The sequence below is a fragment of the Gorilla gorilla genome, chromosome 15 (assembly GCF_029281585.2).
Source record: "Gorilla gorilla gorilla isolate KB3781 chromosome 15, NHGRI_mGorGor1-v2.1_pri, whole genome shotgun sequence".
Lineage (NCBI taxonomy): Eukaryota > Metazoa > Chordata > Mammalia > Primates > Hominidae > Gorilla > Gorilla gorilla.
In genome coordinates this window covers 84,124,526-84,351,849 of record NC_073239.2, presented here as the reverse complement: position 1 = coordinate 84,351,849, position 227,324 = coordinate 84,124,526, and the positions used below count along the sequence as shown (strand labels likewise).

General features: G+C 41.2%; 4 protein-coding genes across 8 annotated transcripts; 2 read left to right on the top strand and 2 right to left on the bottom strand.

Moving 5' to 3' along the window:
* The first annotated feature begins 47,753 nt into the window (after window positions 1-47,753).
* PLEK2 (pleckstrin 2) lies at window positions 47,754-78,427 on the top strand. Its single transcript, XM_004055323.5, has 9 exons — window positions 47,754-47,895; window positions 61,655-61,819; window positions 67,180-67,361; window positions 69,527-69,618; window positions 69,923-70,110; window positions 70,345-70,446; window positions 72,018-72,101; window positions 74,479-74,557; window positions 75,324-78,427. The coding sequence occupies exons 1-9, from the start codon at window positions 47,854-47,856 to the stop codon at window positions 75,449-75,451; spliced, it is 1,062 nt and encodes a 353-aa protein (XP_004055371.1). The 5' UTR covers window positions 47,754-47,853; the 3' UTR covers window positions 75,452-78,427.
* EIF2S1 (eukaryotic translation initiation factor 2 subunit alpha) lies at window positions 76,259-102,575 on the bottom strand. The gene is made up of 8 exons (XM_004055321.5): window positions 101,989-102,575; window positions 97,474-97,715; window positions 87,872-87,951; window positions 85,853-86,004; window positions 81,987-82,093; window positions 81,061-81,158; window positions 80,159-80,302; window positions 76,259-79,448 (listed from the first exon to the last, which is right to left on the bottom strand). The coding sequence occupies exons 2-8, from the start codon at window positions 97,712-97,714 to the stop codon at window positions 79,323-79,325; spliced, it is 948 nt and encodes a 315-aa protein (XP_004055369.1). The 5' UTR covers window position 97,715; window positions 101,989-102,575; the 3' UTR covers window positions 76,259-79,322.
* On the top strand, window positions 102,572-127,110 carry ATP6V1D (ATPase H+ transporting V1 subunit D). Of its 2 annotated transcripts, XR_010130775.1 has the most exons (11): window positions 102,647-102,787; window positions 109,380-109,497; window positions 111,747-111,826; window positions 113,333-113,400; window positions 114,983-115,027; window positions 116,541-116,644; window positions 118,980-119,046; window positions 120,323-120,401; window positions 122,063-122,747; window positions 123,311-123,433; window positions 124,085-127,110. XR_010130775.1 is itself a non-coding variant. In XM_031001982.3 (9 exons), the coding sequence occupies exons 1-9, from the start codon at window positions 102,747-102,749 to the stop codon at window positions 122,202-122,204; spliced, it is 744 nt and encodes a 247-aa protein (XP_030857842.1). In that variant the 5' UTR covers window positions 102,572-102,746; the 3' UTR covers window positions 122,205-122,950. The 2 variants fall into 2 exon arrangements, 1 of the variants encoding a protein (XP_030857842.1); XM_031001982.3 differs by lacking the exons at window positions 123,311-123,433; window positions 124,085-127,110 and having other exon boundaries at window positions 102,572-102,787; window positions 122,063-122,950.
* Window positions 125,001-221,716, bottom strand: PALS1 (protein associated with LIN7 1, MAGUK p55 family member). Of its 4 annotated transcripts, none has more exons than XM_031001980.3 (15): window positions 221,447-221,716; window positions 191,150-191,232; window positions 181,384-181,910; window positions 168,242-168,450; window positions 159,406-159,483; window positions 158,753-158,899; window positions 158,301-158,462; window positions 157,273-157,350; window positions 148,133-148,316; window positions 143,960-144,031; window positions 143,384-143,455; window positions 140,472-140,639; window positions 139,606-139,808; window positions 137,059-137,169; window positions 125,001-127,998 (listed from the first exon to the last, which is right to left on the bottom strand). In XM_031001980.3, exons 3-15 carry the CDS (start codon window positions 181,748-181,750, stop codon window positions 127,822-127,824), a joined length of 2,028 nt encoding a protein of 675 aa, XP_030857840.1. In that variant the 5' UTR covers window positions 181,751-181,910; window positions 191,150-191,232; window positions 221,447-221,716; the 3' UTR covers window positions 125,001-127,821. The 4 variants fall into 4 exon arrangements, with proteins under 4 accessions (XP_030857840.1, XP_030857841.1, XP_055218132.1 ...); XM_031001981.3 differs by having other exon boundaries at window positions 181,384-181,671; window positions 221,447-221,683; XM_055362157.2 differs by lacking the exon at window positions 221,447-221,716 and adding an exon at window positions 220,997-221,319.
* Between the last annotated feature and the right edge of the window lie 5,608 nt (window positions 221,717-227,324).

Sequence of the window (227,324 nt, the reverse complement as noted above, 5' to 3'; positions counted from 1 at the left end):
TTCTAAAAGAATGCTCCAGTCATCCGTTTTAAACTTTGCCTTGGGGATGAGCAAGCACATTGATTTGAAATCACCTGTCCCTTGAGCCCCCAGCTGGCTGGCAGCCCTGAGAGATTGTCTTTCCAGGTACTTCAACGATATAATTGTTGTTCCCAATCAACGAATCAATTAGGGTTTATTGAGCGCCTACGTGAGGAACAGCGTGTGTGCTCTTTGGTCCTGGGAGGCACAGAAGCCCAAGTGATGTCTCTGACCCTCAAGAAGCTTACGTGTAACCAGGGAGGCCTTTCAGCTTCAAATCAAGCTGTGTTTGCGTCCAGCCAGTAAGACCTTCTAAGCAGGGCTTTTCAAGACGGGTATCAGGGTGTGACCTGCATGGTGAAAGCAAGAACTTTAAATAGGTCTCTAATCTATCCTCTTGCCTGTGAAGGGCATCGGTTTCATTCAACAAGAAGATGCCAAAAATGAAATAGTGAATAGAGAAAACAAGCTCAGGAGTTCCATGAAGCCTTCCCTGATTCATCAGGTTTTGCTATCAGACTCTAATGGTTAGGGTGAATCATTAAAAACCAATAATATAGGCCAGGTGCAGTGGCTCATACCTGTAATCCCAGCACTTTGGGAGGCCAAGGTGGGAGGGTTGCTTGAAGCCAGGGGTTCAAGACCAGCCTGGGCAACATAATGAGACCTCATTTCTACAAAAAAAATTTAAAAAATTAGCCAAGTGGCTGGCTGTAGTGGCTCATGCCTATAATCCCAGCACTTTGGGAGGCCGAGGTGGGCGAATCATGGGGTCAGGAGTTCCAGACCAGCCTGGCCAACATGGCGAAACCCCATCTCTACCAAAAATACAAAAAAATTAGCCTGGCATGGTGGCGGGTGCCTGTAATCCCAGCTACTCAGGAGACTGAGGCAGGAGAATCACTTCAACCCAGCAGGCGGAGGTTGCAGTGGGCCAAGATCGTGCCATTGCACTCCACCCTGGGTGACAAGAGCAAGACTCCATCTCAAAAAAAAAAAAAAATAGCCAGGCATAGTGGTGCACTTTGGTAGTCCCAGCTACATAGGAGGCTGAGGTGGGAGGCTTGAGCCCAGGAGATCGAGGCTGCAGTGAGCCAAGATCAGGCCACTGCACTCTAGCCTGGGTGACAGAGCGAGACCCTGCCTCAAACCAAACCAAAAAATAAGTAAGGAAAAAAATAGCATATAAAGTGTCAGTTCCCTGACTCCCCTTGGCAGGGGGTCAGTGAAAAGACTAAACAGGACCTGGTTCTACCTAGCTTCCCTTAAGCAAGGCCTCTCTCTGTCTCCCCTCTCCCGTCCTTCAAATGGGAACAACAGTAATACTTTATGGGATTCACAGGCTTTTGACTAGTATCAGTCGAGATCCTGACAAATGCTTAGAAAGAACAATATGTTACCCAAATGGGGATAACTGTTACCCACTGGGGATGCTGGGGACCACATCTCCTTCACTATGGTATCCCGAGAACCCGGCACGCTGCGGGTCTGGCAGGTAGTAGGAGCTCAATAAACATTTGTTGAACGAACCAGAGAGTTGGTAGGGGTTATTATGAGTCCATAAAGGACAGTGTACCGCACATCAGTTCATCAAATCTGAGGAGGAGGCTCCTCACCCCCCACTCCAGCTCCACCCCACAAATCCATCTTCCATAGGGCAGTCTCAGCCTTTCCCTGTCACCCTGTATGCACTCTAATGGGTCCCCCATTCAGTACAGCAAAGATCCGAAGCTGAAAGTTCAGCCTGGGACGGGTGAGCGAGGAAAAGGCTCAGCTCTCCTCAGGTTTCAAGGGCTGCAGCACTCCCTGTCACAACGGATTGGCCAGCTCCACCTTCAATTCCCACTCCTGGCTGCTGAAGCAGGGGAATGTCAGGCCACAGGGATCCTTAGCCAACAGCAGCACTCTGACCAGCTAGGAAGGACACTTGGCACCAGAGAGCAGCCCTGCCCTCATCCCCCGCCAGCTGGGGCCTCAGGTGTTCTGTCACCTCAGAGGCCAGCCAGCCTGCTGCTCCTGGAGCATCTGGTTACTAATAAGAGACGACAGCCTATAGCAGGGGAGTCACTTCACAGTGGCTAGAGCCCAGTCCACTGGCTGGACTTTTCCAAAGAGATTTCCTGTTTTTCTAGAGCCAATGTCATCCTCACTGAGAGCTCCTAGTGAGCCCCTAGTGGGACTTTTGTAATAAAGTCCTATAGCTGGGGGGCCGTGACAACCGGCTGCTTTCCAAAGTCTGTGGCTTCCTTCTTTAGGCATTTGTTTGTTTGGTTTGGTTTTACAGACAAAGTCTCTCTCTGTTGCTCAGCCAGGAGTGCAGTGGTGCCATCCTAGCTCACTGCAGCCTCCAAACTCCTGGGCTCAAATGATCCTTCTGCCTCAGCCTCCTAAGTAGCTGGGACCACAGGCACATGCCACCACACATGGCTAAATTTTAAAAACATTTTTTGCAGAGACAGGGTCTCACTTTGTTGCCCAAGGTGGTCTCTAACTCCCAACTCCTGGCCTCAAGCCATCCTCCCACTTCAGCCTCCCAAGCTGCTGGGATTACAGGCGTGAGCCAGCATGCCCTGCTGTTTGTTTCTTTTTTCTTTTCTTTCTAACTTTTCAAACTGTTGAAGGGTATATGTGCAGGTTTCTTATATAGGTAAATTGAGTGTCTGAGGGTTTGGCGTATAGATTATTTTGTCACCCAGCTAATAAGCGTAGTACCCTATAGGTAGTTTTTCAATTCTGACCCTCCTCCTACCCTCCACCCTCAAGTAGGCCCTGGTGTCTATTGTTCCCATCTTTATGTCCATGTGTACTCAGTGTTCAGCTCCCACTTATACACGAGAAGATGCTGTATTTGGTTTTCTGTTTTCTGCATTAATTCACTCAGGATAATGGCTTCCAGCTTCATCCATGTTGCTCAAAGGACATGATCTCATTCTTTTTCATGGCTGTATAGTATTCTATGGTATATATGTACCACATTTTCTTTATCCACTCCACCATAAATGAGCATTTAGGTTGATTCCATGTCTTTTCTATTGTGAATAGTGCTGTAATGAACATACATATGTGTGCCTCTTTAGGGTAGAACAATTTATATGCCTTTGGGTATATAACCCAGTAATGGGATTGGTAGGTCAAATGGTAGTTCTGTTTTAAGTTCTTTGAGAAATCGTCAGACTACTTTCCACAATGGCTGAACTAATTTGCATTTCCATCAGCAATGTGTAAGCATTCCTCTTCCCGCAGCCTTGCAGCATGTGTTATTTTTTGACTTTTTTTTTTTTTTTTTTTTTTTGAGATGGAGTTTCGCTCTTCTTGCCCAGGCTGGAGTGCAATGGCGTGATCTCAGCTTACTGCAAACTCCTTCTCCCAGGTTCAAGTGATTCTCCTGCCTCAGCCTCCCAGGTGTCTGGGATTGCAGGTGCCTACCACCGTGCCCAGCTAATTTTTTGTATTTTTAGTAGAGATGGGGTTTTACCATGTTGGCCAGGCTGGTCTCAAACTCCTGACCTCAGGTGACCCACCCACCTCAGCCTCCCAAAGCGCTGGGGATTTCAGGCATGAGCCACCGTGCCTGGCCTTATTTTTTGACTTTCTAATGATAGTCATTCTGACTCGTATGAGATGGTATCTCATTGTGGTTTTGATTTGTATTTCTCTTATGATTAGTGATGTTGAGCATTTTTTCATATGCTTGTTGGCCACATGGATGTTGTCTTTTGAGAAGTGTCTCTTCATGCCTTTTGCCCACTTTTCATGGGGCTGTTTGGTTTTTGTTTGTTAATTTGTTTAAGTTCCTTATAGATTCTGGATATTAGACCTTTGTCAGATGCATAGTTTGCAAATATTTTCTCCCATTCTGTAGATTGTCTGTTTACTCTGTTGATAGCTTCTTTTGCTGTGTGGAAACTCTTTAGTTTAATTAGGTCCCATTTGTCAATTTGTGATTGTTGCAATTGCTTTGCATGAAATCTTTGCCAGGGCCTATGTCCAAAATGGTGTTTGTTTCTTTATTCTGTCTTCTCTACCCAAATGTAAGCTCCAGAGGGTAGGGATCATATCTTTCACTGCTTTCTCCTCCTAGTGCTGGAAATTGCACCTGACCCAAAGCAGGTGCTTAATTAATATGTGTGGAATGATTGAAAAAAGAAACAAATGAACCCTTTAGCAATTTATTATATATGATAAATGATAGTTATAAATAATTATAAATAAATGATTATTTTAAATGACTTTAAAGGGAAGCAGAAATTTCCATAGTGTCTCAGGATTAACATGCACATGTTCCTAGCTTTTCATTTATTATTTATTAATTCTGTTATTTTTTAAATCCTGTTTTTGATCCATAGGAGAGATGAGAATTAGATAATCACATGATGTGTATGTCAGAACTACAAGATAGGAGCACATAGTTCTAGGAGCATCTGCAGTGGGGTATTTGACCTAGTCAGGGTGGTCAGGGAAGGCTCCCTGGAGGAAGTCACAATTGCATCAAGATCTAAAAGGAGCCACAGTGCTCCTTAACTGCGAGCCACAGTGGGGAAGGAAGAATACTGCAGACAGAGGGGATGGCGCAGGAAAGGCTTTGGGGTGGGAGGGAACAGGTGGGGATGAGAAACTGAGGGGCAGCCAAATGTGAGGAGGGTGAGAACGAGGGTAGGCCGCAGGGCTACAGCCAGACCTGGCCAGCACCTTGGCGAGGCTGGGCAGCAGCAGACAGGCTGGCAGCATCTGACCGTGCTCAATAAGAAAGCTGCCGTGCACATTGGCTCATGCCTATAATCCCAGCACTTTGGTAGGCCAAGGCGGGTGGATCACTTGAGGTCAGGAGTTCAAGACCAGCCTGGTCAACATGGTGAAACCCCGTCTCTACTAAAAATCCAAAAATTAGCCAGCCATAGTGGCGCACGCCTGTAATCCCAGTTACTTGGGAGGCTGAGGCACAAGAATCACTCAAACCCAGGAGGCAGAGGTTGCACTCCAGCCTGGGTGACAGAGCGAGACTCCATCTCAAATAAGAAAAAAAAAAAAAGGAGAAAGAATGCTGCCCTGGCTGGGACAGGGCGCCCCTCAGGGGATGTCACCTCTTCCAGAGGACTCTTCCCAACTCCCTAGCCTAGGTTAGGGCCCTGCCTTTGTGTTCTCATGGGACCCAGGGTATTTCCCCCTTATTATATAACTTATTAAAGTCCACTTTAATGATATATTTTCTTACTTTTTGGTTTCCATCTCTCCATTCGTGAGCTCCTTGAAGGCAGAGAACACTTGGCTTTTCTTCCTATACCTCCAGTCCCTAATGCAGGGACATGAGAGATGCCCATTTGTGTTTGATGAATGAATGGGTGAATAAATGAATGAATGAGTGCCTGGAGATAAGAGTACATGGGATGAGTGTTCGGAGTTCTACATACTCAGGAAGCCCCAGCTGACATTCGAAGAAGAAGGAGACACAAAGGTGAGGGGATGCCATGCAGTTAGCGTCACATGAAGAAAAACAAAATTTAAGGTATCATCCTTAGAAGACGGAGGGATGACAGTTTCAAGGAGGATTTGTTCATCAGATGCTGGGAAGGAATTTCAACAGGTAAAACTGCATAGGTTTATAAGCATGAACAAGCATGTCAGCTATGCATTTAGCAGGTGCTCATGATTTGTGTCAAGCATTGTTCTAAGTGCCTTGTAAGCATTAAGCCATTTAAATTCTTATAACAATTGCATGAAACATTTAACCATTACTATGTCTATTTTACAGATGAGGAAACTGAAGAGCAGAGAGGTTAAGTACCCCCCTACCCTGCCCCCAGGGGACACAACCAGTAAGTGACACCGTGAGGCTTTGAACCCAAAGAGTTTGGTTCCAGAAGTCTGTCTTGCTGCCTTCAAGCCAGCCCTCGCTCTGCTGCTGGTGCTAACCTAAGGACTTGATACCTTTTTTAAGGCCCTCCTGAGAGGGAGGTATGATTCTCCTCCATTTTCAGATGAGAAAGCTGAGGCTCAAAGAGGTTGCCAAAGTTCAGCTAGCTGACAAGCGGCAGAGCCAGGATCTATAATCACAGCCATGCTCACTGTGTCCTGTGTCTTCCTGACACTCACGGCTGAGCTCTAAGCCTGGGTCACCTCCTCTGCCCCTCTCTCCACAGCTCTGGAACCTCAGCCAAGGCCCAGCAGATGGTGGCTCTACATGCACATTTCTGACTCAGCCGCTCCCTCTCCACCCGCTGCTTCTCATCCCAGCTCTGAACCTCTAACCCACCATAGTTTCTGAGACAGGGACACCATCCTGACCTGGCATGAGATTAGGAACAGCTCAGGCCATCAGCATCTTTTGGGGGCAAAAATAGGTGCAGCTAAAATCTATTTATACATCCCTGATGGGCAGGAAGGCGACAGCCAGACCTAAGGAAAGGTTGTTCAAGGATTCAGTATGTCAGCATCCGGGGTACCTGAGCAGGCTGATGGGAGGTGTGTGCAGGACAGGGAGCCCCAGGCAGGCCCTCTGTCTCAGCTGGGAGGGCAGGATACTTTTCCTGGCTCTCCTTCACCCAGGCTCTCCTGCTCCTTCCCTCAGGGCCTTCCTTTGCACAATGGCTGGCAGGCTCAGGATGCCTCTGAAGCCAGGAAAAGGGGCACTTTGACTAGTCAACCCAGCCTCCTTGACAGAGCCCTAGGCCCAAGCTGAGCCCCCGGGGGATAATTGGAGCAGCATTTGAGCACACTATTTGGTTACTTTCATCTCAAGTGCTTGACCCAAAAGACATCTGGCACAGGCTCAGCTACTCAGTACCCCTTCCTGGGGAGACATGTCACTGTGACAGTACTGTGCCTCCATTTCCCCGTGTGTGAAGACAGAAAATTCTCAAGTGTCTAGCACACACAGGCTTGACCAAGGGAGACCCCCATGCCCTAGACAATAGCAGAAAAAATTTCCTTGTGTGGGCTGAGGAAGGTAGCATGGCTAGGGTGGGGGGCAGAAAAAGCTCAGGTTTCAGGATCCAGCAGATTTGGGTTCCATTTCTGGATCTGCCTCTTCCTGTCTATGTGATCTTGGGCAAATACTTACCATATCTGAGCCCTGGAAATAGTAACCATTCCAATACTTAAAACAGGTCTCTGAGGTAGGTGCTGTCTCTAGACATGTCTTATAATTGAGAAACTGGGCACAAAGAGAGAAATTAACTTGCTCCAGGTCACACAGATGATAAGTAACAAGAGTCAAGATTCAAACCTAGATGGCCTGGCTCTCCTCTTTGCTCCTAACCACTACCCCACACTGCCCTGCTTCCTATAAAACCTGGAAGAGGAGAGTTCTGATCCTAGTCCTGCCAGTAAGTTAAGGCACAGGGCCACTTGGACCTTGTATTGGTCCATTTTCATGCTGCTGATAAAGACATAGCGGAGACTGGGCAATTTACAAAAGAAAGAGGTTTAATGACTTACAGTTCCATATGGCTGGGAATGCCTCACAATCATGACAGAAGGCAAGGAGAAGCAAGTCACAACTTACATGGATGGCGACAAGCAAAAAAAAACCTTGTACAGAGAAACTCTCATTTCTTTTTTTTTTTTTTTTTTTTTTTTTGAGACAGAGTCTCACGCTGTCACCCAGCAGGCTGGAGTGCAGTGGTGTGATCTCAGCTCACTACAACCTCTGCCTTCCGGGTTCAAATGATTCTCTTGCCTCAGCTTCCCGAGTAGCTGGTGTGCACCATCACACCCGGCTAATTTTTATATTTTTAGTAGAGACAGGGTTTCACCATGTTGGCCAGGCTGGTCTCAAACTCCTGACCTCAGGTGATCCACCCACCTCAGCCTCCCAAAGTGCTGGGATTACAGGCAGGAGCCACCATGCCCAGCCGAAACTCCTGTTTCTTAAAACCATCAGATCTCATGAGACCCATTCTCTATCACAAGAAGAGCATGAGAAAGACCCACCCCCATGATTCAATCATCTCTCACCAGGTTCCTCCCACAACACACGGGAATTATGGGAGCTACAAGATGAGAATTGGGTGGAGACACAGAGCCAAACCATATCATTTCACCCCTGGCCCCTCCCGAATCTCCTATCTTCGCATTTCAAAATCAATCATGCCTTCCCAACAGTCCCTCAAAGTCCTAACTCATTTCAGCATTAGCTCAAAAGTCCACAGTCCAAAGTCTCATCCAAGACAAGGCAAGCCCCTTCTATCTATGAGCCTGTAAAATCAAAAGCAAGTTAGTTACTTCCTAGATACAATGGGGGTACAGGCATTGGGTAAATACAGCCATTCCAAATGGGAGAAATTGGCCAAAACAAAAGGGCTACAGGCCCCATGCAAGTCTGAAATCCAGTGGGGCAGTCAAAGCTTAAAGCTCCAAAATGATCTCTTTTGATTCCATGTCTCACATCCAGATCACACTGATGCAAGAGGAAGGTTCCCATGGTCTTGAGCAGCTCTGCCCTTGTGGCTTTGCATGTATAGCCCCTCTCCTGGCTGCTTTCACAGACTGGCATTGAGTGTCTGTGGCTTTTCCAGGTGATGGGTGCAAGCTGTTGTTGGATCTACCATTCTGGGGCCTGGAGGATGGTGGCCCTCTTCTCACAGCTCCACTAGGTGATACCCCAGTAGGGACTCTCTGTGGAGGCTCTGACTCCACATTTCCCTTCCACAATGCCCTAGCAGAGGTTCTCCATGAGGGCCCTGCCCCTGCAGAAAACTTCTTTCTGTGCATCCAGGCATTTCCCTACATTTTCTGAAATCTAGGAGGAGGGTCCCAAGAAGTGCACAGTTTTTTACTTCTGTGCACTCACAGGCTCAATACCATGTGGAAGCTGTGAAGGCTTGAGACTTGCACCCTCTGAAGCCACAGCCTGAGCTCTATGTTGGCCCCTTTCAGCCATGGCTAGAACGGCTGGGACATAAGGCGCCAAGTCCCTAGGCTGCACACAGCACAGGGGACCCTAGGCCTGGCTCACAAAACCACTTTTTCCTCCTAGGCCTCTGGGCCTGTGATGGGAGGGGCTGCCATGAAGACCTCTGACATGCCCTGGAGACATTTTCCCCATTGTCTTGGGGATTAACATTCAACTCCTCGTTACTTATGCAAATTTCTGCAGCCAGCTTGAATTTCTCCTCAGAGAATGGGATTTTCTTTTCTATCGCATTGTCAGTCTGCAAATTTTCTGAACTTTTATGCTCTGCTTCCCTTATAAAACTGAATGCCTTTAATAGCACTCAAGTCACCTCTTAAATGCTTTGCTACTTAGAAGTTTCTTCCACCAGATGTCCTAAATTAACTCTCTCAAGTTCAAAGTTCCACAAATCTCTAGGGCAGGGGCAAAATGCCACCATTCTCTTTACTAAGACATAAGAAGAGTCACATTTGTTCCAATTCCCAACAAGTTCCTCATTTCCATCTGAGACCACCTCAGCCTGACTTTATTGTCCATATCACTATCATCATTTTAGGCAAAGCCATTCAACAAGTCTCTAGGAAGTTCCAAACTTTCCCTCATTTTTCTGTCTTCTTCTGAGCCCTCCAAACTGTTCCAACCTCTGCCTGTTACCCAGTTCCAAAGTCACTTCCACATTTTCAGGTATCTTTTCAGCAGTGCCCCACTCTACTGGTACCAATTTACTGTATTTAGTCCATTTTCATGCTGCTGATAAAGACATACCTGAGACTGGGCAATTTACAAAAGAAAGAGGTTTAATGACTTACAGTTACATATGGCTGGGGAGGTCTCACAATCATGGCGGAAGGCAAGGAGAAGCAAGTCATGTCTTACATGGATGGCAGCAGGCAAAAAAAAAAGAGATTGTGCAGAACAACTCCCGTTTTGTTTGTTTGTTTGTTTGAGACAGAGTTTTTGCTCTTGTTGCCCAGGCTGGAATGCAATGGCACGATCTCAGCTCACTGCAACCTCTGCCTCCTGGGTTCAAGCAATTCTCCTGCCTCAGCCTCCCAAGTAGCTGAGATTACAGGTATGTGCCTCAACAAGGGGTTTCTCCATATTGGTCAGGCTGGTCTCAAACCCCTGAAATCAGGTGATCTGCCTGCCTCCCAAAGTGCTGGGATTACAGGCATGAGCCACTGCACTGGGCCAAAACTCCTATTTTTTAAAACCATCAGATCTCGTGAGACCCATTCACTATCACAAGAAGAGCATGAGAAAGACCCACCCCCATGATTCAGTCATCTCCCACTGGGTTCCTCCCACAATATATGGGAATTATGGGAGCTACAAGATGAGATTTGGGCGGGAACACAGAGCCAAACCATATTAGGCCTCAACTGGCAAATGATGGGAGAAGGCCTTGATGCTATACCACATAACACTATCTGAGCCTCTGCATTGTTTCTGAGTGTGTGTTGTCCCTGCCTGTCAGCCTACAAGATACAGGGGACCATTGTCAGGAGACTCCTTCCTCCTTGCCACCCCACTTCCCCACGCCCTGCCTTCTAGCCTTGGGTTCAAGGATCAGTGACAAGAGTGCCATGAAAGAGCATCTTTCCCAGGCCCTCCCGAGTGCCTACCACAACCCTCTTCTAAAGCTTCTGGGCTCTGAGAGGGCAGAGGATGGCTTCTGTACGAGTGGATCATATCCAGTGCAGCCTGTATCCTCCTTCACAGTAGAGCTCATTTGGCCTGGGCTGCAGTTAGCACCTCCTGGATCCTCTTGGCCAGACTGAATGACCAATTTAAGTTAATTTTCAGACTCTTAGTATTGGAGAGGAATGTGCAGATAGAACAAGCAGTCAAAAAATTCAGGAATCCCATCTTCAGCAGTCTGAGCAGAATTGGCTGGTGTGTCCTCATGATGCCAGCTTCTCCCCTCCTAAAAGGGTCTGGGCCCTTCCTGGTTGGCTATCATGGACAGAAGCTTCTCCTGAAGTTGGGCTACAATCTGACTTTTCTGTCGCGACACCTTCCACGCCTAGTTTGGCCCTTTGGAGTGTCACAGTATTCCTCTCATGGGATGGTCTTTCACAGCCATGAAGAGAATCACTGTGTTCCTGCCAAGTCTTCTATTTTCAAGATTAAATAGCCCCACTTCCTCCAATTCTACCTCTTAGGTCAAGGTTCTTTAAGGCTTCTTAAGGCCTTTTCCTCATTGCCCTACTCCCTCTGTTTCCAGTCTGTTCTAATGGATTTGTCGGGAATCCTGACTCAGGATTCCATTTAAAATACTATGCTGAGAGCGTGACACTGAAGTGTTTGTGATCAGTAGGGCAGCATTATTGTCTGTAGTCTCCCTTTGCTCTCTCTCCCCTCCACAGCCCCCCACCATCCCTCCAGGCTTCCTTCTGGAAACTGCAAACCATCCCCCTTCCCCAAACTTCACCCATGCAGTCCTTGTAGGGGCTGCCACACTCACCTATGATTCTGTTCCCAAGGCCAGCTGGTTGGCTAAGAGGTTGGCACCAAATTTAAGCTGCTCCAATCAATTCATTTATAGGGATGTTTGTTTTTGAATACCTCTCTGGTGACTGAAATGGTAAAATATACAATTCAACAGCAATTGGTAGCTACATTGATCAATATAGAATGGGCTATGATATCCATCCCGATTAACATGGTGAAACCCTGTCTCTACTAAAAATACAAAAAAAATTAGCCAGGCATGGTGGCACACACCTGTAATCCCAGCTACTCAGGAGGCTGAGGCAGGAGAATCGCTTGAACCTGGGAGGTGGAGGTTGCAGTGAGCCGAGATCGCACTATTGCACACCAGCCTGGGTGACAGAGCAAGACCCCGTCTCAAAAAAAAAAAAAAGAATGGGCTATGGTAAGAAATGAATCAAACCTGAAATGTTAGTGGCTTAATCCAATAAAAACGTATTTCTTTCTCATGCAAAGTTTGATGGGGTTGGGCAGGTTTCCTGGGAAGCTCTCCCCCAAGTGGTGATTCAGGGATCTAAGATCCTGCTATTCTGAGGCTTTGTCATCTTACTTTTTCACTTCCAGATGCAAGGAAGAGAGTGGAAGGAATGAAGGGGTGGGCGAGGGCATGAAGAAGGCTCCCCAGCTCTAATGGCCACTGTCTGAAAGTGATGCAGCTCACTTCCACTCACATTCGCCAGATTTCAATCCATAGCCTCACTTAACTGTAGGGCAGGCTGGGACATATCATCTTTCCATGTGCTGAGAAAAAATAGAAAAGACCAAGATTGGTGAAAAGGAGCAAACTAGTGACGAGAACCTTGCCATAGCCATTTTTTTGCCACTCACAGAAGCCGGTCTGTACCAAGCAAGAAGTGGCTATAGGAGAAGTGGTCCTGAGGCTCATCTGCCTTCTCCTGGTCACCCTCCCAATATATCCCTCCTGTGCTGAGCTAGTTTTCTATTACTTTTCATCACCTACATCTAAAAGAGACCTACCTATCTAACACAGTCTTTGTCTTACTATCATAATGCTATTAATGCAAGCTAAATAATAATCTTTCATCTTCTTTTTTTCTTTATTGTTTTCACTTGAATTGCTTTAAATTCAAATCTTCCTGCTATAGTGTGAATGTTTGTGTTTCCCCCAAATTTATGTTTAAACTTTAACCTCCAGGCTGATGGTATTAGGAAGTGGGGCTTGGGGAGGTGATTAGGTCATGAGGGTGGAACATTTGAGAATGAGATTAGTGCCCTTGTGAATTAGGCCTGAGAGAGATCCTCTCATCTCACCATGTAAGGACACAGCAGAAGGTGCTATCTTTGAACCAGGAAGTGAGCCCCTGCCAGACACTGAACCTGCCGACACCTCAATCTTGTCCTTCCCAGTCTCCAGAACTGTGAGAAATAAATTTCTGTTGTTTATAAACCACCTAGTTTGTGGTATTTCATTAAAGCAGTGTAAACAGACTAAGACACTTCCCATATGGACTTCCTTATCTAATTTAGGGGTCAGCCAGGCAGTAAATATTTTAGGCTCTGTAGTCCCTGTGTGACTACCCAACCCTGCCACTGCAGCGTAAAAGCAGCCATAGTGAGCCTACAAACAAATGGACATGGCTGTGATCCAAAAAAAAACTTTATTTTACAAAGACAGGCAGCAGGCTGCAGCTGGTAGTTCGCCAACCCCTGGTCTAGTTGATCTTTTTGGATCTGAACTTAGGATCCTCATTTCTCCCTATTAAATATAACCCTGTTAGCTTCAGCCCACCTTTCAAGTCAGCGGCATATTTTTGAATCCTGATTCTGTCACCCAGCATAGTGGCTCTCCCTCCCTGCTCTGCGCCATGTCACGTTGAATGGGCTTCAGTGTCCTAATGGCTCATCAGAAGGGTAGGTGGTGACTGTGCTGCCCTTCCTGGGAAAGGACATTCTGGGGAGAAGCCAGGACTGCAGTGGCTGGCGTACTTGGCAGGACACCCTTCTAACTACCAGGAGCACAGCCTCTGCTGACCCGGAGGTCAGCACCTCATCACTCTGTTTCTCTGATTTTGGTTTCATGGAATGCATCTGGCTCAGGGGCAGGGCAGGAGTAATTTGGAGGCTGTTGGCTTCCCTGAAATATTCCTTTATTCAACACTCATAGTTATTCAATAAGATGAACTTTGTGTCCAGCTATTTACTGATCTCCTAACAATCTCTGGGGGCACTCTTCCTGAGTTTAGAGCCATGGAATTCTGCTCTTGGGGCAGGTGGACCTAAGCAATCATCAAGTCTGGTACTGTTTATTTTACAGATGAGAAAACTGAAGCCCAAGAGGGGAGCAATTTGCCCAAAGGCGCCGAGGGCATCAGGGAAAAAACCAAGCTAAAACTGGTCCTGCCTCTTCTTTTTCACATCCTCCCAGAGGATCTGCCTCCCATGAGAGCTGGGAGAGCTTGTATATTCCAGACCCTCTATCTGGGCCTCCCATCTTGCCATTAAAATGAACAAAAGATCTAGTTTTCCTGGGAAGCCCTATTTTTTGAACTGTTTCTTACAGGCTAGACTCCAAAGACAAAGGACTTGACATTAGCCACAAGCAAACTGTGAAGTACATGAGCTGCTGTGTGAATTGCCTCCCTTAGGCTGAGCAGGGAGGCTCATGCCTCTAATGCCAGCACCTTGGGAGGCCAAGGACGATGGATCACTTGAGTTCAGGAGTTCAAGACCAGTCTGGGCAACATGGCAAAATCCCATCTCTACAAAAAAAATACAAAAATTAGCCAGGTGTAGTGGCACTCATCTGTAGTACCAGCTACCTAGGGGGACTGAGGTGGGAGGATCATTCGAGCCTGGAAGTCAAGGCTGCAGTGAGCCATGATCATGTCACTGCACTCCAGCCTGGGTGACAGAGCAAGACCCTATCTCAAAAAAAAAAAAAAAAAAAGAATTGCCTCTCTTAAACCAGGTTGAGGCTGTTTCTTGTGAATTATCATGTCTCTCTGCACGTTTTTTCCTAATACCGCTTCTGAACCAAATGTGTGCTTTTTTACTGACACCAAATATGTGTCAGTTTTCCACATCAATTCTCCAATTCTCCAACACGAACTGGGTGTCCCCCAGTTCAGTTCCATTCTGACACTATCTACCTGGAGTTAGTATCAGATTCCACGAGTTAAGGGCTCAGTCCCACAAGACTACCACCACTCCAGATGCCAGCTGTAATGGGTCCCCAGGACACCCACACTTTTGCCTGGCTGACTACAAATTTGGGTGTTCCCACGACCCTCTTGTCAGGTTTGATAATTTGTAGAAGACAACTCAAGAAATTGCTCTACTTATGATCACTGCTTCATTATAGAGGATACAAGTCAGGACAGCCAAGGAGGGATGCCAAGGGCAAGACATGCGTTCAGCAACCCAGAGGTTCTTGGAAACTCATTGTTCAAGAATTTGTGTAACTTGGCCAGGCATGGTAGCTCATGCCTGTAATCCCAGCACTTTGGGAGGCCGAGGCGGGCAGATCACTTGAGGTCAGTAGTTCGAGAGAAACTTGGCCAACATGGTGGAATCCCCATCTCTACTAAAAATACACAAATTAGCCAGGCGTGGTAGCACCTGCCTGTAGTCCCAGCTACTCAGGAGGCTGAGGCAGGAGAATCGCTTGAACCCAGGAGGCAGAGGTTGCAGTGAGCCAAGATTGTGCCACTGCACTCCAACCTGGGTGACAGAGCGATATTCTGTCACAAAAAAAAAAAAAAAAAGAGTTTGTGTAATTCAGTCTCTAGCCTGGCTTCCCTCCCTGGAGGTCAGGACAGAGGACTGAAAGTTCCCACCTTCTAATCACGTATTTGGTCTTTCTGGTGGCCAGCCCCCATCTTGATGCTATCTAGGGGTTCTATCCTGAGTCACCTCATTAGCATAAACTCAGGTGTGTAAGGAAGGGCCTTATTATGAATAACAAAAGACACTCCTATCACTCAGGAAATTCCAAGGGTCTTATGAGCTCTGAGTCAGAAGTCAAGAACAAAGTCCCAACATATATTTTTCCTCTATCATACTATATGGTTCCTAAATCGGCTGGGATGATTACAGCTCAGAGGCTGAAAAACATGCTCTGAATACATACTTCATCACACTTACCAGAAAGGGGCCACTCTCCTCCACTGAAAAGCAAGAATGCTCCTTTCTGTGAACTCCAAAAATCTGAGCAGGTCTCAGTTAGTTTAGAAAGTTTATTTTGCCAATAAACCTTAGCAAAAAGTTGAGGATGCCTGCCCGTGACAGCCTCAGGAGGTCCTGACAATATATGCTCAAGGTGGTCGGGGCACAGCTTGGTTTTATACATTTTAGGGAGACATAAGAAATCAATCCATATGTGTAAGATGTACATTATTTCAGTCCGGAAAGCTGGGACAACTCAAGATGAAGGGGAAGTGGGGAGTGGGCTTCCAGATCATAGGTGGACAAGAGACAAATGGTTGCATTGTTTTGAGTTTCTGATTAGCCTCTCCAAAGAAGGCAATCAGTTATGCACTTATCTCGGTGAGCAGAGGGGTGACTCTGAATAGAATGGGAGGGGATTTGCCCTGAGCAGTTCCCAGCTTGACTTTTCCCTTTAGCTTAGTGATTTAGGGGCCCCAAGATTTATTTTCCTTTCACATTTCTCTGTACCTGTTTCCTCATCCAGGACGAGAGGCTTAACTGGGGGCATGCCATTCCTGCATCTATTTTTTTCTTTTTATTTTTTAGAGATGTTATCTCACTATGTTGCCCAGGCTGGAGTGCAGTGGCTATTCACAGGCATGATCATAGCCTTGAACTCCTGGCCTCCAGAAATCCTCCCATCTCAGCCTCCTGAGTACCTGGGACTGGAGGTGTGCACCACTGTGTCTGGTACCTACATTTTTATTTCTCTTTTCTTTCTTTCTTTTTTTTTTTTTCTAAATGTCTATCCTATGCCTGTCCCTCCACTGTACTTTGGAATGCATCCCTCCTTCTGACTGTACAGGACTACCTGTCATTCCCAGAACACTGGCCCTCCTACCCTTTGTGCCTTGCCATCGGCTTGAAATGCCTTCTTTCCTTTCTTTTCCTGTCAAAATTGCAGGTGATTAAAAAGGTTGTGGGGCAAACATACTTTGTGGTAGTGGTAGGTGTTCTGCAACACGGCACTCTTAATTTACACTTGTTTCTACTTCTTAGCTGGAAGAAAAGTCTTATGCAGTCATAAAACAAATAGATTTGTAATTTGGGGGTCACAATGTACAGAACTCATTTTTTTTTTTTCTTTCTTTCTTTTGAGACAGAGTCTGGCTCTGTTGCCCAGGCTGGAGTGCAGTGGCGCAATCATAGCTCACTGTATCCTCCGCCTCCTGGGCTCAAGCAATCCTCCCACCTCAGCCTCCCAAGTAGCTGGGACTACAGGCATGTGCCACCATGCCTGGATCATTTCTGTATTTTTTGCAGAGACAGGGTTTTACCGTTGTTGCCCAGACTGGTCTTGAGCCCTTGGGCTCAAGCAATCCTCCTGCCTCAGCCTCCCAAACTGCTGGGATTACAGGGATGAGCCACCTCACCCGCCCAGAACTCATTTAATATAATGTCGTTGGCTTTATTACATTTCTGACACTCCTCACACACAACAAAATCTTCCCTTTGGGAGGCTGGAAGGATACACCTGCCTGTTTTCCCTAAGGTCACATGTTCGTCCTTCCACACCCTTCACAGGGTATCCAGGCAGAATTAAGCTGTGTCTTCCCACAGCACTTGTACTCAGCTCTGACTGCTTGTTTACAAGGCTGTTTGCCTCTGAAGGCTGCAGGTGTCCTGTTGTTTATCTTTGCTGTCCCTGAACAGTATCTGACACGTCATGTATGCTCACTGCATGCTTGGTCCTGGTCTACAGGAGAGAGAGGTCAACCTAATTAGACAAGAACCAGGACAGGACACAGAGGAAAACTGGTTGTGGAGGCAGGGACGAGTGCTCCTTGCTAGTCACCTTCTGTGGAAGGAGAAGCTGTTCCTTATCTTAGGCCTGCTTCTGGTTCACTCTGCCTTCTGGACTGCTAGGTAGAAGTACACACACACATGCACACACACACAATTTTTCTATTAATAGATAAAACTCAAGACAATAGCTCCAAAAATAACCTCTTCTTCAAGGTCAGTGGAAGGCAGTAGAAACACCATTCTGGCCAACCCACTGAACCAACGGGTGCACGTAGGCTCCCAGGTGCAAGGAAGCAATGTGTGCCCCTTGGTTCAGTGGGTTGACCTCCTAACCATCAAGGATGGAGCTGCAGAGTGTCAGCAGGGCCACATCATGTCTTTCATGGTGCTTAGGCACTTATGCCTCTGTGGGCCCATTCGTCCATAAAAATATATTAAAAATTATATTTTGTGACTACATTGGCATAAAGACAAATTGAATCCAACCTTGATTCATTTGTATGTATTCATTACTATTATAGTCATCTTCTTCTAATTTTAAAAGAAATTAAAATTAAAACATTTTCGTGGTCCCCTAAAAGTAGAGGGCCTATATTAGTCTGGAATTTCCAGAGAGACAGAACGAATAGGAAGGAGATAGATATTTATAGCCAACTGCAGATCATGGGACTGTCTCAGCCCCATATGTATCTGAAGGCTGAGAAGTCCCATGATCCGCACTTGGCAAGCTGGAGACTCAGGAGAGCCAGTGCTGTGAGTTCCAGTCCGAGAACGAAGGCAGGAGAAGGCTGACGTCCCGCTCAAAGGACAGTCAGGTAGAGAGAGCCTGATTTTTCCCTTACTCCACTTTTTCAGTTCTATTCAGGCCTCACCTTCAACAGATTGGATAAGGCCCACCCACCATGGAGAGGGCAGTCTGCTTCACTCAGTCTATAGATTCAAATAGTAATCTCAGCCAGAAACACCCTCACGGGATACCCCAAATGTTTAGCCAAGCACCTGGGAGGTCAAGTTGACACATAAAATTAACCACCACAGGGCCCTGTGTCTACTGAGCCCATTGGAGAAGTCGGCCTGAGTTTGAGGGAGTAGCTGACATAGGGTCCTTTTCTTGGAGTTACCCTTTGTAAGTGACTGCCCACACAGTGGTTCACTGGGCTCACTGCAAAAGGTCTTGAGCTTGGAGACCAGTGCCTGGTGCATTAAGGAAGACTGCCAGGGCCTTGGAGGACTGACTTTTCCTCTGCTGTCTGTCACAAATCATCTTCATTCCTGACCAAATGTCTCTGGCCTATGCTGAGCCCCCAGGAAATGACATTTGCCTCACAGGACCTGGAGGATCAGAGCATCCTCTAAGCCAGAGAAGCATGAACTTGGACCCCAAGTTGGTTAGCTTGATCTAGAGCAGCAGCCACAGCTGGGAAATCTCTTTTCAGTTGAATTTTTCTTTTTCTTTTAAAAAAGTTCATCTAAATGTTGCATTCTACTCCATAGTATATTCATATTTCTCCCCAAAAGATTTAAGGAAAAGTTGATGCTCCATTTTTATCCCATGGCTTGACTATTCCTGGAATATTGGCCCTCTGATTGGAGAAAAGTGGACTTAGAGACAAGCCGAGCTCTGAGGCCCTTTGTCAGGGATTAATGACACTACAAGAGTTAGGATCAATATTTAGCCTTCTTTCTCTGCCTTCTCTTGCTCCTGCCTATTTGCCAGATGGAGGAAGTAGGCCTTAGGGAAGGGAGCCCATTTGCTCAGTGTGTCAAGGCTGGAGGTGAAATAGAATCAGGGCAGCATCAGGGCAAACTGAGAGTGTCTCTTTTTTTTTCACTCTGAGACAGGAAAAACCACTTTGTCGCCCAGGCAGTGGCACGATCTCAGCTCACTGCAACCTTTGGCTCCCAGGTTCAAGTGATTCTCGTGCCTCAGCCACCCAAGTAGCTGAGACTACAGACGTGCACCACCATGCCCAGCTGATTTTTGTATTTTCAGTAGAGATGGGTTTTCACCCTGTTGGCCAGGCTGGTCTCAAACTCCTGGCTTCAAGTGATCTGGCCACCTCAGGTGCCGGGATTACAGGTGTGAGCCACGCGCCCAGTCCAGAGTGTCTTTTATGCCCTGGCCATGATCCATCAGTGGATCAAGGTGAGTGGGACAGAAATTTTTTTTTCGGTGGGGGGGACAGTAATTTTACAGCTAACAGTTTCAGTGTAAATCCTGACCACCTGTATATTCGAGCCATAGACCACAGTCTGCAGACCTAAGGCACATTTCATGTAACTTTACATCCGTATCAAGGAGGTTCGATCTTTGGGAAAATAAATATTTACCCAGCTTCAAAGAAGTCAGACTTCCTGCCATTTATTTTTAGTTCTTTGGGTATGTGCAGATCATCACCAACACAATAAAGAAAATGCAGATGCTTCTCATAATTACCCAGCTAAGGCTGGGAGTGGTAACTCACGCCTGTAATCCCAGCACTTTGGGAGGCTGAGGTAGGTGGATCACTTGAGGCCAGGAGTTCAAGACCAGCCTGGCCAACATGGTGAAACCCTGTCTCTACCAAAAATACGAAAAATTAGCTGGGGCTGGCACACACCTGTGGTCCCAGCTACTCGGGAGGCTGAGGTAGGAGGATAGGTTGAGCCTAGGAAGTTGAGGCTGCAGCAAGCTGAGATCACGCCACTGCACCCCAGCCTGGGTGGACAGAGTGAGACCCTGTTTCAAAACAAAAGAAAAGAAAAAAGAAAAGAGAGAAGAGAAGAGAAGAAAGGACATTTTAACACTAAAAGCATAAAGAACAAAACCTCAAAACCTCAAAATGGAACAAATTTGGATTTAAGAAAAATCTACTGCATTGTGTATGTTGTTTTTCTATATTGCGCTAAACTGGAGAAAACATCACTGTAGACAGGTACTGCTCTGAGGTCTGGAGTTTAGAAACTATTGAAACTTTTTTGAGTAATTCTGATGCAAAAAAGAAAGAAAGAAGGAAAGAAAGAAAAAGAAGAAAGAAAGAAAGAGAAAGAAACTGTTGAATTTCATGGAACTCTTAGGTCCATTTTCAAGCTCTAATATGCTAGGATGAATCTTTCAACCTTGCACCTTTTCTCCAAATTGTCAGTCTGTAAATTGTCATTAGCCCAGTGCTTATCCATTCTTCCCTCCTTCTGCAGCTGAGAGAAGAGAAGTGTCTACTGCACTAAAGAAAATCTTCCTTCTAGAGGACACATACTGATGAAAACCTACAACTACTACAAGAGGAAAATGAGCCCATTCCTGATACTATTCTAAACACCTTACATATTTAGCAATTAAAAAGCTAGCTCACTGAAGCTTCACAACAACCTATGAGCTAGGCACAAGCATTATCCCCATTTCACAGATGGGGACACTGAGGCACAGAGACAAAATAATGAAGTCACAAAACAATATCCAGTGTGCTTTGGACTTTCCTAGCTCTGCAGAGGCCAGCCTGAAGTCTGTGTGTGTGCTGGCTTGTGACATGTAGACTAAGGCTCATGGTCCCACATCCTATCATTTCCCACTTGCTTTAGGAACTGATGCCTGTTGCCTGTCCCCTCATGGATGGATGGTCTCCTTATATGTGCAAGAACAGTAGCACTAGCTGCCATGTATCTTGACCCTCTGGGTGTGAGCATCCAAAACTTCATAATCTAGCTTTTTTTTTTTTTTTTTTTTTGAGATGGAGTCTCACTCTGTTGCCTAGGCTAGAGTGCAGTGGCACCATCTCAGCTCACTGTAACCTCCGCCCCCTGGGTTCAAGCAATTCTCCTGCCTCAGCCTCCCGAGTAGCTGAGATTACAGGTGTATGCTACCACGCCCGGCTACTTTTTTAGTTTTTAGTAGAGATGGGGTTTCGCCATGTTGGCCAGGCTGGTCTCGAATTCCTGACTTCAAGTGATCCGCCCACCTCGACCTCCCAAAGTGCTGGGATTACAGGCGTGAGCCACCGCACCCAGCCATAATCTTGCTTTATACTCACCAGAGTCCTCTAGGAAGGGGGTTATTATTCCTGTTTCACAGGCGATATAACTGTAGTTTAGAGAGGTGACCTGCCCAAGGTCACATAGCTGGCTAGGATTTGAACTGAGATCTTCCTGACTCTAAAGCTCCTACCTCTAACCCCATAAAGAAAGGAAGGATTGTGTCCCATTTTGCAGTCAGAAATCTACAGTTCTCAGAGAAGGGAACTGAGAAGCCCACACCAGCTGGGAGCTGAAACCAGCATCAGGCTCAAATCTCCCTGCTTGCCAGGTTCCTGGTCCAGCCCCTGATCACCCCACCTTCTAGACACTGACCCAAGCCAGGGCACTGGAAAAGACATTTTGAGAAAAGGAGGGAGGCTCAGGGGAGATTAGGGATAAGACAAAACATCTTGGGGCCAGAGCATACTGTCCTGGGAGCTTTGCCAACATGGCTTGAAGGACCTTGGGGAGATGATTGGGAGGGGGGTGACAGCTGGGGAGCATGGACACTAGACTGGGAGCCCTTTGTCCCAGGAGCAGACCGCCCCAAATACCAAACTGGCTCCTTGGTACTATCTCTCAGCCCTCTTGACTCACTGGGCTCAACCACAGTTCAACCACATATAAAAATGAGGTCTAATAGGCTGATAGGAAAGGCACATAAATAATGACTTTCTTGACTTTGGAATCAGGACAAGCCTAAAGACCAGCAAAACCTCCTCCCAACCCCCCTTCTTTGTCTGCCTTCCTCCCACCAGTCTCCTCCACCATGGTAAATGGTACCACCCGTCTTTGGGTTGCTCAAGCTGGAAATCTGGGATTCAGCCCTGTTTCCTCTTCCTCACTCCAGCCCATCAGTAAGTCCTCTAGGTACAACCTCCCAAATACATCTCATTTCCTCCCACCTCTCTCTCCCCCGTCCTCCAGCAAGTCCCAGCCAGCATCCTCTTCCCCCTGGATGCTAGAGAGGCTCCTGTCTGCTCTCCTTCCTCCCACCGCTGCCCGCACAGCCTATTCTCAGACGTACAGCCGCCGTGAGGTTTGGACATTGAAATCAGACCGTGTCACTTGCTTAGAGCGCTCCAATCACTTCCCATTAGACTCAGACAAAAATGGAAATCTCCTAACTTGGTCTGCCTGATCTGGCCACTGCCCACCCCTCCAACCAGGCTCAGCTCAGCCTTCCCTGACCACCTTATCTGAAGCTGAAGCCCACTTATTTCCCATCGCTGTACCTGTGTATTTCCTTCTGCGTACTCACTACAATTTCACATCATTTTGTGACTTTGCTCACTTGTTTATTTTTTGCCTCCCCACTGCGGACTGCAAGTTCCATGAAGGCAGGATCATGTCTGTCTGTTCATGATTGTAGCTTCCCAGTACAGCATTTCACACATAGGTAGGCACTCAAGAAGTACTTTGGGATTAAAGATGAAAGAAAGGTCTATTATATAAGTCACAACAGGATGCCAGCCATCTGCCAGGTGCCTTTTTATTGTTGTTGTTTGTTTGTTTTTTTGAGACAGGGTCTGACTCCATCACCCAGGCTGGAGTGCAGTGGTGCAATCATGGCTCACTGCAGCCTTGACCTCTGGGTTCAAGTGATTCTCCCACCTCAACCTCCCATGTAGCTGGGACAACAGGTGTGTGCCACCAAGCCTGGCTAATATTTTTAATTTTTTGTAGAGATGGGGTCTCACTCTGTCGCCTAGGCTGGTCTCAAATTCCTGGGCTCATGTGATCCTCCCATCTCAGCCTCCCAAAGTGCTGGGATGACAAGCGTGAGCCACAGCGCCTGGCCTGCCTGGTGTCTTCTCTGCCATTTCTCTCCTCTCCTCTCTCCCTCCAGAGGGCAGCTCACTGCACAGAGGTCTGGGAACCTGCTCTCTGGGCTGGATTCTGACCCTGTGGGAGGAACTTGTGGAAGGACTGGGGGTGGCAGTGAGATTATCGGGTGCCAGATGGAGGCTGGGAGCAGACTAACAGTTCCCTAATGCCCACTCTGGTGTCCTGAAGAAACTCTCCCCTGCCTGGTCTCCATATGGAAAGGGGCTCCCTCGGCTGGACCATGCAAGGCTGCAGAAGACTGGGTACCACCTAGAGGGGGCAGCTGTGAGAGAGCCAGGAAGGGGTGAGAGCTGGTATTGCAGGGCCAGGGAACAGATGTGCTAGTTTGAAAGGAGGAGTTCGTATTCTCCCTTATGGCTGCAGAAAGCAACGAATAAAACCTTGATATGTTGCTGGGCTAGGCCTGGCTACCCCAATATCCCCCAGCTACTCCATGGTATAGAGTGAACTCTCCCCTCCCACACAGGCGCCTACTGGCCTGGCATCCTGGGCATTTGCCCAGGCTTCTTGGAGGAGGTTGGCCAACCTTGGCTGGACAGCAGTATCCTGTGACATTCACAGATACTGGCAAGAAGCCCCAAGACTCCAGGCAAGAATGGATCAGTAGGTTCCAGTAAAGAGGCTTCTGTGGGAAGTAGAGCTACGGTGGCATTTCTGTGCCTCGGGAATCAGCCCTAAGGGAAGTAAGCCCTCTGGGAGCCAGAGAAGCTCACAATTGCTTTAGCAACACATCCCATCAGACCTGCCTCGCCTCCCCATCCTCAAAAGCAAATACTTAACCATCTGCAGTCTCCAGTAGACTGCCTGCTAAGCTTTTTTTCCCCCTTATTTGATGCAAAAATGTGTGGTCAGTGAACTGTCCTAATGACAGGACAACACCTCCACCCGCTGGCACCACCAATGGACGTGGCCAAGGACACAGCGGGGTGATGCTTATGGGATGGGAGGCCTTGGGCAGAGTTGAAGGCAGAAAGGGCCTGTTAGTCACCCAGGGACTGGGAGTGCAAGACAGAGAAAGGGAAGGAGTGACATCCAGAAAAGGATGACTTGAGGCAAGCGTTCTGGGGATTCTTTGTAGGTGCTCTGTTATTGCTTCCAGTGACCTCCCTGGGACTTTGATAAATAAATGAAAACTTGTATGACCATAATGAGTTTTTAAACAAAGCACAGTGTTACAACACTCCAATGACTTTAGCCGCCATACCCTGTTGTGGCCACTGCCCTGTGGGCATCTCAGACAGGGGCTGTTGCTGCCTGCTATGGTTCGAATGTCCCCTCCAAAACTCATGTTGAAACTTAATCCCCAATGTGGCAGTATTGAGAAGAAGGGCTTTTAAAAGGTGATTGGATCATGAGAGCTCTGCCCTCATGAATGGGTTAATCCATTCATAGATTAATGGGTTAATGGACTAACGGGCTATCATGGGAGTGGAGCTGGTAGCTTTATAAGAAGAGGAAAAGGCTGGGCATGATGGCTCAGGCTTGTAATCCCAGCACTTTGGGATGCTGAGGCAGGTGGATCACCTGAGGTCAGGAGTTTGAGACCAGCCTGGCCAACATGGTGAAACCCCATCTCTACTAAAAATACAAAAATTAGCCAGGCATGGTGGCAGGTGCCTGTAATCCCAGCTACTTAGGAGGCTGAGGCAGAAGAATTGCTTGAACCCAGGAGGAGGAGGCTGCAGTGAGCCGAAATGGCACTATTGCACTCCAGCCTGGGTGACACAGTGAGACTCCATCTCAAAAAAAAAAAAAAAAAAAAAAAGAGAGAGAGAAGAGGAGAAAGACCAGAGCTAGCACATTAGCATGCTCACCCCCTCAGCATGTGATGCCCTGCACCACCTCAGGACTCTGCAGAGAGTTCCCACCAGCAAGAAGGCCCTCACCAGATGCACCCCCTGGACCTTGGACTTCTCAACTCAATAACAGTACAAAATAAATCCCTTTTCTTTATAAATTACCCAGTTTCAGATATTCTGTTATAAGCAACAAAACACGGACCAAGACACTGCCTGTAGGGTTTGGTGTTCTCTCTGCTGTCATCATTATTCCTTCTTCCCACCTCTATGCATGAACAGGTCTGTCACCTGAAACATTCTTTAGTCCTCCAAATGTTCTCATGGTCTGTGGTTTGCTTAGAGTCTAGTGGCTCTCGAACTTTAGTGTGGTTTCATAAACTGACCTTCTTGATAAAATGAAGACTCCCAGGCTCCCATCAGTGATTCTTCTCTGATATATACAGTCCTTCAGCCCCATTTTAAGAAACACTGATTTAGAAATCACTGTGCAAGTGGTTGGTTTCTGTTTTTTCTATTTGAATAATACTGCAACGAACACTTTGTAGAAATGACTTTGTTCTAACTGTTTTCTTTAGCTACTTCCTTAGAATTAGGATTATGGAATCAAAGGATAGGAACTGTTTTGTAGGTTTTGCCAAATTAGTATCCAGGGAATTTGAACAATCAAACATTGTTTTATCATTTATATTAATTTTTATAACATTATAAAATTCACTGAAATTGCAAATTCAAGATACATGGTGGGGCTGCCTATTTTTCTATGTAAAGTATTGTGTGTAAACTCTCTGCTCATTTCCTTCGAGTACTTATCAAAAAGGGGCAGGATACTGGCCTTTTATAGTTAGATCAGTTATTTAGCTATTTTGGATAGAAAGCTTAATTTGCCACATATAGTTCTCCCCCATCTGTGGCTTTCATTTTTGTGTTTGCTTTATTACATTCTGTGGCACAAAAGGCTTTTAAAAACACATTTAGATCCGTCCATCCTGTCTCTGATATCTAATTTCGTCAATAGTCAAAATGTTTTCTTCTCATCACAGTGGAAACACATTTGCTTTCCCATTTTCTCTGGCTTTTTATGACCCACTTAGACGATATTTGTTAAACAGTGATTCTTTCTTGTAGCATTGTGTTGATGCTTATTCATCTTATATCAAGTCTTTAAATAGCTTGAATTTGTTTCTGTAGAGTATGTCTCTTCTATTACCCTGGCCAACTTTTCTTGACTTTACCCCAATGAAATATAGTGATGACTGCTTTTTTAAGTTTACCCTCCTCCTTCTTTTTCCCCAACAAAAATTTTTTTGATATTTTGTCCATTCGTACTCCAGATGAGTTTTAATGGGTTTGTTGTTGTTGTTGTTGTTGAATTATAGGATGCATCTCATTTGTCTTTATATTCCATTTTAGTTTTAACTATTTAGACTTCACAATTAGGATCAAAGTACATCTCTGTATTCTTTCACGTTTTCCTCTATACCTCCAACTTTAAAATTTTCTTTGAAAAAAAATCATTTATTCTAAGTTAAATTAATTCTGAACCACTAACTTTTTGTGTGTGAATAAGCCATCTTTCTCCCTCCCTTTTCTCTTCTCTCTGTCCCACTCTTACTCTCATTCTCATGCTCACTAAAATACAAGTATTTTGACACCAAACCGTGTAGCTACCATGGTATATACTTCCACCCTCCAGGCCCAGCACCTGTTTCTGGGCGTCTGCCAGCAGCCATCCATCAGCTCTGAGGATACCTCTGTGTGCCTTGTTCCCTTTTTCTGGCCCTCCTTGTAAGATGGGCATCAACTTCCTGAGTTGGGACATGGCTGGTTAAGGAAGAGTCAGAATGTTCTAAAAGTGCCCTCCCTATTTATTGAACAAAACAGAAAAACAGAGAGGACTATGTTGAATGGTGTCTCCTTAACATTCAAGCTCACCAACAAGCTCAGAATGTGACCTTATGTGGAAACAGGGTCTCTGCAGACATAATTACTTAAAATGAGGTCATACCTAGATGAGGGTGGGCCCTAAATCAAATGACTGGGAACTTTATAAAAGAGAAAACAAAGACACACAGACAGGGAAAACACCATATGCGACCACCAAAACAGAGATTGGAGTGATGCCCCTACAAACCCAGGACCACCCAGGTTGCCGGCAACCACCATAAGGCAGCAGAGAAGCCCGAGATTCTCCCTCAGAGCTTCCAGAAAGAACCAACTCTGCCAACACCTTGGTTTCGGACTTCTGTCCTCCTGAATGTGAGAGAATACATTTCTGTTTATTTCAGCCCCACAGTTTGTGGCAATTTGTCATAGCAGCCCTAGAACACTAGGCTCTTCACATAGTCTCTCCTGAGAGCTTGTCCGCTGCTGACTTTTGAAGGTACGATGCTCTAAAACACGGAAGAGAGGTGTCCTTGTAAACGTGTCTCAGAGAAGAGAATGAACAGTCCATTCTGGAATGTAAATACTCAAGAAAGGAGATATTTTTCTGTTTCCTGACCAACCGCAAGTCTCTCTTTGTAGAAGGCGAACTATTTATGGCACATTCCAGGTTCTAAGAACCAGGGCTCTTTCGCCAAGGAAGGCAGTGTGGTGTAATTCAAAGGCTTCAGAAGTTGGGCTCTGACCACCAGGGTCTAAATCTTGGTCCTGCCATTCTTTAGATGCCTAACTCTGGGCAGATCATTTAACCTCTTGGAGCTGGATTTCCCATCTGTAAATGGAGACAATAATGATTTAGGGCCAACATATCTTAGGGAGTTGTTGCTAGGATCTGACGAGATAATTTATGAGCACACATTCTTTAAGCTGGAAAGCACTGGGCAGATGTTACCAATTCATAGTGGCTGCCTGTGGGGCAGGAGAGACACACTTCTCACTATATTCCATTTTGTTCTATGTGACATTTTCATGTACGTATTGAAAAGAATATGTTAAAAAATTTAAGGGTAATCACTGTGAGCACAACATGAACACATTAAATAAAGATGTTTGCTTTTTATCCTATTAAAAAATTTTAATATGCAAAATGAAGAAGAAAAAGTAGATAAAATTGTGCTCCAGTTCCAAGCTCACCCAAAGATGACATCTAGAGTATGGGCACTGATTGCCCCCTGCGGAAACCTCTGTTCCCTTCCCCCACCCCAGTTTCCATGTGGGAGCTTCTGGGACACAACCCAGCTCACATTTCCCCAACCTTTTTTGCCGCTGTTCTGGTCTGCTGCTGCTGCTGCTGCTGCTGCTGCTGCTGCTGCTGCTGTTGAGTTGGGGTCTCACTCTGTCACCCCAGCTGGAGTGCAATGGTGGCATCTCAGCTCACTGCAGCCTGGACCTCCTGGGCTCAAGCGATCCTCCCACCTCAGCCTCCAGAGTAGCTGGGACCACAGATGTGTGCCACAGCACTGGGCTAATTTTTAAAATGTTTTGGGTAGGGATGGGGTCTCATAATGTTGCCCAGGCTGGTCTCAAACTCCTGGTCTCAAGCGATTCTCCTACTTTGGCCTCCCAAAATGCTGGGATTACACTAAACCGTTTTTTTTTTTTTTTTTTTTTGAGACGGAGTCTCACTCTGTCACCCAGGCTGGAGTGCAGTGGCGCAATCTCGGCTCACTGCAACCTCCGCCTCCCAGCTTCAAGCAATTCTCCTGCCTCAGCCTGCCGAGTAGCTGGGATCACAGGCAAGCGCCACCATGCCCAGCTAATTTTTGTATTTTTAGTAGAGATGGGGTTTCGCTATGTTGGTCAGGCTGGTCTCGAACTCATGACCTTGTGATCCACCCACCTTGGCCTCCCAAAGTGCTGGGATTACAGGCATGAGCCACCATGCCCAGCCTATGCTGAACGCTTTTTATCTGCTCTTGTTAGCCCAGATTTGGTGAACTAGAATTAGCTGTTCATGCCTGCCATGGATTTCCCATGGTTTGATTTATCTTTCTGAAATCTAGAAAGAATAGGGACCCTCTTGCCAGGTTGCTGGGGCACCTATAGGATTGTATGTAAACACAAAGGCGTATTTGGGAAGCTGGTGCCCCCACCCCCAGCCCTGCACACTTTGAGGCTTTATGCTTATACCAAAGGCACAGCAGGAAGGGACTGCTTTGATCACAGAATCCTCAGGGGATCAGAATGGGACGTTAAGCTTTGTAGTCCACTTAATGAGGAGCTCTCTGCCCCTTAGTGATGAGCAGGCCCTCCAAAGTCCTGAGGTCTCTGGGCCTTTCATCGGGTCAATGTCCTGGGGCAGCGCCTGATATTGCACCGGTCACTCACTGCCCAGCCCCTCCACCAAGACTCCACTCCACAGGCCCCGTTGCCACCTGCCTCCTCCAGATCTTATCCCCGTGATGCCATTGACACCAGTTGATGTGACACTCCACTCGGTCACCACTCTGCCAGTTGAGAAAGCCCTCCTGCTTCTTCTTTCCTTAGGATGGAGGGCTTATAGCAAAGTCACGTGAGCCCACGTGGGAAGGCTCTTTCTGCTTTACCATACAGCCCTCCCCTTGAGAGCACCCAGGCATTCCAGGGGACTAGGCATGGGTCCGGCACAGGCTTGCACGGGAACAAGAGCCACCTTGTCCCCTAGGCCTGGATCCTTCCTCACTTACAGTGGGTATTTTTCCTCCCTGGGCCCGTATGTTATTCCCTATAATCTACCCTTCCCAGCCTGACTCTGTATAGATGAACCTGAGTATACAGGGTTCAAGCTCTGTCCCAGGGAAATCTGGGTCCATGTCATCCAAGCTCTGTGGTTTTGTGGAGGGGACTGGAATGTATGATTGTGGCCTGTCTCCATGTCCCATCGTACCCGTGCCTCAGCTCCAACCAAGGCATAGACAGGTTCGGGCTCCTCTCGCAGGAGTTTTATCAGAGTGCTTGTGATTCCCTTGTGTGCCTTAATCATTAAAAGCAGCAACTTTGGAGTCAAAGACAAACCTGGGTACCATCTGCTCCACAGTTTATGAGCCACGTGATCTTGAGGAAGTTACTTAATCTCTTGGAATCTGTTTCTTCATTTGTAAAATGAGGACGGTAACAGAGCTCTTAAAGCTGTTACTTGTAGCGCTGTTGAAAGAATTAACTGAGATAATGTATCTAAGTACCAGCTTGGTGCTGGTACTGTATCTGGCATGCGGTAAAACCTTAAGGAATGTTAGTTGTCATCATTTTTGTTGTTGTTGCTGTTTATTTGTTTGTTTTGAAACGCAGTCTTGCTCTGTCACCCAGGCTGGAGTGCAATGGCGCAATCTCAACTCACTGCAAACTTTGCCTCTCAGGTTCAAGCAATTCTCCTGCCTCTGCCTCCTGAGTAGCTGGGATTACAGGTGCCTGCTATCACACCTTGCCAATTTTTGTATTTTTAGTAGAGACGGGGTTTCACTATGTTGGCCAGGCTGGTCTCAAACTCCTGACCTCAAAAGATCCACCTGTGGCCATGAGCCACTTTAGGAGGCCGAGGTGGGCGAATCATGAGGTCAGGAGTTTGAGACCAGCCTGGCCAACATGGTGAAACCCCATCTCTACTAAAAATACAAAAATTGGCTGGGCATGGTGGTGGGTGCCTGTAATCTTAGCTACTCAGGAGGCTGAGACAGGAGAATCGCTTGAACCCGGGAGCCGGATGTTGCAGTGAGCCAAGATCACGCCACTGCACGCCAGCCTGGGAGACAGTGTGAGCCTCTGTCTCAAAAAAAAAAAAAAAAAAAAAAAAAATTGTCCACTTGCCTCGGCCTCCCAAAGTGCTGGGATTACAGGCATGAGCCATCACACCGGGCCTCATCATTGTTATTGTTATTAACACAATGATCCCATTTTAGTCATGGCTTCAGCCCAGCTGAGCTTTGTGAACTTGAGCAAGTTATTTAATCTCTGTGGGCTCTTATTTTGTATAAAACAAGAGAATATGGGTCTTGAGCCTTCACATTCCTTCTAACTCTGTGATCCTGCTCTCATTTGACTCTAATGGGAAAATTCCATCTTTAAAGGAGACCAACACCAGCTAATCAGATGAGGTGGCTGGCTGCTTACAGAGCGTGATAAGAGAGGCTGCAGAAAGTTCACCTGGCTCCTCCAAACCAACGCCTGCTTCTCTCTCCAGCAGGCCCCCTACAGCCCGGAGCAGCAGTGGGGAGAGCTTCAGGAGCAGCCGGCAGATGATAACTAATACTAAAGGAAGGAGGCCAGGCCCTCAAGCCTGAGGTTGGAAGGAAGGGGCAGCGTTGAGTAGGGTGAGGGTCTGGCCTTGAGTTCTTGTGAGGGAATAGCTGGTGAGGACAGACTGACAATGCAGTTTCACCCGCTCTCTGCAGAGGCAGTGTGTGTGCTGGTGAGAAACCTGGCCGATGAGTCAGATGGCCTGAGTTGGAATCTTGGCTCTTCCACGCACCAGCTGTGTGACTTGGACAAAGTACTTAACTTTTCTGGGCCTCAAATTCCTCCTTTGTGAAACAAGGTAATGCAATAGTAAGAGTTCTCCCCTACAGTGTAGTGAAGATTAAATATATACAAGCACTTGGAAAAGTGCTAGGCACATAAGTGCTCTAAGTGTTAGCTGTGAATATTATTCCAATCTTGGGGAGCAGGATGGAGCTTTGGGCTGGTGCACCGAGGGCATCCTTGCATATGGGTGTGGGTGGTTCCTCTGATGCTGTACTGGAAGCAGTCAGAGGTGTGCCCAGCTGACCATGGGGGTCTGGGGCATAGGTGGAGGCTAAAAAGGTATTCATTGTCAGCTGGGCACAGTGGCTCATGCCTGTAATTCCAGCACTTTGGGAGGCTGAGGCGGGTGGATCGCTTGAGGTCAGGTGTTTGACACCAGCCTGGCTAACATGGCAAAACCCCGTCTCTACTAAAATACAAAAATTAGCTGGGTGTGTTGGCGGGTGCCTAATCCCAGCTACTCAGGAGGCTGAGGCAGGAGAATCGCTTGAACCCGGGAGGCAGAGGTTGCAGTGAGCCAGGATCGTGCCACTGTACTCCAGCCTGGGCAGCAGAGTGAGACTTTGTCGCAAAAAAAAAAAAAGGGCATTGTCGAGCTCCTGTAAAACATCCTGGGTGTCTTGGAAATGTGTGCGAGCGGCTTTTGGGGATGGTCTCATGACAGTGCCAGAACATGCTAGAAAAGCACGGTGCCTTACAGTTACTATCACCCCCAGTGCAGGGGGGCCTGAGGAGACTAAGCTTACACACCCTTAAAAGAAACCAAATCTCCTGAGTGTCCCCGAAAGGGCTAAAAACTAAATCGTTGTCTGCCATTATTAGCTCCTTAGCGTAAATGAGTTTCTCAGAGTAGGTGGTATTTAGTAGAGCCCTGTGAATAAGAACTGAAAATGAATGGCGACGGTAAGTCTTAAGACAGAGCTCTCGTGGGAAGCCGGTGGGTAGAGCCCTGGGCCGCCGACCTGGGGTTCCACCTGAGTGTGTTCGCGGCAGGGTGTGCAGGGTGTGGGGATTCCAGAGAACAACGACGGAAGCCCCCGACAAAGGTGGCCTGCTTCAACTTCGCGTTGGAACCCAGGGCCCGCCGAAGGCCGCATTTCCACGGCCACAGCCAGCCAGAGCTGCCCTCTCATACCCTCTCCGTTTGTAGACCAAGGGCCCTTCCCTGCCCGAGACCTTCTCAACTATGCGGGACTCGGCCGCCCTCTAGTGGCAACTAGGCAGAAGTTTTTCTCTTAAAATTGTCGACAACAGGATGATTTTATAATGGCATTTGGATAGTGCTTTACAGTTAACGGGACTGTCACAAATATTACAGTGTAGCTTTTCTACTGGAGTACGCCACCCACATCCCCATAGTCATCAGCCGCCTGAAGCATCCCTCCCTCCCCCGCGTGACACAATACACTCTGGCTACCTCCAATCCCTCCCTCCGCCGCGCGACACAATACACTCTAGCTACCTCCAACACTCCAGCTTTCCCATTGCTTTGGCTCATCTAGTTTTTCCCAGTGGGCAGAGGGAAGGGTCCTGGAGCCTGCGGAAGCCTGGGGAGGACTAGGTGACTTCTGACTCCTCTGCCCCCGAGCTATAAGCCCTAAGAATCTGCAGACGTTGTCTCTTAAAACTGGACATTAGGCCAGGCACGGTGGCTCATGCCTGTAATCCCAGCACTTTGCAAGGCCGAGCTGAGTGGATCACCTGAGGTCAGGAGTTCGAAACCAGCCTGCCCAACATGGAGAAACCCCGTCTGCACTAAAAATACAAAATTAGCCGGGCGTGGTGGCACATGCCTGTAGTCCCAGCTACTTGGAAGACTAAGGCAGGAGAATCGCTTGAATCCAGGAGGCGGAGGTTGCGGTGAGCCAAGATCACGCCACTACACTCCAGGCTGGGCAACAAGAGTGAAACTCTGTCTCAAAAAAAACAAAACAAAACCAAAAAAATAGACATTATCCACACTGTCCCCTGAACCCGGCAGCCTACCATTTCACAGTCTGCTGCTGCTGAAGGCAATCACACTGGCCACTTGTGTTTTAAGGGGCACACACTGACTGTGCCAAGAGCGAAGAGGCAGCAGATAGTGAAACTCCCACAGGACACATGACAGCTGTTCTCCTACTTTCAAAGGTTTCACAGCCATGGTCCCAGGGCTTTGATTCTTAACTCCCTTGCTGAGATCACCATTGAAAACCCCAAGGGTGAAGCTCAAACCCTCTACCCTCCTCAGCAACTACCCAACTCAGCCCAAAGATCCTGTCGGACCACACAATAGTCTCCTTTGTGTGGGGAATCTTTTCGAGACTGTTGTTCTGCTTGTCTCTCCGCAGGAAAAGGTAATCTGAGAGTCATACTGAGTATTTTAAATGTTAGATACTGGGTGTGTTTTGGGTTTTGATGTGTTTAGTAAACCACTCAGAGATGTTTTGTTTCAGGCAGGATAAGCCAGTTATTAAATTTTTTCATTGGCCAGGCATGGTGGCTCATGCCTGTAATCCCAGCACTTTGGGAGGCTGAGGCAGGAGGATCACTTGAGCCCAGGAGTTCCAGACCAATCGGCAACATAGCAAGACCCTGTCTCCACCAAAAAAAAAAAATTGTTTTTTTTAAGACAAGATGTGGGGTGTGGGGCAGGGAGGGAGCCCACAGGATCAGGCTGGCTCTCCGGACACTATCAGATCAGCAGAGACACGCCCACCGCTGTGGTTCTACCCTGTGTCTGGAAGTGGGTTCTCCTGTGGTCCTATTCCAGCTCCTGTCCATCAGAGCAGGTCCAGTTCCCCTCTGTTGTTGCTCCCTGAGGCTGGTCCCTGGGAGGCAGGGCTCCCCTCTCATTGCCTTAATTCTTCCCAGTTCCCTTTGGAAAGGAAGGACATCATCCCAACTGGTTCACCTGCTTTGTCTTGCCGGGAGAAACAGTTTAGCTCATACTAAGAATGAAAACTTTTTGTTTGTTTGCTTTGTTTTTTGGTTTGGTTTTAGAGACTCTGTTGCCCAGGCTGGAATGCAGTGCTGGTATCTCAGCTCACTGCAACCTCCACCTTCTGGGCTCAAGCAATCCTCACACCTCAGCCTCTGGAGTAGCTGGGACTACAGGCGTGTGCCACCACACCGGGTTAATCTTTTGTAGAGATGGAGTTTCATCATGTTGCCCAGACTGGTCTTGAACTCCTGACCTCAAGCGATTCTCCCGCCTTGGCCTCTCAAAGTGTTGGGATTATAGGCATGAGCCACTGTACCTGGCCTACAAACATTTTTAAAAATTAGGCAGGCATGGTGGTGTGTGCCTGTAGTCCTAGCTGCTCAGGAAGCTGAGGCAGGAGGATCACTTGAGCCCAGAGTTTGAGGCTGTAGTGAGCTGTGATCACAGCACTGCATTCCAGCCTGGGCAACAGAGTGAGACCCTGTCTCTAAAACCAAACCAAAACAAAGCAAACAAACAAAACATTTTCATTCCTAGTATGAGCTAAATTTTGTTTCTCCCGGAAAGATAAAGCAGGTGAACCAGTTGGAATGATGTCCTTCCTATCCAAAGGGGACTGAGAAGAATTAAGACAATGAGAAGGGAGCCCTGCCTCCCAGGGACCAGCCTTGGGGAGGAAGGAACTGAGAGAAACTGGGTCTGCTCTGGTTGACAAGAGCTAGAATAGGACCACAAGAGAACCCACTTCCAGACACAGGGTAGAAGCATAGCCGTGGGCATGTCTGTGCTGATCTGAAGGGGTTCTGGGAGCAGCCCAATCCTGTGGGCTTCCTCCCCACCCCACACCTAGTGGAAGTCTCAGCAGGACCCTGATCAGACAGGTCATGACCCAAGACCAGGGAGAATGCCGGATGCTGAGACTGGGACCATAGGAAGGAAGACTAGGGGTGGGCAGGGGCTTGGATCTGCTTCCTTTTTTTTTTTTTTTTTTTTTTTTGAAACAGCGTCTTTTTCTGTCATCCAACCTGGAGTGCAGTGGCACAATCTTGGCTCACTGCAGCTTCAACTTTCCAGGCTCAAGCACTCCCCCCACCTCAGCCTCCCAAGTAGCTGGGACTACAAGCACACACCTGTATTTTTCATAGAGATGGGGTTTCATCATGTTGTCCAGGCTGGTCTTGAACTCTTGAGTTTAAGTGATCTGCCTGCCTCAGCTTCCCAGAGTGCTAGGACTGTAGGCTTGAATCACTGTGCCTGGCATACTTCATTCTTTCTTAATCACCCCCAATATTTTAGCTTCTCCTCTCCCCTTTTTATTTTTTATTTTATTTATTTATTTATTTATTTTTGAGACAGAGTCTTTTGCTCTTGTTGCCCAGACTGGAGTGCAATGGCATGATCTCAGCTCACCGCAAACTCCGTCTCCCAGGTTCAAGTGATTCCCCTGCCTCAGCCTCCTGAGCAGCTGGGATTACAGGCACCTGCCACCAGGCTTGGCTAATTTTTTTGTACTTTTAGTAGAAATGGGGTTTCTCCATGTTGGTCAGGCTGGTCTTGAACTCCCGACCTCAGGTGATCTGCCTGCCTTGGCCTCCCAAAGTGCTGGGATTACAGGCATGAGCCACTGCACCCAGCCTCCTCCCCACTTTTTAAAAAAGTGCCTGGTGTTAAGCATTCAATTCCATTAGACCATATGGGTGGGAAAAAGGAAGTGGATTTAAAAGTCTTTCGTTCCTCCAACTATTCCAGGAGCCATCAGTAACACCCACCCCAGGGCTCACTTGCACTTGGACACTTCTGGATATTGTGACAGCCACACACTCACCTTGCTGGGAGGAAACAATGCCCAGTGAGATGGAAGAAATATTATGAAGCCTAAAGGAAGAAGCTGTGTTGGCATAAACCTCAGGCTCTACACCCTTCCTTTCCTCTCTGCAGTTCTCTCCCGACTGGGCCAAGGTTTGCCGCAACCCTCTCCTACCTTTTCTCAGACTTATCACTTCCCCTTTCCTATACTATGAACACCCTGATGCCCACTTTCCCTTTGAGTTCCCTGGTTCTAGCAAAGGACCCCTCCCCTCCCTCACCTGTGGTCCCTCCCCACCTTTCACTCTTGGCCCCCTTCAGAGCCCCCTCTTCTGTCAACACTGTGGGTGCCTAGACTGTGCCAGGGACTGGGGAAGCAGAGTCCTAAAATACAGTTTCTGTTCATGAAGAAGCTGGCTGTGGAGGGTGGAGGGGAGGCATGTTCACAGGTAAAAAATAATTACAAAATTATGTCATGAGTACTCTCTTAGAGGTCACTACAGACAGTCACTTAATTTTAAAAATTCAATCTTGCAAACAAATGCCTTCCCCCAACCCCTTTTTGGCCCTTTCTGCTTGAAACAGTTTTGAGAGAATGTTTGTTGCTGTAGCAGAAGACACTGATGATGACAGGGCAGAAAGGGGGAAAACCGGCTGGGAGAGGTGGCTCACCCCTGTAATCCCAGCACTTTGGGAGGCTGAGGCAGGTGGATCACCTAAGGTTGGGAGTTTCAGACCAGCCTGAACAACATGGAGAAACCCGTCTCTACTAAAAAAAATACAAAATTAGCCAGGCATGGTGGCGCATGCCTGTAATCCCAGCTACTCGGGAGGGTGAGGCAGGATTATCACTTGAACCTGGGAGGCGGAGGTTGCAGTGAGCCAAGATCGCGCCATTGTACTCCAGCCTGGGAAACAAGAGCAAAACTCCATCTCAAAAAAAAAAAAAAAAAGAAAAAAAAGATGGGGAAAGCCTAGGTTTTGATGGCAGCACTGAGCCATTGAATCTACTCTGGAATCGCCTACTCATTAAGTAACTAACAACATCTGTGTTGGGTTTAAGCCACTGCTGGTTGACTTTTCAGTTACTTGCAGCCCAAAGCATTCTAACTGATATGCATTTTCTCCCATGTATGAGAGAAGAAGGGGTGAACTGGGATGCACAAATTACAGTTCTGCTGATCAGTCTGGGCAGGCCCAACTTCTTTGTGGAAAGGAATAGAAAGATCTGTGGTGGATAGGCCTCCTCTACCTTTATTCATTTAACTTATTCAGCCCATGTTTATGGCATAGCACCCATGTGCCAGGCATCACGGTGAGTTGCGTGGCTAAAATCAAGAGCAAATTCACACAGAGTGTATTACACTCACAGGTCCTCGGCCATATGCTAGCTGTGTAAGACATGGCATACCACACGGGGGAAGACACCAGGGTGGTCAGGGGGCAGAAGACAGGAGCCAGGGGAAAGCGTTAGGTCAGAGCCTTTATTGGGGCTTTCAAGGGGAAGGCAAGGCAGGACAAGGTGCACAGTTTTGGATTGGCTAGTTTGAATGTTATGGAGGGTGCTCTAAGCTATAGGGGTGGTCCACAGTTGCCTGATACCTTGCCCTGGGATGATTAAGACGAGGAATATTGTCTCCCTGGGTGTATAGGCCAGATAGTGAAGGGTTGGTTAGTTTGTACATCAAAAGCATGCTCTCAGCTGAGCCCTTGCTATTTCTAGGAATTGGCTAGGCCCTGAGAGAGGCAGTCTCTCCCCAGCTGGAGGGTATTCTAAGATGTCAAAACATTACAACATTCATGACTGACCGGATACCAGTCAGATGCCATTTATCCTTATTTTAAGCACCATCCTCATAACTCAGGTTATTTGTCTATCAGACTGCCAGCAATTTATGGAGTAGCTGTGGGAGATGGACAGCCTAACAGCAATGAGAAGTGGCAGTGGAGATAAGGGCAGAGATAGCAAAACTAGGGAAAGCAGACCGAGAACCCGCAAAGCACAATAGCCTAGGTCCATTTCAGAGGCAAAGTGTTGGAGGGCCCCTCTGCAGTTTCCACATAATTCCATGCTCTTACCAATGGCTCCGAATGCACATCTCTAGAAGCCCAACAGGTGAGTTAATGGCTAGGATCGTTCCTACAGGCCCGCCTTCATTCGTCCATCCAGGCAGGTTCACACTCTCTTTGGTATTTCTGAGCGAAGGTGGTAGTGTTATCTTGCTGCCATCATCACTTTTTCTTTTTGTCCATTGAGGAGACGGCCCAGAAGGAGGAGCCCTGGCCTGGGCGTCTGGTGGCCTGAGCTTGGCCTCCACAAGTCACCCCATTCACCCAACCTTTATTCTTCAAACTCCTGCTGTGGGGCTCAACTTCCTCCCCTGTAAAGTGGAGGTCGGTCCACATAAGCTCAGTCTGACAATCCCGATGTTCAAGGAGAGGCTGTTCCGGGCTAGGCAATCATGATCAGGGACATTTTCATGGATTTACCATGCCCAGGTGCTTTCTAAGTGCTTTACATGGTTAACTTTGTTGAGTCTTCCAACCCTCTGAGGCTTAGGCAGTTGCATAGGGTCCCCTGCAATTTGAAAGGCCCTGTGCCTGTTTTCATTCTCTACTGTCGAGGTCTTAAAATTCATACTAATTTTGAACCAGGGGCTTGGCATTTTCATTTTGCACCAGGACTAAAAAATTATGTGATCAGTCCTGGGTTCAGTTCCTTTTAGAGGAACTGAGTAACTTGCCCAAGGTCAACTAACTCCCTGCCACTCAAGATGTGGTCCCTGACCAAATGCATCCTCATCTCAGAGCTTGATAGAAATGCAGATTCCCAGGCCTGACAGAATCAGATCTGTACTTTACGAAGATCAGATCCAGAGTCTGCTCTCTCAATCATTGTTTGCTATTTTCTTCCATTTCTGCATTTATTGGAAACATATTCTCAATTGCACAGGAAAAGACCTCAATTTCAGATCTTTAATTAGAGATGATTTGCCTTCACCCTACTGTGGAAGGTGAGTTTCTTAGGGCCCCAAATTGCAGGACAGTGTGGCTGGGTGCCCCACAGCTGGTCAGAAGTGCCAGCTAATTGAGACATCCTACCCTCCCGAAATGTTGCACACTAGGTTCCTCACTTGAGAGTCTCAGCGCTGGCGAGGGTGGGATGCCTCAATTAGCTGGCTCTTCTGACTGCCTGTGGAGTGTCTGTCCACGCTGTCCTGAGATTTAGGGCCTTTAGAAGTGCCAGGCTTCCAGTCTTGGGAATTTCTGATTAGGGCAGTTTCTCTACAGGGAACTCCAGAAAGGAGCGTGATTGGTCAAAATCAGAATTCAATCCTTCCACCATCTCTTCCCATCATTAACCTCAGGAAGTCTGCAGTCACCTGCTACCGGTCACACGTCCCTTCGTTCACAGCTCTGCCTTGGATATTGTTAGGGCTGGCGTCACCCCTCTTTTAATCTCTCTAGCAAACTGCTCCACCCAGCGGTGGGCAGCATCTCCCAGAGGCCGAGCTGGGTGTATGGAGACAGGGGGTCTCTTCAATGCCAGCCTCAGAGGACAGGTGGGAGGCCAGGATGGAGCCTGGCCAGTCACATCACCTGAGAGTGGCAGAGACTTTCTGGGCAGTGCCTGCCTGGCACCTGGCTTCAGCTGGGACTTTCAGCGGGCATGCCATGGTTGTTGCTCTGAGAGGGCCCTTCCCTAAGGAGGGCTGAGAGGTTCAGGGATTTTCCAGGGCCCTGGTTCCCAGAGTCAACTCACCTTCAGAACCACCTGGAAGTGAGAGATTTCTTAAAATGAAGATTTCCCAACCCAAGAATCAGAGTCTCCTGGGTATGGACATGATTCCTGCTACTTTTCCATGGAATAGGAAAAAGCACCCGCTCTGGGGGGATGCAGACCCACTGCCATGTGGCTTAGCGAATGGATGCAGCCTTTTTTTTTTTTTTTGAGACGGAGTCTGGCTCTGTCTCCCAGGCTGGAGTGCCGTGGCGCGATCTCGGCTTACTGTAAGCTCCGCCTCCCAGGTTCACGCCATTCTCCTGCCTCAGCCTCCCGAGTAGCTGGGACTACAGGAGCCCGCCACCACGCCCGGCTAATTTTTGTATCTTTAGTAGAGACGGGGTTTCACCGTAGTCACGATCTCCTGACCTCATGATCCGCCCGCCTCGGCCTCCCAAAGTGCTGGGATTATAGGCGTGAGCCACCGCCCCGGCCTGGATGCAGCCTTTATGAGATGAGAACCCCCCTGCTTTCTTTGAGGAAGGCAGCCCTGCCTGGAGGCATGCCTTTGGTAGTTGAACGCAGACTGCACCTCCGGCCCCCATTTGCCTTCTTAGCCAGGTTCCTTTTGTGCAGTAAATACCCTGCATTGTTGTAAATGGTGCTCTTAGGTAGGGCTGGGAAAAACCATGCGGGTGATTTTGATGACCAGCCAGGTGGGAGCCCCTGAGGCCTGGAGAGCAGCTGTAACTACAGGGGCTCCGCAGGGGTGAGCATAACACCATGGCTACTCCCTTCCTGTGCTGGGGGGTCCTCAGACATCCCTAGGCCAAGGTACTGCCCCTCTCTTGTTTACCCACTCAAAATAAGCAAAAACAAAAGCCTAGCCTCCAGGAATAACATTTAGGGAAGGCAGTGAGGAAAGCAGAATGGAAGGAGGGGAGGGGAGGGACTCTTATCTATATCCAGCAGGTCCAGCCCTGCCCGTGCACACAGCTGAGTCACACCTCACATCCTGCTCCACCCCAGCCCTGATGGCCCTGAGACATCTGCCAAGGGGCATTTCTCCTTCCAGGCTGAGTTCTGGGGGGTGGCAAGGTGGATGGCACTGGTGGGGAAGCAATGGGTCTGGTCTCTCATCCCCAGCAAAGCCTTGCAGAGCGCCCTGGGGAGAGTGACTGACCTCTCAAGGCGTTCCAGCTTTTTCAGTGGAACAGGGAGATAGGTTTCAGGGTGTTAATGACAGGGAGAGGGCACCCACCCCTCCATGGCAGGGAGAGGCTCCAAGTCACGTAGTCCCTCTGGCATTGCTTTGTAGCATCACAGTGTGACAAGTGTGTCGATCAGCTTTGACTAACTTCCATGGTGGTGACAGTATCCTCTACCCCCTCACTCCACCCCAGATCTCAGTGTTTACAACAGAGGCTGACTTCGCACTCACATTGGCTGCAGCTCTCTCTCCAAGTCACCTTCATTCCTGGACCCAGAGTAGGAGCAGCCCCTATCTGGGCCGCGCGGGGCTTGTGGCACCAAGCAATGGTGCTCAAAGCTTCTGCTGAGATATGCATCTGAGGTTGCATTGTCCAAATCGAGTCACAAGACCAAACCTGAGTCAATGGGACAGGGATGTGTAATTCTATCACAGGGGGCAGGGGAATGAATAATTGGGAATAGTAATGCAATCTACTGCCATGGACCCCTGACTTAGGCTGAAAGGATTTCATCACAGGAAGAGAGAACATAATTTAGCCAAAGAAGACTGTGTGGAGTAGTGGAAAGAGCAAGGCTTGGACCTGGACAGGCCTGGATTTTAATCTGGACTCGACCATATGCTAGCTGTGTAATGTTGGCCAAGTTATTTAACTTCTCCAAATTTTCATTTCCATCTACAGAATGGGAATAATACCTAATTCAAAGGGCGATTTTGAGAATCAATTACATAGTAGATGTTAAGTCTTTGGCACATAGTAGGAACACAGTAAATATGACCGTGCTACTCTACCCACTCCCCAGCTTTAACATTTTATCCAGGCCGGGCATGGTGGCTCACTCCTATACACCCAGCACTTTGGGAAACCAAGACAAGAGGATCACTTGCGCCCAGGAGTTCAAATCCAGCCTGGGCAACACAGGGAGACCTCTGTCTCTACAAAAACATTAAATAATTAGCCAGGCATGGTGGTGCATGCCTGTAGTCCCAGCTACTCGAGAATCTGAAGTGGGAAGATTGCTTAAGCCTGGGAGGCTGAGGCTGCAGTGAGCTGTGATTGCGGCACTGCATTCCAGCCTGGGCAACAGAGTGAAACCCCATCTCAAAAAACAAAGCAACAACAAAAAATCCAAACAAAACAAAAATGTGGCTCATGCCTATAATCCCAACACTTTGGGAGGCCAAGGCAGGAGGCTCACTTGAGCCCATGAGTTCAAGACCAGCCTGAGCAACATAGGCCATCTCTACAAAAAAAATTTTTTTAATTAATCAAGTGTGTTGGTGCATGCATATAGTCTCAGCTACTCAGGAGGCTGAGGTGGGAGGATTGCTTATACCTGGGAGGTGGAGGCTGCAGTGAGCTATGATGGCACCATTGCACTCCAGCCTGGGCAACAGAGTAAGAACCTGTCTCAAAAATAAAAATATTATATCCATAACTCTGGAGGTGTTGATTACCAATGCTCACTCCTTCTACCAACCTCACAACGTGGGATCGAGTGGAAATGAAAAAACCTATTGTGTGTTTACTGGGTTCCAGGCACCGTACTACACAATTTATTGTCATAATCTCATTTATTTTCCCCAAACAACTCTTTGTATGCTATTAGCCCATATTAGAGATGAGGAACTTGAGGATCAGAGAGGATAAGTAACTCGCCATCAGTAACATGGGTGGCATAGGAAGGGTTTGAACCCATGCTATAGATTCCAGAACCCATACTCAAGAGCAGTGCTGTTCAAGAGTGATCTGGTACTGCTCTATGATGAAAGAACGGGAACTGAGAGTCAATGCTTGGAAACTTATAGCAGCTGGGCATTACCACAACATTCAAGCACACAGTCCGTGGTCTTGATTCACTGAACAGAATATAGACCAGTTTGGGTGACGTAGAAGTCTCCAATAAGTCACTTGTGGCAGAGGCTGTTTTCTGGTCATGCACAGTAGGACCACTCAATGTTCACAGCTCAGAAGTCCAGTCTTCACCACAGATAGTGTGAGAAGCCTCACCTTTATGGTGGAGCATCTGCCCTGTGGACTGCAGTGTCCCCAGAATTAGTACAAAAGATGCTGTTAATCAACAATGCTGCTGTTAATGGAAAAGATACCTTGTTTGCACTGACATATGAGGCCCCAGGGCAGGTCTGTGTGTCGCCCATGGCACTGTCTATGCTTTGTACACAGGACATACTCAGTATCTGTCTCCCTGCTTCAGTGAATGAATGAATGAATTGACAGATGAATGAATATACATTTCTGTTGTAGCAGAGCAACTAGCTGGATGGCCTTGGGCATAGCCATGAATTAGGCAAAATTTCTCTTTAGTCTTTTCCTGCCTGTACTTCTAGCTCCTGTCTCCTCTGGCTTTTTGCCTCTGCCCAATCTTTTCAGTGCCTTCAGGGTGCTCTCTTTGCTGCCCGGGACCCCACACGCCCTCCTTTTCCTACAAGTGATGCCCTACTCTGGGACTTCACCGCCCAGTTCTCTAGCAGTTTTCCAGCAACTTCTCAGTTCTGAGTCTCTTCCAGGGGACGTCCCTCTAGCTGGCCATCCCCCAGGTAGCAGGGCTCAGCCTTGACTGAGATAACACACAGCTTATGCAAGTGGGGGTTGTCCCTGCTGGTTCTGAGAAAATCAGCAAAGCTTTCTACTCAAAGCATGATGTTGGCTGATAAAAAATGAATAAGCAAATACATTTTTAAAATCAGCAAGGCTTCTTGTTTAATTATTTTAAGTTTCAAGGTACATGTGCGGAATGTGCAGGTTTGTTACACAGGTAAATGTGTGCCATGGTGGTTTGCTGCACCTATCAACCCATCACCTAGGTATTAAGCCCAGCATGCACTAGCTATTCTTCCTGATGCTCTCCCTCCCGCCACATCCCCTGACAGGCCCCAGTGTGTGTTGTTCCCCTCCCTGTGTCCATGTGATCTCAATGTCCAGCTCCCACATACAAGTGAGACCATGCGATGTTTGGTTTTCTTTTCCTGTGTTAGTTTGCTGAGGATAATGGCTTCCAGCTTCATCCAAGTCCCTGCAAAGGACATGATCTTATTCCTGTTTTTGGCTGCATAGTATTCCATGGTGTATACATACCACATTTTCTTTATCCAGTCTAACATTGATGGGCATTTGGGTTGATTCCATGTCTTTGCTATTGCGAATAGTGCTGCAATGAACATACACATGCATGTATCTTTATAATAGAATGATGTATATTCCTGAAAATACTATACTGAATGCTGGCGTAGACGCAGTGAGACTGGCCTTGTCATACGCTGCTGGTGAGGATAGCATGTGATACATTTCTAGAAAGCAGTTTTGTGATATGCTTCAAGAATTTTAAAAATTTACACCCTTTAACCTAAAATTATACCTTAGATGTTTATCTGAAATAATCAGAGATCTGGCAAAATGTGTATGTACAGAGATATTTATCATAATACTATTTACACAGTGAAAAAGGAAATTCAACCTACACGGGAATGATTAAATTCAGCCACCATGAAATTTTATGCAGTTATTTAAATTATGTTTTTGAATTACTTTTAATGACCTGGTAAGATACTTATTAGCTATTATAAGTTAAAAAAAAAAGGCAGGGTTCAAAAATTTTAAATAAAATTTAATTTAAAAGTATGTGCATATAAACATACTGATCATCTGTCTGAGTGATAGATTCGGGGTGGTTTTATCCCTTTTGGTATTTTCTAAATATTCTATAATATGCACAAATGTATTTCTATGTTCAGAAAAAAATGTAGAAGGATTTTTTGAAGTCTTTTCCAGTTCTGCAGACAGAGCCCTTCCAGGCCTGCAGCCCCGCTCTCACTGCAGGATGCTCTGATGCAGGTCGCTGCTGGGGGCATTGCCCTGTATTTGCCAGGAGCCAGCCTTGAGCTCCGTTAGCCTGTATTCTGGCCCTGGTTTTACCACTAACTGGCTGCAAGACCTTGGACAAGTCATTTTATTTCCCTGGGCTTTGAGGGTCCTCATTTATAAAATGAAGCATCCGGATTTGGTGATCTTTAGGGATTAGATTCTGATTCTGTGATTCCGATAAACTCAAGAAGTCCAGGCATTTATTGTGAATAAGTTCCCATGATTTATCCTTTTCCACTCTATGTATCTTAAACAGGGGATTCTTATCTGAAGCTAAAGGAATGAATCTCTAATGATAGATTCTCACATCAGGCTGTGAGTCACCTATACTTAAACACAGACCTAATAGTTTTCTGCAACTCAGCACCCTAGGCATTATCTGTCCCTGTCCCTTCGGGACAAAAAGGGGAGGAGCTGAGAGGGCCAGGGACCCTTCCACATCAGCCTCCAGGCCTGAGAGGCAGAGGAGGGGTGTCTCTCTGAAAGCTTCTTTCTCGTCCCTGCCCCCTCCCCCAGCTGTTTACTGCTGTCTGCTTCCTTCTGTTTCCATCCTCTTCCCTATGGGTGAGTTGGGCTTATGTCATCATGGTTCCCTGGTGGGCTGGTGGCTCAGCCACCACAGCCTGGGGAAGGAAGGGGTATGACTCATGCCCCAGATCCAGTGAGTCAGGCAGGGTGGGCTGGACCAGCGGTTTCCTAGGACAGGAAGCAGGTTCTAGGTGTGCCTTAACTTCTTCCTGGCAGGGGCCCTGCCAGGAGAGGGTATCCATCTCTCTCCCATTCCCATTTCTGTGAATTCATTCAAGAACCCCTCCTGCCGAAGAAAATGCCACTTCTTCTAAGCCTCAGAAGATTGTGTCTGGGTGGGGCCAAGACAGCCTCTTTGAGGAAGGAGATGGATAGACCACAGTTAGAGCCGAAGAGGATGAGAACTTCCCAGCTCAACCTCTCAAGTCCTGGCTTTCAGCCCAGCTAGGTTTCAGAGCTGGGACAATTCCTTAGGAGGCAAGAGTATTTGCAGTGCCCTGGAGCTGCATAACCTTGGGCAAGTTATTTAACTACTTGGATTCAGTTTCCTTGACTGGAAAATGACATAATAAACACCTCATGGGGTTGTTGTGCATTAGATAAAACCTAGCACCTACTACTACAGGCCTGGCTTCAGAAGGTGACCAGCCGATGTTCATTCTGAATTGGAATGGAAGCCCCACTGCTTTGGGGCTTCCTGGGAAGTCTGAAGGCCAGTTAGTGCAGAAGGCTAGAGTGGGCCATTGGGCTGGCACGCAGTGACCCAGACCCTGCGAGTTTTCCTTGGGGCTGGTAGGTGGGAGTGGGGTTAGGGGGAAGTAATATGTCTACTACAGACATGTAGAAGCAGCACTGTGTCCAGAGCTCCAGGGCAGGGACTGGCCCGGGAGCTGGCTTCAGTCTGGTTCTGAAAGGTACCCCCTGCCTTCCACAAGCTGGTTCACCTTCTTCCTCTCTAGAGCCTTCTCTTCCCTTAGAGGCATCTGAGGGCCTTTCCCATGCCTGGTGAAGAGTCCTGACAGGGCCCTTCAAACTGGAGCACAAATAATATGGGCCGACCCCATGACTCATGCCCACAATCCCAGCACTTTGGGAGGCTGAGGCAGCAGGACTGCTTGAGCCCAGGAGTTCGAGACCAGTCTGGACAATATAGTGAGACCCTGTCTCTATAAATAAAAATGAATTTTAAAAAAATGTGTGACTGTGTTCTAAGGATTGTTAGACAGAATCAGTACTATTTGACTGAGTTTCCTTCTGTTCCAGGCTCCAATATGGCCTGATAGAACATTGTTGTTGATGCTATCTATTTAAAATGTTAGCATTTTGTTCATCGTGGATTTTTTGACATTAATTTTGATTTTAAAAAATGCATTAAAATATTATTTTTCTAGATCTTACATGGTGGCTCTTGCCTGTAATCCCAGCACTTTGGGAAGCCCAGGCCGGAGGATTGCTTGAGGCCAGGAATCAAGACCAGCCTGGGCAACATAGCAACACCCTGTCTCTACAAAAAATAAAAATAAACCAGCCAGGCATGGTGGTGCACTCCTGTAGTCCTAGCTACTTGGGGAGCTGAGGCAGGAGGATCTTAAGCCCAGAGTTTAAGGCTGCAGTGAGCTAAGATCACACCACTGCACTCCAGCCTGGGTGACAGAGAAAGACCCTGTCTCAAAAAAAACAAACAAAAAACCCCAAAAAACCTATCATCTCTCTCTATATATAATTTGTCTAGGTTACTGGACTCCTTGGTGCCCCCTTAAATTTTGTCCTTAATGATGGAATTTTCGGCCTCATCTTTTTTGAGGGAGCGGGGTATATCTTGGGGACAGGGGGCCCTGCAAACTGTGCCTGCCGCCTTAAAACTGTGACCTTCCTGTTACTGAGAGATCTTCTCTGCCCCCATCAGAGGCCAGGATAAAATTCCCATAACCAGTTTCGGCTCACCCACTGTCCCATCTCCTACTTCCGATGAGCTCAGGAATGGCTCCAAATCCTGGAGTCCTGTGGGTTACGTTCAATTCGATAAGCGTTCCTCGAGGGCAATGCGCTAAGTGCCCGGGAAGCACCTGGCGAAGGACGCTGAGCAGAGAGACTGGAACAGTGAGGGGCGCGGGGCGCACCTGGATGGGGCGGGGCTGGCCGCTCTGTACCTGGAGGACCAACCACCGACCCTGGAGCACCTTTGGGTGGAAACGTCACGTCAGAAATCCCGACCTGGTCTGACTTCCTGCCCCGGGGCCTCAGGCTCTGGACACGCGCCAGGGAGGCGTCGCCCTGCCGCGTCGGAGCTGCTTCCCGGGCGCCGTGGGCGCGGACTGCGCGGGTGCCGAGGAGCGCGAGGCGCGGGGAAGGCGCACCTGGGGTGGCCCTGGCGTGCGGGCGGCGACATGGAGGACGGCGTGCTCAAGGAGGGCTTCCTGGTCAAGAGGGTGAGTGCGCGTCGAGCCTCCGGACATTGCCCGGGTGGGGCCCCGCCGACGCGGCTCCCTAGAGCGGGGCCAGACGCGCGCCCCGGAACGGGCATGCTCTGGTTCCCATCCCCAACCCCCATGGTGGGACCGGGCCGCCTGTGGCCCTGATGGGCAGAGCTGCATGTCGGAGGGGACGCGGGGTGAGCGGTGGCTCTGCGCACAGGCAAGGAGGAGAATCCCACTTGGTTAGCGCAGTATGGAGTCGGGGCAGGGGTACTGAAGCGTGTGTCTTAATTAAAACTTGTTAAAATATTATGAATGGTATGATATTTAAATAAAATGTACTAAGATAATATAGGCGTGCTCTGTAATTTACAACCTGTGAAGAAGGAGGAATGCTACTATGTGTCTTAAGCACTTACTGTTGGCCAGCCCTGGACATTGTCTCATGTCATCCTCCCAGCAGCCCTGCTTTCATCAAGGGGGAAAACGAAGCCCAGAGGAGTTAGGGAACTTGCTCAGGGCGGTGAAGGCAGTGGGTGGTGGAGCCAGGATCGGGATCAGACCCACTCAGGTTGACCCAAACCTTTTCCTGCCTCCCCAGTGCCATACACGGTGGGTACTGACATCACTCTATTACAGATGGGGAAACTGAGGACCAGAAAGATGAAGTAGCTTGCCCAGAGCTCCAGAGCCAGTAATAGCTGGGACAGGAACTGCATGTTCTGACCTTCCCTCCTCAGTCCTTCCCCACCACCCCAGGTGGCCCAGGGCAAACGAGTGCAAACAAAAACTCAGTGCCTGGGATTATGGTAGAAGATGAACAAAAGAGCAGCTGCAAAAGGAAGTTTGTTATTTCAAAATTTTTTCCTGATTTGACCTTTTTTTTTTTTTTTTTTTTTTTTTTTTGAGACAGGGTCACCCAGGCTGGAGTGCAGTGGCACAATACTGGCTCACCACAGCCTCGACTTCCCAGGCTCAGGTGATCCTCTCACCTCAGCTTCCCGAGTAGCTGGGACTACAGGTATCCACTACTACACCCAGCTAATTTTTGTATTTTTTTGTGGAGACAGGGTTTCGCTATGTTTCCCAGGCAGGTCTTGAACTCCCGGGTTTAAGTGATCTGCCCACCTTAGCCTCCCAAGGTGCTGGGATAACAGGCGTGAGCCACCACACAGAGCATAATTTGAACAATGACATTAACACTAACCATTTATACTGCTATGATGGCATAGCAAAGAGACATATAAATCCAGGGCTGAGCTTTCTGGTTCTTCTACTGAGTTTTCAGCTTTGGGAGGGGAATGAAGAGGGATGAGGGGCCCTTCCTTTCATTGCCTCCCGGGGTGGCTGGATCAGCCCTAAAGTCTCAGATCACTTTCATTTTCCCCACAAAATGTGTCCACATGATGTTGCACGTTATTTGGTACAGGAGAGAGGTGGCTGTTTGCTGTAAACAGCAAGCAAGGAGGGTAGAAGCTGATGCCAGATCAAGGGTCAGACTGGATAGAGCAGTACAAAGCGCCACGCCCACTTGCCACTGTGGCTGAACTGATAGGCTGGTTTCTTGCAGCATGTGGAGGTGGCTGCACCTCAGACTACACATGGGGAGCTCCTAATCTCACATTTAACTGCGGCTTGGGAGGTGGGAGGGAGAGTGAGAGCTGGGCACGGGGCTTTTTGTTGGCACTGTTGATATAGCTGGGCCCTGGTAGGGCCTGTGGAGGGATGAAGCTAACATGGAGACAGATCCTTCTGATAGAGCTTTGGGAGTTTTGGAGGCCTTCTCCTGTTCTGGGGGTTACCTTCCATCATTCCCTATCACCCCCACCACGCTGAGAGTCAGAGGAGGGCTAAGGGCAGAGCCACAGAGCTCCCAGGATATCGCCAGGAGGATGGGACTTCTCTTCTGGGTGGCCTGGTTAGGGAATCCAGGGTGCAGAAAATGAGGAGAGTCAACAGATCTGGTCCCCGTAAGCCCTTGGAAAAGACGGGGCTTGGCTGAAATACCTAGAGCTCATTCCAGCCAAACCCAATGGAGCCTGACCCTGAGGCAAGCGGAAGTCACACCCCTCCCTGCAGGGTGAAGGATAGGGCACCAGAACCCTGTTGTGGTCCCAGTCTGCTGAGTAATCCCAACTTTTTCAACCCTCCATATCCCCTCTACTCTTAGATGGCAATAGCATTCCCTATGTCCACTGGAGAAGTTGCAGGCTGTGGCAGGGGGATTCCATAGTCTTAGGAGAGTTAAGAGCTCAGAGGTGGGGCAGGGCCTGCGTTGGAAGCCGGAGTGCAGAGCAGTCATCACCGGTGAAAGCGAAGCCAGAGACAGGCAGGGACATGACAGAGTTGGCTCTTAATCCCACCCAGACGAGAAAGAAGCAGAGTTCCAGGCAAAATGCAAGGAGCTCACTGGGCCTGGCTGTCAGGGGAGTGGGGAGAGGGAAGTGGGGGATGAGCCGTGAGCAGGAGTGCTTTTCCTGGGAGAAGAGGCAGAAGCACTGCCAGGCGTTCCTGCTGGGCTCATATTGTGAATAACATTGCAATGTGAACATGCTCTGGCCTAGAGATTTTGTGTGTAGGGCTCTATCCTTTTTTGTAAAGCTCTGTAAAAGCTTTATAACAAAGAGTTATTTTTATTTTATTTTGTATTTTTGTAGAGATGAGGTCTCACTCTGTTGCCCAGGCTGGTCTCAAACTCCTGGCTCAAGTGATCCCCCGGCCTCGGCCTCCCAGAGTGCTGAGATTAGAGGTGTGAGTCACCACACCCCCCTGTTATTTATTTATTTTGTTTAGAGAGGGTCTCACTCTGTTGCCCAGGCTGGAGTACAGTGGCATCAGCAAGGCTCACTGCAGCCTCGACCTCCCAGGCTCAAGCAATCCTCCTGCCTCAGCCTCCCTCGTAGCTGGGACTACAGGTACATGTTACCACACCCGGCTAATGTTTTGTTTTTTGCTTTTTTTTTTTTATTTCTTTTTTTTTTTTTATAGCGACAAGTTCTCACCATGTTGCCCAGGCTGGTCTTGAACTCCTGGGCTCAAGCAATCCTCCCACCTTGGCCTCTCTAAGTGCTGGGATTATAGGCGCCTGGCCAATAAAGGATCATTTATGTGGTGAAAAAACTGAAAACTACCTGTCTGTCACCACCAAATGACTAATTAAATTATGGTTATGCAGATGTTGAATATGTTTATAGTATTAAAATCCGAAGAGTAAAGTGATAAAATGTATGAGTAAAGAAAAAATATGCATAGAAGAAAAAGACCAGAAGGAGTTCTGGAGGCTAGAGGTGCAAAATCAAGGTGTTGCCAGGGCCGTGCTGCCTCTGAAACTTGTAGAGGAGGATCCTTCCTAGCTTCTGGTGCTTGCAGGCAACCCTTGGCATTCCCTGGCTTCTAAATACTTCAGTGCAACCACTGTCTCTGTTGTCACGTGACCATCCTCTCCCTATGTGTCTCTTAGTGTCCAAATTTTCCTCTTCCTATAAGGACACCAGTCAATTGGATTAGTGCCCATTCTAGTCTAGGGTGACTTCATTTTAACTTGATTACATCTGCAAAGACCCTATTTCCAAATAACATCACACTTACAGGTCCAGAGGTTAGGACTTCAATGTATCTTTTTTTGGGGAAATACAATTCAACCCATAGCAAGTATCATCCCATCTTTGTTTTTCTTTTTTTATTTTATTTTATTTTATTTATTTATTTTGAGACCGAGTTTTGCTCTTGTTGCCCAGGCTGGAGTGCAATGGTGCAATCTCGGCTCACTGCAACCTCTGCCTCCCAGGTTCAAGTGATTCTCATGCCTCAGCCTCCTGAGTAGCTGGGATTACAGGCATGCGCCACCACGCCCGGTTAATTTTGTATTTTTAGTAGAGACGGGGTTTCTCCGTGTTGGTCAGGCTGGTCTTGAACTCCCAACCTCAGGTGATCCACCCACCTGGCCTCCCAAAGTGCTGGGATTACAGGTGTGAGCCACCATGCCCGGCCCTCTATTTTATTTTATTTTCAAGAGACAGTGTCTCACTATGTTACCCAGGCTGGAGCACAGGGACTATTCACAGGTGTGATCATAGTGCATTGCAATGTTGAGCTCTTGCGCTCAAGCGAACTTCCTGGCTCAGCCTCCCAAGTAGCTGGGACTGCAAGTACACACCACTGGGCCCAGCTGGCATCTCTGCTTTTCTCAGGGTTATAGAGCCTTGGGCAAGACCTTTCTGTGCCTCTGTTTCCTTATCTTTAAAGTTAGGGGTCTGCCGGGTGTGGTAGCTCACACCTGTAATCCCAACAATGTGGGAGGCCAAAGTGGGAGGATTGCTTGAGGCCAGGAGTTCGAGAGCAGCCTAGGCAACAAAATGAGAACTCATCTCTACAAAAAATAAAATAATTAGCCAGTGATGGTGGTACTCGCTTGTAGTCCCAGCTGCTTGGGAGGCTGAGATGGGAGAATCGCTTGAGTCCAGGGGTTTGAGGCTGCAGTGAGCTATGATCATGCCACTGCACTCCAGCCTTGGCAACCAAATGAGAACCTGCCTCAAAAACATTTTTTTTTTAATTAAAAAAAAAATAAGGTTAGGGGCCGGGTGTGGTGGCTCATGCCTGTAATCCCAGCATTTTAGGAGGCCGAGGCAGGCAGATCACGAGGTCAGGAGTTCGAGACCAGCCTAGCCAACATAGTGAAACCCCATCTCTACTAAAAATACAAAAAATTAGCCAGGTGTGGTGATGGGTGCCTCTAATCCCAGCTACTCGGGAGGCTGAGGCAGGAGAATTGCTTGAATCCAGGAGGTGGAGGTTGCAGTGAGCTGAGATCGCACCACAGCACTCTAGCCCGGGTGACAGTGCAAGACTCCGTCTCAAAAAAAAGTAATAGTAATAAGGTTAAGGAATAAAGGAGGCTTTTTCCTGGGGTCTCTCCAGCTGTGACATTCTGTGTCTCGTAAGCCCATCCCTGAGGTGCCATTCCAGCTTATGGGCCCCTCGTCCTTCTCTCCAAAAGGGATCCAGGGAACTCCAAGCACCCCCTGGTTCAGCTGGCCTCTGGTTCCAGCCAGCGGATTACAGACAAGAAACCTAAAAGAGAGGCTACTCTCTGCCCAGGGACAAGTGTCCAGGTGGAGGGAGGCCTGGGTTCTTCTTCAGCATACCGTTGTGTTATTGGCCTGTGACTCACTTTGCCTGGTGATTTTAGACCAGTCACTATGCCCTCTGTGCGTGGTGTGGTTTATCTGTAGAGCAGAACCGGTGGTGCTTTCCTGCCAGGTTCATGGACTATTCCAGCAGCCTCCAGCTGAGCTCCCCACTCCAGTCTCACCTGCTTCCTTTGGCTGTTCTGTTCTGTTGCTGTGTTCGGAGTGACAGGTTTAACATGAGAACGTAAGCTTGCTGTCTTTCTGCTTAAAATCCTTCAAGGACTCCCCTTGAAGATCAAACTTTGTGGCACAGAACCTGAAGCCCTTGCCACCTGGTCCCCATCACCTCCCCTATGGAGCCCAAGCCATATAGAACCACGGGGAGTTTCCCCAAAGTGGCAGGGGTCCTATGCTCACCCCTCCTTGACTTCCTGACCTGCCTAACTCCACACAACCAGAAAGACTGAGCCCCAGTATCACTCCTGGGAATGTACCTAACCCCACCTCAGCCTCTCCTGAGCTCCTCCTTGGGGTTTGTATCATGCCCTATATTAATTATTGATTGTTATATAACAAATTATCCCAAAAGTTAGCTTTTTTTTTTTTTTTTTTTTTTTTTGAGATGGAATCTTGCTCTTTCACCGAGGCTGGAGTGCAGTGGTGCCATCTTGGCTCACTGCGACCTCCTCCTCCTGGGTTCAAGTGATTCTTGTGCCTCCTGAGTAGCTGGGACTACAGGCACCCACCACCACGCCCAGCTAATTTTTGAATTTTTAGTAGAGACGGGGTTTCACCTTTTTGGCCAGGCTGGTCTCAAACTCTTGACTTTAAGTGATCTACCTGCCCTCAGCCTACCAAAGTGCTGGGATTACAGGTGTGAGCCACCGTGCCTGGCCAAGCATCTTAAAACAACAAGATTTCTCATCTCACTGTTTCTGAGGGTCAGATATCCAGTAACAGCGTAGCTGCAAGACTGGCTTAGGGTCTCTCGTGAGGCTGCAGCCAAGAGTGACAGTCACCTGAAGGCTTGACTGGCTGTAGGGTCCAATTCTGAGCTCACCTACATGGCTGTTGGCTGGAGGCCTCAGCTCCTCACCTCTCAATTGGGCTGCTTAGGATATGGCAGCTAGCTTTTCCCACAGCAAATAATCAGAGAGAGAGAGAGGGAGAGAGAGAGGCAGAGGGAGAAAGAGAGAGAATGCCAATAAGAAGCCTCAGAAGACCTTTATAACCTAATGTCAGAATTGGGATACCATCACTCTGCCATATTGCCATACAGACCAACCCTAGTAAAATGTGGAAAGAGACTATGCAAGGCTCTGAACACCAGAAGGAGGGGATCACTGAGGCCATGCCAGTCATCTGTCCTGGAACTTTTCATACTTGGTGGGGTAGGTGTCTGTCTTCCCCACTGGATTAGGACAGAGTCTTGTTCATCTTTGTCTTGGTGCCATATTATTAATCACTGATTATTAAATGAATGAATGAATGATTTCCCTAATCATCTCATCAGGATTTTTGTGTATTTAAATTTAAATTCATTTTTTCATGATAAAAATAATACATTCATATTAGTAAACAAACTAAAACAGTACTCAAGGAAATGAAAATGAAAATAAGTTTCTATTCTTTTTTTTTTTTTGAGATGGACTCTCGCTCTGTCGCCCAGGCTGGAGCTCAATCTTGGCTCACTGCAACCTCCACTTCCAGGATTCAAACAATTCTCCTGCCTCAGCCTCCTGAGTAGCTGGGATTACAGGCACCTGCCACCACACCTGGCTAATATTGTATTTTTAGTAGAGATGGGGTTTCGCCATGTTGGCCACGGTGGTCTTGAACTTCTGACCTCAGGTGACCCGCCTACTTTGGCCTCCCAAAGTTCTGGGATTACAGGTGTGAGCCACCGCACCTGGACACCATTCTTATTACTCTGTGTCCACTCTTACTCCTTAGAGGTGACCATTGTTTACATTTCTGGGGTATCCCTCCAGAAATTTTCTAAACTACAGGAAATACTTAAGTATTAGAAATACTTATGTACTATATATATTTTTTCTGAGATGGGGTCTCACTCTGTTGCCCAGGATGGAGTTCATTGGTGTGATCATAGCTTACTGCAGCCTCGACCTCCCAGGCTCAAATGATCCTCCCACCTCAGCCTCCTGAGTGGCTGGGACCACAGGTGCATGTCACCACACCTGACTAATTTTTTTATTATTTGTAGAGACTAGGTATTGCTGTGTTGTCCAAGCTGGTCTTGAAGTCCTAGGCTCAAGTGATCCTCCCATCTTAGCATCCCAAAGTGCTGGGATTACAGGTGTGAATCACCACACCCAACTTGAAATTTTAAATATTTAGAAGTATTTTCTAAAATACTACTACTAGAGGTTTGTTGTTTAGTTTTGTTTTTGAGACAGGGTCTCACTATGTTGCCCAGGCTGGACTTGAACTTTTAGGCGTGGGCAATCCTCCTGCCTCAGCCTCCTGAGTAGCTGAGACTGCAGCTGCATGTGGCTACTAGAGTTTTTTTAGGTATCATATGAAGTAATATGAGTAAAAGTGCTTTGCTCATGTCAAAGACATTGCCACCTATTCTTGTTGCTTTAGACTGTGGAGTCTGACCTTGAAGGCTGTGCCAGTGGCCTACCATCTCTTAGGATTGGAATTCTTGCACTGCAGCTACACCAGGCACTATGTTGTTACCATATACATTTAGATTATTTTTCATTTTTTCATTATTATAAGCAGTGTACCTATAAGTGTCAATACATAAAACCTTTTCTATAATCTATATTATTTTCTTTCAAAAATTTTTTTGGCAGTCTCACTGTGTTGCCCAGGCTAGAGTGTGGTAGCGCAATCACAGCTTGTTGCAGCCTTGACCTCCCAGGCTCACGTGATCCTCCCACCTCAGCCTCTTGAGTTGGCTGAGACTACAGGAGTGTGCCACCACCCCAGCTAATTTTTTATTTTTTTGTAGAAATTACTTCTCACTGTAGTGCCCAGACTGGTCTTGAACTCCTGGGCTCAGGCGATCCTCTCTCCTTGGCCTCCCAAAGTGCTGGGATTATAGGCGTGAGCCACTGCACCTAGCCTCATATTCTAGATTATTTACTTAACAGAGATCCCTAAAGTGGTATTATTGGGTCAAAGGATTTGAACATTTTCATGAGGGCCACCAGCTTATTTGAATTTCTTGTCTACGTAGTACATCTTTTGTCATCAGTTTTTCTCCTCAGACTTCTCTCCTTTGCTATCAGTTAGGATTCTCAGTTGCTTGTAACACATTCCACTCTAGTGACTTTGAACAGAAGGGGTTTCTTGGAGGACATATACAAACTTGAGAATATTTGACAGGACAGAGAATATTTGGCTGGGATGCCATAGAGCTGGGGACCATACAGTCAGACAAAAACACCCACAGTACTAGGTTGGTGTCATTTCTGTTTGAAGATGTTTCTATTAGAAGCATCACTGCTGACTCTGTTTGCCACCTGTCCCTGATGACTCTGAGTCTGGGTATCAGAACAATCTGCTCTTTTGCTACTGTCCTTGCCAAAATTACTTGTTTTCCGATGTTTGACTACCACCAAACATGCATCAATGCAAAATGGGCAAAAGATTTGAATAGACATTTCTCTAAAGAGGACATACAAATGGCAAAAAGTCTACGAAAAAGTGCTCAACACCATTGATTATCAGGGAAATGCAAATCAAAACTACAATGGGATATCATCTCACCCCAGTTAAAATAGCTTTTATCCAAAAGACAGGCAAACACAAATTCTGGTGAGGATATGGAGAAAAGGGAACCCTCCTACACTGTTGGTGAGAATGTAAATTAGTACAACCACTATGCAGAACAATTTAGAGGCTCCTCAAAAAAATATAAATAGAGCTACCATGTGATCCAGCAATTCCACTGCTGGGTATATACCCAAAAGAAAGGAAATCAATATATTGAAGAGATATCTGCACACCCATGTTTGTTGCAGCACTGTTTACAATAGCCAAGATTGGAAGCAACCTGTGTCCTCCAACACATGAATGAATAAAGAAAATGTGGTACATATATACAATGGAGTACTATTCAGCCATAAAAAAGAATGAGATCCTGTCATTTGCAACAATGTGGATGGAACTGGAGGTCATTATGTTATATGAAATAAGCCAGGCACAGAAAGACAAATATCACATGTTCTCACTTATTCGCCAGCTCTAAAAATCAAAACAATTGAACTCATGGACTTAGAGAGTAGAAGGATGGTTACCAGAGGCTGGGAAGGGTGGGTGAGGGGCTGCTGGGGAGATGGGAATGGTTAATGGGTACAAAAAAATTAATTAGAAAGAATGAGAAAGACTTACTATTTAATAGCACAACAGGGTGACTATAGTCAATAATAACTTAATTGTACATTTTAAAATAACCAAAAGAGTATAATCGGATTGTTTGTAACACAAAGGATAAATGCTTGAGGGGATGGATACCCCATTCTCCATAATATGATTATTATGCAATGTATGCCTGTATCAAAATAGCTCATGTACCCCACGTATCTATACTTATTATGTACCCACAAAAATTAAAAATAAAAAAATTTAAAGTAAAAAAATACATCAATGCCCCATGCATGGAATTGACAGAAACTTCCTTAAGTGGAAGAAACTCTGGGAAATGTAACATTTTGTCCAGGAAAGTATAACATCTCTGTATTTTTGTTGTTGTTGTTGTTGTTGTTGTTGTTGTTGTTGTTTGAGATGGACTCTTCCTCTGTCACCCAGGCTGGAGTGCAGTGGCACTGTCATCTTGGCTCACTGCAAACTCCGCCTCCTGAGTTCAAGTGATTCTTCTGCCTCAGCCTCCTGAGTAGCTGGGATTACAGGCATGTGCCACCATGCCCAGCTAATTTTTATATTTTTAGCAGAGACAGGGTTTCACCATGTTGGCCAGACTGCTCTCGAACTCCTGACCTCAGGAGTTGGGTGATCCGCCCACCTCGGCCTCCCAAAATGTTGGAATTACAGGCATGAGCCACCGCGCCGGCCTGTATTTGTATTTTCTGCCCGATATCTGTTGGTTGCATTTTTCTCCTCTTATATCACTAGTCTCGTTCCTGTCCCTATCATATTAGTTTATGAGGGCTGTTATAACTAAATATCACAGAATAGGTGGTTGAAACAACTGAGATTTATTTCTCATGGTTCTGCATGTTAGAAGTCCAATATCAAGGTACCAGCAGTTTGGTTTCTTCTAAGACCTCTCTCTCCTTAGCTTGTAGATGGCACCTCCTCACTGTGTCCTGAGTGGTCTTTCCTCTGTGTGAGCTGTGTGTCCAAATCTCCTCTTCTTTTTAAAATTATTATTATTGTTGTTTTAGAGACAGGGACTCACTCTGTTGCCCAGGCTGCAGTGTAGTGGCATGATCTTGGTTCACTGTAGCATTAACCTCCTGGGCCCCAGCAATCCTCCCACCTCAGCCTCCCAAGTAGCTCGGACTACTGGCACGTGCCACCACGCCTGGCTAATTTTTATTTATTTGTTTATTTATTTATTTTTATTAATAGAGATGGGGTCTCCCTATGTTGCTGAGGCTGGCCTCAAACTCCTGGGCTCAAGCAATCCTTCTGCCTCAGCCTCCCAAATTCCTAGGATTACAGGCCTGAGCCACCGCAGCCAACCTAAATCTCCTTTTCTTATAAAGACTCTACTCAGATTGGATTAAGGCCCATCCTAATGACCCCATTTTAATTTAATTCCCTCTTTAAAGGGGATATATCTCCAAATACATTCCCAGTCTCAGGCACTGGGGCTAGGCATGCAACATACGAATTTTGGAGGCACACAGACACACAGTGCATCCCATACTATTATTATTTTTTTTTTAAGAGGCAGAATCTTGCTCTGTCACCCAGGTTGGAGTGCTGTGGTGTGATCATAGCTCACTATAGCCTCAAACTCCTGGGTTTAAATGATTGTCCCTCCTCAGCCTCCCAAGTAGCTGGGACTGCAGATGTGTGCCACCATGCCCAGCTAATTTTCAATTTTTTCTTGTAGAGATGGCATTTCACTATGTTGCCCAGGCTAGTCTCAAACTCCTGGTCTCAAGTGATCCTCCTACCTTGGCCTCCCGAAGTGCCGGGATTACAGGCGTGAATCACCGAACTCAGCCCTAAGATTCTTTTGCCCTCTCCTCTACTCCACCTCCCACCTCCCTCCTACCATTAACTTAATTGCCTTCTCCACTCCCTTCCAGCTACAGCATTGGGTGCCAGCAGTTTACTGCCTTGGATTCGGAAGCACCCAGATGTCGCAGACCAGTCCTGCTAGTTCTCCCCCAGGACCCCTGCAGTTGGGACGGGGGGTGGTCATAGGAAATGGGGACCTGAGGCTGGGCTATGTGCAGAGCAGTAGAGAACACCAATAGCTGAGAAGTCAAAGACAAATCTTTTTTGTTTCTTTAAACATGTCTGCTTGTGTCAGGTAAAACTGTCAATGTCCATACTACATGTGGATGTAAGTAAGGAACAAAGTGAAGAGAGCAAAAATGTGCAATTCCGCTGGACTGCACGAACCCTCTCATGGAAACAGAGTGATCATCACGTAGCATAGTAACACTGGGACATATTAATAAACTCTTGTCAGATTAGCTGTGTTATAAGTGTTATTTAGTTGTCACAGTAAATTGTTTGGGCTCAAGTCAGTGTTCACAAAGCTCAGTTATATGCACAAATAACTTTGGTGCAGACGATTCCTTCTACAACTTTTGGCTCTCTAACAGCTCTTAGTACGTGCTAAGTGTGGAATAGAATCATAGCACCAGAGATTGAGAACTAAAAGGGCCTTTGATATGAATCCGTACTAGGCAAGGAAATGAGTGAGTTGGGGCAACGGACTTTGATTCAGGTAAAGCACCTCTGTCGGTTAGAACCTAGCCCTAAGCTCGGCTTTGGAAATATCCCAGAAAGGTGCTTTTGTGACTGTGTACTAAACTCATTCCTTTCTGATCCCTCAGCAGACATTTCCCCATCCACTGGTCTTTCTAGAAATAGGCTCTCCATGTTCACCTGACTATTCTGCCCATTGGCTCTACCACCCACCTGAGAGCCACCTAAACGACACTTCTCTTTATTCCCGCCACCTGAGAACCACCTAAACCACCCTTCTCTTTATTCCCGCCACCTGAGAACCACCTAAACTACCCTTCTCTTTATGCCTGCCACACCTGGCTAGGTAAGACTGTCAGAGTCCTTAGCACTGGGAGACTGTAAGTGGCCTCATATTACCCACATCCTTTGACTAGTAATATTCTTTCTAGGAATATATCCAAAGGAAAAAAAACAGATGCAGGTCAAAATTTACATGCAAGGATATTCATTACAGAACAGTGGAAAAAATGGAACAACCTCAGTTACAAACAATAGAAGTTGGCAAGTAAACTATGTATCGACATAATCGTCATTAAAAATATGTTTTACAGAAATTTAATGGTATGAGAAGATGTTCAGCAAGGCCAAACAAAACAGGGACCGGGCATGGTGGCTCATGCATGTAATCCTAGCACTTTGTGAGGCCAAGGTGAGGGGATCACAGAAGCCCAGGAGTTCTTCAAGACCAGCCTAGGGAGTATAGTGAGACCTCATCTTTACAAAAAAATTTAAAAATTAGCCGGGTGTGGTGGCACACGCTTGTAGTCCCAGCCACTCGGGAAGTAGTTTAGGTGGTTCTCAGGTGGCAGGAATAAAGAGAAGGGTAGTTTAGGTGGTTCTCAGGTGGCAGGAATAAAGAGAAGGGTCGTTTAGGTGGTTCTCAGGTGGCAGAAATAAAGAGAAGGGTCATTTAGGTGGTTCTCAGGTGGCAGGAATAAAGAGAAGGGTAGTTTAGGTGGTTCTCAGGTGGCAGAAATAAAGAGAAGGGGCGTTTAGGTGGTTCTCAGGTGGCAGAAATAAAGAGAAGGGTCGTTTAGGTGGTTCTCAGGTGACAGGAATAAAGAGAAGGGTCATTTAGGTGGTTCTCAGGTGGGTGGTAGAGCCAATGGGCAGAATAGTCAGGTGAACATGGAGAGCCTATTTCTAGAAAGATCAGTGGATGGGGAAATGTCTGCTGAGGGATCAGAAAGGATCCCTTTCTGAGGTGGGAGGATCACTTGAGTCCAGGAAAGGGAGGCTGCAGTGAGCTGAGGTCATGCCACTGTACTCCAGCCTATCTCTTTTGAGATCTTGTCTATAAAACAAGAACAAAAACAAAAAAACTAGAAAATAAAACTATATGTAAAATAATCTTAATTTTTTAAAAAAACCAGAAGGCAAAAACTAAGAGGAAAAAAGACTGGGAGGAAATACAATATGTTAGCAATGGCTGTCTCCTAGCAGTAGGATTACAGGGAGTGATTTTTCTCTCCTTTTTACTTTGTAGTTTCTTTCAAGGTTTATAACCAGAGAAGTGGCCAAATAGGAACTAGAAGGTCAGTGCCAAAGGTCTTTGCTACGTACTCAGAAGAGATCCAGACACAAATCCTGCTGTCTTCCTTGGAGACTGATTTCCACAGCACAGTCTGGTTACTTGTGCCATCAGACACCCCCTCCCTGAACACCATACCCTCCCATTGACCGCCTCATCTCAGGGCTTTCTTGTCTGTCCATAGGGCCACATTGTCCACAATTGGAAGGCGCGATGGTTCATCCTTCGGCAGAACACGCTGGTGTACTACAAGCTTGAGGGGGGTCGGAGAGTGACCCCTCCCAAGGGCCGGATCCTCCTGGATGGCTGCACCATCACCTGCCCCTGCCTGGAGTATGAAAATCGACCGGTAAGTGATGGCCCCTGCTGTCCAGCTCCTCTCTGTTCCACAGCCTTCCCACCTCTGGCCTCTTTGGGAAAGTGATGTGGGTAGGAGGAAGAGCTCAGAGTTAGAATTGAAAAACTTGGATTCAAATCCTGGCTCCGCTGCATACCAGGTATGTGAGCTTGGACAAGTAGCTAAACCTCTCTGAGCCTTCGTTCCTCATCTGTAAAATGGGATGAAATAATTACCCCTGAGTGTCTCACATGGTTGTGGTGAGGACCATGAAGGTCACGGTGTATTAGAGCACTGTATGGGCTGGGAGGCAGGCACCACACAAATGTGAGTAATTACTGCTATCTTGGGGTTCACTATGATGGCTTTCATCCCCTGAGGGGTCTGTGTTCCAGAAGTAAGGGGTGGCTTCAACTCTACCATTAAAAAAGTCTAGGCTGGGCGTGGTGGCTCACGCCTGTAATCCCAACACTTTGGGAGGCCGAGATGGGAAGATTGCTTGAGGTGAGGAGTTTGAGACCAGCCTGGCCGACATGGTGAAACCCCATCTCTACTAAAAATACAAAAATTAGCTGAGCTTGGTCGCAGCGGCCTGTAATCCCAGCTACTTGGGAGGCTGAGGCAGGAGAATCGCTTGACCCTGGGAGGCAGAGTTTGCAGTGAGCCAAGATCACGCCACTGCACCCCAGCCTGGGCGACAGAATGTGACTCCTCAAAAAAAAAAAAAAAAGTCTCCCAATAAATTATTTATCAAGGGCCCATCATGTGCCAAGACATTTGCAAGGCATGGAGGAATCAAGGAAGAAAATGGTAAGATTGTTTCTTCATAGAGTTGCTCATTTTATTGGGAAAGCAAGTGGTTAATTGAAAAATATTTGGCATTCCAATGATGCCACAGCTATCAGGAGCTGCAGAAAACCCTTTATCCCTGAAGAGGAAAAAGATATTTCAGGCTGGGTCAGGCAACGCTTCAGGAATAGAGATGTGGGCAAAGATGGAACAAGGAGAGAGGCAGTCATTCTGGACAGGTAGAATGTCTTGAGTAAAAGTAAGAAGACAATGCATGCAGAGAGGTGGGTGTGGCTTCTGGGGAGAAGGGCCTCCAGTGTGGTCAAAGGGGAATGTTCACCAAAGGAGTGATAGGAGTTTGGTTTGGGCCAGATGGAGGTAATGGAGAGCCATTGAAGATTTTGAGTGAGAGCATGGTCTGATGAAAACTCTCTTAGAGGCCAGGCGCATTGGCTCATGCCTGTAATCTCAGCACTTTGGGAGGCCAAGGCTGGCAGATCACCTGAGGTCAGGAGTTCAAGACCAGCCTGGCCAACATGGTGAAACCCCGTCTCTACTAAAAATACAAAAATTAGCCAGGTGGGGTGGCAGGCGTCTGTAGTCCCATCTACTCAAGAGGCTGAGGCAGGAGAATTGCTTGAACCCAGGAGGTGGAGGTTGCAGTAAGCCGAGATCATGCCGTTACCCTCCAGCCTGGGCGACAGAGCAAGACCCTGTCTCAAAAAAAAAAAAAAAAAAAAAGAAAAGAAAAGAAAAGAAAACTCTCTTAGAAAGACCAAAATGAAGGCTGGTTGGGTGGTACACACCTGTGATTCTAGCTGCTCAGGAGGCTGAGGTGGGAGGATCACTCAAGCCCAGGAGTTTGAGACCAGCCTGGGCAACAAGGCAAGACTACATCTCAGAAAAACAAAAACGTAGGCCTGGCACAGTGGCTCACGCATGTAATGCCAGCATTTCAGAAGGCCAAGATGGAAAGATAGCTTGAGCCCAGGAGTTCAAGACCTGCCTGGGCAACATAGTGAGACCCCATCTCTAAAAAAAAAAAAAAATTGGATGGGCGTGTTGGCAGGTGTTGGTAGTCCCAGCAAGTCTGGAGGCTGAGGCAGGAGAATCACTTGCACCCAGGAGTCCAAGACTACAGTGAGCTATGATTGTGCCACTGCACTGTAGCCTGGGTGACAGAGTGAGACTCTGTCTCTGAAAAAAAAAGTGTAGAAAGAATAAAAGGAAGAACCAGTTTTAGTTCAGTTACTAATAAGATTTCTAGGTCCATAAAAAGGAATCTCACCGTTTTCTTTCTTATCATGTTTTTCTTCTTTGACTCTCCTATGCTTTCCGTGTTCAGGAGAGAAAAAGACTGAAGACAATTGAGGTCAATTAAGGAATCTTCTAAGTATAAGAAAATATTAATGATGGTTCATTCTGGGTGGCGGGTTTACTGGCATTTGTTATGTTTACCTCTGTACTCTTCTGTAATTTCAAATTTTTCTCAAATAAAAAACAAAAGGAGCTATTAAAATAATCTAGGCATGAAATAAGGCAAAAAGAAGGGATGAACAGGAGAAAGCATTATGAAAGAAATGTCAACAGGACTTGGTGGCTGACTGGCTGTTGAGGGCAAGGGAAAAGGAGGCATTGAGCATCATTCCAGCCTAGGATCCTGCACAAATGAAATGTCATTCCATTATTTCCATTGCAAGCTTGGAGGTGTCACTGATTAAAAGTGGGAAGTCAGGCAGGGGTAGCTTTCTGCTGGGGTAGCTGTAGGACCACTGGAGGATGCTGAGCCTGGGAAAAGATGGGCTCTGCATCCTCCTCCTTTTAGCATCTTAAGACCAGACACGGCCAGGTGCAGTGGCTCACGCCTGTTATCTCAACACTTTGGGAGCCTGAGGCAAGTGGATTGCTTGAGCCCAGGAGCTCAAGGCTGCAGTGAGCTATGACCATGCCACTTCACTCTAGCCTGGGAGGCAGAGCAAGACCCTAACTCAAAAAACAAAAAAAAAACTACATAAAATTCTCTAATTGTCACCTGCCTGGTTCATGAGTACTTGGGCTAGATCAAGAGGAGCCAATAGATTCCTTAAGAACAAATCATGAAATATATGCACACATACTTTTTAAAATTTGAGAACGTGTAAAAAGAGTGCCAGAATTTTACGTGGAATTTTATAGTGTGTCCTAAGATTCTGTTCATTGAAATGGTGAACTGCAGGCTGACAGCATAGGTTCAGGAAGCTGGCTGAACTCTGTTCTTCCACAGTGGTGATGAGCTCACTGCCAAGCTACTACTACTGGAGGAGCAGCTCCGTGGTGTGTGTGTGTGTGTGTTTATTTAGATGGAGTCTCACTCTGTCACCCAGGCTGGAGTTCAGTGGCACAATTTTGCACCATGCCCAGCTAATTGTATTTTTAGTAGAGATGAGATTTGACCATGTTGGCCAGGCTCGTCTTGAACTCCTGACCTCAAGTGATCTTGACCCTGGGAGGCGGAGTTTGCAGTAAGCCGAAATCACCCACTGCACTCCAGCCTGGGCGACAGAATGAGACTCCTCAAAAAAAAAAAAAAAAAAAAAAAAAAGTCTCCCAATAAATTATTTATCAAGGGCCCATTATGTGCCAAGACATTTGCAAGGCATGGAGGAATCAAGGAAGAAAATGGTAAGATTGTTTCTTCATAGAGTTGCTCATTTTATTGGGAAAGCAAGTGGTTAATTGAAAAACATTTGTCATTCCAGTGATGCCACAGCTATCAGGAGCTGCAGAGAACCCTTTATCCCTGAAGAGGAAAAAGATATTTCAGGCTGGGTCAGGCAAAGCTTCAGGAATAGAGATGTGGGCAAAGATGGAACAAGGAGAGAGGCAGTCATTCTGGACAGGTAGAATATCTTGAGTAAAAGTAAGAAGAGTATGGAGAGAGGTGGGTGTGGCTTCTGCCTCCCAAAGTATTGGGATTATAGGCGTGAGCCACTGAGCCCGGCCTGTGGTGTTCTTTAGGACCATGAGCCAGTCATGTCTTTTTTTTGAAACAGAGTCTCTCTCTGTCACCCAAGTTAGAGTGCAGTGGTGCAATCTCGGCTCACTGCAACCTCTGCCTCCCGGGTTCAAGCGATTCTTCTGCCTCAGCCTCCTGAATAGCTGGGACTACAGGTGCCCACCACCACGCCCAGCTAGTTTTTGTATTTTTAATAGAGGCGGGGTTTCACCATATTGGCCAGGCTGGTCTCGAACTCCTGACCTCGTGATCCGCCCGCCTCGGCCTCCCAAAGTGTTGGGATTACAGGCATGAGCCACCGCGCCCAGACCAGCCATGTCTTATTCACCATTTAGTTTAGATGAGGGACGTTGACTAAGTTTGTAAGCAAAATAATAAGCCGAGAGAATCCTTTGGAAAATAGATTCAGAATGAAATAAAATGCTTCTGTTTTCCAACAGAAGTGATGGATCCAGCCTACCACCTGATTGATAGTCTCCTATCAATCCCACAATTGATTTAAAAAAAAAACCAAAAAACCATAAGTGTACACTTAAAAGATAGAGAAGTGGCCTAAATGAAAAAGATTCTCTTCTGACAGCACTGAATGAGTCTACAGTGCCCCGCAGCTGCCCACAGCCAGTGGGCTCAGGCTTCCCCTGGAGCTGCATGTTCCATTCCATGCACCGTATTTATGAGAATGTTGACCAAGTGTAGAACACTTAGCACAAAGTGACCTGGATGGGGTCAGGCGTGGTGGCTCACGCCTGTAATCCGAGCACTTTGGGAGGCCAAGGCAGGCCGATCACCTGAGGTCAGTAGTTCGAGACCAGCCTGGCCAACATAGTGAAACCTCATCTCTACTAAAAATACAACAATTAGCCAGGTGTGGTGGTGGGCTCCTGTAATCCCAGCTGCCCCGGAGGCTGAGGTGGGAGAATCGCTTGAACCTGGGAGCCGGGGTTTGCATTGAGCTGAGATCGTGCCATTGCACTCCAGCCTGGGCGACAGAGCAAGACTCCGTTTCAAGAAGAAAACAAAAAACAAAACAAAACAAAAAAACAAAGCGACCTGGATGGGAAGGAGCTGAAACTATATCCTATGAGAAATGTGTGAAAGACTTGATGCTTAGACACAGGAAAGAGGACGGAAGGGAGCATGACTAACAGTCCATTTGAGGTAGGCATTAATATCCTGTCATTTCCTAATGTGCCCGGGAGTCCACAGCCAAGTGGCAGAGCTGGGGTTTGTGTTCAGATGGGTCTGACTTTAAAGCCTGGGCATTTCCCTCTTCAGTGTAGGGGCTGTCATAGGAGGTGAGTCTTCATCTGTGTGGTTCTAGAAGAGAGAACAGAACTAGTGTGTCCAGGAAGCAGGCCCTACAGTAACTACCTTGTCCACAAGGGAAAGGCTGCAGTGTGAGGCCGCGAGCTTCCTGTCACTGGAGGTGTCCAAGTGAATCTTTAAAGACTACCTGCTATGTGGCCGAGGGCTCAGGGCATTTGGCAGTCACTGTCACCTAGATTCTCCCGGGGCCCCGTCATTTTTGCTGCCCGGCGTCCTCTTGCTCTGCCTAAGTGCTGGCCTGACTGGCTCTCTCTTTCCACAGCTCCTCATTAAGCTGAAGACTCAAACATCCACGGAGTACTTCCTGGAGGCCTGTTCTCGAGAGGAGCGGGATGCCTGGGCCTTTGAGATCACCGGGGCTATTCATGCAGGGCAGCCGGGGAAGGTCCAGCAGCTGCACAGCCTGAGAAACTCCTTCAAGCTGCCCCCGCACATCAGCCTGCAGTGAGTGCCCCACTTGCTGGGCTCTGTGGCAGCCTCTCCTGCCTGTGTTGGATGGGCAGGGGACCCTGCCCCTTGCGGGGGCTCTGTGCTTGCTGCACAGCCTGGCTGGTGCCACCACGGTGCTTCAGGGCCTTCAGCTGCTCCTGTCCTGTGTATATTATTTTCTCTGCTTGGGAGTGGCCCTACTTACCTGTCCCATTCCTATGGGATCTCTCGTGGCTCTTGCCACCTCTGCACACCTCCATGACAGAAGACCCCCATTCCATTTCAGCCAGGGTGCTCAGGGCTGTGTCACAGCTCCCCCAAAATCTCGTCTTAGTCTGTTTTCTGTTACTTATAACAGAATACCTGAAATTGGGTAACTCATAAGGAGGGATTTATTTCTTATCATTATAGAGGCTGGGAAGTCCAAGGTTGAGGGGCTGCATCTGGTGAAGGCCTTCTTGCTGGTGGGAGTTCTCTGCAGAGTCCTGAGGCAGTGCAGGGCATCACACAGTGAGGGGGCTGAGCATGCTAACATGCTTGCTCCGATCTCTCTTCCTCTTATAAAGCCACCAGTCCCATTCCCATGATAATTCATTAACTCATTTAACCCATTAATCCATGAATGGATTAATCCATTCACAAGGGCAGAGCCCCCATGACCCAATCACCTCTTAAAGGCATCACCTCTCAATATTGCCACATTGGGGATTTTCAACATAAGTTTTGGGATAAACATTCAAACCACAGTAAATCTCCACCAACCTCCCAGGCAACAGAACTGTTAACACCCATCAAAGATGTATGAATCCATTCCTGGGCTCACAAAAACTCCACACCAGGCACTGAAATCTTGACTGTACACCTCCTATGGGTCTAGGTGGGTGCAGGAAGGATCAGCTGCAGATAAGGGTGGGTAGGCAGGTGGGTTTAAAGATAGTTGGAAAAGTAGCTGAGGGGGTTTGGACTTAATGCAGGGGATCACAGAGAATCATGTGGGCTACTGTGCACTCTTGGGGCTTTTTTGTTTTTCTTTTTAGGGGACAGGGTCTCACTCAGTTGCCCAGGCTGGAGTGCAGTGGCTCGATCATAGCTCACTGCAGCCTTGACCTCCTGGGCTCAAGTGATCCTCCCACCTCAGTATCCCAAAGCACTGGGATGACAGGTATGAGCCACTGTGCCCGGCATACACTCTTGTTTGTAAGTTAAAAGTCACACCTCTTTGGTTTTACTACAAAAGCAGTGTGTGTCTGGCATTGAAATATAAGAACATTTAGATAAGAAGAAGAAAAGAAATGTCTGAAAATGCTGCCTCTCAAATTTGGATGCATAGCTGGACTCCTCTGTGGTGAGGAGGTATAAACAAACCTACCTGCAAGGGGAGCTGAGAGGCAGGAGAAAGAGGCTGACAAATCCAGTTTCTCACAAAGAGGCATTTAATAGGGACTTACAAACAGAAGTGATGTCCCTGCTGGCCTAGAGACAGCGAATCACCACACTTGTCTTCCAGAAAATATCCTTTATATAGCAAGCTTTTTTGGGAAAATGTGCCGCTAGTCGTGCCTCAGACTTTCTTGTGAAACCTGTGACCACTGGGGAGGTTAGATAAACATCTTTATGAGGGGTGAGCCATGCTATGGGAACACCGTGGTATGCAGGAGTCAAACATCCATCATCAGGCCAGGCACGGTGGCTCACACCTGTAATCCCAGTACTTTCGGAGGCTGAGGCAGTCGGATCAGTTGAGGTCAGGAGTTTGAGACCAGCCTGGTCAACATGGTGAAACCCCATCTCTACTAAAACTACAAAAATTAGCCAGGTGTGGTGGCAAATGTCTGTAATCCCAGCTGCTCTGGAGGTTGAGGCAGGAGAATCACTTGAACCCGGGAGGCGGAGGTCACAGTTAGCCGAGATCGTGCCACTGCACTCCAGCCTGGGTGACGGAGCGAGACTCTGTCTCAAAAAACAAAAAACAACAACAAAAATCAATCATCATGGTGGCTTCACTTCAAGATGGCATCACTCTTGCCATTCAAAAGGCTGCTTTCCTACACCCCTTTTCTTTGTGACGTGTGTCACACCATTTGCCACTTGCTTTATACCCTTAGCAGTGACTCAGGACCCTCCCTTATACCTGCCCGCGTGATGAGGGTTCCCTCTCCTTTGCCTTCCCTTCCATGTAGTCGCATTGTGGACAAGATGCACGATAGCAGCACCGGAATCCGTTCAAGCCCCAACATGGAGCAGGGAAGCACCTATAAAAAGACCTTCCTCGGTGAGCCTGTCCCCCAGGGCCGGGCTGGGCAGTCAAGCTGGGACATGGTGATGCAGGGCTCAGCTGTGTGCTTGACCACCCTGTATTGATTGAGGTCAGAGCTGCCTGCTGGGCAACAGGCTGGCCTGAGATGGCCACGTGTGGGTGTGCAGCCACGGCTCTACGCAGCAGGTGTGGCCTTCAGTCTGCTCTTGGGTAGAGCCCTGAGGCTGCCCAGAGGGCCAAGGTCAGTGAGGTCATTGGCCACACACCCCAAGGATGCTGGTCCGTCACCCATCGCCTGACTGGTGCTGCCCTTGGCCAGGCTCCTCCCTGGTGGACTGGCTCATCTCCAACAGCTTCACGGCCAGCCGTCTGGAGGCGGTGACCCTGGCCTCCATGCTCATGGAGGAGAACTTCCTCAGGCCTGTGGGTGTCCGAAGCATGGGAGCCATTCGCTCTGGGGATCTGGCCGAGCAGTTCCTGGATGACTCCACAGCCCTGTACACTTTTGTAAGTTGGGGAGTGGGCTCTTCTTGCCACCAGGGCAAAAGTTAAGGAAGACACAACAGAATGGGGGCCTGGGGGCCACAGTCATGGGAGGAGACCTTGGGCTTGGGGGACGACTTCATCCTGATGCAGAATGAGGTTCCTGTCCTGAGGAATTTCCTTTCCCCTCTGACAGCCGCCATAGCCTGGGCCTGGGTCTTTTCTGTAGCAGAGTCCTTGCTCCCTCCTTCCCCCTAGGCTGAGAGCTACAAAAAGAAGATAAGCCCCAAGGAAGAAATTAGCCTGAGCACTGTGGAGTTAAGTGGCACGGTGGTGAAACAAGGCTACCTGGCCAAGCAGGTATGGCTGCTATGAGCAGGGAAGAGAGATGGACAGTTCTCAAGCTTAGAGGGGGAGGGAGCAGTGAGCCCAGAAGAAGGGAAGGGCTGAGGCTGCTGGAGGGCACCAATTACAGCAAAATGTACGAAAGCAAGAGCCCAGCACCAGCCACCAGGAGCAAGTCAAAGAACAGGCATATGCCCACACTCACACACACATGTGTACCAGACACAAGGGCTGTTCAGGAAAAATGTACTACACACACACACAATTATCACAACATCAAAAAACAACTTCTACACAATTGCCCAGCTTCACATATTTGTCTTGGAAGCTTTTGCTGACTGGCTTGAGGTTTTGCATTTGCTGGCCTTCTGTTCCTTGGGGCGTCCTGGGGTCTCTGCCTTCCCTTGTGAGATTCTGCACGCCTCCTTGATACACTTTCTGAGCTAAAAACAATTTTCTCCACCATGTCGGTAGGTTGAAGATCAGATTCTCCACCGTAAGGCTCACTGTTCAAAGCCTGGCCATGGCCACTACTCCTAAACCGTGTTTGGGAGAGCAGCTGTGTTGAACCAGAGGCAAGCCGTGTCCTGCAGCATTCCTACCTGTGCCTAACAAAAAGGGTATTCTGTGAACAAAATCACCTGTCCTTGGCCCAGGAAGTGTAGCAGACATTTTGCACAGCCTTCGTGTTTGTGCACATATTGTATACCATGTGAATGTGTGTGTCTGCACAGAGGGCACGTACACGGCTCAGCACCACTCCCATCGTTACTCAGAGCATGTGCTGTTGCTGTCACCTGCTTCCTGCATATCAGGATCCTCATCTGCTCTTAGATTCTTATCATCCCCACTGCTGCCTGTCTACGCCAAGGCCCTGCTTCTGCTGGGCCTGATGGGAGTCCTTCCCGAGGGGAGGAAGAGAGGCCCCTAAGGGAGCTTGAGGAGGGTGTGGGAGGGACTCTGAGGGTGTTCCTGACTAGGAGGGCTAAGGTTTGTGATCTAACCTTAGCCCTCCTGGTCAGTGAGGCCAAAGAAAGTCTCACACATACACACACACACACACGTCAGCTGCTTACACATTTAGATTTTATCATATAATTGATCGTTTCTTGCTTTTTTTCCTAATGCACAATGTGAAAGTGGTTTTACTGCACATGTGGGCACACGTGTAGACTGACAAATATACATGTAGCTGTAGGTTTGTTTTTGGACTGACTTGGCCCTTAGCTGGTGCCCTTGGGTTCAAGTTAGCCTGTGTGCTCCCAGCCCAGCTGACACCTGCTGCCTCCCTGTCCTCCTTTATGCCCTGAGTATTGTGTGTCCCCTTTCCTTCTGCATGGACTCTTTGGCTCTGCTGACTTGACTTAAGGTGGTGGCATTTTTGCTACAGTGTCATTGAGTGGGGGTGTTGGCAGGGAGGTCTGTGACATGTCGTTGCTATCCTCAGGTTTCCTGTGGACTGGTTTTAGAATGTAGTCCCATTGGAGCAGGCTGGCTTGTTGGGGGTTTGGCATTACATGCATAGATGCAGGAGAGAGGGACATGCAGCTGTCACCAATGAGCTTTGAACCATTTCTTTGCCTCAGGGGCACAAAAGGAAAAACTGGAAGGTGCGTCGCTTTGTTCTAAGGAAGGATCCAGCTTTCCTGCATTACTACGACCCTTCCAAAGTGAGTGCGCATGCTGGCTCCGTGTTGGTCCCATGTTGTGGTGCCCCCAGACACTCCTCTCCTGGCACGGCGGGCAGCTGGCTGGACATCCTGCCTTCCCCTGGCACCCACCGTAAAGTCTGCTGCACCATGCCTTTCCTTCCACAGTCCAAGCTGCTCTGCCCTGTCATCACATAGGTGCCTGCTTCTTCAGCGGTTTCTTCCATGCCTAATCCCCCACTTTCCCATGGGAGGGCATCTTTATCATTTTCAGAGGAAAAGCATCTTTTGGTCTTCCCCAAAGCCTGCTTTGTGAGTAGGGAGGATGAGGTAGGCTGACAGAGACTCCTACTGGCACTTTCCAGCCTCTCCACACTTTCCATTCAAAGATCCCATTAATTCTGCCTCCCTCCACTTTTCCCCACTTATGTTTTGAAAAATTTCTGTCACCATATAATATTTAAGCCATAATTTACTAATTTGCTTTTTAAAAAACGTTGATGGCAAATTAAAAAAAAAATCATGTTTCTGTTTCTGATACTAGGTATTACCACATGCTAAGTGGATCTAATTCCAGTCAAAAGCAAAGAAAAAGGGCCCTTTAGTTAGCTGTTCAGCCTTGTCTTGGACGATGTATGACCTTCATTAGTTTTTGTTGAAACAGTGAAGAGTGGGCAGTTCCTTCCTCACTGAGCTTCAATCAGGAAGGCCCAGCTAGGCCACAGGAGGGCCCAGGGCCAGACAGGGATGTGGCAGGAGGAGCCTCCAAAAAGCTCCAGTTGACCTCTCTGTGGGTCATGGTGGCCTGGCTACAGGATGGAGTTCAAACTCCTTCCTTCCTGGCTACCTCAAATCCTGTTTGAAGCAAGGAAAAAATAAACAAATGAAAAAATACTTTAAAAAAAAAAAAAGAAAAAAAACACTTTAGTTTTGTATTTAACTCTCACCATGGTCTAGCCTAACCTACTTTCTTTGTGCCCCTGATGAGTCTGCTGTCTCGGCTTTTAAAATAGGAAACTGAGAAAATACATACACACACATACGTGCCTATACACACCTATCTATAAATACATATACATGTAAATATACATATATACATATATATGTACACACGCACAAATGCTCACATACGTACATAGATGGAAACAGTGCAGAAGAGATTACTCAAAGCAAGTGTGCAAAGGAAATAAAAGAATTGCCAAATCTCTGGGCTGCAGGTACAAGATAAGGAACCATCTCAAAAGCATTCTGCAATTAATTTGTTCCACACTTTACTCCCACTCCTCCTCCTGTTTAGGCTGAATGCCCCTCTCCTGTCCCGGGGCCCTACTCTCCTATCCAGGCCCAATTCAAGTCTCCTGTCCTCCCTGAGACTGCCCTTGAACCCTCCAGGCTGGGGCAGATCCCTTCCTTCTCTGAACTTTCCTCCCGTTGGCATCTAGAAGTACAAATATTTCCAGTATTTTATTTAACCATTTTATTTTTTGCCCTACCTCTTGCTGGGCCCAACATGCAGTATGAAGTTGATTATTGATTAATTGAAGGGCTCCTAGGGCCTGAGGCACGTGGTGTGTAAAGTTGCCCTGAATCGTCCAGGGATACCACCAATCACAGTTTTGTATCACACGAAGTTTCGTGCTAGGCACATACTAGACTTGTGTAACGATGTCCTATGTGCAGGAATCTATCAACTTTGCAGAAATGATTACTATAGCTGGGTGCAGTGGCTCATGTCTGTAATCCCAGCACTTTGGGAGGCTGAGGAGGGCAGATCACTTGAGGTCAGGAGTTTGAGACCAGCCTGGCCAACGTGATGAACCCCCGCCTCTACTAAAAATACAAAATTAGCCAGGTGTGGTGGCGTGTGCTTGTAATCCCAGTTCCTTGGGAGACTGAGGCAGGAGAATCGCTTGAACCTGGGAGGCAGAGGTTGCAGTGAGCTGAGATCGTGCCTCTGCACTCCAGCCTGAAAGACAGAGTGAGACTCCGTCTCAAAAAAAAAAAAAAAAGAAGAAATGATTACTATAAATATATATTTCTGATTGCTTTGTAAGATGCACACAAGGGTTAAGGAAGCCAGTGAATGTTTTCCCGGGTAGCATATTGGATCAGAGGCTCTGTTTGAGACATCTCCAGGAATGAAAAGCAGATTTGCAAGTCTGTGAGACTTGGTAACTGCAACATTGATGGGCACTACTGCTGCTGGCTGTGAAACGAAGAGGCCCAAGCTTCCTTACTGATGCATGCAGCTTTGGCCATGTGATGTCCAAGTTCAGCTTCATCTTCTATTACAAATGATTTGCACTCACTTCTTTAGCTGGCCTGATTTGTAAGGGGAGTGCAACTCTTCCCTTTTGTTCATTCACAAATTCCTAATTGGGTCTCCTTTCCTCTGCAGGAAGAGAACAGGCCAGTGGGTGGGTTTTCTCTTCGTGGTTCACTCGTGTCTGCTCTGGAGGATAATGGCGTTCCCACTGGTAAGGTACAACTTCAGCCCTGGCCTGAAGATCTCAGGGGCCTCCCTCCTGCACCTCAGTAATGTCCCACTAATGAAACGACAGCTTTGGGAGCCGAGCAGGGCTTTCTCCACGAGACAGAGTGGTGTGAGTTTTGAAGCGAATTTCAGAATTGAACAAAGGGTATGTTCTTGGCGTTTTAAGAATACAACTAAGTAATCCTTATGTTAATAATCTTTCCCCTCAGTTTCTGTGCTGATGGCCCATAAGCTTCCACCTAAAAATAATAGGTGAGGCTTACACAATGCTTTAGGGTTAACAACATACCTTAATATGTATCATAATACTAATTTCACAATAGCCAGCCATAGTAAGAAGATATTATTCCCATCTTACGGCTGTGGAAACTGGGGTTCCAATAAGTTAAACAATTTGAGATCAAACTCCAAATTCTATGCTTGCTTTTAACATAAACATACTGGATTCTTTGATGTAAATGAAATGGTAGATCTATGGCATGCTACCATCTTGAGCATAGGGATCAGGCAAGAGGGCTTCCAGGAATATCCAGACATAACCATTGGCAGGCCTTAGGGCACTGGTGAGGGACAGGGAATGGGAGGAAAAGGGGACCTCATCTGATAGGATTCTCTAACTGTAAACCTTTTATTTAATAAATACATCATTGTATGTTTTTGTCCATGTCTCAGCTGACTTTCTGCTGGCTCAAGATGAAAGCAGACATGGCTATTCAATCACTGATTTTTTCCCCCTTTTTTCTGCCTAGGAGTTAAAGGGAATGTCCAGGGAAACCTCTTCAAAGTGATTACTAAGGATGACACACACTATTACATTCAGGCCAGCAGCAAGGCTGAGCGAGCCGAGTGGATTGAAGCTATCAAAAAGCTAACATGAGAAGGACCTGAGGGAACCAGGATTCCTCCCTCCTACCAGATGACACAGACAGGAGTTCCTGGAGAATGGGAGTGTGTTAAGACTTTTGACTTCTTTGTAAGTTTTGTACTGTTTTGGAGAGTGAATGCTGAAGAGTTCCTCAGATTACAAACAGCAGTGGTGCCATTCCTTCCCCATCTTCATGTTACAAACCTGGAAAGGCTAGAATAGCCATTAGGCGTCAGCATCTTGACTTTTCCCCAGCATCACAAACAGCCATTTCCTCGGGCACCAAAGTAGGTTCCCTTTGTTGGAACAATTACACTGGCCATGCCATAATGTTGAATAAAACTCTCTTCTTATGAGGTTCTCTCTTAACTTCTTTGGAATTAGTAAAAGCTGACAATTTGTTTCTAGCTATTAGAATCCCATAGAAAGTTTTATAGTTTTCGAGCAATGTTTCAAGTATCTCTGTCATTAAGACATAGTTCATCTTAAAGTGGGGATGGTGGCCAAACTTTGTACATTGAGAATATTGTTTTGCTTTAGAAAATAAGCCTGCGTAAGTATTATACATTACAGAAGTCATGGACTCTGTCAGAGAACTTAATCACGTATATGAAAAATACATAGCTTTTCTATGAAAAATGGGCATTTAGCAATGCAGAGTAAGAGCGCTCTAAAGGACAGAAAAAGATGTAAATGGGGAAGATTTATATCAAGGCATTAAATTTTGGTTTTAAAATGAACATAAGCTGAGACAAATAGGTACCAAGAAACTTCACCAGTTGGAAGGTTAATCTGTAGTGAAAAGTCTGTATCATACAATACTTTTAAAGAACATTTTTATTACTTTCAAGTTTATACAGTAATCTGGCACAAGCTATTGCCAGCATTCTTGCCAAGTACAAATGCTTGGACCTCCCCTTAATCAACAGATAAAATACATAACTTACATTTAAGGGGAGTGGATACTTCAAAGTGCTTAAGTAAAAATTTGTTCTCTTAAATAGTCTGAACTGTCCCTTGTTGGTCGTGTCTAAAACATTGACCTGAATAATGAGAAATCACAAGCTAATGTTTTACTTATTCCTTATATGGTAAGAGACTACCTTTTAAAGCACCATTTTCCATTTGGCATTTCACCAAGGTCTAATGTCCCTGGAATTAGTTTTTTTGTTTTGCCTTTTGAATATCGGTAGGTGTTCATCTGAATTAAACTACGTTTAGTTTGATGGCTTCCTGCCTCCAAATTGGCAACAGTGTACCTCACTTTGTATGGGAGCTATCAGGATCTCCACAGGTTGCAAAGTAGATGACCATTACCTTGGGGTTGGGGCAAATCAGTGAACAAGTCTCGGCAAGGTACTGGCATTTGTATTTTTAAAAAAATCTCTAGCCATTTTGTTCTTGGTGTAAAAGTAGAATGGCTGGAGTATGGCAGCTGAGTAATAACTGTTCTGCTTAGCATGATGTAGTGCTTAGCATGTCTCTATGGGTCCATCTTTGAACATTATTAAGAACTGGTTTGTCTTGTTTTGCTGTAACTGATATGAAAAATGGTTTGGGTGGGGCATGGTGGCTCACACTCTTACAGAGGCAGAGGCAGGAGGATAGCTTGAGCCCAGGATTTCAAGACCTGCCCAGGCAATATAACACCATTTGCCAAAAAAAAAAAAAAAAGAAAAAAAGTGGTTTGAATATTCATATTTCTTCCTGGCCATTACTGATTTTCAATTAATTTATGCATAAATGAGACCCAAACTATCACTAATTTTCAGCTATATGAATTGATAGCCACTTGACATCAATGAAAGGTACAGTAGGGAGCAGATGAAATTGTATTTTTAATGAAAAGGCTTTGATGGGAGATTCAAGATTTTTGGTTTCTTTTTTTGAGACAGGGTCTTGCCCTGTCACCCAGGCTCGAGTGCACTGGTGTGATCACAGCTCACTGGCCTCAAGTGATCCTCCTGCCTTGGCCCCTTAAGTGCCAGGGTTACAGGCATGAGCTACCATGCCTGGCAGAAATTCAAGATTTGGATAAACTTACTTCTTTGCCAAGCCTGTTCTTCAAGTTATGCAGAACTGGGTGTATAACTTGTCCTCATATGTATCTTGTCCCTGCTGTCTTTTAGGTTAGCAAGGTGTATCAGTACTTTTAAGTTTTGTTTGTTCTTTTCCTCATGGTATCAGTGAAATACTGATCTATTCTCTGGCTAGGTTCAATTTACGAAATTGCCATGGAACTGAGCAAAAGGCCCACGTGGGATAAAAATCACTCACCATCGACGCCACCAGTATTTTTCAAGTTATGGCTTTTGAAGTATAACAAATTTCAGTAAACAAAATCAAAAGAAAAAATTCCTCTGCGTACAACAAAGGAGCACCTGTTATATTTTGAATGCATTCTTCACGTTGCCAGCTTTCTAAACTTGTTTTTTTGATGCCTCAACAGACAGAAGTGAAAATTATATGCCACCCTTAAGTACATCCAGGTTCTCATCTACATATTCCCAATGTGGAATGCTGGCTAGCAATCATGGCACTCTCTCAGAAACCAGCCACTGGAAGTTAAAACTTCTGGATTTCAAAAGCTAGTACAGGCTGCTAAATTTAACAAAGGAACAAACCTTCATAAATGGTACAAACTACCTGCCCAACACACACTTCTATTTTCCAGACCCTTTAATATTGAGTAGTCTAGTCTTGGATTGACTATGGTGGGTTAGGTCTAATCTAAGTATCTTAATAGCTATCTAGGGATAATGAATAAAATTAAATACAACTGGTACCTCAAGTATCATAAGAGAATAAATTTATGAAGACAAGCAGACCAAAGCAACTCAAGATTTTCTACACCTGACTACTGTAGCTGTAACTTCAAATAATGTGTTACCTATGAAACTTATTATGTACGAATTAGTTCTTAAAGACAGAAATGATGGAAACATGTAAAAAAAAAACAACAGTAAGTGTTCAAACAGATCCCTGTTTTGTTATAAAGAACTGGAGCTCTAGGTGGCACCTAGTGGATATTTTAATAGCAATAAAAATAAAAAATTGGGTGATATTCCAACTAAATAAAAAATGCAGCTGCTTTTTAAATTTTAAAAACATACTTTACCACCCTGAATTGTAAACTCAAGGCAAGTAGCTTATTATTCCAATAAGGACGTGGTGTGATAAATTCTCTCACACAGGTTGTCATCAATCTCAAATAGATAAAAGGCACAGAACCAATCTAATTCTTTCAATGCATTTTAAGGCTTTGTCCCGCTAAGGGTCAACTTTCACTGTGGTTAAAGTTAAACTTATTTTCTCTAAACTCTTCTTTTGAAAGGATCTGTTATAGAGATCCTTTATTCACCTGCTCCTACAGTTCCACATCAAAACTAAAATAAAGATAAAAGAATTAGGGTCTTAGTATTAAAATGTTTTTAACTGGTGACAAGAAGGAAGAAGCCTATAGTTAAATATCCCAGAAATTTATTTGATGTTTGCTTGAATACATTTTATATAGAAAGATTGGGATTGTTTGCCTTGGATGCCCCTGGCAAATCTCGTGAGGCATTGAACTAGAAAGGGGTGCCAATCTGGAGACATCAGAAATGGAAATCACAAGCCCAATTTTAGAACTATTCTTAAAGATTTGTCTCTAGTGAAATGAGGCCACTCCCTTAAAAATGCTCAAAGTGTTGGAGCTACTGTGTGACAACAGCTGACATTTAGGAGAGCATTTCATGTTCTGATCTGTTAGAACATTTAAATACTTAGAAATAAAAAATATTCAGCTTTGAAGTTTTCAATACTGGAAAACTTTCAAGTCTAGGATTTACAGCCAGGAAGGGCTGCTCTGTGTTCCTTAAATTGGACTCTGTTTCCCACGAAGTTAATCTTCAGCTTTGGCTTCCATTTCTTCTGCATCATCATCTCCATCCACTTCGGCATTTTCTCTTTCAAGCCTCTCCATCTGCCTTGCAAGTTCAGTCTCATCTGTATCTGTGACCACTTTGGGCTGTGGAAGCAGAGGTATAATTTCAAACTGAAGTAGTAAATACTATACAAATTTAATTTCAACACTATTACTGCCTAATGTTTTCTCTCTTTAACACTTTTCTAACAACTCTGTCATATCTGTTCACTTTTGAGTGACTTATCAGCAATAAATTCCATTACATAAATAAGAGGTGAAACTTATGAGAATAGTATAGAAAAAGGTTGTATGTATTAAAATGGAAAATTATTTTCTGTCATTTTTATAAGCTAAAACTGAAAACATGAAATAACCCCAGTGGCTGTATCTTTCAAGACCACAAATAGATGTCCTGTTAAAAAAAACCTGTCTTCCAGGCTCAAACTACTACTTACTAGCTTACTAGTCCTTTCCATAGAAGGAACCATAACACACACACACACACACACACATTTCTTTCTTGTTGGACAAGGAAAAGACAGGAGACAACTTTTTTTTTTTCCTCCAATTCTGAGATCAAATTTTAGACACGCCACATCCAAATTCAAACCATAAAAAAACTTCTCATTTATATTGTTTATTCCCTTCCCCTGGCTGGGGGCAGGGGGGTGACCCTAACTCCATTAGTGATCAAAGGCCTGAATGACCATCCTACAATATGACATTCCAAGGCTGACAGCTCTTATTTACCTACAAGAACTCCTTTTAGGAACCTCCTGAGTCATTATTAAAAATGAATCTATTGATCTCACCTCCATTTGAACATTGAACACACCCCTCTTTTCCTCAATCTTTTCTTTGATAACAGCCATAGCTTGACTGAGGACAGAAAGGCCTTCTGTTCTCTCCAGGGTTGTCGTAGTCATTACATACCGAGGAGGAGCTATTAGATTAATCTAAAAGAGAAAGACAAAAATTCAATTATGAATGTACCTACAGAACACCCACAACTATTAGGATGCTTGAGATTTTATTAATCTGCTCTATTAACAAATCATCCCAAAACGTAATTGCCAATTCTACAGGACAGTAATTTAGGGTCCTACAGAATTGGCAATTACATTTTGGGGTGATTTGTTAATGTAGCAAAAGCAAATCAATACAGGGATCTAATGCAATAGTATAAACAGTCCACTGCAATACTGAATAGAAAGAATTATCATTTCTGTGTATCTTTGGTGGCTAAACTAACTGCAATTATCATCAGTATAATGGATAATTTGTCTCTGAACTAAACTGATGGAAGAATCCTTCTGAGTTACAGCCATCCAGTTAATTTTATCACTAATGAAAGATTCTGATCAAACCTCATAAAACTTGTATGTGTACAGATAGAAGAAAGTGTTACTCTTTTTTAAAGTGCTCTCAGTATTTTGGGCACAGCAACTCTTTATTGTAAAGGAGATTTGGCATTGCTGGCTTTCTACCAATAGGAATCTCCATCCACTGTGATAGTAACAGTAGAAACCAACAAAGCCTAAACATAAATCACAAACACCTAGAAATATTACCAAGAACCACTGCTCAATTTTAAGAGTAAAAAACCCACTTTTGTTATGAAATGTGATTAAAAAAAAAAAAAGAAACAAAGATCAAAAATCCTATTTGGTTTAGGTGAGCATTTCAGCAGGGAGGGAGACAACTGACGACTCACCTTAATGGGCATGTTTTCTGTAGAACAATTCAAACCTGCTCTTAGGGCTTCTTTTACAGCATCAATGCCTTCATAACCATAACAAGCCACTTCAATATCTACAATTACAAAAATTCAAAAGTTGATAACAAAAAATGCAAAAAATATTTAAAAGTTTAAAGGAAATCAAACACGTGGCAGATATATTAGTATTCAAATACTTATCCTGAATCCAACCTCTCTATACTGCAGTTCCTTATTTATAAAATGGAGGTAAGGAGGAGTGTGGTAAAGACGGAATATAACAATAACTGCAACTTATCTAAAACGGTTTAGAAATTGCATTACCCTTTGACTCAGAAATTCTACTTTTAGGAATTTGTCTTGAAGAACATTTGTGTAAATGGTTAAGTATGTATAATATAAGGGTGCTAATTTGTAGCATTTTTTTGTAACTGAGAAAACTGGCACAACCTAAATGTTCATCAGGAGGGGACTCGTTTATGTTAAGGTTTATCTGTTCTATGAAACATTACCCAGCATAAAAAAGAATGAGAAAGATTCCTATGTTCTGCAGTGGAAGGGTACCTATGATACACTGGGTGGAAAAGGCTAGTTGGAGAAAATTCCGCATGGTATGTCTCATCTTTGTAAAAATTTGGATTATTTTAAAGTATGCACTAAAACAAAACAATCAAACCCCTCTTTTTTAAAAAAGGGCTACCTTTAGGTTAGCTGAACTCACAAGACTGTTTCTACTTGTGTCAATATATAAATTTTATGATTCAGAAGCCAAAATAATATCTTAAGCTTTTGTTACAAAAAACAAACATTTAGAAAAATTTATAGATGTTGATGTAGCAACATATTCTTTGGTAAGTCTCATTATTTAACAGCTTTTTTGATGCATGCAAAATATTGTAAAAATCATTTAAAAAATCATTTACCTGCTCGAATTTTGACAGCCTGTGGGGTCAAGCGCCTATTAATATTATTAATGAGTACTTCCCGTTCATCTTCATTCAAATCTAAACTATCCAAAATAGATGGGTCTCTGGTCAAAAACATAAATAAATAACAAAAGGTCAAGGTTATATTACTGATAAATGTGAAACCAAACACTATGGAACAATGCATATAATAGTTAAGCATATAATAGTTAATGCATATAATAGTTAAGGCTTTAGTGTCACAATTAGAATTCAAATCTTAGCTTTGCACTTACACCCCAACTGATTATTAGTGAAATCAAAATTTTAGTGATCTGACTAAAACAAGCAATTTAATGCCTAACACATCTGATATTCTACTATAATTGATTACTTCCATGCAATTAGCTGTCCCTGCCCAAGGAGTTTATAATCTAGCTTGAATACAAAAAAAAACATGGAAAAACTTTTAAATGTAACAGTACATCTGTGGGCATCAGGACAGAAAGGTATTACTTCCAGTTAATGAGGTCAGGAAGGGCTTCATGCAAAAAGTAGCATTTCATCTGACCCTCCTAAGTGCCACAGGACAGGGACCAGGGTCTTATTAACTGGCATGTTTGTTGAATGAGTGAGCAAATGAAAATATGAAATAAAGACTAAAAGAGGAGTAGCACTGTAAAAAGTAAAGGTAGAACTATTGTAAAAAAGTTATGATACATAAGGCTGGGCACCAGTGGCTCATGCCTGTAATCCCAGCACTCTGGAAGGCTGAGGCAGGAGGATCACTGGAGACCAGGAGTTCATAGACCAGTCTAGGCAACATAGCAAGACCTCCATCTCTATTAAAAAGAAAAAAAGAAAGTTATGTCATATAAAAAAGGAATAGCATGAGCAAGCATCAGGCTTAATAAGCAAGGGGTCTTATTGGGAATAAAAGGCAAGAGAATTTGGGTGGAGGGAACTTTTACTCAGCTAACATAAAGTAACGAGAAGACAACCAACATAAATGTATAAGAAACAAGATGATAAACAGAAAATGGGCAAATGAGGTGAACAGATGTTTCACAGAAGAAATACAAATGGTTAATAAACATGAAAAACTGTTGACCTCTCCAACAATCAGGAGTATGCTAATCAAAAGATATTACTGTGAATTCATTAGACTAGAAAAAGGAGAAAAAATCAGATATATACCAAATTGTGGCATGGATTTGGTGAAACCAAGTCAGTTTAAAGATATATAATCAATCCTATGACCCAACAATTCCATTCCTAGGCATATATATTAGAAACTCTCAAACAACTACATATAGAGACACATACACTATTCATCACAGCCCTGTTTGACAAATGGCACAAAAGGGAAAATTACCTAAACAACTCTTAATAGAGGAACAGATAAAGCATATTCTCACAATGAAATACTATATAGAGATTAATATGGATCAAGTATACATCTATCAATGTGGGGGAATCCTGCTTAATAATAGGCTTATATGTAAAAATGCAAGCTACAAAAAGATACAATAGGTTACATTTTAAATAAAAAATGATTATAGACACACATATGTAGTAAAACAATAAAAACAAATGATATTGACACATAATTTCAGAATAGTGGTTATCACTGATAAGTGAGGAAAATAGGTCTGGAAAGGTAAACCATTGTTTCCAACTATGTCAGAAATTTTATGTAATTAAAAAAAATGCAAAGAACTAGCATTAGTTAAATCTGGACAGTCCCTACATGAATGAAGCAAGAAAAGAGTGCTAAGGAAAAGGGAATAACACACGCTAAGGTTTAGTGGTAACAAGGGGTTGCTGGAACTAGAAGTTAAAGAGGTAACTAAAGAAGCCAGATGATGACAGTTGAGACAAGTTAAGAAATGTACTGAGGACTGCAGGACAGAAATATAAAGTTGTGTTTAATGGCTAATAGTGCAAACTCTGGATGGAGCCAGAAGGCATGCGTTTGAATACTGCCTGGCTCTATGATTTGTTAGCTGTGTGACCTTGAACAAATTATTTAATCTCAGCTTCAATTTCTTCAACTGTAAGAAAAGGATAATAATAGCATTTATACCACAGGTTGTTGTTAGAATTATATAAATGTTAGTTATCATTATTACTATTCCCACCTTTTCTACCACGTGATATACCAAAAAAAAAAAAAAAAAGTCACATGAGAATAAACTTGAAGGGATTTGGAACCCCAGATGAGTTGGCTTTCTGAGGGACTCTTAATGGTCTTGGGTCCTACTCATTCTCTTTTTTCCCCCCTCTAACTCTTAACGTTTAGGAAGGAGTGGGAGGTAAAGAGACAGCAAGTATAGAGAACTGAGAGTCTGGCTTTTTTTTTTTTTTAAGAGACAAGGTCTCACTCTGTCATCCAGACTAGAGTGCAGTGGTGCAATCACAAATCACAGCTCACAGAAACCTCAAACCACTGGACTCAAGTGATCCTCCTGCCTCAGCCTCCCAAGTTGCTGGGACTACTACAGGCAAATGCTACCACACCTGGCTACTTTTAATTTTTTTTTTTTTAGAGATGGCGGTCTTGCTATGCTGCCCAGGATGGTCTCCAACTCCTGGCCTCAAGCAATCCTCCCACCTCAGCCTCACATAGTGCTGGGATTACAGGCATGAGCCACCACGCACAGCCAAGTGTGGCTGTTAAAAGCAGAGGACGCAGTGTTTGCTCCAAGAGAAAGTAAAGGAAAAGTTGAGAAGTGCGTTTTATAGTATAAATGGAAGAAACTAGAGATATTTTTATGCTGATGGAGCAAAAGCAATAAAGGGAAAGGTGACCCAAGAGAAAAAGTAACTAATAGAGATCTCTGAGCAGCAGCTGGGCATAGGTGGCAAGACTAGTTTGAGAGCAATTAGGACACACATTCCAGTGACAGCAGCATAGGAAGAAATGACAGGTGGGACGGAGATATGTAAGTTTGTTGAGACAGTGGAAGAGTAGTTCTTGTGCAATGGTTTCTATTTTCTTTATAAAATAAAACAGGTAGTGAGCATACCAGCCAAGAGGCAGGGAACAGGGATAGAGTGGTTTTCTGAGGAAGAACGTGGAAAAGCTCTAAAATAGCCACTACTGAAGAACTGACCAGGAGCAGAGAGAATGTGGAACAGCTGAGGCTGGAGACCATGAATATGCAAGACTGATTTTTCCTAGTAGCACCCAGCAGTCTACAAGTACAGAGAAGGCAGGAACATCGATCCAAGGCTGGATGGATGGAAGGAAAAACAAGGCAAAAGCTCACAATAATGGCAAGAAAGTCGTTAAAATGATGTATCATGGTGTGCCTAGGTTGGATAAGAAAGAGAAGGCAGGAAATGGCGAAAAGACAGGGAGAAAAAAGGTTTGGAATCAGATCCTAACATACAGAATTAAGATGACAAATAATAGGACCAACTGGGAGCTAGATGAATAGGAGGCAGGGGCAAAAGAATAGAAAGTGCAAATTAAAGATTTTAGTGGCAGAGCAAATCCCGGTGTAGTAAGGCCCAGGCTAAGGCTACATGGAAGACTGGCTAAAGTGGTGTGGGCTGAAAGTCAAAGGAGAGTCAAAAGAGGTAGAGAAAACAAGAGGTTATAGTTTTTGGTGAGACATGCTCTTTAGTCCCATAGCCACTTAGGACAATAACTAGGAAAGGAAAATGTGTGAGATAAACCATATGGTTTATGAATCTACATAACTATGATATATAAAACTACACAAACTTGACCATATAGGATTGGCCCATTTACTGGCCAATACAAAATATTTTAATCTAAATTTGGCAAGTATTTTATACATGGATGCTATGCTGTTAAATATGAGGCCAAGAGTTGTGATATCAAGGTAGAAGGAGAGTCAAGAAGGTATTCTTACGAGACTGCATGCTTAAATGCATCATAGGCACCATATCCAGGTCTCTTGTACTTGTCATCAAAGACCCAGGCAGTCCTCTGGAATAGGCTTTCCAGCTGCTCATCCTTGGTGTATTCTAACACCTCAGCAACATGACGAAGAATGCTATAAACCTAGAAATGAAATGAAAAGCTCAACAATTCAAAGATAAGAGATCTATAAAAAATATTTTTACATTTTAGTAAATAACATAATTTGGCTACAATAATTCCTTAACTATAAAAGATCTCCATAGGGAAATACTCACTTTAAGTGGGTATAAAAAGTAGAGATAGTATACAATTTAGGGTCCTAAGACCTGGATCAAGTCTTGACAGTAACACAGTATCTCTGAACTTGTTTCCTCCTCTGGAAAAAGAAGAAACTAGCATCTCTCCTTACTACAGAGAGTGCTCGCATAGATCAAATACATAGAAACCACACACTATAAATGGAAAACGGCTATACAAATACAAGTTGTTATTATTACTCCGAGGACAGAATCACGATAAAAAAAGTTTTTTTTCTGTCATCTTACCCACCTGCCAAACTTTTTCTTACCTCCTAAAATTAACATAGGGTGTAGACAAAAAGTATTAAGGTCTTCATCATAGTTACACATAAAAACTGAGTGAGAAAAGGTACTGACACTGAATAACTCTTCCATTTTAACATCTCAATAAGATCTATTAACACACTCATTTTAACAATATCCTAAGGAGACAAAAAAATACGGAATTTTCCCAGAAAAGTGCTTCTCAAAAGTTAGTAGGACCTGAGAGTCTGTATTTCTAAAAAACAGGTGATGTCAATGCTATTAGTTTAGAGACTACATTCTAAGTGGTAAGGTCCTAGAGTTTATTAAGAAGATATTTTACTGACAGTGTTTTCAAATGTGTAAACCACACTGCATAACTGTATATACATCAGTAAAACAAAGAAAATGATTTGGGTAACTGATGGCTTTTAGACCTTTATTTTCTCTCTTACTGGGATTAAGCAAGATTTTTTAAAAATCTCTTCATTGAAACTTTTTTTTTTTTTGATATTTTATCTTGAGGACAGAAACACTCATGGCAGAAAAGAACAGACACCAGAGAAGGGCAAAGAAAACAGAAGCAATACAAACAGTACCACTAAGAACTGAGGATAGGCTGGGCACACTGGCTTAACGCCTGTAATCTCAAACATTCTGGGAGGCAGAGGCGAGGGGATCGCTTGAGCCCAGGAGGAGGTGGTTGCAGTAAGTTGAGATTGCGCCACTGCACTCCAGTCTGGGCAAGACTTTGTGACACACACACACACACACACACAGAACTGAGGATGTAGAGGATGAAGGATAACTTAAACAGGACCTGAGAAAAGAGAAATACTGACAGAAGAAATTAAATGGCTATCTTTGCTTTGCTGGTGCTTACTGTGGATGACAAGCAGGAAGTAATAGCAAAAGTAAGAACGCAAAAAGAAATAATCCTAACACGCTAGTGGAGGGGGAAAAAAAAACCAAAACTAGTAACAGGCCTCTGCCTTGCTTTCCTGGATTCACAGACATTTTATAAACCCCTGTTCATTCTTAACATGTAACAGCTGGTTGTCTCTGTTATCCTCATCCCAGAACAGGGTTGAAAATCAAGAACTGTATTTTGGCCAAGTGCACTGGCTCACTTCTGTAATCCCAGCACTTTGGGGGGCTGAGGCTCAAGGATCACTTGAAGCTCAGGGTCTGAGACCAACCTGGACAAAATAGCAAGACCTCATTTCTATTTAAACAAACAAAAAAACCCCGTATTTCATGAGGCATTCCAACTGTAAACAAGTTAAACCAGTTGAAGTCACCCACAGTTAATTTAACCTAAAACGGCTTCAAAACACTTCTAGTACTAATTTGAGAATATTAGATCATAAGCAATACTTTAAGGTAGTAGCAGTATGAAATTAAGATTTCAAATTATTTATTAAACACACAGATAGTGGACTAATTTGACACAAAGATCAACTTACAGTTTTGGATTTTGTGAATTTGTCTTCACATTTGATTGCTTCCTCTGGAGAAACTCTTCTTTTTGACAAATCGATATATCCTGTACAAAAAAATTGTGAAAAAATCATCTCTGTCCAGGTGCCACTGGACTATTGTAATCAGCTTTGAAGACCAAATTAAGTGTTTGATTGGCATACTTATAATTATTTCCTACTAAAATCATATCAACAAAATATTGCATAAGTATTACAAGGCTGAGTATCCCTCATCAGAAATGCTTGGGACCAAAAGTGTTTTGGATTCCAGATTTTGGAATATTTGCAATGTATTTACTAGTTAGAGAATCCCGAATCTGAAAATCCAAAATCTGAAATGCTCCAATGAACATTTCCTTTGAGTGTCATGTTGGTGCTCAAAAAGTTTCAGATTTTGGAGCATTTTGGATTTGGGGATAAGGGATAATCAATCTGTACAAGATGAGAGATTCTGAATTGTTTTCAGAAATAAATTTTTATTATCAGGTAATTATATATTCTCCATTACCTTACTGGAGAGAACTAATAATTTTCAATTATCCAAATGGAAGCTAGTCAAATGCCTATCTTTCCCCTATTTCTTCCTTTTCCTTCTCCAGAATAGGAAAATTCACTAAGATGTTCATTTAGTTTAAGGAAAGAGGCTATCATCACAGAAGATACACACACACACACACACACACACACACACACACACACACACACTGAACAAATTAAAACTATCTAATCTACTGTATGACTACCATATACAAGTAACTATGTTAGGTGCTTAAACATCTTCTTGAACCCTCACAACAATCCTGCATGGTAGATTATCACTCTCTTTCCCACAGCCCCCCACCGCCCCGTCTTTTTAACCTGAAGAAACTAAAACCCATGAAAGGTTAAGTAACTTGTCAACGTCAAATAGCCAAAAATGGCTGAAACCTACAAACCTGTGCCTGGCAATGACTTCCAGTACAATGCTGAGTAACAGTGGTGAGAGTGAATGTCTTGTTCTCAATACTGGAGGACAGCATGTCTGTGGTGTTTTTCTAGACACTCTTTATCAGATTAGGAAATTCCCTTTTAGTTCTTGTTTGCTGACTTATTATGAATGGGTGACAAATTTTGTCAAATGCTCTTTCACATCTATTAAATTGGTTGTAGTTTTCCTCCTATATTCTGTTCATATACACTGATTTTATTTCAGATTCTGAGCATTCTTTTTCATTAAAAATTGTATGACTTACATATAGTAAAATTCACCACTTTTAGTGTTAAGTTCTTTGTGTTTAAAAAAAAGAACAGTCATTTAACCACCACCAAAATCAAGTTCCATCACCCCTGAAGCCACTAAAAACTGGATACAAGTTTCTCTGTGAACATAAATTTTCCTAGAAATGGCACAGCTGGGTTATATATTAAGTACATGTTAATTTTATCTGCCAAACTTTCCCAAAGTGAATGTGGCACTCTGCATTCCCATGAGCAATGTGGAGCAGTTAGAACTGCTCCATGTCTCTCAATTGATTTTTAAAAAGTCAATCTATTGATTGTGCAGTGGCATCTCACTGTGGTTTTTATTTGCATTTTCCTAATGACTAATGATGTTCAACATCTTTTCATGTGCATATTTGCTATCCAATTATCTTATCTGGCAAAGTGTCTATTCAAAACTTTCGCTCCTTTAAAAATTGATGGTTTAGATACAGGGTTTGTTTGTTTGTTTTTTGTTTTTTTTTTTTTTGAGATGGAGTCTCGCTCTGTCGCCAGGCTGGAGTGCAGTGGGGCAATCTCCGCTCACTGCAACCTCTGCCTCCCGGGTTCAAGTGATTCTCCTGCCTCAGCCTCTTGAGTAGCTGGGACTACAGGCACGCACCACTACGCCCGCTAATTTTTTTGTATTTTAGTAGAGATGGGGATTCACCATGTTGGCCAGGATAGTCTCAATCTCCTGACCTCATGATCTGCCCACCTTGGCCTCCCAAAGTGCTGGCATAACAGGCGTGAGCCACCACTCCCAGCCTAGATACAGGATTTTTTAGGTTGTTCAAGAGTTTTTAAAATATGCTGGTTTGTCTTTTTATTCTCTTTATAGTGTCTTTAAAGAACATAAGTTCTTAATTTTGATAAGGTCCAATTGATCAATTTTTCCTTTCATGGATAACGCTTTTAGTGTGCTATCTAAGAAATCTTTGCCTAATCCAAGGTCAGAAAGATTCCTGTTTCCTTCTAGAGGTACTTAGAAGTTTACATTTTACATTTACATCTATGATTCATTTTAAGCTAACTTTTGTATAAGGTGAGGTGTTTGAATTGAGGTTCTTTTTTGCATATGGACATCCAGTTGTCCCAGCACCATTTGTTAAAAAGATAATTTTTTCTTTGATCAGCTGCCTTTGTACTTTTGTTAATTAACTGATCATATAAAAACACACATAAATTTTTTAGTTTTTTTTTTAAACAAAAAGAAGTGAGAAATAACAAAAGAGGTGGGGTCCTGCTATGTTGCCCAGGCTGGTCTCGAACTCCTGGGCTCAAGTGATCCCCCCACCTAGGCCTCCCAAAGTGCTGAGATTACAGGCCTCAGCCACCATGCCCAGCCAACATAAAGTTATGACTGTTAAACCAAATTGGCATTCCATACACTCCACTTGGTCATGCTTTATTATCCTTTTTATACGTTGGATTTGAAAAACATATTTTATTAATTGTTTTATCTATGCTAATCACATATTTGGTCAGTAATTTGCTTTTTTACAAAAACATGTCTTTGTTGGGTTTTCTTATCAGGGTTATGATGGCCTCATAAAATTAGTCATGCACTGCATAACATTTCAGTAAACAATAGATTGCATATATAGCAGCAGTGCTGTTAAGATTATAATACTGTATTTTTACTGTATCTTTTCTGTGTTTAGGTACACAAATATTTACCATTGTGTTACAACTACCTAATCAGTATAGTAACATGCTATACAGGTTTGTAGCCTAGGAATAATAGACTATACTAAACAACCCATGTGTGTATAGGCTATACTATCAAGGTCTATGTAAGCAGCACACTCTATAAAATTTGCATGATGAGACATTTTTCAGAATGTATCTTTGTCATTAAGCACCACATGACTGTATTTCGAAAGTGTTCCCACCTCCTTAACTTTTTTTTTTTTGGTGGGAGACACAGTCTTGCTCTGTTGCTCAGGCTGTAGTACAGCAGTGTGATCACAGCTCACTACAGCCTCAAACTCCTGGGCTCAAGCCGTCCTCCCACCTCAGCCTCCCAAGTAGCTGGAACTACATTACAGGTACACACCACCACACCCAGCTAATTTTTAAAAATTTTTATAGAGATGGGGTCTCCCTATATTGCCAGGCTGGTCTTGAACTCCTGACCTCAAGCGATCCTCCTGTCTCAGCATCCGAAATTGCTGGAATTATAAGTGTGAGCCACCGTGCCTGGCCTACCTCCTTAACTTTCTGAAATTTTATTATGACTCATCTTATTTCTGCCTTAAATGTCTGATACAACTCATCAATTTAACCATCTGGCCTAGAGTTTTCCTTTTTTTTGAGACAGGGTCTTAGTCACCCAGGCTGGAGTGTAGTGGCATGACCTCGGCTTACTGCAGACTTGTTCTCCTGGGCTCAAGCAATCCTCCAACCTCAGCTTCTCTAGTAGCTGGAACTGACTAGAAGTGCACAACACCATGCCTGGGTAATTTTTCTACTTTCTGTAGAGATGAGGTTTCGTCATGTTTCCAGGCTGGTCTTGAACTCCTGGGCTCAAGCAATCTACCCACCTCAACCTCCCAAAGTGCTGGAATTACAGACATGAACCACTGTGCTGGTCAGGACCGAATTTTCTTGATGAAAAGATTTTTTACAATAAATTCAATTTCTCTAACATATAGGACACTCAAAATTTCTACTTTATATTGGTCAGTTTCAGTAAGTAAAATTTTGCAAGGAATTCACTAATTTCACCTGATTTGTTGAGATGATTGGCATAAAATTGGTAATGATATTCCCTTATTAGCCTTTTAACGTCTGTAGCATCTGCAGTGATAGCCCCATTCTCATTCCAGATTGGTAATTTGTGTTATTTCCTTTTCTTCATCAGCCTAACTAGGGGTTTATCAATTTTGCTCTTTTTTAAAAAAACAAAAAACAAGTTTTTAACTTTGATACTGTTCTCTCATTTTCTGGTACTCTATTTTCACCGATTATCTTATCCTTATTATTTCTTTTCTTCTACTTACTTTGTGTTGGGAGAAAGCCCCCTAAAATCTGGCCATAAACTGGCCCCAAGACTGGCCATAAACAAAATCTCTGCAGCACTGCAACATGTCCATAATGGCCCTAACACCCAAGCTGGAAGGTTGTGGGTTTACAGGAATGAGGGCAAGGAACACCTGGCCCGCCCAGGGCAGAAAACTGCTTAAAGGCATTCTTAAGCCACAAACAAAAGCATGAGTGATCTGTGTCTTAAGGACGTGTTCCTGCTGCAATTAATTCGGCCCATCCCTTCATTTCTCATAAGGGATACTTTTAGTTAATTTAATATCTATAGAATCAATGCTAATGACTGGTTTGCTGTTAATATGTGGGTAAATCTCTGTTCGGGGCTCTCAGCTCTGAAGGCTGTGAGACCCCTGATCTCCCACTTCACACCCCTATATTTGTGTGTATGTGTCTTTAATTCCTCTAGCGCCGCTGGGTTAGGGTCTCCCCAACAGAGCTGGTCTCAGCAACTTTGAGTTTACCTTTCATTTCTTTTATCTTCTAAAACGAAAGCCTAGATAACTGTTTTAGATCTTTATTCTTTTCTAATATAAGTAATTAAAGCTATAAATTTTCCCTTAAGGCTTTAATATATGAATTATTTGGAAGGGCTTATTTAATACTGCAAACTCTTCCCTCCCAAGATATAATGACACTGATTTCAAAATTAGTTCCAGTGTGATCAGAGAACATATTTGTATTCCAACCCTTAGAAATTTATTTAGAGTTGTATTAATATTATAGCTCACCTTATTGTCTATCTTGGTGAATGTCATGCACACTTGAAAATAATGTGTATTTTGCCTTTTCTGGGTGCAGTGTTCTAAGTATCAAACAAGTCAAGGTCTTCATTGATCTAATTGTTTCTCCAATTGTTCAGAGCTTGTTCAAACTTCCAACTATGATTATAGATTTGTCTATTTCTCTCTTGAATTCTTTCTATTTCTGCTTTATATTTTGAACTCTATTATTAGGCACATACACAGTGATGACTGTTGTTTTCCTTCTAACAAATTGACCCTTTATCATTATAAAATGTCCCTGTTTAAATCTGAAAATACTGTGTCTTTAAATCTACTTTATCTAATATTAACAGACACTGTCTCCTTAAGGTATTGTCTGCATAGCATATCTTTTTATATCCATTTATTTTCAACCAAGTATATCTCTTGTAGACAGGATTATCGTCGAGTCTTGCTTTTTAATTCATCCTAACAATCTCTGCCTTTTAGCTGGAATATTTACTTGATTTACATTTAATTACTGATATAAATGAATTCAGTTATATCAATAACTGAATAATTGAATACCTACATTTTAGGTATTTGTTTTCTATTTGTTCTTTCTGGTTTTTGTTTTTTTCTTTTGAGTTTTCTTTTAGGTTAATGTTTTCTAGAATTCCATTTTAATATATCTTTGGCTTTTACAATAGTGTATTTTGTATTTTACTTACTTATTTCTAGAGATAGTTTCACTATGTTGCCCAGGCTGGTCTTGAACTACTGACCTCAAGTGACTCTCCCACCTCAGCCTCCCGAACAGCTGTGACTACAAGCACAGACCACTGCAACTGGCTTATTTATTTTAATGGTTGTTCTAGAATTTACAATATACATCCTTAACCTTTTAATTTTACTACTGCACATAAAATGTAAGAATCGTTAAGAATCATATAGATCTATTTACCCCACACCTCCTGGCCTTTGTGATTAAGTTGTCAAGTGTACTAAGTCTGCTTTAAACAGTATTCTGTTTTCTTAGCTTCTATATTTAACTACTTCGCATCCATTCATCACAGAGCCAACTGTATTAACTATATCTTTTATTATTAATATTATTAGTAGTAACTAAATATTTTCTTATTTTCTGTATTCTTGAGGCTCTGACATTTGTGGACAGACTGCCCCTCCGTCAGGTGGGGAGGAGTCAGCAAAGGGCTTGCTTGGTAGCATGCCTTTCTTATGCAGAGCAGCCAATCTGGAGCCCATAAACTCACACACCAAGCCAAAATCCTCCCTGCCGTAAGTCAAGGGCCAGGTATTAGACAAGCAGGGCAGTCTTTATGCCCCAAGGCCCGCCAAAAGCATTCAAACTAGCCAACTGCAAGCCATTTACGCTGCTCTGCCTTGCTTTTCCTGCAGAAACTCCAACAAAAGCTCTGACCTACTTTTTCCCCTAGTTCCTTGTGACTCCTGACTAAAACTGGTGCTTCCCCATGTGGCCCTGCATGGCACATCAAGCCCCCTTCTCTCAGGCAATATAAGTAGTAAAAGTTTTCTTTCAAGGGCATTGGACTGTGTCATCACTCAGTCACCTCTATAGATTACAATCCCACGGGCACAAATGAGACAAATAGTTAAATATATTTTTAAAGAAACTAAGAAGGGCAAAAACAGTCTTCTACATTTACCTATATATTTTCCATGTCAGGTCATCACATCTCTTCAGCTTAAAGAACTTCCTTTACCTCTCTCTTTCTTTTTTTGAGACAAGGTCTGGTTCTATCACCCAGGTTGGAGTGCAGTGGTGCAATCTTGGCTCACTGCAGCCTCTGCCTCCTGGGCTCAAACCATCCCCCTACCTCAGCCGCCCGAGAAGCTGGGACTACAGGGTGCACCACCACGCCCAGCTAATTTTTGTATTTTTTGTAGAGATGAGGTTTTGCCATGTTGCCCCAGCTGGTCTTGAATTTGTGAGTTCACGCAACGTGCCCACCATGTTCCATTCCATGCACTGTATTTATGAGAATGCTGACCAAGTGTAGAACACTTAGCACAAAGTGACCTGGATGGGGTCGGGCGTGGTGGCACACGCCTGTAATCCCAGCACTTTGGGAGGCCAAGGCGGGTGGATCACAAGGTCAGGAGATCAAGACCATTCTGGCCAACATGGTGAAACCCCGTCTCTACCAAAAATACAAAAATTAGCTGGGCATGGTGGTGCATGCCTGTAATCCCAGCTACTCTGGAGGCTGAGACAGGAGAATTGCTTGAACCAGGGAGTCGGAGGTTGCAGTGAGCCAAGATCGTGCCACTGCACTCCAGCCTGGCGACGGAGCGAGACTCCATCCCCAAAAAAAAGAGAATATAGATTTTTTGTTTTAGCAGACAGTCAGAATCTGAACTCAAAACTATAAGCTCTGTCTCCCCAGATGGTAAGCAACTGAAATCTGTTCAGATTTTTCCCCTATTAGGCTACTTGGAGTCCACCCTGTGTTTCAGTAGTTCAGGGACAAACCAGAGATTTGGGAAGAATTTATATAGACTTAGGGGATCTCCCTTTGTGCCTGCCGCCTCCTTTCTCTAACCCTCACCACTATCACCACCAGTTTCCATCTACTATGGTTGTCTAGAACTCTCGCCTCCAGTTCTAAAGCCAATAAAACCATAAATTTTCTGCTAGAACCTTAGCCGCCTGGCTTGAAGCTGTCTTCAGCATGTGCTTAGGTCAAAAAAAAAGGTGTAAAACAGAAAACATACCCTTTCTTATAAGTGTCGACTCACCTTCAAATTTTCAATTTTGGCCTGCTTTTGGCTGCTTCTTATTGTCTTTAGGTAGTTATTTTTCATACTTGTTCAGGGTTTATGGCATTTACGTTGAAAGGCTTGTCTAGGAGGACATAATTCTCTAGTATCAAAATGAATCCTCTCTACAGGCTCTTTTGCACTTTGCTTTTTCTCATCCTATCCTGGAGATCTTCCATATCAAAATATTCAGATCTCATTCTGCATAAAATTGCACTGCACGCATTTGTACTGATTTATTTAACCAGTCCCCATTTTGGTCATTTCCTGGTTTTAGTTAATGCCATACAAACAAATGCTATGGAAATATCTTTACATGTATCTACTGTACGTAAGCAAGTATGCCATTCCATATTTTTTCTGATTGCAACTAAAAACATATTTGATTCCTCCTTTTGTGTATATTTTATACAATAGAAAAAGAAGGCTGAGCACAGTGGCTCACACCTGTAATCCCAGTACTTTGTGAGGCCAAGGCAGGAGAATCGCTTGAGCCCAGTTCAAGACTAGCCTGGGCAACACAGCAAGACCCCATCTCTACAAAGAAAGTTAGCTGGGCAGGGTGGCACATGCCTGTAGTTCCAGCTACTTGGGAGGACTGCTTGAGGAACACTTGAACACAGGAGTTCAAGGCTGAAGCGACCTATGATCACACCACTACACTGCAGCCTGGGTGACAGAGCAAGACCCCAACTCTTAAAAAAAAAAAAAAAAAAAAAAGTACAAGATTAGACACTACTTTAGGTACTACTAGGACAGTGATGTGAAGACTTACCTAAGTTTAACAAATAGTCTCAAAGTAGTTTAATAATTTTGGGCAGGGCTATAGCTAAGTCATAGCAAAACATTTAAAACAATCCATGTGCTAAGTAGCAGTCACTACCTAAGGCATAAGACATCCTCAAAATCTACGTATCATCTAAGGCTATAATAAAAAAATTAAAATGTCAGTATGTATAAAATTAATCACTTGCAGAAGTGAGAAAGTATCAGTAAACTAGACGGCTGAGGAGATTCAGAAGGGTAAGTTGAATCAAGGTGACTGATATGAAGCCTTTCAGACATAATGGTAACTAATGACCTATAACTAACACCTAACAAATTATAGTAAGATGGCTGAAACTAAAACCTACATAATGGTATTGTATACCATGTTTAAAAAAACAGTATTCACAAAGGTGATGATTTACATGGGGTCCAGAAAAGGCACCCAATAAGTAAAAAATGAATGCTCATCCAAAACTGTCTGAAAGATACCACAGGATCTGGTAGATGCAAACATTCTAATTACCAGCAAGAAATACAATGTTGGATTTCAGATGTGTATATACACACATAGTATATTGCTTTTTCAAAGCTTATATAAAAGATTCCTAAAATCCATTTGCCCCATTTTCATGCTTACCCAGTGATCTCATTACTATTTTAGCTTTAAATCAAGAAAAAGGCATCCAACATATTCAGGCCTACCAATGTAAATGAACTAGTACTCTGACTTATCTGTCTCTAAGTTTGGTTACCATGAGTCAATTACCAAGATCCTGATAAACACTAGAAATAAAATTCAAGTTATCTGATCCATAAAATCCTAGGATGTACTAATTAAACTACTATTAACTTAAGAGATCTTGCTTAGATAGCTAATTGGCATCCTTTTCTAACAACTTTGTATGTAAAAGGTTTAAGTATAAAAGGAGCTTTTTTTTTTAAGCTGCAGCATGCAATTTACAAAAAATGTATTTTTAAATAAACCATTTTAAATCTGAAATTTATATTACAGATACTTTTCTCACTTACCTTTTTCTTTGTCCACCCTAATGACAACCACACACTCATTCCTGCCAATTCGGATGAGTTTGTTGATAGAACGGATACGCCTTCTGGATAATTCACTAAGAAGAATCATGCCTTCAATGTTGTTGTATTCCAGCAAGCTGACATAAGCCCCCATTTCAGCAATGGATCTGACATTCACCATCACTACATCTTCCACCTCAGGAAATTTGTGTTGATAAAATCTACAACTTAGACCCGGCATTCTGCAATTTAAACAAAAGAATTAAATAAGTATTCAGTTAAGGTGAAAATAAAAAAAAAATCAATTTCCACATCCTGCCACTGAAAGAAAAGATGAAGAAAAAAATAGTTATTAGTCTTAGTCTTCTCATCCTTTGAAACTTCTTAAGTGGTACCAGAATACAGACAATGTTCAGGAACCAAGCTTTAATTTTTATTTTGCTCAACATTTTTGTAATGCTTGGGTGATTCTCTGCCTTTAGTTTCAGAGGAATCATAAAAAATAATGACCATCTATAAAGTACTCCAAGACCTAAGGATTAAAGGAATACCTCAAGAGTAAAATACTACTTTAAGGCATATCAAATGATGGGAAGCATCACTATTATAACTAATCAGAAAACTAAAGCTACTCTTTGCCGAAGTGAGCAAACATTGTATACGCTACCACTCACTATATAAAGAAAAAATTTTCTACCTAAACCCTAACCAATATACCAAATGATACATTCTGTCATTTATTATAGCGTCACATGTCAAAACAACAAAAACTAAAAAAATTTTAATCACAAAATAAACTAAAATGCATCCTCCTCTCATAATTCTTTTTCCTTGAATTCACAATGTCTAGCTTCTCCTATCCCCAATACTCCCAAATATTCCTTTCTTTTATTGAATAGGTATACCTAATCTTGAGAATAGCTTTAATCTCCATTACTACAAAGTTCAAGTTTCTCTAAACCTCCAAGCATTAAAGACATTTACAATTATTCCCTTTGATCCACCCAACCTACTTTCAGCACTACTCCTTTTATGATCCACAAGCCTGAAATCATAACCTGGGTAGAAGCATATTTAAAAAAGGAAGCTCTCAAACTAATCATGGCTGATGATTTTCATGTTTTTCTGTTAACCTTCACTGTTGTCACTGCTCAAAACGTAGGTAGTAACAGAACTTAAAGGCCTAAGAAAACCTTGTGAAAATTCATATAATAACTTATTGACTGGCACCTGCCTGTATCTTCTCAGTGGCTTCCCACTGACTTACGTATCTTTCCACTACCTACAGAATCCTATATGATCTGGCCACTGCCTATCTCCTTGTGGTACAACTTTCTCCCTAGTTCTCCCCATTTTATAGATTAAAAAACTGAAGCACAGGTTAAGTTACTTGTTCTTTCACATACTGCTAACAGGTGATGAGTCAGGATTTGAATCCATGAAGTCTGGATCCAGAGTCTGTCCTCTTATCAGTAAGACTATATTCTCTCAAAACTATTCATAAATATATTATAATTAGAAACATTTTACTTAAAAAGCAACATTAATATATATATTCAGTGCCAGAGTACATAACACCAATAAGTGCAAACTATTAGTACTCATCTGTTTGACAACAAAGAGCAGCATATTAATGACAGTAGCAGAGATGTATTTCTTTGTAGGGAATACAAAATCCCTACAAAATAGGGATTTAGCAAATAAAGAGAAGTAGACATTCAATGGCCTTACCCACCAAGAAACAGCTGACTGGTTGTTTCGTTTTTAAACAGGGCTTTTCGAGGGTGGGGGTGGGGAAACTGTTGTTGAATATGTGTATGTAAAGCTCTCAAATTTGAGAGCTAAAAAGTTTCAAATTGGGCATCAAAATAAACTATGTTACAGAAATGTATGGAACAGTTGCAAGACATTTGACAGGTGAAAACCACATTTACTTACCAAGTTTCTCCAAATAGTAAAGGTAATGCTTTTAGGGGAAGCAAGGCTTAATTTGATGGTTAAAAAACATGGGCAATCGTGTAAGAGAATCCTGAAGGGATATGACTATGAATACTATTTCTTCAGGAGGCACAAGTCTCTTTGCAACATAAAGGGTAAGTAAAGGAATACTGTTGATGGTATGTTATCCATAGTAAAGATAGACAGTAGTTAAGTACAAAAAGAATCCATACCACAAAAACCTGCATATTGGTTGACAATTTTTGAACATATTGCCTAATGAAATGCTAATAACTTAAATTTTTTTTTAACTTAAAAAAATCATTCAGCAATATCGAAGCCACACTAGGTGACTTCACCTCTTTATCTTTTTCACAGCATTCTTATTTTATTTGGTCCTCAAGAAGTGTCAAATCAGGCAATTAACATAGTAAACTCGGGGAACAACTCTAGCCTTGTGTTCCAGTCCTTGCTCTGCTACTTACTAGAAGTGGCTGCTCGGTAAAGATAACATCCTTTGAACTGTAGTTTCTCATCTGTGCCATATACATCACAGGTTTACTGAGGGTATCACATGTATACGTAAAAACATTTTGAAAACCATTATGTGCTAGTCAAACATAAAATATTAAAAGAAAAAGAATGTATTTCCATTTTGTAATATAATAATTTGTTAATTTTTTTTTCAGTAGCTACTATGTACTAAGCACTAATGATACAACAAGAAAGACTCTTACCAGGCCAGGCGCAGTGGCTCACACCTGTAATCCCAGCACTTTGGGAGGCCGAGGCGGGTGGATCACTTGAAACCAGGAGTTCGAGGCCAGCCTGGTCAACATGGTGAAACCCCATTTCTACTAAAAATACCAAAATTAGCTGAGTGTGGTGGCAGGCACCTGTAATCCCACACTATAGTGGCTGAGGCAGGAGAATCCCTTGAACCCAGGGGCAGAGGCTACAGTGAGCTGAGATCGTGCCACTACACTCCAGCCTGGGCAACAGAGACTCTGTCTCAAAAAAAAAGAAAAAAGAAAAAAAAAAGACTCTTTCCTAAGTAATTAAGTATAGAGTGGGAAACAAACTAGCAAGCAAATAATTACAATACAAAGTACTATGAAAGCAATGAACAGGAAAGGTGGAACAGAAATACTAAATTATAATACTTCCTTAAGAACAAACGCTTAATAAGTACTAGCGTAGGAGCTAAACTCAAGTAATCCGACATCAAATCCAGAATGTCTTTAACCCACAGAACCTCAATATCACAACATGCTATAATACTCTTATGTGTTCTGACGTAAAAAGTATCAGCCACCTTTCAAAATATATCAACCAAACTCCAGGCTCATTTCAAATACCCTGCATAGTCAGTTATTTTGCAGGACAAATGGTAGGTAGGACTTCTTTCTCAAAACAGTGCATGGTCAAACTGCTATAATGGACATAGAAGTTCACATTCCTTTCCAAAATATATTATGTGATGGGGACAACTCTCGTGATAATTCTAATTTGGATCTAACACGTATTAGGAATGCTCTCTGAATGCTAGTTCTTGGTATAGGAGTGCTACATAAGTAAGCTTTTATTTCATCATTATAGTTGAAAAAGAAAGTTATCACCGAATCTCTACAAACATTACCGTGCATGAGACAACTACATCTTTTGGCACCCAGATGAACTAAGAATAGGTGGCAAAGTTCTGTACAAGTCACCCCCAAACTATTGACAGAGATTGTTCCTTGAATAACAACTCAATTGAGGGGAAATAAAGACTTCTCTGCTATACTTTTTCTCGAAGAAACCATGTTTTTTGCTTAATAAAAATTTAAAAAGCCTAAGTTTTGAGGATAAAGAGACCTCAGGATGACTGTGTATTTAACCCGAAAATATTTCCTTATCTTAGGTTTTAGTTATGCTTAACTAACATAGTTAACCTAACATATGCTTAACACAGTTCTATTCTCATTGTCGCCAAAATACGACAAACTGATAGTAACAGTAATAAACTCAAGTCTCATTTAGTTTTGGTTCAAGGGGTGACTCATTCAATTATCAGATGAAAAACTACTCGGACCCCGCTCTTTGCAACACGGTGCCCGTCCCACAGGTTTCTCAAGTAAGAGGCCAGTTTGGTTTCCACTGAGAAGCAGGGGAAATTTTTGGTAGAGCTGTTGGGGCGGAAGAAAAGATGGAATTCTCAAGCCTGGAAAAAGCAAAGTGCTCAGCGTCCTGAGCTGGGGTTAAGAGTTACGGCGTCACAGCGTTCTCCCGAGGCCACCCCATCGTCATGGCATTCTCACTTTCGGCATATTGTAGAGGCTGTACAATCCACTCGGCCACTTTCCTTCACGAGATTCCTCTGCTCGAACAACGATGCCTCTGGAACACAGGATGACCTACACGGAGCCGGCGAGGAGGCCCACGACAGCGCGGGTGGTGGCGGTGCTGTCCAGCCACTTCCCGCGCAGGGACGGGAAAGGGAGGTGTTAGCCCGGGGCCTACCCGCTCTCGAACACCCATGTCACTGGACACAAACCAAAATCAGTTCCTGGAGAAACCGAGCTTGGGATTAGTCACCTGAGGTATGTGTGTGATTCCCGCACTGGAGCCCAGAGCCGACTTCTTCAATCACAGAGACCAGACTTGCTTCCCCCTCACCGGCCGCGGATCCTCCTCAGCGTGCGCTTCGCTCACTCCACCGCGCATGCGGAACCTCCTCGCATGCGCAAGCGCTGAACGAATAGAGGCCCCTCTTCATCATTAACCATAGAGTCTGGGTCCTCCGAGAACAAGGACGAATGTAGATCACGGAAGGACCTGAAAAGTACTGTTTCTCGCTATCTTAGCTTTAGCTAAGTAACCTTCAAGGTGCGAGAAAGACATAGGACTCTGATTCCTTGCCTCTGAAGAATGAATCCTCTTTCAAAGTTTCAGCTAACCATGAGATGGCGCTGTGACCAAAGACGAAAGGTGGAGAAGGACAAGGCGTGCACGCTTCGCTCCTAGTCTTTGGCCTGGCGCGTGCCGCGTATTGCGCAGCCGCAGGGAAGCTGGATGGGGAGGGGTTGGGAGGCGAACCGGAATTGAGGGGTGGTTCCGCGGTGTGCGCGCCTCGACATCCGGGCAACGCGTCTGTTCTGTCCTCCCCCTTCGTCGCTTGTGACAACCGGAAGCGGAAGTGAAAATGGGTGTCCCTGCTGCCTCTTAGCAACAAGAGGGGTCAAGTGACACAACCAGCTGACTCCCGTAGAGGAAGACACTGTGGAGGCCAGTTCTGGAGCTGTTGCAGCCTCGGTTGCCCGGCCGGGGACCCGAGCCGAAAAGTTATCGTCAGAATGTCGGGCAAAGACCGAATTGAAATCTTTCCCTCGCGAATGTAAGTAAAGGAATGGGATAAGCCGCTTTCACAGGTTTAGGAACCCGGAGCGCGGTCCCTTCAGACCCTGGGCCACAGTGAGGGTCCTTGTTTCCTGGGCGGATCCTGAGCTTTTCCCAGGTTCTTTTCTTGAGTCTAGGGGGAGGCTTCCTGACGGCCTCTTCGCGCATTCCTCCTGAGTGAATCAGGCTGGACGAAGCGATCCCAGCCGGTAGGAAAAGGCGCCCGGCCGGCGGGCTTTTGTGGAGGTCTGCTGTCTTTATTCATTAATGGATTCATCCATTCCACATACCCTTATTGAGCCAGGCACTGGATTTATATAACTGAACCGTCGCCACCAATGCCCTCACAGAGCTCACAGTTTACGTAGCCAGACATTCGTCTGGAAAGGCCAAGGAGGTTTTAATAAATGCTCTGAGAAGGGAAGTTTACTGAGGATATAGAAGAGGTCCCTAAGCCAAAGTGGGGATGGAATCGAATCGCCCTAGCATAGCCCTCGGATTCGATCTTGGATCCCCTTACTCATTTTCCAAGATCCCGCCAAATGTCACCTGCTGTGAGAGGATATCCCTGTGTTTCTGAGGCACTGCTTTTGCTCTCTCACCGCTGCACCTTGTTCAGACCTGTGTTAATACCGGTCATCACGCTGTAAAGTAGATATTTGTTTATGTGTCTTTCTCTCCCACTAGACTGTGGGCTCTCTCCAGGATGAAAGAGTGTCTTAACAATCCTTAGAAGGTCCACAAAAAAAATATTTCTTGAAAGAACTCATGCTTGGGAATACGCTCAGTTGTGGGCTGCCTTTCTTTTGGGGCCTGAATTCTTTGTCAGGAAAATGGCGTATCACTGTAGGTGTTTGGCTAGTTTGTAAGGAAAATTTTGACGTTTTCTCAAATGTGCCTAACAACTTGCTCCCTTTCTCCTCCTCATCCTGTTTATTTTTATTTAGTTTGTTGTTTGCTTGTTTTAATAAGAGACAGAGTCTCCCAGGCTGGGGTGCAGTGGTATGATCATAGCTCACAGCAGCCTCAAACCCCTGGGCTCAAGTGATCCTCCCGCCTCAGCCTCCCTGGCGGCTGAGATGATAGATGGGAGCCACCGCGCCTGGCTTTCCCTTTTTCTTTTCAGTGAGGAAGCAGAAAATCAGTTTTGACCCTAACATTTAGACCCTTTTATTGTGGTCCTATCTCTGTGGGGGTGTTTTGTTGTTTTTCCTCATTCTGTCCTTTGAGAGAATCTGAGGATGCTTAAAATAAAAGTTATATTCAAACCTGAAGCCCAGATTTGTTTCTGCCCGGTGACTAAATAGCTCTTAATGAAATGAAGTTTTTAAATTTTTTACCTTCACCTGTTGACTTTCTAATAGCTGTTTGCACTAAGTAGGCAGCAAGCTAGTTGTGGGGAAATAAAGATGAGGACTATCCCGGGGTAGTGACAACTGCAGAACTCCTAGGACGTGATGACTCAGTCAAAACTTCTGCACTGAAAGACATCGACACTAGTTTATCTTCTAGCAATGTAAGGCCTGCCCCTAGGGTGACCCCAGGCCGCCCCCCCTGCCCCCGCCATTAAAATGCCTGCCTGAAAAAGCTCCAAGCTAGGAGGAGAATTTACTGTTTGTTCTAGTCAACACCTAATTGATAGACCCCTCTCGTTCCCTTTTTAGAGCATTTACGAAACAGGCTTACAATTGTTAATATGTATCTCTTCCAACTCTGAAGTGTCCCTTCAAGTATCTTTGAGAGCCATTTCTTTGAAACGTAATCATCAGGAGGGATAGGGCCTTTGTCTCCCAGTCTGTGTGAGAGGATAGAATAGTAACTTACTAATTGCCAGGTAGTGTGGCGTTTACACTGACCAACACTTTAAGGTTTCTCTTCTCTGACTCTTCTTGCGGCTGGCTCCCTGCCACTCCCTTACTCTCTTTTTTAAAATGGCCAGTCACCTCTGCACAAATGAGAATTGAGCTCAGCCCTTTCCCCTACTATCAGTGGTTTACTGAATAAAATCTGTTTTCACTACTTTAACGAATGTCTGGCTGGGTTTATCTTTGACAGCAGTCAGAATAACTTTTTTGTTTTTACTTTGGAACTTTTACTTTGAGACTAAGAGGCAAAAATAGACATCTTTGGGCTTAGGTAAGAAAATGGTAGGCTCATGAAGGTGAAACTACTATTTGAAAGCTCTCAGCTTGCTGATTGAGAGGAAAATCAGGTGCAGGAAATAATCTCTTCTCTAAATATTTTCCCCATGGCTGGCAGCAGGCTTTTTGTCATGTAGTCAGATGTCTTTGATTCAGCTGGAAGAAAAGTCATCATCCTAGCTAAAGGTCAAACTTTTTGAGTAGGACTGAGCAGCTCTGAAACATGTAAAGGAGCAAGTTTGAAAAGCCATAGGCTAGAAAATATACTGGCAGCTTATTTCACAGACATTTCCATTCAACAGTATTATTCTGTGATGTTACTTTCACCCACTTTCGTACCAGAGAAAGCAAAACAATTGTAGAGTGGAAGTAAAAGACGCATGAAAAATTTGGAGTCAACAGAAGTCCATTAAATCCAGGTTCTGCTACATATTAGCTGTAAGTGTGCACGCTGCTCTTAGAGTTTCAGGAATTAAAATTGCCCATTTCACAAAGATGCCATTCCCTAGGAGGAAAATAAAATTAACATGGTAAATTCAATTTTATCAACCAGTTTACCTTTTACTATAAACTGCCTGGAATATGCAGTACTACAATTTGACTTAAATTTGATCCAGCTCTTTGAGCCCAAGTTCTAGTATTTACTGTCAACAATACATTATGTTAAATGCACACATTGAGCTGGATAGCTCCTTCTCAGGCTGGAAACTAAACAACCTTCACTTGATAAGACCTCTTGTGAGACCAGTCAGTGCAGAGTCAGCCAGTGATAATTGTTGTCTTTAAGGGGAGGCACATGTTTGGGGTACAGTGAACGTAGGTTGGAGCCTTAGTTTGAGCATTGGGAAAGTCAATGGAATCAAAAGTCTGGTTCAAGTCCCTGCCCTGCCTTTTCTTCACTGAGTAACTTTGAGAAAGTTGTTTTACTTTTCTAAGCCTCATTTTTCTAATCTTTAAGTTAATGTCTAAAGTCCCTTTCAGCTATAGAATTGTCTTAGTGATCTTAGCCCTATGGTAAAAGATTCCAGTATAATTTAAGAATTTGGCCAAATGGTGTTTGTTTGTTTTTGTTTTTTTTTGTTTTGTTTTGTTTTTTTGAGGCAGGTTTTCACTCTGTTGCCCAGGCTGGAGTGCAGTGACCCGATCTTGGCTTACTGCAACCTCTGCCTGCCAGGTTCAAGTGATTTTTGTGCCTCAGACTCCCGAGTAGCCGGGACCACAGGGATGCAGCACCATACCTAGCTAATTTTTGTATTTTTTGGTAGAGATGGGGTTTCACTATGTTGGCCAGGGTGGTCTCAAATTCCTGACCTCAAGTTATCCACCTGCCTCGGCCTCCCAAAGTGTTGGTATTACAGGTGTGAGCCACTGCACCTGGCCAAAAAAGTTTATTAGTACATGCGATTTTAAAACACCAGTCATATGAAATTATATCCCCTTAAATCACTGTGTCTAGGTTATACTGTGTCTAGGTTACACAACCTTATTGTTGAATTTTATTACCCAAACACTTGTTTTTTTGAGACTGAGTCTTGCTCTGTTGTCCAGGCTGCAGTGCAGTGGCATGATCACAGCTCACTGCCTCAACCTCCTGGGCTCAATCAGTCCTCTCACCTCAGCCTTCTTTGTATATGGGACTACCGGTGTGCCCTACCATGCCCAGGTAATTTTGGTATTTTTTTTTTTTTTGTAGAGACAGGGTTTCACCTTGTTTCCCAGGCTGGTCTTGAACTCAAGCAATCTACCCACCTTAGCCTCCCAAAGTGCTGATTACAGGCATAAGCCACTGTACCACTTACCTTATTTAGAGCATTCTTCCTAAGGTCCTCCAGGTACTTTTCATTAGCTCTTTCTCCTGCCTGAAATACTCTTTCCCCGGAACTTATAACTGGCTCCTTTGGCTGTTCTAGTCTCTTAAGAGAGGCTGTTCCTGATCACCCAATCTAAAGTGAACACCATGTTTGCTTCTGTCATAATTCCTTATTTTAATTTTATTGTAGCATGTACTACTGCATGGTATGACATTTTATTTCTAGTCTTTTTTTTTTTTTTTTGAGACAGGGTCTTACTTCTACATCCTCGAACTGGGCTCCACTTTTTTCATTATTAAATTTTATCTGGCATATGGCAGCAAGAACAGAAATGTCAGTTTCTGCTTGACTTTGGTATTGGGGCTTCTGATGGGGAAAAAAATTGAAACAAGGAAGTGAGGAGACTTCAGTGTAAATTTAACTTGTCATTTCTCAGGAATCTTATGTATGTCATTTGTTACCTAGTCTTTTACAAATTAATAAAATGATTGGTGTTAGGATCTTGATTGGTGATATCAAAACGTGTTAATACCACACTTTTAATAGAAAATGTGGTAAATTATTGTGGTATAAAAAATGCAGGCCAGGTGCGGTGGCTCATGCCTGTAATCCTAGCACTTTGTGAGGCCGAGGTGGGTGGATCACCTGAGGTCAGGAGTTCGAGACCAGCCTGACCAACATGGAGAAACCCTGTCTCTACTAAAAATAAAAAATTAGCCAGGCATGGTGACGCATGCCTGTAATCCCAGCTACTCGGGATGCTGAGGCAGGAGAATCGCTTGAACCTGGGAGGCAGAGGTTGCAGTGAGCCGAGATCGCGCCATTGCACTCTAGCCTGGGCAACAAGAGTGAAACTTCACCTCAAAAAATAAAATAAAATGCAAAAGGTACAAAAGAATATAGTAGTAAAAAGTAAATCCATATTTTTCATCCAGTCCCATTTATCAAAGGTAACTCTTGTCAGTTTTTGTGAATCCTTTCTAGAACTATTCTCTGCATCTATATAAGCACATTTTTTCCTTACTTTGCATAAATAAGACTGTTATATAGACAGCACATGCCTATATACCTTCGTCTTTTTTAATGACTGTATATCATTCCATCATAGGTGAACTCTGATGTATTTAGCATTTAGCTTGTTTCTCCCTTTTGCTATTACCATAAGGCTGGAGTACCCATCTTTTAAACCTTGCACGTGTTTTTGTACACATGTGGGAATAAATTTGTAGGATAAATTCCTCGAAGTGGAATTGTTGGTCTTGAAAATAATTGCATTTAAAATTTTGATATATATTAGTGGATAGATTTTTAAATCCTTAATATACCTCCAGTGGAAACTAAAACAAAGATATTATTTTAACTTACAAATCAAATAAGTATTTAAACTATGTTGGCATCATAAAATAAGGCTCCTGATAACATTTATGATGATTTAATAAATATTCCAGATATTGATCATAAAATTGTTTCTGTTGTAAATTAATAAACTTTTCATTTATGGAACACTGATGGTAGAAATCTACATTATTGAAAAACCAGTTGTCTTAGTCCATTTTCTGCTGCTATAACAATACTTGAGACTGGGTAATTTATAAAGAAAAAAATTTATTTGGTTCATGGTTCTGGAGGCTGAGAAGGGTGAGGGCCTTCTTGCTGTGTTATCCCATGGCAGAAGGCGAGGGTGAGAGAGAGAGCAAGAAAGGGTCAAACATGCCTTTTTTTTTTTCTAAAGGGACAGGGTCAGGTGCGGTGGTTCATGCCCATAATCCCAGCACTTTGGGAAGCTGAGGCTGGAGGATTTCATGAGACCAGGAGTTAGAGGCTGCAGCAAGCTATGATCATACCGCTGCAATCCAGCCTGGGTGACAGAGCAAGACCCCATCTCAAAAAATAAGGAGTCGGGCCGGGCACGGTGGCTCATCCCTGTAATCCCAGTACTTTGGGAGGCTGAGGCGGGCAGATCACTTAAAGTCAAGAGTTCGAGATCAGCCTGGTCAGTATGGTGAAACCCTGTCTCTACTAAAAATACAAAAAAAATAGCTGGGCTTGGTGGCACACGCCTGTAGTTCTAGCTACTTGGGAGGCTGGGGTGGGAGAATCGCTTGAACCTGGGAGGTGGAGGTTGCAATGAGTCGAGATCGCGCCATTGCACTCCAGCCTGGGCCTCACAGTGAGACTCCATCTCAAAAAAAAAAAAAAAAAGGAGTCTTGCTACTGTCTTATCCATGCTGGACTTGAACTCCCAGGCTCAAGGGATCCTCCCACTTACACCTGTAGCTGGGATTACAGGTGTACCCAGATGAACTCACATTTAAAACCAACCCACTCCTGCAATAAGGAACCCAGTCTTACCATAATGACGTTAATCCATTCATGGAGGGCAGATCCCAGATGACCCAGTCATCTCTTGATGGTCCCACCTCCCAACATTGTTGCATTGGAGATTGTTTCCAACACATGAAGATTAGGGACATATTCAAACCATAGCATCAGTTACACCTGTCAGCTACAAATTCTCTATATAGTCTCACTTTCATCACATCAAAGGATAAAGGATAATTTTAACACTGGTGGGGAGGGTTTTTTTGTCTTTTAAACAATGAGAATAGATGTCTTAACTTTGTTTATGTTTATATAGGGCACAGACCATCATGAAGGCTCGTTTAAAGGGAGCACAGACAGGTCGAAACCTCCTGAAGAAAAAATCTGATGCCTTAACTCTTCGATTTCGACAGATCCTAAAGAAGATAATAGAGGTAGAATGAACTTTTCTTAGAATAGTATTTATTTTAGGAAAATCCAGCATGGCCCTTGGCATTTTTTTGTTGTTGTTGTTATTTTAATTAATTTTTTTCTTTCAAAAGTAAAAATACCATTATAAGTTTAACGAGTGTCAAATATCAAATAGTTCATTTAATAAAATCCAAACTCTTTAATCTTGCCTGCAAAGCTCCACTTGATCTGATTGGCCCCCCGCCTGCCTCTCTTACCTTATTTAGAGCATTCTTCCTAAGGTCCTCCAGGTACTTTTCATTAGCTCTTTCTCCTGCCTGAAATACTCTTTCCCCAGAACTTATAACTGGCTCCTTTAGCTGTTCTAGTCTCTTAAGAGAGGCTGTTCCTGATCACCCAATCTAAAGTGAACACCATGTTTGCTTCTCTCACAATTCCTTATTTTAATTTTATTGTAGCATGTACTACTGCATGGTATGACATTTTATTTCTAGTCTTTTTCTTTTCTTTTTTTTTTTTTTTTGAGGCAAGGTCTTACTCTGCAGCCTCAAACTGGGCTCCGGTGATCCTCCCACCTCAGCCTCTCGAGTAGCTGGGACTAGAGGTGCATGCTACCATTCTCCGCTCATTTTTTTTATTTTTAGTAGAGACGAGGTCTCACTATGTTGCCCAGGCTAGTCTTTTTGACTCCCGGGCTCAAACAGTCTTTCTATCTTGGCCTCCCAAAGTGCTGAGTTTACAGTTTTTGTGTTTTATTTTTAAACCTGTATGTACTTAACAAAAGCATTTTCTATGAGTGCTGTTTTTATTTTTATTTTTTTATTTTTTGTGGAGATGGGGTCTTGCTTTATTACCCAGGGTGGTCTCAACCACCTGGGCTCAAGTGATCATTCCACCTCATCCTTCCAAAGCACTGGGATTACAGGTGTTAGCCACCGTGCCTGGCCCTGTACTACTTTTGATTATTTGTGAAGTTAAGGAGCTTTTCATGCTTATTGACAATTTGATTTTCTTGGTAAATGTCTTTTTTTTTTTTTGGTAGAGGTTCTATGTGTATTCTGCCTAATGTGTAAAATGTTAAAAATATTTTTTCCACGCCTTTTCTTTTAACTTAAAAAAAAAAAAAGTTAATACTAGGTGTGGTGACTCATGCCTGTAGTCCCAACACTTTGGGAGGCCGAGGTGGGAGGATGGTTTGAGCCCAGGAATTTGAGACCAGCCTGGGCAACACAGTGAGACCTTGTCTCTACAAAAAAAAAGAAGAAGAAGAAGAAGAAGAAGAAAATTAGCAGAGTGTGGTGGCATGCACCTGTAGTCCCAGCTACTTGGGAGCCTGAGGCAGGAGGATTGCCTGAGCCTATGAGTTTGAAGCTGCAGTGAGCTATGATTACACCACTGTACTCTAGCCCAGGCAACAAAGTAAGACCTTGTCTCAAAAAATAAAAATAAAAAAAAAGTTAAAAATGTTTTTCCTTTGGTCAAATCTGTTGGTCTTTTTCTTTATATAGCTTCCGAGTTACATATAAGGCTTAGAAAAGACCTAAAATGATTAGGAAAATATTATGCCACATTTTCTTTTGTTACTTTACAGTTTTTTTTTTCTTTAAACCTTTATCTTAATTATGTCTGAATTTTGGGGGCAGTATGATGTGAGGTAGGTAGCTTTATCATTTTGTACTGTATAGACAGTAGAGTGGTCTCTTTACTAAATTTCCATATAGACCTGGGGTTGTTTCTGAATCCTCTAGTCTATTTCATTGACTTAACTGTCCCAAACCAGATATACTAATATTTCCTTATTGTAGCTGTACCTTTTTAATACTTGGGAAGGCAACTCCCTACCCAGCTGACCCAGTTTTTCTTCTCTTTCTGAAACATTATTGAATTTCTCAAACATTAAATATTCCAGATGTACTTTAAAATTAATGCACCATTAGGATTTTGACTGCAACTGCAGTGAATTTAAGAGATTAGTTTGAGTAAATCAGCATGTACCCATTCAGGAATAATATAGGTCCTTCAGTAAAGATTCAGTTTTCTGTTTCTCAATGCATTTATTCTGTTTTAATTATAAAACTCATAGTTTGTAATATTGTTAGTGATCATAACCAAAACTGTTAAAAATTGGAAATTTCTGTTTATCATTATCCAACCAATATTTACATGCACAGCCAGCATAAAATACTGATGGTTATTAAAGGAACATAATTATGATGGAATTTTTCCTTGTAAAAGGCTTGGTTGAATCTGCTGTTGGTTTATGCTTTTCCAGACTAAAATGTTGATGGGCGAAGTGATGAGAGAAGCTGCCTTTTCACTAGCTGAAGCCAAGTTCACAGCAGGTGACTTCAGGTAAGGGGACTAAACGGGGTGTTTTGAAGCAAAACAAAATGATCTCAGTCTCATAATTTCATTTAAAAAGCATTTTTTAATTTAGAAATAAGCATTAAGGACAAATGATATAGTAATAATAAGAAAGAATTCTTTTAACCCCATCACCTTAACTCCACTGTCATCTTCCACATGCAATTCTTACATAGTTGCAGGCGCAGGATACTTAGTATTTTAGAGTCCATTTTCATTTAACGTTGTATCATAAACATTTTTCCTTATTTTCAACATGGCTGTATGATCTTTCTCAAGATGTATTTTTTTTTTCTCCTAATGCTGGGTATTTGGGTTAATTCTCAGTTTTTTGGAATATTAGGGAAAGTGCAGTGAACATTTTTACACATATGTATTTTTGTTTCTACTGAATTATTCCCTTAGGATAAATTTTTGAGAATTGGATTATTTAAAAGGCATGAACTTCATGGCTTTGGTGACATCAGTAAATCCTTTACAAAGCATACAAAATAGCTTGCAAATGTGTTATGCCAATTTACATATGTTATGTAATTCTCCAAATAACACTATGAGATAGGTAAGGCAAGCATTGTTATTCTCAGTTTTAATTAAATGCCTTCCTGAGGTCACTTGGCTAATTAGGGGCAGAGGCAGAAGTTGTTTTCAAGGTTTCTGATTTTATTCTTTTCCTAATGACATGATGCCTATTATCTAGGAGCTTTCACTGCTCTTGGGCCTTAATAAGGCCCTTTGAAGTGGTAGGCTTTCATTTTTGCCAGTGCTGGTAAGATCACAGCTTGCATTGAATTTTCTAGCAGAGGGTGGAGATCAATCAATAGTGTATAAGTGGTATGTGAGTGTTTTAGGGTGGTTATGGGGAAGATACTTTCTATAATATTTATTTTTGTTTTGTTTTGAGATTGGGTTATGAGACTGGCTAATTTTTGTATTTTTGAGTTTCGCCACATTGCCCAGGCTGGTTTTGAACTCCTGGCCTCAAACAATCCTCCTGCCTCGGCCTCCCAAAGTGCCGGGATTACAGGCGTGAGCTATGGCACCCTGCCAGGAAGGCACTTTCTGGTAACATTTGAGAAGTCACACAAAGCCAGATGGAAGATAGTTTCCAGGGTAAAGGAATTGAACGCCAGCTTAACCAATTCAACAGCAAACCTAGAAAGGAGTTTTCTCTATCTCACACTAGCAGAAGAATCCTTAAAGTTATATCCACGTAGCACACTTCTGACTGAAAACATAAGCAATCCACGAACTTTAAAATGATTCTTTGTTGTTTTCTTACTGCTAATGTTTTGAATATTGTTCATTCTCTGCTTTCAGAGGCCCTCCTCTAGCAGTAATGACTTTTCTCCCTTTTTGGAAAAAGGACAGTTATCAAAACATACTTAATTGTGACATCTCACTCTTGGTCTCATTTAATGTTAAAACTATCCAGTGGGTCCCCGTAGGTTTATTTCTGAAGAGTCTGCTAAATAAAGGCTTTCTCTTTTTCTGCAGCACTACAGTTATCCAAAATGTAAATAAAGCGCAAGTGAAGATTCGAGCGAAGAAAGATAATGTAGCAGGTAACGTTTCAACCTTTTAGAAACCCTTTGGGGAGAAAAGAGGTGACATTTAAAAATTAACCTGTTTATACAGCAAGATCTTAATGTCCTAGTTTCTTCCTTCTACTTAGAACAAGTTGATTGGCTTTACATGTTAAAATCATTAACAACCAGGTTTCTAATTACTCAGGATAATTTGACTTTTGTATAGAAGTGAACACTTAAGAAGGCAGGTTCCGGCTGGGCACGGTCGTTCACGCCTGTAATCCCAGCACTTTGGGAGGCCGAGGTGGGCGGATCACAAGGTCAGGAGTTCGAGACCAGCCTGGCCAACATGGTGAAACCCCATCTCTACTAATAATACAAAAATTAGCCAGGTTTGGTGGCAAGCGCCTGTAGCCCCAGCTACTTGGGAGGCTGAGGCAGGAGAATCGCTTGAACCCGGGAAGCGGAGGTTCCAGTGAGCCGAGATTGCACCACTGCACTCCAGCCTGGGTGACAGAGCAAGACTCTTGTCTAAAAATAAAAAATAAAAAAATAAAGAAGGCAGGTTCCGCTGGATGTGGTGGCTCACACCTGTAATCCCAGCACTTTGGGAGGCCGAGGTGGGCGGATCACAAGGTCAGGAGTTCGAGACCAGCCTGGCCTACATGGTGAAACCCCATCTTTACCAAAGAATACAAAAATTAGGCTGGGTGTGATGGCTAACACCTGTAATCCCAGCGCTTTGGGAAGCCAAGGTGGGCGGATCGCCTGAGGTCGGGAGTTCGAGACCAGCCTAATATGGAGAAATCCTGTCTCTACTAAAAATACAAAATAAGCCAGACGTGGTAGCACATGCCTGTAATCCCAGCTACTTGAGAGGCTGAGGCAGGAGACTCACTTGGACCCAGGAGGCAGAGGTTGTGGTGAGTCGAGATTGCGCCATTGCATTCCAGCCCAGGCAACAAGAGCGAAACTCATCTTTAAAAAAAAAAAAAAAAAAATTAGCTGGGCATGGCATGTGTCTGTTGTCCCAGCTACTCAGGAGGCTGAGGTGGGAGAATCACTTGACCCCAGGAGGCGGTGGTTGCAGTGAGCTGAAGACCACACCACTGCACTGCAGCCTGGGCGACAGAGTGAGACTCTGTCTCAAAAAAAAAAAGAAAGCAAGTTCCTAAATTCATTAATTGAAACCAATTACAATTCCAGACTTAAGCTCTTGATTTTTGAGTTTGATGAAAAAGAAACACAGAAAACAGTGATTAAGAAACAGAACTTAGGCTAGGCGTGGTGGCTCATACCTGTAATCCCAGCACTTTGGGAGGTTGAGGCGGGTGGATCACCTGAGGTCGGGAGTTCAAGACCAACCTTACCAACATGGAGAAACCCCGTGTCTACTAAAAATACAAAATTAGCCGGGCGTGGTGGTGCATGCCTGTAATCCCACCTATTCAGGAGGCTGACCAGGAGAATTGCTTGAACCTGGGAGGCAGAGGTTGCGGTGAGGCGAGATCACGCCATTGCATTCCAGCCTCGGCGACAAGAGCAAAACTCCGTCTCAAAAAAAAAAAAAAGAGAACTTAAAGGTTTGTGAATCCATGTATGCTTCTGTGTTTAACAGGTGTTACTTTGCCAGTATTTGAACATTACCATGAAGGAACTGACAGTAAGTGTGAAACTTTTTGTATTACTTTGTGTCTCTGGGATTTCCTGTTTCCTCTTTAAATGAACTAAGTTCTGGAAAATGGTGCTAGATGTTGAGAGGTTCCTGAGTTAGAAATCCTCTTATTTGATATAGTCAGGACAATAGTTGATCAGTTAATCAAAAGGTCTTAAGGCCGGGCACAATGGCTCATGCCTGTAATACTGGCACTTTGGGAGGCTGAGGCAGGCAAATCTCCATCTCTACAAAAAATATGAAAAATCAGCCAGGTGTGGTGGCACGTGCCTGTAGTTTCAGCTACTTCCAGGGCTGAGGAGGGAGGATTGCTTGAGCTGGGGAGGTAGTTGCAGCGAGTTCTGATCACGCCACTGCACTGCAGCCTGGGCTACAGAGCAAAACCTTGTCTCAAAAAAGAAAAAGGTCTTATGCTACAAAGTCATAAAACATTATACATATCTTAAAATATTTCAATATTTTATCAGAAATATATCAATGTAGAATCACTTGCTATTTTGAATATGAATTCACTGATTAGACTTCTGTGTTGTTTTTCTGCATATCCTACACCCACAGTGCACTACTTATAATTCCCAGTTTGGGTCTCTTTAAAGTCAAATAAGATCTTAGACACTGATGCAACCTGAATGCTGATTCTTTTTAGATTTTTATAGCCCACTTCCACTTTTTAAATAACTGTCTTATTCATTCCATTCCTAGTTTGACAGCATATTTTCTTTCCAAAGTAAAGTATTAACTTTTTTCATAGAAACAATATTCTTGGCCAGGCACAGTGGCTCACACCTGCAGTCTCAGCACTTTGGGAGGCTGAGGCAGGTGGATCACCTTAGCCCAGGAGTTTGAGACCAGCCTGGGCAACATGGTGAAACCCTGTCTCCACCCAAAAAGTTACAAAAATTAGCTGGGCCTGGTGGCGTGCGCCTGTGGTCCCAGCTACTTGGGAGGCCGAGGTGGGAGGATTGCTTGAGCCTGAGAAGTGGAGCTTACAGTGAGCTGAGATCGCACCACTGCACTCCAGCCTGGGTGGCAGAGTGAGACCCCATCTCAATAAATAAATAAACAGTATTCTTTCTTTTGGCACTTGTATTTCCTTGCTTCATGTGATATTTAATTAAATCATATAGAATATTAAGTACATTTCATACGAAGAAGTAGAGCATTCTAGAGAGTCACCTGTTCACAGAGTGTCATCGTGCTCTGGGCATCAGGCAGTATGATTTTCAAAGGGAATGAGGGGCATCAAGCTAGTGAAGTGAAGGTTGGTTAAAAGCTTCCTTTGTAGTTATATTTAGAATAGTATTCTTGTAGAAAACTGTATTTAGTAGCATGCTCCTATAGTGTTTGGGGAGTGAGATAGGCACTTCATGTTTACATTCAATGAAGATTAGTGAATTCATCTTTCCATATTTGTTATTATTCTGAATTATCTCCTTTTGGGGAATTTTATAGGGAAGATATTTTACTCTAATTAAAAATGTTGTCTGACTGGTTCTTTCAGGTTATGAACTGACTGGTTTAGCCAGAGGTGGGGAACAGTTGGCTAAATTAAAGAGGAATTATGCCAAAGCAGTGGAACTACTGGTGGAACTAGCTTCTCTGCAGGTAAGTAGCAAAAGACCTGGAGAACTCCTGTAGTTTGATTTGTAACAGTCAAGTGGAGGAGAGTCAGGTCTTGAGTCAGCATATACTGTGCTTTGTACTTTTAACTGTTCCCATGATCCTGTGTAAAACAAACATAATATTTTGATTTCTGAAGTGATGGCTTTTGTACCATTGTCCGTACTTTTTAAAATTTATGTATTTTTTATTTTTTTGAGACGGAGTTTTACTCTTGTTGCCCAGGCTGGAGTGCAATGGTGCGACCTCGGCTCACTGCAACCTCTGCCTCCTGGGTTCAAGTGATTCTCCTGCCTCAGCCTCCCAAGTAGATGATTACAGACATGTGCCACCATGCCTGGCTAACTTTTGTATTTTTAGTAGAGACGGGGTTTTGCCATGTTGGTCAGGCTGGTCTCGAACTCCTGACCTCAGGTGATCCACCCGCCTCGGCCTCCCAATGTGCTGGGATTACAGGCATGAGCCACTGCACCTGGCCCCTACTTTTGTTTAATTTAAAAATTTATTTATTTATTTTTCGAAATGGGGTATCACTCTGTCACCCAGGCTGGAGTGCAGTGGCATAATCCCAGCTCACTGCAACCTTAACCTCCTGGGCTTAAGTGATCCGCCCACCTCAGCCTCCTGAGTAGCTGGGACTATAGGCATGCCCCATCACACCTAGCTAATTGTTGTATTTTTTGTAGAGATGGGGTTTCACCATGTCGTCCAGGCTGGTCTCAAACTCCTGGGCTCAAGTAATCAGCCCGCCTCATCCTCCCAAAGTGCTGGGATTATAGGTATGAGCCACCACACCCGGCCCCTGCTGCTGCTTATTAACAAAATGTATGTGCTATGGTACACTCTTGTTTTTTTATTTTTGTTTTTTTTTTTTTTCTTTGAGACAGAATCTTGCTCTGTTGCCCAGGCTGGAGTGCAGTGTTGCGATCTTGGCTAACTGCAGCCTGGATCTCCTGGGCTCAAGCAGTCTCCCGCCTCAGCCTCCCAAGTAGCTGGGACTACAAGTTTGTGCCACCTCGCCTGGATAATATTTTTGAATTTTTTAGTTGAGATGAGGTCTTGCTACGTTGCCCAGGCTGGTCTCAAACTCCTGGCCTCAAGAAATCCTGCCATCTCAGCCTCCCAAAGTGCTGGAATTATAAGTGTGAGCCACCTCACCCAGCCCAGTTTCACTCTTTGCTAAGAATAGCAAGTTGATACTAGATTTAAATGTAAATGTAAATAAACATCGTTTGTGCATGGAAGACCATTTTTTTTCCCCTATGTGGCCGGTTAGTATATATCTAGGTTATTAATGCTTGATTCTTTCTTGTCATTTTTATGTTGTTATTTAGGTGAGACTATAGTAAACAAATTATAATAGTGTCAACTCAAGTAAAGCCTGTTGAAGCAGAAATGATTTGATAAAGGTTTATTGAAAGCCAAATGTGAGGATTGACCCGGGAAGACACCAACAAAGTTGGGTGTGTTCTAGAGTCTGCTACAAGTTGGAAGGCTTTTATGGGAAAGTTTAGGAGAAGGGAGGACTCCTCATACCCAAGTTGTCCTTTTCATTGGCGAGTACAATACAGAGGTCACAATCATTGGCTACAGATTACAAATACAAGCTAAAATGTTCTACATGCAAGTAAATCATGAAGTAAAACTTCATGATTCAGAAACAAATCAGTGTCATTTTCAGTGTCAGTAGGTTGCATATTAATCAGTATGTCAGCAGTCTAAGAAACTTAAGATTTCCTTACTCAGGGACAGGATGTAAACCATGAATCATAAGATCCCTCAATCTGTCCAGGCAGGTTAATTTGGAAACCTACCAAATGTGACATGTAGGTTATCAATAGCATGGAAATAGTGTTAGCCCTATGGAAATCTCACAAGAATTTTGTTTTTGTTTTGTTGTGAAGAGACAGGGTCTTACTCTGTCACCCAAGCTGGAGTACAGTGGCACAGTAATAGCTCACTGCAGCCTCAAACGATCCTCCCACCACAGATTACCAAGCAGCTGGGACTACAGGTGCATGCTACTACACCCAGCTAATTTTTAAAATTTATTTCTTGTAGAGGCAAGGTCTCATTTTGTTGCCCAGGCTGGTCTTGAACTCCCAACTTCAAGTGATTCTCCCACCTCAGCCTCCCAAAGTATTGGGGTTATAGGCGTGAGCCATGCGCCCAGCCTAAGAATTTTGTTTTTTAAGCATGCCGAAAAGAAGTTGTCTTGGTTCTCAAATGTTTTCTACAAGTGCAGTCTTAGTGGAGTCAAGTGATCAGGGAATGATTAGGAAGACTTTGTGCTTACATTATTAATTTGTTCTTATTTTAGACTTCTTTTGTTACTTTGGATGAAGCTATTAAGATAACCAACAGGCGTGTAAATGCCATTGAACATGGTGAGTATTAGGTACTGTGAGGTGCTTTGTCACTTGTCCATACCCTCCACTTGTCATGAAACTGCTAGAATTCAGGGACTGTACTGAAGACTGAAAGATGAATAAGATGCTTCCCTTGCCCACAGTGCAAAGAGAGAAGTGTGTCCATAGTAAAAAAAAAAAGTGTTATGAAGTGTTCTGATAGAAGTACTTGTATGATCTGGGGGAGTTACACACATAGGAAAGTGGTGACTTAAAAATTATGGACTGTTTTCTTCATTTCCAGTTATTCATGCAGTTATTTAAGGGTAGGAATATTTCTCAAGATCCTTAGTGTTTTCTTTAGTTCTTTCTAATGGTTGAGTGATGCAACTTTTTGAGTACATTAAATATTTAACTTTAAATCAGTATAAGCCATTCTCCTTGATTTCTAAAAAATTTCCCATTTGATGCACTTATTTTCCATCTCTTTTATTTCACTATTTAAAAAATATGACTGCTTAGTGTTGATGGTACTTTTTGCTCAATAAACTTAGTTTTTATTAAAGAAACACTCAATTTTAGGTAAGAAAGCAAAATTTGAAGTAAAGAAATTCCTTTGCTTGGGAATTTCTATATTAATGCTAGCGAGAAATATATTAACTATTATATTAACTATATATAATATATTAACTATATTGTTAGAAATATATTAACTATTATATTAACTATATATTAACTATATTAATGTTAGTGAGAAAGTTACCTCATTTTTTAAAAAACTTTTTTGACTGCTTGCTAGTGCCAGGCCTTGTACATGAAAGTGGAAGCAAAGAAAAAAAAAAAAAAAAAGGATAATTCGTAGTTCTTACCCTCAGAGTTCACATCCTAGAAGCTGAACAGGTAAACTATGTAAAGTCGAGCCTAATGACATAAACTCAATCGAGCATTCTCTCTGCTCGATTTTTTAACAGTTGATTGCTACTATATTTAAAATAACATCTGTGCTTCAATGTTATATATTCATAGAATTCAGCACATTCAGTGTTATATTTGTTATGGTCCAATAGGTTATCTATGCATAGAAAAGACACTAGAAGGGTATACACCAACATGTTTACAGTAGTTACTCTTTTGGATGGTTGGATTATACTCCATTTTACTTTTTTTCTTTGTGTTTTTATTTTCCAAGTTCTCTGCATTAAATGCACATTAATTTTACAATTAGGAAAAAATAACTGTTATACAAATGAGCACTGATAATTTGAAAAAAGGGGTTTGAAGTTCTCACACATATTATTATTTTTTTTGATTCTAGTCATCATTCCCCGGATTGAACGTACTCTTGCTTATATCATCACAGAGCTGGATGAGAGAGAGCGAGAAGAGTTCTATAGGTTTGTTGAAATTGGCAGTTATTGATCATTTTTTGTTTTCCATATTCCAAAGGCTGTATTTGCTGAATGACTTGTTGGTTTATGTTCTTTAGAATTAGCACAGCTTATGTTTTATTCTGATAAATAAGCAGCAAGAAATATTACCAGAAGTTGTGGAAACAAATCTCAAATTTTACATGTACCTATAACATGGCATTTCCAAAAACTTAGGCCTTTCAGAGAAACTGTTTAGGTTTGATTTTTTTTTTTAATATATGTTTTAAGATAGTCAAATGCAGTAGTGAAAAGTGGGGAAAGAGTAGAACAAGGAGTTTGATCTGTAACTGATTATGCGTAATAGAACTCACTACCTTTGGACCAGCCAAGACTGAATTATTCTTTTTTTTTTTTTTTTGTGAGACAGAGTCTTGCTCTGTCACCCAGGCTGGAGTGCAATGGTGCGATCTTGGCTCATGTGCCACCATGCCTGGATAATTTTTTTGTACTTTTAGTAGAGATGGTGTTTCACCATGTTGGCCAGGCTGGTCTCAAAACTCCTGACCTCGAGCAGTCCACCCGCCTTGGCCTCCCAAAGTGCTGGGATTACAGGCATGAGCCACCGTGCCTGGCCCTTGATTATTCTTTAAAATGAAATGATGATTTAGATTGGGTGTCTCCTACATAAAAACTGAGAGAAGAAACTAGAATTCAGCTGTTATTCAACAAATATGTATTTCATGTTCAGGAGAAGGTATAAAGCACCTGGAGGCATTACCAAATAGTATATAAATCACACCATTAGAGAATTAGCACAGCACTTGGAGAGAAATTATGCATGTCCATGAATTGGTTATGAACATTTAGAGTCAACAGGGATAAATACTAAACTGGTGGTGTACAGGGATCTGTATACTCGGTTCAGAGAAATGGGAGGTAGGTGAAGGCAGGAGTATTTAGGAAAGGCATGGGGGGTCTTAGACCTGGAGTTAGCATCTAACTATGGTCTATAATCTTAATTATCAAAGGTTAGTTTCTGTCCTTCCATGATACTCAGGGTTGTGTGGAGCCAAAATTTTAAAAAAATGCCTGAATGCTCAAAATCTGTTCCATTCGAGAATGGATTTCAAAATTTAACCTAGTAAAGGCTTCTAGGCCCGGCTCGGTGGCTCATGCCTGTAATCCCAGCACTTTGGGAGGCCGAGGCGGGTGGATCACAAGGTCAGGAGTTCAAGACCAGCCTGGCCAAGATGGTGAAACCCTCCGTCTCTACTAAAAATACAAAAAATTAGCCAGGTGTGGCAGCGTGTGCCTGTATTCCCAGCTACTCGGGAGGCTGAGGCAAGGAATTGCTTGAACCCAGAGGTGGAGGTTGTAGTGAGCCAAGATTGCGCACGCCACTGCACTCCACCCTGGGCGACAGAGCAAGACTCCATCTCAAAAAAAAAAAAAAGGCTTCTGTCTCAGGTTAAATCAGTTATTAGCTTAAAATTATGTATTTTTAGCTTAAAATTATGTGTTTTTAAAAAAGGATTATAAATAAATTACTGAAAGTGAAATTAATAAAAGTACCAGGTTTTTTTCTAGGTATGTGTTTATTATCCTTGTTACAAAACTCAAAGAAATCAAATCTACTTAATATTGAAACAGTGTTTAAAAAATCCACCCCCACCTGTATTTTACAGGTTAAAGAAAATACAAGAGAAGAAAAAGATTCTAAAGGAAAAATCTGAGAAGGACTTGGAGCAAAGGAGAGCAGCTGGAGAGGTGTTGGAGCCTGCTAATCTTCTGGCTGAAGAGAAGGACGAGGATCTTCTATTTGAATAATCTTTCCTGTTCTGGTTCTTTTAGAAACCCTAACACTGGCTTCATTTTAATTCACAGTGTGTAGGTTTGATTTGTGTGGCTATTTATTTTTTGGCCTAAGAATTTCACTGGTTGTAAAATTTACCTAGTCTATTTATGGGATTACTTTTGCAGAATCATAATTTAGCAACCATTTATCATGGATGAAAGAGATCTGTAAAACCTGCCCAGGAACTTACAGAATTTACTTTGCAGAAGCGTTATCATACTCCATTTACATCTGTGTTACACGTGATCTGCTTACCAAGCATATTAGGAAATACCTCTTAGGAAGCATTAGTGGTCTCAGGCCAATTACTGTGGAGCAGCTTTCATTCCTACCCACTTGCAAACCCTGGCGCTGTTGTCTGAGATTGCTGCAGCCATTTTTGTTACCATGGTACTTCTCAAACTTTGTGAAAACCTGCACTTTTCCTTGCATGACAGGTTCCTGTCTTGTCTGTCATGGGAGCCGTTTTGCCAATTTAAATGCGACTGTGGTATAAACAGTAAAATGATTTAAAAGTAAGTCATTCTGTTTTTATTAATTTACTGTTAAGTCATGTTCTCATGCTCAGATCAGTAGTGTCAGCCAGAGCTTTCTCTGCAGACATGTATGAAGTGGGTAGCTATTTTTCCCCCTCCATGTATTAGAGTTTTACAAAAAGGCTTACTTTTGAGACAACTGTTGCATTTTGGGGTACTAATAAATGATTGCCGATGAGTTATGAGGGCATTATAATACTTCCTTATTTGCTAATTAAGAAAAATAACTAGTTCCTATTTTAGAGTAAGAAATAAGGTAACTTTTTACTATTTATAAGTGATAAAAACTTGCTTTCATATATGAAGATGAAGCATTTGAGTGGCCACATCAGGTGTCTGAGGTTTTTAGTACTGTTTGATTTGGCATGAACCATCCATGATTACTCAGTCTTTCTCGCATCCATTTCCAGGCATTTTTGACATGATTAGCCATGGAATAATGTTTAGTTCTGAAATTGTGACACTGTCTTTATTAATACTGTATTTTAATCAAGTGACATCACAGTCCAGGTAGTTTTTCTTTCTTTTTTTTTTTGAAACAGAGTCTCACTCATTCTGTAGCCCAGGCTAGAGTGCAGTGGCAGCAACATCAATTCACTGCAACGTCTGCCTCCTCAATTCAAGAGATTCTCCTGCTTCAGTCTCCCGAGTAGCTGGGATTACAGGTTTGCGCCACCATGCCGGCTAATTTTTATATTTTTAGTGGAGATGGGGTTTCACCATGTTGGCCAGGCTGGTCTTCAACTCCTGACCTCAAGTAATCTGCCTGCCTCGGCCTCCCAAAGTGCTGGGATTACAGGCATAAGCCACCATGCCCAGCCAGTCTAGGCAGTTTTAAAGTACTAAATGATTTTGCAAGCATTTAACATCTCCTATTAAATAGCAGGTCTTAGTTATGTGCCAGGCACTGGTATTAAGTATTTTGTTTATATTACTTCATTACAACAACCATAAGAGGCACATATTATTTTAACCCCCTATTTTACAGAGGAAAAATTGGAGACACAGGAAACTTGAGTAGTCTTAAGTTAAAAAGCTAGAAAGTAGCAAATCCAGAATTTAAGTAAGTCTAAGCAGTCTACCTTCAGAGTTTTTACACCCTAACTTTTCCTTTCTGTTTCATCTATATTTCAAACTTTGGGTATTTAAAGACATTGGGACTGTTCTGGAGAAGCTGATATTTAGGAAATCTGGTTGCTGCTCATAGAATAAAATCTTAGGTTCAGTGTAAATTCAGTAATGACTGGAAAACCAACAACTCAGTTCACAAGTACTTTAAAAATAGGTAACTGTTTAACATTTCGTCTTCCCAACAGCCTGCTGAACTGTAAATTCTACCATCTCCACTTTGCAGATGAGGAAATTGAGATTTTGACAAGTCAAAGAGCACAGCTGGAATGCAAGTCAAGTATGATTTGATTTAATTTGATCTTTATATTTTAAGAATTACGTACTGCCTTTCTAGGAGGCAAAAATTAGTTTGAAGTAGGGATCCAGATTAGTGGTTTTCCACATTTAGGTAAATTCAATATAAAGCAACAAGCCAAAGGACCCTAGATTTCTCCTGTGGCTTCTTAAATACCTGGAATGTATTGGCCTTGTTAAAATACTTACAAAAGTGCAGATGACTTTATAGTTTAGCATTTGTTAAAAAGAAATCAAGAAAACAATGGACACATAATTTGTTGTGTGGAGTCAGTTATCTGAAACATAGGAGAAGAATATAGATCAGGAATAGGAATGGAAAGCTGAACTGCGGTGACAGGTGTATATATGTAAGAAACTCTTTGTTGGTGTATGATTTATGACCTTTGGGAGATGTACAGCAGAAAAAAAGGAGAAATGAAGAATGGAGAAACAAAGTGTGTTATATATTTGCCAACAATTCACATGCTGCCTCAGTGTCCTCAAATCCCAGGCTGCACATAAGGTCCATTTGCCTGAGTATTACATACCTCCTTCTCCAGAAAACTTTCAAGTTCACAGCCTTGCGTTGTCCATCTTTAATACACTTAGTTGTTGGTTTTAATAATTAAGGAAACAGGACCTACCTATACCTGTGCCAACAGGGGGCACTATCCCTCTGTAAAGAACAAATCAAAAAGTATTTTGTGTTGTAGCTGGAGGATCCAATGGTCTTGCTTTTGGCAAAAACTTGAAGAGGAGGGTGGTCTTTACATGTGTGGAAACCTTGAGTGGCCGAGCAAATAGCAAGAGAAATTGCTTAGTGGCTTTTAAAATTTGAAATAATTTTACTTTTTATTTTTACAATACAGTGTACAGTATGACATCTCAAAATAACAGAGTGCAGATACAGGAAAAGAGTACAAAGGGGGATTAACAACAGATGTCAGAAGGTTACCTTTATTAAGGCTAAATCCCTGCTTTATATTTTCCACACATTCACAAAATTACATTCAAATCATTCCTTATCAATACTTATTTCTTAGGCCATGAGAAAAGGAAGATAATCCAGACATTAGATTTTCATAGAAAGCAAATCTGGATTAGTCTAAGTAATATTCTCCTTCCATTTGTTCTGACAACGAAAATTTGAGAAACAAAGATATGCACCAACCTAAAACTTCCTTATTTGGATTTTCCAAGTACATAGCATTAGTTATTGATATCATTTCTATATTAAATGGTAAGACCTCCCCCACACTGGGGTCTCCAGTCAGAACCACAGAGGGACAGGAAATGGAATTGGCCAGAGTGGCTGTACAACTAGGTGTACAGCAAGGCTTTTTTCCATATTCTTTTGTGGAGGTCAGCAACAACTCAGTTTTCACTTTAAGGACTATGTTGAATATCAGCACATCCTCATCACTAGGATTTAGAAAAGTTTAGGACATTTCTATCTACCATTGCTGATGAGGAAGGGGAGAATGATAGGACTTCACTGACCTTGAAATATTTATCATCTCAGACTTCCTAAAAGTGTGGCATGGCATGGCCTCTGCCTTGATACAAGATCTGCTTGTTAAAGCCATGTTCCTGAATCTTGACAGCACATGGCCCTACTGCAGGCCTAATGTCTACAGCGGGTACAAGAGCCACTCACTGACACTACCTACACCCTCACTCTAACTTAACATGAACTGCCAATAGTTTAGCTCTTGGAGTTGAAAACAGTTGTCAGTTACAATAAGCAGGATCACAAAACTCCATTGTCGACCATAGACTACACTTCATTCCTGAGACGTAAACTGGAAAACTGAAAAGATTAAGTGCTAAGTATATTCCTTAGTTTTTAATGCTAAAAATCGGTGTGACCTGTGAAATTTCCTGGCTCTAAACTGGAGTATTTCAGATCTGAAGAGACAGTATGTATGGCATTCCTTCCCTCAACCCAAGAATGTTATTTTCTTCCTAAGGAACATTATCTTGAAAATATTTCCATTTAAAACACTCTCCAGCCAACTTAATAGGCCATGCAAATTTGAACAGAAAAAGGCGACATATAAACTGTCTACATTTGTTCAAATAAAATTATGTAGAAGAAGAAAAAAAAATCAAATATATACATGACACAAATTACTCCTTAAACATAATGCTTATGTTAAATTAAATGATGTCAGTATTATTCCAGTGTTTAGCTCTGGGTGTAGGAAATGCTGTAGCTAAAGTCACCATAAAAATAAAATCAAGGCATTCACATTTGAGGTTGTTTGTTACACATCACACTATCCTAAAGGCTTGAAAAGACTGCAAATTAAGTTTCCATGCCAATTATACACGTTGAATTTTAAAGCTACAGCTATAGAGACAGTACGAAAATCCTATTAGCTTAAATGTTTCTTTTATGATTTACCAAGCTGTTGCATTCTGGTCATAAGAGGCAGACCTTGTTAGGTTAAAAACCTATTTCTATATATTTAATACCTTTTTCTCTCCAATATTCTTTTCCTAAAATGTTCAAATGACTTTCAGGTCTTCCTTTCCTTTTGATCTTAAAGTCAATTGTCATAATATTTCCCAAGGACACATATAATTTTATTCTAATGCTAAACAAGTGTTTTCAATGACCATTTGTTGATCTATTAAATATTAATATACAGTACAGCAGCTATATTCATCAACAGAATTCCAGTTTATTACCTATATATACGTAGCACAGTCATAGGATACTGTGCTCATACATAAAAATGCAAAAACTGTCAAATGTGCTATCCTCCCATGTATACAAAAAACTATTAGCATCATGAGGAAGAAACTTTTTAACAGTCAATACAGATTATAATGAACACCTGCCATTCATAAAAATGTAACATACATTCTATTATACTATGCTGATGAGGGAAGGGAAGCTAAGTTAGTAAATCAGTTGAGACGACTTAAATTCAGGAAATCATAATTTTTAAAAGATCAGCATATTTTGTATACCTTTATGTAGATTAGAGTGTGTTGAGTGTAGAGTCTAATCCACAAAATTTGAGCAAAAAAACTGGTGCTTCTAATGGAATGTTTTTTGTTTTTTTAAGAATCAAAAGACATACAAATGAATTCAAGCCTAACAAAGTAGCTTCAACCCAAAGTGGCACCATTTTGTTTTTTATTTTTCCTTTTTAGGAAAGTATCTCTGATGACTAAATTAGTTTCCTAAGCAAATACTGCCTTGCCCAGTGCATAGAAGCACAGTCCCTCTGCTCAATATTCCCAATGAAGTCATTTAAGTGTTAATGATTCAACACTTAAGTGTAATCACATCAATATTTGTGTGAGACATGGACACTGTGTATACAAGTTTTTCACAGAGATACGACTAAGCAGAGGTTTTAACAGGACAAAATGGAATGCTCTGTTGAAAGCTTCCATTTAGAATCCCAAAATGAGGCAAGAACCGCTAAAGCCATGTAAGAGAATAAAGGATGCCATGCACAAACTGCCTAAGGGAACTGTCCTCTCACTAATTCAAGAGATCTAAGAACAGATCCACAGCTTATACTGCTGCCTTCCATCTTATCCTCAATCTTGCTGCAGTGTCGGGCAGTCTTCCTATTGGCAGTTTTTGCCAGATCAAGTCCAACATGCCACAGAATGGATGTTTCTTTCACCTCAGCCAAGTGGATGGTACCCACTGAGGTTCAGTATCAAGTTTGTTAATTAACCTAAGCAATTCCTGATAGGCTTTATCAAGATCAGAATTCACAATTGCTGTATCAAAGTAGTGGCCATTGTTCTGCTCCATCTCTCTTGTCTTCTCAATGATTTCTCTCAACTCTTCAGGCTGCAAACAGAAGATAAAAACTGTGAGATAATTCCTTTCCTAACCAAATAATATAGGATGAGTCAGAGATGGCCAAAGAACAAGAAGCAACTTTCATAGCTTTCCTTCTGTCTCTCCCAACCTCAGGAGCTCCTTTCCAACCCTGTCACGGCCACAATGGTTACCTTTGCTTTGGCATCTTCACGACTCACATTATGAACCATCTGGGACTCAATATATCCTGTTTTATACCACTATTTAGGTTTTCACATATTTTGTCTTATCTCACCAACAAAACTACAAGCTTCAAGAACACACACTGTTTCCCTACAAACATTTGTTTTCAAACATTCTAGACACTATAACCTCTTCCTAATAGTAACATCTGTAATATGGAGTGAACCTTTCTGGTTGGAGCAAGGACCTAAAATGCCATTTACTTTTGGCTCTAGTAAAGAGCCCTTGCCCTATACTATCTGCTGCAGAGAGTTAAAAGTATCCTACCAGAGTTTGGGAAACTATATAGAGTAGCCTACTTTAAAATACTGACTGAAGGAAAGGGCCATTTTACAAAGATAAGCAGGCAGCAAGGCTATGTGCAAAACTTATCCTGAACCCTCTAATTATCAGGCACATGGGTTCAAGAAAGTGAAACTCACCTCAAATCACCCTGCCAATGAAGACAACTAACTTAAACTCAAGACAAAATGTCTCAGATATAAAAGTCACACATCAATACTATATTGGACCCATAGTACAAAACAATTTATATCATTCAACTGTTTGAACTTCTGTAACAGTAAGAAAACATATTAAAAATATGACAACTCTGGCTTGTCCTGAGGCAGTTTCTTGCATGACTCTCTAATTCTCATTCTGGAATGTTGTACATCTGAATATGGCACACAGAATCCTTTGTTCCCAGCAGGGAATCTACTTCACCACTGTAACTGAACACACTGACATTTTTGCTAAAACTTATGTCTACCGTAAGCTCAAGATTATTGGAAGAACATTCTAGAACTCCACAGAGAACTGAAACTTTGTGGTATTGGAGTTGAAATGAAGATGATAAAGCCCCAATCCACCTAGTTTTTATCAAATTTAAGGCATTGTTATTCCATTTTGTGCCAAAATGGCTTATATCACTTATTTAGTACTTCATGTCTGAAGTTCTCTTTCAAATTACAATCCACGACTAAGATGAAACAAAATGTTTTAGCTCAAAATTTTTAGCTGAACTAGGCAAAACTGACAATAAGTTCATACTGCTAGATAGCCACTCTCAAGCCTTCATACTAGCAGAACAGATTCAGAGATTCAGAATGCAACTAGATAACCGGTTGGTTACATTTTGTAACACCATCATTTTCTTAGCACAATTTTATAGAGTTAAAATTGAAAATTTGTTTTACTTCAGCACTTCTATCATTGAGTAATAAAGCACTATTAGAAATACCAATACCAGCGCAGGGGCTCCCGCCTGTAATCTCAGCACTTTGGGAGGCCAAGGTAGGTGGATCACATGGGGCCGGGAGCTTGAGGCCAGCCTGGCCAACAGGGCAAAACCCCGTCTCTATTAAAAATACAAAAATTAGCTGGGCGTGATGGTGCACATCTGTAATCCCAGCTACTTGGGAGGATGGGGCCGGGAGCTTGAGGCCAGCCTGGCCAACAGGGCAAAACCCCGTCTCTATTAAAAATACAAAAATTAGCTGGGCGTGATGGTGCACATCTGTAATCCCAGCTACTTGGGAGGCTGAGGCATGAGAATCACTTGAACCCAGGAAGCGGAGGTTGCAGTGAACCAAGATTGTGCCACTGCACTCCAGCCTGGGCAACAGAGCAAGACTCTGTCTCAAAAAAAAGAAAGAAAGAAATATCAAAGGAGAAAAAAACCTAAGTGGAATAAATACAATCAGATACACCATCCTTTACACCAAAAACTGTGGAATACACATGCTAACAGGTGTGCACAGAACATTTACCAAGAAAGAACAGATGTTGGGCCATAAAATAAGGCTCAACAAATTTGAAAAGACTGACATCTTTCAGGGTCTGACCACCTGGAATTATAAATCAGTTAAAATCTTTTTTACATCTCCAAATAGGTGGAAACTATATAACATACTTCTAAATAACTCATGTGTTAAAGAAAAAAACAAGGGAGCCGGGGGCGGGGGCTCATGCCCATAATCCCAGCACTTTGGAAGGCTGAGGCAGGTGGATCACCTGAGGTCGGGAGTTTGGGACCAGCCTGACCAACATGGAGAAACCCCGTCTCTACTAAAAATACAAAATTAGCTGGGCGTGGTGGTGCATGCCTATAATCCCAGCTACTCGGGAGGCTGAGGCAAGAGAATTGCTTGAACCCGGGAGGCGGAGGTTGCAGTGAGCAGAGATAGTGCCACTGCACTCCAGCCTGGGCAACAAGAGCGAAACCCCGTCTCAAAAAAAAAAAAAAAAAAAAAATGAAGGGAAATTAGAAAATACTTCTAACAAAATGGTAACAAAAATACAATGCCAAAACTTACGGGATGCAACTAAAGAACTGTTTCGAGGGAAATTTATAATTTCAAATGCCTACATTTGAAAAGAAGAAGAGTTTAAAAATTAAGCATTCATCTTGAGAAACTAAAGCAAGTGCAAATTATAGTCAAAGAAAGCATAAAAAGAAATGAATTAAATAGAAAAGACAATAAAGACAAATGCCCTCCAACATTTCTTTTGCTAAAGTGTCTGATTATTCCTTTTGATAATAATAATAATAATTATTATTGTTTATTTCCTGGTTCCAGATTGTGTCTTTTTTCCTCTTTCTGACAGACAGCAGAGCATTTGTCTGGCATATATTCTCTCTTACCACAATATAGATGATTTTCTGTGACTTTAACAATACATACAAGAAAAAATCACATCTTTATGCCAATACCATTGTTTCACAATACTAGAAGAACAGATTCAGAGTACAATTACATAACTGGTTGGTTACATTTTGCATCCAGTGAGTAACACCATCATCTTCTTAGTTTCTATATCAATTTATTTATTTATTTAATTTATTTTTTGAGACCAAGTCTTGCTGTGTTGCCCAGGCTGAAGTGCAGTAGCACGAACTCGGCCTCTTGAGTAGCCAGTACCACAGGCGTGCACCACCATGCCTGGCTAATTTTTTTTGTATTTGTAGTAGAGACAGGATTTCACTATGTTGCCCAGGCTGGTCTCGAACTCCTGGCCTCAAGTGATGCGTCTGCCGTATCTCAAAATAATAAGAGCTATTTATGACAAACCCACAGCCAATATCATACTGAATGGGCAAAAACTGGAAGCATTCCCTTTGAAAACTGGCACAAGACAGGGATGCCCTCTCTCACCACTCCTATTCAACATAGTGTTGGAAGTTCTGGCCAGGGCAATCAGGCAGGAGAAAGAAATAAAGGGTATTCAATTAGGAAAAGAGGAAGTCAAATTATCCCTGTTTGCAGATGACATGATTGTACATGTAGAAAACTCCATCGTCTCAGCCCAAAATCTCCTTAAGCTGATAAGCAACTTCAGCAAAGTCTCAGGATACAAAATCAATGTGCAAAAATCACAAGCATTCCTATACATCAATAACACTCAGAGAGCCAAATCATGAGTGAACTCCCATTCACAATTGCTACAAAGAGAATAAAATACCTAGGAATCCAACTTACAAGGGACGTGAAGGACCTCTTCAAGGAGAACTACAAACCACTGCTCAACCAAGTAAAAGAGGACCAAACAAATGGAAGAACATTCCATGCTCATGGATGGGAAGAATCAATATTGTGAAAATGGCCATACTGCCCAAGGTAATGTATAGATTCAATGCCATCCCCATCAAGCTACCAATGACTTTCTTCACAGAATTGGAAAAAACTACTTTAAAGTTCATATGGAACCAAAAAAGAGCCCGCATTGCCAAGACAACCCTAAGCCAAAAGAATAAAGCTGAAGGCACCACCCTATCCAACTTCAAACTATACTACAAGGTTACAGTAACCAAAACAGCATGCTACTGGTACCAAAACAGAGATATAGACCACTGGAACAGAACAGAGCCCTCAGAAATAATACCACACATCTACAACCATCTGATCTTTGACAAACCTGACAAAAACAAGAAATGGGGAAATGATGCCCTATTTAATAAATGGTGCTGGGAAAACTGGCTAGCCATATGTAGAAAGCTGAAACTGGATCCCTTCCTTACACCTTATACAAAAGTTAATTCAAGATGGATTAAAGACTTAAATGTTAGACCTAAAACCATAAAAACCCTAAAGGAAAACCTAGGCAATACCATTCAGGACATAGGCATGGGCAAGGACTTCATGACTAAAACACCAAAAGCAATGGCAACAAAACCCAAAATTGACAAATGGGATCTAATTAAACTAAAGAGCTTCTGCACAGCAAAAGAAACTACCATCAGAGTGAATTAGGCAACCTACAGAATGGGAGAAAATTTTTACCATCTACCCATCTGACAAGGGGCTAATATCCAGAATCTACAAAGAACTTAAACAAATTTACAAGAAAAAAATCAAACAACCCCATCAAAAAGTGGGCAAAGGATATGAACAGACACTTCTCAAAAGAAGACATTCATGCAGCCAACAGACACATGAAAAAAATGCTCATCATCACTGGCCATCAGAGAAATGCAAATCAAAACCACAGTGAGATACCATCTCACACCAGTTAGAATGGCAATCATTAAAAAGTCGGAAACAACAGGTGCTGGAGAGGATGTGGAGAAATAGGAACACTTTTACACTGCTGGTGGGACTGTAAACTAGTTCAACCATTGTGGAAGACAGTGTGGTGATTCCTCAAGGATCTAGAACTAGAAATACCATTTGACCCAGCCATCCCATTACTGGGTATATACCCAAAGGATTATAAATCATGCTGCTATAAAGACACATGCACACGTACATTGACTGCAGCACTATTTACAATAGCAAAGACTTGGAACCAACCCAAATCAATGATAGACTGGATTAAGAAAATGTGGCACATATACACCATGGAATACTATGCAGCCATAAAAAAGGATGAGTTCATGTCTTTTGTAGGGACATGGATGAAGCTGGAAACCATCATTCTGAGAAAACTATCACAAGGACAGAAAACCAAACACTGCATGTTCTCACTCATAGGTGGGAATTGAACAATGAGAACACCAGGACACAGGGTGGGGAACATCACACACTGGGGCCTGTTGTGGGGTGGGGGGAGAGGGGAGGGATAGCATTAGGAGATATACCTAATGTAAATGACGAGTTAACGGGTGCAGCACACCAACATGGCACATGTATACATACGTAACAAACCTGCATGTTGTGCACATGTACCCTAGAACTTAAAAGTATAAAAAAAAATAAAAAATAAAAAATAAATACATTTAAAACCTTTCCCCCATACCCCGGAAAAAAAAAAAGTGATCCGTCCTCCTTGGCCTCTGAAAATGCTGGGATTACAGGTGTGAGCCACTGTACCCCACCTTTTATATCAATTTAGTAAACTAAAAACAGTTTAGCAGTTTTTTATACAATTAAAACATACATTTACCTCACTTGATCCGGCAATTCTACTCCTAGGTGTTTATCCAAGAGAAATGAAAAGATAGGTCCACAAAAAGACTTTATGAATGTTTAGAGCAGCTTCAGTCATATTAGCTCAAAAAATTTTTTTTCTTTTTTTTTGAGAGTCTTACTCTGTTGCCCAGGCAGGAGTGCAGTGGCGCAATCCCGGTTCACTGCAACCTCCACCTCCCGGGTTCAAGTGATTCTCCGGCCTCAGCCTCCCAAGTAGCTGGGATTACAGGTGCATGCCACCACACCCGGCTAACTTTTGTATTTTTAGTAGAGACGGGGTTTCACTATGTTAGCCAGGCTGGTCTCAAACTCCTCACCTCAAGTGATCCTGCCCGCCTCGGCCTCCCAAAGTGCTGGGATTACAGGCGTGAGCCACTGTGCCCGGCCCTCAAAATTTTATCGAAATATTTTTTAACTGAAGAATGGATAAATTGTGGTATATTAATATCATATTACTCAGCATTAAGAGGGAATGAACTGCTGTTAGACGCAACACAGATCAATTTCAAAAACATGTTGATCAAAAGCCAGACACAAACTTTAACAAACGGTATGCTTCTATTTATATGAACTTCTAGAACAGATCAAACAAATCTACAGTGACAGAAAGCAGATTAGTGGTTGCCAGAAAGAAAGAATGGAGGGGTGTTAACTTCAAAGGGGCATAAGAAAACTATCTAGAGTGATAGAAATGTTCTAAATCTTGATTGGCATGGTGGTTACACAGGTACACATTTCCAAAACTTGCTGAATTATACAACTAAAATGCATGTATTGTATGTAAAATATACTTCAGCAAAGTAAAAGAATCAGAAAGTTCTAATTAGAAAATCAAATATATTGCATATTGTTAAAACATTTTGGTACTGATCAACTTCCTGCTTTAAAAATAGCTAGGACCTGTGGCACATGCCTATAGTCCCAGCTTATAGGACTGAGACGGGAGGGTCACTTGAGTCCAGGAGTTCAAGGCTTTGATCATGCCACAGCACTCTAGTCTGGGTGACATATAGAATCTCCTCTCAAAAAAAAAAAAAAAAATCAGACCTAAATTGAAATTTTAGGATGGCCAATTCAAAGTGAAGTAGATAAAAATTCCATTAGAACACTGCCAGAGACCAACCAAAAGAAAGATGCTGGCCGGGCACGGTGGCTCACGCCTGTAATCCCAGTACTTTGGGAGGCTGAGGAGGCTGGATCACGAGGTCACGAGATCAAGACCATCCTGGCTAACACGGTGAAACCCAGTCTCTACTAAAAATACAAAAAAAAAAAAAAAAAAGAGCCGGGCATGGTGGCAGGTGCCTGTAATCCCAGCTACTCGGGAGGCTGAGGCAGAAGAATAGCTCGAACCCAGGAGGCGGAGGTTGCAGTGAGCCAAGATTATGCCACTGCATTCCAGCGTGGGCGACAGAGTGAGACTCCGTCTCGAAAAAAAAAAAAGATGCTTAACATGTTTTGGAATGGTCTATGGCCCTTCATATGATAGCAAATCCTTGTTGGAAAAAAAGATAGCCTAAAAAGAAATAAGTGTGCATGTTAGGAAGTGGAAAATTAGGCTGAACAGGAAGCATGGAGTACACTCTGGTCCTTAGTGTGCATCCTTTTCCTTGAACAACCATGGAGTTTCTGTTCTACCAAAGTAGTTACTGGACACTAAATTTTACACAGTATTAATCTCGTTTCTCTTGTTATATTGTGATCCTCCTCAAGAACAGCCAGTGACCATGCTGCCTATTTCCTTTGTATCATCCCAAGTGCTATGGACAACAAATACTCTGACCCCAGTTACTTAAGAATTTGTAGGTATATGGCGGAAATGAAAAAGGTGTGCAGCACTACTTTAACCAGCTAGCCTACTTAGCCTAGACAAAGCAACCAGAATTATGCTCATCATGTAGGATGGGAAAGCCCCTGATGTCTGTAGCCTAAGACATTAAAAATTACCACCTCACATATAGATTAAGAAATGTTAAGTAGACATAGAGTGAAAAAAGATATTTTGGAGGGTGAAGAGGAAAGAGGAAGAGTTAATGTGTTGTGGTGGACAGTCAAGAATGAAAGGAGGCTGGGCCTGGTGGCTCACGCCTGTAATCCCAGCACTTTGGGAGGCCAAGGCGGGCGGATCACAAGGTCAGGAGATCAAGACCATCCTGGCTAACATGGTGAAATCCTGTCTCTACTAAAAATACAAAAAAAATTAGCCAGGCATGATGGTGGCCACCTGTAGTCCCAGCTGCTAGGGAGGCTGAGGCAGGAGAATGGCGTGAACCTGGGAGGCAGAGCTTGCAGTCAGCCGAGATTGTGCTACTGCACTCCAGCCTGGGTGACAGAGCAAGACTCAGTCTCAAAAAAAAAAAAAAAAAAAAGAAAGGAAGGCTGGGCGTGGTAGCTTACACCTGCAATCCAAGAACTTTGGGAGGCTGAGGCAGGAAGGAGGGTTTCTTGAGGCCAGGAGTTCAATACCAACCTGGCAACATAGCGAGACCCTGTCTCTATAAAATCATAAAAAATTAGCCAGGCATGGTGGTGCATGGCTATAGTCCCAGCCATTTGGACAGGCTGGGGTGAGAGGATCACGTGGGCCCAGAGTCTGCGCCTGCAGTGAGCCATGAACATGCCACTACACTCCAGCCTGGGCAATAGATTAAGACCCTATTTCAAAACAACAACAACCAAAACAAAAAAAACAAAACAAAAAACAATCAAAAGAAAGGAGTGTAAATATGCTTTTAATGACTATCTTTAAGGAGATTTAAAGGCATATTCAATGAAATGAGGCAATCTGAGTGAGCCCTCTCAAAAGTAGATCTATTTAATAAATACGGAGCCAAAAAAACAAGGAAGAACATGTTACTCTGATACAGTAAGTCACTTGACAGAGTTACCATCTTACATATTTAAATAAAAAGTCAATGCTGTCTTATTAATAACATATGTTATCAGTCAATTATTAATGTTTAATATGACATGGACTACCTCGACCATATCTACCATAGATCTAAAATAATTTAAAAAAATTTTTCTGTTCCAAACCATGTGAGAAGACCAAAGGGAGAAAAAAAGCAGAACATAAAGTTTCAGTGGGATAAAAAGAAGAGAAAAGCAAGAGCACTCAAATTTGGCTCCCTGAAAATGTGGAGTATCTACAGAGAAAAGTCAGTAATCCTGAAGAGTTGGCTGATAACTTTGGTGGCAGTCACATCTCCCTAGAAATGTCACAGACCCATGTGAAGACGCTCAAAGGTTACCATATGTAGATGCCCCAACTTTGGAAAGCTGCCATAGTCCAACCCAGTGGCAACCATGGCAATTTTTGGGCAAGTAATATTACAGAAAGAATAATCAGTTTGAAAGCTCAAGCTAATGTAGCTTTTAAGCACCAGGACAAATTAGACCAGGACTGTTTCATGTTTACCTTCAATGGAATAGTACAATAGTGTGAAAAGTTTACCTTTGGATTCTTGCCTTCTTTGGCCAATAATGCCCGAAGTCTTTCTTGTGAAGGGGGTGCAATGAAGATAATATATGGTTTCAAATCTGAATTCCGGAGAGTCTTCAATGACTGTAAAGAGACATTTTGATTTTTAAAATAATTTGCATCATTTAATTACTTCCTAATAATACTGATATATATATATATAAGATTAAGGGACTTGCTCTGTTGCCTAGGCTGGAGTGCAGTGGTGTGATCACAGCTCTCTGCAACCTCAATCTGCTGCACTCAAGTGGCCCTCTCACCTCAGCATCCCCAGTAGCTAGGACTATAGGCATGCACCACCATGTTCAGCTAACTTTTTACTTTTTTGTAGAGACAGGATCTCGCTTTGTTGTCCAGGCTGGTCTTGAACTCCTGGCCTCAAGCAATGCTCCTGCCTTGGTCTCCCAAAGTGCTGGGATTACAGGCATGAGCCACTACACCTGGCCCAATTCACAATATTTTTAAGATCCTACCATTCACTGTAAGAATATACTGTGAAGCCATATATATATATACACACACACACACACACACACACACACACACATACACACACATGTGTATATATGTGTATGTATACACATATAATACATATTATATACATATGATTTTAGCTTGCTCTTTTATGTAATGAAATATAAGTGAATGATACTGAAGGATGACAACTATGTGATATTAAAACACCTTGCTAATAAGATCACATACAGATTATAATAACCATATTAAAAATCAATTTTGGAGCAATTAGAATCATACAAGTTGCCTTACTATGTGCCAGACACTAAATATAAGCAAAATCATAGAACATAACTTCACATGTGCAAGACAATTCAAGAAAAGCACATCTAAGAAAAAGTAGACTATGTTTGAATCTGGAGATTGCAGTTTTCACTTGATTACCAATGCATGACTGTGTGTGCTCAAACTGACGTGCTCTATCAAAATGGAGATTATAGGAATATGCCATTGCTATCTAAAAACATTAAGATGATTAAAACAATATGCTGAGTTCTTTGTTAAAATCTGTTAGCCCTTTTTTCTGGAGAAATAAGAATTTTAAAAACCTGTCTGCCCAAATAATATAAAGAATTCTAAAGAAATTTAGTAAAAACATGTATACTTCTCTTAAATCAAAAATTTATAATTGAAATAGTAGAGCCTAAATGCATTTGTCCACTAAAACACAAACAAAAATCCCTAATTACTATTCTAGAATAGCCATTTTAGAGTCAATTCTCCTTTATGTACGTCTCTTTAATGACCACTGACTATGTTGCCTAATTTGACATGAGCAGCAGATTCTACCACATTAAGGAAAGTCGTATGCTAAAGCTGTATGGTCTACAAAAATTAAACAATTTTCCATAACATTTGGAGTTTCTTAAAAACTCCAAGTTTCTAAAATTAGGTTTTTTTGTTTTTGTTTTTGTTTTTCAGACAGAGTCTCACTCTGCTCACTGTCACCCAGGTTGAAGTGCAGTGCAGCTCACTGCAATCTCCGCCTGCCTGGCTCAGGCGATTCTCCCACCCCAGCCTCCCAAGCAGCTGGGACCACAGGTGCATGCCACCACACCTGGCTAATTTTTTTTAATTTTTGGTAGAGATGGGGCTTTGCCGTGTTGCCCAGGCTGGTCTGGAACTCCTGAACTCAAGTGATCCACCCACATTGGCGTCCTAAAATTATCATTTTAAATAGAAAGCTAAGAGGCACTAGTTAGTAATTTTACACTTTTGCTTAGTCTGCCAAATAAGTGAAACTGAGGTCTCATTATTTTCATACAACCAAGCATTCACTGTGATACTTGTTAATATTTGAACAATGGCATTTAAACCATAAAAATAATCTTGAAATTTTCTAATTTTTCTCATATCGGAATCAGAAAAGGGAAATTATTTCATAGACTCAAATTAAAGTACTACCAATACTATATTTACTGTATTTTAAGTTTCAGAACATACATACAAGTATATATACAAGCTGAACATCTCTAATCCAAAAATCTGAAATGCAAAATCTGAAACTTTCTGAGCAGTGACATGACAGCACAAGTGGAAAACGTTACCCCGGCCTCATGTGACGGGTCATAGTCAAAACACAGGAGCAGACAGTTTATTCAATATCCCCAGGAAAAATAAAATTACCTTCAGGCTAAGTAAATAAGGTGTATATAAAAGATTAATGAATTTCATTTCAGACTTGGGTCTATCCTCAAGATAGCTCATTATATATATGCAAATATTCTAAAATCTGAGAAATTCTGAAATTCAAAACACTCTGGTCTCAAGCATTTTGAATAAGAGATAGTCAACCTGTATATGTAAGTATGTATATGTTTTCCCTCTGAGGAAACTGAAAGAGATTTAGCAACCTGTGTGATTTCAGATAGCAAATCAGTGGGAAAAACCGTATGAGAACTTAATTAGGTCACGCTGTTCTTGGACCAAAATATAGCTTCCACTAGATTACTCTATATGACATTCCTTCTAAGTTCAAACCCTAAAACAAAATTCTAGCTTTACCTGTGTACGAAGACTTAAAAGACATATTTTGCCAGAGTTGATCACTTGCCGTACAGAATCTATGCTAGTTCCATACAAATTCTTCTCAAATTCACCATGCTCAATGAACTTTCCAGCTGCTATGTCTGCCTCGAATGCTTGCCGCGAAACAAAGTGGTAATCTCTACCGGCTACTTCTTGGTCTCGCCTACTCCGGGTTGTATCTAGGCAAACAAAATCAGATAGAAATAATAGGCATGGCTTAGAGTGAGGACAGGGGATAATTCTGCTAGTCAGAAAGAATTTCTATTTTGTAACACAGATTATAAAATAATAAACTGAGAAAATGCTAAGTGCCTACATGTTTAACATTGTTTTTATTTTTTGTAGATTGAAAAATGAACAAAAATGAGTTTGTAGTATCTTAGTAATAGTTATATTTAATTATCTTAATACATTTTATGCTTACACTTCAAGTTACTTCATCCTGCATTTAAGCACTACTACTCATCTTCTCCTAAAGTTTATCTCCATAAGATTAGGTACCATATAATCTTATAACTTCTGTTTTCAGATTACGCCTAAGTTTCTATCTTCCGTATCACTTTAAAGCAGCAGGAACTGATTCTCTATGGAACAGGAAATTATAAGGGGCCCAAACTGAAATTTGTTTAGAAAATAATCAGTACATACTCGAAGGACAAATTTAAATTTCTTAATAATGACTATTTTTAATTTAAAAATTGTCAAAATCTTTGGTTAAAGTTCCTCGTTCACTGACAACACTGTTTTAATGAAATGAATAGAAAATTTCCCTACATGATATAGTTAGGTTCTGAGCTGGTAAATTGAAAAGCACAGGAAAATGGGAATGCATTCAAACTTACGAGGAACTGCAGATGCAAAGCGGTCCTTTTCTTTGTTCATGAGCCTCTGACGCAATTCATTCTGGCCACAGTTCTGTGGACCAATCAAGATGATAGGTCTCTTCCTATTTGCTGGCTGATGATAAAGTGACATTTCCTCATAGGTTAAGATCTCCTCGTTGTCATAATCTTTGGGAAAAAAAAGTTAAGCCCTTCAGACAAAATTATGGCCATGTATTAAAGATATAAATACTCATAGATCTTCACCCAAAATTAGAAAAAAGCACAATTTACTGTCATTACATCCTTGCTAGGGTATCATGAAAATGAATCAGACAACAATATAATACTCCCTCTATTAATTTTTATCTTATTTCATATTTGAAATAAAAAATTCATGCTCGAATGTCTAATACAATATAATTATACTGATTCTTACATTAAACAGCTAATTTGCAGTCAATACTTTGAATAAGGATGCGGTACCAGGGAATGAACTAGTAAGAGTAATATCCATCATTTTTGTAAAATGCAGATATTAATATTCTACTTAAGAAGGTTGTTTTAAGAATCAGACATAATGTATACGCTGAATACAATGGCTAGCACAGACCGACATTTACATATAGTGGCTACAACCAGTGTTATCAGAGAAAGCTGGAATACTTTCCTATAGTTCAAGCTCGTCCAACCCGTGGCCCATGAGCCGCATGCGGCCCAGGACGGCTTTGAATGGGGCCGAATGCAAATTTGTAAACTTTCTTAAAACACTGTGAGATTGTTTTGCAATTTTTTTTTTTTTTTAGCTCATCAGCTATCTCTAGTGTTAAGTGTATTTTACGTGTGGCCCCAGACTATTCTTCTAATGTGGCCCAGGGAAACCACAAGATTGGATACCCCTGCTGTAGTTGTATAACTTGAAAACAGGCCATATGCATGCTATCTCCACTTTCTGCATTTATGTTTACTCTACTCTGGAATGCTAACCCAGAGTCATGAATCAAAATGAGGTATAAATTATGACAGGTGGGGTAACGTTCCTAAAGCCCATAATCCAGATGAAACCAGAGCTGTCAAGTGGTAAGAACAAAAGCAGATAACTAGTAGCCTGCCAAGTCCTCACTCATATTACTTCTCCTGACTGTGAAGGAGAATCAGATGTGAAGTCAGACTCCCTCAGCTCTATTTCCATGAGGTTAGGGGACCATCTTAGGCTTGTCAATGCTCAGCACAGAGCCTGGCACAGAGCAGGAGCTCAAACTACACTTGTTTAAATTCCAGCTCAACCAATCATGTATTAGTTGTTAAGAATTTCAGCAAATCACTTTAATATCTAAACTTTTTTTTTTTTTTGAGACGGAGTCTCGCTCTGTCGCCCAGGCTGGAGTGCAGTGGCGCGATCTCGGCTCACTGCAAGCTCCGCCTCCCGGGTTCACGCCATTCTCCTGCCTCAGCCTCCCGAATAGCTGGGACTACAGGCGGCCGCCATCACGCCTGGCTAATTTTTTGTATTTTTTAGTAGAGATGGGGTTTCACCATGTTAGCCAGGATGGTCTCGATCTCCTGACCTCGTGATCCGCCTGCCTCGGCCTCCCAAAGTGCTGGGATTACAGGCATGACCCACCGCGCCCGGCCTAATATCTAAACTTGAATCTATTACCCTGTAACCTCAAGGAGTTTGTGAGAACAACATCATATAGTTACTGCCCTGGAATACAGCAGTTATTATGAATTGTAGTTATTTATTTAAAAATATTCATGATGATGACATCATCATAAACAGCAAATGTAATTCCTTCTCCTCTCAAAATGATTTTCTCTGAAAAATCTGAGTTTATTCTAACACGTATAATCAAGACTGGTAGCATTTTAATTTATAGACTTAGTGTGCATATCCATAAGGTTCAGATTTGCCACGTTTTCTACAGTACAGTAGCTCTTAGAGCTGGACTAGTTAACTTCAGTCTGTTTCAAAAAATAAAAGAGAGATATTAATCACAAATATAGAGGATAAAATTTAAAACTCATTAAATCTTTTTAGTTACATAATCTGTCAATTAGCATTAAAGGATATTTATTTTAGAAAAAAATTTATTAAAGTTGATCAAATCTCATTTAGCTTTTATGGAATATTATAATGATCTATAATGTTTTATCTTTATTAGTTTAATGTGTGCTGCTCCCAAATATTTCAAATTCTTGACAGAATAGCCTTATAAATTACATAAGAAGGAAAGCCTTTGCTTTATTATTTGGCTTGCTTCTAATGTGAACCAAACAGCAGTAGCAAACTCAAATGCCCATAAAAACAAACTAAGGAGGTAATAAAATCAGTAAATCAGGTTGGGTTAATAAAACACTGGGAGTGGTAGAGACTGTTAAACTAGACACCAGGTGCTCGATATAAGAGCAACAGTCATCACTCAGGTCCAGCAGACTGTTGTCACCTGGGAATACTAGCCCAACATTATCAGAGCTTTTGACTTTAAGAGAAGCTACAACTTTCGAGCTTTTTAATCTTAGCAATCAATCAAAATAAAACTAAAATTCTCTTGTGTGTCTGACTTAGCCAGCAGGTAGTGGGTTCTCAGGAATGAGTTGCTTCTGTGACATGAGCTATTGTAGAGGACATAGTTTTTACTTCAAGTATGTTCTGTAAGAATTTGTTAGAAGTATAATTTTTGCAAAGAGTTTAAGTAGAAAAAAACTACAGGAAACTATCAATTTAATACTACATATGCTAAATAGTACTTGAATTTTTGTATCAGTTTTCCCCAGAATTCAAAACACTGCCTTACTCACAGGATTCCAAAAGAAAATACTTTCTGCTAAATGATTTTCTCAAGCACATATTTAACATTAAGGTGCAAAACAGGACTAGGTTTAGACTCCTTTCAGATATAATTCCACCTATCCCTGAGAGTAGAACTTACCATCATTTTTATTGGCATTATATAAAACCTTTTTCCTCTTCTTTTTATTCTTCTTTGCACACCACAGTTTTCCTGTTGAGCAATCATAAACATAACTATAAATGTGTTCCCGTGAACAAAGCCACATAACTCAAATTGAAGAACTCTACTTATTCATTCATTTATTCTTTAAATTTTTTTGCAGAAACGAGGTCTCCATATGTTGGCCATGCTTGTCTTGAACTCCTGGCCTCAAGCAATCCTCTCGCCTCAGTCTCCCAAAGTGCTGGGATTACAGGTGCGAACCACCACACCCAGCTTGTTTTTAATTTACTTTTATAAATACTTATTACACTGTTTGTATAAAGACTATTTTTCAGGAAAGCATTTACAATTTTCAATTAACTACACAGTATAGACAGATAATCTTTAATACTTAAATCTTATCCTTTCTTTACAGTTCTGAGATAATCAGTTTTGCCTCTTGTATCACTCTTTCCCTGAGTACTTCTTCACGGTTCTAATATGCAGATTCACACATGGCTCCAGATGAAGACCCAAGAAACCATTTACTTATGTCAAATACAAGTGTCTAACCTGATTTTTCTGGCTCCTTATCTTCTTCTATGGTTTGTTTCATGGCTTCCCTTTGCTGCTGAAAGCTTTTCCCTTAATAGCAGAAAGAAAAAGAAGGGTAAAATATTTAAGATAAAAGGATAAGAATTTTTTTTTTTTAATCAAGAAGGGAAAACACTAGACATATCTCTTCACTTATATTCCCTTCCAAATCCTTTTGCCAACACAGGAGTAATGTCAGCTATGATGTGTAAGCCTCCAAATTTTTAAAATATTAACTCTGCTCAATCAATCCCACATGTATTATTAGAATACATATCATCTACTAAAATATTTAAAAATTTAATAGTTCAACTTTTTAAAAGGTTTCATTGAGCATTTACTTTGTGGAAAAGTACTATCCTGGATCTTACAATGGTTCTAGGTCCTTTAGAATTATCTCAAATTAAGGATATCAATTCTAGGAGTTAACTTTTCCAAAACAACATGTGCACATTCATCACATATTCAATTCCATATTCAATTCCAAGAAACCATTCAGTATATTCCCTTGCATGCATTATTCTCAATTCCTCTTCTTTTGTGTATGTATATGTGTTAGCCATTTTTTATTTCCACCCTTAAGTTACCAATTATATAAGTGGAAAACGTGCTTTTCCTTACAAAATTAATATTTTAATATAGGAGGCTTTCAAGGTTCCTGACCTTGAAAGAGGTTTTCTTTTCGGACTTCTACTTTAAATCAAATATGTCTTTTCCTATAGGATACAAGTGGCTTCACTTAGAAGATTCTGAATTACGTTGAGGTTCCACTTTTATATTTTATTTTTAAATCTATATTTTTCAGTGTAAAGCCAGAGATTCTTAAAAATCAATAAGCAAATTCTACATAGGTGGGGATAATCTGTAGAACTTAGTGCATTTCGTAAGTGTACTAACAAAAAGATTAATACTGAGTTCCATAAACGTAAGAAGCATTAAAGGAAGCCTGGTTATCTTTTGAGACGAAGTCTCGCTCTATCACCCAGGCTGGAGTGCAGTGGCGCAATCTTGGCTCACTGCAACCTCCGCCTTCCAGGTTCAAGGGATTCGCATGCCTCAGCCTCCCGAGCAGCTGGGATTACAGGGGCCCGCCACCACGCCCAGCTAATGTTTGTATTTTTAGTAGAGGCTCGGTTTCACCATGTTGGCCAGGCTGGTCTTGAACTCCTAATCTCAGGTGATCCTCCTGCTTGGCCTCCCAAAGTGCCAGGATTAGGGGCATGAGCCACTGTGCACGGCCAAGACTGTATTCTTAGTACAAGTAACTATTACTAGAAGGAAAATTTTAAGAGTATTAAAATTTAAAGGGGTCGGGCGCAGTGGCTTATGCCTGTAATCCCAACACTTTGAGAGGCCAAGGTGGTCAGATCACGAGGTCAGGAGATCAAGACCATCCTGGCTAACACGGTGAAACCCCATCTCTACTAAAAATACAAAACATCAGCTGGGCATGGTGGTGGGCACCTGTAGTCCCAGCTGCTCAGCAGACTGAGAGAGAAGAAGGGCATGAGCCCGGGAGGCGGAGCTTGCAGTGAGCTGAGATAGTGCCACTGCACTCCAGCCTGGGAGACAGAGCGAGATTTTGTCTCAAAAAAAAAAAAAAAAATTAAAAATAAGTAACCGATTTTTAAAAATCAAGAACAAAGTAATTTTAATCATTTACATATTAAAAATGTAAAACATTACAATGATGTACTTCTGTGGCACTTTTTGTAGTATGAACTATAGGCTATTCTGAAATAGAGGCAGAAATTAATGAGAGATGGAAATGATTTTCTTTCTTTTTCTGAGACTGCTCTGTTACACTGGTGTGATCAAAGCTCACTGCAGCCTCAACCTTCCAGCCTCATGCAATCCTTTCACCTCAGCCTCCTGAGTAGCTGGGACTACAGGTACGCACCACCATGCCCAGCTAATTTTTAAATTTTTTGTAGAGACAAAGTCTCATTATGTCAGCTATGCCACTATGTGGCCCAGGCTAGTCTCAAACTCCTGGGCTCAAGCAATCCTCCCACCTCAGCCTCCCAAAGTGCTGGGATTACAGGTGTGAGCCACCAGGGCCAGCCTCATAATGACCTCTTAAAAAATCTGTCTAATTCTGATGGAAAGCCATCGTCAAACTCTAAGGCAGATCTTTAGTCTTATAAAAAGACTTAGAAATGTCATCATTGGAATCTATATACTTTCAGAAAATCAATCTATCAACAAACACTAGTTCTAAACATTTATGGGCTAAAGTTTGGCATGGTAGGAAGACACCATACTGATATTTGGCACAAGCCTGAGGCAGAACCACAATGGCTACCCAACACTCCAAGATTCTAGAGAAATGTCCTGTAACTGTTACTCTGAAGAATCAAGGGTTTTAGCATCATCCTCTAAAATAAATGTAAGAAGTCCATTCCTCCTTCCTTAAAATATGATTGATATAGACAAAATCTGTTTCTAGCTTCTGAGTTTTAAAGTGAGAAATTTGAAGCTTTCTGTGACCTTATACGCAAAAAGAATAAATGTAAATATTATGTTGAAATCTCTTGTTACCCAGAAAAGTCTCTTTGGCTTAGTTACAGAGATAAAAGAGATTCCTTATAACTTATTCTAAAATCTTTCGACAACTTCCTCTGTTCCTACTATGCATCTCATAGTCAATATTTCTCAGTCTTTTTTTTCATGCCCTCCTTTTCTTCTTTTCCCCTAAACTATTGCTTGTTGTCAAATCCAGTGTAAGGCTAAGTCTATAGCCAAATCTGTTATGCTTAAAATCTTCTGGTGTGAGTAGGAGGGATGATTGCTAAAAAATGTTGTAGATAAAAGATAAGGCCAGAAAAACATTACAGCAAAGCATTGAAAGGTCTAATTCAGAAACAACAGTTCTGGCAGAACTATTTTTTTTTTTTAATTTTTGTTTGTTTTCTGAGAACTTTTAAAATCATCTTTTATTCATTAATTTAACATATATTATCTGGATTTAAAACAAATAAGACTTGGCTTCTGACATCAAGAGTTTATAAACTGAGAATATACAGTAGAAAGAATTATAACAGACAATATCATGAAAATATTATAAAGTAGGGGACACAGAAGAAAAAATATACGTTAAGTGTTAATGGATATGCTTTCAAGTAAAGTATGTAAGCGAAGTTTATCTCAGCACCAGGCAAAGTGCTTTACATGGTGCAGACATAACAGCATTTATTAACAAATAAATGGATGAATTATTATCCCTTTACTCTATATCCCTATTTTTATCATCCTGTATGTATTCCTTTGCCTTCTCCGATAGCTTATTAAACTTCCCTTAGTTCTGCTCTCCTTTCTTCATTCTACTGCCATCCTGGGAACTCTAAGAGCCATTTGTAGAAAATAATTATATCTACATACAGTCATGCACTGCATAACAACATTTCAGTCAACAACAAACCATATATATGATGGTGGTTGGAGGAATAGGCTATACCACATAGCCTAGCTGTACAGCAGGCTATATCATCTAGGTTTGTGTAAATACACTCAATGATGTTTGCACAACAATGAAATCACCTAACGGCACATTTCTCAGAACTTATCCCTGTCGTTAAGTGATGCACGACTGTACTTTGTTCTATTTTGTATTATCTTAACTCTCAGAAATGTGTCCCCTTAATAATCTTAATCTATAATGTAAGCTAAAGTTTTAATTTAGTCTAAATTAGGGATAGTTTCATCAATAAAAAATTTGGAGCATCCTATTTCTGCCCTAAGATCACGTTTGGTATAATAAATTCTATGATGTTACTTTTCCTGACTCCTTATGAAGTTATGCATCTTTCCCTCTCAAAAATCATGTTGATGCTCCAATTAATGTAATAGTATATAGTATAATACAAGTTGTATTGCCTCGATAATACGGTCATCTTAATATGTATACAGGAAATGTACTACAATATGGGATTGGCTGAAGTTACACATAATTCCATTCTAAAGGCCAAAGAATTGGCCACATTCTATTTAATATACTTACGCTGCAGGTACAACATAAAAACCCAACTACACGAAAAAGTAACTGGAATACTTTATTAAATAGAGGCATGAAAAAGTGAGTTTTTCTTTGTGAAGGCTTGCATTTTCAATGTTCTTTTAATATTATGTACTTTCTACCATATTGTGTCTTACCTGGAACAAGCCCGGCTAGAGGTTGATTATCTTCGTCCCCTTCCCTGTAGGCCTGCCACCAGTTTGGATCTTCTTGACTGATCACATGAAGTATATCACCTTTTTGAAAAGACAGACCTAACTCTCGACATGGAACATAAGGGTCATCTGAGGGGTCATAGTCAAAATGAGCTTTTACATGGATCTAAAAGATAAAAAGGGCAAAAACAACAATAAATGGCAATATAAAATGTTTCATATGAATACAATTTAAATGCTACAAATTTTTTATTATTTTTTAATTTTTAAAAAATTTAATAGAGACAGCATCTCAGTATGTTGTCCAGGATAATCTCAAATTTCTAGCCTCAAGCGATCCTTCTCCCTCAGCCTCCCAAAGTGGTAGGATTATAGGTGTGAGCCACTGCACTTGGCCACAATTTTTCATTAGTGCAAAGAAACTGTAGTTGGAAGAAGGGTGTTAAGTAACAGTGTTTTTGGGCAATATTTTTTCAGGCTGATCTGTTATCTTCTCTGTTGACTTGCAAATATGTACAAGGATATCCACAACACTGTTCGCAGCTACAAGCTGAGGTACAAGGTGCCTCAAAAGCTTGAGAGAAGCAGAAATATAATAGAATCCTGACCTGTGAAAACAATGACTCTGCAATAAGGTATGCAATTTCCAAACCACAGCTACTAGAAAAGGTACACTTTACCTTACCACATCTCTTCATCTAAGCAGGTAAATATGAGCTTCCCTGGGGCTGTCATTGTCTCTTGACCCCACTGTCAGTCCAACTATGCCTTAAACTCTCTTGGCATTTCTTTTAAAGGATATGTTCATGAAACAAGCACACTATAAACGACTAAAATTAACTAAATCAAGTTTATAATCAATTCTTATTTGTATGCTATGTAGGCTTTGACATATTATTAACGGTACAAGTTATAATTTTTGCTAATAATGTGTTTTTGGAAATCAGAATAAATCAAAGAATTGTGCTATTCTACTTAGCATTAAAGGCAGGTAGTAACTCTCATGAACTTTATAAGCTATTTTGTATGCCATTTCTTCCAATATGCCTCTGTAAGATATGACAGACTATTCTTACTTCTAAGAAGTTATAAAGGAATTAAAATTCTCTTTAATTTCCCCATGTCTAATTTTTACCTAACCTGGGCAAGTCGCATGTGACACTTCCAAAATGTATAAGAAATCTACTTCATCTAATGAGATCTCACACAAATTTGTAATGAGCATTTCTGCCCACATATTTGCAGTGAGCATTTCTGTCACACATAGGTTAAATTCCAAGTTCAGGCTCAACGAACCAAGCAAAAGACAAACAGTCTAAGAATTCAAGGTCCATTTCTATCCAAATGTTATTTGGCTTTGGCTTTTTTTTTTTTTTTTTTTTTTTTGAGACGGAGTCTCGCTCTGTTGCCCAGGCTGGAGTTCAGTGGCACAATCTTGGCTCACTGCAAACTCCATCTCCCGGGTTCAAGTGATTCTCCTGTCTGAGCCTCCCGAGTAGCTGGGATTACAGACACTCACCACAACGCCCAGCTAATTTTTGTATGTTTAGTAGAAACAGGATTTCGCCAGTTGGCCACGCTGGTCTTGAACTCCTGACCTCAGGTGATCCACCTGCCTTGGCCTCCCAAAGTGCTGGGATTACAGACACGAGCCACCACGCCTGGCCTTAGCTTTACGTGTTTTACTCTCACCATAATTGAGGTTATATGTAATAAAAGTAATACCAGTCTACCCCAAAAGGGGCACTTTTTAAGCGCTCTTTAAGCACTTGAGACACTGACTAAAATGAGTACTGTCAATGACAGACTATATGAAATTGGAAAAAATGCTAAGTGATAAAGATAGACATAGATAGATATATAGATAGATAGATAGATAAATGGCTTTTTAAAAAAATTTTGGCTTGTCATTAAAGAATATTTTTTAATTTCAAAGAATATTTTATTAACTTCTATAAATAGGAAATAAAGCTGAGTCCTAATATACAAACTGAAACTAACGTTAAAAAATGATCTGGTTAAAAATACAAAGATATAAAAGTTAAACAGCTACCAGTAAAACTTAAATGTTATTATGCCTTTTGGGAGTAACTTTTGATACGCAAAAAATACACATTATCGTAAGTGTATAGCATAGTGAATTTTCACTAACTAAACAGACCTGTATAACTAGCATCCAAATCAACAACCATCATATCACCAACACCTCAGAGGCCCCACCTGGTCTCTTTCCATCACTACCCATCCCATCCCCTCCAAGGATAAACATCATCCTGATTTCTAGAAACACTGATTATTTTCCCCTGTATCTTAATTCATATACATGGAATAGCATAGTACATAATCTTGTACCAAATATAGTTAAGATACCACACCAAATTTGAAAGTGCTGTGGCTCATCCTAAATGCAAAGTGCCCTAAAGAACCTCATTCTAGATGTGAAAAAATAGTTTTTATTAAAATCTTGAAATCTTTGTCAGTCAGCACTAAAAATGAATTTTAGAAAGTTGTGTGGGATAGCAGTGAATCAAAACACAGTTAAGAGATTGAGCAAAAAGATTATACAAATTTATAATCTTGGCATGAGGAAAAATCTCATATGTAGTATTATCTAGAAATATGTTTTCTTTAAAAAAGGTGCTTGAGCACCATCCTATCAATTAATAATACTTCTAGAATCTGTTTGTTACTTTTTTGCCAAAAAAAAAACAAACCTTGAGAATCTAAAAATGGAATTTTTGGCATCACTTGTAGTGGAGAGATCAATTTTACCAGATTTTTCAAAGATCAAATCAAAGTACTTGTCAATCTTGATTGACAATTTTATCAAATCACTTTCTCAAAGCCTACCCAGTATGTTGTTTTTCAAAGTGTTTTTGCTCAGATCACCTGCCTAGGATGTTTATTAAAATGCTGAATTCTCATGCCGCACCTCAGACTCTCAGACTCCGAATTTTAATCAGGTTCCTTGGGTAATTATTAGGTACAGCAATCTTAGGGAACTACTACCCTGAGAGAAATTAAGACCCGTGAGGAGGGAATATCTACATTTATGACCATTGCCATAAGCCAACAAAATCACCCAGAGATGCTTTTCCATGTACTCTTGCCTATGCAGTTCTCATCCCTTAACTATTCTAATTTAACTGGCTTGGAATAGGGCCCCTCTTTGTATAGGCTGGGAAGAGAACATGCTTTACTTATGTGACAAGTTTCTCTAGTCCCATCTAAAATATACCCTAAAATTAAGAGAAAAAGCTCTTACTTTCCTAAAATTAAGAGGAAAAGGCTCTTATTAATTTTTCCTAAGGAAAATTTATTTCACATCTGAAAAATTAATGATTTGAATGAGTTAAAGTCTGGGTATTGCCTTAACAGATACTATATGACTTTTATCCATATATTCCACTGATTAATTCTTACCAGTTCTAGAAGTTATCTCCACCAATCTTTCCTGCTAGTGTCAAAATTATTTTGTTTCTCATACAACAAAAAAAGCCCCTTTAAAATGAAGGAGATAAGCTGACCCTCATAGGAAAGGTCTAGGGCCTCATAATGCTATAATAATATCAGAACAGTATATCTGATCAAAACAGTATTTGGCTTGTGAACAAAACAAAATCTTCTGTTTACATTTCAAATTGTAGAACTGTTTGGACGCAATTATCTTCCAGCCCAACATTTTCTTTTTCCTTTTTTTAATATCTATAAGCTGTTCACATTTGAAGTCCTAATGATGAAATGGGGATAGGGTACAGGGATAATGATTCATCAGTTTATTTATATGTTTTTTAGGGATCCAATGTTCCAAAAGATTGTTTTTCAACCAATCAAGAAGGCTATTAGAATTACTTATTAATAAAACTTGTCCTATATTGTAATTTGGGATAGTAAGTAGAGTAGTACATATATATACAATATGGGAGGGGGCATGTTCAATGTTTTTTAATTGATAAAGGTATAAAACAAAATTAGCTGGTGGCACAGTAGATGGTACTTGTACACGGTACAGGATAGCTGTAATCCCAGCTACTTGGGAAGCTGAGGCGGGAGAATCACTTGAACCCAGGAGGCGGAGGTTGCAGTGAGCCAAGATGGCACCATTGCACTCCAGCCTGGACAACAGAGTGAAACTCTGTCTCCAAAAAAAAAAAAAAGAAAAAGAAAAAAATATTTGGAGAGTGCTGATCTAAAACTCAGGATCTATATTCCACTTGCTCAATGGACACTCCTTTGGAAAAGTATAAATTTGCCACAACCACCTGGACAGTGTACTTGGGAGACAACTTTGGGATTAGCTTAATGGAAAGGTTAGTACCCATGAAGGTAAGGCTATCACATTGGTGACGCCCTCAAAATCAAAGAGAAAAAAAAGAAAAAAAAAAAAGGAAGTTTGGTTTTTCCCTTTTCCATTATGTCTAAATATTAGGTTGGCTTTTATACTTTTTACACTGACTTTTTTTTTTTTTTTAAACTGTTTAAGTTCAGGGATACAACTGCAGGTTTGTTACATAGGTAAACTTGTGTGTTGGGGGTTTGTTGTACAGATTATTTCATCACCCAGGTATTAAGCCTAGTACCCATTAGTTACTTTTCCTGATCCTCTCCCTCCCCCTGCCCTCTACCCTCTGAAAGACCCTAGTGTGTGTTGTTCCCCTTTATGTGTCCATGTGTTCTCATCATTTAGCTCCCACATGTAAGAGAACATGTGGTATTTGGTTTTCTGTTCCTGTGTTAGTCTGCTAAGGACAATGGCCTCCAACTCCATCCATGTCCCTGCAAAGGATATGATCTCATTTTTTTTATGGCTGCATTCGTATTCCATGGTGTATATATACCATATTTTCTTTATCGAATCTATCATTGATGGGCATTTAGGTTGATTCCACATCTCTGCTACCAAAATATTTTTCTTTGTAATTTTTATTTCTGTATCTCTTACAATCGCAGATTTATCTTTAACTCTTAAAGTTCATTGTAGAAGAGAAAATAGTGAAAGTGAGTCAAGGAAAGCCTTTACAGAACCAAGCAAGTTTTTAAGTATCTCCACACAACACTAGAATTCCTCCTTTCCCCACATCCACCAAGAAATAAATGTCTTTATTAATACATTTTTATACCTATAATGGGAAAGCAATGTATTTGATAGCAGTGGTTCTCAACTTTTCTTTACAACACAGTTATCTCTGTAGTGCCTGGCACAGAGTACATAATCATAATAATAGCTTATATGTATTAAACAATCAATAATCTGTTAATTTTCTGGTACATATTCTGTAACTAATAAGCGATGTGATCCTTCTTCATTTAAATACACTCCTTGTTAGATTATGGTATTAGACTAAATGAAAAAGTCCCATTCAGATAAAACCCTATTATGCCCTCCCTACATATTATTATAGTATAGAATAATCTAAAGTTTTACAAACTAGTCTGGGAAATCCGATCCTTCCTTTTTTTAAAAAGGCCGAGAGAAGGAAATTGTACGTTTGAATAATGTATGCATTTCCTAGATCAAATGTGCCAGTTACTCAGGAAGTGAAATACAAAGGTGCCAAGACTCTTGCCCTCTGCTACTGAAAGAGCAGCCACTGATTGCTATGTGTGATACAAAAGAAATTTAAGAACTCAAGAGAGCACTTCTCCTGACACAGCTTATTATTGCCATACATGACATCATAATTCAACAAGTCATTATATAGGGGTTTCAGATAACACTTATTTTGTATATCTGTCTTAAACACGTTTCTAACATCACAAAATATAAATCAGAAAGATATCTGCCGCTGCTCTCAACAGATGCTGACCTGTACCATAATGATACTCAATAAATTGGTTCTAATTTCTTTAAATTATTAATTCCATAGATAATTATTCTGCATATGTCAACCAAGATTATGATTTCCTATTACTGTTTCCTTTCTGGACAGCCTCAATGAGCTTTAATAATAGTTCATTTTAAGCCAGTTAGGTTTGACAAAACTTGGCAAGATATATTGCAATTGAGAGTTATTCATAATAAAAAGAGAAAAGAAGGGGCTGGGCATGGTGGCTCATGCCTGTAATCCCAGCACTTTGGGAGGCCAAGGTGGGTGGATCATCAGAGGTCAGGAGTTCAAGACCAGCCTGGCCAACATGGTGAAACTCTGTCTCTACTAAAAATACACAAACACACACACACACACACACACACACACACACACAAATTCAGCCAGGCATGGTGGCGGGCGCCTGTAATCCCAGCTACTTGGGAGGCTGAGTCAGGAGAATGCTTGAACCCAGGAGGCAGAGGTTACAGTGAGCCAAGATCGCACCACTGTACTCCAGCCTGGGCGACAGAGCAAGACTCCGTCTCAAAAAAAACAAGAAACAAAAGAGAAAAGAAGGAAAAGAAAAATACTGCACATCACTCTATTCTGAAAAGATCCCTACTTTAAATACGAAAATAGGCCGGGTTCGGTGGCTCATGCCTGTAATCCCAGCACTTTGGGAGGCCAAGGCGGGCAGATCACCTGAGGTCAGGAGTTCGAGACCAGCGTGGCCAACATAGTGAAACCCCATCTCTGCTAAAAATACAAAAATTAGCTGGATGTGGTGACATGCACTTGTAGTCTCAGCTACTAGGGAGGCTGAAGCAGGAGAACTGCTTGACTCTGGGAGGCGGAGGTTGCAGTGAGCCCAGATGGTGCCACTGCTTGCCTCGGTGACAAGAGTGAGACTCCAAGTAAAAAGAACAGAAAAAGCTCCATTTTAAAAGGGATAGATGTGGCATTTTGCTCTTTCTCCCACTTTCTTCCTTTTTAAGCTACTTCATTTTCCAGTTAAGTAGTTCCTGAGATTGTTCACCATGAACCTATATTCCTTTGGTCTTCAGATTAAACCAGCCTTTTATTCTTAATCAATAATGAAAGTTGGGGGTTAAATAACCACTAAAGGATAAGTAAGTTATTTCATTCTTAGGTTGAAACAATCTGTGTAAGTTAATTGCTTTGATATTGTTTTGCATACAACGAGAATCAACAAGTTTCAATGTAACACTTCGATTAATTCTATCCATGAAAAAAATGGCTTTTCTTTTACAGAATTCCAGATTCTGCATGAATAGCAGGAAAAAAATGTTGAGAAAACATGTCTTGGCTGGGCATTGTGGCTCATGTCTGTAATCCCAACACTTCGGGAGGCCGAGGCGGGTGGAACACTTGAGCTCAGGAGTTTGAGACTAGCCTGGGCAACATAGTGAAAACCATCTCTACCAAAAGTACAAAAAATTAGCCGGATGTGGTAGTATGCATCTGTGTTTCCAGCTACTAGGGAGGCTGAGGTAGGAGGACTGCTTGAGCCCAGGCAGTCAAGGCTGCAGGAGTCGTGATCACACCACTGCACTCCAGCCTGGACAATAGAGCCAGATCCCACCTCAAAAAAAAAATGTCTTAACTTCTGACATTTATTCTCAAAAGACAAAAGTCATTTACTCAGGAGGGATGGATTATTGTAGATAAGTAAGTAGGAGTATATTCCAACCCTCCTCTGTTATGTTTCCTCAGTTTGCAGAGCTACTTTTGAAGTTCAGGGCTTATACACAGAAGAGATACAGGGAACAGCACAATGCACAGACAATCAAGCTGTTTAAATTCAAAGACAAACTATATTTCCTCATTTCTCTTCCTGCAAAAAAATTGTAAACATAAAGTAGGTTGCAGATACAATATCAACTTCAGTATGTTCTGTAAAAAATGAAGGGAAAACATGGAATGATAGCCAAACTATAAAGCATACCTGTGATGAAATATTGAGAGAAAAATGAAACTGTGTTCTTTCTCAAACTGCTATGCTTTAAAGTTAAGAATAACAGATGCAATACATCAAGCTTCCATGTTAATTCAACATTTTAAAGTCTTTCATTTTTAAATAGCTTTATTGATATATAATTCATATACAATTCACTCATGTACACAATTGGATGGTTTTAGTTTATTCACAGATTTGTACAATTATCACCACAAACAATTTTAAAACATACTTATCCCCTCAAAAAGAAACTTGGTACTGATTAGTAATCATCATTCCCTCATAAATCCTCATCTCCACAACTAAGGAATTACTAATCTGCTTTCTCTCCTATGGATTTACCTATTCTGGACATTTTATATAAATGAACCAATATATGGCCTTTTGTGACTGGCTTCCTTCGCTCAGCATAATTTCTTCAAGGTTCATCCATGTTGTAGCATATATCAGTACTGTAGTCTTTTAAAATTATCAAATAATATCCCATCATACATACATATTTTGTCTTTCATTCATCACCTGACAGACATTTGGGCTGTTACTACTTTCTAGCTACTGTAAATGCTGCTGCTATGAACATTCATGTAGACATTCTTATGTGAATATATGTTTTCAGTCCTTTTGGATATATACTTTGGAATGCAATTGCTTGACTGTATGGTAATGGAGACTGACTTTTAACAGATCTAGCTGAGTAAATGTCTAACAGAACAATATACTCTAAAAGAAGGGTTGCACATACTTTTTAAAAAGCACTTGCCCTACTCCATACTAAGTTAAGTAAACCCACCTATAACTATAAAAAAAAATTCTGAAACTGAAATTATTTTCTACTTTTTATTTTAAAAAGGTGCAGAGTTGGCTGGATGTGAAGGCTCACACCTGTAATCCCAGCACTTTGGGAGGCCGAGGCAGGCAGATCACATGAAGCCAGGAGTTCAAGATCAGCCTAGCCAACATGGCAAAACCCCGTCTCTACCAAAAATACAAAAATCAGCTGGGTGTGGTGGCATGCGCCTGGAATCCCAGCTACTCAAGAGGCTGAGGTGGGAGAATCATTTGAACCTGGAAGGCATAGGTTGCAGTGAGCCAAGATCACACCACTGCACTGTACCCTGGGCAACAGATGGAGATTCCATCTTCCACCTTCCAAAAAAAAAGGTGCAGAGTTTACTAATTTAAAACATTGATATTTCATATTTATTTAAATAAAAATGATTGAATTTATCTCTATTTGAGTACAGGAAACAGTGACATTTCTGTAACAGTAAACAGTAACAGAAGTAAACAGCATCCACAAACACATAAATAATGAACATTTAAAAATCACTTACTACTGTTTCCTTGGCAGGAGGCGGCTTGATCTGTTGACTGGGAATCAGGACAAAAGTCAAAGTACCATGCATATCAGACTGTAATAGAAAGATCAGGTTATTTTTTAAATTTGCATTTATGAAAATCATTCCATGATTTTATGATCTATATTCCCTAAACTGGACTATTTCAGAACCCCTCCACAGACTTAAATGACCAGCAGCACTTTGCTCTACCAAAGCAATGAATGGGGCTGGATGAAAATAAGTGTGTGAAGATGTCTCTAGATTTTACAACAGAATCAGTAGATAGTAGAGATTCCACTGTAATAACGGATGTTGAATAACTAGGACCATAAATCTAGTCTGTGTGTGTGTACAAAGTGATCACAAATTGCAATCAAAAGATGTCTAGAAATGATTTTCTGATTATACTAGCACTATCCAATAGAACTTTCTCCAGTGATGGAAATGTGCTATTTCTGTATCTTAATAATGGTAGCCATTAGCTACATACTGCTTCTCAGCACTTGAAATGCAGCTAGTGCGAATAAGGAACTGAATTTTAAATTTTACTTAATTTAAACAGAAATAGCTACATGCAGCTACTGATTGTTATGCCGGACACTGCAGATCTATAGCACTGTTATTATCTAATATTATTAGGAAAACAACAATCAATTACAGATAATAAAATAAAAGAACACAAAAAATCATCAGGACACAGACTTTGTTTTGTTACTGTTTCCCAAGTGGCTAGTGCATATTAGGCACTCAATAAGTATGTACTGAGTGAATTAATGAGTTATATTACTGATTCCAGAAAAATAAAATATATGTGATAGTGATACATCAGAAAGTAAAAAAATATCAGTGGTACCACCCAAAAATAAAACTGCTAACAAATACTGTGGAACAGTTACATCATGGAAAAATCAGGCTAGAAATCATCTAGTGCTCTTAACAGTTATTTTAAAAATATTTTATTCTAAAGTCTAATAAGAGCTTTCTAAAAGCTATCAATTATTCTTCTAGCTGTGTCAACTTACCAACAAGTCAAAAACCTCATTGACATCTTTCCCCCGAATTTCAATGCCATTAATCTCTAGAACTTCATCTCCTTCATGCAACAGACCACTTTTCTCCGCAGCACCCCCTTTTACTATCCGGCTAATGATGACAGAGTCCATTTCATTACGAACTGTAGCACCCTAAAAATATATATATGTATAATTTAAAAATAAAAATAATACAATTTTTGTTAAGCATTTATTTTTAAATTCTATTTTTTCTATTCAACAATACTAACCTTCAGTTATCTTAAGAAAAATTTATTTACACAACTAGAGTAATTATAATTAGATTTAAAAGTTGACCATTTCCCCCACACTTTCTGCTTCAGAAATACTCTATTCATTAGAATTCTGAAATTAACCAGACTTTTGAAGCACACAACAGCAGAAAAATGCACTTGTTTAAAAACAGTATGTGGGACACTTACCAACGGAATATCACGAGCCTTTTCTATACGAACTATTTTTACAGTTTCTCCTCCATACTGGCCAATACTTTCATAAACTCTCTCATCTGTAATGGGCTCTAGCTGCATTTCCTGCTCAGCAACCTTATCGTGGGCCAGTAAAAGTGCCTGTTTCAAAGAAATCCATGGCATTTTAAGTAACAGCATGATTTATTTCTGCAGAGTGATTTTTAACCTATGTACATAGTATTCTGACCATTAAATCTTTAAAAGTGTTATAATTAATTAGAGCTAATAATAAAGATGTGTTAAGTATACTAAGGGCATACTCTGGAATGGGTTATGAAAGTCTAAAATGCTTACTAAACTTCGGAAGATAACATCAATGTAAAGGTCTAAACACCCTAGATAATTAAACTTACAGAAAATACAACCAAAGGGGGGAAGAATTTTTGCCTATTTTTAAAGAAAAGTTGTTTCAAAAATAATTTGGTTCATTTTAAATCTGAAAATATATAATCCAACAATAACTACTATGTTATAGATGGGGTTGTAAACATCAAAATAGGCTAGAGAATGTCTGACATCTCTTCCAGTCCTGGAGTCTTTGATTTAAAAAAATAAAAGAAGAATGCTGGAAAAACCACATATATAGTATTCTGTCCATTTTCTACCTGAATATGTGGAGTATTCAGCAAAGCAGTTAGTTCTTGTCCTTCCTTATGATGAACTGGCTTCAAAACAGTTTGTACCTAACAAACAAAAATAAAGATTATTCTTCCTAGATTATGGGAAGTATCAGTAGCACCTGTATGCAGGGTCATATATTTTTTAAGTACAAATTAAAATAATAAAAATACTTGTAAGAAATAAAATCACTAAAAAGAATTATGAGAGTTTTCAATCTTGTTATTATGGATAAAACAACAGTATTTCTTATTAAAAAAACACTAAATAAGATTTTGGTACTTACGCCTATAGACAAAATACTTCCATCTTGAAAGTTTCTCCCAACATACCATAAAATTCATTAATAATAATTACATAAGAAAAGAAAAACTGTCCTAACAGTTCCCTTGCTATTTTATAGTTTTTAAATCATTTATGTGACTATTTAAAATCAGAGATGACAACTTAAAGAGTTACAGTCAGGCTGGGTGCAGTGGCTCACACCTGTAATCCCAGCACTTTGAGAGGCTGAGGCAAGCGGATTGCTTAAGCCCAGGAGTTTGAGACCAGCCTGGGCAACACAGTGAGACCCTGTCTCTATTTTATAAATTTTTTTATATAATTAAAAAAAAAGATTGACAGTCTAACAAGATGAATTTATATGGGTGTAATGGAACAATCACCATAATATAATGGATTACATTAAATTTCCCACAGTCGAGAAATCTTTGTCTTCCTAGGATAAACTCCCCTTGGTTATAAATTTTTTTAGCCTGTTTCCTTATCTTTAGAATGGCACCTACTATTTATGGTGCTTCAAAGACTGATTAAGAAAATCTTAAAACAGGCCAGATACAATGGCTCACACCAGTAATCCCAGCACTTTGGGAAGCCAAAGCAGGCAGATCACCTGAGGTCAGGAGTTCGAGACCAGCCTGGCCAACATGGCAAAATACTGTCTCTACTAAAAATACAAAAATTAGCCAGGTGTGGTGGCGTGTGCCTGTAATTCCAGCTACTCAAGAGGCTGAGGCATGAGAATGGCTTGAACCCAGGAGGTAGAGGTTGCAGTGAGCTGAGATGGCGCCACTGCATTCCAGCCTGGATGATGGAATGAGACTTTCTCAAAAAAAAAAAAAAAAAGGTAATTCATAATTAATACAGGAACCCAGTAATTCTATACTTTTTATGGCTATTTTAAATCATTTTATCAGTAATTTCCCTATGAAACCCAAGAGATGATAATTTTGGGATTAATTAATTTTACCACAGCAAGTGGATCAAAGCAATGACAGTACCAAAACCAGTCTGTCCTCAGGTTTTGGTACTTAGAAAATTATATTTCTAATTGTAGAGTTCCATATGTATAAACAGGACGGCAGAGCAAATATTATCTTCTTCAAGAACTCAACTAAAATCTTACAATGGACAAGGCTTTAAGGCTTTAAGACCCAGGATTTAAGACTGTGGGTAACTAAAAGTTGTTTTTAAAAGAGGGTATTTTCCCTTCTAAAGTTTATCAAGTCTACATTAATTTTAAATGAAATTTGTAGTCTTGATCATACACCTTTTGACAGCTGAAGAAACTCTGAGGATGATAATTCTGGATTAAAAATGTACCAAGGGTGTACAAAATACACTGAGTCAGCTCAATAATAATTTTCTGTATTAGAGATTTTTTTCCCTATTCCCACTTTTAAGTCAGTTCCTAAAACATCTCTGAGATCTTCCCTTCTAAAGAAATTTAGAACTCCCGTGTTTACCCACTGCCCTACTAACCTATATGTTGCTTATTGTAGTGTCAACACATATCATCAGCTACTTCTACAACGGTGTTAAGGAATTAAAAGGCTATTCTTTTATTCTACTGCTCCTTTCCATTGGCCTATAAAAATGCTGTAATCCCTTATCTTTAAAAATACCCTTTCCTGACCTTGTACTCTTCTTTAGCTATACCACTTTTCCTTGTTTTCCTTCAGAGGCAAGACCCTTTTGTATTTTAAAACTAATTATTTTTTTAATTATAAAAATGATGTATGTTAAATGTGAAAAATCAGAAAATTGATAACCAAAAGGAAGGAAGTAAAAGAATGGACTTTTATTATACTTAGGGATAATCACTTTGGTATATATCCTTCCTATATTTTTCTACTTGTTTTTACCAAAATATTCACCTTGATATATGTATCTGACAACGAACTTGTAGCCAGAATATATTAAGAACTCTTACAACTCAAGACGATTAAAATGGAAATAAGATCTAACCGGATATTTCACAAAAGATAGAGAAATAGCCAATACACATATAGAATAATGCTCAATATCATTAGTCACTATGTAAATGCAAATCAAAACAAGATACCATTACCTACCTACTAGAATCATAAACAGGAAACAACCCGAATATCCATCAATAGGTAAGTGGTCAAATTGTGGGATATTCAAAGAATGAAATGATACTCAGCAATTTACAAACTACTGATACAAGAACAACATGGATGAATCTCAAAAACATTATACTAAGCAAAAGAAGTCTGACAGAAAAGACCACCTATTGTCTTATTACATTTATATGAAATGTCCACAAATGACAAATTTGTAAAACAGAAAGCAAATCAGTGGATATTCATAGGGCCTGAGGATTGAAAGAAGTGATTGTCATCGCAAAGGGCCATGGGAGAGAAGCTCTGTGGAGCGATGGATGCTTCTACAACTTGATAGCAGTTGTATGTTTTACAGATGTACATATATGTCAAAATACACTGAACTATACAATAAAACACACTCATTTTAAGTGCATGTAAATTATATCTCAATAAAGTCAGTTACTCCAAAAATGTACCCATAGCAACTAAACTTTGAGAAAATTTCTATGTATATATCCCTTCTTTATTCTTGACATTTATTTTTACCAAAATGAGATCATGCTACTCATAGTTTTTATAATAGTATTTTTTTTTTTTTGAGACGGAGTTTCACTCTTGTCGCCCAGGCTGGAGTGCAATGGCATGATCTTGGCTCACTGCAACCTTCGCCTCCCGGGTTCAAGCGATTCTCCTGCCTCAGACTCCTGAGTAGCTGGGATTACAGGTGCCCGCCACCACACCCAGCTAGTTTTTTTTATTTTTAGTAGAGACAGGGTTTCACCATGTTGGCCAGACTAGTCTCGAACTCCTGACCTCAGGCGGTCCGCCCACCTCGGCCTCCCAAAGTGCTGAGATGACAGGCGTGAGCCACCACGCCCGGCCCCTAGTAACAGTATAACTATTTTGACTTGATACTAATAAATTACTAAAATATTTTATTTTTCTATGTCACTAAATATCCTTTTTAAAACAGAAATATGACCATTCTAGTTCTGAGTGGCTCTCTGTCACAAGATTAAGTCTAAGCTCCTTAGTATTAAATCTAAGGACCATCACCATCTGATTCTTTCGTCTTTTCCAGCCCTATCTCCTGGCATTCCTTATGCCTTAACCTTTTTGATTCAGCATTAAACTGCTTGTTCCCTGCACAAACCATGCTGTCTCCCCACAACAACTGTGATTATACTAGCTGTCTCAGCTACCTGAATTGCCTTATTCTATTTGCCTAGATAATATGTATTCATAAGACTGAACATTTGATCTAAAATTATCAATAGGGCTATTTCCCCACTAGACTGAGCTCAATGAAGACAGAATTGTATCTTATTCAGCTTCATATCTGACTATTGGCAGAATGTCTGACAAATAGCACTGAAATATTTAATGAATTCAATGAAAGGAAGAGAGGATAGGAAGTCATCCTTGATGTCTCCTTTACCTTTATTACCCACATAGAGACACTATGTCCTATTAATTTTCTACTTAAATATTTCTATAATCCATGCACAACTGCTATTCAAAATCTTACATCTGGACAATTACAATAGCCTCCACGTTATTCTATGTTTCCACTGACTTTCCACAATGTTATCAAAGTAATATTTTAAATTAGAAGCCTGTTTATATAAATCTGTTTAAAATTCTTCAGTAGATTCGCAATCATGTATAGAATAAATTTCTTGCTTTAAATGTTTTATGAAGTGACCTTTTCCTGTTAAATTTGAGAAACACAAAAAAAACTAGTAAAATTACCTATTTATCTAACACCCAGAGATAGCCTTTTTAATAGTTTATTAATTCTTCCATTACCTCTTACATGCAGTTTAAATGAGATATGTGTGTGCATCTGTATAAATTAATTCATATTTTCCCTGTTCCTATACAACTTCATAATTCATTACTTCTTCCTGTTTTATTGCACTGACTGGTACTGCCAAAAAATGTTGAATACTAGTGGTGGGCATCTGGAGTTTCTTTATCTTATTCAAAACTTAAATGGCAATGTGTGGGTGTTTCACCATTAGGGAAGATGCTATTGGTTTCTGGTATTATTATTTTTCTTTTTTTCCCCCAAAGTGCTTTGTCACACATGTGGTATTATTTTTGACTATTATCAAGTTAAAATAATGTGACTGGCTTTCTAAGAATTTGTATCAACAAAGAAAAAGTACTGAATTTTTTTCAGATGCCTTCTCTGCATCAAAATCATCATAGGAGGCCAGGTGCTGTGGCTCACGCCTGTAATCCCAGTACTCTGGGAGGCTGAGATGGAAGGATTGTTTGAGCCCAAGAGTTTGAGTCCCAGCTATTCAGGAGGCTGAGGTGGGAGGACTGCTTGAGCCCAGGAGGTTGAGGTTGCAGTGAGCCATAATTATGCCACTGCACAGCAGCCTGGGTGACAGAGCGAGACTCTGTCTCAAAACAAAGATCATATGGTTTTCTCCTTTCACCTATTCATATAAGTTAATTCTTTTAAAATATTTAAAATATTTACCAAAGTAATCCATCATAGGATAAACTTAAATTTATTAATGGCCTTCAGGATCTAGACACCATCTTTTTTTTTTTTTTTTTTTTTTTTTTTTGAGACAGAGTTTTACTCTGTTGCCCAGGCTGGATGGAGTGCAGTGGCACGATCTTGGCTCACTGCAAGCTCTGCCTCTCCGGGTTCATGCCATTCTCCTGCCTCAGCCTCCTGAGTACCACCACACCCGGCTAATTTTTTTGTATTTTTAGTAGAGACAGCGTTTCACCATGTTAGCCAGGATGGTCTCGATCTCCTGACCTCGTGATCTGCCCACCTTGGCCTCCCAAAATGCTGGGATTACAGGCGTGAGCCACTGCATCCGGCCTCTGGACACCATCTTTTAACATTAAGTCCTATACTTACTTAGCATTCAAGAAATTTGTCAGGCTTTCTCTCTCACTACCACCTCTGTACCCTTTGAGCATGGAATGCCTTTTCCTCTTTCTTACGCTTCCTGGTATATTCTCAGTCACCCCTCAAGACTCAGCAAATTAAATTTCCTTCTATGTTTTTTCCTTCTTCTCATCATTCCCCTCATCCTTCCCATCCTCCCAAAACAGAATTAGGCATATCTCGGTGCTGTTGGCACTCTTCTCATATTGCCATCATAGCACTTCTCATTAGACTGTAATTGTTTACTCATTGTTCCTCCACAGCAAAAGCCTAATGCAACTTTCACAGGTTGACAAACATCTAGGTTTTTTTCGGTTTCTATTATCTGGTTGCTATGAACATCTGTTTTTAAGCTTTTCTGTGGATACATTTTCATTTCTCTTGGCTATATACCTACAAGTGAAATTGCTGGGTCACAGTATATAGGTACATTAGCTTTAGCAGATACTGCCAAACATTTTTCCAAAGTGGTAGTATCAATTTATACTCCACCAGTGATGTATGAGAGTTTCAGTTGTTCCGTAAGTTCACAAACAATACTGACAGTCTTTTAAATTGTAATCATTGTCATTCTGGTGTGAGTGTAACTGTATCTCATTATGTTTTAATTTGCATTTCTCTGTTGGCTAATGATGCCTAGTTATCTTTTCATTGCTATTGGCCATTTGGATTTCCTCTTTTTTGTGAAGTGACTGTTCTTTGTCAATTTTTTTTTAACCAAGTAGTCTTTTTTTCTTATTAATTTCCAAGAGTTTTTTTTTTTTTTTTTGAGACAGGGTCTCACTCCGTCGCCCAGACTGGAATGCAGTGGTGCAATCTCAGCTCACTGCAACCTTTGTCTCCTGGGTTCAAGTGATTCTCCTGCCTCAGCCTCCCAAGCAGCTGGAATTGCAGGTGTACACCACTACAGCCAGCTAATTTTTGTATTTTTTTTTTTAGTAGAGACCGGGTTTCACCATGTTGGCCAGGCTGGTCTTGAACTCCTGACCTCAAATGATCCACCCGCCTTGGCCTCCCAAAATGCTGGGATTACAGGCATGAGCCTCCCAAAGTGCTGGGATTACAGAGCGCACCCGGCCAACAAGAGTTCTTTATATATTTCATAGACAAGTTTTTGTCATATATTTACACACACACACACACACACACACACACACACACACACACACTTCAATATCTCAAAGTCAAATACCATTTCTCAGCGTGTTGGCTTTCATTTTTACTCTCTTAAAGGTGTTTATAAATTCATCTAATGAAGTCCAAGTTCTAAATTTTCTTTATAAAAGCACTATAATATCCTAGGGCCAGGCGCAGTGGCTCACGCCTGTAATCCCAGCACTTTGGGAGGCCGAGGTGGGTGGATCACGAGGTCAGGAGATCGAGACCATCCTGGCTAACACGGTGAAACCCCATCTCTACTAAAAGTACAAAAAATTAGCTGGGTATGGTGGCGGGCACCTGTAGCCCCAGCTACTCCGAAGGCTGAGGCAGGAGAATGGCGTGAACCCAGGAGGCAGAGCTTGCAGTGAGCTGAGATCGTGCCACTGCACTCCAGCCTGGGCAACAGTGCAAGACTCCATCTCAAAAAAAAAAAAGCACTATAATATCTAAGAAATTTGGTTTGTGTTTATTAGTAAATATGCTAGATCATCAAAGATTTAATCTAGACCTTAAAATTTGAGGTTTCCATAGGCTTTATTATTATATGATACCTAATGTTTAACTGATATTTTAAGCCATGTAAACAAAGAATACTTCTGAATGTTTCACTAAATTTCTTGAGTTTTTTTTTTAACTTAACCTCACTAGGCCTCAATATTCAGAATGTGAAACAGGGGAGTTGGATTGGTGATTGCTGATATTTTTTTCCAGCTGTAAAATAAAGGCAATGGGTCCATTTAACCTTTACGATTTTGTTATCAGATTTAACATTCCTCACCTTGTTGAGTTCTGACTATGTGCTTTTTTCACAAGTATAATGTACTGAAAGGGCAACTTCACAGTCATGCACACTCCAGGGGAAACCATTCACGTTCTATCACTGAAGACACTATAGTTACTCTAAGGATGTGAAACCAAACTTTCAGAAAATCTCCTTTATACAGTACTTTTAAAATAGTGAACTATCCTATATTCACATATGTGAATATGTGAACTATCCTAAAACTAATATTCAAAATTGATCTTTTTTAAAGTCCTTTTTAACAACTTATTTCTTCCCAAGGCATTTACTCTTTAAGCCACTTTAGTTCTTTGCTTTTCTCAACTCCTAAAACCCTTTAAGCTAAGTTGTTTCTTTTCTCCCTTCTTTCCACCTTTCTATTGTGTGTGTCACCTTTTTTCAATTGGAGCAATTGTGATCTGTCTTGCTTCTCTCACTCTCTTCTTCACCCATTGTTGTATTTAGCAAAACAAGGACCCAGTAGCCAGCTGGACAAACCTTCCTCCTAACAGGGACAGGAATGGTTATAATGATTTATTTTGTATTATTCCCAACCGGATTTGAAACCAGCTTCACTTGCCTGTGTGTTCTCAAATATGTCATATTTTTACCAAATATATTGGTACTCATCTTTTCCTTCTATCCTGGAAGTGAGTCCAGAATTGCCTACGTGTGTGAATAGTATAAGATCAAGGTAATGTTATTTCAATCTCTGTAAGAAAAGTAATTTAAGAAATTTCAGAAAACCATTTAAACCATAAGTAAATATGACAAGTGAGAAAAATATCTCCCTTGGGGACAATTATGTGCTAATCTACAAAGTACCTTCTAACCTATTTTATAGGTTCTGTAGCTCTAGATGTCCTCCCTCTCCAATAGCCCATTTTCTGCTCATGTTGGCATTCAATGAAATACATTCACTTGATGGGATTCCAGAATTATTCATTTTAATAATACCAAAATAACTTAAAACGCTAGAATAATGAGAGACTGTCTACTCCCCAAAACAGGAGAGTTTATTTACACCCTTTTTAAATCTTAAATTTAAAAGATGTTTGCATAACAGATCAAACACTGAACACCAGTTAGCATCAGAAACAAGAATTTAAGTCATCATGTTAACAATAAAAACTCCCACAGTATATTAAGATTTAATAATTTGAAATGTCTACAGTTTTTATAGGAGGAAAACTTCCAAATACCTAGACATAATAAATCTTAGGCATTATATAATGCCTGATTATCAGTTATAATTATATCTCATCAGTATTCACTATCTCAGTTTATAATGTATAATGCTTAAAATTCATAAAACTATACTAAAAACATTAACAAATTGCTCTCTAGTAATTCAAATATTTGTTACTATCCAAATTTATGATTTTATATAAAAAATTAACTCTTCATGAAACAGTGTTCTGACTCTGAAGTAAACTTTTTTTGTTTTTAGGATAAAATGCATGTAGTAAACTGTCACAATACATTATTAACATGTAATTAACAGTAATTAATTCAAACAAATCTTATAGTCACATTAGTATTTTCCAATAATCCTGCCTTCCTGCCACTACTAATTACCTTGTAGATATCAACAAGATGTTTATAATACATACCTCTTGAGCAAGATCTTGTGCGTTGGAGATAAGAGGAAATGGAGGACTGGCCTTGTTCATGTGTACTGTGATGGCATTGTGTATCTTAAATGCATTCTGGAAATCCTTATTTTGAACAAGTTGTAAAAGCAGTGAAATATCCTCCTGGCTCTGAGAATCTACCAAAGTATGTTGGATATGTTTAAGTGAAGCAAACAAGTCTTCTATTTCTAGTAGAAGAAGAAAAGGTATCCAAAAATTAACTGTTTCAGTATTAATTCAACATGCATTTTCAGAGAACATTTCTTTGAACCAGTAACAATTTAAGTTTTCAGAAAAATACCAAAATCTGCATATATTATTGTCAATCATGGTCATTTCAAAGGTTTTAAGTAAAACTCTTTTAAAAATTACACAACAGAATAACTTGCATTTTTACAAAGGTGTTTTAATTATAAAACTAATACATATTCAATATAAAAACAAGTGAGGGGAGGAATGCAAAAATAAAGAAATTTAAAACCACCAATAATCCCATCACCTAGAAATATTTTTTTCTTAACATCCTATTTCAACAGTACATTGTAAATGTTTTCCCATATCACTAGTCTTTTTAAATATTTAATGATTCCATTATATTCTATTACATGGCTAAACCATAATTTATAGTAACCATTAAACTAAAGTTGAACATTTAGATTGCTTCCAATTTTTTTGCTACCATGAAAACAAGCATTTCATTACATAATAATCAGTGCTACATATAAATTTGTCTGAGATTCTGATGTCTTCATAAGGTAAGTCCCAGAAATAGAACTTTTAGATAAGATTCTGACATTTTTTAAAAAGTCAAACAGCTTTTCTAGGGAGGCTTTACTAATTTGCATTCCATTAGCAATATTTTCAGCAATATTTGATATTATTATTTTTAAAAATCTTCCATTTATTTGACTAGTAAGGAAGTTGAGGTTTATTCACAATTACCAGGCACTTCTTTTGTGGTCTATAAAACTCTAATGAATATGTGAGTCTCCTAAGTTGTACTGAAAGTTGTGGGCATATGTATGTGCATTGTGTCTGCCTGTTAGTGTGCATAAATAGCACAAGCATTTTTCTGGAAAACATTATTCTAAAATGGTTAAGAAGCACTGGTAGGCTGGGCGCAGTGGCTCACGCCTGTAATCCCAGCACTCTGGGAGGCCCAGACAGGTAGATCATGAGGTCAGGAGTTCGAGACCAGCCTGGCCAAGATGGTGAAACCCCGTCTCTATTAAAAATACAAAAATTAGCCGGGAACAGTGGTGGGCACCTGTAATCCTAGCTACTTCGGAGGCGAGGCAGGAGAATCGGGCACAGTGGCGGGCGCCTATAATCCCAGCTACTCGGGAGGCGAGACAGGAGAATCACTTGAACCCAGGAGGCGGAGGTTGCAGTGAGCCGAGATCACACCATTGCATTCTAGCCTGGGCAACAGAGCAAGACTCCATCTCAAAAAAAAAAAAAAAGCACTGGTAGTCTCTTTCCTGCTCCCAAATAGGCTGTGTGAGTGTACATGCGCACACACATATACTCTGTCATATTTGTTGGGAATCGTTTTCCAATATTTCCATTTACCTCTTAATTATATTTATGGTTGCTCTTATTATACAATTTGTCAACTCCGACCCCCCTGCTTTTCCTGTGTGATTTCTTTCACTGTTTCTATGCTTATAAACTTCTTCTTGTAGGTCATTAAAAAATATTTACCTAGATTTCTTCTAGCTTCTTATAATTTCTACTTTATTTAACTTCTATTTAATTTTAATTCATCTAGAATTTATTTCAGCATAGATCTGAAAAAATTTAACTTTATTTTTCTTCCAAATAACCAATGATTCTAGTACCACTTATTAAATAATCATTCCTGGCCAGGCGCAGTGGCTCAGGTCTGTAACCCCAGCACTTTGGGAAGCTGAAGCAGGTGGATTGCTTGAGTCCAGGAGGTGGAGACCAGCCTGGGCAACATGGTGAAGCCGTCTCTACTAAAAAAATATAAAAAATGTCTAGGCACCGTGGCTCACGCCTGTGTTCCCAGCACTTTGGGAGGCTGAGGTGGACAGATTGCTTGAGCTCAGCAGTTCGAGACCAGCCTGGGCAACATGGTAAGATCCTGTCTCTTTTTAAAATAACAATAATTTTTAAAAATACAAAATATTAGCCAGGCATTGTGGCATGTGCCTTAGTCCCAGCTACTCATTAGGCTGAGGTGGGAGAATCCACTGGGGCCATGATCACACTACCGCACTCTAGCCTGGGCAACTGAGTGAGACCTCATCAAATAATAATTCCTTTTCCACTGATTTACAATGCCACCAAATTCTTACACATATCAGAGTCTGTCTTCATTTCACTGGTCTATCAGAACTATACTGTTTTATTAGAGTAGCATTATAATGTTTGTTTATATTAATATGACAAGTACCTGATCTTTCTTTAAAAGTTTCTCGACTATTGTAAATTAGTTATGTCACTTTTTTCGTTACCTCCCATTCCCTCTTTCCTAGTCTTCCAAAAAGAAAAGTCCTATTGAGATTTCGACTAAAATTAAACCTATAAATGAGTCTAGGAAAAACTTAAGAGCACATACGAGGACTTATACAGTCAAAGACAGTATAAAAAAGACAGGGAGGCCGGGCACGGTGGCTCACGCCTGTAATCCCAGCACTCTGGGAGACCAAGGCGGGCGGATCATGAGGTCAGGAGATCGAGACCATCCTGGCGAACACGGTGAAACCCCGTCTCTACTAAAAATATAAAAAAAAATTAGCCAGGCGTGGTGGCGGGTGCCTGTAGTCCCAGCTACTCGGGAGGCTGAGGCAGCAGAATGGCGTGAACCCAGGAGGCAGAGCGTGCAGTGAGCTGAGATAGTGCCACTGCACTCCAGCTTGGGCGACAGAGAGAGACTCTGTCTCAAAAAAAAAAAAAAAAAAGACGTGGAAAAAAATCTTCCCAATGTGCCTTTTTGTCAGCTCTCTTCTTATAAGGTCTGCAGAAACACCACTGACTCTTATTTATCTTGTATCCCACAATTTGAACAGCAGTTAAATTTTTAAATAGATTTTAACAGTTCTTCCGTTGATTCTTGAGGTTCGCTATCTTTCCCGCCCCAAATCAAAACAATTTTAGTCTTCCTTTTAAACATATATATATTTAGTCTTCCTTATTTTATATATATATAGTTGTCCCTCGGTATCAGTGGGAGATTGGTTCCAAGACCTCCCACAGACAGAAAAATTTGCAGATGCTCAAGTCCCTTATATAAAATGGTGGAGTATTTGCATATAAGGTATACACATCCTCCAGTTACCTAAAATCAGCTCTAGATTACTTATAATACTTAATACAATGTAAATAGCTGTTATATTGTATTGTTCAGAGAATAATGACAGGGAAAAGTCTTTTTTATAAAGACTTGTAAGACTTAAAAGCCAGCCACATGCGATGGTGGCTCATGCCTGTAATCCCTGCACTTTGGGAGGCTGAGGCAGGTGGATCACACGAAGTCAGGAGTTTGAGACCAGCCTGGCCAACATGGCAAAACTCCATCTCTACTAAAAAATACAAAAATTAACCAGGTATGGCGGTGTGCTCCTGTAGTCCCAGCTACTTGGGAGGCTGAGGCAGGAGAATCACTTGAACCTGGGTGGCGGAGGTTGCAGTGACCCAGTATCACGCCACTGAACTCTAGCCTGGATGACAGAGTGAGACCCTGTCTCAAAAAAAAAAAAAAAAAAAAGGAAATAAATAAAACTTTTTTCCTTGTCATTATTCTCTAAACATACATATATGTGTGTTCATCAGTAGTTTATAATGAAGAAAAATTTGGGAAAAAATTTAATAGTCAAAACTGTCATTAGAATGACCTAAGAAGCTGTGGCCCAGAGCTGAGGGATAGCCAGAATCTAACCATAAGCTAATATTAAGAATAGATAGGAAGAATATAAAATGTCAGATTCCATCACATACAATGAGGTTACCAAAGAATTCCCTACGAGATTAAAGAATTCAACAGCCTTAAAGTGTCTTAAAAGCAAAATAGGATAACATTTAAATATCTTATAAGAAAAGAAATTATAAAAGCAACAAAGCAGTTAAGCTTTGCATAAGCTACAATCTTATGGGGACTAGACTTCTCTGAGTAGACAATTAAATTACTGTTTAATTAAAACAATTTTCTTCGTAAAGATGGAGTCTATAACCCCTGGTGTCAAGAAATCTTCCTGCCTCGTCCTCCCAAAGTGCTAGGATTACAGGTGTGAGCCATACCTTGCAAGGCCTTTAGTAATTGTTAAAAGGGCCTCATGGCCGGGTGCGGTGGGTCATGCCTGTAATCCCAGCACTTTGGGAGGCTCAGGAGGGCAGATCACCTGAGGTCAGGAGTTCAAGACCAGTCTGGCCAACATGGTAAAATCCCGTCTCTACTGAAAATACAAAAAAATTAGCCGGGTGTGGTGGCACATGCCTAAAGTGCCAGCTACTTGGGAGGCTGAGGCAGGAGAATCGCTTGAACCTCGGAGGCGGAAGTTGCAGTGAGCCGAGATCGCACCACTGCACTCCAGCCTGGGCAACAGAGTGAGACTCTGTCTCGAAGGAAAAAAAAAGGGAGGCCCCAGCCTGGCTGTTAGTGTATTGTGAAAGACTGAGGGCCTCAGATTTCACCACTGACTGAAATCAACAAGCAGCCATAGACAGCCCAGAAGGTAACTGTATCCCTACTGGGTCTCTTCAACCTCAGGGGAATTTAAACTTTTTAAGGCCAAGGAGTTTCTGTATAATCTCTCCTATGTACCAAAGCCACTCAAAAGGACACTAAAATACTGACATTATTTTGAAAATTACCTGTACTTCTACCTTTCGGCTGTAACTACTGGTATTATTTTGCTATGCCATGTAGCCTTTCAAACTTTTAAAATGCTGGTCTAACCATATAGATGACACTGTAAATGTTGTTTTGCAACCTATTTTCCAATTCCTTAGAATAAATTTCTAGGATAAAATTATTAATCAGATAACAAAAGCATTTAACACTTTGATACATACTGCCACAGCTACCTTCTGGATTTGTACCAGTTCACACCCCTACCAGCATTGCACATGAATGTCTGTTCTCACAAACACAAATCAATTTAAGAATTATCAATCTTTTAATTTTTGGGATCTGGTATGATTGAACATATTTTTACAAGTTATAGCCATTTGAATTTCTTCTTTCATCCATTTTATCTTTTGCCCATTTTACTACTAGAGTGCTTTTTAATAAGTAGAATTTAACTGATATCCCTGTAGTCTTAACTAGAACATACTTAATATAATTTCATTCTTTTTTCTTATATCAGAACAATGGCTTTTAATCCAATATATTTATGAAAAAAAAAAAAAAACTAAGGAAATGTAAAAGACCTATTTTGCCACAGTTCTAATTTAATCATAACCAGAATCTCCAGTGTCTTTTTTTTGTTTGTTTTTGAGATAGGGTTTCGCTCTGTCACCCTGGCTAGAGTTCGGTGGTGTGAACATGGCTCACTGCAGTCCTGAGCTCCCAGGCTCAAGTGATCCTTCCCACCTCAGCCTCCCCAGTAGCTGGGACTACAGGTGCATAACACCACACCAAACTAATTTTTTTGTATTTTTTGTAGAGACAAGATTTCACTGTCACCCAAGCTGGTCTTGAACTCCTGGACTCAAGTGATCCACCCACCTTGGCCTCCCAAAGTGTTGAGATTACAGGTGTGAGCCACCACGCGCAGCCATAAAGGGTACATTTTTAAAAGCACTTCACAAATACGTATTATTCAAGAACAGTTTTTTTCTTTTCTTTCTTTTTTTTTTTTTGAGACCAGGTCTCACTCTGTCACCAGGCTGGAGTGCAGTGGCACAATCAGAGCTCACTGCAGCCTCAACTTCTCAGGTTCCAGCGATCCTCCCACCTAGCCTCCCAAGTAGCTAGGACCACAGTCGCATTCCACCACACCTGGCTATTTTTGTATTTTTTTTGGTAGAGACGGAGTTTCGCCAGGTTGCCCAGGCTGATCTACAGCTCCTGAGCTCAAGCGATCCACCCACCTTGGCCTCCCAAAGTGCTAGGATTATAGGCATGAGCCACCACGCCCAGCTAAGAACAGTTAATTTTCCACACACTCAAAGAAATGTTCCATTCTTTGATGGATATATCTGTTACTTAAAACAAACAAAAATCCACCTAAGTTTTTCAACATTCTATACAATTCTGCGGGGAATTTAAAAAATCCATTCAGATGTAACTAAATCAGTCCTGTCAAATACACTCTTCCATAATAAAAGATGAAGACACAGAGACAACAAAGAGAGGACAGAGGACAGAGAGAAGAAATTCCCTTCCCCAATCCCATACAGACAGACAACAGACACAAGAAGGAACCACATGGACAGAGAAAGAGAGAAATGAAGAACCACAAGGCTAGTAAGAAAGACTGACATATGTGCTAGGTTGGGAGTGGATAAAGAAGTAAGTACTAAGGCGGGATGGAGGCACTCTGCCCAGGAGAAGGTAGAGGCAGGCATAGCAAATCTAGTTTTGGTAGTAAATTCAAGTCTGTAACAAATTTCCTACAAGGAATTTGTTTATATCTAGTTTAAATTATTTGCCCTGTAGGTGGACCTATTTCCTCTTACCTGATTTTTCAGTAGAAATTAAGCTCCCATCTTCTCTAATATTTCACGCAACATTTAACTCTTGATTATTTAAAAGAGAGAATATATTATTCTAAAGTAAGAAAATTCACTTACATTTGGCTTTAGGATACAACTAATCAGATGAATACAAACATACACATGGGTCCACAAATCCACCCTCGTAATCTCTGTCCTCCCTCCTTGCCCTCTCCTGGCAGTCTAAAACGTAAAAGAATGGACTCTGAAACAGGCAACAGAAAGCAATCACCAAGAGTTACTTTATCAGAAAATCCTACTTTCCAATGCCTAGAACTCTGGGTAACCATGTGGAAGATTTTTTGGTTATAAGGGTAAACATTAAAATTACCTAAGGGGGCCAGGCGCGGTGGCTCACACCTGTAATCTCAGCACTTTGGGAGACCGAGGCGCCTGGATCAGGAGATCAGGAGATCGAGACCATCCTGACTAACACGGTGAAACCCCACCTCTACTAAAAACACACAAAAAAATTAGCCAGGGGTGGTGGTGGGCGCCTGTAGTCTCAGCTACTTGGGAGGCTGAGGCAGGAGAATGGCGTGAACCCGGGAGGCGGAGCTTGCAGTGAGCCGAGATCGCGCCACTACACTCCAGCCTGGGCGACAGAGCGAGACTCCGTCTCAAAAAAAAAAAAAAAAAAATTACCTAAGGAATCTCCATCTGGATTGGCATCATTTATTTTTATATATTACTCTTATTTGCCCCATATGAAAACAGATAGCTTCTAGGGACCTATACCCAGCATTAAGCTTCTCCATTTCATTGTGTAAATAATTCCAACTCTTTTAACCTGTCCTCAGAAATTTCAAGTCCAACCAACTTCATGACTTTTTTCTGAAACTTTTAAGATTTCTTTTCCTCTAAACTGTAGGGTCAAATATGATACTCAGATGGGGAACTTAATATTACTAAGTAGGAGGAAATTACATCAGTTTCCAGTACATCTACCTGTGGAATTAAAATTGTGGTGGCTCATGCCTCTAATCCTAACACTTTGGAAGGCCACGGTGGGAGGATCACTTGAGGCCAGGAGGTCAAGACCAGCCTGGGCAACATAGTGAGACCCCATCTCTACAAAAAAATAAAAATAAAAATAAAAATTTATTAACCTAGACGAATGGAAAAACAAGATGTGGTATATTTGTACAGTGGAATATTAATTCATCCATAAAAAAGAAATGAAGTACTGATTCATGCTACAATATGGATGAACCCTGAAAACATAATGGTAAGTGAAAAGAGGCCAGTCACAAAAGAGCCTATGTTATGTAATTTCATTCATATAAAATGTCTAGAATAAGCAAATCCAAAAAGACAGAAAGTATATTCGTGGTTGTCAGGGGCCAGGTGGTGGACAGAATAGGGAGTGACCATTAATGGGTACATATTTTGGAATTATATAGTAGTGATGGTTGCACAACCTTGTTGTTGTTGTTTTTTTTTTTGTTTGTTTGTTTTTTTTTTTTTTTTTTTTTAGCACTGCAGCCTCGATCTCCTGGGCTCAAAGCTCAAAAAATCCTCCTGCCTCAGCCTCCCTAGTATGCTGGGACTACAGAAGCATGCCACCATGCCCAGCTGTTTTTTTTTTTTTTTTTTTTTTTTTTTTTTTTTTTTAAGAGATAGGGTCTATGTTGCCCAAGCTGGTCTCAAACTCCTGGGCTCAAGAGATCCTCCTGCCTTGGCCTCCAAAGGTGCTACTAATACGGGCGTGAACCACCACGCCTGCCTGCACAACCTTGTAAGTATACTAAAAACTAATGAATTCTACAGTTTAAAAGACAAAATTTTATGGTATGTGAATTATACCTTAATAAAGTTGTTATTTTAAAAATGAAATAAGAAATCAGTGGTTAAGATCCACAAATTAATTTTATGGACTACAGAGTTAGATGATCTCTCTGTAGCTTCTGGTTCTAACAAAAATTAAATTTCATTCAAACCTGTAGTGTGCCATTTACTCAAATGCTTTTTTCATTTGGTCCTCAAGAAAATCCTGAAACCGAGGCTCAGAAAAATTAAGTAACATGCCCAAAGTCAATAGCGCAATTTAGTGACATTAAAAAGTATTTAAACTCAGTTTTGACTCTAATATCCCTACACTTTCCAATATGCAGCTACCGCATACATTTCTGAATGTGCCGTAAGACAACGAAGCAAATCTTCGCAGGCAGAAATAAGTTTTAAAACCTACTACTGCTTAATAAATGAAATGAAGTTTCAACGTATTGTGTCAAAGACTGAATGATGTAGCAGTTACTTTTCTATAGAATTATGTGTATTTAATAAACAAAATTTACATTACTATACATATACTCTGATGAATTTTTACATCTTTAGGTCTAATTTTAGCAACTTGACTAAATCACAGAATTCTCAAATGATCCCAACACTTCAAACATTAAATCTAGTGACAACAGATTTAATTATTTCAATTCCAGGAAGGTAAAAAAAATTCCCTGAAGGAATGGCTAATAACATTTATTTGGAAATATCTGTAACAATAGCTAAACAAAAATTTGATAGTAAAAATAATAAACTTCTCAGAAGCAGGCTGAACTAAAACTCAAGATTTACTGGCACTGGGATTTTGTCTGTTGGCTTGAAATAAACTTTATCTTAAAGCCAACCTTTAAAAAAGTTTACAATCACACAAAATTCCAGTACACCCCATGATCAATCAAAAGTCAGTTAAATGCCAGAATGAAATCTGAAAGAGCTATTTTACTTTAAAATGTCAATCATCTTTTGACTTAATAGTTTGAATATCCAGAGACATCTGACAAAAAATATGCAGACACTAATTAAGACTGAAACATGCTATTAATTCTATGAAAATATTTTGTTCTTTAGCTTTATTCATCCCAGTTTTCTTCCCCATGGTGTGTTTTTCCTTCTTCACACTAATAGTATCTCATAGATTAGAAAGCCCCTAATCACAAATTCCAGGAGTCTTTTTATTAACCACTAAACAGCTCACCACAGATATATACGGGTGTGTATGTTCCCTTTCCTGACACTGCTTCAAAGACAACAATTTTATAGTCACATATATGATAGATGGCAGTCATCCCTAGCTTATTCAAGTATTCTATCTATATATTTCCTTGTCCACATCCCTGGCCCAAAATTACTTAACTGAGAACACAAAAACAGTGAAATCTATAATATAGAAATATATGAAAATTACCCTACTCTAGCTTAACCCACTCTAACCTGCATTATTTTCTTTTCCGAGGATTTCTCTCACAAGGTAGTTTGCTCTGATTATGAAAGAGAACAAAGACAATAATATTTGTAACAAAGCAAGCTTTAAAAACTAATGCCAATTTTAAGGAAAGCCTCCCTAATATCAAATTTTTTACCATTTATAGTACTAATTATTCATTTGAAATCTAGTTCCCATATCACTATTTCTTATCTTTCAAAAAAATTCTAACTGCTTTTAAACAAGAAAATTCAGTTCATCCTTTCTAAGTATTTTCTATCAATTCCATCCCTGTACTTTTATTATCATACATTGTCAAATTTACAAATGCTTTTCATTAAAAACCACCCAATTACTTAATCTTGCCAATCATATTTTTGATTCTTAAAAGAATACTTTGTCTACTCACAGATAAATGATGATGTATTGTTTAGAAACTGAAGGCTTCCTCTCAAAAATAAATCAGTTGCCCATTCTTCCCTCATTTAAAATAAGGTTGCTGTTTCTAGATGTGAAAAAGGCTGAGAAGTTGTCTCCTGTCATATGGGTATTAATCAAATACTAGCAAGGAGACACACACAATGTTCAGGGAGTACTTCTCTTACAGTTTGATGTGTTAGCAGATTATGAACAAGAAAAAAAAGTTTGGCAAAAAGCTATTACACTTCACTTTAAACAAAAACTTAAAAACCTGAGGCTATGACTGACAATAGCAAACTATACCTTATGCTAATTTCTCATGATTCTTACATAACAGATATTTGTGTTAACTATATCAACATAAAATATATCATTTATTTCTCAAAATACATCTTCTCCTATCCAAGAAATGAATTACAAATACCTGTTATGACATTTCAAATTACTTTAAAATAAAATACATAAAGCTGCCTTAAATTCAAGGACCACACATAGGTACTTTTAAAAACCACAGCAGATTACACATTGGAATAGAGGTATCCTTTAATCTGAATTTGTAAAAAAGTCAGCAATAGAACATTCAAACAGAAACAGGAAAAAGCAAAAAAAAAAAAAAAATTAAGAGAAATGATGTCCAATTTTGTGTGCTTAGGCAAAACAAAACAAACTCACAACTGTTCTCTTACTAAGTGAATCCGGCTGAAGCTATATTTGTTTCTTTACTGTGATTACATGAATATTACCTATCAGATGGATACTTACACCTGATTCTAAGTAAACCAAATGGACAAATACGTTAATCTTAAGGGAATGTAAACAGAAAAACAGAAGAATCAATCCAGGTTTGCACTGGATATAACAAACTTTCTCCAATGAAATATTTTCAGAATATTTTAATAAATAAATAATAATAGAGTGGTGGGAAATGAAGGCTAGTAAGAAGCAATCAGGAATGAAGTATTTTTACTCTAATAAAACCCTCAGGAAAAAAGAGCATAAAATTCTTTCACATAAAGGTATTAAAAAAATGTAATCTTTTAGCTTTCACTGTAATTAAAATATCTGAAGGCAGGAATTTAGCAGACTTCACTATGACTGAACACATATCTATGATTTCTTAAAACACAGAGAAGCATGTACATATGAAATGTGGATCCTGAATAAAAATTTATAACAAAGAAAAGAAGATGACATGATGTAGTAGAAACTGCTCCAGACTTGAGACGCGCACGGTGGCTCACACCTGTAATCCTAGCACTTTGGAAGGCCAAGGAGGGCAGATCATGAGGTCAGGAGTTGAAGACCAGCCTGACCAACATGGTGAAACCCGGTCTCTACTAAAAATACAAAAATTAGCCGGGTGTGGTGGCACATGCCTGTAATCCCAGCCACTCGGGAGGCTAAGGCAGGAGAATCACTTGAACCTGGGAAGGCGGAGATTGCAGTGAACCGAGATTGCACCACTGCACTCCAGCCTGGGCAACAGAGCAAGACTCCACCTCAAAAAAAAAAGAAAGAAAGAAAAGAAAGGAAAGAAAGAAAGAAAGAAATTGCTCCAGAGTTGGAATAAAGAGACTTAATGAGGAACAAATCTGGCATATACATGATACCTTTCGCCAAATTAGAAAAAGGTGCTCTATTCTGGGTAGCCACAGCTCTGGCCTGGTGAGTGAAACGCAGGCTGGATACCAGTTTCCATTCAAACCTTCCATTTTGTGTAGTACATCAACACCCGATCTGGCAAATTCAAACTTGGCTCTACCATTGGTGTCTTTAAAAAGTTGTTTAACTAAGGTTCAATTTCTTTATCTCCAAAATGGAGATTACAGAGTACTGTTAACAGGATTATTTTATTACATGAAACAATGTTTGCTAAAACACTTAGTACAGGCTCAACAGACCCTTAAATGAATGGCAAAATGATGACAATGACAATAAAAACTTTCTCCTTCTACAAAAAAGTAGAAATATATCTTTTTTCACACCTAAAAAATAGCAAACCACCAAAAAATAAAATGCTCTCCTAACACTAGTTCAGTGAGCACTTGGGTGTATGTGCACGTGCAAGAAAGGCAGGCAGTAAATTCAATGATTAAATATTCTAAGTTTGGAAACATGCATTTGATATCAATCTCTCTTGTAGATTCACAATGCCTAGTAACATTCTAACAGCTATGAGAAGTCCCACGATAAGAAGCTATTTAACTTATTTAGCCCAGAGTTCTCAAAATCCATTTGGTCACAGAATTCTTTTGGTTTGGTTGTATCTACTTATATCTCATAGGACTTTTTTTTTCCCCCCACAGAACAGAATTTGGGGATATAGAAAATACCATTATTTTATGTTTATGATACCATATGAACAATACCAGTTCTTTTTACTGACAATCATTAATTTAAAAAAATCAAAGAATTTAAACTGTAGTTACAAATTTATTACTATTTTACAAAACTTTCTAAGGAAATCAGAAATTCAAAATCTGAAAATTCTTTTTTAGTATTTTGCATAAAGTTTGTGGTTTGATATAAAAGGTAAATTTCAACGCTTTAAATGTTAGGGCCCATGCAGAACTCTTTAATATCTAAAAAAACATGTTATAGTGACTTAACATTTAAGCCACATGCTTTTAGCTCTATGTTGGTAACAGTAAACAATAGTTATACGGCGTTTCCAAGAAAACAAAGGATCTTGGTCTGGAATTCAAACTGTCATTACTTACATTCTCTTAAACCCTCTTCCTTCCCATATACATTATAAGGCACAGATAAATTAAAGCAAAATGTTTTCTGTTATACCTCTATTTTTACTTACCTAATATTTTCACAGCATAATGAGGACTTTCTAAGACAATTCCTTCCTCTGTATCAAACATAGGGTTATCTATTCCGGTCTTTGGAGGAATTTGGGCTAGTTTCTTAAGTCTCATGGAAGAATTAAGGTCAAGTTCTTGCTTTTTCCCTTCTTCCTCTCTCCTACGCCTCATGTCCTCCTGTTGTTGCCGAATACGCTCCAACTGTGCACTTCGACGTATTGGCATCATCCTGGTGCCCAAATCTCCAGGGCAGTCAACAGCCATTTCTCGGTGCTTCTGATGTTCCTCTGGTGATGCAAGATCAACATTTTTTACTTCGCTGTCTGATTCCTCTGTAACATGCCCATTCATATGGGATGTTGTCATGGTTATCTATGAAAACCTGTACCACTTTTTATAAATCAATTTTTCCTATAAGCCAATTCTCTTGATTCTGTAGTATAAAATCCATGTTACTTCAAAAAAAAAAAAAAAAAACTTCTCACATCACATAATAATGCTATGAAAAAGTATCCATGAAGGAAATCTAAGGGGAAAGATGGGGGAAAAAAAGTATAAGAATTACAATATAAAAGCAGGTTTTTACACAGCCCACTTCTAATCACCATACAACATAGAAAATAATAAGTACATAATATTATTTTGCTAAGTAGATTAAATAGTTTCACTTTACAGATAATGGTGAGGAAATCAAGATTCCCCCTTCCCCAAAAAGTCCCTTTCCAAAAATGTGAAACATACTATTCAATTTTAAAGCTAAGAAAAATGATATACAGTACTGGAAAGTTTAGCAAAGTAGGAAAGCAAAAAGTTTGGGGTACTAGTTTGGTAGAGAACACGTTGCTTGCTTCAAATATAAAAGGTGTTTTAATCATCTTTTAGTAGTTGTCTCAACACTGTACTTTATGCTCAACAATTAACATGGGATTGAAATAACTTACTGCTAAAGAATAACTGCTAAACAAATTGATGAATGATCAACTGATTTGGCATATAGCAGCCTTGTTTGTACCTCACTTTAAATGCAAGCAGTATTCTGGGGGATAATTCATCTTTAAGAGTTTTTGAGATGGAGAACATGCCTAACGAATAAGAAACTTCAATTAGCAGCTGAGGCAGCTACAGGACAAAACTACATTGAGACAAGGATTACATGGGTTATTAGTCTTTATAACTGGTCCCATTAAAAAAAAAAAAGAATTGGGCCGGGTGCAGTGGCTCACGCCTGTAATCCCAGCACTTTGGGAGGCCAAGGAAGGCAGATCACCTGAGGTCAGGAGTTCGAGACCTGGCCAACATGGCAAAACCCCGTCTCTACTAAGAAAAATACAAAAATTAGCCAGGTGTGGTGGTGGGTGCCTGTAATCCCAGCTACTCAGAAGGCTGAGGCAGGAGAATCGCTTGAACCTGGGAGGCAGAGTCCGCAGTGAGCTGAGATCACACCACTGCACTCCAGCCTGGGTGACAGAGCGAGACTCCATCTCAAAAAAAAAAAGAATTGGGGTTAACTCTACAAGAATTACAAGGATTCATTTAGAGAAAACGGTTGTATCTGTTACCACTCAAAAACTTTTGAGAGTCATACTGTACAGCAAAAAGATCACAGTAAACAGGGAGATAAGAAAACTGAACTTTTAATCCTCTAGTTTTATGACTTAAGACCAGTCATTTTCTCTCTTTGACCCTCAGATTCACTTGGAAGCTTTATTCATAGGATTGACAGTTCTGAGTTTCACATGAGTTAATGTATACTTACATTAATTACCAGTATTAACTTGATTCTATTTTAAAAATCTTTCAACATATTTTAGAAAATAAAAATATTTTACCAGATAACTCTGGCTTTTCATCAAGCTATTTCTCAGGCATACATAGGCAGGTTGTTTACATATGTGTAAACCCACACATTAAATCTAATTAGCCTTTTTTTTTCACTCAAGAGCAATAATATTTACAGTAATAAACCTACTACCTCCTTGAGTTGGTCATCACTTTAGTAAACAAGTTGGTTAGAGCACAATGCCAACTAAGCAAAAGCCAGGTTTTCAGATAATATTCCTAATACCAGCCAATCTTTTCTCAAACATCTTGGGTCATAATGCAAACAGGGACAGAAGACAAAATGCTTAATACAAACCCAACTAGGCTATCAGGAAAACCACTAGTCCAACAATCAGGAAAATGGATGCCAGTTACATGAGCTATTATTAAAACTACATTTGCATAAAATTTTTGGTAGATTTTTCTGTCTTTCATCCAAATTTTGACTTCTTTCTAACTGTGATCTACACGTAAGCACCTTATTTACCATTAGATTGCCTTTGTTTTCATTAACATGACAGCTATTTGATTTATGTTAGGCAATTCTTAAGTTATGTTAGGCATTGATTATATGCAAATGCAAGTTCAGCTTTTTAAATGTTTTCATTACAAGTAAGCAGAAAAATTATGTAGGAGTTACTACAGTGCTATGCTTAGTTTTAAAAATCCAGGAGTGGATTTAGTATTTTCAGAAAATTAAAACTCTCAACCCTCTCTATAACAATTACTGGATATATAAAAATCAAATTTAATATTAAATGATGTGTTTTTAACTAATATATATATAAATTATGATCTGAAATTTAAAACTCAGCTTAAAAGCTCTACATCTGTGTCCATATTCACTACACTATGAGGGAAAATTAGAAGTCATGCAAGAGAGACCGGGCCAGGTCATCCAGGTCAAAATTCTCATGCTTGTACTATTTACTATCATACTTGTATAGCTGGATCCAATCTTTGCTCTCAGAAAAATTTCTATAACCTGGTAGTAATCTGCTTTAAATTTCATTTTGGTTATCTCCCCAGGAATGTTCAGTCTACTGGGAGAGAAAGCAAAGAAAATAAATGATTATTTTTCCTCAATCTCCTTAACAGATTCTAAATTTGTTAGAGACAGGGGTCATGTCTTACTTTTATAGCTCCAGTGCTTAACCTAATACATATCATAAGAAATGTCCAATAAATATCTGTTCAACTCAACTTGGAATGTCACAATGAACTATAAAACTTGGTCTGTGGTAAAAGGTGATAGGAAACACTCAAAACATAAGGATACATTTCTTTGAAATGGATTTCAAAGGGCAACTAAAAATTAGCCAGATAGTAGAAAGGTCTATTCCAGGCAGACAGGCTCACATGACCAATAGGAAGGAAGAGTATGACAGAATGGCACTTTCAGAAAACAGAATAGAATACAATAAAGCTGGATGGGACAATGGGAACATGCTGTACATGAATAATGATAAAACTGGAAAGACAAGCAGGAAGCCCTACTGAGAAGAGTTTTAGATCTTTACCCTGAAAATAGTAAGAATAATTAAAACATTTTAAGCAGAGGATGACATGATCACATTCATTTTTATACAAATATCACTCCTATTGGATAGAGACACAAAAAACCCTTCAAAAAAATCAATGAATCCAGGAGCTGATTTTTTGAAAAGATCAACAAAATTGATAGACTACTAGCAAGACTAATGAAGAGAGAAGAATCAAATACATGCAATAAAAAATGATAAAGGGGGTATCACCACCAACCCCACAGAAATACAAACTACCATCAGAGAATACTGTAAACACCTCTACGCAAATAAACTAGAAAATCTAGAAGAAATGGATAAATTCCTGGACACATACACCCTCCCAAGACTAAACCAGGAAGAAGTTGAATCCCTGAATACACCAATAATAGCTCTGAAATTGAGGCAATAATTAATAGCCTACCAACCAAAAAAAGTCCAGGACCAAATGGATTCACAGCCGAATTCTACGAGAGGTACAAAGAGGAGCTGGTACCATTCCTTCTGAAACTATTGCAATCAATAGAAAAAGAGGCAATCCTCCCTAACTCATTTTATGAGGCCAGCATCATCCTGATACCAAAGCTGGGCAGAGACACAACAAAAAAAGAGAATTTTAGGCCAAAAGCCCTGATGAACGTCGATGCAAAAATCCTCAATAAAATACTGGCAAACCGAAGCCAGCAGCACATCGAAAAGCTTATCCACCACGATCAAATGGGCTTCATCCCTGGGATGCAAGGCTGGTTCAACATACACAAATCAATAAACGTAATCCAGCATATAAACAAAACCAAAGACAAAAACCACATGATTATCTCAATAGATGCAGAAAAGGCCTTTGACAAAATTCAATAGCACTTCATGCTAAAAACTCTCAATAAACTAGGTATTGATGTAATGTATCTCAAAATAATAGGAGCTATTTATGACAAACCCACAGCCAATATCATACTGAATGGGCAAAAACTGGAAGCATTCCTTTTGAAAACTGGCACAAGACAGGGATGCCCTCTCTCACCACTCCTATTCAACATAGTGTTGGAAGTTCTGGTCAGGGCAATCAGGCAGGAGAAAGAAATAAAGGGTATTCAATTAGGAAAAGAGGAAGTCAAATTGTCCCTGTTTGCAGATGACATGATTGTCTATTTAGAAAATCCCACTGTCTCAGTCCAAAATCTCCTTAAGCTGATAAGCAACTTCAGCAAAGTCTCAGGATACAAAATCAATGTGCAAAAATCACAAGCATTCCTATACACCAATAACAGACAAACAGAGAGCCAAATCATGAGTGAACTCCCATTCACAATTGCTACAAAGAGAATAAAATACCTAGGAATCCAACTTACAAGGGATGTGAAGGACCTCTTCAAGGAGAACTACAAACCACTGCTCAACCAAGTAAAAGACGATACAAACAAATGGAAGAACATTCCATGCTCATGGATGGGAAGAATCAATATTGTGAAAATGGCCATACTGCCCAAGGTAATGTATAGATTCAATGCCATCCCCATCAAGCTACCAATGACTTTCTTCACAGAATTGGAAAAAACTACTTTAAAGTTAACATGGAACCAAAAAAGAGCCCGCATTGCCAAGACAACCCTAAGCCAAAAGAATAAAGCTGAAGGCATCACCCTATCCAACTTCAAACTATACTACAAGGTTACAGTAACCAAAACAGCATGCTACTGGTACCAAAACAGAGATATAGACCACTGGAACAGAACAGAGCCCTCAGAAATAGTACCACACATCTACAATCATCTGATCTTTGACAAACCTGACAAAAACAAGAAATGGGGAAAGGATTCCCTATTTAATAAATGGTGCTGGGAAAACTGGCTAGCCATATGTAGAAAGCTGAAACTGGATCCCTTCCTTACACCTTATACAAAAGTTAATTCAAGATGGATTAAAGACTTAAATGTTAGACCTAAAACCATAAAAACCCTAGAAGAAAACCTAGGCAATACCATTCAGGACATAGGCATGGGCAAGGACTTCATGACTAAAACACCAAAAGCGATGGCAACAAAACCCAAAATTGACAAATGGGATCTAATTAAACCAAAGAGCTTCTGCACAGCAAAAGAAACTACCATCAGAGTGAATAGGCAACCTACAGAATGGGAGAAAATTTTTACTGTCTACCCATCTGACAAAGGGCTAATATCCAGAATCTACAAAGAACTTAAACAAATTTCCAAGAAAAAATCAAACAACCCCATCAAAAAGTGGGCAAAGAATATGAACAGACACTTCTCAAAAGAAGACATTCATGCAGCCAACAGACACATGAAAAAATGCTCATTATCACTGGTCATCAAAGAAATGCAAAACAAAACCACAATGAGATACCATCTCACACCAGTTAGAATGGCGATCATTAAAAAGTCGGAAACAACAGGTGCTGGAGAGGATGTGGAGAAACAGGAACACTTTTACACTGTTGCTGGGAGTGTAAACTAGTTCAACCATTGTGGAAGACAGTATGGCAATTCCTCAGAGATCTAGAACTAGAAATACCATTTGACCCAGCCATCCCATGACTGGGTATATACCCAAAGGATTATAAATCATGCTGCTATAAAGACACATGCACACGTATGTTGACTGTGGCACTATTCACAATAGCAAAGACTTGGAACCAACCCAAATGTCCATCAATGATAGACTAGATTAAGAAAATGTGGCACACATACACCATGGAATACTATGCAGCCATAAAAAAGGATGAGTTCATGTCCTTTGTAGGGACAAAGATGAAGCTGGAAACCATCATTCTGAGCAAATTATCACAAGGACAGAAAACCAAACACTGCATGTTCTCACTCATAGGTGGGAATTGAAAAATGAGAACACCTGGACACAGGGTGGGGAACGTCACACATCGGGGCCTGTCGTGGGGTTGGGGAGGTGGGAGGGGGGAGCGATCGCATTAGGAGATATACCTAATGTAAATGACGAGTTAATGGGTGCAGCACACCAACATGGCACATGCATACATATGTAAGAAACCTGCACGTTGTGCACATGTACCCTAGAACTTAAAGTATAAAAAAAAAAAAAGAAAGAAATATCACTCCTATTGAAGCATAGAGGGCTGACTGAAGGGTGGCAATGAGAACAGACTGAAAGCACCTATTAGAAATGGGGTCCTCAACTAGGACAGTGAGAATGAAGAAGTTGTTTTCAAGAAATACGAAGGTTACAGGCCAGGCGTGGTGGCTCACACCTGTAATTCCAGCATTTGGGGAGGCTGAGGCTGAGGCTGTGGATCACTTAAGACTAGCAGTTTGAGACCAGCCTGGGCAATATGGTGATACCCCATCTCTACAAAAACATGCAAAAAATTTAAAAATTATCCAGCCATGGTGGCTTGTGCCTGTAGTCCCAGCTACTCGGGAAGCTGAGGCATGAGAATCACTTGAACCCAGGAGGCAGAGGTTATAGTGAGCCAAGACCGTGCCACTGCGCTCCAGCCTGGGAGACAGCGCGAGACTCTGTCTCAAAAACAAAAGCAATATGTAGGTTACAGAATCAGTAGAACTTAGTATCTACTTCATATAGGAGGGCAAAAAGTGAATAAGAGAAAGAGGTAAAGGAGGAGGAGGAGAAAGAAGTCGTAGGAGTAGGAATAGTGGTAGTAGTAGTAACTACAACTACAACTATAGCTAACATTTACTGAGCACTTCTTTATGTGCCAGCCAACACTGCAAGCAGTTCACATAGTATTCACTCATTTATTCCTCATTACAACTCCAGAAGTAGATCCAAATATGTCCATTTTGTAGATGAAAAAGGAGGTTGGAAGCAGGCCTTAAAGACAAGATGGAGAAATAATAAAGGGGCCATATGAACCAAAGGTGGGAAGATGAAAGGTGTGAGGGGAAAGTACAAATAAGGCTCGTTGAACTAAAATAGTCGAGAGAGTAGTGGAAGATACGACTAGAAAGTTTGATTGGGTCCATTCTATGAAAGGTCTTAAATACAAATCCTTAATTCCATAGAATAAGAGAATCATCAAAGATTTAAAAAAGAGGAGTGATATGTACACAAATTTAATTATTTACCCCTGGCTAGATACTATGGTTATTAAGACAGGATCCTTGAACATTTTTTTTTTTTTTGAGACTCTGTCGTCCAGTTTGAGTGCAATGGCACGATCCCGGCTCACTGCAAACTCCACCTCCCAGGTTCAAACGATTCTCTTGCCTCAGCCTCCTGAGTAGCTGAGATTACAGGTGCCCATCACCACACCCAGCTAATTTTTGTATTTTTAGTAGAGACGGGGCTTCACCATGTTGGCCAGGCTGGTCTCAAACTCCTGACCTCGTGATCCACCAGCCTCGGCCTCCCAAAGTGCTGGGATTACAGGCGTGAGCCACCATGCCCAGCTGACCATTATTCTATCTATCAGAATTTCCCACAAGAATCTAGAAATATGTCCAAAATTAAACTCATATTTCCCTTTAATCTCCTCCTATTCTCTTTAATCCTCTCCCTGTTTTCAATTCTAACTAATGTCACTACATCCATCCAGTCACCCAAGACAGCATGTTTAAGAGAACAGCCTCCAGAATCAGACTGCCTAGGATCTGATCTTTGCCTACTCTTTTAAGTCTGAGCTCAAATACATTGTCCTCTGGAATCCTATAATCCCTGTCACATTCTTGATCAAGTTGGACTACTGCTATTTATATCTTTGCCTTTCTATCTCATCAGACTAGAAGCTCCTTGAAGTCAGGAACCAGGCTGACCCATCTCTGAATCCATAACATTGCCCAGCAGAAGGCCAAACAACAGAAGGCTTCAGAATATGAACCTAGGCAGTGTAACTCCAGAACCATCACTCTTAACCACTATCCCTGGCTTATTAGGTAGATGACAATGTCACTAATTATGATGGAGAATATAGGAGAATCAGATAGAAGTAAAGCGAAATATGGGTTTAGACACATTAATTTCAAGGTAACTGTAGATCACACAGGTAAATTATCTAATTGGCAGGGATCTGTCTTGTTGACCTCTATAGCCGTGATACCTGCTAAGTGTTTGCTTAATTAAGTATATGAGCAAACCACTCCTCTGTTCAGAACTTCTGATGGCTTTCACACTACCTGGAGAATAAAGTTCAAATTCAAAAAATGAATCCAAGATTTCTAGCTATATCTTTTACTACTCACCTGCATGAGCCTTCTAATTTACCTTCCTCATTTGTGTCTATCCCATCTTTCTGCCCAAATGACTGATGAACTACTTTTCCATTGATTTCTACCTTCAAGACCTCCCTCAAGTCCCTAATTCTACAAGAAATCTTTCCAGACTATCCTGTTAAATAATTACTTCATGATTTAACACTCCAAAAACTCTATAATGCTCACAAGTTAATTTAATGAAGGCAATGAAAGATCCTAAAGTTCTTCCAGAATTAAAGAAACATTATACTGTATCCTATAGTTTTAGCATTAAGATTATAATTTTTAAGCAGGCACTCCATAAATACTCTAGCCCATACATGTAGTCTATACACATCATAAAAGTGAAAAAGTCCTCCCAGTCCAAAGCAATTGCACTCTCCCTCTCTTTAAAAAAAAAAAAAAAAAAAAAAGTCCTTTGACAATTCAGAAGCTGGTAAATGACTGAACTAGAGAATTACCTCATTGTGTGTAAATAACAGGCCATCTTATGAAGACAGCAGAGGCAGTTACTGGCCTTAATTCTTTTCTTCTCAACTTGCCAATTATAAGTTTAAAAAAAAAATAAGAAAGAAAGAAAGCTTCAAAGGACTACATTTCAAATCCTCATCAGAATCCCTGCTCCCATCCCTGCCAGAAAACGAACACAAATACAAAAATCTTTACATAATCCACAAAGCAAGAAAAATTTTCAGGCTGGCATGCCGAAGCTGTTTCAATGCTAACCTCAAACTAGTAAGGGAGAAAGGGTTTTAGTTGCAGGAGAAGGGGGCAGTGGGAAGCTAAATAAGCTTCACAACAAGTGCAAATGATTGACACTGGAGGGACTGAAATAGCCTAAAGGGTACAGGCCCACTGAAAAGGATACCAACGAATAGAATCATTTGTTTAAGAGCTGAGAATCAAGACAGGTCAGCAGAAATCCAATTTCCTATATTACCAGTATCTTAATTTTTAGGCAGAGTAAAATAGAAGAGATATACTTCATATGCATAAACATGTTCAGTCTACACTAGTGTCCAGAACTCTAGAATTTTTTAAATTCATCCTTCCCCTCTTTCTCCAGCAAGTAATGCCCTTTGACCAGCAGCTGGGAAGTCTCATTTTAAGTGATCAGCATTCCTCTGACATTCTAAGAGGTTAAACTATTTGTTTCCATAGAAACAGCTTTGTCAGCTAAGGCAGAATTCAAGCCAAGAAAAGTGAAAAGAACTTACATTATGCAAACTGGAAAAACCTTTTCTACTCTCCTTTTAGTTTCTCTTCTCCGGTTTTTCACAAAACTCAAGGCTTTCTTATTCTATAAAAAAGAAAAATGAGACAATTGATCAAATGTAAATGTCTGCAGTGTTTTGGGGAGTAAAGGAGGAAGAGAAAGACTAATTCAATATGATAACCAATTCTGTCTGCAGATAGCTAGGATTTCTTAGTAAGAAATCATAAAAATGCACCACAACCCCTGTATCTAATGGATATCAATTTAAAAATTTATGTTGTTGTATATTAGTGCTGTTAGGAATGTCAAATGGAAACTTTCCAATAACACATCGGAAACAGTCTGGCAATTCCTCAAAAGGCTAAACATAGGGTTACCATATCAGCGATTCTACTCCTAGGTATAAATCAAGAGAAATAAAATCATACATCTACACACACACAAAAAAAAACTTGTACAAAAATATTCATAGCAGCAGTATTCGTAATAGCAAAAAAAGTAGAAAAAATCCAAATGTTCAACTGATGAATTTATTAAAAGTTGTATAATCCTATATGAAACATTATTGGAAAATAAAAATGAAGTAGTGATACATGCTACAACATAGATTAACCCTACAAACAGGATTTAAAGAAGCCAGCAGCAAAGGACCACATACTGTATGATTCTATTTATGAAATATCCAGAAGAGGCAAATATAGAGAGACAAAAAGTAGATCAGTGGTTGCCTAAAACTGGGGGTGAATGGGTGGGAGAATTATGGCCAAGGCATGCAGGTTTCTCTTGGCGAATGATGCAAATTAATTGTGGTGATGGTTGTACAACTCTAAATATACTAAAATCCACTGAATTTGCACACTTGAAAGGGATGTGTCAGAGGGGTTTGAACCAGAACAACTCCATCTTGAATAGGGGCTGGGTAAAATAAGGCTGAGACCTACTGGGCTGCATTCCCAGGAGGTTAGGCATTCTAAGTCACAGGATGAGATAGGAGGTCAGCACAAAGTCACGTCACAAAGGCCCTGCTGACAAAACACGTTGGGGTAAAGAAGCCAGGCAAATCCCGACCTCTGGTTGTGCTCACTGCTCACTATATGCTAATTATAATGCGTTAGCATGCTAAAAGACGCTCCTGCCAGTGCCATGACAGTTTACAAATGCCATGGCAACGTCAGGAAGTCACCCTATATGGTCTAAAAAGGGGAGGAACCCTCAGTTCTGCGAATTGCTCATCCCTTTCCCCCGGAAAACTCATGAATCCACCCCTTGCTTAGTATATAATCAAGAAGTAACATGTCAGTGTTCTGCCTATGGAGTAGCCATTCTTTCATTCCTTTACTGTCATAAACTTGCTTTCACTTTACTCTATGGACTTGCCCCAAATTCTTTCTCATGCAAGATCCAAGAACCCTCTCTGGGATCTGGATCGGGACCCCCTTCTGGTAACAGATGAATTGTATCGTATGAGAGTTCTATCTCAACAATGCTGTTTAAAAAATACACAATGAAATAACACTACAAACAAGAAAATGGCTAAAATTAAAAAGTGACAATATTAAGCACTGGAGAGAATGTGAAGGAAGGGGAACCTCTATATAATGCTGATGAGAATGTAAAATTGTAGAGTCTGGCAGTTTCTTAAAAAGTTAAACATATAGTTTCCACATGACTGAGACATTCCACACAAGAGAAAGAAATAAACATATTTTTATCTGTAAAAATCACAAAGAAAGATTTGTAATGAGTATGCATAGGAGCAATATTAATAATAGTCTAAAACCACACACTATCCTTCAGCTGGGAATGAATAAATAAAAAATGGAATACAATGGATAAAATGGAATAAAATGGATAAACAAAAAATGCAATAAGAAAGGACAAACTACTGACATATCCAACAACACAGACAGTCTCAAAAACACAATGCCAGACACAAGAGTATGATTCCATTTGTGCAAAATTTCTAGAAAATGCAAAACTAGTGCTATTACAAAAAGCAGTTCGGTGGTTTCCTGGAGATGGAAACAGATTCTAACTGAAAAAGGCAAGGAGGAAATGTTTTCATGTGATAAAAGTGTCCTAATATTAGATTTCAGTGACAGTCTGCATGACTATATAAATTTACTAAAACTTAAACTGTTCCCATAAAACCTAAATCTTATAAAATATAAATTATACCTCAATAAACCTGTTTTGAAAATTCATTAAATTGAACACTTAAAATTACTGAATTTTGCTGGGTGCAGTGGCTCATGCCTATAATCCCAGCACTTTGGGAGGCCAAGGCGGGTGAATCACCCGAGATCAGCAGTTCAAGACCAGCCTGGCCAACATGGTGAACCCCCATCTCTACTAAAAATTAGCCAGGTGTGGTGGTGCATGCCTGTAATCCCAGCTACTTGGGAGGGGGAGGCAGGAGAATCACTTGAACCTGGGAGGCAGAGGTTGCAGTGAGCCAAGATTGCACCATTGCACTCCAGCCTGGGTGACAAAAGTGAAATTCCATCTCACTAAAAAATAAATAAATAAATAATGAATTTTAATTGAAGTTATACCTATTCAGCTGATTTTAAAAGAAAACAAAACCTCAAATTATACACTTAAAATGACATCTTGTTGCATGTAAATTATATCTCAAAGAAACCAAATTTATATTTATTTATTTATTTGTTTCTTTGTTTGAGACAGGGTCTTGCTCTGTGAGCCAGACTGGAGTGCAGTGGCACAATCTTGGCTCACTGCAACCTCTGCCTCCCCAGGCTCAAGTGATCTTCCCGCTTCAGCCTCCTGAGTAGGTGGGTACAGGAATGGGCCACCACGCCTGGCTAATTTTGTATTTTTAGTAGAGATAGGGTTTCACTGTGTTGCCCAGGCTGGTGTCGAACTCCTAGGCTCAAGTGATCTGTCCACCTCGGCCTCCCAAAGTGCTGGGATTACAGGCATGAGCCACTGTGCCCAGCCAAGAAACGAAGTTTTTTTTAAAAGATAACTGTATATTCCAAAAACAAGTCGTATACTGACATCACATAAAAGACTCTATTTACTTGATAACTGTGTAACTTCTTGTATGAATTTAAGTTTCCAACAATGAATGACCTATCTTTACAGAAGAAACTTAGCTATGTCCAAAACTAAATAAATACAAGTAAAAACTGAAATATTTCAGCTGGGCGAGGTGGCTCACGCCTGTAATCCCAACACTTTGGGAGGCCGAGGCATGTGGATCACTTGAGGTCAGCAGTTTGAGACCAGCCTGGCCAACATGGTGAAAACCTGACTCTACTAAAAATACAAAAATTAGCCAGGCGTGGTGGCAGACACCTGTAATCCCAGCTACTAGGCAGGCTGAGGCATGAGAATTCCTTGAACCCAGGAGGCAGAGGCTGCAGTGAGCTGAGATCACGCCACTGCACTTCAGACTGGGCAACAGAGTGAGACTCCTCAAAAAAAATTGAAATATTTGAATTACTCATGCAGTGGATTAGCTCTGAAATTATTATTCAGTAAAAAAGGCACAACCTAAACAAAAACGAAGTCCCCAAGATCTAACTAAAAAATGAGTTCTTACATTACAAAACTAAAAAGACTTTTAAATAAACATATATTTCTTTAATTTTAAACATATATTCAAAGTAAACTGAACTTGTTTAACTCAATGGGCACAATATAAAAGAAGTTTTCACACCAGGGATGGTGGCTTACACTTGTAATCCCAACACTTTGGGAAGCAGAGACAGGAGTATCACTGAGACCAGGAGTTTGAGACAGCCTTGGCAACATAGTGAGACCTTGTCTCTACAAAAAATAAATAATATTTTTACAGATTTTTTTTAAAAAAGTTTTTTAATGGACAGACACAGTCCTTTAAATTACAAGACCAAGTGCAAATGTCCTGGGTTTACTTTGTTTTCTTTTTTCCTTTTCTTTTTTTTTTGAGATGGAGTCTCACTCTGTCACCCAGGCTGGAGTGCAGTGGCGCGATTTTGGCTCACCGCAACCGCCACCTCCCGGGTTCAAGTGATTCTCATGCCTCAGCCTCCAGAGCAGCTGGGGTTACAGGGGCATGTCACTGCACTCGGTTAATTTTTGCATTTTTAGTAGAGACAGGGTTTTACCATGTTGGCCAGGCTGGTCTTGAACTTCTGACCTCAGGTGATCCACCTACCTTGGCCTCCCAAAGTGCTGGGATTACAGGCGTGAGCCACTACGCTGGCTTTTTTATTTTTCTTTTAAATAGAGATAGGGTCTTGCTCTGTTGCCCAGGCTGGAGTGCAATGGCATAATCATAGCTCACTGTAGCCTCAAACTCCTGGCTCATGCAACCCTCCCACCTCAGCCTCCTGTGTAGCTGGGACTACAGGCACACGCCACCATCCAGCTACTTTTTGTTTATTTTCTTAGAGACAGAGTCTCAGTATGTTGCCCAGTCTGGTCTTCAACTCCTTGCCTCAAGAGTCCTCCCACCTCAGCCTTCCGAATCTCTGAGATTACAGGCATGAGTCACCATGCCCAGGCTCTGGGTTTACTGTTTAGTAGAACACCCTAACAAGTCCTATAATAAAAGGCATTTCTAAAATTCCATATAGTTCATGGTTTAGGCTTCTGATCGAAGTACCTTCATTTGTCATCCAGATAATTACATTCCAAAGAAACAACTGCTATTTTCATAGCTTAAAAACAAACTGTATTTAGAATATACTATACCAGACAAAATTTGTAAGGAATGGAAGCAAAATCCCAATTTAAAAAATCTTCAAAGTAAAAACCCAGTAAGATTTCAAAGGATAATAAAGAGTAACATGTATTATAACTTAAACCCACATAAATCATCTGCCCTCATGGATGGAAAAAAAGTTATATGATTCCTGACAATTCTGTTGGATATCAATAAGGCAGTATCATTAGCTTAGAAGATACATCTTTCTCAGATGTAAACTTGAAGAGACTTAACAGCTTTTGCATTTCTGGCAAAAAGCATATATATAACACATCTGTAACTGAAAGATTTAGTATACAAGTTCCTATTCTCACCCCATGATTCTAGGCCATACAATGGCTTTGGGATAAAAATTAAAACAAGGTAATATGGACAAACGAGCTAGAAAAAAACACTGTTGCATTTACAATTTACTAACCATCTAGATCCTAAAATATTCATTTACAAGTTTTATTAAAAAATTTATTTCCACACTGGATATCTACATGCAGAACAATGAAAATGGACCTTTACTCATACCATTTACGGTACAAAAATCAACTCAAAATGGATTCAAAAACTTAAACATGAGATCAGAAAGTGCAAAACTGCTACAAGAAAACACACGAAAAAATAACACAACATGGGTCTGGCCAATGATTTTTTTTAATTTGACCCCAAAAGCACAGGCAACAAAGGGAAAAACAGACGAATGAGATTACATCGAATAGCCAAAACCTACTTAGTGATCATAGCTAATACTATTAATATTTACTGATTCTCACTATGTACTCAACACTGTGTTACGTATGTTAAATATACTTAATCTTTAAACAATTCTACAAATTTAAATACCACTGTCATCCTCAATGACAAACGAGGAGACAGGTTTTAAAAAACAGTATTTGGCCTAACAAACACTTTAAAATAAACATTCTACAATTTTAACGGGTACTCTTGTACATATGGTTGCATGTCCACGACATCATCTAATCCTTACACCAACCTTGTATGTTCATTTAAAGAAATTATTGCCGGCTGCCATGGCATGCACCTGTAGTCCCAGGTGCTTGCATGGGAGCCTGAGGTGGGAGGATCACTTAAGCCCAGGAGTTCACGGCTATAGTGGGGCTATCATCATGCCTGTGAATAGCATACACCAGCCTGGGCAATACAGTGAGACCCCATCTCTAAAAAAATAGAAAGAATTACTATCCCTATTTTACAGAGGACAAGAGCAGAACAATTATTTAAATGTTTGAGTAAGCAGTGATGGAGGAGGTCACAGTAGAAGTAAAAGCAGCAACACTACTTGCTAGGCACAGTGCCAACAGTTTCCTATATATCTTCTCACTTAATCCTTCCAACTCCTCAAAGTTATCATCAGTTTACAAATGAGAAAAACAAGTAGGGAGAGGTTAAGTTGTTTTTCGAGGTCAGAAATCTAAGTGGTAGAGCCAAAACACACACCAAGTCTGTATGACATCAGAACAGAAGCTCTTAACTGTTGCCATTATTTTTCTTTAGTCTTATCCTATACTAAGAGAAGAGAGGGAAAATCTTTAAAGATTAATTCTTAGTTCAGTGTTTTGAAGGGTACCTTCCTAAGATTTTCCTTCACTTGTTCATAGAGATTCTCTTTTAAACAATGAAATTCTATGAAGTACATTTGCATATTCAAATACCTAATAGTCTCTTCTTGCTTTTTTATCCCTAAAGTTGAGCTCTGACCTTAAGTACTCCCAGGGCACAAGGGGACTGCATACTTCACCATTTTCCTTTACACATCTGAATATCCCTGTTTACCCTGCAATATAAAGGGGTGGGAGGAGGACAAGAGAGCATCATGATTCTTTTCTTTTCAATTAGACAAATTAGGGTCCCTATATATTATACATAACATTTCCTGAAGTAAAAAGTGTTTCATTTTTCATCAACAGAAAATTCCCTATTTGCTCCTAATAAACACAAAATTGAAGGCCTTTGGAAATATTCAAGACCATACGCTCATGGCAGAAACTGGTTAGAAGCCAAAGAGTATCAAGGATATCAAATGGTTGGTTACTTGAACTGCTCTATTATCACCTTCAACTCCTTAGCAATAAAAGATTAAATGTATCTAAAAGGCTAGCAAAGTTTTTTTTAAAGGCACTAGGATAAAAGGTAATTTATAACATTTTCAAACTGGCTAGAAATGGGTTTTTAAACATGTGGTTTAAAATTACCTGCAATATGGCTTTGCTGTATATGGCTAATAATGAAGAATATATATGGCCTAGTTAGAGAATAAGACCAGTCTAGTTAAGAAATAGAGCCACCGTAAGAGATAGAAGATAAAGACAGAGTTGACTCTGAATGCTACGCTAAATTGTTTGAATTTTCTCCTGCAAATAATGGGAGACTAAAGGTTTCTGAGTTAGAAAAGAACAACAAAACAGATTTTCTGAAAGCTAAATCTACTCTATACTGTAACCAGAGTTGACTAGGGGAAAATGTAAGTGGAGTGGCCAATAAAGACAATGTTTTATTCCTTTACACATGGCAGGATAAAGGGAAGTAGCAGAAGGAATGAAAAGTGATCACTTCAAACAATGGTTATTATAAAGAATGATTTCACAGGATTTGGAGACCAGGAGCCAAATAGAGTTTTAAAATACTGAGTATGTCAACTGAGTCTGGGAGAATTATGGAACCTTAAAATAGGAAAATGCATAGAATAAGGTCTCTGGATTCAAGGCGGGGATAGGGATAAGAATTGGAAAAGAGAAGATAAATTCTATTTTTTAATTATTGCATTTATACTGGGAGTTTTAGCAGGTTAACTGCTAGACAGGACACAAAAGGGATAGGCTAGAAGGGCAAATTTATAAATAATTTACATACTTATATCTTACATTTGTAAAATGTTTTTATTTTTACAGCTGATTCCAAGTATATTATTTCATTTGATCTCTACAATTGCCCTGAAAGGTAGACAGGTCAGATATCTGTTTTCCATATATGTAGGCACTGAAAGTTAAGTCACATAGCTAGAAGCAATAGAACATTAACTAAAATTCAGATGGGTAAATCCTAATGTGCATCCACAGTGCTGTGTTAGTTACATGTCTGTAAGATACCATGCTGACTACATGCTTCCTTCAAAATCGCATCCTTTTTTTGCCTTTAAAATATGATCAGAGAAAATTTATCTTTTCCCTTCAATTGACTGCTTCATAAAATAAATTTTAACACAATCATTAATTTCACTGTTACATATGCTAACAGACTACAAGTTTATTTTAGCACCTGATTGTGGTAACAAGATATCTATTGCTCAAAGTACCTAAAAAAACTCAGTTTACCAAGCAGCGAAGGCAATCGAGTAGAGAAATGGTAGATACGTGTGTGAATTTTCCTACTACATATGTAAAGTGATACTAGGCTACCAACATTCCAGTTTCCTACAACAATATAAAAAATTTTATTCTCTATTCTGCATTGCTCTAATTTCAGTATGTGCTGGCAAAGTGAGCCACATGTCATAACTTGACAAACTGTTTTTAATAATATTTATAGCTTAAAAATGAATATCCTAAAAATATAATAGACTCCTGTTATACAAATTAGCTATCCTCCTGGGGTAAAATTGAAGTATTTTCAAAATCATAACTGTAATATCCCTAAACATACTTATAACTATACCAACTCCCATCAATTCTACCTCTGTATCTCACATACACTCTTAGCTTCTCCCTTCTCATGCCACTACCTTAAATCATAATATACATTATCTCTTGCATGGGTTTTTCTATGAGCATCTTAACTTTTCTATGAGTTTCTCTCCAACCTGTCTTTTCTAGTTGCCAATCATTTTACACAGTATTGCCAGATTAACTTTCCTGAAGCACTCCTACCACCACAACAGTGTCCCTTTTCAAGTTTTTATTGTCTTTTAAGCTATTGTTTACTGAGAATTTACTATGTACCATTCATTCACTATGCTAAGCACCTGACATACATTATCTCATTTAATCCTCACAGCAGTCTCCTTGTTCAATTTTGTATCTTAACAAAATAAATACTTGTCCAATGTCCAAAGCTAAATGGCACAGCTGGGGCCTGGAGTCTGCTTGACTCCAGGGCATTTTAACAACTATTCTGTAGAACACCTTAGCCTGACATTCATATGGCTCCACTTGACTTAGTCCTAGAATACTTTTTCCACTTTCTTTCTCCCTCCCCCATCTTCTGAATCAAACTACTTGCTGTTTCCCATATGAGCCCTGAAATTTCCCACCTCCTTTGGGAAGTGTCCACATTCCCAAAGGAAGTTTATTAATTTAATAGTCAACTCTAATAGCACTTATTTTGTGTACTGCTTATATTTAGTCATTAAACTTTGACATACTGCTTATATTTTGTCATTAAACTGTTGACATATTGTTTCTTATACCAAGAAAAAATCCTCTCTTCAACTTTTTATCTGTTAAGATTTTCCTCTTCCATCAAGTATCCCATGAAATCTTAATTTTGCCTGCCCTCTCTCTACTCTACAAGCTACCCTTCTAGAGTACTTAATCTACGCCTTTGCTGTAGCATTTATTGTCTACCTTGAAATCAGAATGTTTATTAATTGCAAGCCCCCGAGGCAAAGTCTGTAACTCATATTTGATGAGTTCGTAACATATAAAATACATTGTGCTATATACAAATATTTTTTGAATGAAAATCTTTTTAATCTTTTTGACCAAAGAACTACTTACTGAGAGAGAGGAGGGTTGTGCCTTCTTACCATGAATGTCCTCCCATCCAAGTACTAACCAGGCCTGACCCTGCTTAGCTTCCAAGATCAGACAAGATCAGGCACAGTCAGGGTGGTATGGCCATAGAGGAATGTCCTCATTCATAATTTTACGAATACAGTTAAATCAACATGGATTGCTGGAAGATGGAGAGCTGGCGCTTAAACCTAAAATTTATTCTAAGAACAGTGTATCACTTATCAGAGAGATGCATAAGTTCTGGTCATTATTCTATTAAACTAATATTTTCCTTTAAATAAATGAGGAAGAGTAATAGTTTCTGTTTAAATCTCTCTCCCGGGGACAATGTTTCCAAGACTGGAAAAACTATAAATTCTGGTAGAATGAAGAAAGTTAAAGTAGAAGAACCTTAAGACAAATACATTTACGAAATACATATATATATATATATTTTTTTTTCTTAGATGGAGCACAATCATAGCTCACTGCAGCCTCAAACTCCTGGGCTCAAGCAATCCTCCTGCTTCAGCCTCCCAAGTAGCTGGGACTACAGGTGCATGGCACCATGCCTGGCTAATTTTATTTTATTTTTTGTATAGATGGAGTCTTCCTATGTTGCCCAGGCTGGTCTTAAATTCCTGGGCAAAGGGATCCTCCTGCCTCAGCCCCTCAGGGCGCTGGGATTACAGGCATAAGCCGGCATGCATGCAAGCATTCATTTATTTATTTAGAGACAGTCTTGCTCTGTTGCCCAAGCTGAAGTGCAGTGACTCAATCTTGGCTCACTGCAACCTCTGCCTCCTGAGTTCACGCAATTCTCCTGCCTCAGCCTCCTGAGTAACTGGGATTACAGGCGCCCAACACTACACCCGGCTGATTTTTTATATTTTTAGTAGAGACGGGGTTTCACCGTGTTGGCCAGGCTGGTCTCAAAGTCCTAACCTCAAGTGATCCGCCTGCCTTGGCCTCCCAAAGTGCTGGGATTACAGGTGTGAGCCACCGCCCCCAGCCTGGCCTTACTCACTTAAAAGTAGTCCATTATTTTTTACTTTCATTCACTTTGGGCTAAAGTAAAAATTAAAATATAGCAAACAGAAACAGGGTATACATGTATAGAAATCGGGCATGTGTATATGTTATATATACATACATAGAACATTCAGGGTACCATTTATGACAATGTTAAAAGTTAAAATCGGCCTGGTGCAGTGGCTCACATCTGTAATCCCAGCACTTTGGGAAGCCGAGGCAGGCGGATCACTTGAGGCCACGAGTTCGAGACCAGCCTGACCAACATAGTGAAAGCCTGTCTCTACTAAAAATACAAAAATTAGCCAGGCATGGTGGCACGCGCCTGTAGTCCCAGCTACTCGGGAGGGTGAGGCAGGAAAATCACTTGAACCCGGGAGGTGGGAGGCTGCAGTGAGCAGAGATCACACCACTGCACTCTAGCCTGGGAAACAGAGTGAGACTCCATCTCAAAAGAAGGTTAAAATCATCCAAACATATTTCCTCAAAAAAAGAAAAGAATGATTAAAGCAAATAATGCATAACAAAATAACTTATTAAGAACTATTACTTTGTTATTAAGGAGTTAACAGTATCAAGGCAGTCTGAAGGCTGGGCATGGTGGCTCATGCCTGTAATCCCAGCACTTTGGGAGGCCGAGGCAGGTGGATCACTTGAGTCCAGGAGTTCAAGACCAGCCTGGGCAAGATAGTGAGACCTCATTTCTACATAAAGTACAAAATATAGGCAGTTGTGGTGGCGTGTGCCTATAGTCCCAGCTACTTGGGAAGCTGAGGCAAGAGGATCACCTGAGCCTGGGGAGGTCAAGGCTGCAGTAAGCTGTGATCACACCACGACCCTCCAGCCTGGACAACAGAGTGAGACCCTGTCTCAAAATAAAAAAACATACAACAAAACACAAATATTAAGGCAGTCTGAAACAAACCATGAATATTTAAAGTTCCATGCCTAGCCTCCTACCTATCCTCATCAAAATCTTTTCCATACCACTATGAACAGCTCAAGCCCCAGAGGGATATATTGATGGCTCTAACTTAATAACTCTTTAAAAAAAAAAAGAGAGAGAGAGAGATGGGGTTTTGTCATGTTGCCCAGGCTGGTCTCAAACTCCTGAGCTCAGGCAATCCACCCACCTTAGCCTCCCATAGTGCTGGGATTACAGGCCTGATCCACCACACCCAGCCAATAATCAACCCTTAAAGCACTTATTTTCTGTACTGCTTATTTTGCTGCTAATCTGTCCTGCCTGGCACTGCCATCTGTTATCAATTTTTTTTTTTTTTTTGGAGATAGGGTCTGACTCTGTGGCCCAGACTGGAGTGCAATAGTGCAACTTCAGCTTACTACAACCTCTACTTCCCAGGCTCAGGCAATCCTCCCATTTTCAGCCTCCCAAGTAGCTAGGACTACAGGCACACGAAATCATGCCCAGCTAATTTTTGTATTTTTGTAGATACGAGGTTTCGCCATGTTGCCCAGGCTGGTCTCGTGAACTCAGGAGCTCAAGTGATCCTCCCGCTTTGGTCTCCCAAAGTGTTGGATTTTCAGGCATGAGCCACCAGGCCTGGCCTTTTATCAAATATTTATGTATTAATATGAGTACCTTATCTTCCCAACTAGACTGTAAATATTCTACAGAACTCCAATCTACTGGTAGTGGCTCTGAGAGCCCTGTACAGTGTTATTTATGTTCATATCAGAAACTCAATACCTGCTGCATTAATTTTATTTTTTAAGACAAGGTCTCACTTTGTCACCGAGGCTGGAGTACGGTGGCGCAATTTGGCTCACTGCAACCTCGACCTCCCAGGTTTAAGCAATCCTCCTGCCTCAATCCCCCAAGTAGCTGGGACTACAGGCACCCACCACTACAGCCGGCTAAGTTTTTGTATTTGTGGTAGAGACGGGGTTACGCCACGTTGCCCAGACTAGTCTCGAACTCCTGAGCTCATGCGATCCACCCGCCTTGGGCTCCCAAAGTGCTAGAATTACAGGAGTGAGCCACGGCGCCTGGCCTATTATCAAATTTTTATGGATGAGTACCTTATCTTCTCAACTAGACTGCAAATATTCTATAGACTTCCCATCTACTGGTAGTGGCTCTGAGAACCCTGCACACAGCTATCTATGTATGCTCATATTAGAAACTCAACACGTGCTGCATTAAATTTGAATATTTAAATACTAGATAAGACTGGAAGAGAAAAACCACACCTACCTATTGCCAAACATTTAATAACTCAAGAGGAAAGAGATTTTTCCCAAATTATTCAATGACAATCAGAATGAAGTAGTTAAATGATGCAAATAATCACTACCTTGGTGACAGCAATGTTTTTACACACTCCATATAAGGGGCCCCTAATATACAACTTTTGTGTTGCATATATGTTGTACGTATAGTTGTGTAACACAAAATTATGTGTGTATAATTTTTTTAAAAAAGCAAACAGTTCCATTAAACCTACTATGAAGAACAATTCAGTGTCTCACCTCCTCTACCTGAGTTCTGCCTAGAGAACACTTTTAACTCAGTTTCTTCTTAAACTTACCTTCATATTTCTAGTGACGTGTATAGAAATAGGCTGTATGTTATATATACATACATATATACATATATAAAATACGTGTGTATGTTCTATGTATACATACATGCCATTTCTTTTTTTTAGTTATCTGTTGAGCATTTATTAGGAAGACGAATATTTAGCTCTCTCTCATAGTACATTCCCTCTCTCCACAAGTTGTGTCTCACTTTTTATTTAAATCACTAATACATCCTGTGAAAGCAAAGTAAGTATCAGGACCCCAAAACCACTAAGCCAAGGAAAAGTCAAGCTGGGAACTATGTCAGACAAACCTGTCTCCTGGTTTTTTCCTAAATAAGATAGCTACAAGGATAAAAAGCTACATACCTCCCTCACCATTTGCCCACAAGGAAATTCCTTGTGGATAAAGGATAGACAGAACTCAGTCACCCCTCTGAGGTTCACCTGAGACAAATGCATATCTGATTGCTTCCTCTGCCCTATGGTTTATGTAAAAATGCAGATTCACTGGGCCAGACTAAACCGTGTATTCAGTGAAAGACTGATCAAGGACTCGAAAGAATACAACCATTTGTCTCTTACCTACTTATGATCCCCGCTAACTCTTATCAACTGAAAGCCCCCGCCTCAAGTTGTTCCACCTTACCGGATCAAACCAATGTACATATTGATGTCTCATGTCTCCCTAAAACGTATTTAAAAAAAGCTGTACCCCGATCACCTTGGGCACCTGTCGTCAGGACCTCCTGAGGCTGTGTCACAGCCGCGTCCTTAGCCTTGGCAAAATGAGACCTGTCAGATATTTTGGGTTCACAATACCTACATTCTTTGGTAAAAGAATCAATATATTTTTAAATGTATACATTCAAACAAATCAGGTAACCTATCAGTTTCAAGTGTGTGTGTGTGTGTGTGTGTGTGTGTCAATAGTTTCTGGAACACTTCGTCCTCTTACTTACTCTATTAGATTTTTTTCTTTCTGCCCTGTCTCTACTAAAATACAAAAATTAGTCAGGTATGGTGGCACATGCCTGTAATCCCAGCTACTTGGGAGGCTGAGGCACGAGAATCACTTGAATCTGGGAGGCTAAGGTTGCAATGAGCCAAGATCACACCACTGCACTCCAGCCTGGGCAACAGAGCGAGACTCCATCTCAAAAAACAAAAAAAGAAAAAAGAAAAAAGGATATAAAGTATCTCATTTATTTATATTTACCACAAGTTGAAATGGTAATAATTTTGATATACCTTTATTGTATTAAATAAAATACAGTTAAAATTAATTTCATGGTTTCTTTTCACTTGTTTTTTAAAATATATAATACCCAGACTAGTCTGAGCTTTCTACTTTTTATTGTGACTACTAGAGCATGAAGCTCTTTATGAACTGACATGAAACAAACGCAAGTGAAAAAGGCAAGCTTCAGAACAGTGTTTATCTACCATCCCATTTTTACAAATATACATAGAAGATATGTTTATAAAGTTATTAACAAAATATTCAGAAGAATATATACAATATTGTTTTCAACTAATATCTCTGAAAAATGAGGATAATAGACCAAATATTCCCTACTTTCCACTTCTATACTATTTGGATATCTTACAAAATATTCACACAAAAAAAGTATGTGTTGCTTTTATAATTTGAGGAAAAAACACAAAGATATTACTTTTCTGAAAACAAACAAATATTGAAACTTTAAATTACAATTACTTATTAAAGTCAGTTGGCTGAGCACAGAGGCTCACAACTGTCTGTAATCCCAGCACTTTGGGAGGCCAAAGCATGTGGATCACTTGAGGTCAGGAGTTCCAGACCAGCCTGGCCAACATGGTGAAACCCCGTCTCTACTAAAAATACAAAATTAGCCGGGCATAGTGGCAGGTGCCTGCAATCCCAGCTACTAGGGAGGCTGAGGCAGAAGAATTGTTTGAACCCCGGTAGGTGGGGGCAGAGGTTGCAGTGAGCCCAGATTGCACTACTGCACTACAGCCTGGGCAACAGAGTGAGACTCCATCTCAAAAACAAAACAAAACAAAACAAAACAAAACAAAACAAAATAGCAGGAACAAAACTCTTTCAAGCGTTCTGGAACCTTTAAATTAAGAAAAGTAATCGAAGTGTTATCTCTCAAGCCCTAAGCAATTTCATAAGCAGTGCAACAATAAAATAAGAATTTCTAAATAAATCACTTACACAATCATTAGGGTCATGGCTCTTTAGTATTTAGGAATTCCTCAACCACACAAATAAAATATATATTACATTTTTAATTTTAAAATGTAAGAAAGCAGTTTACCAAAGGAATAAAAGCATTAATTATATGAAAAATTCCAAAAAGGACCTCTAACATTTTCAAATATGTCAGGTTCATGATTCTGATTACATTTATTCTTTCATCATGTAAATAACTCACAATGACAAACTCAAAGAATCCTAATTACCAAACTCACATGGCTATTGCTTTGCTCTCAATGTACTCCATGCAGATTTTCTTCAATCCCTTTAATCAATTACCTTCCCTGAAAAACGTGTCTGAAGTGTCAGGCTTCTAAAAAAGCATTATAAGAGATTCGAACTTTTTTTTTTTTGAGAGATGGAGTCTCGCTCTGTTGCCAGGCTGGAGTGCAGTGGCACAATCTCGGCTCACTGCAACCTCCGCCTCCCAGGTTCAAGCGATTCTCCTGCCTCAGCCTCCTGAGTAGCTGGGACTACAGGCGTGCACCACCACACCCAGCTAATTTTTGTATTTTTAGTAGAGAAGAGGTTTCACCATGTTGGCTAGGATGGTATCAATCTCTTGACCTCGTGATCTGCCCGCCTCGGCCTCCCAAAGTGCTGGGATTACAGGCGTGAGCCACTGCGCCCGGCCAGAGATTCCAACTTCTAACTTCAAGTGATTTACAGCTTACTAGAGAAAAAAGTATGTTCCAAAGGTTAGCAAATTAGTAGATGATTACCTCTACCTAGATCGCTTATTGGTATGCAAATCAAAAACACTCGCCATTAAAGGCAGGTGGGGGGATAGTTTGCTTGTCACTGAAGAAATACCAAATAACCATTTCAGAGTTATCAGAACTAATAAGGACTCATATCTGGTGCTACCTATAAATTAAACTGAAGCAGTGACAGTAGAGAGTATTTCAGGACAAGTAAGACTGTATCAGTAGAAAAGGAAAAAAGAAAAATCTGATAAGAAAGGAAGGCTAATGAGAATACAAATGTCAACAGGTTTAGAGTACAATTAACTTTTATTACGGTAGTACTGCTGACTGAGAGTATGAGTAATGCTCTGATTTTGACAAGACAGTCTTACAGGGGAGGAAAGCATATGAGGATATTCTTATAAACAAGAAATAAGAATAAAAGGTCAATCTATAAGATAACTATACTGCAAATCTAATAGGAAAAAGAGTTGAGCTAAAACTACCTTTTCATTCAACAAGGCGAGTACCCACTTGGTACCAAAAACTTGGATAGTCATTGTCAAGAAAAAGGCTGCTGAGGCAGAGTCCTTATCCTTAAGAAATTTAAAATCTAAAAAAAAAAAAAAAAAGAAACTTAAAATCTAGTATAGATATCAGATAAGTAAACAAATAAAAAACCAATACAGTGTTATTTGGTAAATGCCACACTAGAACTGTAGAAAATGTCACAGGAGTTACTTGTAGAAGAAGAGCATCCTAAGAAAACTTGTAAGGGGGGGGAAAGAATATAAGGCCCAAAAAAGACACGAAAGACATCCATTACTCAAAATGAAAAAATAAATAAATAAATATTAACACAAACACACTGATATCAGTAAACAAATGCTCTATCCAAGCCTAAGATTTTGAATCACCATAATGAAACTGAACTCTGGAAATGATATTTTTTTTTTTCTTTTTGAGACAGGATCTCACTGTTGCCCAGACTGAAGAGCAGCAGCACAATCATGGCTCACCACAGCCTTGACTTTCTGGGCTTAGGTAATCCTCCCACCTCAGCCTCCCAAGCAGCTGGGACTACAGGAATGCAAACCCAGCTAATTTTTTTGTATTTTTTGTAGGTACAGGGTCCCACTATGTTGTCTAGGCGGGTCTGGAACTCCTGGGCTCAAGCAGTCCTCTTGCCTCAGTCTCCCAAAGTGCTGGGATTACAGGCATAAGCTGCTGCGCCTGGCCTAACTACGTCATTTTTAAAGTCTATTTAAAAATGTGTAGTGAAAACAACCTACTGAAAAACACCCCAGAGTAATTCTTGAGTCAAATAGAGAAACTGATAAAGCTGAACAGAACTTAATCTCACTATATAAGTAAACTGTTAAGGACAACAAATTGTTTTCTCTCATTTGACTTTCACTATTATTTCAGAGATTAGAAAGCTGACCTCAACATACAATTATAATTATTCATCATTAACTCAGACTATAACAACCAAGTCACACAACTCCTATCTCTTATCTAACATTGAAAGAGTGCTTAATACTGTATATACTAACACCATGCCTACCATTCTTGATGTACCATCTCAATCCTCAAAATAAAACCTACTGAATTAAGCATCCCCATTCTGCAGATAAGGAATCAGGCTTTGATAAGTTAACCTGTTCATTGTCACACACAAGTCAAGAGAGTATTTCTGCAGACATCTGACTCTAAAATCTGTAAAAGTACTGTAAGTCAGTGATAGTACTGTAACTGCACTGTAAAGCCTGTCAGTATGTGCCTATGGAAAAACAAGAAAAAGTCATCAGCAAATTAATACATTTATGGTTATGTCTTTGTAGAAAAAGCTAATCAAGAACATGTGAAAGTGTTAGATTTCCTCCCAGTAAACACATTTATGGCCAACCTAGAATAAATGAAATTGTGTTTCAAATGTCAAATTATCTGTTTATGGGAGATGACGAGAACAGAACAGTCTCTAATATTTAGCTCACAGCAAGGCTAAAGTTTAAACAAATAAATGATAAAAGTACAAATTGAAACCAAGCATCTACTATGTGCCATTCCAAGCTTTTTTTCACTCTCAGCACTGCTGACATCAAATGTGTGGGTCTTTTCCTCACACCAATTCTCTGGACACCGACTGGATGTCCTACAATTCAATTCCATTCTGACACTATCTACCTGGAGTTAGAATCAGATCCCACAAGCTAACGGCTCAGTCCCAAAAGACTGCCCCAGACTTCAGATGCCAGCCACAAGTTTTGGGCCTCCTGTACTTCACACCACCCAGCTATTCATCAGGGGTTCCCATGACCCCCTCCTCAGGTTCAATAGTTTGCTAAATGCTGAGCACGGTGGCTCACTCCTGTAATACCAAAATTTTGGGAGGCCAAGGCTGGGGGATTGCTGGAGACCAGGAGTTTAAGACCAGCCTGGGCAGCTCAGCAAGACCTCATCTCTACAAAAAATAAAAATAAAATTAGCTGGGTATGGTGGTGCACGCCTATTTGAGCCCAGGAGTTGAAGGCTGCAGTGAGCTATGATCATGCCACTGCACTCCAGCCTGGGTGACAGAGCAAGACCTTGTCTCTAAAAAAACCAAAAAATAAATAAATAAAAAGAATTTGCTTGAATGGCCCCAGAACTCAGAAAGGCACTTTACTTACTATTACTGGTTTATTATAAAGGATACACTCAGGAATAGCCAAATGGAAGAGATGCAAAGAGCAAGGTTTAGGCGGGTGGTGTGGAGCTTCCATGCCTTCTCCAGTCAAACCAGCCTCCCAGCACCTTGAAATATTTGCCAACCCAGAATCTCTCCAAACACTGTCATTTAGGAGTTTCATTAGATGGGCATGATTAAATTACTGGCCATTGGTGACTAGCTATCTCTAGACCCTCTTTGCCTTCCCAGAGGTTGAAGGTGAGGCCCCATGCCTTGGTCTTTCTGGCAACCAGCCCCTAACCTGAAGCTATTATAGGGGCCTCTCAAGAGTTGACTCACTGAAACAAAAGATGCTCTTATCACCCTCATTCAAACAAAAGACTCTCTATGCTTAAGAAAATTCCAAGGGATTTAGAAGCTCTAGGTCAGCTGTCAGGGACAAAGACCAAATATATATTTCTTATTGTATCACAGCCATATTAAGGGCTGACATACTAAGACAAAAAGATACAACCCACTACCCTACCCTTAAGGAGCTTATTTACAATTTACAGGCTCAAAGTTCTTCACTTTAATTCAACTACTTTTTTTTTGAGACAGGTTCTCGTTCTGTTGCTGTTGACCAGGCTGAAGTGCAATGGTGCCATCATGGTTCACTGCAGCCTCAACCTCCCACACTCAAGAAATCCTCTCACTTTAGCCTCCTGAGTAGCTGGGACCACAGGCACACACCACCAAGTCCAGCTAATTTTTGTATTTTTTGTAGAGACAGGGTCCCACTATGTTGCCCAGGTTGGTCTCAAACTCCTGGGCTCAAGTGGTCCTCCTGCCTCGGCCTCCAAAATACTGGGATTTCAGGCATGAGCCACTGCGCCAGCCTCATGTACATTTTTAAACACTAGGTAAAGTGGAAAATGGCTTTCATCAAAAAGTTTCTAATCTTACCAAAAAGACAATGTTAAAATAAGTCTTAAGGCAGGCTATATTATAGACAAAGCAGAAAAGCCAAGGGCTTTGGGATCAAATAAAATTAATTCAACTCCTTTCTATCACTTATAATAGGACTATGGAAAAAATATTTAATCTCTCTGAGCCTCAGTTTCCTCATTTGTAAAAAGGAGAATGCGACAAAGAACTTGAAATGTAGTTGTTAATATTTAAAAAATACATACAAAGGATACAGCATACGGCATAACACATTAAGAGACACAGCGAGGGATACAATTCTGGATAAGAGGGGAAAGCAGAAAGTATTGTGATTTGGTCAAATGAACTATCAATCTTGCTATAAATTTTAAGTATAAAAGGATAAGGTATAAAACACAGAAGGATAAGATTCCTTTAGGATGCCTACAAAAACTATGAAATTTATTTTCATTAACTCTAAGTATGTACTGATTACCCTTATGCAAATCATTATTGTGAAAAACATTTGCAGGTCATTTATACAGTCGATAAATCACCTGGATCAGAGACCTGTATCTGGGGTTCATGACTTTATTTCCATGAATCCCTGCATATTGTATGAACAGTGTGTGTGTTTCAGAGGAAGGGCCCAGATGACTATCAGAGTCACAAAACAATCTGTTTAACTAGAATTTTTTGTTTAATATTAGACAGTTAAATCTGCATGTCCAGTACACATAAACTGGAGTTTATACAGTTTTCAATGTGAGGCAATGTGATTTCCAATACTAAGAAGAACCACTGTTTAACGCATAACTTATTTTCTTCCAGATTTTTTTGGTCAGTAAATATTTGAGTGTCTAGTACTTCTGAACATAAATGAACATCAAACAGTAGTCACAGCCCTCGATAATTTACAGATGAGTTACAAAAAAGAATAAATTGTTAATGCATACTTTCCTAAAATTTTAAGAACTAAAACTTATTGCCAATAGGAGGGTATGGAACGTTCCTGTAGGAAGGAAGAGTGGGTGGCTGAATTTTGAATGAAATTATGAACACAGCCTCTTGGAGAAGGGTTACTTTCGTCTATCTACATCAATGGTTTTCAAGTTGTAGGATGTGACCCATTTGTGTGCCATAAAATGGCTCTAGTGAATCTCAACCAGCTTCATAAAAAAAAAATAGAACAGCTTTATCTTGATAGAAACTCAGAAAAAAAGACTTTCCGAAGCGTTACTTACATTTCAAACATAACACAAAAATGAGTATCTAAATATGGATACTCTAAGTACAACCAAGTCCTAGCAGAGCACCTAGCTCACTACATTCATAGGAAGCAATCATGTTAAATGAATGCAGTCTTAAAGGCACTTCTAAAACACACAAGCAAAATACAGATTGCCTACTTCTTACATCAAAACAAAATAATGTATTTTAAGTGACATTCTCAAACCTTTTCTGTGACAATGTAAAACTCTCAAAATATAATGTTTTCACACAAAATCCTCAACTTTTTGTGTGAAGTTTCTCAAATTGTGAAGCCAATTATGATTTATATCAAAAAAGCATAACTCAAAAGATAACTATAAACACATAATTAAAATTTCTAATATTTGAACTTATTAGATATACTACAAACTGTAAAAACCTGACTCTCCTTAATTATTTCACGTCTGTTGGTTTGTGACAAAGCACTGCGCAGTCTTGAAACAAAAAGTGAATAAGTGAATATTTATTAAGTATCTGCTATGTGTCAGATATTTTGCTAGGTGCTTTCCATCTCATCTTGAATTTTTCAATCATCTTTCAAGGTGGCTACATGTCATAGGTGAGAAAAGTGAGGCTTGGCCTAGAATTACAGCATGAAATAAATACCCCAAGGCTCCTTTTGCTATATTACTACAATTACTGTCATTTCTCCTGCTGATTTTTTGCCTTAAAACATTGGTATGAGGCCAAGCGTGGTGGCCCACGCCTGTAATCCCAGCACTTTGGGAGGCCGAGACGTGCAAATCACCTGAGGTCAGGAGTTCAAGACCAGCCTGGCCAATATGGTGAAGCCCCATCTCCACAAAAATACAAAAATTAGCCAGGCGTGATGGCGGGTGCCTGTAATCCCAGCTACTCGGGAGGCTGAGGCGGGAAAATAACTTGAACCTGGGAGGCAGAGGTTGCAGTGAGCCGAGATCATGCCATTGCACTCCAGCCTGGGGGACAGAATGAGACTTGGTCTCAAAAAAAAAAAAAATTGGTATGTAGGCCAGGCGTGGTGGCTCATGCCTGTAATCCCAGCACTTTAGGAGGCCAACTTGGGAGGATCACTTGAGTCATGGAGTTCCAGACCAGCCTGAGCAACACAGTGAGACCCCATCTCTATCTCAAAAAAATAAAATAAAAATGTTGGTATGTAAACTAAGTCCAGAGGTCAAATCAGGCACACCTTATTTTTATAAGTAAAGTTTTATTGGAAAAGTCAGGCTCATTTGTTTGGCTACCTCTGCCACTCTAACAACAGAACTGAGTACTTGCAACAGAGACAATATGGCCCACGAAGCTAAAATACTTACAGAAAGTTGTTGACCCCTGCCTTAAAGAAGCAAAATGCCAAGAACCCTGGAGGCCTCAAAATTTCAACGTCTTTGAGGGTGTTTGAGACTATTAACTGAAGAAGAAACTATAAAATTATATGAGACAGAAAGCCAAATGTTTTAATTTTTATAATGTTATATCATAATTAGCCCAAATTTATAAAAACAACAAAATTAAAAAGCTTGATTATGAAGTTACTGTTTCATAATTAAGCTGTTTTCTGGCCAGGTGCAGTGACTCACACCAGTAATCCCAATGACTTGGGAGGCTAAAGTAGGAGAGTCACTTGAGCCTAGCAGTTTGAGGCCACAGTGAGGTATGATCACACCACTGTACTCCAGCTTGGGTGACAGGGCAAGATCCCATCTCTAAATAAAATAGTTAATTAACTAACATAAAAAATAAACTATCTCTGTAGCTTGAATTGATGAAGGAAAAAAATCTTACAATTCAAAATATATTTAATGAGCATGAGTCATGCACCCATATTTCTCATGAAGGAACATACTCGGTTCAAAACAAAATGGCACCTGGCTTTTTCTTACTAGCATTTTTTTTTTAATTTCACATCACACTTTTTGATTTAATACATTAACTGAGCCAGGTGTGAGTGGCATGTGTCTATAGTCCCAGTTATGAGGAGACTGAGGCAGGAGGATCACTTCTGCCCAGGAGTTCAAGTCCAGCCTAGTCAACAGAGTGAGACCTTACCACTTAAAGAAAAAAAAAAAATTTCACTGAAATCATTCTACTCTGTACTTTAAGCTGAACATTTATGTGATTAACCAGGAGTCTATATTTGATTTTCTGGTATGAAGAAGGAGTTTTCTTTTTTTTCTTTTTTCTTTTTTTTTTTTTTTCTGAGACAGAGTCTTGCTCTGTCGCCCAGGCTGCAGCACAGTGGGGGGATCTCGGCTCACCGCAAGCTCCGCCTCCCAGATTCACGCCATTCTCCTGACTCAGCCTCACGAGTAGCTGGGACTACAGGCGCACACCACCACACCTGGCTAATTTTTTGTATTTTTAGTAGAGATGGGGTTTCACCGTGTTAGCCAGGAAAGTCTCAATCTCCTGACCTCGTGATCCACCCACCTCAGCTTCCCAAAGTGCTGGGATTACAGACGTGAGCCATCACTCCCAGCCTACTTTTTTTTTTTTCTAACTTCATGGTTTTCATTCTAAGTAAAAACCTCCAAATCATATCATTTTGTCTTCATTCAAAATACAACTCACTATCGATTCATTCACTCGTCTCGCTCTGTCACCCAGGCCAGTCTTGAACTGAGCTCATGCAATCCTCCTGCCTCAGCCTCCTGAGTAGTTGGGATGACAGGCGCAAACCACCATGCCTAGCTTCTCCAAGTCCATTTAAACAACTTATCTAAACTACCCAGAATGGGGAATGTTTGGTTACAGTGACACAAATAACATTTTCTTTATTACTAATTTTCAAAAAAATTTTTTTAGAGACAGGTCTCACTGTGTTGCCCAGGCTGTAGTGCAGTGGCTATTCAAAGGTATGATCAGAGAGCACTGCAGCCACCTGGGTTCAAACAATTCTCTCATTTCAGCCTCCTCAGTAGCTGGGACTACAGTATGAACCACCATACCCAGCTCTCATTTAGTAATTTTAAATAAGAGTCCTCTAATATACAAACTCTAGAATAAATCAAGAAAATTTAAGTCCTACTAAAATGTAAAATGTAGGTAGGTAACTGTTAATGAATACCTTGACTCTACTGACTTCATTAAGTATTTTAGTTCACAAAATCTTATATTTGGTTTCCTTTTTTTTTAAGAAAAGAGATCTTGTTATGTTGCTCAGCTGGACTCAAACTCCTGGGCTCAAGCGACCCTCCCACCTCAGCCTCCCAATTGGCTGGGGCTACAGGCATCTGACATTGCTCCTTCATTTTTAAGAATAAATGTTAATGTATATTAGTTTTTAAAAATCCAAAATGATTTTTGTTTAAAATAACCCCAGAGTTAGTCCCAGAAACATGCAAATATGGTTCAACATTTGAAAAATCAGTGTAATTCACCATATTAACAGATTAAAGAAATAGTTCACACAATCATCTCAATACATGCAGAAAAGGCATATGATAAAATTCAACATCCATTCATGATTTAAAAAACAAACCCTCAGTAACCTAGGAACAGAAGAAAGCCTCCTTAACCTCCTTAACAGAATGCACAAAATGACCTACAGCTAATATCATATTTTAAAGGTGAAAGACTGAATACTTTTCCTTTAAGAAAGTGAGCAAGAAGCCAGGCACTGTGACTCATGCCTGTAATCCCAGCACGTTGGGAGGCTGAGGTGGGCAGATCGCTTGAGCCCAGGAATTCGAGACCAGCCTGGGCAACATGGTGAAGCCCTGTCTCTACGAAAAATACAAAAAATTAGCTGGGCATGGTGGCACTTGCAGTAGGTCCCAGCTACTCAAGAGGCTGAGATGGGAGAATCAACTGAGCCCAGAAAGTCGAGGCTGCCGTGAGCAGTGCTGCGCCACTACACTTTAGCCTGGGGATAGAGTGAGACCCTATCTTAAAAAAAAAAAGTGAACAAGATAAAGATGCTACTTCTCATCTCTCCTATTCGACATCTCAGTGGAAGTCCTAACCAAGCCAATACAGCAAGTTAAGGAAAAGAAATAAAAGGCATACAGACTAGAAGGAAAGAAAAGTTTTGAGCACAACTGTCTACTTAGAAAATTCCAAAAAAAATTACTAAAATAAAAAAGCTCCTAGAGCTAATAAGGGAGTTTAGCAGAAAGTCAGGATACAAAGTCAATATACAAAAATTAATTTCTATATACCATCAGTGATCAATTGGAATCTGATTTTTTTAGATTACCATTTACAATAGGACCAAAAAATTAAAATAATTAGGTATAGACTTAATAAAGTATTTGCAAGATCTGCATATTGAAAACTACAATACTCACATAAATGGAAAGAAATAGCATGTTCATAGATTAGAAGACTCAAATTATTAAGATGTCAATTATCTTCAGGTTGATCTCTAAATTAGACACAATCTCAATCAAAATCCCAACAGAATGTATGAATTATCAAGATGATTCTAAATATCATACAGAAAGCAAAGGAACTAAAAATAGTCATAACAATTTTGAAAAAGAATACAGTGGAAGAGTCACATTACCTAATGTGAAGGCTTATTTTAAAAATTGGCCTGGCATGGTGGCATGTACCTATAGTACTAGCCACTGGGGAAAGTGGGAGGATGGCTTGAGTCCTGGAGGTTGAGGCTGCAGTGAGCCATATTCATACCACTGTACTCCAGCCTGGGTGACAGAGTGAGACCCTGTCTCAAAAAATTTTTAAATAATACAGCCTGGGCAACATAGCCAAGACCTTATCTCCAAATAAATTTAAAAATCAGCCAAGTGCGGTGGCACGCCTGTGGTCCCAGCTACTTGGGAGGATTGCTTGAACCTGGGAGGCCAAGGCTGCAGTGAGCAGAGATCACACCACTGCACTCCAGCCTGAGCGACAGAGACCCTGTCTCTAAATAAAAAATAAAAATATAAATACAATAAAATAAAAATAAAAAATAAAAAGGATAGACAAAATAGATCAATTGAAGAGTCCATAAACAAACCCAAACAAATGTAGTCAAATAGCTTTTGACAAAGAGACAAGAGGAATACAATGGGAAAAAGACCGTGTTTTAATCAAATGGTCATGGAACTGGACAAATAAATAAGTGAAACAACTTGTACTTCTCTCATTTTATACAAAAATAAACTCAAAATGGAACATAGATCTAAAAATAAAATTACAATATAAAACTTGGAAAAAAAAATTGGAGAAAAATCTCTCTGACCGTGGATTGAGCAAAGAGTTCTTAGATACAATTGATTCAAATTTTAAAAATTAATAATTTGGACTTTCTCAAAATTTAAAATTCTATACTTCAAAAGTAATGAAGTATAGAAGTTATGAGGATGAAAAGGCAAGCCAGAGTGGAAGAAAACCTTCGTAAATCACTTATCTGACAAAGATAAAGGACTATATAAAACTTTTGGGGCAGTGGCTCATGCGTGTAATCCCACCACTTTGGGAGGCTGAGGCAGGAGAATCACTTGAGCCCAGGAGTTCTGAGACCAGCCTGGGAAACATAGTGAGACCCCATCCCTAAAGAAAAAAGGAAAAAATAATAAGATAATAATAAATTCAGCAATAAGACAATAATCCAATTTAAAAATGGGCAAAAGGTTCAGACACTTTACCAAAGATAAACAGATGGCAAATAAGCACATGAAAAGATGCTCAACATCCTCAGTCACGGGGGAAATGCAAAGAAAAATCCCAACGAGATACTATTAAAATGGCTAAATCTAAAGACTGACCATACCAAGTGCTGACAGGAATGTAAAGCAACTGACCTCTCATATATTGCTGGTGGAAATGCAAAGTGGTTCAGCCACTTCAAACACAGCTTGACAGTGTATTAGTTTCCTATGCCAATGTAACAAATTGCCACAAATTTAGTGGCTTAAAACAACAGAAATTATTTTACAGTCCTATAGGTTAGAAATCTGGCATATGTCTCCCTTGGCTAAAATTACTGGCAGGGCTGCTTTCTTTTCTGGAGCCTCTTCAAGATTCTAGACACCACTCATATTCCTTAGTTTGTGGCCTGCTCTCCTCCATCTTCAAAGCCAGCAACTTTGCACTTCTCTGACCAATTATTACATCTTTTTTTCCTGACTCTACTCTTCTGCCTCTCTCTTTCCTTTTTTAAAGATTGTGTGATACACTGGGACCACCTGAATAATCCACAATAATCTCCCTAAAGTCATCTGATTAGCAACCTTAATAAGCCTTTGCCACGTAAGCAAACATATTCACAGGTTCCAGGTATTAGGATATCCTTGAAGACCTTTATTCTGTCTACCACAGATAGGTCTTTAATTTTAAGATAAAATTAGGCTATACCTACCATATTCCATCTACTTAAGAGAAACAAAAACTTAGGTTTACACAAAAACCTATTTGCAAAGATTTACAGCCACTTTATTCAGTCACAAAAACCTGAAAACAACTCAAATGTCCTTCAACTGGTGAATGGATAGGTGATGGAACTGTTCTTTACCTTGATTGTGGTAGTTGCACAGCTCTCTGAGTTGGAATTGTACAATGAAAAGTTAATTTCATTTCATGTAAATTAGAGTTAAATATTTTTTAAAGAAAAGAAGCAATTATATCATTTCTCTTCCACCAGATTAGCAAAAATTTTAAAATCTTACGATGCCAAGTGTGGGCAAGGATGTGAAGCCACTGTCACTCATACTGTTTGCAGGAATGTAAATGATTACAGCATTAAAAAGGGTAATTTGGCTGTAGCTAGTAATGTTGAAAACACATATCAACCTATTATCAGCAATTCCACTTATAGGTAGGTATACATACATTCTAGGAAAGCGTCCACACATACGCTCAAGGAGACATGCACAAAGATATTCATTAAACATTGTTTGAAATATTAAAAAACTGAAAATTCTTCAGTAGGGGAATGAATTGCAGTTAGTAGTTATTAAAAAAGAAAACGGAAAAAATCCATGACAGAAAGAATCCTGCCAGTTAAGTGATTTGGAAAAGGCAACTTATTGGTTTATCTAACAATGAGACAACCTGAGAAGAGCACTGAACTTAGAATATGGAGACTTAGAATATGGAGAACAGCATTTTAGCATTCATGTAGTTCCAAGTCTGCCACTAACTAGCAGTCAGACTACGGATTACTTAACTCCTGCAAGCCTCACTTTCTTTTTCGTGGAAGATGAAGAGGTTAGACTATATAACCACTAAGATTACTTCCAACTCAACGATCCTATGATTCAGTAAGTATATGATCAAAAATTATAAGGGCTGGGTGCGGTGGCTCACGCCTGTAATCCCAGCACTTTGGGAGGGCGAGGCGGGCGGATCACCAGGTCAGGAGATTGAGACCATCCTGGCTAACACGGTGAAAACCCGTCTCTACTAAAAAAAAAAAAAAAATACAAAAAATTAGCAGGCGTGGTGGCGGGCGCCTGTAGTCCCAACTACTCGGGAGGCTGAGGCAGGAGAATGGCGTGAACCCGGGAGGCAGAGCTTGCAGTGAGCCGAGATTGCGCCACTGCACTCCAGCCTAGGCGACAGCGCGACACTCCGTCTCAAAAAAAAAAAAAAAAAAAAAAATTATATTCTGGCGGTGGCTCACGCCTGTAATCCCAGCATTTCAGGAGGCCGAGGCGGGTGGATCACCTGAGGTCAGGAGTTCGAGGCCAGCCTGGCCAACATGGTGAAACCCCGTCTCTACTAAAAATACAAAAATTAGCCGGGTGTGGTGGCGAGCACCTGTAGTCCCAGCTAGTCGGGAGGCTGAGAGCAGGAGAATCACCTGAACCAGGGAGGTGGAGACTGCAGTGAGCCAAGATCGAGCCACTACACTCCAGCCTGGGCAAGAGCGAGACTATGTCTCACAAAAAAAAAAAAGAAAGAAAAGACAATTATATTCTATATAAGCACATATGTCAAGATACTATTTTTTTCTAGACACTCTGAAATCAGAAAATATCAGAGAAATAGGGCATTTCAGTATAATAATATATAAAATTGATCAAATTTCTTGGAATCGGTGATAAATTTTATTTTTTCCACGACACAGCCCTCAGGAGATCCTGAAAACACGTGCCCCTGTGATGAGATTTTTAATCAAAATCATAATTCAAGATCATGTAAAAGCTAAACCCACTGTACTGACTTGGGTCACCCTCAAGTAGAACTTATATATTCTCTCCCGTTTTAACATTCTAAAACAAGTTAATATTAATGAATCCACCTTAATTTGTCAAGTTCAAGTCCGTCTTGCCAAAAGTAATTCAGGTACATGGTAAAATTTACTAGATTTTTAAAGATAAAATAATGAATTGCTTTTCCTATTTTTGCCTGTTTTATCTATAAATCTCTTACATTATAATTTAATAGCTCATCCTGCCGCAAATAGAAAGCCTATAAAACCTATCCACAACAGCTATGTCCACAGGGATCTAGTAAAAAAAAAAAAAAAAAAAAATCGTAGTTCTTAATTCAAGGAAGCTTATTTAGTAAGTTTCATTACCACCAATACTTCAAAGACACCAATAACCAACACGTCATTTGTTCCTATTGCATAATTTAACAGGTTATTAACTTCTGGTATAATCCAAAAGCATAATTAGTAAACTATCATTAAAACATGATATTGCTTTTTTAAAAACTCAGAAATATTAACACCTTTCACTGCGTCAGTCAAATCAAAATTTCAAAATTTTTGTTCAACTGACTTTCCAAATCTAAATTCTTACTATTCTAAACGAGTATGGAGACAAAACACACACTCCATACTACATCTAAAAACTTCCTAGCCATCAGATTTTAATTTTAGCATAAACTGCCAAGAAAAACCTTTTGACCGAAACCTACATTCCGTACACATTACTGTATGTCAATCAACAGAAGGTGAGTTATGATCATTAGAAAGTTACATAATTTACTACAAAGATCGTTTAAAGCAAACTTCATTAAACGTAGGTTATAACAATTTACAGGCTTCAAAGTTCAAAGCGCAACCTTAAAGTATCAGAAACCATGAACAAAACTAGGCTTTTCTTTAAAAGTGGTCACAAGGAAGCAGGAACTGTTTGCGTGTTTAAGAACGCAATGAGCAGCAGAATACCAGCAGCTGAGTCAGGCAGAGGAACGCTGACTACATTCTGACTTCTAAAGGAAAGCGTTCCCTCGCCGATTTCCCAGACCCGGCCGGGAGAGAGTCCCGCGCGTCGCGACCTCGGAGAGAGGGCGCAGGGGGCAGACGACTCCCCGCCGCGCCCCCTGCACCTCGGGCCCGGCTGGCTGTGGCCCGCGCCAAGGTGCATGCCCAGCTAAGCAGAAGGAGCGGGCACCGCGCAGGCAGCGTTGCTCCGAGGGACAAAGGTTGGGCTCACACCCTCCACGGCCGCAGCTCGCGCGCCTGAGGAAGCCCGCCTGGCTGCCAGGGGTCTCCCGCTGGCCGGAGTTTGCGCAGCGTGTGGGGGAAGGGGAGCCCGCCCGCCCCTCCCCCGCCGCGCTCCCAGGGACCTGTTGATTAAGATCTCCACAGCCCAGCCGCCGCCGATCCGCCTCTTACCTCCGCGCCTCGGCTCCGCGGAGCCTCCCGCCCCGGCCGCTCCTAAGCACTGCAGAAGCGACAGCCCTCCGGCGGCCCTTGAAATACCGGATAAAGAATCCAGAAACTCCCGACTCCCCACCTCAGAATCCTTAGTCCCCGCCCCCGCCCCACCGCCTGCCTCCTCCGTCGCCGCCGTCACCGCCGCAGCCGCCAGCAGCTCCACTTCTAGACCGCGCGAGAGCGGCCCCTGCGGCCGCCGCGAGACCGCGCACGCGCCCCCGGGCCTCTGGCGCAGTGGGCGCGCGGATCCGAGTCCCACCCCGCCCGTGAGAGGCTGGCGCGGCTTGCCCAATCCCGAGCCGGAGCGGAGAGAGCGCCCGCTCATTGGTCCTCTCCGCAGCTCCAGCCGGGTGCGCGCAGTCGCGCGCCTCTAAGTCTAAAATGCGGACTGCTCCGGGCTAGCTGGCCCTGTGGAGCCACTTCGGGATGTGGCCGGCGAGCTTTGTGGGGACGCGAGGCTTCCCTGGGTTTCTACATCCCTTGGCTCTTGTCTCTGGATGACGTATCCTGAAGAAAATCTGATTCCTCTTGAAGAGATTCCTCATGTCCTGTCAAGTTAGTCACCCAATCTAACATTTGTTTTTTTAAAAAAATGACATAAACACCTGGATGTGTGCAGTGTCCCGCAGAAGACTGCATAAAGCCAGCAGCTGCACTGATTTCTGAAAACCAGAAAGCAAGGATAGCAAGGACTAGAACTATTTCCCAGAAGTCTCCCGAAGGGACAGAGTTACGCAGATCAGCCCGTGCTCCGGGCATGGCTGGCGCCCTCGGGACCTGGATGTGCCACCCTTGGAATGGGGCAGGACTCAGGCGGGTGCGGGCGGAAGTCAGAGCAGATTGGAGGATGTTCTAAGGAGAAATACCAGCAATGTGTCTCGACACTTGCAATAAAAGCCCTCGGATGGTCTCTGTCTTGACAGTACCTTCCGAGCAAGCCCATTCCACATTTGAACACTTGCAAGGTTTGTTAATCGACCTCTCCTTCTATGAGGCCAAACTGTGCCTGTGACTCCAGCCCCGGGGCACAGTTTCCCCCAGGGGCACAGTCCTCCCTCAAAGCCTTCGTATATGCCATTTCCATTTCTCTCGGTTTTCCTCATTTTGTCCCACGGTGTTTTTCCATCTCGCAATGTCCTCAGGTCCTGATTTTCAAGTTCTTTCACATTCTTCCCCATTACGCTCCTCTGGACAGCCTATGGGTTGTTGGTGTCCCTCACTAAGGACACTGTGATGGCCTGAACGAAGCAAACCATTGTTCCTGGTGGTGAAGATCTTTGGGGATGCCTACCCTTCCCAGATTTGTTATCCTTCTCAAATCTGATCAGCATTCTGTCCAAGTGTTTAATAAGACAGAGCCGAGGACAGAATTCTGCTGCATGCCACTAAAGACCTTAATGCTCCTGCCATCAAAAATTTCTCAGTAGGCTTCGAATACAGGTGGACGACACAACCGAACTGTCTTCTTGGCCCATATTCCTCCATAAAGATGCCATGAGAACTGGTGAAATGCCTAACTGAAATCCAGATAAAGTCTCCGGGATTCCTAGAAACTATTAGCCATACCCCAAAAGAAAAAACGGTTACTGTGTGTGACTTACTTCCTTTTCTAAGTTCTTTTGTTTTTGTTTTTGTTTGAGACGGAGTTTCGCTCTTTTGCCCAGGCTGGAGTAAAGTGGCGCAATCTCGGCTCACTGCAACCTCCGCTCCCCGGGTTCAAGTGATACTCCTCCCTCAGCCTCCCCAGTATCTGGGATTACAGGTGCCAGCCACCACGCCCGGCTAATTTTTGTATTGTTAGTAGAGACGGGGTTTCGCCACATTGGCCAAGCTGGTCTTGGACACCTGACCTCAGGTGATCCACCTTTCTCAGCCTTCCAAAGTGCTAGGATTACAGGCGTGAGCAACCGTGCCTCGCCTCTAAGTTCTTAAGTATATAACATAAATAATAATTCAAGAAGCTTCCTCCAGCTCGTCAATGAATTCTTCTTTCTCTAGCTTATAATTTCTTGTCTTTGGCACTATTGACATTTGGGCTGGATAATTCTTGTGGGGACTGTCCTGTGCATCATAGGATGTTTAGAAGCATCCCCAGCCTCTACCCACTAGGTGCCAGTAGCATCACCCTCCCCAATGTGACAATCAAAAATGTCTCCAGACATCACCAAAGGTCATGGGGAGGGATGAGCAAAATCATCTTCAGGTAAGGACTGCAGATCTAGCTGTTCAAAGAAAGGACCTCTTTGGAAAGATAGTATATCTTTATCCGTAACTTCCAATCTCTTGGCCCCAGGCAGTTTTACAAAACAACAAAACACACACAAAAAAAAAGCCTCCACCCAAATGAACCCGCCAAGTACCTAGCCTTGCTTCCTCAGCTGCTTAGATTCCCATACAGGACCCCACCATAATAAAATGATTATTAGTATGAGTGTGAGATAGCAGACCAGCTGCTTATCTCAAAATATGTGAAATTCCTTTTTAAAGTGCTATAACAATTCAGAAGGGCATTTTTTTCAGGAAAAGAAGTGCTATAAAAATGTTAGTTATGGCCTGGCATGGTGGCTTACACCTGTAATCCCAGCACTTTGGGATGCCAAGGTGTATGGATCCCTTGACCCCAGGAGTTCAAGACCAGCCTTGGCAACATGGCAAAAACCCATCTCTACAAAAAATACAAAATTAGCTGGGCATGATGGTATGTGCTTATAATCCCAGCTACTTGGGAGGCTGAGGCAGGAGGATCATCTAAGCCTGGGAGGTCAAAGCTGCAGTAAGCTGAGATCACACCACTGTACTCCAGCCTGGGCAATAGACTGAGACCCTGTCTCAAAAAAAAAAAAAGTTATTATTTTACCTCCTAAAGATATTTTCATGTTAAAAGAGGGCAGATCCTACAGCAAATAACAAATCTACTCTCTAGTGGGTCAGGTGCAGTAACTCACACCTGTGATCCCAACACTTTGGGATGCCAAAGCGGGAGGATTGCTTGAGCCCAAGAATTCAAAACCAGCCTGGTCAACATAGGGAGACCCCATCTCTACAAAAAAATTTAACAATTAGCTGGGTGTGGTGGCACGCTCCTGTAGTCCTGGCTACTTGGGAAGCTGAGATGGGAGGATCCCTTGAGCCCAGGAGATCTAGGCTGCAGTGAGCTGTGATTGTGTCACTGCACTCTAGCCTGAGCAACAGAGCAAGACCGTGTCTAAAAAAAAAAAAGAAAGCAAGAAAGAAAAAGAAAGAAAAGAAAAAAGAAATCTATTTTCTGGTGAATTGAGCCAATCCCAGAATTTCCAAGTCATACAAATTACTGGTATATATGCAAAAACTGAAGGGTAGCTGAAAGAGTGAAAGGTATAGAAACTGGAGGCATGGTAATTAGATTAAGTTTTAGCTTTGCTGCTAGCTAGTTCTGTGATTTAGATGTGTGACAAGCTTCCTGGACCTAAATTTTCTCATCTATAATGTAAAGGGGTTAACTACTTTTTTCCCCCTAGTTTTAGGATTCTGGTAGCCTCTGCATATAGAGTCTAACATGGATAGCATAGGAGGTTAAGAGAATATAATATTCCCCCCAAAATAGAATGAAATGGACAATCTGTGGTTTAAACCCCCCTGTCAGAAGGGCTGTTCATCCTCGTCAGAAAGCAGTTCACCTGCTGAGTCACTCTAACAAATTTGTAACTAAATATTATGGATGAGTAGTGAAAGCCTAACTGTAAAACCAGGAGTAAGGTGGACAGTCACCATAGTAAATACCCTCCCTTCTTCCTCATCTTGTCATCTGCTTAGCCCATTGTCTGTCAATATCCCTTATTAAATGTTTATGTAATAAAATACCACACTATTTTATTTCATTAAAAGTTTTGGGAAGCCAGTCATGGTGGCATGTGCCTGTCAGCTAATCAGGGGGCTAAGATGGGAGGATTGTTTGAGCCCAGGAATTCAAGTCCAACCTGGGCAACACAGCAAGACCCCCTTCTCTAAAAATTTAAAAAAAAAAGTTTTGGGGGAAACATATTCATGTTGCATTTCAGCCACCTGTAAAAAGTTCTGAAATTTTTGTTTTCAAGATTTATTATTCCCTATTATATATCAAATTATGTAGCCTTAACTAAGGCTATTATATCTCCTCTTTGTACTAGTGAAAACCAGGTCTTCACTAGTATGGTTTTCACAACTTGGCTTTCACTAGTACCTCAGTGAATTAGTACTTAGAATTTTCATAAGTGAATTAGTAGCCTAATCACATAATTGTATGAACCAGATGATCAGAGATAATGTATAATAAAAGCAGAATACTCAGTAACTCAGATAAAAGAGAAATTATGAAACAAAAATTACCTACGAATAGTAGTACTAGTAAATAAATATATATATATAATATATTTTTGTTTTTTGAGATGGAGTCTTGCTCAGTCACCCAGGCTGGAGTACAGTGGTGTGATCTTGGCTCACTGCAACCTCCGCCTCCCGGGTTCAAGCGGTTTTCCTGCGTCAGCCTCCCAGTAGCTGGGATTACAGGCACCTGCCACCATGCCTGACTAATTTTTTTTGAATTTTTAGCAGAGACAGGGTTTCACCATGTTGGCCAGGCTGTTCTCAAACCCCTGACCTAAAATGATTTGCCCACCTCGGCCTCCCAAAGTGCTGGGATTACAGGCATGAGCCACTGCGTCTGGCCAAATATCTAAAATAAAATAATAAAATAACAAAAAGCAAACCAACAAACAATGAACTTTTCTAATTTAATTGGGTTACTCTTATTTAGATGTTTTATAGGAGGATTTAAACTTTCATAAATCTAGCTAAATATAGTATATCCCTGAGCTAAGAACATTATACAGTTGTCATATGGAATGGAAGGTCCCACTATCTGCACCAGTGTAATTCAGTACAGGTTAGTATTATTCAACCTAATTGGCTTTAACAACTATTCACTCATTTAATGGGCTAAGCATTGTGCTATAGGCACTGAAATCTGTGTGACAGTCCTTATCCTGGAGGAACAGGAAAGGTAGGAAAAAGGACACGATAAGACAAATAAAATACAAGGAAAAGCATGGTGAATGAACATAAGTGTGCTAGACTCAAAGAAAGAAAAGGTCTTATACCAGGAGGAGCTTTACTATCTAGTGAAGGTGCGGGTGGGAACGGTGAATAAACTGCTCTGAAAGTACTCACAATAATAGGAAAATCAGGATCTTATACATGGCTTTAAAAAAATAGACATGAGTTGGGGGGAGGAGTGGGGAGATGTTGGTCAAAGGATACAAAATTTCAGTTAGGAGGAATAAGTTCAAGAGCTCTATTTGTACAACATGGTGAGTATATAGTTAATAACAATGTATAGTATACTTTAGTATACTTAAGAGACTAGATTTTAAATGTTCTCACCACAAAACAAATGGTATGCGAGGTAATGTTAATTAGCTTGATTTAGCCATTCCACGATGTAAACATATTTCAGAATACTATGTTGTATGTCATAAATATATCAATTTTTATCAATTTAATTTAAAAATTTTAAAAAGATACACATAAAACTTTTTCTAAATGTGAATGACTGAGTGATATAAACAGAGAAAAGAAGCATGAGCTTAATATGGAAACAAGAGTCAACAAAAGCCTCAGGGTAGGATATTCAATATTTAGAATGTCAATCATTTATCATTCTTTTATTTGTACCCATCTGGGTGGTCCTATGCCAGTCTGGAGATGTGTCAAGAAATAAAACAGGGTCTATGAGAATTTTTTTTTTTTTGAGATGGAGTCTCACTCTGTCACCCAGGCTGCAGTGCAGTGGCGCGATCTCGACTCACTGCGAGCTCTGCCT

What these genes read in the sequence shown, in the direction of transcription:
- PLEK2 (XM_004055323.5), top strand. Translation starts at nt 47,854, where the DNA reads ATGGAGGACGGCGTGCTCAAGGAGGGCTTCCTGGTCAAGAGG. An exon ending in AAGGCTACCTGGCCAAGCAG is followed by an intron (nt 70,447 to 72,017) that starts GTATGGCTGCTA and finishes TCTTTGCCTCAG; the next exon opens with GGGCACAAAAGGAAAAACTG. An exon ending in GGATAATGGCGTTCCCACTG is followed by an intron (nt 74,558 to 75,323) that starts GTAAGGTACAAC and finishes TTTTCTGCCTAG; the next exon opens with GAGTTAAAGGGAATGTCCAG.
- ATP6V1D (XM_031001982.3), top strand. Translation starts at nt 102,747, where the DNA reads ATGTCGGGCAAAGACCGAATTGAAATCTTTCCCTCGCGAAT. An exon ending in TGTAAATGCCATTGAACATG is followed by an intron (nt 119,047 to 120,322) that starts GTGAGTATTAGG and finishes TTTTGATTCTAG; the next exon opens with TCATCATTCCCCGGATTGAA. An exon ending in GAGCGAGAAGAGTTCTATAG is followed by an intron (nt 120,402 to 122,062) that starts GTTTGTTGAAAT and finishes TGTATTTTACAG; the next exon opens with GTTAAAGAAAATACAAGAGA.
- PALS1 (XM_031001980.3), bottom strand. Translation starts at nt 181,750, where the DNA reads ATGACAACATCCCATATGAATGGGCATGTTACAGAGGAATCAGACAGC. An exon ending in TTATGCTGTGAAAATATTAG is followed by an intron (nt 168,451 to 181,383) that starts GTAAGTAAAAAT and finishes TTCTTCTACTAG; the next exon opens with AAATAGAAGACTTGTTTGCT. An exon ending in AGGCTCGTGATATTCCGTTG is followed by an intron (nt 158,463 to 158,752) that starts GTAAGTGTCCCA and finishes ATATATTTTTAG; the next exon opens with GGTGCTACAGTTCGTAATGA.
- EIF2S1 (XM_004055321.5), bottom strand. Translation starts at nt 97,714, where the DNA reads ATGCCGGGTCTAAGTTGTAGATTTTATCAACACAAATTTCCTGAGGTG. An exon ending in CAGAAAACATGCCCATTAAG is followed by an intron (nt 80,303 to 81,060) that starts GTGAGTCGTCAG and finishes TTTCTCTTTTAG; the next exon opens with ATTAATCTAATAGCTCCTCC. An exon ending in TGTTCAATGTTCAAATGGAG is followed by an intron (nt 79,449 to 80,158) that starts GTGAGATCAATA and finishes CTGCTTCCACAG; the next exon opens with CCCAAAGTGGTCACAGATAC.